The sequence below is a fragment of the Pholcus phalangioides genome, unplaced genomic scaffold, assembly GCF_987345545.1.
Source record: "Pholcus phalangioides strain wild (caught in Gottingen) unplaced genomic scaffold, Ppha-v1.0 ptg000015l_1, whole genome shotgun sequence".
In the NCBI taxonomy this organism is placed as follows: domain Eukaryota; kingdom Metazoa; phylum Arthropoda; class Arachnida; order Araneae; family Pholcidae; genus Pholcus; species Pholcus phalangioides.
The window spans coordinates 76,955,526-77,243,883 of record NW_028301608.1 but is presented as its reverse complement, the minus strand read 5'-3'; the positions used below and the strand labels follow the sequence as shown (position 1 = coordinate 77,243,883).

The following is a 288,358-nucleotide window of genomic DNA, read 5'->3' as shown; positions in this document are numbered from 1 at the left end:
TTGAAAGCATCTCTTTTATTCGGACCGAAAATAATGTAAATGTTTAGTTTTTAATACAGTAGTTCTCGATGCATTACGGCCCGTTACAACGAGCGTTCGGATATTTTGTGCCTTTTGTTCGAACCTCTGGTGAAAATTTAGAATAAAGTCGTTGGTTATAACACGCCCTTTTTTTTTTGTCTCTTGACATGCGTGATGAAATGCATGGTTACCGTATTTCGGCATGGTATTCTTCACATACAAGGCAGGTCGTTCGTTACCTTAAAAGATTTGAGTTCTTCGCAAACTTGCAGAGTATATTATAATAAAATAAACTAGGTTTTCTAATGCAGTAGGTTTTCAACGTGTGGTACAAGTGCCCAAAGATTATTATCATCTTTAACCTCTGCAGTTTTTTGGTGGGTACGCCACGGAAGCTAAAGAAAGGTACTTGCTCTTTTGTATGGTTACTAAGTTGGTTACGCATGCGTACTTGGTTTCATCTTTAATTGCTTGTAGAAGTGAAAGTAGCGAATATAGCAACAGTCTGTGTGTGCTCGCGTGAGTGCTAATAAATAGTTTACCGGTAGTGATGCATTAATCTCTCACCAATTCGTAGCGATACAGTGGTGAAAATTTCATAACTTTCGCTTTATCATAGCATATTTACCGGTGTAGAAAGGTAATTTTAACAAACAATGTAAAGGGTAATTCAAAATGAATGGTACACAAATAGAACATGCCTTTACAGCTCTTTCGTCTGTTCTGGTGTTTGCATTTTGCATCTTTTTTTAGCTTGTGTTGCGCCGCGCGCTGTTTTGATCAGTAATGCGCACTGAAACTTAATCGAATTTAATGTAATCGAAATTTTGTTTTTGGAAGTAGGAAAATGCCAAAGAAAACTCGTTTACTGAGTATTGATGGGGCGAAATACTTGCTCTCGGAGAGAAAGCGATGCCTAATCATAAAAAATTTCGAGAACAATACTAAAAGATTAAAGATGTTGGTTACAGTTTCATAAATAGGCTCGAGAATGAGCTTGGACATGAAGGCTTCTTTCTCTTGCCATTCATAAACAAAACGACAAATATGCGTAGTTTTTACATGAAAAAAAAAATCCTCCGGCATAATGCATATAGGATACAACTTGCCTTGCACATGTCAGATTGTTCCTAATGTGATTTAAAACAATTCAAATGTCTAGTGTGCCATTCCAAAACATCATCCCATTTGCCACCAAAAAAAATACATGCTTTTTGGGCAATTCACATCGATTTTGTCTATGCTGTATAAACTATCAAGGGAAGGTGTGCAAAGCCAAAGTGCAAAATTCCTCTTACAAAACAGTACAGAGAAAAGCAATGTGAATTAGCCAAACAGCGTGTATCTTTCGGTGACAAGTGGCGCGACGTTTTCTCTGATGAGAAGAAATTCAATTCAGATAGACTCGATTGTTTTAAATATCACTGACCTATGCAATGACAGAGCCATATGTTAGAAATATTGGCCGATCAAGACAATTTCGATAGAATTTCTATTTTGTGAGGTACCGCTCCTAACTTTTAGACATTTTTTGTTCCCACCATGTTTCAAAGCTTAAAGGATGTTGGTTTGAGCCTGTTCAGTGGAGCACTCTGAGTAGTCCATTGAGAAGTTCTTTTCTTAATCTTGTAGAGCACTTTCGTAGCATTTTGACTCATGCTTACAACAGACATGGTACTTGGTACGAAAACAAACATGATCTTTTTGCAGTCATCAAACAAGCTTAGAATATGATTATACAATTTGTTATTTACGGCGCTCTCTCTATCAGTGACATCCCGAATGATAAAGATCATAAAAAGGGTGTCTTTCTTGATTATTTTGATGAAAACGAAATTTTTTGAGCATAGTTTTCAATTTTCCTTACGCTTTTTTCCAGGGTTCGACCTTTACTATAATAAGGAAAAGAAAAGGCGAAATGCTTCGAAATTTTTTTTGCTTTTTTTTTTGTTTCTACATAGGCCCTACTTGCACATAGATAACAAGCTTAACATAGATGAGTCAGCGAGTAGGGTGCCAGGACCGATTTCTTGGAAGGTGACACATAAATAAATGTATGTGTCCAGTACCTGTACCATCTTTATTGTATGGACAGCAAGGACAGTTAGTGAAGTTTTTATATGAATTTCAATTAAAATTCTAGCAGTATTGATTAACCCTTTAAGTGGTTTTTAAAATTTTCCTGATCCACATTATAACTGCCGCATTTGAAATTGCGAAACCTTCGCAAATTGTCAGCTATTTTCAAGAAGAATTTTTTTTTCTGATTGCAAGCTGATAACTGCTTTCGCCACCCTCCCAACAAGAAAATTTACGCCGCCCATCGCTTCTATTTCTCTCACTATGATACAAAAACACCCACTAGGACTTGTGTGACTTTCTAGGAAGAGAAATACTTTTTTTGTGAAAAAAAAATCTTTTTGTACTATTTATATATTGAGCGTATATTTCTCTTTCCCTCTTTTCTCCACCTTCTCTTATCTCACCTTGAACAAGAGCTGACTGCGCCCACTGGCAGTTGATTGGTTGGAGAAAGGGGGGATGGAAAACGTGTTTTACGATAAATACCTTCAACGCGTTTTTAGAAGAAGAAATATTTCGGGCTGGCGCTGAAATAAAGAAGATCCAAGTTCGACGAGATATCTCGAGACTGCTGCTGAAAAAGGGTTAAATGATTTTCTGAAACAACGACGAGATTCAAACGTAGAGAGAGAGAGAGAGAGATTCCCTAAACAGATAACATAATGAATTGCTTTCTGTGGGTGTGGACGTAGTTATTTATCTATTCCTGTATTTGATTACATGTTTGCGAAATAGGTACAGTGATTAGAGAAATTTTTATATCATCATCGAATATACGGTTACCAATATTATGTTTGTTATAAATGATTGGATATCTAAAAAAAAACTGATCGAAAATTGAATTAACTGATTAAACTTTTTTCGATTAAGCAATTGAAAATTGTAATTGTTTTCATGCCATATTTTGAATGTTTATGATTATGTGGGTTGATTTCGTCTCAGGTTTGTTTTTTTTTTTTTTTCCTGTCAGGAATGTTGCCAGGGCGAAGTGAAAAGAATGATTTATAAGGTTTCTCTGTCACTACTAATAATCAGCAGTATGCTAATCCGTTTTCTCAAAGGGCAAAACTACGCCGAAAGAACCGGTGGCTTGAGACGCACAAGCGCAGAACTTTTTCCTTTCGAAGATAATGAAGATTCCGACGCCCTAGAATATTATTATGATTGGAGTCAAATAGAAACAGAAATTATGAGGTGGAACGTCGAAGAATATCCGAATCCTCAGAGAGAATCGTCAGCATGCCACCGGAAAGAATCGACAAACATATGTGACCCAGACGATATCTTGTCCGAAAAACAAGGTGAATACATTGGATTTATTGTGCATCATAAATATTAAAAGTATGATACATATACAACCCAGCCCGCTTATAACGTAATAAGATATTACGAAGTATCGATTTATCGGTTATAATAAATTCTTCTATGTCCCCCCCCCCCCCCAGTGAACCTCTTTCTCTTTTCCTTCAAACCGAGCTCAGGTCTATCGCCATTAATCGGCAATTTACTACCTAGTGGTTTGTGCCGGAAGGGTAAATGTGTGTACCTAACAGTCTAAGTGAGTATCTAGTGTTGTATCTGATTTTTTCTCTCAGTGCTGCCATCTATATTTACAAATATAATGATTGAATTATATTTGTATCGTTTGTGGGCCAGTTGTTTTCTGTGGCGAGACTTTTTAAAGGGGATAATCAGCTCGCATTCGCGCCTCAAAATTTGGAACCACAGAAAACCAATTTCAGCCGACCAGGTGGGTGTTCGAACCCGGGACCTCACGATACGAGTCTGTCACTATGATCACTCGACTACCACAGCAAATGGGATTGTCTGATGCTTTCTGCAATTGTGAACCAGCAGTGAATCTGCAATTACTCCAAAATAGAGTTTAAAATAGAGGTCAAAGGGTGAAATTCGCGCCCTCTCTGGTCTGATGCCCCAGACCCGTCTGCTCCCTTCCCCCCTTCCCAGTTGCGGTTCTGTTTATAGATATCGTATACAACGAAATTTTCGCGAGAATAGAATTTTTTCATTGGATAAAGCTCCATAAAATTAGAAATTCTGTTTCAAAAACAAAGTCCGAATGTGCAAGTACTATACTGTACCAATATAAGAATGGCTATGGGTGTGTTCTATCATCACCATCAAAAGCCAACGTCGATCTCTAAAGCAATAAACAGCGCGCACTGGTTTTGTTCATTCCCGTTTGAATGAAGAGAGATGGGTTTAACCGCAGTCTCGTTCACGACACTATTCCTTGGTCTTTGTTAATCCCCCGTCCATTAAAATGCCTCAAAAAGTTTAACGGGCAACTTGACAGCCGATTCTTAAACTTTCGCTACCCGTAGTTCCCTTACCTCAGTCAACGTGTTAAGCCGCGGCTCCCAAAAAAATTCCAATTAAAAACTCTTAGAAATATTGAACAGGCTCATCATCAATATCGACAGATAGTCTCTGATAGGACATACCGTTCACAGTCGATTTAGAATGAAAATGCTTTCATGACTCTTGCCAAGTTATCGAATTTGTGATCATTTGATTTTTGTCGCATCATGATCAGTTTCTGCATACGAGGGCGAATCAGACCAGGACTAAACCAGGCCCCTAGGTTGTGATCTTTTGATGCCCCTTTCCCCCGTGCCATACATTTCACGGGCCCTTCTATAGTAAATTTATAGCTTGAAAAAGCAAAAAAATGATGAGAATTGTTTGTCCCAGGACTGGAGCTCTATCAGCCTCGCCTTTGTGGGGGCCCATGCTCTACGCTTTATTCCCGATTCTGAACTGCAGCGCTCGACTTTCTTTTCATATGTCTCGCCAAAAGGTTGGTGCGCTAACCCATGGGGAGGGGTGGATTTCGTGCGGTAGCATTGTGTTCTACGATCATCTACCTGCCGTATTCGCCGACAACCGCAGATGAAAGGATTGGAGATCGAAACAGATTTGTAAAATTCAGGATTTTAACCAATCCGTGTCGATCTCGATCTCTAATCCTTTAACCTGCTATTGTAGTTTAAACGCTGACGGTTAATACGGCTATAAGTGCAGTTACCGGAACTCGAACTCATACCTATCAAACTGGGCATTGGTGCAATAACCACACAGCTATATACTGTGATAGCAACATATTCCATTTAATGTTCGCTTATCGTTTTTACAAAAAATCTTGTAAGCCTACGTCAATTATACCTCAACTGAATCCAGTATTACTAGCGATCGATATTTGGCGTGGAGACACGTGTACGTCTGTCCTATCGACTGCATCCCGCACAGATCACAGTGGGTGGTACAAAAGCAGTGCTTGAACCAAATCCACGGCGTGTCGTCGCAGCAAAAGCCATAAAGTTTAGGTTAAATGAGAGTGTATATAAAAAAGACGATATTATGGACAAAGACTAATTTGCTTTATTATATCTTTGTTCGTACAGTCCAAAGTGGACGTAAAAAATGCCCGTTTATCTAAAGATGAACGTTACCAGTAAACACGCCATTCAAATCCTGAACGGTTATCTAAAGATCTGACATGAATTAACTATTTCATATCGAGGTGTTAGGTATCGGAATAAATTCTCCGAGTCGATGCACTAATTTTACAAAGAAGCTTTAAACGTTGATATTACCCAAAACCCTTTTTTTTCTAGAGAAGTTCATCTGACCATCGCAGCTGGTGACTATGTTGCAAGTTTCCGCAAACTTTTAGAAAAAAATAAAAAATAATATTGACTAAAAACTTGTTTTTTAAAAAATTGGTAGATTTTATTTGAAAAATTGATTAAAAAATGGTAAAATCCATTTAACATTGAATGAATTCAAGTGAGTTCGTGAAACGCGTTAAAAATCATCTATTCTGACAGAGAGTAGTTGCTATAGAAAAAAACGTAACATCCTCATTAGATCCAATATGCAAGAGTAACTATAATATACTAGCTATAATACCCGGCGCTGTCCGGGTTTTCTTCAATGAGGCTTTTTGTATCACAAGATATCTCCCTCTTTCTTGACGGACATGCAAACCGTGTCCAAGTTAACCAATATGGCGACTTCCTGCGCGACTCATGAAAGAAACAAATCTAGATGTAAAGAAACGTAAAAATAAATATATATTTTTTTCTTTTTTTAAAGGGCGCTAAGTATTTCGCCCCCCCCCCCTTGAAAACTTGCAAGTTATCCATCCGCCTGTTTCTACTTCAAAAAATGCTTAGTTAAAGCTGTGGAATTTCTTTGATGTACTTTTTACGGGCCAGTAATTAATTTTAAAACAGCCTAAACTACATGAATTTATGCAGTTCAATATTAAAAGACAATACAGAGACATTAATTTTGCTTGAAAAGATGTAAATAAAAAGTTGAAATCAGCAGTATGCTAAATATTATTGCATGAATGTCCAACTCTAAAGTAGGTCCGGCTAATTACTTCATATTTAATCTCCTTTGCTTCGTATATCTCTAAGCGAACTCAATCTTTCAAAAACCGATTATTCAATAAAATTTTTAAAATTATTGATGTGGCAGGAAACCCCCATTAAATTTCCGCATTTATACAGTAAAATCGGCAATTTTAACACAGATTTCTATGCGGATTATCCTTTGCAGTAATGCTGATGATGATTCTGACGACTATTGAAAAGTGGCAAACCATTATAAAAGGCATAAACTATTGAAAATATATACTGGTAGCATTAAAGAAGTGACAAGCCATTGTAAAGGCATATACACTAGGGTGGAACGAAATTTTTTTTTTTCGAAATTGCTGTTGTAATATAATTTAAAATATGCCTTTATGTGAAGAAATGCGATTCCTAATTTTTTTACCCAAAATTCAAACTTCTTGAGGTTCCTCATCGCCCCTAAAATTTTACGCACGTGTGGAAATCTGTAACATGGCACCGCGGAGGAGGCTTTCCTATTCTCCTGAACACGTGATTCGTTAAGTGAACTGGATGTTTTCCCCTGTTTTCAGTATTCATCTGCAATCTTACCCCTTAACTGAGAGGGTGTATAGCAGTCAAAATCACGACCAGAAGCTTTTATTGTGACATTTTAGGAAATCCTAAAGAGTTGGATTCTCGGGTCTTACCCACCTGTGGCGATGTTATGCTTTGTTATTCGCTAACTCAACGCAATATGAAGGCACAACAATCAAGAAAAGATCCAGTTATTGCAGATATTCTTGAAATTATCGTGCCAAAGATAGAAAATATTTGGAAAACTGCTTCGATTCCTTCAATGCCTTTCTCACTAACGGATATGCAAAATTTTCAAAGACTTTTATTAAAAATACAAGAATCTTCAGAAAAATATGAAAGCAAGGAAAGATTCTCAAACTTTCAAGTTGAACTTGGAATCTTTTCAGTGCGAAGCACGGAAATTGTTCGACATTGCAGCATGCATATGTGATTTTGAAGACAGTAAGTGTGACAAAATGAGAAAGGTCCCAAATTTAGAGCGAGATTTCTTGCAAGATAAAAGAAGTACACGCAAGATGGCGAGTGGTCGAATAATGTCCTGACAACGAAGAAATTGAAAAACAATGAACAAAGGAAAATGAAAACGATATCCCGTTTGAAGTCATCTCAAGAAGAAACGGCGGAAACTAGTTCACCAACCACTGAAAACTCATCTTTTTATCCAACGATTCTGAGGAAAGTGATCTAGATGAGCAAAAACAGTTTGCCGTTGAAGTTAGCATTTCCATCTACCAGTACCTGAAGCTGGTCCATTAATCTGTGCTGAAGCAAGTACTTCATTTGCTTTTGAATTTCTACCATCATCCTCACAGATGAGAACTAAATTACCAAATGTTGCTCTTGCTTGTGATAGAACTGGTGTGTCTGATCGATCAGCTGAAATTATTGGGAATGCTGTGCTGGAAGATGTTGGGTTATTGACGAAAGAGAAGCCAAATATGACAATAGACCGGATGAAAATAAGGCGTGAAAGAGCATCACAGAGAGTTCTTTTGCAAGATGGAATTCCTAGAACAAAATGTACGCGGAATATATTTTGATGGTCAAAAAGACAAAACCTTAGCTAATGTCAAAGAAGGTGATTCTTTCCATAGAAGAACCATATCTGAAGAACACATAATTCGGGAACAGGGAAAAATTTATCTTGGTCACACAACTCCAAGAAGCAGTAGAGCAAAGAGATATAAAGTTATTAATCCTAGACGTTTTGAAGCAAGATTTCGATACGAAACAATTGATGGCGATCGGATGCGACGGAACTGTTGCCAATACTGGTTATAAAAACGGTGTTATCAGATTAATAAAGAAAGAAATGGGCCATCCCTTGCAATGGCTTATTTGTCTTTTTCACTTCAATGAGTTACCTCAAAGGCATCTTGTGAAGCATCTAGGTGAATGTTCCATCAGTCCACGCGGGCTTCAAGGTGATATCGGAAAAAGTTTGGAAAATTGTGAAAGATTACCTATTGTGAAATTTAAACCAATTTCTAATAACCTTCCGATAATGGACAGTGACAACAGTGATTTAAGTGCAGATCAGATATATCTTGTGGAAATAGTACGGGCAAAAAACTGAGAATCAAGAGAATTCTAAAAATTAGAAATGAAGGATTATCAGAAGCAGAAAAATCCGTACATTCCATGTACAGCAACATCGATACTAAGGCAACATCGATTTGCAAAAAAAGTGAAAAAACACCCTTTTTCGTTCCACCCTAATATACACGTCTGAAACGCATTGCTAGGGAACCACGGTAACCGAAGTAAACGTTCGGAAAGTGATTGTTGAGACCCAGAAACCATTGTTTCCCGACAGTTTTTCACCCATTTAGGGCACCGGGCACCTGCCCAAGTCCCACAAATTTTTAAAGTAACCTATTGCCTCAGATACCACTCTGGGGATTCTTTTCAATGGTGGAATGGTGAACCTAGTCAGTTTTTGGGCTTGTAAAAAGCCATAATGTTTGTGTTGCCGTTTGTTGAACGGGCGTTTTCTTCGTATACTTATATATGAAAAATAAATATAGAAGCAAATTGAACACAGCTCCGGATTTGAGTTTGTATTGATTCTCTTTTGAGCCTAATTTTTCTAAACTTTGTAATTCAATACAGTCCCAAATCCCAAATATCACATTAATTTTTTTTCCAATGTTTGTGTTAATTTGTTTGCTTACTTCAAAAATAAAAACTATATAATGAAAAAATAGACCATTTAATTTAATTCAACATATACCTATTTTAGAAAAGTTTTCGGAATTTGCAATGGGTGAAACAGATTGGTGCGGGGGGGGGGAGATGCTTGGAGGATTCGGGGTCAGGGTTTACGAGGAAAGTAACTGAGTCAGCTGGGAGTACGGGAGCTGGAAAGGGTTGGGAACCCTGGCTTAGATGGTAGAGCACTCGTACGGCAAGCGAGAGACCGGGGTTCGAGTCCCCGTGGGGGCAGTGATGAATTTTCTTCTTTGTAATCTTCATCTCGGCGAGAGAAGCTCATAAAAAAAAGCCCACCTTTCTTGGGGTGGATTGGAGGTCGACACCGACCTTCTCTCCCATAATCCTTTGCGCCGCGAAAACTGCTATAAGCTCCTTCGTCAACCATCTTGAATCAATCACTTCCGTTCAACCTACGTAACCAGTGACGACTTCCGAAAAGAGGGGGATTACCGGCATAAACTTAACGTCATGTGAACGGTTTGTAGCGAAAATCCCCGTTACCGGGAACTTCCCGGGATGTTTAATTGTACATGTGAACGGGGCTTTTAATTCTGCCAGTATAATAGTTTATGCCTTTATAATGGTTTGCCACTTTTCAATAGTCGTCAGAATCATCATCAGCATTACTTCGAGGGTCAGGAAAAGGACGATCCCCATAGAAATCACTGTTAAAATTGCCGATTCTATTGTAGAAATGCGGAAATTTAGTAAGATATTCCACCACATCAATAATTAAAAACATTGTATAGGATTCTCGATTTTTGAAATATTGAGTTCGCGTAAAGATATACGAAGCCCAGGAAATTAGGTATGAAGTAATTAGCCGGACCTACTTTCGAGTTGGATATTCATGCAATAACATTGATTTCAACTTTTTATTTACATCTTCTCAAGCATGAAAATTAATGTCTCCGTATTGTCTTTTAATATTCAACTGCATAAATTCATGTAGTTTAGGCTGTTTTAAAATTAATTATGGGCCCGTAAAAAGTACATAGAAGAAATTACACAGCTTTAATTAAGCATTTTTTGAAGCAGAAACAGGCAGATGGATAACGTGGAGTTCAAAGGTGGATCGCAATACCTAGCATCCCTTAGAAAAGGAAAAAATACTCATTTCTACGTTTCTTTAAATCCAGATTTGTTTCCTTCATGAATCGCGCAGGAATTCGCCATATTGGTTAACTTGGACACGGTTTATATGTCCCTCAAGAAAGAGGGAGATAACACGTGATCCAAAAAGCCTCATTGAAGAAAACCCAGGCAGCGCCGGGTATAATATATAGCTAGTATTTGATATTCGTGAACATCTCCTGATGATACTGATTACTGGTGTCAATTGCGGAAACGTTGAGAATGCATCCACATTAGCGATGGTCAGAAAGCCCGAGAAAAGAAATCTCCTCTAAAAAACATTGGATCATTATAATAAAATTGTAAGTTGATCAGCGGAGTGAAACGTCCTGTAATGTGTGTGTATGTGTGTGAGTTCTTTTTTATTATTATAATTTTAGCAAAAGACTTGGATAGTTTAATTCGTCAGATTCATAATGAAACTTCATGCATATGTAAGGTTTGTGCGAATCGTGATGCGGGAATACAGATTGGCATCGCATTACTGAAGCATATTTATCAACCGTACAGGTAGGTGTGAGTTATGAATCCATCATTTGATTCATTAAATTTTCATTTCGATAGACTAAGACCAATAATACTTACTCAATTTTCTATCAAAAATGTATAGTACTGTATATAATACTGTCTTCTCTATATGATACTATAATGCAAATACAAGGCCACAACAGGCAAAATGCCCAGCGAGGTAATGTTACGAACTTTCGACGATAGATGGCGCGATTCGTTCGATGGCTCTCAAAATGTCGAAATCAGTCGATACCGGTTTCGTGCTAAGCGCAGCGACATGCGATTGGCGGAGAACTGGCGGGGTGTGTAGAGAGAAATCTAGAAAGTCCCGCCGACTAGGAAACTGTGAAATAGAATGTTGTGGAGTGTTCTTTTTCTCGAAGTTTCTATCCGGGTTATAAATACCGTGGCGCTCACAAGATGGCAGACTGAGAAAGGCGAGACGGGTTCAGAGAGGCACAAGGAGATTCAGTCAGTCGTGTTTAAACTGAGCGAGAAAGTTGTTAGCTCTCTGGTTAGCTTTAACGTGTAAATTGCTGTTCTGTAAATAAATCTGTGTTTGTCCGTCGAACCGCTTCTTGTTTTGCAATCTCGAAGTCCTGTGGAAAATTATCCGGAACAATACAAATCAGCTATAATACCCGGCGCTGAGCTGGTTTTTTTCAATGAGGATTTTTGGATCATGTGATATCTCCCTCTCTCTTTGAGGGACATACAAACCGTGATTGTCCAAGTTAGTCAATATGGCAACTTCCTCTGCGACTCATGAAAAAAACAAATCTAGATTAAAGAAATGCAGAAATGACTAGTTCCTCCCCCCCCCCCCCCTGAACTTCAAGTTATCCACCTGCCTGTTTCTGCTTCAAAAAATGCTTAGTTAAAGCTGTGGGATTTCTTCGATGCACTTTACGGGCCCGTAATTAATTTTAAAACATCATAACTATATACATTTATGCAGTTGAATATCAAAAGACAATACGGATTATCGATTGGTAAGGGACAATGCGAGGTTATGGTGTCGCAGGGAATTTTTCTCTAATAGGGTTGTTAATAAATGGAATAGCTTACCCCCGGAGGTAGTAAATTGTAACACAATTGACACGTTTCAAAAGAAATACGATAAACATGTTGGGGTAAATCGAGAAGCTATCCATTCTTAGAATAAGACAACCATGAGTATTCTTTATGGGCGTTGTATAATATTTTATCATGTGTATATATTGTTTATAATTTTTGTTAATTGCATTTTTAATTGGGTTGTGTATTTTTGAGATATATGACATCCATATTTGTTATGGGCATCTTTTTCTCAGCCACTTCGTTAGGCATTTTGCCTGTTGTGGTATCTTGTGTTTTGCCTGTATTTGTATTAATTTTCATGCTTCAGAAGATATAAATAAAAAGTTGAAATCAATGTTATTTTGTATGAATATCCAACTCAAAAGTAGGCCCGGCTAATTACTTCATATTTAATTTTCTGGGCTTTGTATATCTTTAAGCGAACTCAATATTTCAAAAATCGAGAATTCAATACAATTTTTAAAATTACTGATGTGGTGGAAACCCCCACCAAATTTCCGCATTTCTACAGTAGAATCGGCAATTGTAACACTGATTTCCATGGGTATCATCCTTTTCCTGACCCTCAAAGTGATGCTGATGATGATGTGTCTATTTAAAAAGCCTCATTACTGGGAGGATTGGAAAAGGGACAAACCATGATAAGGAATAAACTATTTTATACATAATACTGGCAGCATTAAAAAAGTGACAAACCATTGTAAAGGAATATGCACGTCCGAAACTCATTGCTAGGGAACCACGGTAACCAAAGTAAACATTCCGAAAATGATTGTTGAAGCCCAGAAACAATTATTGCCCGACAATTTTTTTGTTCATTTCGGCATTTGCCCAACTATGACGAACTTTTAAAGTAGACTGTCGTTCAAGTCAGGTCCCGTTTGGTATATATGCAAAATTTGGCGACGATCGATCCAAAGTTTTATATTTTGAAAATTTGTATAGAGAACACACACAGACACAGATAGAGAGAAAATAAATCTTATATAGATTCATTAACCCCTAGAAAAAATGTTCCAGTTTTTCTCTCCTTCTTTCAATGAAATGCATTTTATCTTTCCCCTGTACAGAAATTCTCGAAAAAAATGTAAGATACCATTATTTCAAGTAAACAGAGTAAAAGACAGTATACTTCAGTTAGATCATTATTATCATTTATATTTAAATGCCAGAATGGTTTTTGGGATATTATATGCATCCGCTGTATAACAAAAGACTATGCACATACTGGGGGTGTCTATGTGTAAATACAGTAAATTTTTATCACAGAAAACGCTTTTCTGGAAAGGAAAATATCATCAGCTTCCTAATTTCTTATCTAACAATAAGACAAGGACGAGCATAAAACACTTTAAATACTGATTCATATTTAAAGCCTGGTATTTTTATATGCCTTTTTAAGGCAAAATTCCATTTGCATGGTTTTTTTTTTCTCACCAGAAGTTCACTAGACTCTCAACTATCCGGCCTCCGTACTATATATATCTAGTTTAAAAACAATAGGCTGGTATATTCGTATTGGTGATTTTATTTTGAACGGCATTTATATATATAAGATGATGGGCGACATCATTTGAAACATTTTTTCTAATTGAAAGTTTTCTCTAAAACCAACAGGTCAGGAAATAGCCATTGGACAACGATAAGAGTCAAAATGATGTATAATGTATAGGAATTACAGTGTAACTTGATAAAATTTTCGGAAATTCATTTTCCCCCTTAAATTTCGAACTAGAATAGACTGAATAAGGTAAGGGAGTAAAAATGTCACACAAACCTAATTTTTAAACAAAAAAATAAGGAGCAAACATTGCCATGGTTGTGTATGTGCAAATGTATTATTAAAAAAAAAGTAAATGATAATCTTCGATTCATGTTTATTTCATCCACACACAAGAGGTTCGTAGAGAGTTACTTTGTAATCCCATATCAAAGCAAACATTAGGCATAACAATAGCAACAACATAACAATATACAACTTCCGACTGCTATAGCAGTCTTGCTTATAACGCAAGTATGAGCGCTTGTACGACCATCAGCAATTATTGTTGATGCTAACAACAAAACGCGAGGTTCGTTGTTTTTTACATGTCAAAATTTTGCTTGCTTTATCTCTTATTTATTTATTTGAAGTAATTCGTGATATTGAAAAAAAAGTAAAGTACAAAATTTTTCATCTATTTTGAAAGCGAACACCCTGCAAGAGTTATACGCTCATTTGCGAAGAATTTGCGATCAAAATGGAAACTTGGAGAATGTGATGATGATATTCTTATCGTTGTGGTAACTGAGGACAGACAAGTAAGCAGTTGTTTTTACATTGACGAACAATGGTACCGTTTTTGCTAATAGACAATCAATATCACGCATTTGTGTACGCGTAAGGCAAAATTTGATGCATTTGTAGAAGCAAAATCACTATGTATTGGAGATACAGGTGATTCCGAAGAGTGAATAAATAATTCAATCCAAAAATTTTTTAACCACTTCACGGACGTAATATTGCGTACAAACGCCAGTGGAATAAATTCAATTAAAAAATATTTTTTTTTCCTCTTTCCTCATCATCGCGAAACTTTGTTGCAACCCCATGAAACAAAGTTAGTTTCCTTTTACCTCCGTTTATCTCTAAACTCGAATATTAGTGTGATTTTTTTTTCACATGTCATGTATCCTTCCTTCTACTATATAACATAAGAGCGAGAGAACTAACTGGTAGGATGAGGGTGAAAACAGATCTATACATTTCGTACGTGCTCTCTTATCAACTTATCTATTATACTGTTTTCCTTTCATTTCCTTCCCCGTCCTTTTCTTCTACCTTTTCCCCCTTTCTCCTTGTTTTTCCAACGTTAGGTTGGAACAGGGTTAGCATATTTATCACCAATTCGTCAAATAGAATTTCGTGCCAATAGTTTGTTGGTGAAGGGGTTAAAATTCTTTGTTTTTAAAAGGGCCAGAACCGGGGGGGGGGGAACAAAGGGTGCAACTGCCCTTTCGGCAAATTTTAAGAAAGGACAGAAAATAATACCGAAATAAAATCATCAAATTTCGCAGTGTGAGGCGGCAAAATCTTTTTCGCAACCCCTCCCCCCCCAGACAAATATTCTAGTTACCACCCAGATTGTTACTATATACGAAGAAAAAACCTGCCTTTGTTGGTCTGTAATTGAAATTGCAGTCCCCAATCTACACAATCGGAACTTAAATCCGCTCCAATATGAGCTCACTAACTGACAAGGAAAGGGTCGGAAGGTGTCATCCTCAAAAAATTATGAAAAAATTAAAGTACACTGCTCAAAACAATTAGGGGAGCACATGGTTTTAACAAAATTACGCAAAGATGTATACCGATAAGTAACATAAAATGAATCATCCATAATTTAAAGCCTAGCAGGAAACGGAAGAAGAAAACTTCATATGCAAATCAAAGTTCATGACGTCAAAAACCAGAAAAAGAAGATAAGGGCAGAAATCGGGATGTTGCAGAAACGTCTGTTTTACTGCCGTAACTGTGAAATTCAATTGCGCAGTATTTTTTTTTTGAGAAAAGGTGACTTGAGGAAGTCTCAACAACGTGATTTTCCGGAATCCATGGCATGGCGTGTTATAGGCAGACTGGAATCCGGGCAAACACAACGTAGTGTCGTGGACACTGTTGGAGTCGCCAGAAGTGTTGTTGCAAGGCTGTGCAATCGATTCCAAGAAACAGGAAATGTTAGACGTCGACCAGGGCAAGGTCGGCCACGCGAGACTACAGCAACTGATGACAGGTATGTACGGTTAACAGCCCGTCGAAACAGAACAGAGAATGCTATGCAGCTGCAAAGACGGTTGCTCTTGGCAACAGCACGAAGAATGTCCAGCCAAACAGTACGTAATCGGCTTCACGAGGGAGGGCTCTATGCACGTAGGCCAATGGTCTGCATTCCGTTGACCCCACGCCACCGTGCGGCCCGAAGAAGATGGGCTGCTGAACATCGAGATTGGGAGCAACATGATTGGAGCCAAGTGCTGTTTACAGACGAGTCCCGATTCAGTCTGGAGTGTGACACCCTACGTGTTCTGGTATGGAGGGACAGGGGCACTCGAAATAACCCTGCATTCGTTCGTGAAAGGTCACAATACAGACGAGCTGGTTGGATGGTATGGGGTGGAATCAGCATAGGTGGACGTACGGACCTGCATATCATTCGGAATGGCACTTTGACGGCCCGGAGGTATACAGACAAGAAGATACTGCGACCTCATGTCATCACTTACGCTGGAGCCATTGGAGATTCCTTTGTTTTCCAGGATGATAATGCCCGACCGCATAGAGCTCGTCTGGTGGAGAACATGCTTGAAGCTGAAACAATACAGCGTATGGAATGGCCAGCGTGCTCTCCTGACCTGAATCTTGGACGACGCATTGCTGCGCGACCAAGGCCGCCTGTTACTGTCCGAGACTTACAGATTGCACTTCTTGAGGAGTGGAACAGTATTCCCCAAAGTCTGATCGATACCCTCATCGCATCCATGGCAAACAGGTGTGCAGCAGTCTTAGCTGTTCGAGGAGACCACACGCCCTATTAAAACTCATGCATCATGTCTAAACAGTACTTTTTTTTATCGTTTACATGTAACCAAATTGTTGCCCTAAATTATCTTTTCATGTTTTTTCCATATTTTCAAAGAGTTAAAGCTTAATTCCAAAATTTTTTACGTCTTTTTTCTGTATTGCGCATTGATACGCGTGTACTATCCATTGTATGCCAATACGTGGCTGTCTCGCACGGTTTTCTTCACTTTTTTGCTTGCTCCCCTAATTGTTTTGAGCAGTGTACATTCATCTCACCCAAAAACACATAAAAACAAAAAAACAAAAATAGCGGCGTTAAATTATTAAAGCCCCAAAAAATTATTAAAAATTACAACAGTTGGCTACTTATCGCCTCTCAAGTTTCTTGGCAATATCCATGAAGAACTCCAGCATTTTTCCCCCGTAGAAACTGTCTAGTAACAGTTGAACCTCGTTTATACAGCGTTCAGGACGCCGAGCCAAAACGTCCTATTAGGTGGGACATAGTATGTTCCACGAGAGCTTGCTTGGGGACGCTGAGTAAGATAATTAAAGTTAAAGATAATAAAAGTCTTTGTTAGGGTCCGCGGTCGCCTCGGGGAAGCAATAGCTTTCATGGCTTTCAATACAAAGGCCGCGGAACGAGCGTCTTCCTTTGAAATGACCGAACAAGTACGGATTACTTCACGCCGGCTGTGGTTTTCGCGGTTTATGTGTCCAACAGACTTTTATTATCTTTTACTTTAATTATCTTACCCTACGTCCCAAAGCAAGTTCTCGTAGGACACGTGCTTTAATGTGTCTTTTAAACTGAGACGTAAAAAAAATATGACTTCTTCCCCTCCCCCCCCCCCCCCCACATATATTATTATTCAATAACAATGTGGGAAAAATAATTAAATCGCGCAATTTCAAATCACTTAAAGAAATTAGTGGACCATTACCTTTGTGGTACGACATTGAGTAAAAAATTGCAACAAAATCTTCTCGACTTGGGAAAATTTCCCATCTTGGACTCATTTTTTTGGCAGTAGATGACTTGCAACCAGCAGCTTAGTCTTTGATTTTGTTTCCCTGCTTCATAATCGTTTTCAAAGTTGTCACGGATATTCAACTGTTTTGCAAGATCGCCTTTCGTCATAAATTTAAAATTCTTGTTGAATTCTTCCAAAATTCCCAGATTATTTTTTTTAAAGAAAGTCCTTTTTTTGTTTTGTCGACATTATGAACGGCGGATTTGACACAGACGGCAAGCAAAGCACAACGAAAGAAAATTCCACAGGAAACGATCGAAAGAACTTATTGTATGTGTACCGTATGTGTCTCTTATCGGCAGACCTGTACCCCCCAAACGCTTACTATATGAGGACTTTCTTACCGTTTGAGGATAACGCTGAAAACATTGAGCATTGAGAGAAGAAAAATTCTGAAAGGACATATCACCGTCAAAACAATTGAAACCCGTTTCTTTTGGACTCACCGCGTCTGCGTATTCTCAGAAACAAGCAATAAACAAGTCACTTAAGAGTCCGCTCTAAATGGCCATCAGCTTACTGGCTATTTTCGTATATGTCAGCAACAGCAATCATCTTAAAATTTATGGTTATTACGGTGACAATGTGCAAGAACTGTTGCAGCAACGCGTTTGGGGCCGTTCAAGTATTACGTCAGCAAATTTGCAGCCATTTTTGACCCCCCTCCCCCTTGTCAGCAAAATTTCGTTAGCACTGCCCATACCTCCAAACGCATATTGGTGGTATCAGAAACGTACGCAAGAGGGGGAGCATAGGGGACTCGTGCCCCCTCCCAGACGAAAAAAACATTATTTTTTTAATGCAAAAAATATTAAAAAAAAAATAAAATTTCGAAACAAAATACCTTTATATGTTATTATAACCAATTTCTGTTAATTTCAATGCTGTTTGAAGGGTAAGAACTCAAAATTTCTCTTTAAGAAATTCATTGCGACCCACCCTTAAGCGCAGACCAAATGTGGCCCTGAAGATTATCTGATGTGGCTGAAACCTAATTTTGTAAAAATGTACTAAGCGGCACATTTACAAATCGCTTAAATTACCCGTGGCACAATTCCAGAGCATTTGAGTGGCACACTTTCAGATCACTAAAGTAGACCTCAAAGATCACTTTCACATTCAAAGATCCCTTAAGTAACCCGTGTCACAGTTCCAGAACACTTAAATAATCTGTGGTACATTTAGAGATCCCTTGAGTGGCATGTGGCGCAGTTTTAGAGCACTTAAACGGTCCCCAGTGCGGTTCTACATCACTCAAGTTACCCGGGAAACATTCCCAGATTACTTAAGAGATCCGTGGCATAATTATGGATCACTTGAATGATGCGTGGCACAGCTCCAGAGCACTTGAAGGATCCATGAAACATATAGAGATCACTAAAGTGGCTCTGTAGGGGACTTACCAATGGGGAGAATGTTAGTTCAGGTGCACAAAACTATCGAAAGGTTTTTTTTCCGTTTTTGGCGCACCGAATAAGATGTCATTGAGAATATTTCATATCTTAATAAAGGGTAGTTGATGACGTAAGCATCGTCCAAACCTCCTCCCTCCCCATCGATGCTGACATAATACTTGAATGACCCCTTTTCACTGCATATAAAAATTGTGTGCGTTCGATGGACGTTTTTCCAAAAGATTCGGTATGCGCGTCGAAGTAAAAACGTAGAATAATTGAGGTTCTGTGGCGAATAAATGAATTACTTTAACATTAAAATGTATAGGAACATATTGCGACGGAAGCCAAACGTCGTATAACCGTATACCGAACGCCATATACAAACGAGGTTCTACTGTATATATATTTATCTTTTTTCTTTCTTTCTCTATCTGTGCTTGTGTGTGTACTTAATCATAGAACCCCTTTATACGCGTATATGAAGGCGTCTTACCTAATCTAAGACGACTTCATATAAGGAGTTCTAACCTAATCATATGTTGTTTGAATGACGTCACTCTAAGGTTTTAGGATTTCGGGATTTTTAATTTCATTCTTGGCCTGTATTGGTGTTCAAACTATTAATATCTACAATTTTTTTGAGTGGCCCATAATAATTCCGCCAGATATTTTTATATTTTTGGGCATATTTAAATGAGTAGAATTAGCGGTAATTTTTTCGAAGCTTTTTGAGGAGCACATCTTCCGACGCTTTCTTTGTGAGTTAGAAGAAAGTGTCCGGGATTCCCTTTAAAGATGCAGCGCTAATTGACTTTATATATTTTTTATTGATTTATTATTACTTTAATAATTATTAATTATATTAATTTATTTTTATATGGAACATGGATTTTCCGGAATGACAAAAAGAGCTAGGGCTTCACGTTGAATTCCCCCACTTTAACACGCAACAAAAGGATGAGAAAGAATTTCATGGATTTGTGCTAAGAAATACCACTACCGTAGTTATGTGTAACCCCTGGCGTAGGCAAATCCGAAACACTCTTGAGCCAGGATAGCTTTTTGGCAGTAAGAAACAAAATCCTTTCCGCTGGAAGGAGAAAAAAGTAAATCTATTTTTTTTGAGAGAGAGAATTTTCTGTAAACGCTATCGTCAGTGAAGTCCTGAGTCCTCCAAGTCAAACAAGGAAGCCCGAAACAATTGAAGGTTTTCATCTCATTTCGCCATATGCAATACAATATATTTTTTCATTTTGGTTTTTCATCAATATAGTAAAAGTAGTCCCAAAGCATGTACCGGTCTCTGGACTTGTTTAGATAGCTATGATCACATGACAGGCAAAGCCTCTTTTTGACTAGCCCTCATTTAGGAAGCTTTGCTACACTAATTACATTTTGAATTGGGTTGCTGTATTTCAGAAACATGACATCCATATTTGTTATGGGCATCTTTTTCTTCAGCAAACTCGTTGGGCATTTTGCCTGTTGTAACCTTGTATTTGTATAACTACTCGTGCCAAGAGAAATATCTAGTTTGTCAAGTCAAACTCCGTTTAAGGTCTATTCACACATCAATGCAATCGTCGTACCATCTTTCTTCAGACGCCGATGCATCCGACCCGTTACAGTGTGGGCTATTCACACACATCAATTCAGATGTCGGTCAGGTTACAGTCACTGTCACGTAAGGGACCATTCAAGTATTACGGAAGCAGATTTTTGGCCATTTTTGACCCCCCCCCCCTTGTCAGCAGCTTAGAATATTTCATATCTTCAAAAAGGATGGTTGATGACGTAGGCAATCTCCAAACATCCCTCGCCCTTGTCATCAAAAGTCAGCAAATCCGAACCCCCCCCCCCCCCCGATGATGACGTAATACTTGAATGACCCCTAATTTATCACCAAGCCAGTGAGTGGTATCATGAGCAAGTGAGCGCTAATTTGCTAACAAATTTGATAACTCATTAACCATGCTCACTAACTTGTTCAATGGCCACTTCTACGGTCACTTGCTCAGAAATTTGCTCATTCCTATGCTCCCTTGCACACTAACTTGCTCATTCGCTACTTCCGTGCTCACCTGCTAACTTATTTGCTCAATACCCCTCACTGATTTGCTCATTCACTCATTCATATGCTCACTCACTTACTACTACTTAACCGCACATGCACCTCGTGCACATTAATCTACGGAATTTCTAACGAATTGGTACATTCCAGAATGTGCGTGTTCGTGTTGTGAACCAAATATGAAGTTTGTTTCCGTGTAATGCTTATTTTGTCTATGTGCTGTTTTTTAACGATGATGTTTTTCATCAATTTTTCTAACGATGAGTGAAGAGTGTAATGATTGAATAATTCTACCATTGTGTAGACCTGTTGCTCCCTGTGGCGGGACTTTTTACGAGGAGATGGCTCGCATTTGTACTTCGAAGGTGGTAACCACAGAAAACCAGCTTCCGCCGACCACCACTGTGGGCGATGGTGGGGTTTGAACCCAGGTCCTCACGATGCGAATCCGTCACTATGATCACTCGACCACCACAGCGGCCACTTGCTTATTAACTTGCTCATTCCCTAATTCTGTGCTCACTTGCTCACTGATGTCACTTAATGACTCGATCGAATGAGCCAATCAGTGAGTAGGTGAGCACAGGAGAACTGAATTAGCAGGTAAGTGAGCATAGGAATAAGTGAGTGAGCAAATCGGTTAGCAAATTAGCACAGCAGTGGGTGAATGAGCGAGCAAATGAATGGTGATTGAGCAAATAAGTTAGCAAGTGAGCACAGGAATGAACAAATTAATGAGCACATGAGCCTAGGAGTGATGAAATAAAAAAATACATTTTTACTTGAAATTCAGGAAAGATTACCTATCTGAGCTCTAAGGCGGTTGTCCGATTCGTCAAAAAATTTCCTTCCAAAGAAGCCGAAACATGACGGCAATCAAACTGACGGGTCGGATTTTACACTGCATCTGATGAATGAAAACGCTAGCAGAGGAAACAAGAATATTTTTTCCACTGAGACGAGACAGGAGTCTCGTGGCTGCAACGAGCCGTGATGGAAGTATTTGAATAGACTGAAAGCTTTCAAAATTTTTGCTCGTATTGCGAGACATTGCTCGTTTATCACGTCAAAATTTGTTTAAAAAAAACTTGCTCGTCTTGAGCAACACTCATTGAGAAAATCCTGCGTACGCCTATATGCTTGTTTGTTTAAAACTGTATCCTTTATTGAATAACAAATAATGAAATAGGTTTGAACCATCAAATGTTTCGCCATTAATGATTTTTCGTTTGTGAAACAATTTATAGCATGTATTCATTTTTCTCCCCTTAGTCATTTACTGATGTGGGTGTTGTTTTAACGAAGTACATCTCACTTCACGAAGCATACGAAATATTCTTAAAGAACAAAGCCCACTTTACTGCAGGAAAGTATTTCGACGGACTGAGAGGAATGCTCAGTAAGTACCATCAAGCCTCACAAAGAATATCGAGGAATACAAGAATGCAGATGGAAATTTTAACATCAAAAACTGAGCTAGCAGGAATTATAACTGCTCCTTTGCTCGCAATTTTCATCATCATTCTCATCATTTTCTTCTGCAGGCGGTACAAGAAATCAGAGGTAACGTTTGATTTCATTACGTACAGTACATTTTGTAGAATAAATATACTATTTAGTAAAGAAAGTATAGCTATGCCACATTTTACTAGCGAACCGCTGACCCTAGAGACATACTTCCAATTAGAAAAAGTATCCAAAAAATGTGTACACATCAGATTTGTCATTCATATTGCAAGGGGTTGTTTAGTTATTAAAATACAAAAACTAACTTTTTATATCGACACCCTGTCCACAAAAACACAATGAGAAAATTGTTGCCCTGTCTTCCTGAGGCGAACAAAAAAAATTCCACGTTACTAAATGTAATTTTCACTGAGATATTTGAATTCAAAAATCTGAGAAAAGTTGGGAAAGAACAGCATTAACGAAGGCTGTCATCCGTTAGTTTATGCTGTTCTTTCCTAACATTTATCTCGTTTTTGAATTCAAATATCTCAGCGACATTTTGGACTTTAGCCAGGGATATCCAGCCATTTCGCGAACTGGCTGGAAAAAGCCAGAGATTCGGACATTGGCAGGTTCAATTTACAACGAAATTGGCCAATTCGCGAACTGGCCAATTTCGGGCTTTGGCAGCAACATATACCATCGCATAGTCGGACAATTCCATTTATTGATAATGAAATCTTTATAGAATGTTTTTTGCCACTCTTTTTGCACAAAAAAATTTAGATTTTTCTCCTTTCATCAAAATTTTATCTAAATTTAGTTTCTATAACGTGAGGTCGTTATAAACGAGCATCGACTGTATATACTTCTATTCCAAACTAACCCAAACTAGGAAATTCCTATGTTTTTTGCAAGAAAATACGGTGTTAAAGGGCAGGAACATAGTGCACGCTGGTTTCCGATTGTGCCGTTACGGTTTGATTAAAAACTCGAATTTCCAGTTTTTTAACCAATCCGTAACGGCACCAACTCGCAGAATCGGAAACTAGCGTTCACTATGTGTTCGCACTCAAAGACACTGCGCTGAGAATCAAGGGCGACACAGTTCGTGATGGCTTCAAAACGCCAAAACACTTAAGAGTACAATCAGGACAGCGTTCTATTAATGGCAACAAAATACCGGGTTTTACGGAGCTAAGCCAAATGGGACTACTGCTGCTGGGGGGGGGGGGGGGGGCTCCAGAACAAAGATCGCAAGTGCGGTTGATATAAGTGTTGTAGTGAATGACAGAGATGAAGACCAAATATTGTTTGGTAATATTCTATTCACAATGATCTATCCAATGATAGACAGTGTCTTGTCCAAAATGCCGACCTTGATTCAAGGCATTTTTACTGCGACAACTTTTCGGATGAGTAGACACTTCGGTCAGATAACTAGTATACAAGACATATCAAGGAAAAAATAAGCTTTGTCAGGATAATTATAGTAAATGTACATGCACCGACCATAGGCTATAGACTTGGAAGTCTGGGGGGGGGGGGGCACGATGATGTCAATTCATATATACATTAGATCAGTCGGCTCCACCTTTGACGCTGGGGGGGGGGGGCGTATCTCCGCCCATGGCACCAACGACTAAGTCTGTTGATCACGAGTCATTTGAAATATGAATTGGTACCTCCCAATCAACTGCAACAATTTACTTTCTTTAGAATTTTGGATAGTTAATGAGATTCATAATTTGTTTTTCACAACATAACTTCGCTTTTGTTTTCTCTTCCAGTCTGGAATCAATTGTTTGTGTTTGCAGAGTTCAAGAGAGAAGCAGTCAAGAAGCAACACATTCACTAAATCAAACTCAAGCAAGCAAGATAGTGTATTAGGATGCTGTTTTTGTTATAAAGCAACCCATACACTTTTACCTTCATCTGAACATACCACAGCGGATAACATTGAAAATGCAAGTCACTCAAAGTTTATAACTGAAAGCAAAAATGATTCAGCTACAAGTAAAGATTGAAAAATCTGAAAAATTTCATCTACATCAGAGTACAATGCTAATAAAACTATAATTTCTCTTTGTAAACCGATGAAATTGTCGCAGATTCATTTTTACATTTAAAAATATTCTCCAAGTATACAACAAAAATATTCAATCAAACGGTTCTCTACCTATCTGTCCTAGGCTATATACTGTGAAAATGCTTCTTTAAATTTATTTACTTTATTATGAAAATAGGCTTTGAGCTTTTACATTTAAACTACAAATCATACATACTTTCTACACATTTTGAGCAAACAAGGTTGACAAGAAAACGTACAGAAAAATTAAATATCCACTCCAGAACAAGATGGTGTAAAAAAAGTTCATTAATTTTTTTTTTTGCAAAATGGGGAAAACGATTACAACTTTTTTTCCCAAGTTCAAAATTAACTGAGATAAGCATGCATTATGATCCAAGTCTAGCATCTTTGCAAAGTGGCCAGTCACTTCACACATTGTCCTGACTTGGATACCCACCACATCACAAATTAACAAACCAATTGCTGGCCTTTTGTGAAGACACGATTCAGACACAGGTGAAAAATTATTAATATTAGTGGGGGGGGGGGGGGAAAGAGTTCTCAATTACTTTCTATATGTATACTGTATTATTGCTCGGGGAAAATAGAATAAATCAGTAAATTTGATAAATAAATAAAAAAGAGGCCTAAAGGATTCTGCCATATAAATTATAGGCTATACTAAAAAAAGATCCGAGTCAAACAGAGCTCTGCCAGAGAAATTATACACTGAAAAGAACTCAGCAAGTCAGAAAAGGTTGAGAACCGCTGGACTAGACTATAATCATAAACAGAAGAACCTCTCTTATCCGGAAAAATTTGAGCCAAAAGTAGGCCAGTTGAAATAAAATCTGCTGAAATCAAGATTGAAACCAGTGCAAAATTAATTATGTATGTATCGTGTTCATTAGACACTTCATAAAAAAAAATATTGTTACATGAAAAAAATTAGGCAAATAACTTACAATAAAAAAAATGAATGATTTGGTTGTAGAGCCATAGTACAAATCTACATGTAGCATCACTCACTACATACTTATTCCACCCAAGCTGGCCAAATGTGGCCATCAAAGTCACCTTTACCTCATAGGCCCCAAAGCAGAATGTTTTGCGATGTCATGCAACAAGCCCTCAGCTGACTGAAAATGTTCTGCGGTAAAAATTCGCATATACATAATAGCGTTTTTCTACACTATTCTTAAAACTCTCCAAGATTGTGCTGTGACAGCACTGGTTGTTCTGCGATGTACGTCACACATTTTGGCACATTCTGCTTTGGGGCTCATAGGTCCTGTGACTTCAAACCCAATTTTGTAAAAATGAACTCATTGTGCATACGAATACTGTTTGTTGTGCTGGTGATATAAAAAGTTATTGTGCACATTGAACACTTTTACTGTAGCTCTCACCATATAGATACCAGTGGTTAAAATTGCATCAAAATTCAACATAAACTCCTATTTAAGAAGAGGATTGATTTTTGGTTTTTGTTTCAAAACATTTTCATTATGCTATATAAAAATGTGTACAAAATTGAAAATCATGAAACAATTATTTCATTTATTGTCTGTGACTGATTAGATAATTTCATGCAGGGCTGCTACTAGGCTGGGGCAACCAGGGCAGCAATGCCCCTGGGTCCCTAGCCGAATGTGGGGGGGGGGGACAGGGATCCATAAAAGTTTACATTTGTTTTGCATAATAACCCTCTCAAGTGGAACCCCAAGAAAAAGTTTATCCCGGGGCCGCAAGAAGGCACACTACAGCCCATTAGCAAATTTCTTTAGTGGGCCATGTTTCCAAATCAACTAAATAGACCTAAACTTTCAAAAAGTTTGAAAACCCAACAACATTAATGCACAAACTCTAGCTCACAGGGTTTAATCCTTTAATTGCCAAGCATTCAAATATCCAGAGGAGAACAATTTTAATGGGTTATATATTAAGTGCGGTAGTGGTGGGTTGGTAAGATACAGACTTAGAGATGGGGAAAGTTCAGCGTACATGGGTTCAAACCCACCCACCTACAGATAATTACACTTTTCACGCTTTTACAAGGGGACCCCAGTATCGATTGGTGAGGGACAATGCAAGGTGTCGCAGGGAATTTTTCCCTAATAGGGTTGTTAATAAATGGAATAGCTTACCTCCGGAGGTAGTAAATTGTAACACAATTGACATGTTTAAAAAGAAATACGATAAACATGTTGGGGTAAATCGAGAAGCTATCCATACTTAGAATAAGACAACCATAAGTATTCTTTATGGGCATTGTATAATTTTTATCACGTGTATATATTGTTTATAATTTTTATTCATTTTAATTGGGTTGCTATATTTTTGAAATATATGACATCCATATTTTTAAGGGCATCTTTTTCTCAGCCACCTCGTTGGGCATTTTGCCTGTTGTGGCGTTGTATTTGTATAAGCAAATGAGAGCTACTCTAAATGCTATTACATGACAAAAAAATGTCAATATTTAAATAAAACATAGAATGTTGTACGTCAGGGAACACACTGTATTTATATGATTTACATAGTTGACATGATTTGAATAGTTCAAAAAAGTTATTTATTGTTTGCCTACTCAGAGCCAGACTATGAATCCTGCAAATAGCCGCTGAAAGTGCCAACTGACGGAACAATTGTGAAAGGGGCACCAAAATATTATCTGGCACTTGGGAAATGTCCAGAACCAACCCTGTGCCTACTTATTTTTCTATCATTGTTGAAGAATGCACAACGTCTCTTCCATGTACACTATCTCCCTCCAAAATAAAAGGGTCAAAAATCTTTCTTGCTTGATTTGCCAAGAAATAGGAGGCGTGCACCTTTGCGCCATTATGCAAGTAATTATAGAAACTTCATGAAGAGCTTTCAAGTAAAAATTGGATGTTTAGGAGTTGCTTATAAGCATCAATGCTGAAACAAGCTCAAAATATAAAATAGGCTACCTTTATTTGAAAAATATAAGAAATTTATGTTGCTCCAGGGCAACACTGCCAAATGAAGAGTTAAGAAGGGCATGATAAGTATGCTTACATTTTTTTTATTATGTCTAGATAACATAGTTTGACATAAAATAAAAGTATATTTGATTTAAAAAATTGAATATACGGTTTGGTACTGGAGCATATGCAGGATTGACTTTTGGAGGGAAACTTCCAGACTAATTTTGAGCCACTAACCTTCAAAACGAATTTTAAATTAACAGAAATTGAAATGGCATATAAAAGTATTTTCTTTTGATGGCCCCATTTTGTGTGTAATAAAAAATATTTAAAGTACTAAAAAGTTCAATATTCACATGTAATAAATTATACACTCGTTTCAATCTCCCTTAATAAACTAGATTTTCCTCTAAACTAGCTGACCCTTGGCCCCAATTAGGTTAAATAAGAGAGCTTATAGTCTGGTGCACAGGGCGACAACTTGAAGAAGGGGGGAAAGAAAGGTATGGTAACAGAGGAGGTGCAAATTTCACACTTTAATCTCTCCCTTTACATTACAAGGAGGAGCTAAAATGTGTGCTTCAAGTTGCAGCCCTGATTGCACATTTCTATTCCTTAGACCAGGGATTTCTAGTCTATCAGTCTTTGGTCAAAGGGGCTTCCAAGATGGGTCCTACAAATCCACTTACAGTCTGGTTATAAATGTACTCATTAAAAACTGGTTTCACTAGTTTTGAAAACTACAAACCCATGGGTAATAAAATCAATCATTTTGTTGATTTTAGGTTACAGCTAAAAAAAAAGTTAAGAACTCCTACCTTGAGGCTGGTTTACACAGAAATAATTTAGTAGTTGACTAAATTTCAAGTCAAGTGCTTTAAGATCTGTCTCAACATAAGTAACAAGTAATGAATGATCATTGGATAAATGCACTCATTGGTGAATGTGTATAGCACCTACTTGATAAAAACAATTGACTATTCCACTTGTCCACTTAACCAATAAATCACCTGATTACTAAACACTTGAATGCATTATTTACACGCTCTGAATTCACTTGAAATTCAGTTAACTATTTAATTATTTAACCCGAGTAAACAGACAGGCCTTTAGACAAATCAATTTAGCTCTTCTGCAGATGGAAACATTTTTATCTGCAGATAAGCATTTTTAAAAACCACATAAATGCTGAATTAAATTAGCGCACAAGAAAAACAAAAATAACAAATGTAAAATAATTTTTTCTGTAATTGTTTTCTAATATTCAGTAACAAGGAGAAATACAAAGGTTAAACATTGGAAAATATATATAAATAAGGAAAAACCTATAAAATGCAAATGGCTCATTTCATATGAAAATAAGGGGTTACTTTTACACCCCCTCCACACAATAAATACTAAATAGTGATTATAGGAATCTTGGCAAAACATTTCGAGATAACATGGTCAAAATTTATTTGTCAAAGTCTTATCTCTTCTCATGTTTACTTACTGTCAAGAAACATTGAAACAAAAGAACAAATTTAAATTTTTGCACATAACAAACATATAAATATTATTTACTCAATGAATAAGATTCCCAAATGGCATTCTTTTTATCATTACTTGCAGGGCTTGACAAAAAAAAAATCCAGCCAAACTTTTTAGGAGATAATCATATTTTTTTTCTAAGGGAAAAGTGGTCCAAAAAAATGTTCTTCTGTTGATTTTTCAAAGATTACAGGAACTTCAGTGGATCAGAAAGTTTTGTGTTCTCAGACGCTAATTTAATAATCACATTTGATCATTTCTGTCACACCAGTCATTTTCTGCACACAAGGGCTAATTAGACTGGGACCTACAATTTATTGCCGATTTCAAACAGCAGCATTTGGCATTTTGCCTCTTTTTTCCTCAGAGAGGTTGGTGCACTAACCCTTTAGAGTAGGACTTCCTGTGATAATCTTTTCTGTGGTCATGGTCGTCACAATTTTTTTTGTACAATCTATATCTGATTGCCACGTCTATATGTCAAAGAGCAATTTGGAAGAACTTCAAGAGCTGAAAATGGAAATTTTTATTGCAGAACATTCCCAAAGCAGAATGTGCTAAAATCTGTGACATACGTCGCAGAACAATTAGCGCTACTGCTGAACAATTTGGAAGAATTTTAAGAAAAAGTGCAAAAAAAAAAACCACTATTACATGTATGGGGGTTTTTACTGCAGAACATTTCCAGTCAGCTGAGGGCTCGGCGCAGAACAGTGCTAAATATTCTGCTTTAGGGCAGAACATTTTCAGTCAGGTGAGGGCTCGTAAAACATTCTGCTTTGGGACTAAAAACCATTCTTGGCTCCTAAAAAATTTGGCTTGCGTCCACCTAAATATTTTTTAAATTTGTCATAATGGAAAAAAAAAATTGAGTACGAACTAATTTATATTATTATCAAAAGAAAAATGTGAATTTTTTTCCCCATAAAAATTCTTGAATTGGAGGATTTCATTCAAAATAATTTACATACATAAATTAGAAGTTTTCTAGGAACTGTAATGATTTTCAACACTTTTAACATGGATTCTTCGCGTTATAAATCTGTATGCTATCTTACTTTCTTCTTGGTTAATTTTGCCAAGCGTTTGCGTTTCAATATCATTTCATACAGCATTTCAAGTCCTTCATTCAAACCTTCACCAATAATAGCACACGCAGGTTGCACGTGCCACAGTATATTTGGACCGAGTTCATTCAGTCCTAACATTGATTCAACTTCCTGCGGACTCTTAGCACCAGGAAGATCCTGTTTATTGGCAAAGACTAGTATCGGAACACCACTGTTCTCTGGGCACCTGACTGTCTTCATAAGCTCCATGCGGGCTTCATCCATTCTTTCAATATCCACACTATCTAGAACAAACACGATACCATCAGTAGCTCTCGTATAAGAACGCCAGAGAGGTCTTAGCTTGTCTTGACCACCAACATCCCATATCAAGAAATTTGTACCTTTCGCACGACCAACGGTACCTCTCACTTTTTCGCAGTTGAAGCCAATCGTTGGCACAGTTGTTAGATACTGATCGAACTTCAGCCTGTACAAGGCAGTTGTTTTCCCAGCCGAGTCTAGTCCAATCATGACCACATGTAACGTTTGATTCGATGGCAAACTATCCAAGATAGACCCTCCCTTTCCCATACTGGCACCCATAACTTTATACCATTATGCCCTTTTTTCTTTCCATTAATACAACCAAGTAACGCAAATATTTTCGAATGAACTCAACACTGTGCCGACATTTAGAAACATTACTCGAACCCGTTCTTTTTATCAAACTGTACATCCACCCAATTTAGTCCAAGAAGAAAGGCGCACACACAACACCAATAACGTTCTTTCAACTCATATCATAGGTAGGTTCACATCGAAGCATCTTTCAGTTCGAAACGCATCACACATTAATTTCCCACAACGAATCCACAATCGGCAACAGTTTACATTAAAAGAAGGTGGTCTCTTGGTGACAATGACAAAAGCTTCTATTCATGGCAGAAGATGAACTTTCCTGCTACGTCATCAAACAAACAACAGCAGAAACTGAAAATTCCATCCTAACTTTACGTTCCTTACCATTTCGAGTTTGCGATGCTATTTACGACTGTTCTGAGATGACGCTATTTATCTGACCATATCTCTTCAAGAGAAACAAGGACAAGATAAATTGGGGCAATCTAAATTACGGGAAAATGCTGGTTGTATGGTCAGCGTATGTTATCTCATATGGTCACATCGTGTTAATGTCCTGTCAAGTCACGTGACGTCGAAAGCCTAAAATTGAAGTTTAGTAAACACAACAGAGACAGTGATGGCTTCAACTGAATCTAGTGTGAATAATAGAGGATTCGCCGATTATTTTGTAATATGCGGGTTAGATTTACATTCTGGTCTCGAACCTGATCATTTGGCTGGTAAGATGCCGTCTCATCGTGTTTGAATTAGTTTCTTTTTTTCCCGCAGAATGGCTCTCGAATCATTAAAAGTATGAAGTTGGAAATGTACCATGGAATTCAGATGTATTTAGAGATAATAAATCTCGGTCTCTCTCTCTCTCAGCATTCAACGCACCAATCCGAATTAAATAAATTCCAAAATGTTTATCCTTATTCTCATTTTTTTTTCCCTCCATACGAATCAAACGGGACTCAAAACCTCATTGAAACATGTCTCTTGTTGCATTATTTTACGTTGTGCCAGGTCTTGAGGGGTCAAAAAATGATTTAAGTGCCAACCAAATTTCGTATAAGCCAAGCATATAAACGCAAGGTGTTCATAAACTGTTTCAACGAAATAAGAGAGATGATAACACCTACCCAGCAAGACAAACAGTATTCACAATGGACCCTATGCTCCACTCAGATTGTCAGAAAATTAACTTTGAAACATGTCCAACAAGCATGGGGTGTCACTTCTGATGAGCTCCTAATTTTTTTTTTCTGATTTTTGAAGTCCTGGTTATGTTATGGTACATGCCCGAAAGGAATATTTACACTGGTTTAGTTATTTAGTAGTTAACTAAATTTTTTAGGTGTCACGTACTCTAACATAAGCAACCAAGTAATAATAATAATCATATAATGTGAGGCCACACTCTCACTGGTGTATGCACATAGTGCTTAATTAATTAAAAACAAACCTGGTCCTATTCAACTCATCTACTTAACCACTAAATCAATCACTTTTCTGTTCCCAACTTCAAGGTGCGAATGCGAGCCGATCTCCCCTTTAAAAAGTTTCGCCACAGAGAGCAACAGACCTACAAACACTACAAATGTAACTGAATTATCGCACTTCACTTCTGAAATATAGATGGCAGCTCTGAAAAATCAGACACAACACTAGATACACACTCAGACTGTTAGGTACACACATTTCCAGCACAACTCACTAGGTAGTAAATTGCCTATAGATAGCCATAGACCTCAGTTGTGCTCAGTTTGAATAAAAAAAATCAATCACTTACCTACATAACCTATGTAAACAGGCCTTCATGTTGGCTCAGATTTTAAGGTATTTGATGACTTATGTAATTTAGTAGTTAACTAAATGTTGACTTCTCTTACAAACAGATCTTAATTCTAGGTACTTAGTTTGAAAGTCCCTGGCCAGATATTTTGGTTTTATCATATGCCTACTGAAATCTGGTAACTGTAAGCTTTGAACATAATTCATATTTTAGTTAGGTATAATATGAATATATATATAAATTAAATATGACAATAAATAAATTGGAATAAATTATGCTAACAATTTTTTAAGGCTAGTGCACAGGATCGTCTTAGGTATGAGGCCCTCCGAGTCACTGCCCACTACTAAACCACACATGCACCTCATTCATATTCCTCTGGAACTTTATTCGAATTGGTACATGTTGGAATGTGCATGTCTGTGTGGCGAACCTAACGTAAAGTTTGTTTCTGTGTAATGCTTGTTATGTGTAGTGTTGCCATCTGCCATTAATTATTCTAACTATGAGTAAAGTGTAATGATTGAATATTTTACTGTTATAGGCCTGTTGCTCTCTGTGGTGAGACTTTTTAATGGGGATATTGGCTTGCATTCATGCCTCAAACCAGGCACTACCTGGAGAGCCAAGTAACTCAAATATTCTAGGAGGGGGGGAGGGGGCCTCATGATGATGAGATCTGGAAATATCATTTTTATTATGTAAATGTGTAGGCATGTACTTCTATCTGGGTATAGGATCCCAGATCATTACCTTGCCGGAGGCCATGATGCTGTTAATACACCCTGCTGGTAAACTAGATTAAACACAATATAGGCAATTTTTAAGAATACATACACACACAGGCAGTGCGGTGCATTTTTCATTTTATTAAATTGTTTGCCAAGGTTTTGTAACAATCTATTCCATTTGTTTTTTCCAGTGCATCTAATTAAGACACAAAAATGTCACCAAATTGTTTGAATTTATTAATATTTATTATATTATTTGAACATTCAATTTCAACTCATTTCTTATTTTGTTGTATAGGTGAGAGTCTTCATTGCACTCCATTAGACAGGCCATTTAAATCCAAAGTGCTTGCTCACTACCCTCACAATGTAACATGGAATCCATTTGATGAAACTGCTGTTGGTATGGTATGTAGTTGTTTTTCATTAATTGCAATTTAAAAAATTTAATTGGTTTTAATTCTGCAACTATGTGATAATGCATGAATTAAAGGTGAAATGTGTATTGTCAACAGTAAGTTACTGTATTTTCCTGCGTATAATTTCAGATATTATACAGCAATACCCAACTCACCCGCATTCACATCATCTTGTCATAAAAAGGATTTTTTCCCAATCAGGTACATTTCAAAGAAAGCTTAAAGGCTTTTCATGTTGCACTCTAAGAAAGAAATGTTTCCCCATGAAGGTGGCATCAGAAAAAGACAAATAGATGAAAAAATGTTCAATTTGCCTCCTTCTCTTGAGGAGGGTTGGGCTATTAGAAAAGCTCTCAGCTTACGTCGCCAGTCTTGGAATGAATTGCCAACATAGGTCAGGTATAATTGTATAAACGTTAAAAAAAAGTAATATTCCTTACTTTAGATTATGTGCTGCTGGGTCTTACCTGAACATATTTTTTTTCGTAAGAGGTTAGAATAGAAGTAAATATTTTAATAATTAATGATGCTGATTTCAAGACAGTAAAATATTATAATGGGTGATATTACTTATGAAATTGATGATTATGTTGTAATTTGTGATCAATCTAGGGATCTGGTATTTGTGAATTTGATAATTCTAACCTTTTAATGGTTCTCTTACACTTCAAATTATGCTTGGCTGTTTTTTTATTAATGGGGATAAACATTTTTTTTTTTTTAATTTTTGACATTATTTTTTCAGCTTTGTATGCCAGCAGGACTTACTTTTAGCACTCAGAAACATAAACGTCAATCAAAGTTCCATTCTTTCATTATCACCCGTGAAAATGGTTCTCGGACGTATGGACAATGCTACACCTTTTATGAAGAAGTTACAGACAAAAAGATTTGTGAAGCAATGCATACACTCCAAGTAAGTGCAAAATCAATTTGATTAGTTTTCCCCCAAATAATTTTTCAACTATTCAATAAATGAGAGTTGATATGGTTGAGAAACAAAGTTAAAAATTAGTTTCTTCCAAACAAGAAGCAATCGAACATATATGCCTCCTTCGCTCAAGATGTCACCCCCCAATGTTAACAAAATTCCTCACTTTGTCCACAATGATGGAAATACAATTAGACATGTGATCAGAAATAGTGTTACCACTCATCCATATATTTAAGTTTTCCTGGGTGTCTGTGCCATAAAATTCAAATTAATTAAATTAATAAAATTAACTAAATGCCACTATTTTTGAAAATGTCATACACATAATTTGATTTCAATTTTGAGATAACTCTAATTGTAGATCTAACTATATTACATTATATGGCATAAAGCTAAACAAAAGCCCCCATCGATGTATTCCCATCTCCTGCTGAAGTCATGATTGTTTATTGCGTCTTATTTGTTCTCACACTCTCTACTCGACTTGCTCTTTACTATGATTCGTCTGCTGTTAAAGATTGCTTTCAGTACAGCATTTACACTATCTGTGATCATATCCACAGCTAACAATATATTTAGTTTTATAATCGAAAAATGTGGTAGAAGGGAGAGATCTCAATAAAGATCACAACCGTAGTTATATCATTATAGCACACATAATATATCATAGAAATAGATTTCACACACACACATGAGATCTTTTACATCTTTGCAGACTGCAAACACAAAAACAACGGTTGAAGATTCGTGTGAAAATATTCCACCATTAACCTCACTTCACCAAACTAACAGTAAAGCATCTGACCAAAGCTCATTCTTATCCGTTAATCTCTAGAGCAGAGATTTCCAATGTTTTAGTTTGTTCGAAACCTCTGATGGTTAGAAGAGCTCAGTGCTCTGTCGAACATCAGCTGAAAACGTGCTATAGAGCAGCCCCAGGACTGTCATTTCAACTTTTTCCGGGGAGGGGGAGCAAAGAACATGTACTCAATGTATGTGTGTGTGTATATATATATATATATATACATATACACCATTTCTAGTTATTTTCTAAAGCTGGGGGGGATGTCCCCGACCCTCTCAAATGACGGGCCTGAGAGCAGCGGTTCTCAACCTTGTTGATCCATGGCCACTCAAGGAAAATAAAAAACAGTAAATTCAAAAAATATATAAATACTTTTGAATAATAAAAATAAATCAGTGACTGTGATGAATAAATAAAAAATAGGCCCATGGGACTTTGGGTTATGAGGTTGCGTGATTTGGATAAAATGATGGATTCAGGATAATTGATTAATTTCTTAAAATAATTATTTATTTACAACACGAAACATAAGACGAAATAAAAAAAATCTACGGAGCGACATGTTAAGCTCTTGATGGTTTGATCGCTTCTCTTGCGATTTCCCGCGTGACAATCCAATGGCGTCGGCTTTACAAGTGCCACCATCTGTGAGATAAAATACAAATCGAATCTCACCACATGAGTTTCCCCCCAGTGGAGGAACATGGTGAGAGAACGATAAATGAGATACAAAATGAAAATGTGATACAAAAAATTATTCATAAGATGCAGAATAATAGATGTGCAAGACATAATACAATGATGCAGGAAATCATGTGCAATAAGTATACACTTAAAAAAAAATATGATGCAAAATGTACAATTAAATGCAGAAAATTCAATAAGCTGTACAAAATATATATCGGATGCATAATATAAATGAGATGCATGAAATACAAGATGCAAAAAAATATTATGATGCACAATTCGAAACAAAATTAATTTCGGTTATCAGCCTAGGACTGAATTTGACTTTTCTGCCAGACCTAGTGACATATGGTTGTACTGGCACAGTGTCATTTTTCTTTTCTTCGAGCTTGTTTTTGTCAAGTTCCACACAGACATCGTTAAAGATAAATGCGGGTTTCACTCTGTTAAGTGAAACACAGGTCTTTCTCCCATTTACATTTAAAGTGATATTTTTTTCATTACGAGAAATCACTTCATGGGGTCCAGTATATGGTTGTGTCAAAGGTGGTGTGATCTTGTCAATTCGAAGAAACACATGTGAGCAAGTTTGCAGTTGAGGATGCACATAAATTTTGGATTGACCATGAGGTGATGTTTTGCATGGTTTGATACTATTCATACGCTCTCTGAGCTGTTGTACGTATGTGTATGTTGATGAGAGCTGACCGGGTGTATCCGTGCAGAGATCTGCAGGTAATCTCAAAGATGTACCAAAAACCAACTCGGCACTAGAGGCTTTGATATCCGGCTTGATGGCTGCCCTGAGACCAAGTAAGATGGCTGGCAATGTGACGGTCCACTTTGGATTCTCATGTGCCTTCAATGAGCTTTTTAAGACACGGTGGAACCGTTCGACCATGCCATTGGCCTGTGGATGGTAAGCAGTGGTACGAATCCTGCTAGTGCCAAGCAGGTTGATCAGTTCTCTGAAGAGTGATGATTCGAACTGCCGTCCTTGATCGGTTGTTATGGTTGATGGACATCCATAACGGGAAATCCAACCATCGAACAAGGCACGACAAACTGTGTCTGCTGTGATGTCTGCTACAGGTATGACTTCCGGCCATCTGGTGTAGCGATCAATTACTGTTAAACAGTATGTCTTTCCTTCTGAAGGAGGCAGAGGTCCAACCAGATCGATATGAATATGAGAAAATCTTGCATCGGGTGTTGCAAAGGTGCCTAAAGGTGTTTTGGTATGCTTATGAACCTTTGAGCGTTGGCACTCATTGCAACACTTTACCCAATCTTTGATGTTCCTTCTCATGTTAGGCCAAACGTATCTTGCAGATATTAGCTGAGTAGATGATGTTACACCTGCATGAGCAAGATTGTGGAAATGATGAAAAATAGTCTTGCGGAAGCTCGCTGGAACAAATGGTCTTGGTGAGCCTGTAGACACATCACATACCAGTTCTGTTGCGGTAAATGGACTTGGCATTGACTTGAAAGTCAGTGAACTAGAGTTGTCTTGCTGTAACTGTTTTAATTCAGGATCCTCTCGTTGAGCAGTTGCAAAAAGGTCAAAATCCAGGAATGGTGATTTGGAAATCGAGTTGATTACTATTCTTGAAAGAGCGTCAGCTACCACATTATCTGCACCTTTAGTATGACGAACATCAGTGCTGAATTGCGAGATGAAGTCGAGGTGTCGCCATTGACGTGGGCTGCATTTATCAGGATTTTGCTTGAAGGCGAAGACAAGAGGTTTCTGATCGGTGAAAATTATGAACTCACGGCCGTCTAGCATGTGCCGGAATCTTTTGACAGCAGTGTACATTGCTAACAGTTCTCGGTCGTAAGTGGAGAACTTCTGTTGACTCTTTGTCAGTTTCATGGACAGGAATGCAATGGGTTCCCATCCTTTTCCATTTGATTGCATTAGCGAACCACCGACTGCTAAATCACTGGCGTCAACCCAAAGACTTAGCTTGGCACCAGGAATTGGATGGTGAAGTAATGTTGCACCCGCTAAAGCTTGCTTCGCATCGATGAATGCTTGCTCGGCTGGATCAGTCCACTGAAGGATATCAGCTGGCTTGGTTTGAGTAGCTCTTTTGGATTTCTTTTTGTTTTTTATTCCCTCCAAAAACTTGTGTAGAGGTGTTAAGATGTGTGCAGCTCTGGGCACAAAACGACGATAAAAGTTGAAGAGACCAAGAAAACGTCGTAATTGAGTGATGGTGTTTGGCTTAGGAAAGTTCAGGATGCAATCAACACGATCTGGTAAAGGCTCGATGCCAGATCCAGAAACTTTGTAACCCAAAAATTCAATTGATGAAACACCAAATACACATTTAGAGGGCTTGATGCTGAGGCCATATATTTGCAGACGTTCGAATAACAACCTTAGATGTTCGATGTGCTCCTCTGGTGATTTCGAGGCTACCAGTATGTCATCAACAAAGGCATATACAAATGGAAGTCCACGAGTGACCTCGTCAATAAACCTTTGGAATGTGGCTGCAGCGTTGCAAAGGCCAAATTGCATTCGAGTGCTCTCGAATAACCCAAACGGTGTGATAATAGCACTTTTATGGACATCTTCCGGATGTATAGGAATCTGATGATAGGCCCTAATGAGATCTATATGGGAAAAGATTTTACTACCATGCAATTCAGATGTAAAGTCCAGAACATTTGGAACACTGTACCGGTCTTTCACAGTCTGTGCATTTAAAGCTCGGTAATCACCAACTGGACGCCATTCATCACTGTCCTTTTTCGGGACCAAGTGCAGAGGTGATGCATAGCAGCTGTTAGATGGTCGTAAATGGCCGAGGTCAAGCATCTGCTGAAATTCTTGCTTCACGATTTTCAATCGATCAGGAGCTAGACGTCTTGGTTTGGCATGCACAGGTGGACCAACAGTCTCAATATGATGCACGACAGAGTGTTTCACAGGTTGTCCTGGTTGTGGTGGTTTGATGATGTCGGGAAACTTGCTGAGAAGGCTGTGGTAGATGGTGTCACCTTCGATGAGTTTGATTGAGTGAACTTCTGCAATGTGAAGATCACAGTCAGTATTGAGTTTTGTTGTCCTATCCAGCAAACATCGTCGTCGGAGATCCGGAACAAGATCAAAGTTGAACAGAAAGTCTGCCCCAATGATGGGTGTGGAAACATTAGCCAGTAGGAAAGTCCAAGTGAAATTACGACGGAGATTGAAATCTAATGTCACCCTCTTTTGACCATAAACACTAATGGATGAAGCATTAGCAGCAGAGAGCTTCATAGTGGCGTCGCAGCGTCGTTGTGATGGTGATGCTGGAAGGATAGAAACATCGGATCCAGTGTCAATCAGGAATCGAATTTTGGAATTTCTGTCCATGGTAAAAAGGCGACAAGATGCCTGTGGCAAGGAGCATGTCGCGATTACTCCTCGCCCGCCCCGTTTTTTTGAAACTTGCACGGCGACTCGCACTTTTTGGCGTTGTTGCCGAATTTGTTGTGATACCAGCAGTTTTCCGATCGTGGATGCGGACTGCGCGCACGTGAGGTACGTTGGCGAGAGTTGCTACGCGAACGCAGGACGTTTTTCAACTCGCGGCGTAACTGAGCCACTTCGTCCCGAAGTTGCGCGACGGAATCCGGCTGTTGCGGTTTCTCAACTGCGTCAACATGCTGAGGGTTCACTTCATGAATTTTGTCGGCGAGTTGAGCAGCTTTCTCGAGAACGAGTGGAGTGACAGCAGCGAGAATGGACTGAGTTGATGCCGGTAGGTGTTGGAGAAAAAGTTCCATCAGCAATTCGTCGGAGACAGAATGCGATTCCGCTCGTCGTCGCAATTCGCGGAGAATGTCGGATGGTTTCCGATCTCCCAATGACCCGCATGTTAAGAGCTTTCGAAGTTGAGTGGACGACGACTCGCTCGACCGTTTAATCAGTTCCGATTTCAGCCTTTCATACGGATCCGTGGCCGGCGGATTAACGAGAATGTCTCTGACAAGAGCCGCACTTTCCGGAGGCAGATTCGCGACAACATAGTTGTACTTCGTGACAGATTCGGTTATCGGTTTCGGAACAGCGAGAGCGAAAGTGCTTTCACACATGATAAACCACAGCGCTGGATCATGGTGGTTAAAAAGTGGTACCTGAACGGCACTTACTTCCATGCTGAAAATCCAGGAAAAGTGATGTCAAGTTTCGGAAAGCGAAAGTTCACTCACGGGAAACGCCAGTAGATTGCCTCGTGCTGCAGTGAAGAAACTGTAACTTGTTTGAAGTCCGCGGTCACCATACTTTGGGTTATGAGGTTGCGTGATTTGGATAAAATGATGGATTCAGGATAATTGATTAATTTCTTAAAATAATTATTTATTTACAACACGAAACATAAGACGAAATAAAAAAAATCTACGGAGCGACATGTTAAGCTCTTGATGGTTTGATCGCTTCTCTTGCGATTTCCCGCGTGACAATCCAATGGCGTCGGCTTTACAAGTGCCACCATCTGTGAGATAAAATACAAATCAAATCTCACCACAGGACTTTGCCATAGAAATTATATACCAGAAAGGCTCTACAAGTTAAAAAAGGTTAAGAACTGCTTCTCTAGAACTATAGTTCTTTACCTTTTAACAAGGTTGATCCCACCCTCAGTGAACTTTAATCCCTATAGCCTTAGTGGGCTTTGAATTGCATACTTGCATTGCTTTCACTGATACATGAAGTCAATTACACATATCATACAAAATTTGTCATCTTCGCTCCTCTCCCCTCAGGGGATGTGCAGCATTGGTTAAGAACCACTGCTCTAGAGTAACATGTTACACATACTGGTCAAGTGCAGGCACAGATCCAGAGAAGGGAGATGGGAGCAGCCGACTCTCCCAAGTGTTGAATACTATGGGAAAAATTTGTCTGTCTCGTAAAAGATAGGACAATCTTACTAACTTATAAAATTAGTTGCTGATCCCCCTACCCATCACCCTGGATCCATGCCCGATGGATTGAATGGCTCTTGGCTACTCGAAAGAGCTAGATTATCTATAGGACACTAAGTTACTGATTTGGTTGATTGCAACTTCTTCCTACTTACCACAATGAAACTGCGAAGTCAGATCCTATACATAACAGTAAATGTTTGTATTGCTATGAAAAATATTATTTAGAATATTTTTCCAAAGCCACTTGGGTATGAAGATTCCTGAATAAAGGTCTGTTCACACACAACAGTCACTGTGTGCCTTGATTCCTCAAGATCTGTGTCATCACAGTTTTAAAAAGAAATAAATTATTTTTCTTACAAACAAAAATCTGATTATTATTACAGAAGATTTTTCTATGTTAAAACAGTGTTTAATTTTGTTTTTGCCGATTTTCTTCATAACAGTGGTTTGATCCTTATAACCAGTGATTCTCATCAGTAATATCTGTTGCATTTTGAAGCTGGTGATTGTATTAATCCTAAGACAGTATGTAATACATTCTTTTGACCCCAAGAGTATAATGATGTTATTAAACATTCATTAGGGAGTAAGGATAGAAATTAACATGTGTGACAGATGCGCATATGAACAATACATCAACTCATAGGCGTATGAAGAATTTTCTCGAGGGGGGGTTAGAACCCCAAACCCCCCTCTTTGCATATGCCAATGCATCAATTACTACTATTGTGGTTAAGAAATATCAAGGATATCAATCATGTGATGCAAGTAAAACTGTACCATCAGGGCTGTCTAAAGATAAAGAGCGTCATGGGCCCCTGGGCCAATTGATTTTTCTGAGGCCCTACCTGGAAAATTCTTGGAAATTTCAATTAGTTAAATTTTTGTGAGGTCCCTCTTCTCTTGAACCCCCAGGCCATGCGTTAAGACGGCACTGTGTACCATGACCAGAAATAGCAGTAAGATCTAAATCCAAAAGCACAAATCCTTAAACAAAGTAATGCAAGTCGACTTCTAGATTTGGCACCTGACATTCATTACTTCCTTGAAGCTATGACAAGGATTCAAACCAAAAACTATCAGCAAGCATCTACAGATCTTAAGAGGAACTATATGCTATGAGACAAAATACTATGTTCATCAGCAACAAACAGTAATAATTGTAGAGTATTTAACCTTTTAACTGGCATAGCTGAAATCACCAAACCCCATGTAAATGCCACATTTTTTTATAAGGTAGGTTTTCTTCCAATTTTTAGCAGGTGCAAAGTAGGGGGGAGATAGAAAAATGTGTTCCCATTGAGAAATCGGCTTTGCAAAATATTTATTTGTGCTTATCATTGCTAAAATAGAAGGCTTTTAAGAATGCGAGATCTCACCAATGCTGATTAGAGGGTTAACTTTTTAACTGGTGATTCAAGGTCATAGAACCCCAGCTGCTCTAGACAATGCACATACATTTCTTTTTTCATTATTAGAAACTTTATGTAATTTGTGTTTAGTTTCTAAAATATTCTTCACAACCAGAAATACATCTAAATTTCTGGAAGGGTTTATGAATCATAAGTACTTGTGCAAAAAGAGATTCCAGGGATGCATTTGGTTGTTCTGTTCTGTAACGACAAACCTCAAGTACTGTTTACAGTTTTTGTTAGTTATAATGGATTTTTTTTTTTTTGCTGTGAATTCTGAGTAACTGTACATACTACATGACACACACACGCATAACACGTGTCTCTCCATATATATATCAGAGCAATCATAATGGTTAATAAGGTTTGACTGCATGTGCAAGGTTTGTTCAAAAAGTATCTGACCATAATTTTTCGTGCGTGAACCAATGAAGCTAGGGAGGCATGGTTTGGTGCACATATGTAGCCAATTCTAGTGTACGTGCTTGAATTCTATCTCCAGAAGCTGCCAGTCATCAGCAGATCAGCGAGGAATGAGGAAGTCTGAGTGAGTGCTTTCACATTTTTGTTTTTGACAAAATGGACGAAAAAACTTGAACACTACTGCATTAATCAATGGAGCTGCCAATTGCGATGCAATGTACTCCTTGGTGATGGTAGTGCCATGCTGTGCATAATCATGATGAACTGCAACACTGGAGTCAAAGAAGATTGTTAGCATGACTTTGACAGTGCGTCTCCTGAAGACCAAATCATCAGTCAAAATAGAATGAATGTATCCAATGCTAATGTTCACCTCGTCTGCAAGTTCTCTGATCATGATTCATTGATTCTGCATCACCAGAGTCTTTACGTAATCAATATCGATCTCATTTCTGAATGTTTAGGGCATACCAGAACACACTTCATTTCCTTCCTGCGTGCCCATTTCTCCATCTCTGAAGATCTTTTAAATTTTGCGGGTTGTTTCAAATTGGGAGTGACCAAGCTTCACACAAAATTTAATTCAGTAGTGTTGCATGTTCAAGTTGTTCCTGCCATTTTGTCAAAAACAAAAATGTGAGATCATTCACTTACGCTTCCTCATTCATCAGCTGTGTGCCGGTGACTGGCAGCTTCTGCAAACAGGAAAAAAATTCAAACATACACATTAGGACTGCCCACATACAAGCACCAAACCACATCTCCCTAAAAGAAATTATGGTTGTATACTTATGAACAAACCTCATTTAAAGATTTCTTGCGGAAAAAAATTTTATATATAACATATTTTTATTCTTTTCTAGGCAATGCATCTTACTGAGCTCAGTGGAGGCAGTTTCAATAAAATGCAAAGTGCACTTGGAGCTTGTGAACAGGGTAGCTGTCGTTCTCTTCCTCGATCATTCAAACTAAACAGCCTTAATGTGATGACAGGTGGAACAGGTGCTCTTTATGATCGTACCAAAGATGCACTTTTTGTCTCTAAGTGCATCTGCCTGATCACACAGCTCCCTGCTATTGTTTCATGTAGAAAATTTCTGGAAGGGCTTTATAAGCAAGCTCTGAAAGACATTAGTCCCTTGCCATTAGAATCTTATGTATATAATATATTGTATGAAGTGCCACTACCTCAACCAAATCATGGTTTAAAGTTTTTTGGATTTGAACACAGTCTTGTGTGTCAAAGACCAGGTATGCCATAATAATAACTTATTTGAAACATGATTTATTAAATTGCTTATTTCCAATGTGAATTATTGTTGAATGTTTAATACCATGCACGAAGCTTCATGTGATCAGCTGGTGTTTTTGATAATAACAGCCAATTGATGAGAAAATCCAGAAAAATAAAAAATACAAATACTTATAGGATAACCACGTATGTACTGTTTTGTGTAAGAAATGTGAGAGCTCCATTTTTTTTTCATATAAAAATATGAAATGCACATATTTTTTTCTGAGCTTTTTGGACTTCTAATTGATCTGAAGGGATTGATAGTGTTATGAGGGTTTCAAATATCGAAAAAAATTTGACATAATTCTGAAAATTATTCTACAGTCGATGCTCATTTATATGAACTCCCATAAAGACGTAAGAAACAGTTCCTAAAATTCAAAGTTTTTAAATGGAAAAGATATTTATAAAATGATAGTTTATTGTTTGGGACCAGAAGATTAGTTTGTGAAAACGTGTGGTTTTTAAAAGTTAGAAGGTCATAAAATTGAATGTTGTCTGTATTAATTCCTGAAAACACTAGATAGCTGTGGAAATGTCAATCACCCTGCTACATTCCACCGATGCATTTTCGGAATCTTAGTGGAGTTCCTTGAAATATTTATTGGTGCCTTAGAACATAAGCAAATATGGCTGTTCGAGCAAGAAGGGGAAGAGGCGAATGAACAAGGATGTGACGAATTGAAACAAATTACAGTAATACCTCAGCCAATGAATGCTTAACAAGTTTTCAACTAACAATGATTTTTTTCAAGGTTTTTCTGCCTCTGCTAACAAGCATACGGCTGCACATGTTAGCATAAAAAAGCAGCATTGTGAGCTAAGTTATCATGCCAATCGAAATTAATCCAACGAGTTACTATCATTTGAGCCAAATTAATTCATTTTCACTTCTCTGAATCCCTTTCCAGATATACCTACATCATTCATTCTCTTTCAGAAAGATTTTGAACCATTTCATGTGAAATGAATGATTTATTTAGCTAAGAGAAAATGCATTAAAAAAAAGAAAAAAAACAAAAGCCTTAAACTTGATTAGTTTCTGTGTACATTAAAAGACTCCTAATATGAAACTGAACAGTCTGGAAACTTGTTTCTTCCATAAGTGGGATGGGGAGAGAAATAAGCTGACCATATCACATAGCACACTGTTTCACATACTTTTTTTTTCACTACGGCTCATGATGCCGTGCCCAGGTGAGCCCATGTGTTAAGATGGCGCTGATTGTAGGACAGTTCTATTTTCAGTTTCATGTTCCTTATCCTTTCACTGCATAATGTACTGAGTGTAAAATAAAAAGATGTTCATTTTTTCATTTTTCCATAAATCTTCCTTCATTCGATTGTGAAGCTGTTTATCTCAGTCCCATAGGCGGAGATAGACTTGGAAGTCTTGGGGGGGGGACACGATGATGATGTCAATTATATATACATATATACATTAGATCAGTCTACTCCCCTTCTGACGCTGGAGGGGGCAATGCCCCCACTCTCCCCTGTATCTCCGCCCATGCTCAGCCCTCGTTCAGTTTTGCATTTTTCATAGTGTTTCTTGAAGTGTTTTATGAAGGTTACTTTGAAATTTAAGAGACGGCTCCTAGTAGGGATGGGATGAATAGGGATTCGGCTGAATAACCGAGTACAGAATATTCAGCTAATGTTTTGGCTGAATACCAGATATTTAGTGGCTGAAAATCAATTTTCTTAAAATTCATCATAATTATAAACAAAATTATTGGTAATTTTAAATGATCGATATTGAAGTTTAATTATGTAATTTATTTAATATTAAAAACTGGTAATTGTAAGATTTTATTGCCTTCATAATGCCAATCAAATTTAGCAATGATATATGGTATTTTAATATTACTTACAGAATCAATTTTTTCTTTTAACACTTGTTACAATTTTGCATCTAAGAAAATATCTACCATTATTTACTCTCAACTACTCTTTAATGTAGTAGTAGTCAGGGTCATCTTAAGATCATCATGGGCCCCCTTAGCCAAGTGATTTTTCTGATGCCTTACCTGGGAAATGTATATGCATACTCCTTGAAAATTTCAACTGTATCTCATTTTTGTAAGGCTGTTTTTTCTTCAGTCCCCCGAGCCGTGCCCAGGTGAGCCCATGTGTTAAGATGGCGCTGATTGTAGGACAGTTCTATTTTCAGTTTCATGTTCCTTATCCTAGAAATTCACCCGCATGTTATAACCTCTTTCACAGAAAGGGCTATACACCACACAATAAAATATAATTAGTAAATTTTTAATTTATGGGAAAAATTCCAATTAATATAATTTTTTAAAATTAGTTTGATATGTTTAAATTTACACAGATAGTTGGCCGAATATCTGTGCAATACTAAGCATTATTTGGCTGAACCAAATATTCTGCGAATAGACCGAATAGCAACCAAATATTGGTCCCATCTTTAGTTCCTAGACCGAATTAAACTATTTTCCATAGCAACCTATGGAAAACCATATCCATGTGTATGTATTACTTTAGGCTAGAAAAAATATTATGTAATATGTTATGTGTTATTTTGCATTTAATATTATTTTAATTGGTCAAGTTCTAATTGGTTATAATTTTATATTTTACAGGTCCAGATGAACTGCCCTTCTTTGAATACTCATTCTCTGATCTCTTCTTCATATTAGGAATAGATAACGTAATTCAACTTTACACTTGTGTCATGCTCGAAAACCAAGTTCTATTATTTTCTGAAGGTATGCATGCATGCATTATCAGTGTGAGTTATGTTAATTATAATTACCATAATTTCCAATTAATATTACTTGGAAAATGACAAGAGAAAAGATGTTTTGGTAGAAATGTCTCATTATGTACATATCTTGCTTAATTTTATGAAAAAAAAATAGACAGTTTAGTTGTTGAAGCTCCTACTCAAAGCTTCTGAATCTCATTTCCCACTTTTCCATACGTATAAACTTGTGTTCACATAACAAAATTGCTTTGTTTCATTAAAAAAAATCTGTTATTTAGAAAATTTATTATAGAGAAATAAATTGGAGCTTCAGAATATGGTAATCATAGTGTAACTCTCTTTATTACATAATAAGTTGATATGGAAAATTTGTTCTTAAAAAAGTGTGCTCTTCGTGTACTCTTCGTGTTCCCTGAAAGTGATCCTTCTACTTTTCCGCAGATTAGTTTGTTCTGAATTGAAGTGTGCTGCAAGGTTTTATACATACCTATAGAGCAGTGTTTCCCAACCGGTGTGCCCCAACACCCTAGGTTGCCACTATATTGGCTAAGGGGTGCCACAAGATATTATGGAGATAAATAAAAAAAATAAAGTCTACTTAAGGTCTTAAAATAAATAAAGTCAAATTAATTACTCTTATACATGACAGACTCATCAAATAAGTCACCATCTGGCAGCAGTGTCAGCAATGTGAGCTTTGGTCTGAATTGAGCGCACTGTCCATGTATGGCTCCGTTCAGCCAACACCAACTATAGCAGAAAGCCTCCATGCGAAGCTTGTGACATCATTGAAGAAGTCCATTTCACTTATAGGCATTAGATATACTGTAAAAAAAGGGTAAAGATATCGCCTGCATCAGTGTACTATATCCAATGGCTACAGGTGAAATGGACTTCTTCAGTGACGTCAAAGCTTCGAGCTGAGGCCTTCTGCTATAGATGGTGTTGGTTCAGTGCACACGAGCTCTAAGGAAAGGAGGATTCATTGTGGCTTTGTAGTTTAATGATCTAGGGTACTCATCTGGCAAGTGAGAGGACATGGGTTTGATTCCCTGCAAGGCCAGTTAAATTTTCTTTCTTGGATCTATCTTCGCATCAGCCAGCTGTCAAAACCTTCATAGTAATAGCAGAGAGTGACATCACCTTTGGATAAGCTGAAAGACCTCATTTGTTAGATTTTATCAAGATTGTAAGATGATATGTACTTTCCATCTCTTTCCACTGCAAATCTCGACTGGGTTCTCTTACTATTTGATTTCGTAGACAGTGCGTGGGAAATTTCACTGCTTGCAAAAAAGATGAATTTATAGATTTTTGTGCCGATTCCTCACTCAAAAGTAAGTTCACCAAGAGTGAGACATTGGTAGCTGCTTTTTGGCTTGAACTGAGAGAGGAGTATCCTAATCTAATGAAGAAAGTAATTAACACACTTTTGCCCTTTTCAATATCACATATATGCGAGCAAGATTTCTCTGCTATGGCGATAATAAAATACGAAGCAAGAAATAGACTACTGCTACTCAACCGTACACACAGCTCGTACACATTCCTCTACGGAATTACACATTCCTTTAATGAATTGGTACATGCTTTAATGTGCATGTTTATGTTGTGAATCTAACGTGAAGTTTGTTTGTGTGTAATGCTTGTTATATGTAGTGCTGTCATCTGTCAAGAAATAGACTGCAAGACCTTGAGGACAATTTACGTGTTTTGTTGCCAACTGTAAGGCCTGATTTCAACTATCTGTGCTCTAAGCATTGATCACAAGTTTCATATTAATGATTAACTGAACAAAACTTTATTGATTACTTTTACTCAGTGATTTTTGTTGAAGTAAACTGTATTCTACATTCAAGGAAGGGTGCCCCAAGATTTTAATGTTATTCTCAAGGGTGTTGGTGTTGTTGTAAGCAAACTTCAAAAGGTTGGGAAACGCTGCTAAAGAGGGACATAGACTTGGTTGAGGGGTATGCAGAGAAGAGCTACGTGTGATCTTGATGGTACGTGTGGCTTAAGCTATGAAGAGAAAGACTTGATTTTTTGAATATTCTTACATTGGAAGAGCCCAGGTGTGGGGGGGGGGGATATGATTGAAGTGTTAAAAATTTTTGGTCACTATTGCTACAGCATTTGCAGTGCAACATTTGACACTTGTTAAATATGAATTGTATCTCAACTACCACATGCCTGATCATGTAAGTTTTTTTAAAGTGATGTACTCGTACAGGTATGTACAGAGTAGGTCCCATTTAAGATGTCCTCACTTAAGATGTTTCCTATTTATTACAGTAAAGCATTGATTATCCTAAATAATTAGGGACTGGAAGTGTTCAGATAATTGATTTTATTTTTGATAATTGATCATTTACGGAAAAAAAATTTACCAGTGTCATAGGAGCAATATGAAACAAAAACAGTGATATTAAGCACAAAACTGTATACATTTTGTATCACATATCTTGAATCTTACAAATAACCGAGAACGGGCTAGCCTAGTTTGAAAAGTTCAAAATGGCTATCAAAGTAGGCCTGCAGTTTAAGAAAAGAAGACCAAAATTTTATTTTGCTTCAGAGCTGAGACTCGTTTTTTTTGCCGCTAAATCTGTCAAACGTTTTTAAAGACAGCAATTGTACAGCATCACATTCTTCTTGTTGTTCTAACCACTTTATAGCCGTCTGATGACAGTGAATTTGCCGACTAAAACTCTTTCGCTTCACCTATGTTTTAGTTGATCAGTGTTTGTATAATCAATGCTCTACAGTACATTCATATTGTATGCCAACATATTAAGCAGCATTTATTGCACATATATGCTCTTAATTGATTTGTTTAATGAATTTTAATATTCAATATCCCATTAAATACTACTAAATGAATTTTGTAATCCATTTTTTTTTTACTATAGTTTGGATCACAAAGAAAGTAGTTGTATATTTTGGAAGTAATATTACTTTAATACAATTCATTAATGTTATGGCAATTTTTTACTCATTGTTAACCAATACAAAGTTTGTATGCAATGCTTCCAAATGGGCTCGGTCAGGAAAGAGGTTATTCTGGTTTATTAAACACATCTATTCATGTTCCATGCTGATGACATCATTTTAACCCTGTGTGTCTGGCACCAGGGCTCAGAAAAACTTGTGATGCATGAGTGTGGAATCCTTTTTTGTGTAAATATAACTGCTATAAAATAAAAACAAAAACAGTCTTGAAGAATGCATGGATTTGGCTTCTCAACTGGTTAAGACAGTTGTGATCACTTGACGCTCCTAGAGCAATGCTAATGAGTAAAGTGTTTATAGGCTAGTCTTTTTCAGGAGGGTTTTGTTATACAGTAATCTCTCACTTAAATGTTGGTGCAATGGGACAAGAAAAAAAGATGTATAAGTGGAAATGAGGAAATATTCACTTAATATAGATATCAGCTTTATTCTCAAAACGTTGAAAAATAATATTTATTTCATCAAAATTATATGAAAATAAATTATTCCCTGTGATTACAACATTACATTGTTAGATTTGTAATTTTTCAAAGCAACTTAAACGTGGAGGCTATTTTTGTTGCCATCTATCCTGAAAAACCGCTTATATGATTAGAAGAAATTCGCACAAGTTTCTGAAATTGTATGTAATCATGTAGAGTTTATAGTGCTTCTATAAAGTTTTGCAAATGTTGTGGGAATTTTCTTCAACATATTCTCAAAATCAATCACTTCATCATTGTCATCGTGCATTTCTGCTGATATTTTGTAGTTTCATATTTTGGTTATCACCCAACCTTCTCTCTTTCATTTTGAATGAAATTGATCATCTTAGTTTTTTTACAGAGTGCAAAAGAATGTCCAAAAAAGCCCACTTTGGGAAAGAGACTTTCTGGATATTATTCCCCAGTATAATATTTAAAGCACTACTACCATGCATGAAAAACCCCTTTCCGATTGATAGCGTCTGCCATAAACAGTGATGTATATATTTATTCTAAAAGAAAAAGAAAATGCTCTCTTTGGCACACATAAAAAAATGTAATTAACCGTAAAAGCTTCTTCACTGATGATCTTTTCACATTCTTTGTAAAAGCTCTATAACTGAGAGATACGTTGCAAAATAAGTCGATAAATGGAAAAGTTACATAAATGAATAAGTAGCATTATTGTCTTATATCTTTTGCTGCACTGCATAAAATTGTTTCATAACTGAGAGTGTATATAAGTGAGAGACCATTGTATCTACTCATATTGTGCGTAATCTCTAGTTTATTGAGTCAAAACACTCATAAACCAAGTTATTCATGATATGAAATTTGACTGCTTCATGACTTAATGTTCTTGACTTTTGGTGAACTGTGATTCTCGTTCTATAATATTCATGTTTATTTTCATTTAAATCCTTTAGATTATGAAAAACTGATGCTGGTAGCAGAGTGCATAACTGTTCTACTTTTTCCTTTTACCTGGCAACATGTTTACGTTCCTATTCTACCTGCTTCATTACAACACTTTCTTGATGCTCCAGTACCATTCATTATGGGTTTAAAAAGAAAAATTGATAATTCTAACCTTTCAGTTCCTGGTGAGGTAAGTTTCACATGTATACAAAATGGCCATAATTAATATTATTCCATACATTACAAGTTAAAAAGGATAATGTAGCAAATTTTAGTTCAAGTGACTCATGAAACAGAGCGATGAACAGCATGCCTGTTTATGTTATTGTTCATGTTGTTTTGATCTTTTGTTCAGATTTTTACACATATATGCTGTTCTCATTGTTCATTACCAAATGAACTGTAGAGGATTTACAATAATAAATTAGAACCTTATAGTGTTGCAGGGTCATAAACGTAGTTTTCATATGCTTGTGTAGCAAGAAGACAAAATTCAAGGGCAGGGCAGCACTTGACAGAAAGAAATGCATTAATCAACCCTTCAACTACTCAAAAAATGTATTCTTTTTTTTTTCTTTCTCATTATTTTTTTAGTAATGATTCCTCAGTAAATGTAGGTTTTAAACTAATTTTTTTCTTATCTCTCAGTGAATTGTTGTTGTTTTTTTAAGAAGTCTCATTTTTTGTTGTAATAAAAATGTAATTTTTTTTAGCTATTGTGTCAATCACTCATAGTTGATTGAACAGTCGAAGGGTTAAGCAGCTGTTGGTCAAATGTATATAAGCTGCAGAAGATGTGCAGAGACACTAAATCAGCTGTCACACATACACACTGAACAGTATTGCCACATGGAATTAAGTACATTTTGAGAAATTCTGCCAAGTCTTGAACCATTGAAGTAGTTGCAGAGATGCATTCTACAAGATGATCGTCACTTTTGCAGGGTTGTCATACATCAGTCCTTAGGAATGATCTTGGAAGAATTACTTGATGCATGTTAAGTTTGCTCTTTTGTTTCATCTAGTATCGTTGTTGATAAAGTTGCACAGTAGCTTGTCCACTGCTCCATATGAGAGATGTGTATCAGACATCTCTGCATTCATGAACACTGACATCTTGCTGCTTTAGAAGGAGGTTTACAAATGTTGGTGTCTAGAAGGAATTCATTACTTGCCTAACAGTATTATCCAGTACATTTTTACAATATTTTGAGCCTTGAATTACTGTATGATTCTGTTTAGTTTTTAAGCACTCTACCCTTCCTAAAGTTTTTGCATTTATTTTTCTGAAATACCTTGTATAATATTTTTGTTTGCTATTTGTTTCCAGGCTAATGTGTGTTTAGTGGATATCGACAATCAAACAATTGAAATCCCTGAAGATATTCCAATATTTCCATGCAAAAATGAGCTTTTATCTGAAATTTTAGCAGTTCTTACAAATCATGGGATTAAATTCAATAAACCAGACAGAAATTTAAACAGATTGGGACAGTCTCGCAAACTTTCTTGGACTGCAGAGGAAATCGATTCTGGATCATCAAAGAAAATCTCCAGTTTGAAGAATCGGTACAGAGGTTTTGTGACTGATCATTCTCAAATATTATTAGAAAGTGCTGCCTTACAGAAGGTTACTGCCATAGCAGAACGAACAGGTGAATTTCATTATAAACAATAATAAATGTAATAAACTCAATTTTTTTATATTCTCAGGGCTAGTATGCCTACTGCTAATAAAGTCTATGAATGATTAAATTTGTTACTTATTGTGATGAAATTAATTTAAACAAATTCCCAGTTTTATTCATTCATTAATTTATCATCAAAGCACCATTATGAAAAGTTTTACAAGTTTGTCATCTGTTACTTGTGACCAACTCTTTCTGGATATAACTCTATGTGACTTTTGGCTGTGGAGATATCTGAAGTCTAATGTCTATCTTGGTGGTGTCCCAATCTTGACTACCTTATATGTATCACAGATTGTTATGAACATTCCTTGTGACATATTTCATTCGGCCGAGAATGCAAAACGTGATCCACAAAAACTGTGATCACATTGAAGGTGGTTGATGACCTCACTGGGAAGTGAAGTTAATGAATAAAGGGTGATGTTTTTCCTATTATTTTGTTTTCAATATTCATTCGACTGCTCTTTGAAACTCCTTTTTACATTACAACAGCGCCACATTTTTCCCTATCATTGACATTTAGAACTAGAACTTTTTGAATTCTTCTTTTCATGTCTTCATTAGTTCCCCCACCAAATTGAGTGCCATTCCAGTTAGATTGAGCTACAGATGGCCCTGAGTACTATCGGTTTAATTACAAACACCCTATATATAATTTTAATAATAGTATATTTCTACTATTCACCAAATTATCACCAAATCTAGTCAAAAATTGATTGCCGTTTTGTCTTTTGTGACATTATAACCAAGCTTTTCAGTATAACTACAAATATTTTATGTAATTTAATACATTAATCTAATTACATAAATTTTTATTGCTAAGATTTTTTTCAAGAAAAATCACATTCCAAAATAAAGATCACAATCTACTGATACATCTCAATCGATAGGCTACCAATTCTTGGCATATTTTATAATTCCGTACGTTATACAACAAAGTAAAATATGTAAATTAAAGTAGGTATATAGTGTATTTCTCTGCTCTTTCTCTGTTGAAAATGCAACACATCACTGTATATCTATATTATCTTTCATTCACCTTTTTCTTTTATTTGCATACTTTTTCATATGACTCCGATATGTGCATCTTTTTCAGAGGCAAATAATTGTAATTACATTCAATTATAATAAGTGATATTTTTTCCTTCAAATTATGACTGTTACATTGAAGTGTTTAAGTTTGGTGTGACTGTAGTAATATTTTTACAATTTTCCATAATATGATACATATTTTCTCATTAGATTTCAATCAAATATTTGATATCTTGCACATATAGGTTCAATTGTATTTATGAATCAATTGAATATTAATTATTTTTTCGACATCAAATTTTATTTCACCACATAAAATTATTGATATATTTCCTGTCACTGAATTATTCATTTTTTGTGCTGATTATCAAGGTGTTATTACTTCAGTTGTGAATTTAGAAAAGCCAAAGATACATAACTCTGATGAAAAAGCATTTGCTGGAACTCTAGAAAGAAGTAGAGAAGAAGTAAGAAAATATGTAGAGATGTTGAAATTGAACAATTCCATAAGAGAAATATTTTTCAACCGACTGATACACATGTTTCGTTCATATGAGAACTTTGTCATTTTTCCAAGCCAGGTAAATGATATTTGTTTTTATGGAAAAAATTAAATGTAGTTTTTTAAAACTCTTTGGCATAGGACTATCTGAAAAGTGTAAAAGATGCTTTTTTTAGAACAATGAACAACAGGAAAGACATCACTTTTTGGGTAATGGAATAAATAGTTCAACAATGCAGATGTACCCAAAATGTGGTGAAAACAACAGCCAGACACATTTTGTAACTGTGTGGAGTTCCTTCTGCACTAGGAACTATATATATATATATATATATATATTTTTTTTTTTAAATTTTAAGTATTGGTGATTACTATTTAGTAATAGGAATATTAAAAGACCTCTCTATTGTAAAATGATTTCATGCCATAACAGCCTATGTGGGTTTTTTTTTAAGTTGGCATTTGGCAACTTTATTATTGCTGGTTTTTTTCCTCTGACTTTGTGTGTTTGAATATCACTCTATTATTTTCAAAAATTAAATATAATTCCAGTTATTTATGCTTCATTAGACTAATTCAATTCATTTTATCAATTTTTACCAGAAATATTTCAGAAAAGCATCTAAAGTGTAAGTGATTGTACATAAGTACCAATTCCCAGTTATAAAGATTAGGTCAGTGTGTGACAGAAGTAGCTAATGAACAGGAAATGCAAATTATAGAAGAGCTCAGGGCAGTGACTTGAAGGGGGAGAGTTCATATGAACTAATAAGATGTAGATAGAGCCAGATGTTATTTTGTCCTTGTGCTTGATAGCCAGTATTACCTACATCAGGAATGTGTTGAAACATGGTGATGCTAATCCCTCTATATTAATTTATTTCTAAATAAGAATGGTTGGAACAACCCAGAACTTAGGAGTCCGAGCATCCTCCCCCATCAGATTTCATTCAGAAAATCAAAAACATAAAACTAAAGACGAGCACCCACATCTCTAAAGCCCTTCTGACGCCCCTGGAACAACACAATCTCTTAATTTAAACCTCAACTTCTGAACTTTACATAAACTTAAGAACTATAATACACTGATTGCATGTCTAAGTAACTTATAACCTGTTCATATTGAGTGGACATGTTTTGTTTTAAGGTATCAAAAAAATATATTTATTACATCATAGAAAAAAGTACCTCACCACTCTCATCTGGTACATCACAATCAGCTGTATAACTAGTTCATTATCATTACCACTTTCATCATAAGTTGCATCATCCTCTGTACCATCCATGTATTACTATCTGTGCTTACTATCTGTATACAAACCCTCTCCTATTTTTGGGACCCAATTTTTAGCAAAAGGGAGGTTCTTAAACAGATTAAAATATGGTAACCAAAATTATGTTTTAGTTTATGATGACAGCACAGCGATACTCAGAACACAAAATAAGGGTCATTCAATTATTACGCCAGCATCAAGGGGGGTTTTGGATTTGCTGACTTTTGATGACAGGGGGGGGGTGTTTGAAGGTTGCTTACGTCATCAACCACCCCTTTCGAAGACATGAAATATTCTAAGCTGCTGACAACATTTTGCTGGGGGGGTCAAAAATGGCTGAAAATCTGCTTACGTAACACTTGAATGGCCCCATACCAGAGCAATATACAGGAAGTTGCCAACCATAAAAACACAACTTTTCCAGTTAGAGTTCTTTTTTTCAATACTTTTGAAAATTAGTAATACATCAAAAAAAAAAAAAATTCTGATTTACATTCAACCATGAACTGTGTGGGTAGGGTCTTTATAAGCAACAAATGTTCCAAGTCATTTCAGAACATTCCTATAACGCTGATTTATCATTGACAGGTGAGGAAACCTATTAAAACAAGATTAAGTGGGCATGCTCAATGCAATGCAAATAAGAATTAAAAAATGTGAAAATTGATTATCTTTTCACATTGTCTGTATAAATTTGAATTTAGTGAAGTCCCCGCCTGTCTTGGATTCTTTTAATTTGCGAATAATGTTTCTCACAAGCTCTCGAGATGGCAAAGCACGAATCAATTTCCAGAGCGATACAGATTTATTTTACATAACTCGTATTCACAAGCAGTGATTTGATGAAACACGCTAAACAACGAACAGCTTTTTTCTCTCGCATACAAGAGATCTCATGTTGTGAAAACTCCTTATTTATCATTTATTAATAATTATACAGTTCTGCTGTGGTGAGGCTTAAATATGGGCAAAGACAGGTTTGAGAGAGTTCTGCCATATTCTCATGAGATCCTACTCTTTTCCTTGGTGTCATGACATCCCCAGCTTATTGGCGCTGTTACCAAATGTGCCAAGTTTGTCGTTAATTTGGCAAGATTTACACGAGTTGATGGCCATTTACAGGTGAAAAATGACGTAATAAATGATAAATAAGGATTATTTACATAATTTTCGTAACAATATATTCGTGTCTTTAAAAATATATTTATCAATAATTAATACCAACACCATTTAATTACATTGCTGAGGTTCATTAAGAGCAGGAATTTTAATAGATCAATCAAATAACTTGATTTCCCAAGTAATCAATCAGAACCTTGCTTTGAACTTAACATGCAGTCACTCAGCTTTATTCTGGCCATGTCATAGCTGCCAAGTCTCCCAAATTTTAGCTTCATCTAAGAATTTTACGAAAATCACAAAAAATCCCCTGCTTCATTTAAAAAGAATTCCCACTTCTGAAAAAAATTCCTAAGGAATTTCTTGTGAAGCAAAAAGGTCTTTTGCCTCTTTCTTTTTCCCCTTTCGAAATGACGTCACACATCGTAAATGGGAGAATAATGGGAAATTCCTTTTTTAAAGGAACTTTTACAAACCCTCTGATTGTAACAAGAAAGTTGTTTGTCTTATCGTGCAGGGAAATAGCTTAGCAGCCAATAGTCCTGGATAATAATTGAAGATTATAATGATGCACATGTGGTTAAAATTCCTCTTTTGTTGAAGTTAGGTACATGTGATAACAAAACATGAATACTGATAAGCAAACAAATATTTAATTTTAAAGATACTTATTCCGATGAATTTCCTTTCATCAAACATTCCAGAAAAAGGACGACTTTTTCTTTTTTGTACAAGTTGTGTTAAGGACATAAACATCGGTCATGATGTCATTCTTGCAGAATGTTTGTTTACATCGTTTCTGATTGAACACAATATTTTTTTTAGATCACCTGTGAAGTTTTGGCCTCCAATTTCACTTGTGCATAGGAATTTTTTTGACAACTTTTTCATGGATTTTTTTTATGTGATTTTTTTGAATACTTTGATGTGTGTAAAATGCATATTTTATTTGACTTCAATTTTTGAGAAGGGATTTTATTCTGTATGCTTTAACTTTTATATGTGGAAAATCTCTATTTTATTTGGAAAAATCCCTTTCATATTTATTAGGGAGTGGTTTTTAGTATAAAATATGAGTCCGCGCGAAAACCTTGCTAATTTTCATTTTCAAAAGTTGGCAGCTATGCCATGTCATCTGATTCTCATGGATGTAACTTTTTTCAATGTGAACCAAGCAATAATATTTAGTAACCAGACCAAGTGAGATTCCCTGACAGTAGTGTAGTAGTACGCATAAGTATATCCTCTGGAGATGACATCAGTATGTATCAAAATGTGTTAAAAAAGTTCAGTTTTCCCTTGTTATTTGCTCTCTCATTAGTTTCTTTTATATTTTTTTAGTATCAGGCAAAGGATTTTTACTCCTCCATATGCAAGTTTATGCCTTGCAAGTTCTTAAAAAAGCAGGTGGGACAGATATTTTCATTTGTTGAATCAGGTAAATTTATTAAATTGGGTCACTATCCTACTCACTATCACTAATTACTATCCTAGAGATCTGTTCAGCCAAAATTTGGGTCTGTTTTCTGTACACTTTACAAAATTTTGAATCTGTAAAACTGACCCTTCACAAAATTCTAGATCTGAAAAACAAACCCTTCACAAAATACAAATTAACGAAACCATAAATTTGGCATTTCATTTCTTTTGTGATAAATTAACTAGATTATTTCACTTCACACAAAATTACTTATTTCACAAAAACTTTTACAAAAACAGAACCTTACAAAGAAGGTCTGGACAGACCCTTGCTTATCATTTGCTGCCTCTAGTAATTTTCTTTGCTTTATTGTTTGCTCCTTCATTTTTTTTTTATTTTTTTATTTTTTTTTTTTTTGACATTGCAGGTTTAAACTCTTAATACAAAGATATCATTATTAAAATATTTATAATTAATAAATATTGAGGTTTGTTTGTTTGTTCCAGCGTGACATGGAGCAGTGGTTAACAACACGAGAGTCAATGCAAAATTTTGACAAGACTGCTTTTTTATCAGATCAGCCTGAGCCACATTTACCTTTTCTGTCCTGTTTTATAGAGACTCAGATGTTTGCAACTTTCATTGACAATAAGATAGTATCACAGTGGGAGAAAGTAGATCCTTTTCTGAAAGTGAGTTTCATTTTAGTTACACACTTCATTAAAAAAAACAATAAGATAATTGAAAGAAATGACGAACCTCTCCACTAATTATATGAAGTACAGATGATTGATACCCATCAAAGATAATTACACTTCTCAAAACAATTAGGGGAGCACATGGTTTTAACAAAATTATGCAAAGATGTATACCGATAAGTAACATAAAATGAATCATCCATAATTTAAAGCCTAGCAGGAAACGGAAGAAGAAAACTTCATATGCAAATCAAAGTTCATGACGTCAAAAACCAGAAAAAGGAGATAAGGGCAGAAATCAGGATGTTGCAGAAACGTCTGTTTTACTGCCGTAACTGTGAAATTCGATTGCGCAGTATATATTTTTTTGAGACAAGGTGACTTGAGGATGTCTCAACAACGTGATTTACCGGAATCCATGGCATGGCGTGTTATAGGCAGACTGGAATCCTGCTCTCCTGACCTGAATCCAATCGAGCATGTTTGGGACATGCTCAGACGACGCATTGCTGCGCGACCAAGGCCGCCTGTTACTGTCCAAGACTTACAGATTGCACTTCTTGAGGAGTGGAACAGTATTCCCCAAAGTCTGATCGATAACCTCATCGCATCCATGGCAAACAGGTGTGCAGCAGTCTTAGCTGTTCGAGGAGACCACACGCCCTATTAAAACTCATGCATCATGTCTAAACAGTATACTTTTTTTTATCGTTTACATGTAACCAAATTGTTGCCCTAAATCATCTTTTCATGTTTTTTCCATATTTTCAAAGAATTAAAGATTAATTCCAAATTTTTTTACGTCTTTTTTCTGTATTGCGCATTGATACACGTGTACTATCCATTGTATGCCAATACATGGCTGTCTCGCACGGTTTTCTTCACTTTTTTGCTTGCTCCCCTACTTGTTTTGAGCAGTGTAGAAAGAAAAGTCACATTTTCCTCTGTGGGGAATGTGACTTTTCTTTTCAATTGTCTTTGCTAAGTATCCAGTCATCTGTACTTCGAATAAGATAATTACTGAATTAAATCATTGAGTTTTACAATGTGATAGCAGATATTTTTAATGTTGTAGGGAAACAAAACAAATGAAATTTTATTTTTTATGAAATAAATTATTTCTTATCCTATATGTTCTTATGTGTTCTATTCATGTATTACGAAAACTGATAGTTTTGGCATGAACTGTTTCAGCCTACATCAAGGTTTTTTAACGAGTGTGTCATAAGAGGATCATAAGTGTGCCATAAAAATTTTAAAGAAATTAACTGAATTATTTTCCAAAGTCAATAACATAGTTCATCCTAGAAGAAACAAATGTTCTTGATGTGGTTAATAATATGTGTGAATAATATGCATTGGGAAAATTTAGTGCATTTTTTGATAACGTTCTTAGTTATAGAGGAGTCATAGAGGAAAATGGGAAAATATGTGACCTTTGTGTAATAGATATTGATAAAAAAACAAAAGTTCAAATGAGATTCAATTAATTGCTAAATTCATTTGAATTAAGTGGTGATGTTAAATTGAAGTCTTATTGTAGTATTATGTTTTGTGTATATATTATATATTTTTTTTTCATTCCAGATTTTTGATTCCAGAATACAAGTTCTCATTAGTGAATATGTACATTCAGCATCATCATCACGCTCCTGCACATATGAACAGTGTGAAACATATCATGATACAGGTCTCTATTTTTTATGACTTTTCACTCTTTAAAATGCAATAATATTACCTTGAAAACTTGTGTATAAACCAAGTTTTTTTTTTTAATTTGTTCCTATATTGGGGGAGGGCAGTTGTCTTTTTTATGGGTGTCAGTTTATTACACCCCCTCTCCCATCTGTTTGGTGGGTCAGCTTATACATGAGTTTATAGGGTGCAGAGGAAAGTCCCTTTATTCTAGTATCCAAGTAACATGTAGACCTCAGATACATCATTCGTATTGCAAAGGATTGTTGAAAGGGGGTAGTTATTAAAATTTAAAAAAATTAACTTTTTATTAGGTTACCGTGTCCCAAAATCACAGTTAAAAAGTTGTTGCTCCCTGTTTCTCCTGACCCCAACAAAACAAAAATATTCCATGTTCTTAAGTTCAATATTAACTGAGATATTTGAATATGAAAACCACTGAAAATGAAGGAAAGAACAGCATAAGAAGTGTAAAATAAGCTTGTCCATCAGGGTGCGCATATACATACTCACTTGCCTTGACCTCTGTTTGCAGTGGTTTCGCTTTGCCAATTTTCCGTGCACTTTCTCTCCCTATTTTTTCCTCTTCTCCCTCCCCACTCACAACCCAGTTCTGACCACAGCCTTCGCTATACAAAATCAAAGAAACACAATACTAGCCTTTCCAAGTTTGTTGTGTATGCATTGAAGTATTTTGTAAAAGTTGTACACATACAACGTTCAAAATCATTGGTGGTCCGCTGGTCCGAGACCACTAAATAAACAATCGGACCACTGAGAAAAAATTTTTACCGGTCGATGTGTGTGACCAGTAGCTGAAAATCGACACCTTCCTTACCATGTTACATTCATCGCAGAAGAATCTCCTATGGGAGAATGGCAGATCCTCAGTCGCTTTATGTTTTCTAAGCCATTTAAATGTCGAAGGATAATCGTTTATTTACTGTAAAACATATTTAGAAAACCGTGTCTGCCAAAATTGAAAATTTTATGAGCGAAACTAATTTCGATATGCTGTGCATTTTACGGTGTGTGTAAGTGGTGCATGAATTCCTCAGCATACATTCGATGAATCAGTATTTTTCCGGAATTTGCATGCCATTTTAATCGCTTATGATCTCATAAATTAAATTAAAATATTTTATAGAATTTTTGTCTAAAAAATAGCATTGTACTTGAACAGTGTTTCCCGAAGTGGGCGATATCGCCCCCCCCCCCCGGTGGGCAATGGAATGGTCCAAAGGGGCGATAGAACCAACTGATTTAACATGGGATCCTATGGGTTTATTTGAGTTGGGGGGGGGGCGATGAGAGAAAAAAAAATTTGAAGAAGGGGGCGATGGAACAAATAGTTTGGGAGACTGTGTACTAGAATATCACTGAATTGTGAATATCAGCTGATTCCAAATCCTTTGGGATCCATCTAATTAATTTTTTATTTTTCCTGTCTGAAAAATATGTGGATGGTTCCTTTCACCCCTTATTCCTGAGGGTGCATAGACAGCACATTCCAGAGTCTTTTTTTTTTTTGTCTATCTTGATAGCTCTGACACCTGGAAATGTCGTATTTTTTGTTGAATATGCTAAAAAATAATTAAAACACGTGTATTTATGAAGATATTTTGTTTTATTATTTTTTAATTAATGTTGCCATTAGAATCTTAGCAAACCATTTAGTATATATCTTAGATGAGAATATCTTTGCAGAATGTTTTTTCTGAAAATGTAATTTAAAAAAGAATGTCTCTTTAAACCTCCATACTTGTTTTTAAATAAAGCCACAACACAAAATCAACAGATGTGGTTTATAGAACCAGTCATGATGTCTGCAGTAGGGTTACCAGATTTGAAAACTAACAAAAGAGGATGCCCGTGCTGCACCCTTAATGACGTCACTTATTCCAATTTACACAGTAGATGACACCTCCATACCGACCAGCCACAGCAATAATTTTTCCAAATCTATAATAGAACTACTAAAAAAAGCAGAAACAGAAAAAATTCTGGTAATTTCAGCGGCTATTAGTGAATGTGTGTGGGGTAAAAAGCATAAAAACACTCATATCAATGAAGAAATATATGTTTCAAAGTGGAAAAAAAATTTACCAGGAAAAAAAGGAAAATAATTCCTTAAACCTGAAAAGGAGGACAAAAGGGTGAATTTTGCGAAACAGGAGGAAGCTCTGAAATGACATCAAAAAGTAGGATTGTTGGTAATCCTAGTCTGCGGACCAGTAGGTTCTTATATTCACTGGTCGTGGGACCAGTGACTTTAATTTTTTAATTCTAACGCTGACGTAGATGGGAAATCCCAGCAAACCACTCAAGGATAATGCATAGCATGTATGTAGACGCTCCTTTAGTTTATACATCTAACACATTTTTTGCTATATTACTCCATGAAATCTAGGGCTTATTGCTCTGTGTACACGATATATGAGGTTAGCAGCTTTTAAAACATAAAACAAAATGTCAAAAGTAGTAGGAAAAAATTTTGAATGTATTTCCACCCTGTTGATGTTGTATTTAAATAATTTGCGACAAGAAATTTTTCACTGACCCTTCATTGCTTTTATTTATTCCTATCTTTTTACTCACTCTTTTCCATAGTGGATGGCCACAGTTTTCCTTTGCACAAATTAAGCAAATTACAAAAAAGTATTTAATATTACATTAATCTGTACTTTTAAAAATTGACTATATTTAAGAGATATTTTATAAACATTAATTTTTTTACTTTTTAGAAATTTTAATTGAAAAACGTGCATACTCTGCTGATACAATTGCACCTTTGCCTAAATCAATCAAAGAACTTCCTGAATTTACTTCTCAAAAGAATCATTTACCTGGTCAGTTCCCATTTTTAGACGTAGCAAAATTAAATGATGGAGGAATAGAAAGCAGGTAAATAATCTTATGGTATAAGTATAACTCTGTATACCGAGGTAACGGGCACACCATGTCACAAAAGGGGAATTTCACAGGAGAACTATTTAAGGATTTTTTTAGTATTTCTTTCTATGGAGCTCTCTTATTTTATACAGTGAATATCTCTGTTATTTGCTGAAATAGGATTTAGTATTCTATACCTATGTTGTACAACAAAAGTATAGCAAATTAAGAGCATTATCCCAATATTGATGAAAATGGACATTAGTGCCCTTTATCTCCGGCATATAGAACTATACATAGTATGTCTGACTTTTTCTTGTTATTTGCATTTTTTTAAATCACTGATATCCATGTTTCAAGTTACTTGTTCAATATAACTTTATATATGATTTGTCATTAATGAATGGACAAATGTAGGAAATGGCTATTGTAAAGCTGGCATGATGTCAGTATGATGTACAGAGGGTGAACAAAATAATACGAACACCTGTATGTAAATGAGTTCTAATGTTTGTTCCCTTGCAGCATAGCTACTACTAAATCATACATGAATCTCATAAACATTCCTCCAAGGAATTTCTAATAAATTGGTACATGCCAGAACAAGTTTCTGAGCATATGTGTGGCTGTGTTTCTAGTTGGTGTGCCACCATAGCTACATCTCATCACCAATCATATACGTCTGCCACCTAATGACCATGAAGTGTCTTAGCACCAAACTATTTTTTTTTCTTGGGAAAAACAGTCCAAAATCACAATTTTTTTTCAATTTTATATAACTTAGTTTACTACGTTATACATGTTAGCTGACAAGCTGACATAAGTTTTGAAAACTTAGTGCTGTTTCAAATTCCACTTTAGCAATCACAATGCTTCAATTCTAATTTCATTTGAGAACATGTCACCATGGAGACCGGAATTTTTTGAGCTGTGATGCATCATTTTTGTCTTAGGAGATAGAGAGAGAGAGAGAGAGGCTGTAGTTACCCTAAACATGGCTTTTTGCGGTTTTCCAACTTCGAGCTGCGAATGCAAACCAGTCTTCCATTTGAAAAATTTGTTACCTCAGAGAACAGGCAGAACTTCAGCACAATACTTACATGATATAAAAGTTCTGACACCTGACATTTTCATTTCAAAATATGTAGGACAGATGGCAGCATCGCTAGAACACAAAGCGCACGTGATTGTGGCAACATAAATGTATTAGTGCCACACAAAGTGGAACACACTTTCCAGCATATACCTATTTGTTAGAAATTTCCCAGAGGAATGTTTACTAGGTGTATGCACTGTTAAGTAGTAGTAGCTATCCTAAACATGAGTCTCTGTTCACTGAATAGGCATTTTTGAAATTTTCGGTCAACATAATGATCAATGGCATCATTCAAAGCCAAACTTTTTTGGACAAAACTCAGATGAAAGTCATGTTTTCAAAGCAGTAGTGCAACAGACCAAAATACACTTCTCCGTTCAATAAACTATTCCTTACAACATTGATTTAACAGACACAAAATTTTCATTAGCAAGTATTCTTAGTTTTTTTTTAGTATAATACAGTGCAAAAGTGATTCAAATTTTGCTTAATGAAACAAATGAACATAAAAAGATTTGCATATTTGCTCTCTAAATATTAAATTTAAAAAGTAAAAATATCACATCAATTCAACGTTTTCTTCAAAAATCAAAAATTTCTTCCAAATTTGCTGATTTCACCTGATCAGGAACTGGAGAGCCCACGACCAAATCTTCTTCAGAAACTTATTTTCTCAGTTGACTGATGAGAAAATCTGACAAAGTGAACAATAATTAGAGCTTTCAAAACCCTTTGCATCACCACAATGACCGTCTTCTTCACGAGAGACCATAACAGCTACTATCGAACAACCATCCCAATCAGGGTGGAGTCCTACGTATAACCAATATTCTAATGATCATTTATGCTCATTTGTTTATTTTTTGTCTTCTTAACTAATGTGTTAGAACAGTTCGAAGGTCGATCAAAATTTCAGTGCCCCGCTGACTGTACAAAGTACTCAAGTTTTTTTTTGTTTCACATCTGCTGTTATAAATCATATATAATCAGCATGTAAAATATCAGAAAAAATCAGACTTTGCATGTCTCTCACCTGGCCATTAAACCACAGACATTTTGGTAAAGCAATTCCAGTCTAATCTTTTAATAATAAGGCAACCCCTCTGATTCACAAACAGCTAAACCTATGTTGAACAGTGTCACACACATGGTTTCACATTAGATATGTCTCACTAATAAAAATAAATGTTTGCCTGTTTCATTTACCTGTGAAAAAAATATTTACGATAAATATAAGGAGTGTGCAAACATCACAAAAGTAATACAAGATATACAGAAGACTGGATGTTGTGAAGATATTTATTATTTGAGATGTTAATTTTTTAAGGAAGGAAAAAACTCATCTCTGCCTCTACCGGGAGTCTAACCCGGGTCCCTCGATTGCCGGACGAGTGCTCTGACCACTAAGCTACAGAGGAGATAGAGATTTTCCTTCGCTAGAGCGTATATATGCCGAACGGAACCGTGCAATGGACGGTGAAACCGATCAGCTAATAGCTCATGGACGACGAGCCACCAGAGGGCTATATATATGACATGAATGTCGCTCTCCACTTGTTAATACAAGATATACAGAAGACTGGATGTTGTGAAGATATTTATTATTTGAGATGTTAATTTTTTAAGGAAGGAAAAAACTCATCTCTGCCTCTACCGGGAGTCTAACCCGGGTCCCTCGATTGCCGGACGAGTGCTCTGACCACTAAGCTACAGAGGAGATAGAGATTTTCCTTCGCTAGAGCGTATATATGCCGAACGGAACCGTGCAATGGACGGTGAAACCGATCAGCTAATAGCTCATGGACGACGAGCCACCAGGTCCCTCGATAAGAGGGACCCGGGTTCGATTCCCGGTAGAGGCAGAGATGAGTTTTTTCCTTCCTTAAAAAATTAACATCTCAAATAATAAATATCTTCACAACATCCAGTCTTCTGTATATCTTGTATTAACAAGTGGAGAGCGACATTCATGTCATATATATAGCCCTCTGGTGGCTCGTCGTCCATGAGCTATTAGCTGATCGGTTTCACCGTCCATTGCACGGTTCCGTTCGGCATATATACGCTCTAGCGAAGGAAAATCTCTATCTCCTCTGTAGCTTAGTGGTCAGAGCACTCGTCCGGCAATCGAGGGACCCGGGTTAGACTCCCGGTAGAGGCAGAGATGAGTTTTTTCCTTCCTTAAAAAATTAACATCTCAAATAATAAATATCTTCACAACATCCAGTCTTCTGTATATCTTGTATTAACAAGTGGAGAGCGACATTCATGTCATACAAAAGTAATATACCACAAAAGTAAATCAGGTCGCTACACCCTGTTTAGTGAAGAAACTTAATTTGTTGACTGCATAATTGCATAGTAAAAAAATCTTCAATTCCCTCAGCATGAAACAAAAAAAGATCTTTCAAATTATGTGTGGAATTGAAAAACATCATATTTGCAATATAATTTTATATAGTAGATTATGTTTTATGATGGGTTTTTTATTTGCATGGAATTCTTTATTACAATTATTTATAGTATACAGTTATCAACTAGTTAATATAAAAAATGAAAAGTCTAGTATTTGCTCATGTTAAAAATCACTTGCTAAATTTATGAAAAAATTGTATATTGAGCTCCTATATAACTTCTGTTTAAAGAGTGTTCCTGTATAATGAAATTTAAAGATTCATATTTTTGTTTAATGTATAATGAAAATCGTTTCTATTTAATTAATTTTCTGTGTAACATCTTTTGATCAAATGAAGGGACTTCATTATATGAAGACTATATGTTATGCAATATGTATATGTAGCCTATAGTATTTTTTATTTGTAGGATCAAACAGGATTTTAATGTACATCGAAGACAAACACATCATACACAGTATTTTCAATCAAATTATAATCGGTGTCATGTAAGTTGTTTTTTTTAATTTTTTTTCGTATCAACTCATTTATATCCGATATAATCTGTGAAACTGTTTCTCATCTCGAAAAGAGTAACAATCCACTGGCACAATATGTAAAAATCCTTTTTTTAACCCCTTTATGATCACTGACATAATATTGCATCCAAGTGTCAGTGGAATAAACTAAATTCAGCTGACTGTTTCTACAAACTCTCTTTTTTCCTCATCGCAAAGGTTTATTGTAACCCTATGAAACAAAGTTGCGTATGTGTGTTTCCCCCCTCTCCTCTGTTCTCCCACCACCATCATGATATCTTAACGAGATAATGATCAACTGATAACGATGGTGGTGGTTCTATTCAGCTTTCTCCCCCTCCACAAACACATCCAACGTATCTTTCTCAGAACTAATCATTCTATTATATACTGAACAAGTACATAATAGATACATATACATAGTATATACTAAACAACACAATTATATGCTGAAGTGAGAAAGATAACAAGCCAAAAAAACTACAAAACGAGTTTGTAGGTGAGGATGAAAAAAGCAATTCACTGTACTAATACTCTCTTATACAATCATCTCCCCACCCATTCCTCACCACCCTTATTACTTTTTTTTTCTTTCTTTCCCCTTCTTCTAATGTGGAACAAGGCTACCACATTTATTGCCTATATGTCTAACAGGGTTTAAACTACGGTCGCATTTTTCACAAAATGCGAAAGAGGTAATAGCCACTTTTGCAAAAATGCGTACAGAAGGTACAAAATAAGTAGACATCCAACTATCAATCATTAGCATTGTAGCATTTTGCTAAAGCTTGTACCCCCTATTTTCGATTTTTTGCTAAATGAATTTTTTATCTAGCTTAAATCCTGATGTCTAATACAGATTATTAACATTTATTGCCAACAGCTTGTATACAAACAGGTTAAATCAGTGTATCGTCATACAAGGCAGTAAGCAAATTCGGAGGGAGAATGCAAATGCATTAGACTTAGACTTATGGGTGGGGTGGTTTCATAGAACCTAGTACTGCAACGAGAGGTCTGTTGTACTATCCCCAAAAGAAAAAGAAAAAAAAAGTCTTTAATAGAGACCTATAGCTGAACAAAGTTTAGCAAAGATCTAATAGGAATGTCTTGAAGCTCCCATGGTTCAATCAAATGATGACCCAAGTGCTCAAACCTGTGTGCAGAGTACATTTCACATTCACAAAGAAAGTGAATAGCGGTCTCTTCCTTATATAAACAACCTCTAAAGATTGAGTCACTACTAACTCCCATGAAATTAAGAAAATGCAAATGTATTAAGTTTTTTATGTGTTTTATATATTTTTAGAAAATTCAGTGTATATATAACAGTGCTTATACAATATTTCTTTTGGGCTACTAGAATGTCAACCCTTTTCAAAATATTTTGCATCATTTTTCAAAAGTGATCAAATTTTAAACATTTTGTTTGAGGAAAAAGTGTTTTTGTATTTAAATCTTAAAAATATTCTAGCTTCCCGTTTGTTACATTGGGCACAAAAAAAAATTAAAATTTCTTATAATGGTGAAATTTAAGTTAAAACATTGAACTTATGAAACACGTTACATAATTTTATTCAAATTTGTATGAGTTAGGTCAACAATGAAATAAGAAACATCATGAATTGAAAAGTAACATTATGAGAAAGATTGAATATGAAAAAAAGAATATGTTGGTGTTTAAATATGCACTAAGTATGGTAGAGAAAAGTCTTCTCAAAATATTAATGAATGTGTGCCAGTGGAAGAACCGAGAGGAAGGTTAAATGGAAAATGAAGAGATAAGCTGAAGAAATTTCAACATGAATGAATCAATATCAGGATGAATGAATCAACATCAGAATAAATGACATCAGGTCTCAGAGACTGATGCGGGTTACTAGAGGAGTGGTGAAAATTTAAAAAAAAAATTGTAGGGGAAAGAGAAATCTCAGATATATATGGAAAAGTCTTGGAAAAAGAAGAGTATATTTACCCATAAGATAATACAAATTTTCCCTTAAGCATTAAATCTATCACTGTAATTAATCTGCATATAACCCACAGGATATCCATGGTCTGAAGATGTTTTTCAATGCTCTGTGGGTCATTGGTGTACACAAAGCGGGGATGGGGTTCTAACCCCAAACCCCCCCCCCCAAGCTGAGATTATAGTGTTATTTTGCAGGAAAACCCGTACCCCCCCCCCCCCCCGAGAAGAAAAAAAAATTGAAACCCCCTTGAAAAAATTCTGCATACGCCTATGCTGTGGGTACTCTAATGATGTGGGCAATAGAATGAAACTGGACAAAAAATTAAAAAATTTCAGTTCAGTAGTGTGTTAAATTTTCACTCGTCTTTTACAACCTTACCAAAGAAACAGGTTTGGAAGAAATAATATAGAGTATATCTTTATTTCATCAGGTATTCTAGTGTCCAGTATTTGCCAATACCCATCTAGATATGTGATTCATGTATCAAAATTCAATTTTACTCCTCCAGATTCATGGTTCGTACGAACCTTGAAAAGTCCTTGAAAAAAAAAAGTTCATTTTCAAGGCCTTGAAAATCCATAAGAGTCCTTGAAAAATTTGTGTATTCCGAAATAGTTTTCGCTACTTTTTTTTTAATCCGTAAGTGACGTCCTTAAAAAAGTGCAAAGCACAGGGAAAAAGCCTTAGCAGCCAATAACCCTGGATAATTGGATTTGAAGCACGTTTTTTCCATTATTCTTAAGCCGGGTTTTCGTAGGAGAAGGTTTTCTGTGCCGCGTGCAAAGTGAATCGCCCAGCGTGACACGCCGTACACTTACCAATAATAAGAAAGCAAGTTCGACTGTTTTCCCAGAGAGCGCAACAAGCCTCATGGCAGTGTTTTACGTCGGGCGTGATTGGCCGACTGCTTCTAGAGGAGTCAAATGCATTGTGCGCCACTCGTTTTACCGATCTTCTCTTCATTTTTGTTTTCTTTCACTTCCCTTCAAACCGGAGCATGCAGATGACAGAGTAGCTGATGCCAGGGCCGTGAGCTGATGCGCCACGGTAGGAATACACGAACGCGTAGTGTGATTACGTAACACGTTTCTGTCGACGCGAAATGATCCAGTTCAGTTCATGCGGCGCCAAAAACTTATGTTGGAATGTTTTTTTCCCTTTTTATTCTCTGTGCACGTGGAACCGCTCGGCCCGACGCAATATGTAAATCCCCGGCGGCGTGCTCCCACCCTCACGGGAGCTCGGCTTTATACTGTAGGCTGGTTTTTTTTTCCGCGTCTATGTCGGGATTGTTTTTTTTCTCCCTGAGATTGCCGGTTGTTATTTGTTGGCCGTTTTATTTATTCATTTATTTTTTTTATGATCGTAAATGATCTTGATTTTTTCCCTTGCAACTTTTATGGAATAAAAGCTAGAGTTCAAAATATGAACTTCCGATCGTTGTTTTTTTGGCACGGTCATTATTTCTGGGGGGCACGATGATGATGTCAATTCATATATGTATATACATTAGATCAGTCAACTTCACCTTTCACGCTGCCCCCCCCCCCCACCGTATCTCCGCCCATGCTGTCAACAAAATAATATTTATTTTTAGGAGTGATGCGAAGCGCTTTTACAAAGTTCTTTAAAGAAAGAAAACAAAAAATTAGTAGCAAGTGTGTGTACTTTTAATTACTTGTGGCTGAAAAATCCCTTCTATCAAGATTGGTTGCTGAGTTGTGAAAATTATTTCACAAAAGTAAAATGACATCATGTGTTAACATAATTTAATTTCAATATTTTATGAATGGTTGCTTTTTTTAGAAAATAGACATCAAGACAAAAAACAAAAGTCAGCGTTCGCAGAAGTATTATGATGTATCTCCTGCCTTGATATCACAAACGTATTGGAAATTTGTTGTGGCTCTATTAAAGGAATGCAAAATGCGGGTATTATTTTTATTGTAGATCCATTCACTTTATTACACTAAAACTTAGTTTTTTTCTACTTACTGTAAATGTCCTGCAAAATTTCTCAAAAACCAAATCTATATTTGCCAGCGCAAAGGGGACAGGTCCTTATTTTATTTACCTTCTTATATATGTTACTAGCAAAGTAGGAAATCTGGCATTCTATAGAACACAGTGTTTGTTAATCGCTGGGTCATGAGATCAATCGCACTGGGCCGCAAGAATATATTCACTACCCTTTCATTTTTAAAAGCATTTCCACGAACAATCAATTGGTTTATTTCACTATTGTAGGGTATATTATTCAAATTTTTCAGTCCAAAAATCATACAGGGAAAAAGGAAAAATCTGAGGATTATGTCACTCTCCACACGAAGGATTTTAACAGCTGGCTGATGCGAAGATATATTTAGTAAAGAGAGAAAATTCAACTGCCTTTGCGGGGAATCAAACCTTTGTCCTTTCACTTTCCTGGTGAACGCCCTAGACCACTATATTACAAAGGCAATGAATATCTTAATCTTTCCTTGGAGTTCGTGTGCACAGAACGGGATCGTACATGGATGGATGGTTGGACCTAACTCGGAACAAAGATCACAATTCTGCTGGATGGCAGAGAGTGACATCAGACTCGGGTAAGTCGCAATCTGGTGGCATTGTCAGCAATTGTGAGCTTTGGCCTGAGTCCGACTGTCCATGTACGATCCCATTCAGTGCACATGGGCTCCAAGGAAAGATTGAGGTATCCGTTGCCTCTGTAGTCTGGTGAATTCACCCATTCACCTGTAAAGTAAAAGGATGTAGGTTCGATTCCCCGCAAAGGCAGTTGAACTTTCTGTCTTTCTTAAATATATATTTGCATCAGCCAGCTGTTAAAAACCTTTGTATGGATAGCAGAGAGTGACATCATCCTCGGATAAGTCGCTATCTGGTGTCAGTGTCAGTAATTGTGGACTCTGGCCTGAGTTAGGTCAGACCATCCATGTACGGTCCCATTCAATGCACACGAGTTCCAAGGAAAGATTGAAATATTCTTTGCCTTTGTAGTATAATGGTCTAGGACATTCACACCTGAAAAGTGAAAAAACTTGGATTTGATCCCCTGCAAAGGCAGTTGAATTTTCTCTCTTTCCTAAATATATCTTCGCATCAGCCAGCTGTTAAAAACCTTCCTATAGTTCTAGAACAAAGGCTTCCTGCTGCAATCGTAAATAATAGGAATATTGAAGGTTCCTGTTTTGTGGCAAGGCCCCCAAGGAAAGAAAACGTGTCTCTTGTTACCCCTCTCGAAACTAGTACTTTTAATTGTATTTTTTTTTTCTTTTTGCAGTATTGAGTATCTACCATCAGGAATCTCGAACATTACAGAAGGGGAAAAATTATTTTTCTATTCGCCCTGTCTCTCTCCCTCATTCCCAAAAATCTCCTACGGCTTCAAAGTTTTCTGTTGACATCCAGATATCCCTGTTGCTTGCATGTTCACTATTTTCGATTATCGGCACTTCAGAAAATGTCCTGAAGACAATAATGTCATGAGAAAACTTGGTATCTGTAGAATTCCTTCAAGACTAAAAACATCTGTGTTATTCACCAGTAGCCCCAATTCGCACAACTTCAAAGGTGAATAATTGGTGAGTGATTGGGAATTTCCAGGTAATAGAAAACCACCTTCCACCATCATAGTCGCTATTTTTGACCAGTGGTAAAATCTCATCTCTAATAGTCCAATTATGACGATGAAGCACGTATTCACCTGTTCTCGGAAATCAGCTAACTATTTGGCATGGGTGGCAAATGTCAACAACTAATCAATGAAGATTATTGCATACAGAAAATATTGTGTTTTGAATTGGTCATTCGAGGTGCACATAACTGGTAGTGTTGATAACGAATAGTGTTTTCTTTGCACGAACGCAGTGAATTACGTTGCAAGAGTTTTCATTTTGATATTTTTCCAGTGTTGTATTTTTCATATATTCAAATGATAGGCTTACAAATCAAAATTTTTGTTTCGAATTTCAAGAAACATTTTCAAAGTTTAGAGTAGAAAAAATTTGTGCTTAAGATTCTTACATTTATAAAGTTACACAATTTTATAAAATCATATATCGTGAATATGCTGCAATGAGTGTTTCATCCAAAATTTAACAATTTTCTGCTGTTCAACTGAGTTTCATAGTGAGTTACAATATAGACAGATTTTTTTTATATCCTTACCTTATTTCTAACTAAGATTAAATACAAAATTTGACCGTAAAATATATTTTACACTAAATTATGTATTGACAAAGTGCTAAATAATAAGTGTTACATCAGTGTAAGTCAGCACAAATAAATTAAAATTTATAGCAAGATTTTTCCATTGCCCACACTGTGAATGAAAACTTTGTGTTTTCGCAAACTGTGCACAGTTATTCTATAAAATTGAATATGAAGACCTTTTGATTGATTTGCAATCAATACTGTATGTTAACATGAAAAAAAAAACACCTCAAGTATAAGGATAAATCTATAATACTATCCCCTATTTTTTGGGACCCATTCTTTGGCAAAAAGGGTTCCTTATGCACATTAAAAATACAGTATATTTTCCAATGAGACAGAGGCACTGAATAAAACATTTAAAAAGGGGCTGAAAGTTGCCAGTTTTCCCTTATATATGGAACTCAAGCCCTTGTACAGGAGAAGGAGTGATGCGTTGCATTGTATATTCATTAAATATTGGGGGCTCAAAAACCCTCAGCCATAAGGTTCTGGCACCTATGCAATGAGAATATTTGCTGCAGTTGCTGATGAAATGCTTCGTTTTTGTTTTGACTTCTGTGCGTTATTAATACAGTACCAAAAAGTCATATCAATTTAAGATAACAATTCAATTAAGCAATTAAATTCATTTTAATTAATGAATCAATTAAATGGGTTTAATCAATCAATTAAAGGGATTTTAATTAAATAATTATCACAGAATAAAAATAATTGGTTGTTTTTAATTATTATAGTCTTATCAACTAGTAAACTATTGACTAAACTACCCCCAGACTGGGCCGTAGACTCATAGAAATTTGATCCACCAGACGGGTTTTCAAAAAGGTTGAGAACCACTGCTATGGAATACCTGATTTTAGACAAAGTACAAAATACTGACTTCTAACATTAATTATATGTGTAATGGAGAATCTGTAAGGTTTATTATGTACATTACATGTTTTGTTTAGTTTAATTGCAAATACAGTCAAACCTCTCTATCTCAAAACTGACGGAACCAAAAAAAAAAAATTTCAAGATAGGGAGTTTTCGTGAAATAAAGTTTTTTTTTGGTTAACAAAGGAAAAAGATGCCGTAAATGGTAAAAATTTCAATTGATAAAAACTAAAAATACTGTTCTATATTTTTACAGTATATCAATGAAATTATTGGTTATGTTAAATTTTTATGCTTAATCACCCTATATGCAAGTATATACAAATCAGCGGTTCTAAACTGGAGCCCTAGAGGCTCAGTGGGAACTCCCTGGGGGGGGGGGGGAGCTCCAGGAAGATAAAAAAATAATTAAAAAAGAAAATTATAAATATATTTCAATAATAAAAATAAATCAGTAACTTTGATGACTAAATAAAAAATAGGCCTACTGGGCTCTTTACCATTTCAGCCTGACAATGTGTACTAGCAAGCAGGGCTGTAACTAGATGCTTTTTTCCAGAAACACACATTTTGGCAGCCCCCCTCCCCCCCCCCCCCCCCCCCCCCCCGTTGAAGTTGAGGTTAAATGAAATTTATGCCCCTTCTGGTCCAGCGCCTGGGCGATAGACCTGCCTGCCTCTCCCAGCCTAGTTGTCCTGATAGCAAGAGCTACAAGATTTTGGGTCCTATCTTAGTTTGCTCCAGCAAATGGTGCAACCTGAAAACCATGAGGCATTCCATAGAATGACAGATTTTGTACTTTTCTGAAAACCATATAGATTTGATTGAGCAATTTGTATAGTGTGAAATATTGCGCTTACCCCTTTCCGAACTATTAAAAAAGGAAAAAGATGGATAATATGTGTGCTAGCAGTATGTTAAATATAAGATATTTTTTGCGGGACGACCAAATATTACTTTTATGTATTTTCACTGATTTACAATTTTAGTTGTCAATTCGAGAAAAAAAATTATGATGATTTTTAAATTTCCTTTAATAATATCATCTGTTTTCAGACCAAACGCATGCTTGTGGAGAAAATGGGTCAGGAAGCAGTGGATCTTGGCCATAATGAGATAAGTATCAATGGCGTAGAAGAGAATACGCTGATTGCCAGTCTCTGTGATTTGTTGGAAAGGGTTTGGGCCCATGGTCTTCAGTCTAAACAAGTGCGTTTTTTTAAAATCATTCTATTTTAATTTCTAATTCACTATGCCAATTATCATTATTTTTTATTTAGTCATGAAAAAACTGGGATAATATTTTTGTGTAACTGTGCTGTCAAATTCTCACTATTAAAAACTTAATTTTACCCAAGATATATCTCCCCTAAACCTGAGGATTTGCTTCATGCAGTCCGTTAGAGAAGAAAAAAAGAGGTAACCTTACCAAAATTTATAAAAAATAAATGCACGCGCTTCAACTAATAGATGAGGGGAATCAATAATGAGCCAGTAAATTTTGTTAGATGTCACTAGATGCTCTCAGAAGAACAAAAATTATCAAGCTGTTAAAAAATATACTGAATGATATTTAAAACAAAATTTAAAAAAATATCATTGGAGTGATTTCAATCTCTTCAAACAATATTGTTATAGAAAAATTTATTATCTGAAAGGTATCCTTGTATCAATAGAAGTTTAACATTCGATTAAAAGCAATTCATACAAGATAAAAAAAATATTACGAGAGATTAATTATTGTGGTATCAAATATCATTGTAGTGAGATTTCACTGAATTATAATGCATAGTCACAGTGGGAAAATAGATTTTTAATGTAGTACTGTGTGAGAATGAGAAAATGTGTTTCCTTGCCTTATTGAATCAAGCACTTCCCTAAAAAACATTAGTAATTATTTGTTTTCAAATTTGAAGTTCAAAATGATTTTTTGTAGAAAAAATGTGTTACTTATATTTGTTTGAATATGTATTCAATAAAATGATCAGTTTCATGTAGTGTAAAACTGATTTTTAGTAACAGAAAATACAAGTATAAATATTCTGAAACTTACCATAAATATAAAATTTTCTATTTTTAGGGAAAATCAGCTCTCTGGTCTCATCTTGTTAGCTATTGTGAGATTGAAGAGTGCAAATGCTCTGGGAAGCCTATTGATCCAAACTTCCTAACTCCTGGTGGGTGTTTTTCCCCCATTAATTGTTTTATAGCTGCATAGATTCAAAGGGAAAAAAAAAACATTTTTTCGCTAAATTATTCTAAATGTATTTGATGCAGTAAAATCTTGATCCAACATAATTGAAATCCAACATAGTTGAGATAAATCAAAATTTCTAGCTAATCTAATATGAACCACTCTGTTGTAACAATCCAGTACCATCTATAATTGTAACCAGCTTTGTGTGCAGCTGAATCTCTGTGTTTTTTAACATTATTTCTGTTGAGTTGGAATGCTGTTGCTGCTCCAACCAAGTGATTTTCTGAAAGCATGGTTGTTACTTTACTTGTATTCGAGAAGTCTCTTCATCAGATTCTTCATTTTTATTGGTTGGGGAATTTCAGTTTTCTGTTCCATTAAAAGTAACAAGAAGAATGCATTGTTCCACCGCGAATGACAGATTTTTACTAGAATGCAAAAACTTGAGAATAAAAAATCAAATATATATATATACTGCATTTTAATGTGTATAAGGTCCCCCAACCACCTTCCCTGGTTTTTTGGAAAAACTTGAAAAGATTTGATGATTTGATTAAAATTGGAGGAAAGGTGAAAAGATACATATATATATATAATACTACCTATGTATAAGAAACCCCCTCTTATTTTTGGCACCCAATTTTTATCAAAAAGGGGTTCCCCTTGTATACATTAAAATATGGTGCTTTTGAAAGAACTTTCAAGCGAAGTACATGCATGAATATATAAGGGAAATTACAAGATGTTGATTCAGTCTTTGTAAAAATGCTCTCTTTCTCTTACTGTTTTGAACAATATACTGTATATGAAAAACCATACCTTGTTATAAAAGTGAAGTTTTTGGGAAAATATATATTGATTTCAGACATAGTATTGTCTAAGGGTGAAGTCTATATTTTTTTAGCCATAGAAATAGAACAAATGTCTTTATATTATATGGCACAAAACCACAAAACCCCCAGTTAACAATCATCATATTTTTGCAAAAGCTAACATAATATTTAACCATTATACAGTTGACGCTTGATTTTATGAACCTCTAGTTTACAAACTAACATGTTTTTATGAACTTTCATGTGGTCCTAAAAAAATATGTAATTTCTTTGAATGCCTTTCTTATTTATGAACTTTTGATTTTATGAACTAATTGTTAGTCTTTTTGAGTTCATAAAAGCAAGCGTTGACTGTAACATGTTTACACTATTTAATAAAAATTGCTTAGTTTAACCTCTGGAGGACTGATTCGATTTCATTTTCAATGCAGGATATTACCTGAAACATTTGGGGTCACAATGGAACATTCATACATGCTTCTAGAACACAATTTGAGAAGCACTGATTTAATTCATTATCAATATGTATAGTGTTAAGATGGTTTCCTTTGCCTAAGTTGAAAAAAAAATGATTGCCCGTGAAAATTGGCATTCGTCTGACTGCTTTATTTTTGTCATTCATTCATGCTAGCATTGGCCTGGTGTGTTCTTCGAAAACGGATTGATTGTAGGTGATTCTGAATTTCCTAATTTTGCACTTTTTTATGAGTTATATGATATTTGCACTTTTTTGTTCTAAGGATTTGTAAATTTACATGTTTGCCTTTGATCCTTTCCCGTCATATTTCAGTTCACAGTCTTGTGCATTATGATGGACAGTATGACTTAAGTTCATTACAGTGATTTTTAACTATAATCGTTGGATTGTATTTTTAAAGTAAACCGTGAATTTTTAGTGTGAATTACAAGCTGCTGTGACAGTCTACAGACAAGCTACAGTCGGTTTTTTCATGAGGTTGAAATAAAAGAATAAATATTTCTTCAAATAATTTTTTAAATTAGGGGATATCACATGGGGTATGTCTTAATGGTATCCCACCTATAGAGGTTTGACTGCAGATCTGATGAAGGTGTCGTGCTAAGCATGCTCTGAACTGCAGCCCAGCAACTGTATATATATATATGACAAGGTTGTAGCAATTTGAAAATTAGAAAGCTTCCATTATAATGTCAAAAAATTTCTCTAAAACAGTTTTTTCCCTTTCTTCGAAAATCATAATAATGATTGCACTTATCTCTCATGCTCCTCATAAACATTAGTCTGAGGTACTTCTAACAAATAATGGAGGCAGTAAAGTCATTTTTTGCCTCCTCTTTCTATTTTTAGGCTTCTCCATATGCCAATGGGATATACACTGATCAAAACAATTAGGGGAGCAAGCAAAAAAGTGAAGAAAACCGTGCGAGACAGTCACGTATTGGCATACAATGGATAGTACACACGTATCAATGCGCAATACAGAAAAAAGACATAAAAAAATTTGGAATTAAGCTTTATTTATTTGAAAATATGGAAAAAACATGAAAAGATGATTTAGGGCAACAATTTGGTTACATGTAAACGATAAAAAAAAGTACTGTTTAGACATGATGCATGAGTTTTAATAGGGCGTGTGGTCTCCTCGAACAGCTAAGACTGCTGCACACCTGTTTGCCATGGATGCGATGAGGTTATCGATCAGACTTTGGGGAATACTGTTCCACTCCTCAAGAAGTGCAATCTGCAAGTCTCGGACAGTAACAGGCGGCCTTGGTCGCGCAGCAATGCATCGTCCGAGCATGTCCCAAACATGCTCGATTGGATTCAGGTCAGCAGAGCACGCTGGCCATTCCATACGCTGTATTGTTTCAGCTTCAAGCATGTTCTCCACCAGACGAGCTCTATGCGGTCGGGCATTATCATCCTGGAAAACAAAGGAATCTCCAATGGCTCCAGCGTAAGTGATGACATGAGGTCGCAGTATCTCATCTGCATACCTTCGGGCTGTCAAAGTGCCATTCCGAATGATATGCAGGTCCGTACGTCCACCTATGCTGATTCCACCCCATACCATCCAACCAGCTCGTCTGTATTGTGGCCTTTCACGAACGAATGCGGGGTTATTTCGAGTGCCCCTGTCCCTCCATACCAGAACACGTAGGGTGTCACACTCCAGACTGAATCGGGACTCGTCTGTAAACAACACTTGGCTCCAGTCATGTTGCTCCCAATCTCGATGTTCAGCAGCCCATCTTCTTCGGGTCGCACGGTGGCGTGGGGTCAACGGAATGCAGACCATTGGCCTACGTGCATAGAGCCCTCCCTCATGAAGCCGATTACGTACTGTTTGGCTGGACATTCTTCGTGCTGTTGCCAAGAGCAACCGTCTTTGCAGCTGCATAGCATTCTCTGTTCTGTTTCGACGGGCTGTTAACCGTACATACCTATCATCAGTTGCTGTAGTCTCGCGTGGCCGACCTTGCCCTGGTCGACGTCTAACATTTCCTGTTTCTTGGAATCGATTGCACAGACTTGCAACAACACTTCTGGCGACTCCAACAGTGTCCACGACACTACGTTGTGTTTGCCCGGATTCCAGTCTGCCTATAACACGCCATGCCATGGATTCCGGAAAATCACGTTGTTGAGACTTCCTCAAGTCACCTTTTCTCAAAAAAAAAATACTGCGCAATTGAATTTCACAGTTACGGCAGTAAAACAGACGTTTCTGCAACATCCCGATTTCTGCCCTTATCTTCTTTTTCTGGTTTTTGACGTCATGAACTTTGATTTGCATATGAAGTTTTCTTCTTCCGTTTCCTGCTAGGCTTTAAATTATGGATGATTCATTTTATGTTACTTATCGGTATACATCTTTGCGTAATTTTGTTAAAACCATGTGCTCCCCTAATTGTTTTGAGCAGTGTATTACGGTTTTACTCAACTCTTGTCTCCAATGACTGTGACCATCATGTCACTGTCAGGGCTTATTTGACTGGAACTTATAGTATGAAGTGGTTTCCAAACAGCTGAACAAATTGTGCTAGAAAAACTTTCCAGTTAGTGGAAAAATGTTAATTAATGTATTTTAACGTACATAAGGAACCCCCTGATTTTACAGGCTGAAAATTTGCAAGAAAATTGAAAAGATATATCTATAATACTATCCGTGTGTGTGTGAGAAACCTTTTCTTTTTTGGGGAACCTTTTTTTGGCAAAAAGGGGGTTCCTTTATACATGTTAAAATATGGTAATCCCATATAGCCACAGAAGTGAGCAGTGTGATATAATGACTGAGAATTTTAATTGCTTGGTTGCCCGGCTGAATCTCTTTGATAATACAAAGTTTTATGAAAAATGCCTAATCGAATCACCAAAAATCAATTTCACAACAGGAGTTCTCTTCATTCACAGACAAAATCATCTAAATGAACAAAACACATAAAGTAGCAATTTTCATAACAAGAAAAAAAAAAGCAAGAAGAAAAAAAGAGCAAAAAAAAAAAAAATTGCCATTTGCTTATAGTGAGAAGTCTCTTATAACGACGATTTTCCTCATGATTTTAAGCTCTCGTTATAAATTACTTTTACTGTACTATAAGTAACTGGCAAGCTCTTGTGCTCATAAAAATGGTGTAAAAATACATTGAATGATATTTTTATTACTATCATTGGTACTAGAGTTGGCCCTATTCAAACCAAAATATCTATGATTTCAGCGTGTTATATTTGATTATATGAAGAACACTTTAATCACCATGTTACATCATTAATACATTAAATACTAATGAAGAATTAATCATTTTAAAAAAGCTTTAAAATAAATTCAACACACATAGAATGAAGTTTATGTCAAAAATTTTAATCCTTCCTTAAGAATTTGCAAAAAAAAAAAACAATTTTTTTAATTTGATATTTTAAATTTTGTTTTTGTGAAACTATCAACATTTTCTTTTTGAATCAAAAGTTTTTATAATTGGCTTATATAATTATAATGCAAGATAGTTTTTTTTTTACATTTTTCAAGCCTCTGTATTTTGCTGGGTTTTTTCTTCACCCGCTTTGTTTATTTTGAAAGTAGAGTTATCTTTGTTTGTTCTTCGGAACCTATAAATCTTTTCTTTCTGGCAACAGTCCTATTTGTTCTACCACTTTCAAAAAATCAACATCACTTTGATTTTATCTCATTACCAGTGATATTTTTATTTTCATGGCAGATATTGCTAGTCTTACATTTGAAGGAGAACCAGCCAATCAAAAAGACCTGAAAGAGAGAAAAATAAAGACAACTGATGCATCGCTTCTCAATGCAATGCCAATTTCTCTCATTTGTGATATAAAGTAAATTCATTCATCAAATTATTTTTCAATGCAACACCTAGAAGTTTTATTTTTAATTGAAATGCAACTAAAACTTTAATTTCACTCTACTTAGGAACATACAAGCTATGACAGAAATAAAAACCGATATTGGTTATGCTCGTGCTTGGGTTCGATTGGTATTAGAGAAAAAACTGTTAGCAACACATTTGAAGAAACTTCTTAACAATCATAAGTTATTACAGTAGGTATTGCAATTGATTAATTGAAATGAATTTTTTTTTAATAAATCAAGAATAAATTTACAGCACTAAATTATTCTGCATTTTTGAATTTCTAGGACTTTGTATAAAAGATATGCTTTTTTACGATGTGATGATGAGAAAGAGCAATTTCTTTGCCACCTTCTGTCTCTGAATGCTGTTGACTACTATTGCTTTACCAACACATTCACAAATACAGGTAAATTTACTTGTAGGTTCTATTTGCTATTAGTTCTACTCAGCTGTTAAAGAGTTAAATATTTATTTTAGAGATGAAAATATCCATTTTATTGCGAAAATTATGTATAATTATAAATAGAATATATTTTATACATACAGGGTGGGCGAAAAGTCAGCAGAAACTTTAAAAATTCATAAAAACCAGAAAAATAACCAAAATAAAAAACAGTTTGCAGGGTTAGGATCGCTAGGTCACAGGAATTTTTTCAAGAGAGGAAAAAACTCAAAAAACAGCCAATAGGTGGCACTGGTACAAACGACTTTGATGGAAATGAGATGGTTTTAAGAACTTGTGCTCCTAATCCACAATCAGTTCACTGTTGTAAAATGTGTATTTGAACCTGCTGCACTCTGCCGTTGCTGGATTTGTGATTCGCCTGCAATGTGTTATCCCCTGTGGTGGTGGTCATGAGAAACACATACTGCTGTAATAAACGATTTGGAGGCATTCTGTTCGTTATTTGCATATCTTTTCTCTGACTTATGTATATTAGTGCCACCTATCGGCTGTTTTTGAGTTATTTTTTCCTATCTTAAAAAAATTCCAGTGATCTAGCGATGCTAACCCTGCAAATAGTTTTTTATTTCTGTTATTTTTCTGATTTTTATGAATTTTTAAAGTTTCTACAGACTTTTTGCCCACGCTGCATTTTATATCTATAAGTTCATTTAAGTATTCACAAAAAAAAAAAAGATGTCACTCTTCACTATCGATATGAAGTATAGAAGAGTAAGTATTCTGTATTTCCAGTCTGACTGGATATGATGCAAAGATGGTTTTTGGAAAAACAATCTACATGCCTGTAGGAATCAAATTGCCATCCCCTCGCCTTCCAGGCGAGTGTGTTTGACCATTATGTAACAGAATCATGATATACAGCGAAACCTCAATGTAACGATATTCTGTGGACGAAGAAAAACGATAGTTGTAGAGGGATTATCATTATATCCAGAAGCGGCATAATCATCATGTGCTATAAAATTTATGCTGCTGTTGGCATCCTTCCTGAATTGCCATTTTTAGTACCACAAGAAAATGTGCTTCTATACATTTATTTTCCGCAAAAAGTTGTATTGATTGGTTTATTAATAAAATTCAGTTATATGCATTGCTCCCGTAAAGTTGTTTATCGCATTGCACTTTTGTGTCTTGCACAGAAAAGAATGATCGCAAGTGATATAGTGCTTTCAGAGATCCTATGGTGCAAATTACCGATGTTATTAGGTGTCTTCAGAAGAACAGGAAACAAGTGACGAAATTAAAATAAAATTCAAAATGAATTTGAGCAAAATAAATATAAGAAAAATATTGTTGTATAGTGGTTTTTCAAAAACCTCATGAAATATTGTTAGAGGGATTTATCATAGTAAAAGATATTATTGTTTTCAGAGAAGTTAACATTAAACTATAGGCAAATCCAAACGAAATTTGAAACAATATCGTTGTAAAGGGGATTTATCTTTATATCGTTGTAGCGAGGTTTCATTGTATTTTCTTTCCTTACATTTTGTATATTGAATGGGATTGCACAATGGGTGGCAGAATATGAAAGAACGGTCATTCAATCCCTCCTCAGAGGCCTGGGAATTTTATTTTAAAAAATCATCTCCATGTTTCTAAATCATATCCAGTCTTCTGTACTTTGTATGCATGATAGTTATTTTATACAAAATAAAAAAGTATATTTTAAATCTATATGTTATATTTCTTCATGATATTACATGATAGTATTATGCAGTTACATAATAATATGGGTGGAAACCAGAATTTTTCTGAGGATAGAAGTGAGAAGCTCATCTTTTTGGTAAATGAAAAAGTCTTTGAGTAGTTCATTGAGTTTTGTTACCGACCCCTGCTATAACAAGTAAAACACCACTCCATCGCAATTCACTGAGTTGGTGACAATTTTTTTATTAGTCAAAACTACGAAAGATATTCAGGATAAACAATTGTAACTGTCATATTCTGTCCTTTTAACCACTTGTCTCAGGCAACACCAGGTCGTCAGCTGAAGTTTTTTTTCTGTGGTTCCCAACTTCGAGGCACAAATGCAAGCTGATCTCCCCATTAAAAGGTCTAGCCACAGAGAGCAATATGCCTACAATGACCCAATTATACAATTATTACACTTCACTCATAGTTAGAAAAATTGATGGCAGCTGGCAGCACACTACACATAACAAGCATCACATAGAAACAAACTTCACCACTTCAAGTTCACTATATGTACTTGCACATTCCAAAATGTACCAATTCGTTAGAAGTTCCACAGAGGAATATGGACGTGATGCATGTGTGGTGTGGTAGCAGTAGTAGGCAACACCAGGTATTTCTGCTGGTAGCCTAATAATTTTGTAGGTTTTTCTCTCTACAATATTGCCATAAAAATTTGCGCACCAAGAAATAATTGTGGGATCGAAACGAAAGTCGGCCTGAAGGTACATGTCGGGCAGATATGCAAATGATTAGAAATGCAGCGTGATTGCGCATTGCGTAATGCCACTAGAGAGCGTTGAACTTCATTCTCCTTGGAGTATAAAACAGGTAAGCAGAGCTTGCTGGAGTGTATTTAATCGTTTGCAAAGGAAATGCGGAGGTAGACATGCCATTACGCCGCCGTCGAAGACCATATGAGCAGTTGTCAGAGTTCGATAGGGGAAGAATCATCGGGATGATGGAAGCTGGGTGGTCAGCTCGGTAAGTAGCTCGTCAACTAGGCCGTTCTGATTTTACTGTGAAGAAGTGTTGGGACCAGTGGACAGAAGAGACGTCATTTACACGGCGACCAGGTTCAGGACGCCCTCGACAGACCAGTCGTCGAGAAGACCGTCACATCATCCGAAACGCACGCGTAGAGCCAACTGCCTCATTGGCCGCTATCCAGACATCTGGTATCGCGGCGCCCATTACGTGTGCTGCCAATGACACCCACCCACCAACGCCTCTGTTTGGAGTGGTGTCGAGCACGACGGGATTGGACTGCAACGGAATGGAACCAGGTCGTCTTCAGCGACAAATCGAGATTCAACTTGAGCAGTGATGACAATCGTGTTCGTGTGTGGAGGCCCCGTGGTGAACGCTTCAATCCTGCCTTCGCTTTACAGCAACCCACAGCTGGTGTCATGGTATGGGGTGCCATTGCTTATGATACACGGTCACCCCTAATATTGATCCATGGCACAATGACAGCCCAGCGATACGTCCATAACATTCTTCAGCCACATGTGTTGCCACTCATGGCAGAGCTCCCAGGAGCCATTTTTCAACTAGACAATGCTAGGCCACACACAGCAAGGATGTCACAAGACTGCCTCCGCCACATTACCACCCTTCCCTGGCCTGCTCTATCCCCAGATTTGTCACCAATCGAGCATATCTGGGATCATTTGGGACGGCAAGTTGGACACCCTACGAGGTTGATCGAACTAGAGGCGCATTTACAGCAACTGTGGAACGAGATGTCTCAGGACATCATACGGAACTTGTATGCCTCAATGCCCTCACGTATCGCATCGTGCATTCGCGCTAGAGGGGGGTCCAACAGAGTACTAAAACTTCTGTTCATCTGTACTTTTACTGCAATAAATGATCCTTTTTCTTGGGTTTTCTAATCACTTACTTATATCAACGTAGTACTTACATGTGTAAAATTTCATTTCATTTTGACGACTTCTTCTGGGTGCACAAATTTTTATCGCAATGAGTGTATGATTGTGTTCTATTTTATACGCAGAGTTAAAATGTATAAATCATGCAATTGTATGTAAATAAGTTATTTAATAATATAATTTTTTGTTTTCTTACTTCCAGTTTCTTTCTAAGAATCTTTTTTTTTTTTAATTTCAAGTAATACCTTATCGGATTGTGGTTTTCCCAAGTCGAAAGCTAAATTCTTCTACGTCTGCAAATGCTTGGATTATAGTTGCTGGAACTTTAGGTGAAAGTAAACAGCTCCCATTAAACAAACAGACTTTGGAAATAGTGTTTGAGGTAATTCCTTTTTCAAGAACTTCAAGAGAAGTTAAAAAGCTGAGTTCATTAGATATGGTAAAACATATTGATCTGCATAATTTGGACATAGTGTGATTTTTTTGTGAAGCAATGGAATGCAGAAGCTGTAAAATAAATTCTAAAGGTATTACTTAACTTAAGCTGAGTGTGCATTGGTATGACGAACATACATGTATGGTCGTTCATTCAATGCCACTGTGCAATTTACGTTGGGATGACCTCACTAGATTGACATCTACTACTCCACAGCAGTGGTTAATGAAAATTGGTTTTCTATGGTTTTCAAACTTTTTGTCACAAATGACAGTTTAGCCTTTGCGTCCAAAATGTCTCAAAACAGCTGCAATCAAACCTGCAACAGAGAAATACAGCAGAGTTCGCTTATAGCATATTCTCTTGGGGATTCGAGAAGTGTATGTTATAAACGAGTTCTTGAAATTAGCTTATATAGCAGCTGTATACATGCATAAAGTGTATTATTGAGATTATCGTCGACAAAATAAGCTTATGCAGCATGTAAAAATTTAATAAGGAATGAATACCTTTTTTGGTTGATATATGTCCTGAGCAATTTTACAAAATTTATTAGAGTACATGATATTCCAGAAGTCCATAAATTTTTGCTCAACTTAATTGATTTCCACTGACATTATTTGGGTTTATGCTAATGGTTTCCATTCAAAGCTATTATCAAATATTTTTTCATATTCTTTCAAAGGTTAGAGATTTGATGCTTTCAAAACAGCGCAAATTTCTACTTTACCCCATTGCAACAGTTGTTCTTTTATCAAGGCCATCTACTAGGTGGTCCAAAAGTATCAGAAAAAACAAACATCCGATGATTTAAAAGCGTCAACGATGCAGTTTTCACGGAAATAGAGGAAAGATCGTTATTCGGGTGATATCTTGTAATTCATTAGTTTTGATAGTTTTGTAAATACAGTAACAAGAAATTTCCCTCCAAATACAGTCTGACTAACAAGTAGCACTTTTTAGCCATGCACCATGGGCACGAATCCAGTGTAATATTAGGGAGGGCAAATTAGTTGGAGCAAAAAGCATACGGTGAATATATGTCCCATATTTTACGGGCAAAGCCTTACTTTTCAATTGTATTTCTGGCTCTTAGAAGCTATATATTCTGGATCCAGAGAGGGCGGTCGCCCACCCATCCCAATTCATTACAGAGCCATCTATCAGTAGCATAATTAGCTGCTGTGGTGGTTGAGTGGTTATACAGATGGATGCGCACTGCAAGGACCCGGGTTCAATCCCCACTGTTGCCAGAGTTGTGGTTGGCTGAAGTTGGTTTTCTGTGGTTTCCAACTTCAAAGCTCAAATGCAAGCTGATCTCCCCATTAAAAATTCTCACCACAGCGATCAATAGGCCAAATATTTAATCATTACACTTCTTTCATAGGTAGAAAAACTGATGGCAGATGGCATCACTACACATAACAAGCATTACACAGAAAAAACAAACTTCATGGCAAGTTCACCTCATGTACACACACATTCCAAAATGTACCAATTTGTTAGAAGTTCCTCTGAGGAATATGAATCAGGTGGTTTAGTAGTAGTAGTATAGTAATTAAGTAATTATTTCAACCAAATTTTTCATTATTAAAGAAATTCCCATGACTTCCTGTAAAAGAATACATGATATAATGATATGAAAGATATCACCCGAATACAATGAATATAGCACAAACAAGTCACTTTTTTGGCTTAATTTTTTCCGGGTTTTTCTTTACAGTATGTTATATCAAAATCGTTTTCCAGATTAAAAGATTGTTTTTTGATATGTTATATCCACAGTGTATGTTTTAAGAGGGGTATGTAATTACAGGTAAAAATGCATGGAAGTGAATGGGTCAAAAATTGGGGATCACAAAATCGTATGTTATGTCCAGGGTATGTTATAAGTGCACTCGACAGCACATTATTCAGAATTACATTTATTTGCTGATTTCTCTCTAAGACAGATGGTAACTTCTCTGAAAACGTAAAATGCCTTACACCACACATGAAACAAGCTTCCTAACTCATGGTTTGTGTCATATGGTAGCTTTTCATGATGCAACCCAGTTAAAATTAATCAACACTTTTGCCACTTCTTTTACAGCCAGGGGCTCGAGTGCCAGCATTTGTCAAAAATAAAAATACAAAGACAGACCATAATATAAATCAGGACTGGACAAATTGCAAAAAAATCTAGGGGCCAGATTAATTTTTTAGGGGCCAATTCAAAAAGGTCCACAATAATGCTTCTTTTGAGTTTTTCAGGACATAGTGACCCCCCTTTCATGTTTGCAGATATGTTACTATAAATTCCAAATATTTTGTGCTGCTCTCAGTCTGCAATTTAGTAACTACACAAAGAAAATCTTAGGTACCAATACCAATTTTTTGTTACCATGGCAACCTGGTGCCAGGGATTTGTCCAGCCCTGGTATAAATCAGTAATGATACAGTGAAAATCCTACATAGCAATACCCTATGTAGCAAGGTTTTTTTCCGGTCCTGACACAATTTTGATAGTGCTATTATATTCTATCTTTACTGATATATATCCTGTATAACAATACTTTTTCCTGGTCCTTTGACCATTGTTATTTGGGAGTTTCATTGTAGTTAAAAAAATATACAGGTTGTTCTGTAAGTCCTAATGTGGCCTTTATCTCATCAACCGTTTGTCATAGATGTAGGTTTCAATGTAAAAAATGCTCAAAATGTGTTCAGAAATCACCCTGTACTAGTTTTGAGTGTGAAAACAGTCTGTCATAAAATAAATGAATTAAATTTTTAAACAGACACCTTATGTTGCCCTGTACCTTCTGAGGCCAACAAAATACTTTTCATGTTTCTAAGTGCATTATTTGCTGAGTTATTTGAATTCAAAAATCGTAGAAAAGTTTGGAAAGAATAGCATAAATGAGGGAAAGAAGCTTCCATTAGTTTATGCTGTTCTTTTCACTTTTTCTCAGATTTTTGAATTCAAATATCTGACCAAATATTTTTTGTTGACCTCAAGAGAGACAGGGCAACAACTTTCTGATCAGAAGTTAGAGAACGGGGTGACCGTATAAACATTTAGATTTTCATATTTTATATGCAATGGGGGTGTTCAACGTGTGGCCCATCGTCACTATCTTGGTGGCCCGCCAAAGCATTTCAATCAAATGATGCAATATCATTCAAAAATAGGGTAAAACGAAGACTTTGACAAAAAAAGTCACCCAGCTTCATATATACTTATAACAAGGACAGGCTGGTCAGTGTACAGTATTTAGCATCTTAATGAGGCCTTTAATGCAAAAGAAGCCACACCATACACTTCTTCACCATAAATAACTTCGAGTACATCCTATCCACTTTGAGTGGGAGAAATGAATGGAATTTCCATGGTATCATATTTCTTGGGTGCATGGTTGGGAAAGGAGCAGGTGGATGTATGTATGCATCTTGATTAGTTGGAAGAAAGGATTTGTACAATATTGGTACTGTTAGTTTACTTGTGGTTTTGATCTTTGAAGCCTTTGATCAGAAGCCTTTTAGTCTTTAAATGAGTGCATGATGGTGAACCGTGATAGCAAAAAAAAAGATAAGCTGAAGAAAAAGAGATTTTTTCAATAAAAGTGTCATCCCTCTATTTTTTTGTCAAACACAAGGCTAAAGCAGTTTGGCTCATTTGCGATGGGAGCATAGCCATGATGAACGAATGCAATATTAAGAGACATTACGATACACAAAGCATAGTGCGAAGTATTCTGAATTGGAGGGACATTTTTTAAGTGAAAAAGTCAATGAACTGAAATCGAAGCTGAACTGTCAACAGTCATTATTCTTTGGAAGAAATGAACAGTCTGAAAATTGTGTTCATGTTAGTTATATAATAGCAGGAAAAAATTGTGAAACATGGGACCCCCCTTTGTTGATAAATAATTTGTTAAAGAATGACTTCAGTCTGCAGTTGATGTGCTTTGCCCATCACAGGCTCAAGCTGTTTCGAACATTAGTTTGTCTGATGTGACAGTAGCAAGAAGCGTGGAGGATCTGTCTGCAGATGTATTTGAAACCTTCAAATCCAAATGTAAGGAATTTTTATTTTACTCAGTAGCTATAGATGAATCGACGGATGCAACAGATATCTCACAAGCAGCTATTTTCATTCATGGTATTGGAAAAACTTAAAAATTGTTGAGTTAGCTAGTGTCGTTGCACTTGAGGATACCACAAGAAGTTTCGCAGAAACATTGCCCAAATGTGAGTTGGACTTAAGCAACATGTCTGCCATAACTATAGATGGTGCTCCCTCTATGACCGGTCAGAAGACGGGTAATCACATTGATAAATTCAGATGCCAAAAAATATGGAACTACGAAGATGATGGCTTTCCACTGCATCATATCATACACCAGAAAAACTTGCGCGAAAGTTTTTCTCCAACTTTGAACATGTAATGTCTGTTGTAGTGAAAGCGGTTAACTTCATTCGATCCAAAGGACTTAACCATAGACAGTTTAAAAAATTCTTAGAGGTTTTGGAAGCTGAGCATGGCGATGTTATTTATTATACAGAAATATGCTGGTTGACCCGGGGAAAGATGCCACAGTGCCTGTTTTCTTTGAAGGAGGAAGGTGATGAATTCATGAAATCCAAAGGAAAACTTATTTGAGAGTTTCAAGATAAAAAGTGGGTGAGAAATTTTGCATTTCTTGTCGATATCACTGGTCATCTAAACTACCGCTTACTGGGAAAAGTTCCATAATCTTTATCAGAACGTTAAAGCATTCGAAACTAAATTAGTCCTTTGGGAACGTCAATTGCAAAACAAAAGCTGGATACATTTTCCTAAATTATTGGAGTTAGTAAATAAATTTACAACTTGGAAACTTGGACAATTGCGTACAGTGCATTTTAAATCGGAGAATGGAATTCAGAAGACAATTTTCCGACTTCCGCGAGAACGAAATTTCTATGAAAATGTTTTCCTCATCATTTTCGGTCAATATCAAAAGCGTTCCACCAGAGCTACAACTACAATTTGCAGATTTGCAATGGGACTACAGTTAAATGCAAGTTTTTTTGAAATTCCTTCATTAATTGATTTTTATTCTAAGTATGTGTCTGAAGAAAAGTACCCAGAAATATGCAAACATGCATTGTTTGTGTGTTCTATATTTGGCAGCACTTACATATATGAACAGTTGTTCAGTCAAATGAAGAATACAAAATCAAAAACTAGAACACGTCTGACTGATCGGCATTTGAGGCAATGATCAGCAATTTACAAAACACAAATTTTACCTAACACTGAAGCTTTAGTTAAGCGAAAGCAATGTCAAGTTTGGCATTAATTTAGAAATTTCATTCACTCACATTCGTAATGTAAGTAACCAAAGACCATGGTTGATAAAAAAACCAGGGTTTTTTGGTTTATACCATGTTTTTTTGGTTTAAATAGTATTAGCATTAAAAACCATTAATATTTCTGAAAAATCATTCAAACTTTTAATAATTAATTGAAATAAAATGTTTATTAATGTAATTAACACTATTCTCATATTAATTAATCAATAAATATTTCTTACATTTTAACAGAAATCAGCTTTTGCAATTTAATTATTTTTTGGTTAATTCAATGGATTACTTTGTGTGTGTTTGAAAATTCTTTTAATGTTAATCATATAATATAAAGATGTTTTCTCCAGTTACTTTCAGTATGCTTAATTAGGAAGCTATTTTGCAAAAAACTATAATAAAAATTAGGTGAATATAATGTATTTAATGAAGTATAAATAATGCAGATTAATTAGCGATGATTTATGATATACTAGGTGATTATAACTAAGGTTCTGATTTCAAAATACTAAAAAAAAGAACGATTGTCAGAATGACTTGAAAATTGACATGAATATTCCTGAAAAAATGCAACTTTATTTGGTAAAGGGGAAAAAATACTTAAACATGTAAATTTAATGACATCACCCAACACGTGGGAAATTTGCTCGCAGAATGGAAATGATAGCCATTCATGGCAAAATGATAACTTAATTATAGCATTGCACGATTTCATAACTCATGGAAACAAAAAAAAAACAAAGTAATTGAACAAATAACTATGACTTACTCAAGAAATGTTAAATATGTTGTCCATCGTGTTCTGGCCATGAGGTGAAAGCACAAAAATTCTTGTTCAACAACAGAATCAGAGTATGCCATGGCCATGATGTGGATTCGCTTGCAATTTTCACCTTTATTAAACCAAAGGCACCTCCATGTTAATATTCTTGAGGAACTTCTAACATATAGGGGATGTGCTGGAGATTGCAATTCACCAAAGTTTGCAATCTGAACACTGTTCATAACGTTTTGAGGTACCCCCTCAGCCAGAAGTTGCATCCTGTTATTATCAAAATTGGTCTTCAGCAGCTGCTTTGCTGGTATTGCAATGTGCATCTTGATAAAAGTTGTTCTACTAGTACACTAGTCTTTGTCCTTTAAGGACAGCTGGTGTCTTTATTGGATTATAGGACCATCTGTGCCCCTAGCATGATGGTGTCACTACTGTTGCTGCTTCTTTGTGAAGGGAAAAAGAAACCCTGTGAGATATAATGCACCACTACATTTAGATGTGTGATGCAATCCTAATTCATGAATTTGCTAAAGATATAGAGCATCAGAATGTAGCCAAAGGTTAGAAAATGTTGTAAGAATGAGAAATTTTAGCTTCTGTATATAACTTTGAATAACTAAGATATTTCATATGAAAAAAAATAATATATTCAGGCCACTTCTATGAGACTTTTTAAAAAAACACTTATACCACCATATACCATTTAAAGATATACCATCAGAATGTCCCCAAGAACATAAAATATGGTAAAAATGAAAAAGGTTGGCTAGTAATGAACCAATATATTTTTCAAGGAAAAAATTCATATTTAAGCCACTTTTATTTCATTTTTTGAAAAAACCACTTGGTTAAAACCAAGTTTTAAACTAACCAAGTTAAAACAAGGTTTAAACCAAACAACCCTGCCAAAGACTTTTTTATTTGGTACGTAATTAATTCAACATATACATGTATAAACAAAAATCATCCATTTGCATTCTGTTTCATACAATATAAGAAATACCCAAAATAATTGGCCTTACTCCAATTCAGTTTAATTTTTTAAAACGAAAATGCTACATAATGGAATCATAAAATATGTAGTATGCGTCACATTTTAATTTGTCGTATCTGAGCATAGGTAGGATCAGCCTTTGGAAGGGGGCTGGGACACACTGAGATTGATTGACGGCACAAGAAATCTCTGAGAAAAATTTAGATTTACCAACTTTCAAAAGCATTTTCAAGTAACAGAAATGTATTAATATAGCAAAAAAGGCATTTTTTGACACTATAATTTGAAACGTTTTTTTTTAAATCAGCCAAAATTAATATTTGTTAAAATTAATTGAATATTTTAATTTTTAAAAATATTTTGAAATATATTTAGTTTGTGATTGTTTTTGGGGGCACCCCTCCCCCCCTACGGCGTTAATGAGTGGCCCACGGAACGCATCAAAATTTTTATGTGGCCCTCGAGCATAAACCGTTGAAGACTCCTAATATACAACAAACGGTTGATGAGATAAAGGTTGCATTAGGACTTGTAGGACACCCTGTATAGTTATAACTATTTCCACATCATTTAACCAAAAATGAAAATTGCAGTACCTGCAATTTTAATGATTCATTTGAGATTCATTTTTTCTCGACTGCATGCCGCTGCATAAATTTTTGAGCTATCAAGTTGTAGTATTGAGTTGACGATATGAACTGAATGTATAGATATGATTCCATACTTTTTAATAGATGGCATTAGTAGCACTGCTTGCATGAAAATTAACGAGGCAACTCCTGAATGGTTTAACTGCAACCTTTAATAGCTAGTATGTTATCACAGAATACAACAGTATCTGTGTCAAATGTAAACAATAATTATTCCCCTCATTAAAAATGTCAAATTTCAATAAAATTTATGCAATTACTGTTTGTGCAATGAATGAATGAATGCCAGAACTTTACCACTGGACTTATCCCGTTGCCGTGATCTCTACCAGCCCAGCTTTGTTGCAGAGTCTGGAACACTTTATTTTGTGTCAAAAAAGAATATATTTTTCCCAGACAACTGGGTACTGTTGCGGTTAACAAATTTTGTGGTGATTACAGATGAGATTGGGTTGGGAGTTGGAGAAAAGTTTGGGGTTTCGTTAAGATGGATGAAAATGTACACATATTAGGATGGAGGTATATTTTAAAAGCAATTGAGGACCCCCCCCCCCCCCCTGCCATCTCATCTGTTATCTTGCACTTGCCATATTATATACACAGGATACAAAAAAACAAAATGAGAATCTTATTGTGAAATATAAAATATCCATCGGAGCGAGTCATCTTGCTTAACACCTTATTGGTGAGCAAATGGGTTTGATAACTTGCAGACTAGAAGTGAGCATCAGTTTTATTGAGTTGAGTCTACTTGCTCCGGTGGATTTGATGAAAATATACAAAATAGAAACATTGTGTGGGGGAATATATACAATTAGGGATCACCCGTGCCATCTCGTTTAGCACCTTATTCGGTGAGCAACATGAATACACGTGTGTTGTGGACATGAAATGCATGAAGAACTTAAATAGAGGAAAGAGAAATATACATATATATAACTAATGTTTGTGCAAGATAAACATTAATGTTTGTATGAATTTTTATTTCATTATTTTTTCAAAGAAAGATGCAACAAAAGCGTATCATTTGCTGCTGGAAAATTATGGTGGGAAAATTCTCCATCCAGTACAGTTTGTAAAGAGTGGTTTAGACAGTTTAAAAATGTTTATTTTGATATACTATGAAATTTGGTTGATTTTGATACATGCATGGACAACCACCAAAATATTATTTTAAGATAAAGAATTGGAAACATTACTGGATCATTACATTATCCTTAATGGAAACATTACATTATCCTTGTTAAACACATAATGTAATTGGTTACCAAAAATTAAATGTTACCCATCTGTTCATTTCTCAATGTCTATTTGCTACGGGAACAAGGACGCAGCGAGGGGGGGGGGGACTTGGGGGTTTGGTTCCCCCCCGAAATGTGAGAAAATGACCAAAAAAAAAAGAAAAAGATGGCCAAATCCATTGTTCTGTCACTTTGGTCCACCCCCCCCCCCCCAACAAAATTTCTGGCTACGCCCCTGTATGGGAATGATTCAAAAGCAAAGAAATTGGATCCCTTATGAATTGAAAGAGAAAGCCAATGAACTTTGAAAACAATGCGTGTTAATTTTTGTGTGAATTTTTGCTTGAAAGAGAAAAGGTAAAGGTTTTTGCATTGAATTGTTAGATTGGAGATGAAAAATAGATTATCTAGGACAGTCCTAAATGATCAAATGCATGAGTGCATCCAGGTGAGTTAGCTTCATGAATGATGAAACAGAATACTCATCAAAATAAGGTTATGTTGTTTATCTAGTGGAACCAAAAGAGCATAGTCTACTATGAGCTGTTGCAACCAAGTCAGACAGACAATCAATGCTGAATGTTACAAAGAACAGTTAATTTGAACAAAGTATTCAAGAAAAAATAAGAATATGCTGAAAGACATGACAAAGGTGTCATTATCACACATGTTGCAGACTAGTCAAGAATACTATAGAAATATTGCACAATGGGATGTGTTGTCCCACCCACCGTATTCTCAAGATGTTCCCCTTTCATATTACCATTTGATCCGTGCAGAGCAGCCTATCTGGAGAGTGATTTAGTTCTTACACAAGTTCATGGATAATAAATATCATGATTTCATTTTTGAAAATATCCAATATTTTGGATAGAATAGCCACTGTAACTATAAACGTTTTCAAGCATGATGTAAACTAATAGTTAGAATATATCCTTAACTTAAAAGGACAGACCTTAACTTAACCCAGACACGCACATATATGTTGGCAAAGTGAGAACTCTTTAAAGTATGTACTGTTTCATGACTATAGCAAGGAAATATGTTGACAGCCAGAGCAGCAGTAGTGGAGAGAGAAGGGCGTATCCTTCTGATACCCACCATAAAGTCACAACAGCAAAAATGCTTTGACAAATATATTTCTTTCCTTCCTCCAGATAACATCTAACTAACACGGAAAAAAATAAAAATTATGAGGTATTTTATGAAACAAGGGGCAAACGACAAATGACTTATTTTTGGTGGTATTACATTGTAAGAGAGGTGAAATGTTCTTCAACCAATCATTTTGAGTATCACACATGTGCTTTTATTTACGTTCAGACCCAAGTTAGAATGAACAGAGATTAGTGCTGACTATATAAATGTTTTCACAAAAGGTGTAAGCTAAAATTTAGATAATTTATAATTTGACATCAAGATTGGATACCAAAAATTAACTTGATGACTGGATCGTTACAAAACAACCTTACCTTTTTTTACAGAATTCATTTGTTGCCTGACAGATAGGCTTGTATGTTGTCATGAGAAAATATTGTGGGAAAAATGAACAAATGCCTTTTATTTACTCAATAATGAGCTTAGTCACACCCAATATTCAGTAATTGGAATTTTAGGAGTTGTATATGTGGGTTACAAATACTCTTTTGCAAAAAAAGACGAAGCACCCCTAAAAAATAATCCAATTATCTCGAAATTTTATATGCAAATTTTTCCTTTATGCCAAGTATGCAAATAATTAAATTTTCAAAGCTAATGAATGTTAACTTCAGTCATAACGCGCGTTTCTACTGTGCAACTAGCATTGTATAAAATAAAATAGGTAACAATTGCAAACGATTTACCCTTTCTCGTTGTTGGCATTGCAGTTCCCTGGAGACACAACCCATCATGCTGTTACGATGTTGTCAAAGACCATATAGCCAATTGGAAGATTTTGAACGTGGTCACATAGTCGGGTTGCATGAAGCTGGTTGGTCATACTGAGCAATAGGCCCCCACCTGCACTGTATGGTCACGGTTATGCAAAGGTGCTGGCAGCAATGGTAGCTGCGAAGAACTCGTCAGCAGAATGAAGGCTCTGGAAGGCCAAGGTACACAAATGTGAGGCAAGACTTGATGATTGTGTGACAGGCCCGAACTGCCCCAATGACATTATTGTCTGCTATCCAACGTGCTACAGACTCTTCCATACCACCCATGGTACTTTCCACCATCTCACGGCACTTGGCTGAGGCGGGGTTACGCTCACAGCGGTCTTTAAGACATCTGCCTTTAACCCCACAACATTGGCAGAGTCGTCTAGAGTGGTGTCGCAGCCGATCATCAGGGCTGCCAGCAGACTGGCATCACATAGTGTTCAGCGATGATTCCTGCTTCAGTCTTGGAGCAGATGATCATCGGACCCATGTGTAGAAGGGCCAGGGCCAGCGGTACCAATCAGCCTTTGTTTTAGAGAAGCATACAGCCATTACCCCTGGTGTGTGCTTACGATAGCAGGTCGCCTCTATTTGTCCTACGTACAACTTTAACAGCTCATCGATATGTTGATGGCATCCTGCGGCCAGTTGCATTACCCTTCATGGCATGTCATCCTGGGGCTATTTTCCAAAAATATAATGCCAGACCTCATACAGCTCACATATCTCTAGACTGCCTCTGTGCTCTTGATACTTTTCTTTGGCCATCAAGGTCACCAGACCTTCCGCCAATCGAACATGTATGGGACATGGTAGGCCTCCAGATTCGGGCACCCAAAAATGTCGCAGATCTGGAGCAACAATTTATGAATGCCTGGCAGAATGTATCGCAAGATGAAATCAGGAATCTTTATCATTCCTTACATTGATGTATACTAGCATGCATCGCCGCCAGGGGGGTTCACCAATTACTGATCTGAACATTCAGTGTGCAATTGCTAGCTATTTATGGGTCCTACAGCTTTGAATTTTTAATCATTTCATTATCTGTGTATAGGTTTTACACATACTTAATTTATTTTAGTTTAAACAGTAAATTTCTCCATGGTGCTTCGTTTTTCTTTTAGGCAAAAGTGTTTATATATATATCACACACACAGTGATTTAGAGCTTTTAGCATGAAGAAATTTATGAATGATAAATTTTTATATCTTTTAGCATAAAAATTTAGGCATTCTCTCCACTGTGAGGATAGGGCATGATAACTCTGGCATTTCACCAAAATGGATGGTTGAACATGTTATTGTGAGAAATGAAATCACTGGGCACACCTACAAGTAAGGCTTCTTTATGTTTTGTCAGTATGTCATTATAATAGGGGGAAAAATTTCGGTTATCCTTTTCTCTTCAACTTATTCACAGTCGGTACATTGTTTTTCAGATTTCCTTGTGGTAGGTGGTTGGGAAAAGGTGTTGATGATGGCAGCACTGAAAGATTGTTGGTAGGGGAACTGGTTCCAAGAGACTGTGATACAGATAGTGAGTAAAAATGTTGAACCAATTTCTAATTTATACAGTGAAACCTGTAAGAAACAGAATGGCAAGAGACTGGAATAATATTCCATTTTAGACAAATTTCCATTTTATAAAGACAAATCAAAACATTAATCGTTGAACAGACTACATTTTGATTCCGTTTAAGACAGGTTTCCATCTCATGCAGTGCCTGTCTTAGACAGGTTTCACTGTATATGAATATGTGGAACTTGTGATTGCTACATACTGAAATATCCTTATAATAATAATTTTGTGCATAAATACATTGATCTTTGGTCAAGATCAAATGTTTCAACCAAACTGCCTTTAAACTTTTTTCTGTGATATATCATACAACATTTTTTTAAATAAATTTTTTAAATAAATTAAGTTTTCAAGAAATCTTTGGCAAATGACAGCTCCTTTCACAAATCTGAACAAAATCGTGCACAAAATCAGCCGGTCTGTTTGAATAAAAGGAGGTAAAGCAGATACAACAGTGTAAAACAGACCCCTAAAAAATATTTTTGCAACTGCTGGACTTTGGTATTGGCGAATGTATGGAAGGCTGCTACGTGAAGTATCAGAAGATCAAAATCCTTATTTCAAAAGGAAGGATCATCAATTCCATTCCTTTGATATCAAGGTTAAGCCGGCTCGTGGTTTGATTGCCAACGTTGGGAATGCCACAACCTCGATAGCAATAATTGCTCTGAGTAATCTGATTTTGGTTCCAGCTCTGACATTGATAAAGAAACAGTCAACAACAGCAATTTCTCTGAAATTGAACTGAAATTGTTCTGATGACAGATGATGAACTTAATCTAACTTAACTGATACAATTAATACCAATTGGGTTTGCTTACCTTGGAACAATACAGTGGAGTCTCAATTAAGCAAGCCTCCATCAACTAAGGCCTCTATCGACAAGGGCGCATAGCCATAGCAAGTTTGACCATTTAATGTTCTTTTCATAGGGGCAGCATGCACAAAAAATCCTGGTTAATACCGAATATTTGAAAATACCTTTGCATAATTTTTACATTTTACATTGTGGCAGATATCCTCAAAACAGGTGATGGTATTCAACGGGAAAGATGGTCTCTGCATTTAGACTTGAAAGTTTTTAATTGAATAATTTTTTTTCAATTCTAATCAAATTTTTCAAATTTATCTTGGCCATTTTTCCAATCGTTGCAGACCATAGGTTGAAAGTCCTTGGTTTAAATCTTTGTTAATTCTAACATAGTGATTTATGTGTCTATGGTGATAATTTTAATCTGACCTGAATAGAAAGTTTTTGATGGTTCTGCAACAACTAGGCCATTCTATATAATTTTAATCCAAACAGCCCTGTTAACTGTCTTCTGTTTTTGTAAAATTAAAGCATGTTTTTTCAACTGCATTTTAACTATTCAGTTTTTTTTCCAGCATTAATTGAAACTTGCCGCACACCTCCCAGGTGTCAATCTCCCAATGCTCTTAGAAGGACTTCAGAACCAAGTATGTGTACATTTCTTTTGTGAAAGCTTATACAAAGCGTATTTTTAAGTAAATACCATTTTGAAATAAAAAGAAAACAAGTTGACCTTTTCTTAACAATTTTTTTTATTTGAAAGCCTGTACCATCTACTTTTCAACATAATTTCCACCAATATTAAGGCGCTTATTGTATTGTACAACCAGCTTTTGAATCCCATCCTCATAGAAGTTTGCCCCCCTGATTTGACAACCACTGCAACACAGCTTTTTTGATTTCATCATTGTCATCATGGTGTTGACTAACCCAGATGCTTCTTCAAATGCAGAAACATGTGGTAGTCACTGGGTGCTAGAATAGGACTGTATGGAGGATGATCAAGTTGTTCCCAGCGAAATGACACGATGAGATCTTTGGTTCGGCTAGCCACATGTGGGCAGGCATTGTCATGAAGCAAAACGATGCCCTTACTCAGCTACTCAGCATGCCACGCCTTTTTATTTTCGATTGCATGGCGCAGTTTGGTGAGGGTCTCACAGTACGTCATAAAATTTATTGTGTCTCCACGAGGCAAAATATCCACAAGCAACACCCCCCTGCCTGTCCCAAAACACAAAACATAGTACACATGATTTTCCAGACTGAAATTATTTGCTTGAACTTCACTTTCTTGGGTGATGTTAAATGCCGCCATTCCATGGATTGCTGTTTTGATTCCGGTGTAATGTAAGCCACCCATGTTTCGTTGCCTGTCACAATTTGGCTAAAAAAATCATCACCTTCTTTACTGTACTGCTCAAGGAAAGTCTATGCAATGGCTAAACTTGGTTTTGTGCATCTCGGTCAATATTTTCGGTACCCAGCATGAGCACAACTTTCAATAATTTAAGCGTGCTGTCACAGTTTCATAGAGAACACTTCTGGAAATTTGAGGAACTCATTATATAATGACGAAATTGCAAAGCGCCTGTTCTCCCTCAATTTTTCGCCAACTTTATGCATCAAATCTTCAATAATGACAGAAGGTCACCCACTTCGTTCCTTATCATGAACATTCGTGTGACCATCTTTAAAAGCTCTAATCCATTTCTGTACCATCCCATCGCTCATAATGTTTCCTCCATGCACTTCACTAATCTCACTATGAATTTCAGCCGCTTTCACGCCTTTAGCACTAAGAAAACGAATTTCAGCCGCTTTCACACCTTTAGCACTAAGAAAACAAATCACAGGGCATATTTCACAGTTGCCGCCATTCTTAATTTGCAGAGGAATTTTATAAATACTCACAAACAAATGGTCAAATGTTTGCATAATGGCATCTGTGGTTTGCCAACAGATGTAGGTACGCAGCGTGCAAGTGCGGAATGCTGACTGCAGTGCTGCAGTGGCAGGATTTCAAAAACAGTACTTACTTAAAAAACAGGGCTGCGTGTATAAGCATGTGGTTCATTTATGAAGATAATTTTATCCAATTGTCCAATAAGTGTCTAGTTATAACAACATTTGAAATTGTTGGTTTTTTTTGCATCTTGTATACTATTCAAATACCATATGTAAGAATTATGTACCGAACGTATGCAATTAGCGAAAAAAAAATCATACTCAAAGTCTTTGTTCTACAAAATTATATATTTGAAGCCAGGCGTATCAGTGTTATTTGAGTCTTCAAAATATCAAGGTTTTTATTGACATATTTTTGCATACATTCCTTCATTTCGTCTATTGAATGCCATAATTAAATGTTTGGAAGGCAGGTGAGATAAAGAAAGAAAATAAAGCAGAGTGGCCAGATCAACAAAAACGGAAATTGGGACTTCTCTTGCCAACAGAACAACTTCTTTACCTCAATTTTGCAATACTACCCGAGGCAAAAAACAGACAAAGTATACGGAATCTGCATACTTGTTTCTATTTGATTTGAATTATGATCTGGCATTTATTAGTAAGAAAAAACGTGAATATATATAAAATTATAGAATTGGGGGGGGGGGGAGTAGATAAAATATTGCTAGAGAACTGTGACAAATTTCATGCTACTTTCGAACCTTGTGGAAATTTCATGTGATCTGTCTGCTGAAAGCTTCCCTTTATAGAAATCTTTTTATCTTAAGAGATGCTAGCACAGGATGGTTGGCTAAGTCATCACGGAACTGAATCGCTACCATGCAAATTGCAACATGAAATTGTGTGAACCAGAGATTCTCTTAGCCACACAACATTATTTCAGCTAATACTGGCTGCCTTTTTTTGGCTACATCTAGCTCACATCCAACGAAGAATGAAAATCTCCTGCTACTTAATGTATGCTTCAATTTCCTTGAGAAAAACTTTGTGAATTGAATGTAAAAAAGAAAACAGTTTCTTTTAAGTTATGTGAATACTGAAAACAGCAAATGTCGTCATAAAGCCTCCATTCCTACAATATTTTTGTTTACATGTAGTCGCTCCTATTTCAGGATGTTTTGTAATCATATTCACTTATAATCTCTATAGTAGTTAAAATAACTGCTTCATCATTCTGGGTAGAAAATTAGTTCAACCACTTAATTAAGATACCTAGAATGTTTTTGGAATTCAAAAGTGCTTCAACAAGATGACTATTTTCAAGCTATTTTAGATGGTATTTGCATTTCAAAGTAGTTTTGCAGTCAAAATGACTGCTTAAGCCTTTCTAGTGTAGTTGTAGAGACAGGAGATAGTGGCAAATAATGTCATTATTTTGGGCAATAATATAAAGATGTTATCTTTTTTTTTTTAAAGTAAAAATTCAAAGTTTTTGGTTTTTTTTGGCCAACGTGATGTAAAGTTTTTTTCTTTCAATGTTTCGTTCAGATGAGTAGTGAACATTTTCAAGAAATAAAATCTTACGTAACCGAGGGAAAAAGACTACTACTTATACCTTGTCTCTGCTTGAATCATACTTCTTCATCAGGATTGGTCCGTTGAGCAAGATTTCCCACATTGGCCGAAGTTGTTCTTAAGGGCTCTGGACATCAATATGTGTGGGTATCAATTTCATCATTTTTAAGACAGCAAACCAAGCACTGTTGATCTCCATCCTCTCTTCCTTTCTGTTGAAGCAGTTCTTGTGCTTTTGAATCTCGATTGCTTCTCTAAAAAATTCATGGAAAATATCTTAGGTCGTTGTGTAACATTACAGTTTAGGCCCCCCGCAGAATCGAAATTTGCAATCAAATATTTCCGCTAATGTTTCTTTCTGTACGCTATTACCCACGGCTCAAGTGTGCGTCTTGGATACATCAGGTAATCAACACGTTATCCGTGCACTTCTCAACACTGGCTCTCAGTGTTCCTTTATTAGTGAGGCATGTGTCGAAGCATTGAGCATTCCCCGCAAAAATGCCCGCTTTACTGTGAAAGTAGTGGCCGCTGTGGATGCTGGCACCACTAGAGTGTTAGTGAACTTAAAATTGTATTCTACCTATGATGATAATCATTATATTGACATTAATTCGTATATTTTGGGAAAGTTAACAGCTCCATTGCCTACTGAGTTTGTCCGTTCGAATGAACTGAATTCTTATGCTGATTCACTTAAATTAGCTGATGTTTACTTTGATAAGTGTAAAAATATTGCCATTATTATTGGAGCTGAGCATTTTTTCTCATTGATACGCCCAGGGCAAATACGGGATTACGATAGTGCACTCATTGCCCATAATACATTGTTTGGTTGGGTTCTGTCAGGAAAGATTCCTTCAAAATATAATGGAGCTAATAATAACTGTCAGTCTAATGCTAATTTGATATGTCTTCATTCTGAATTGGATATCGATGAAACACTTCATGGTTCCGAAGAGATTCCTACAGTGTCCCATGAAAACTGTCTCTCCCCTGAAAAGAAATTTTGTGAGAGGCATTTTCAAGACAATTATCAACTGTGCACAGTAACTTACGGAACATCATCGCCCCCGTCCCCACTACTAGATTATTGCATAAGGTGGCCTTGAACTGTGAGGAGAGCTTATCAGCTGTTGCTGACACCATTAAGAACGACACATATGTGGAGGATATAGTATCCGGTTGGATGATTTGACAAGCACTATAAACATTTCTTCGCAGCCGCAGCTTATCGGTGTTTTTAAAGAACATGACTTTCATTTGATAAAGTGGCGTTCTAATTCATTGGAGCCAATTGAACATATTTCTTGGGATGTCTCTTATGAAAATGCATCCGTTAAAGGTTGTGGTGATGGTATCTTACGGGTGGGAGGACGTTTGCCATATTACTCTTTGAATCGTTCTCTTTCAGTTTGTGGAGTTGAATTTCCAGGGCTGTCAACATAAAACAACACAGAGGTCACGTATCGCTTTTGACAGGAATATATCGCTGTTTCTGTGTTTTGCCCGGAAGCTGTTCATATCGAAGTTTATCGATCTTACGCCCAGTACATTTTTTGCAGCCCTTCAACGATTTTGTTCACATGCAGATGCTACTAAACATATTTATATTGATAATGCCATAAAATTCATCTAAGTAGAAATGTTATGCTCAAGTAATCGCCATTTGAAGTGCTAGGTATATTTTTAAAAGAAAGTGTTAATTTTTCTGTTAATCAATTGCTAAGATATGTATCAAGAATAATATGACACCATGCATATATTCTTGATAGGGTGGGAGTATGTTTGTGTATGCAGCTGTAGTATTTCATATTATTATTTTTCTCTGTATCGCCACTAGATGGCACCGCTTACAAAATTATTATCTATATTATTTTCCCGCCTTTTGAGGCAGATGTCATTTTTGTATTGGCTTGATTCAGTCTTACCTTTGCTTCATCTCATTAATAAACGTTTTTTCGTTAATTGAAACCTTTGCGTTCTCCGTATGTAATGGCGCGTTCATCGTTCGTATACAGCATCTTTTAGTGGTACATTTGTGAAGAGCGATGTAACATCTAAAGGTTTTTTAAAACTATTTTTATATAACTTTTTTCATTGATATTATACCAGTATTGTTTGATGGGAAAAATGTGCTATTGCACTGAAATACTTTTGTGAAGGAAACTTGATGTAATTAATTGCATGTCTTCCAAAATGTATGACTAAAAAACTCAAAGTATTAAGAGCTCCTTGTGTAGGCATCTAAGAAAAAAACAAAGAAATTCTAATCCAGTCAGTCATCTTATTTATACTGGGATAAAAACCCTTCATGTTTTCTTACTATTCCAGAGCTGAAAATTCCTGAAATCCAGCAACTGCTTGGAGATGCTGTGAACAACATTGTAAAATACTATTATAAGCCTGAGAAAGAGGTAACTCTAGGATTATTAGGATTCTTTGTTTTTAGTATTATTATCCTTATATTTTTTTATTATATGTGCTGGTCCAGTATTCGTCAATTGGGGACCAGTGCTCGTTAGTGGGAAATCTGTCTTAGTTTTGTCTGTCTGTTTTTAAGTACTTAAACCTCTGGCTGTAATAATGACCATGAAGAAGTTAAACTTAAATTAAAAATAATAACATCATTGCTTCAAGAACCTTTTAAGACAGTGTTTCATAGCATTTTTGATGTCGCTGACCCCTGTAGTGAAAGTCAATGCTCTGTGAAATTGTAGTGAAGTTCAATTTTGAGCCAACACCCCCCCCCCCCCCGACAAAATGTAATTTCAATAATTTGCATATCATAAAAAATTGAAGTAATAAATTACAATCTCCCAGCACTAAATGTGTCATTCATGCAATGGTAGTAAATGAAAATGATCCCACAGGCCCCCACCCACTTCTAGGAGTCTGTTGACCTCTGGTTGAAAAACACTGACATAAGATAAATCTGATCCTTTTAATGGAGTATGAGTAGGGGCAAAACACACATCGGCTAAATGACTGTCTATGCTAAATTTCTTTAAAAATCAGTTTTTTGACTGAATAACATTCCATACAGCTTCCGTCACATATTCCTCAATTAAGTTCCTGCAGAAACCAGCATATGTTGTTGCTACGCCACTTTACACAGCTGCAATCACGACTTATATAATTAGAACAATGTCTATGTCGCCATTGAGTACATTGTTACCTTCACACATAGGCAGGGTTGGGTTTTTGACATGATAAGCATCAAAACTGTTATAAACCATCAAAAACCTAAATGAATGCTTTTGGCTACTGTTTTGAACACAATAGATATATAATGTGATGAAAAACTTACTTTTTTTGCACATTACAATGCTTTATTTTTAAACACTAATTTATTACATTAATTAAAACAAATCATTATATAATTTACAATTTTAAATTTTTTGATTTAGAAAAAGAGTCTAGAACAGATAATATATAATTTTATGGTTCATTTCATCCAAACCAGTGTTCAATTTACTGAGCGAAATAGAGCTATTTATTCAAAATACATGTTCATAAGTGGATAGGGGTTCAGTGTTAGGTTTTTGGCCTCAGAAACTAACTCTGCATTAAAACAGTCAAAAATTTATTGTCAGTGTTGTCAAATAGTTTTTCAACCTGATATGTTATAAAACAAAAAATTGCTTTGATGTGGATTAAAGTGTTTTATATTTCGAGTTATATAATTACAGAGTATAAAATATATAAATTAATCATATCAGAATATTATTTTGATACTTTAAATTTTCTGATCTGCCCAAAATTTTATTCCATGTTGAAAATTCTTGTGCAGCATCTGTTAATACACCAATCTAACTCATTTATTCTCACCTAAAAATGTTTTATCTTAAGTCGTATAAATTTGGGGAGTTTTAAAGAGTATTTTCAATCATTGCTAACAGGACTCGATGCCCAAAACATTGTTCTGCATGTTTAGATACAGCTTCAATTGGAAAACCATTACATTATTTGCGCTAGTAAATATACCATATCATGGTCAAACTTAGTCATTCATTCTTACTTTTGTACTAAGAATAAGTTACAGGAGTTTCTTAAGCATCATATGCAAGTCAGCACTGCCAAATTCATGGGCATTTTTAGTCCTAAAATTTAGAGTTTTGATTGCTAGGTATATTCTAATGGTATTCACATTAAGGGTATTATTTTTAGTAAATTGCCTAGATAATTAAGTATTATCTAGATAATTTAATAATAATAGAAATCAACAGTGCAGCTGTTTATATGTATATACATGTTCATATGCATGTAAGCAGTTGAAGAAATTTTGGAAGGTCAAGAATCATCTTGAATTGAAGAATATCAAATCATTCTTCAGCTTTTATGCTATGCTCTATTAAAATTTTGTATTTTTCACTAGAGAAAGTATATATTATATATTGTCCAAAATAGTTCTGCAGCGAGTGGAAAATTATTTTAGTTATATTAGTCACTTTAAACATTACAATCAATCAATGTGTATTTCCAATGGGAATTTTTATATTTAAGAGCAATATATTTTAGGTTTTTGACGTGACAGTTTAAACCATAGTTTAAGCCAGTGATTCCCAACATGGGCATTAACGCCTCCTGGGGGGTGATGGATTATTCCAGGGGGGGTGGTAGAAGCTACGTGTACAACATAGGATTTTATGGGTTAGATTGCGTTGGTGGGGTAATGAGAGAAAAAAATTTCTGAAGAAGGTCCCTTGATGATGGGACAAAAAAGGCTGGGAAACTATGGTTTAAACCATCAGAAACTGTCATGCGCCAAAAACCTGTCAACCCTTGCCATAGGAGTTTGACGAAATAACAGTCTACATTACTTGCAGGCAAAAGAAATTCCCTAATTCAGTGATCACTTTTATTGTGTCTCCTCTAAAGTTTAAAAGAAATGACATAGACCAAATGACATTCAGCCAAACCCTTCAACTGATATTATCTTTCAAATGCCTTGAATTCTATAAAAATATATCATAATAATTGATTATTTAAAATTTTCTAGCGTGGAAGTGTGACAGTTTTGTTGTGCGGAGAATTGGGATTAGTGTATTGTTTGGAGCAGGCATTTCTATTTGGATTCAAAGCTTCTCGTTTCTTTCGGCATCTTTTTCTATGGGATTTTTTTGGTGAGTACATTGAACAGTTATTTTGCAGGAAAAAAATTGTGAAACAAAAACTGTTTTAAGCAGTTTTTCCCTAATGCTATTTATTTTCCCAAAAGCTTACATTTGATAGCCACATTTCCTTTTAGCCCTAGGACCTGCATTACAATGAAACATTGCAGATAGAGGTGTTTAGCTGTGAGATCATAGAAAGAATGAAAGAAAAAAAGATTAATGCATTTTTTCATTAAATATATATGTTACAATAAATTTGATAAATCTGGTTATTATGCATAATCACTGACCATTTCGGTAAGTTTGATAAATTTTGCAAATTTATAACATTTACCAGTGATTATGTGTAATCAACAGCTTGGTAGATATGATAAATCATCAATGAATTTACTGGAGACTGTTCGAATTTAAGTCTAGGATCATGGATTCAACCGGTGATGGTGATTGTATTTGAAAATGTTGATAAATGTGAAGAAAGTTAACATTACAAAGACAAGACTGATGATAATTTATACGTTTTTATCTTCATAAAACTTAATTTCATAATTTAATTTTTATAGAAAAATATGTGTAGGGCACCCATCACGTACAAGAGATACTGGTAAGTGGTATTGTCGCATGATTTTTTCCACATTTATCATACTAACTTCATTCAGGAATTATGTTCCGGTAAAATAAAAAAATAAAAGTAGGAAAATTTATCAAAATTACAGAGACAATTGGTGATCATGCATAATAACTGGCAATTATGGATAATCATCCATTTACTGGTAAGTGGTATTGTCGCATGATTTTTTCCACATTTATCATACTAACTTCATTCAGGAATTATGTTCCGGTAAAATAAAAAAATAAAAGTAGGAAAATTTATCAAAATTACAGAGACAATTGGTGATCATGCATAATAACTGGCAATTATGGATAATCATCCATTTACTGTAACATATAATTTTCAGGTGCATTAAGCAAATAAAACAGAACTTTATTTTATTTACTCTATTTTTTTAAATGCAAATTCTTCCTATATAGTGAAAGTGAAGACACATTTTGAGAGCTTACTTTTCAAAGAAAAACCTACAGCAAGCTTGTTAGTCATCAGCGAGTCACATGATCACATGGAAGTGATGAGATCATTTTGCGCATTAGTGGAGAAAATAGACAATTCGAGTTGCTCAGTTGGAAAAGATGGAAAATTTCAGTTGCTTGTCTGTTTTGCTGCAAGGTTAGTAAATGTTAGCAAAATATAGCTTGTAATAATGCAAATGCAATGCAATCTTTAAAACAACTGCTGTTGGTTTTCTGTAGTTTTCCGATTTCACTTCATATTATTAATTGGTTCCACAAAATAGTTATGTAAGATCAAATCACATAAAGTGAGCTGAATTTATCTTGACTAAAATAAAGATTGGGGGGGGGGGGTCTCTTCTGAAGAATGAGAAAATAAAACTTAACACTCAGCTATACATTAATCTAATACACAATCTTACCGTCTCCTACAACGTTCTGTGAAACAAATCATTGTCGGAGACAGTCAAAAATACCCGACTATTATAGCCTCCTTATACTCTTTTAGGAAAAAATTATGTTCAATGTTCATATTATGATTTTATAAAAACTATTGCTGTAAATAGGAAAGTGTTTCTATTATAAAATTTGTGTGCATTATTAAAAAAATATATATATTTCTCAAATTTTTCATATTATTTCAGGTATTTTTCGAATTGGGACTAATTTTTTTGGGGAAATTGGATTCAGAATGTTTTTAAACAATTACTGGGGTTGCTTGGATGCGTCTTCATAAATTTCTCTAAAAAGAAAAATTGTCTTGATAAGGAAGAGTATACCGCTTTTGAATGGAATCAATTGTTCCTTATTGGGCATTTGATCAAAATGATTATTGGGCATAATTAACATTGCTTACTATGTTCCAACTTGAAGGCATTTGAGGGTTGCCTATCAGTTGTCCAATTGAGCTAAAATTTAGCACAAATTGTTTTTTTTTGTTGTTGACTGAAACAAGATAGTGGGTAGGGGTGGGAGCTAAACTTGTAACACTAGAAAGAGAAAGACTGACTTTCTGTGTGACCTTGTGTCTGTGAAATTATGCCACAAAAAATGACTCAGCTAATGCAAAATGAAATGCTACTAGAAACAAATAATACAAACCACATTGAGACACCATCAGTGAAAATCTAGTACAACACCAAAATGTCAACTGATTTCCGTAAATATCAGTGATCTCAATATTATCCCATTTATCGGTAGCGAAAAAACTGCAGCAGATGAAAGTGTAAGAAATATAGTGGGATCCTTCCACGTCAATATGTCATCAAGGATTCCAAAATATTTTTCAAGAAACTCATTACTTACAGATACTGAATTACATCACTGGAATTATGTGATTTTTTTTTTTTCGAATCTAAATAAACTAGCTTGGTTGAAACCGTTTGGAAAGAACACACATTCGTTGATCATATTCACAATCTAGAAGCGATGTAACAATGAAATTTTATTGAGAATGTAGGAAATACAGATCCCCGTCTCCCTCTCTCGAATTTCCTCCACACTGACGCTCATCAAGAAAGGTCATTTCCATGCACACACAACAGAATACTTTAAAATTAAATAATGATAAAATATATTAACTGGTCAATGGTTTTACCCACAACTTCTTTGTGGTATTCTATTCGGTCATAAAAATATTTTGCTGTGCTATAAAATATTAAAATGTTTAAAAATTTCCGGAAAAAGCAATGGGGTCACACAGACCTCTTCCTATCTTTCTAAGTATAGTCCCCGATCTGTCTTTCTAGTGTTAAAAAGTTGAAAAATAAGGGTCACCCTACTGTGTATATACAGGATGTTGATTTGAAGTGGCAACAAACTCAGAGGGGTGATATTAGGCTTCAAAAGAAACAAAAATTGTGGCTTAGAACATGGTATTGGAAACCATGTTTAGCAGTGAAAATCGCAAAAATAGACGGCAGACTGCCAGCGCACCCTGAGCATGCTGATCACATGTCCGAAAATCATTAGTCCATTGCTGTTAGCTGTGCAATGACCTTCATGATCACAACTTTGAACAACTCCTGTAATAATTTCTCTTATTCCTTTTTGTTCCACTCGATGTCATACCCTTCCTAAGTATTTTTGTGATTTTCACCGGGCCACTGTGGTGGTCAGGTGATCATAGTGATAAACTCGCATAATGAGGTTCAGGTTCAAACCCCCACCATTGCCACAGTGGTGGTTGGCTGAAGTTGGTTTTTCTGTGGTTCCTAACTTCGAGGCATGGATGCGAGCTGAACTCATCTTAAAGAGTCTTGCCACAGAGAGCAGCAAGTCTGAAAACGGTAAAAATATTCAATCATTACCATTACACTTCACTTTTGAAATATAAATGGCAGTACTGAAAAATCAGATACAACACTGGATACGCACTCAGACTGTTAAGTACACACACACACACACACACACACACAACTCACTCTGTAGTAAATTGCCCATGGTGATAGACCTGAGTTGTGTTCAGTGTGAAAAAAAATATTTTCACAGACTTGAACAAGGTTTGCGATGCCATATTCTGAGGCAATTTTTGTTCCTTTTTGATGCCTAATATAACCCCTCTGAGTTTCCCACCACTTCAAGGCAAATTCCTACATACATTATATGCCATACCCTGTACATCACTCATTGTATTTATTATTATTTATTTATATGTTACAGTCAATGTTCGAATTCTAGGCTTTGGCCAGTAATGCTCGTGAAATGGCAGGGGATCTCTGGCCAAAGAAAAAGCATGATTCGGGGTCATCACCTAGTTGGCATATTTTTCGTGATATAATTATTGTTATCTATAGCAACCCTAATTGTCAAAGGAATTGGAATATTGATATCTATTTAATAGGGTATCAAATATGTCTGAAATTTTGGACATTGGCTGGGTCAGTTGGTGAACTGGCCAATTCTGGGCTATAATTTTTATATAAACCTAGAAGAGAGAAAAACGCTTATTGTAACATATCCATCGACCCCCAGCGAAAGGGTCCTTGTCTAGTACAGCCACATGATTATAAACACATGGACTGATCCTGGAAGGCATGTAAAAAGATAAGTACACATGTATATACAGTGAAATCCCTCTTAACGGTCACCCCTCTTTTACGGCCAAATAATAATTTCCCTTTGTATAATAAAAGTATGCATTTTTAACCCCTGATTAACGGTTACCCCCCCCCCCTCTTTTATGGTCAATTTTTTTTGTCCCGCTGGTGTCTGCAAAAGAGAGGTTTCACTGTACTATAAACAGGATTATATAAGGACCATTCTGCGGGAGGGGGGGGGAGTCTATGGATATATTACATTATCTTTTATATGTTATAATATCACACATAGATTTTTTCACCAACTTAAATTGGACAAAGGAAGGTAAGAAAAAGAGATTCAAACACCATTTCTTTTCCACTGTTTTCACAAAATGTGACAAAATTCCACGTTCTGCAGCTGAAAACAAGTTCCATTTAGACGAGGTTGGACTGACATCTCAGTCCTCCACTTGCAATGTAATGAAATACAAGATGATGAATAAATGCATTCTTCGCCTCTCTATGAAAACTTTGCCAACAAGCCAGGAAATTCTGAATATTCCTACCAAATACAACATTTCTAGTCTCATTAGATTGATTTTCTTGGATTATAATTCTGATGGATTGTCTGCAGCCGTTTTTGTTGAAAGTTGTTTGATGTGTTCATCCACATTAGTCTTATCTACATCCCAAAAATGTTCAGATTTTCATAATTTTATTTTAATCCTGTCGTATCTTTTATTTTCAGGTTCATAGAAGGTAATGATAACGTGATCAGGTATTCCCAAGAGATCTTTACGATCGGTCTAGGGAATTTGTTAGTGTGTTAGTAGACATCCATGCCCAAACCGGGATTCGAACCCTGCATAGTCAGAAGCTAGCTCCCTAACCACTGCACTGCCAGGCTGAATGTTTCAAGATTTTAAAATCAACTTTGCAAAATCATGTTACTGTGAAATATATTCCTAGTTAATTATATAGTTTATATATTCCTAATTTATTCCAATTTAGTTCAAAACTCATCACACTTTATAATTGAAATATACTGATGTGTTCAATGATGATTCACTGAAGGATTAGCAGATAAAAAATAAAACAGATTTTTGAGAACCCTCATAAAAATGCTCATAGGTCGAGTCCTTCAAAAACCCAGATGATTAGTGTACCTCTACATTTACAATTTCTTCACATGAACAGACAATTGTTTTAAAAGTTATTTCCAGATCTTAACGTGTCAGTGAAATTTGAGTTCATTCAACATCATGTTGAGCCCATTAAAACATTATCACTAAATGCATGGTCTCCACGAGGATAAAATTGACAGGTCTCCAGCCAATTCTTATCATTTTTTGTCTTTTCACACTATAAATTCACTAGGGGGGGGGGGGCTCATCTCATGGAAAGTCTGGCCAGTGGGGTCCACCAATGATCTCAGCCTAGGAGCCCCTGCTGAGTTATGTAGGGGTAAAAATAATGTGACACTGAATCTATCTCTCTCTTATATTAAAAAACCAGCCGCAATTTCTAGTTGACTTTGTATGTAATTAAAAAACAAATGATATGTGAAGTCTGCTTTGAACTGATTATACTTTATTTCTTCTAGGGATCACTTGCTCCATCGGATGATACATCATATTGCTTCTACACCTGTTACTTCGACCATGTATGAAGAACAATCTTTTTTTAGGAATCCTCAACTAGTTTCATTCCTTGTTGAAATACTTGAAAGTTTGTCTGACTTTACCATAGTTTTAGAAAATTCACTCACAAAAGGAATGGAGAATTGAACATTCAGCAAGAACTTTATAACAAATTTTCAGTTTTTTATTCAACTGTGTCATATGGAATCATGTTATGAAAAAAAAATGTCACCATTCATATTGTAAATAAAATGAAAATCGTTCATTTAACTTCATTGTGGTTTCATCACTATTTCTAATAGAATCGTGTATTTTGGTCCAAGAAAAATTTCAGATTTTTGTTTCACAAAAAATCTAAAGAAAAAAAAACCCAATTTTTAGAAGTTTCAAAATAATTGTTGTTCTCTTCCCCCTTTTTTTGTAGGGATAGTGGTACCATCTATTGTAAAAACAAACAAATGTGTGACACACAAACTGTGTGTCCAAACAAATATTGAGACACAACACAAGTAATACGTAGAAACTTAACAGTATTATAATAACAGCAGAAACCACACACACACACAACGTTACAACGGAACCAATTATAACGAACATCGCTTACAAAGGACATTTAAAGTAATTGTAATAATACAAGGTGGTTATTTTTATCCTTAACGAGTTTTATATAAGCGATTAAACATCGATCGTTGTGTTATTTTGCATAAACGTGGATATACTGCATGACTTGTACCTCTTGCAATAAACATATATTTGTAATATACTTGTAAACATATATTGTGTGATATTGCAAAGGTCATGTGCACATACGTCTTCATTTCTAAGTTCCAAAATCTGGTAATTCTACCTGAAATAAAAAAATACATTGCATATTCACGTATAAACTGTGAAAAAATAGTTTTGGTTAGAAAATAATTATTGTTTGATTATTGCCTGAATTCTTTTGCATCCATGTTGTGAACATGTGTAAGTCTCGTTGAGCAGGGTGAGCTTACATGCATTCTCATTTTAAGTTTCAGAATATAGTAATCCTCAAAAGTAACCCTGAAGGCAGCTTCGCCAGACATCGCCAATGCCAGTAGTCAGCCGAGTCGTCAATTATCGCTCCGATCACTGAAAAATTAAGTATTACTGCAAGTGTCAGTGGTTTAAAATGTATTTCATTGCAAAAATGTTTCTCATAACAAATATGTGTGATATAAATAAATCACAAGCTAGAATTCCCTAAGTGGGGGTTGCCGCCAAGTTTTTAGCCCTTCACAACTGAAAATTAAAAAAAAAAAATCATTGCGCCAGGATCAGACCTTTGAACCACGTGGCAGCAGATGATGCCAACTGAAGGAGCAGATTTTTTAGGCTGCCAACTGAAGGGAAGCTATTTTTCATCCGCAAAATATCATTCGCTCATACTTGAAAAATGTGAGTAACAAGCCCTGTCCTAAGCATCTTCTCCATCATAGAAATTAAAGATGGCCACCAAAAAACAAATTGCAGAAAATTCAAACGTCACCAAAATAAACTCAATAACCCAGGGGTTCTCAAACTTTTGCCACTTGTGTCACCCCTTTCTCTAATCACGCTTATCTGCAGCGCCTCCAGAGCAGTTTAACAAAGAATCTCTTCAAAAAACCTTTTTCAGGGCCGCCGCATCACTGCACCCTGAAAAAGGTTTTGTGAGAGAATCATAAGTGTCGATCACAGAGGAAATTAAATAAATTATTTTCTAAATAAACCTAAAGTTAAAATTTTATAACTATAAAAAAGTTATAAAATTTAAACTCTAATGTGGGCTACGCGTGTCCTTATTGGCACATGGGGCTTGAGTTATGAAGAGAGACTTTATTCTTTGAATATGTTTACACTGGATGAATGCTGGTGTCGGGTGATATGATCGAAGTGTTCAAAATTTTCAATGGGATGGATAGGATGGACCATGAACTTTTAGTACACAGTCAATCGACTGCTTTTACAAGGCGACACCAGTATCGATTGGTAAGGGATAATGCAAGGTTATGGTGTCGTAGGGTTGTTAATAAATGGAATAGCTTAACCCCGGAGGTAGTAAATTGTAACACAATTGAAACGTTTAAAAAGAAATAGGATAAACATATTAGAGTAAATCGAAAAGCTATCCGTGCTTAGAATAAGACAAAGGTATTTTTATGGACATTGTATTATATTTCATTATGTATATATATTGTTTGTAATTACATTTTTAATTGGGTTTCTGTATTTTTGAAATCTGTAACATCCATATTTGTTATGGGCATCTTTTTTTCAGCCGCCTCGTTGGGCAATTTGCCTGTTGTGGCCTTGTATTTGTATGTGTCCCAACAAATATTAAGACACAACACAAGTAATACGTAGAAACTTGACAGTATTATAATAACAGCAGAAACCACACGTTATAACGGAACCAATTATAACGAACATCACTTACAAAGGACACTTAAAGAAATTGTAATAATACAAGGTGGTTATTTTTATCTTTAACGAGTTTTATACAAGCGATTGAACATCGATCGTTGTGTTATTTTGCATAAACGTAGATATGCTGTATGGCTCGTACCTCTTGCCAACCAAAATAAAATTAATGCAGTTAATACCTCAATGTTCAATTCAACCCATGTTAAAAGCTTTTCTTATTTGATGTACAGGGTACAATTTGATGTACGAGAAGTTGTGAACACATTTTTTGAAAATATCAAATCAACCAATTGACATAATTAGTTGCAGTTCTTGCTAAAATACTTATCACGGCTGACAGTTTTTTCATTTTTTTGATAAATTAAAAAAAAGAAAGAGTTAAAATTTCAATCTCGGGTGGCACTGTAAAACGAAAAACTTGACATAACACACAAAATGCAACACAAATAATGCATAGTTAATGTTTATGACTGTGTGTTACATAAAACTATCAGATTTCAACGTGAGTACTCTTTCACTCGTTTAGATGTAGCCTGAGCTAGAAAGGGCACTCTCATATTGAAATGTGATAGCTTTACGTAACGAAAATTGTCATCAAAACATTAATTATGTATTATTTGTGTCACATTTTACGTTATGTCAAATTTTTCGGGGTTTTTTTTAAAAATTACTAAAGAAAAAAACTCTAAGCCATGACAAGTATTTTAGTGCGCACTGTACCTTTTACTTCAATTGATTGATTTGTTATTGTATCCAGAACTTCTCGTCCATCCTATGTAATAAACACTTTTTATATTAAAGAGTCACCAACGAATAAGGCAAATACACAAACTCCTAATGCATTTTGACACAGAATGGGTGTCGTCTTCAGAGGGGAAAAAACTGTATTTAATCACTTATCACATTGACCGAGGATACCATTTGGAAAGGATACCAAATCTTAACTCTCGGATGCTCAGCAGAAAAAATACATCTGTTCACTTCAAATGTGGTGGTCAGAATGAAGCTGGTTTCCAGCGTGTAAGACTAATGCATTGTCCTGATTGCATGCTTGCGAAATGGAGTTACCCGATTAGTCTATTAGAATTTTCTTAGAATTCCTGTAATGAATATAAGCCAAGGCTTTGCCATCGGTGGTGTTGATTTATTGTTATTACTGATATATTTTGAAGGCTCAAATGCATGTGCCTCTGTAGAATCACCCACTTGAGAAAATTAGAAGTGGTAAAAGCAAGTGTCTCCCTTCCTGAGCATACAAGAAAGAGCATAATTCCAACAAAAGCCATTTCATCACGTACCTATGGCTAACCCGAAGTTCACAAACTTATGTAATGTTATCTCTCCGTCCAGTACATACAATCTCGTCTCTAACATTAAAAAGGTCTCCCCACAGAGAGCAGGCAGTTTTACATGATACTGACATAACTTGAAAATTCAATATTTTCAAATCTTTACCTCAAAATATGTAACACAGATGGCAGCACTAGCAAAGTGCATAAAACAAGCAAATGTCGGGCAACATACATAGGTTAGGGCAATGTTTCCCGAAGTGGGCAATATCGCCCCCTGGTGGGCGATGGAAAGGGCTAAGGGGGCAATAGAAGCTACTGGTATAACATAGGATCCTATGGGTTCGCTTGAGTTGGGGGGTGATGAGGGAAAAATTTATCTGAAGAAGGGGGCGATGGAACAAAAAGTTTGGGAAACTATGGGTTAGGGCATGCATATGCACACACTCACACAACACGTTCGGATATGTACCGATTCGTCAGAAATTCTGCAGAGGAATATATATGAGGTATATAGGTTTAGTAGTAGTACATTGGTAAAGCTTCATACAATCTTGCTAAATTCCATGTTCTGATTCTCTCTCCACTCACTAAATCAAATAATAACAGAAATTCGTCAAGCTTTTCTCATATCATACGTACAGTTGAACCCAAATAGCTTAACATGGTATTTTTTGACGTATAGTCTCAATATTCACTAACATTCCCATAACTGGTAATATTCAATGTCTAGAAAGGCTACTTAAAACACGGAATTTCTCACAGCCTGAAGTAGGGGATATATGCAATGTCACATATGTCTCACAAACAGCTTCATTTTCTATGATAAGTTTTACACCCATACAGATGGCCTAGAAATGGGAAATCCCATCTCTCCAATTTTGTGTGATATGTATATATATGTGGATGAATTTGAACGGAAGCTATTGAATGTTGTGTCTTTTTCATTTTATAAAAGATATGTGGATGATATTTTTGTGCTTTTTGGGATGGTTCCCAAGATGACTTGGCACAATTGCTACTCATTTTGTCTCGTTTATATGTGGTTTTTCTTAATGTTTCAGTTCATGTTATATGTTTTTTGTATCTTTTATTTATTAATTATCATGTAAATTTTCAATCATACGTACAGGCATCACAGCCTCTGGATGATAAATATGTTTTAAAACACTAATCTAAATCTCTGTATGTTGGAAATGAATGAATTTGATTTGAAATTATGAATGCACAGGGTTCCCAGCAAAATCTGCTTCATCATTTCCCTGACCAAATTCAAAAATTTCCTTGGCCAAAAGCCAGTGCCATCTTAAGGCATGGGCCCACCCGGTCACAGCCCGGGGACCTCACAAAAATGAGATCTGGTTGAAATTTTCAAGAAATATCTAGGTAGGGCCTCAGAAAAACCACTTGGCCCGGGGGCCCCATGATGCTCTAAAGACGGCCCTGCCAAAAGCATGTACACTGTCATGCACATATATAATTCTAAACCATCTAATATCACTAAATTGTTGTCGGCCCCCCGTATTCGTGGGGGTTATGTTCTGGGGTGGGGAAAATACTGGAAATCTGCGAATAACTGAAACTATAGTTTTTTTGTTTATCTCTTCTATTGGGCATCATGAGAAGAGAAGGGTGATGCAAAAGTATAAGGGAATGTAAAAGAGGGCGCAGTGAGATTGATTATTGGTGATGTTTTCTGAAAGAACATTGTGATTTCTGTTTGATGTTTTTTCTTCATATCATCAAGTATGTTGATAAGACTTCCTCTACCAATCTTCCTACATGTGAAGAACATACCACAGAGGGATCTGTATCATGAAAATAATCTATTACTGATTTGAAGTTGCGAAGCACTCTTGCTATGTTACTCATAGTGAACTTGTCTTCTACTTCTTTATTTAGATCTTCTTTGTCTGGTACCACTTCAGTATCAGGAAAAGTCAACTACATTAATCGCTCCTCGGTGAATATCTTTGAATTGCTATTAATTAGCTGTTCGATTTCTCTTCTATATCCATATCATTGAACCCTTCTCCACAAACCTGTTTCGCTAAAGTGACAATGTCTTTTATAATCTCTTCAGTTTTATCCAGTATCAAAAAGAACTTTGAATGATTTGTCTTCACTCTCAAGGTACTTCCTGACTTTTGGAACAAAACATTTAAACCATAGTTTCCCAAACTTTTCATTCCATCGCTCCTTCTCCAGAATTTTTTTTCTCTCATCGCCTCCCAACTCAAGTAAACCCATAGGATCCAATGTTAAATCCGTAGCTTCTATTGCCCTCCTGGACCATTCCATCGCCCACCACGGGGCAATTGGGAAACACTGATTTAAACCAATCCAGGAAAGGTGTTTTTGTAGCCCAAGTTTTTCTATTGTTCATCCAAAATACTGTGCAGGAGCTTTGACTTATCCTTTCCCTTCAATGCTTGCGGATTTTTAGATTTGAAAACGACGGTGGGCTTTACCATGTACTCATACTTATTGCCACAAACAACATAGTAAGTCTACCTTAACTTGCCTTAAAACTAGGGGCTCACTTTTCTTCCAAAATAGTGGTTTCCTCAGCATTAAACACCTGCTGAGGTGAATATCCCTTCTCTTCAGCAATATATTAATTTTCTGCAGGGTCTTTTAAAATTTTCTAATGGCTTCCGGGTGGGCAGCGGGTTCGCCAGTGATTTTTACATTGTGTAATCCAAATCGTTTCTTAAACCTATGAAATCAACTTTCACTTGCACAAAATTCTGATGAAATAGACCTTTCACTAGCCCTTCCCTTTACAGAAAAGTAAATTAATCTTTCCGCCTTTTCCAATTGTAATATTACAATCAATCGGACTACCTTCACTGTAGCAGTCTTGTACCCACAAAATACCCCTGCATTTTCAGTATGAAAAACACATGGATTCCGTAGGCGATGCAAAGTTTTCGCTGCCACAGATGCAGCTACAGCCACAGCTGATCGAATTTCAGATTCCTTTTTCTTGATATATCTCACCATAGATTCCTTGATTTCGTAATAGCGAGCCACAGCAGCAATTGACTTACTTTCGGTAAGCTTAGCCAATATATCCAATTTTTCTTGTAAAGTTTTCACTTTTTTTGTCTTTTCAGAGCATTAGATAAAGGCGCCGCCCTGAACACGCACAATTCAAATTTTGCGAACAAAACACATGAATGACGATTGCTGAATGTTGCCAAAAAAATCCAATGAAGGAGAAAAAAACAGTGAATATGGGGGGGGGGGGACTGTATATCATTTTTCGGTAATATACCATTGAAAAGCACATTACAAACAGAATGCTAATATTTTGCCACCACCACCCCTTCAGCTGAAAATTATTTTTTTTTTTAAATGTGATCCTCACCCATTCCCAAGGGATCAGCATGATCCGTCCAGGGAATTTGTTAGTGTTAGTAAACATCCATGCCCGAACCGGGATTCGAACCCAGACCTGCACAGTGAGAAGCTAGTTTCCTAACCACTCGACTGCCAGGCGGCAGAATACCTTAGCTTGAGTGCATCCTGAAGCGGGAAGATTCGAAAAGGAAAATACGTAAACTGGTTCGCTTTCTAGAACAGCACCCTGAGGATATCGGAACTACAGTCCCGGAGCCAGAACCAGATAGAGAGCCACCTATGCCAGTTAGGAGATCCACTAGACTACGACGTCAACTACACCCAGACAGCGATCTCGTACATCTGTTTAGAGAAGAGGAAGAAGAAGAGGAGCCTGAGTAGTCGAGAATAGTTTGATCCACGCTGGCTTATCGAAAAGCTGGATACAGGCAGCAATTACTGACGAATGTCTTTGGACCAAATCAAACTACACTGTGCAGCGATTAGATCTACCCAGCAGCAGATTGACAGCTTTCATTGATGTGATAGTTACTGATCCAATGAAAATCCCTGAAGAGAAGCAGATCAATTTTATCAAGAACTATTCCAGATTATGACGATGATTTTGTGATTTATAACCTGTGATTTACAATTATGATTTATTTACATGAATCACCATTTTTCGATTACAAATTTTATACTTGTTTACTGGCGAGGTGCGTAACGGCACCTGCCTATGTATGTAATATATCTTTCTCAAGATCAATAAATGGTTAGGTTTCCCCGGAGGCACCCGAGTCCCCAGGGACAATGTGCTTATATCACTGAGTGTGACAGAGCCTGGGTGTCTCTCGGTTCCTATCACTATCACTCCTTACAAAATCAAATTGTGTATATGATCTTGCACATAAAACCAGTTTCCTTGGAAATCTCACACAGAGATAATTGAATTCAAATCATTCTTCAACATATAAAGGTTATGTACCCACAGGCAGGAAAAAAAAAGCGAGAGGATAAAATGTGTTTTTCAGAAGAGATAGAAAAGAAGTTAAGAGCTGGTATTTTGGCTTTATTTTCAACAATGGAAAGCAGAGTCTCTCCTCTTTAGAGCCCTTCATCCATTTACTCAGAGGGAAGATTGTTTCTTAGCCAACATTGTTTTCCAGTATGTAAAATCCCACCCTTCCACTGATAAAACATTTCTCTCAGTAGGGGATCTGGAGGAAAATGCTGATGAGGATTTTTTCTCTCCCTGGGGATCTGAAAAATAATCTTCCATGGAAAAACAAAGTACTTTTGAATGTAGATTTATCCTCTTTGATTTTTTTCTCCTTCAGATTTTCCCTGACCGTTTTCCGATTCCCTGACTTTCCAGGTCACTGGGAACCCTGGAATGATATAGACGCTCATGTTCAATTCACAGCCGAACTCGAAATGTGATAATATAATAGATAATAATGAATCTATCTTTCTAACTAAACAGAAATTGCATTTTCAAACCTGTCTATTGTAAGCCTCTCTTGTTCTCACCACCACCTCATTTTAGATCTTGTCATCCCATGCAACAGAAACTCTCAGCGTTTCGCACTGTGTAGCAAGAGCATTTAACATCTGCTCAGATCGGACCACATTAGACCATGAACTTGAAACCATCAGAGCAATTGCTAAAGACAGGGGTTCAACACTAAGATCTTTGACAAAATGAGTGGAAAATTCCTGAAACTAGCAAGAGGAACCATTTTAAAAAACATCACAGAGGCCACTCAAAGAAAGTATAGTTGTATGTTACGGTCCAATAGTCTCACTCAAAATCAAATTGATTCTCAAAAGTTTAACTTAACAACCGTAGTGCCTACTAAAAACTTTGGTTTCCATGCCCTCTAAAGATGCTGTACCACAGAATAAACAATGGGGCAATTATTACATTCCATATGGTGATTGCCCTCTTGGTTATATAGGACAGACACAAGGAGACCCATAAACGCAAGATTAAATGAGCACGCTCGCTGTGTTAAGAATCAGGAGTGTGAAAAATCAACCATCGGTGCTCCTGTCAGCAAGAGGGCCATAGATTCAAATTTCAAGAAGCGAGGGTTCGGGAAGCCATCGCACACACAAAATGCCATGGCTTATTAGATTTATTTAAAGCTGGAATTCCAAGAAAATTTTAATAGACCAATCAGGTAGCTCCATTTTGTAAGCATCCAATCAGGATGTTGCATTAATGTTCCACGCAGCAGGATTACAGCTTCATTCTGACCACAACGTTTGGAGTGAACAGATGTAATTTTTTCCACTGAGCAACCGAGAGTTAAGATTTAGTATTCATTCCAAGTGGTATCCTCAGTCACTTTGATAAGTAGTTAAATATTGTTTTCCCCATTCTGTGTCGAAATGCATCAGGAGTTTGTGTATTTTTTTTTTTTTTGATTGTGTAGTTTTGATATATGCCTTATTCGTTGGTGACTTCTTAATATTCTTGGGCAAAGTTGATTTATTCTCTTCCAACACTTTTCATAGCTAACAACTGTACTTTCATTAAAAAAACTTGCTTATTTTATATTACTTGATATTAATGTATTGTGTATTCAGTGGTCCTGGATAAACCTCGCTTTTTCTACAACACGCTCCGACATTTAAAAGTCTGGTGTCCTGATTTTTTTTTTTAAATGTACGAAAGAAAGCAAGCAAGAGTGGATCAAAAAACAGCTATAAAAGAATAGCTGTAAGAATAGAGGGATATCGCTCAGTAGGAAGGACATGATAGGAAAAATTGAACTGAATAAATAAAAGTTGTGTGTGTGGAAAATCCTTTTCTTTTCCGTCCAGTTTTTTTACAATCTCTTGAAGGAAATATATATTCTGGTATTTAGAAATTTCCCAGACTTTCTTGTCTGATCCCTGACCACGATTTTCCTCCCTAATAATCGGGATTGTCAGAACCCTGTTTGTTTTTATTTGATAAGTGGCAACAGGGGTCCCAGATCAACGATGTTTCCACATGATAAAATATAAGTAAAAAAATTTTCTCCCATAATTTTTTTTTCCCGCTGGTTTGCAAATTATTTCTCCCATTCTCATTCTAGCCCGTGAAATTATTCACTTGATCTCATCAGTCGTAAGTAAAGAAAGGTTGAAGAACACTGATGAAATCTAACACAATTAGTGCTCAGTTATCAAACAACCAGAGCTTTTTTCAAAAATAACCGTGATGTAGGGGACTTAATTATTATAAAGGAACACTACTTAATTATTCACAGCCATCTTGTTTCATCATCGAATTTTTTTCTGTTTCTGTGAATGCGGGACATCCTCCAAGCACAGGCCCATCTTAATGCATGAGTCCACTCGTGCACCTCAGGTGCATAGAAGAGTGCCCCATGATTATGAGATGTAACCCAATGAGCACGAGTTTTTTTTCCTACCCTAGGGGCCGTTCAAGTATTACGTAAGCAAATTTTTTAACCCCCCCCCTGTCATCAAAAGTCAGCAAATCGGAAACCCCCTCCCCATCGATGATGACGTAATACTTGAACAGCCCCCTATTCTTTTTATACACTCATGTGTCTATTGATCCCCCCCCCACATATAATGCATCTTTCTATTATACTGCGCTATATAAGGGAACACGCACAAGGGAGATCAGAAAGAGTAGGTAAGGACAAAAGAGCTACTCCCTTGTGTCTACTGTACTATTTTCTCCCTTGCATTTCTTTCCTCCCTCCTTTCAGCATGTGCGATGAAGACACCCAGGGCCGCAACTGGGGGGGGGGGGGTGACAGGCAGGTGTGGTACCCCAACGTAGAGGGTGCAATAAATTCACCCTCTAACTCCACTATCTACATTGTATGGGGTGCCAAAACGAGTGCTTGCCCTGGCTGACAAAGCATCTAGTTGAGCCCTGAGGGCACTTTTTTTTAGAATTATCAGATACTGCATAATGACCTGCTGATAAAAGAAGTGTTTGGGCGGGAATTGTATTCTGATATAACATTACTGTTGTTTCAATCTAAAGTATTTGTATGTTATATATTTCAATTTGATAGGATAAACATAATTTTAACCATATTCAAGGTCATCGTGATTTGATTTGTTGATTGGTTTCTATATCTAATCAAAGCAGATACTGTATATATATTGAGACTTACTCCCTCTTAAGATTGACACAACCAGTCAGGGCTATAACTAGTATGTTTGTCATTTTGCCCCTCGGGGCAAACATGATTTCACCACTTCAAAAGCAGATAATTTTATGTGTTTTTTGTTCCTAAAATTTGCCAACCCAGGAAAAGGTTATTTAACCAATATTTTAAGTTTCCTATTAATAGGCTTGCAGCATCCCAAGTAACTTACCCTGTGAGAACATTGCTGTGGGCATTAGGGATAAAAATTCTAAAAGGGATTGTGGTCACATTTCAAACAATTTAAATGTTTATATGAAACTTGTTGCATCTGCTGATTTCTCAGAAAAGTGAAACAAATTCTCATGCAAGTGTTCACTTTCAAATGTCCATAACTGACTCAATGCATATCTTTGTACCTGTCAATCTAAAGTTTATGGTTTTTACATTGACAATATGCATGAAAAAATAGTTCAGTGACACATTTTCACAATCTGCGAAACTGCAGATTTGATATTTGGAAATGTCCAAAGAATCTAAGTTCAAGTCAAAGCGAAAATGTTAAATAATTGAAATTGTGCATCGCATAAATGAAACATTTTAATGGTATAGGGATGGACCACGACTAAAGGCAAGCACCTCATAAATGTGAAATTCATGTAACTGAGAGCCTTATAAGTGGGGGGGGGGGGGGGGGTCACATTGAGGATTGGGTCCCTTTGCGCACAAGAGGAATTTGGAAGCATTTACGCACAACCAGACTCCTCTTGGCCACTTTTTTCCCTACCCTCCCTAAAATTATAAGACACTGTTTTCACATCAAATTGTTGAATTTCAACTACTTTAGCGCAGAAATGTCTTTTTTTTTCGTGGAATATTTCATCTCAAAAATTTTTTTTTACGTGTATACATATTATAAATGTAGTACAGACTATTATGGATTATGTGAAATATTGTGTTGTGTTTAAGCCAACTGACATGTTACTTCATTTGCCCGCAAGAGGTGCCACATCATGAATTAAAAAGTTACTTGGAGGTAGCTTATCATCCAACATAAGACATCAGATTTTTCACGATAATGGAAATCTCAAAGTTTAAATTTATATTTTTTTTACTGTATTGAATTATGTGTTTATTTTTTATTATTTTCATAAATTAAAGAATGATTAAATTCATATTTTACTTCAGACAATATTTGAATAACTATCTTTCAATGGGAAAACGTGGGGGAGGAGGAAGGTTAATCATGGTGTCACAAAGGAATAAAAAATGGTTGTCCACGAAACATTTAGCCCAATTCAGTTGCTACCATAGTTTTACATTTAAAATAGTCCCTATATTGGTTTTTATTTGCCTTCACTGTCAGCGCAATACTGCAAATTACTTCCTCCAGCCCGCAGGTGCAAAAAGGGTGAGGAACACTGAGCTGGACTTATAAAATAACTGCTAATTTCTTTCACATCTTCAATTTTTTTTTTAAATATTTTCGTGACTTCCTGAGAAATATCAAAGTTTTAAGAGTGATACTAGCTCAAATGTAAACTGTTGTCTACTCATCTCGTGTGTGTTTTTTCCCACACTTCTCTACCTCATATTCTGTCCATCCTCATGACTGCCTTCTTGATTTCATTTTCACTTTTGATAAGTCTAAATGATTTGAGAGGATGGGCTCAATCTATGAAATTATGCTCTTGAGAGTTGTAACAGGGTATGTTTAACTTTTTAAATATTCACACTTGACTTAGAGATGCAGATTTTCATCAACTCCCTATTTTTCTCATCCCAACTGATAAAATTTTTTTGTCAGTAAGTAATCCTGACTCCACAAGTTATTGCTGTTAACACATTCTGACAACTCCATCACCAAAATATGCATATTGCTAGAACTGAAATTGTTCTAAATAGAGACAGACACTGAATGAACGCCAGGGTCTCTGCCACCGGACTTATCCCGTTGCCGAGAGGTATAAAATAGAGACAGACAAGAAAATTTCTAATGCTGGAATAATAAGATTATATTCATACCTTCAACAATGAAAATGTAGATACCAAAGCACACAGCTAGATGTGATGAGGCATGTTTTTAATGGAGAGTATTTTGAGATAAAACTTGTGATTTCATATAAATAAGGATATCTTTCTTTCAAAAGTTGAGGTAAGAAACATTTTACAAAGGTTTTTAATAGCTGACTGATGCAAAGTTTGAGTTTAGGAAAAAACTAGATTTAATTCCCTTTCCTAAACTCTTCACATCAGCCAACTGTTAAAAACCTTTGTATGGATAGTAGAGAATGGCATCATCCTTGGATAAGTTGCCATTTGGTGGCAGTGTCAGCAATTGTGAGCTTTGGCCTGAGTTAGGTTTTATCGTCCGTGTACAGTCCCATTCAGTGCACACGAGCTTCAAGGAAAGATTGAGATAATTGTTGCCTTTGTAGTCTAGTGCAAAGTGAGAGGACATGGGCTAGATTCCCCACAAGGGAAATTGAATTTTCTTTCTTTCCCAAACTCATCTTTGCATCAGCCAACTGTTAAAAACCTTTGTATGGATAGAGGAGAGTGACATAATCCTTGAACAAAAATATTTATCTGCCATTCATTCATACACAATTAACAAGTTTTCATTAGATGCTGCATAGAAACTAGGTAACTAAAAAAAATGTCTCAAATGGGTAAACTTCATAACAAAGAACTGGTTAGGTGCAAAAGAAATTAAAAAAAAAAATTGGGAATTAAAAAATTGTCTTAAATGGGAAAGAGGGATCCACTGTGATATGCATTTAATGACTTTAAAAATGATCTACTTAGCAAGTTTGCTAACATGGAAGACTGGTAAGAACAAAAGTCAGAGAATGATCCAGAACATGAAAATAAGTGACCAATAAATGAAATGTATGCAAATATTTTATGCAGGTATATACACGACATTGCAGTTGTGTACAGACATAACATTTAATTACAGTGTGCAATACAAAGCAACAAACACCAAAGTCTACAATCAATGTGTGATTTGCACATATATTTCAAATAAAGCTGTCCATTATGTGAACTATTTCAAGAAAAAAAAAAGGGGAGGGGGAAGAGAGAAATCAGTGGAAATAAGGATATCTGGTCCCATTTACAAAATTCAAGGGCTGATAAAATACTCTTTGTGGTAACTATTCAGAAAAGTGGTGAGGAGAGACATCTGATACATACATGGAAAAAACCGCAGATTCGATTTCAGAATTTATTGAATCCGCAACTGATTTCAGAATTTATAATAAGGAAGAAAACACACACAAATGCTTCACACGAAGAAAAAAAACTTAAACTATCAGATGACTCAAAATTAAAATTAATTTTTACATCTCTCAACGGTTTAACTAAAGAAGAGAAACAGGTTGGAAGGTCAGTGAATCTGCAATATATATTTACATAAACATGAAAGGCACAATGCATATAATAATTACACTGAAAATCAAAGAGACAGTTGAATGGGACCAGCCCCGATGTAGCTTATTTTCGTTGCAGATACATGCATTATTATATGTATGAAGATTATGTATATAAGGCACGAGTTGAACAAACACGAATTCAGAAGCCAGCTATATGGCTTTTGGCACTTAAAATTTCAAAGGAACACATTACACCACGTATGTAAAAGATTATACATTGGAAAAGCAAATTCCAAAACAAAAACAAAAAAATGCATAAGTGTGTGTGTGTGTGTGTGCAAAAAAAAAAACCCAATAACAATACACCCAAACAAAACAAATTTAATGAAAACTGTACGCACGGGTCCCAATCAATGGTTGGGGGACCTCAACATTGTAAAAGTTTTCTGAATCATATCATATATAATATAGGTTATACTATCAAATAATCCTCTAGTGAACATACACTTATCTTAAGGATAAGGAATAAAAATGAGAATTTTTTTTAAGCAAACATCTAAAAGAGAAACTATGAACGTCAATAGGGAAACTGAATAGCATGTACGTATAAAAAAAGTACATATACATACAAAAACTATGCAATTCCACACAATTTCAAGTATTTTAAAAACTGGCCATCACATGAAAGTACATTGTGCCACAATTTTCGTTATAAGAAACCAGAATCAAAAATAAATAGGATGTTTGGGAAGATACTTAAAGACTAAACTGTATTCTAACAGGGGAAAAACATTTTCCCTGTGATTTTTCTTCTGTAATCATGTAATACACACAGTAAAGAGATATGCGGTCAGACACACAATTCAAACGAAAAAAAAACCCAATAGAATATGATTATGGTTCCTATTTGAACAAACTAAATAAAAAAAATCATCGTAGAATAATGTGCCTGTGGATGCTAAGCTGAAGAATGTTCTTCTTCCATGATTCCACATTGTAAGGAATACCACACCCAGGACCTAGTCATCTATGCATTAACATCCAAGTCAAATTTTAATTCCAGCACTAAAAATTGAAAAAGAATTGCTATTTCAGGAAGCGTGGGAACCATGCCAAAAGTAATCTATTTTTGTTGTACGAGAAGTTGGATATCCATTAAAAACTTCTATTTGTTTAATGTGATATGTACAGCATATTTAATAACTTCAAATAACCGAATCTTGAAATTATACGAAATTGTTAAATACAACAAGCTAATCATCACAATCTTAAATATTTATCACTAAATCAAATTCTACTATTTAGCATTGGTTTCCCATATTTCACTCAATATTTTGCCTACCTATAGCTGAAAATGGGAAAATAATGTTACAAAGTTCAATAGTCCAAAGTGTTTGCATTAAATAAGAAATATTTTAAATTCCGAGTGGAATCGCAAAGGCAATAAAGATTACATACACAAACCAGAGGAAGAGAGAAAGTGTATCTTACATTTTGAGGGGGAAGGGGGGGGGAAGAATAAATATTATTTTTTCACGAAAAAGCATAACATATTGCAAGCAAAACTTCAGACTAGGAAAAGAGGAATTCAGTTACACATTTATACATAATACGTTATAATTTTTTTGACTGTCAACTATTCAACACCTTGAAAAAAAATGTTATTGAAAGATACTTAAAAAATTGCACATAAGAAATTAAATTTTCAAATTTCACGGGCAAAAACAAAGCGATAAGAAATATAAGGTGGGGAGAACCTTGAAACTCCTAGCTAACAACTGATTGAACAATTCTATATTCAAAATTATATACACATTTTTGAATAACAACTTCTGCAATAGAGAATGTTCATGTCAAGCTTCTTAAGCACTTTGTGCAGAAGTCAACAGCCATTATACATGTCAGGTCTCTTCTGCTGAGTTTCTTGGTTTTCAACCTTACTCGATGAAGTATCCGAATTTCCTGCAGTATCTGTATTGAATCTCATTTTGTTTACCCCGTGAGATTTCCCATACTGATTGTGCACTCTTGAGGACCTATTGTAACTTGAAAATGGCTTCTTATCATACGGACTTCTGCTGTAATGTCCATGGCTTTCTCTAGCATTATTTGGAAAAGGTGAATTTGAATGGGCACCTTCACCACAGTTGTGACTTTGGTTCTCACCAGATTTATCAACAGAAGACTGAGAATAATCTGTTCTATCGTGGTGATGTTGCTTTCTGTAGTCATTATGACGATCGTTTCCACCATACTGCCAATTGTCATAGTGTCGACCACGTGGATATCCACCCCCGCCATGATTTTTATAAAATCCTCCTCTCCCTCTCCCTCTGTTATGGTTAGGATATCTACCACCATTATGTATGTAACGGGTGCTGCAAAATACTCTAACTCCTTGTGGTACACTCTGACTGCCACTTCGCCCAATCATTTCCTGAAAGGAAAAATAAAATATACATTTTTATTTAACTAAACTAATAATTAACTTTATAATTAATAACAATTAAATTAACATAATTAAAATAATCAGTAATTATGATTTTGAAAGACCTTATGTCCTACGTGACAAAAAAAAGTTGAGAAAACTATTTTTTCTATTTTTAAAATATTTATTTCTGTTCAATCATGGAAGAAAAATAAAATCAAGATAAAATTTCCTTTTTCTAAAGATCTCTTGGGAATATGTGATCACGTTATCACAAAAAATTGAATTTTTTTGTAAAAAATTTTAAAAATACCGTGGCAAATATTAACTTGTTAATTTCCAAAAAATAATTTCATACAAAAATTTGTGTAAAAATCTATTGTAAAACACTTTTAAAAAAGCACTGTGCAAATGAAATGTCAGTCAAAAATGAGTTCACTAACATTCATCTTTTCAATCCAATCAATCTTGAGTAGAAAAGTAGATTTAAATGTTATTAACCCATTAACGATAGTTGGTAAGAAAATTTGTGTTATTAAACATTTCGATATTTTAATTTTTTTTTCTTTGCTAATAAATGGTGGGAGTGTTTCCACTCAATATTTTTTCCTTTCAAAAAATCAAAGTCATCTTTAATGGGTTAATCATGAAAATAGCGATGAAAAATAAATTTTCTCAGAAATTGCTCATTTTAATAGTTATGAAAAATATTTGAACTTGTCCGGTAAGTTGCTAACAGAGGAGAGGAACAAATATTAATGATGTAGTACATGCTTTTGTAATAGAAATATAATTTACAGAAGGCAATACATGCTTCGTACAGTTGTGAAGCTTATTTAAAATGTTACTGATCGTAAGTTAATTTTTTCCCCTTCAGAATTTTAGACCAGGAAGAAAAAAATGGGATGACAGCAGTCAAATTGCTACACAATAGTCTTGGAATTGAAACCTTGATGTTTTAACAGTGTTATACGTGGGGAAACAAATAAGGATCTGTCTCCCCTCATTTATAATGAATTGTTCCCTCTGTGTGGTCAATTATTTTATTACTTTGTCTGCAGCAAGACCAGAGGTTTTCTTTCTCTACCCTCAGGTTCTTTTTTCCTTTCAAGAGCATTGATTATTTTACCAGAGGAATCAGCATTGTGCTGATTGCATCATATTTTTTTTATTTCTGCATAAAATAAGCAATACAACCTATGCTCCCCACTTCAATATACAGCATTAGGTAATGTAACTACAACAATGGCATTCTTAGAATGGATGTTGTGATTTTCTTCTTCCAGAGCTGTTTTTCAGACTATCTTTTTCATATTATTCTGGAGCAAGCTGGGCTGTGGTTAAAATACCATCTGCTCTGCTTGCAGTCGACTTGGGCTTTTGTATTCTGGGAACACACACACATGTGAGCTCGTCAATGAAAAGGTATACATGTTTCAGAGTGAGAAAAATTTTCCCCAGAAAAAAAAGAAAGAAAAATACTGGAAACCTGAAAAGGAAGACTAAAGCAAAAATTTTCTAAAATGTAGGAGGATACATGAAATGATATAAAAAAAGGAGGACCATGGTAACCCTATGTAAGTTTAGTGCAGGTTTGTGTTCAGGTACTATCATCTAACTTCCAAAGATGAAACTGGCAATGAATGTTCTTTAGAGTACAATTTATAAACATTGTTATATAAACTTTTTTTCCGCTCCAGATATACACAAGTGTACCTCACTTTTAATGATTCTTTTTTCAACTTAATGTGACCTAAGGTACACATATGTGAAGCTAACTCAAATGGTCCTAGTATAGATATCCACCCAAATTAATTTTTTTTTATTTCAAAATGTCTTTTAAAAGACATTTTGACATACAACACACACAAATCAATAATAATAACAGTTTTTTTAAAAATAATATTGGTTCAGGCGTGGAGATGTTAAGATCTGTTAATCTCTGACAGGATTGTTCCACTCATTCAAGTTGGAAAATTTTACATGAAAAAAGTAGAACAATTGTGATTATCTCTACACATGGATCTCCCCCAATCACTTGTGACTGAATATTCACTGGAAGCATGCAATCAAATCTTCTCTTAACATGCTCAAAATCACAAAGCACAATTCGTTAAGTATTTCTCTAGAAATTTGAAAGATCAAAAATTGAAAATGTCCAGTGACTGTCAGCTATATATAATGCATATAAATAAATAATATTGATCATTATTATGAAAAAAAAAAAAATCTTACTTTCCCAAATTTATTTTCTTCAACGTTATTATTGCTACTGTTAGTTGATCCTAGAGATGATTGGATGTTGTTTTCATCTGCAAAAAATTAAGAAAATTAAATATGATCAAATGCTATAACTTTTTTCTAGTATGTTATTATAAATAAGGCTTAATGCCTTATTACAATAACATAATATGAAAATTATGTTATTAAAGTTTTTTATAACAGTGCTTTTCGAATATAATGATTATAACAGCCAGGGATGTAAGCAGGATTGACCTTTAGTGGGTGGCGAGTACAAAGAATTTCTCCTTAACAACCAGTTCTGTTAACTTGAATGTTTTTTGAAGGTTCGACCTTCAAAAAACATTCAAGTTAACAGAAGTTGATTAAAGCCCCCAAAGCAGAATATTTCGAAATCTGCAATGTATGGAGCAAAACAATCAATGCTACTGCAGAACAATCTGGAAGAATTTTAAGGAAAAGTGTAGAAAACACTATTATAATTATTTTTACCGTGAAACATTTCCCATTCAGCCAAAGGCTCATTGCAGAACAATACAAAACATTCTGCTTTGGGGATTAAAACTTGCATGTAAAAAGTATTTTTTTTATGTATATATATATTCAGACGGGCCAACTTTCGGAATCCAAAAATTCGGAGATTCTCTGATAACGGATGTCACTATGGGTGTTTTCCCTAATAACGACTGCAGTCATTGGCATCACGACAATGTGAAAGCTCGCGTTAAATCTAATTTTCTGCCAAAATCCAAAGTCTCCCACCTAAATCCGGAGAGTTGCCAGGTCTGCATATTTATTTTTGAGTTTTTCATAATCTTTGTAAAATATTCCCTGTAACTTTATATATATTTTTCTCATGCTTCTTTCAGCTTTTAATCTGAAGCTCTGTATATATTTTTTTCAAATATTGTCTTTTTTGTCCAACATGTTTATGAGAAGGCAGGCATCGGGGAACAAGAAATGACATTTTTAATGCAATTATATGTACATATAGCCACCCTTCAGAAACGCCTACACTTTTCGAACCATGCATGGGGTTCCCCCTGATGATGACACACTGCATAGGTTCTATTTCATTCTCATAAAATTCATTTTTGTTTTCTTTTTTCTTAAAATTTTTTTGCATATATATATATTTTTGAAAGAACAAGTGAGCAGGACTAGCACTTTTGTCATTCAAAAAGATTCTTATTTTGCTACCTCTCTTCATTTCTCTTGTTTTTTATCTTATTGCATATATTTTAAAACCAGAAAATCAAATTTTTGGCTGGCTTGTGGTCAGGGTTAGCATGAGCCACCTATGCCCCACCCCTTCCCTGAACACACCTCTGATGTGCGGCTTGTGAAAAAACCCGGGTTTTTTTGGGCAAAATAGGGAAAATTTAATTTCCTTTTTCCACAACATGAATGGGTGCAGGCAAAGCCGCTTGAAAGGTAACTCTTAAAGGACTCTTAATGCAGCTTTGGGTGCAGGTGATCAGACAGGATGCTTACGTACCTGTCACCTGTCAGAGTCGTATCTAGACGTATCAGGGGTCCCATATCACAACACCAACTGCACAAGCCCCATACCATCACAGAGCCTCCACCAGCTTGAATAGTCCCCTGTTGACATGTAGGGTCTATGGATTCATGACATTGTCTCCATCCCGTACACGTCCATCAGCTCGATCAATTGGGACCGAGACTCGTCAGACCAGGCAACGTGTTTCCAGTCCTCAACAGTTCAGTGTCGGTGTTGTCGGGCCCAAACGAGGAGTAAATCTTTGTGTCGAGCAGTCATCAAGGGTACACGAGTGGGCCTTCGGCTCTGAAAGCCCATATCGATGATGTTTCGTTGAATGGTTCGCACGCTGACACTTGTTGATGGCCTAGCATTGAAATCTGCAGCAATTTGCTGAAGGGTTGCACGTCTGTCACGTTTAATGATTCTCGTCAGTCGTCGTTGGTCCCGTTCTTGCATGATCTTTTTCCGGCCGCAGCGATGTCGTAGATTTAATTTTTTACCGGATTCCCGATATTCACGGTACACTCGTGAAATGGTCGTACGTGAAAATCCAAATTTCATCTCTACCTCGGAGATGCTATGTCCCATTTCTCGTGCGCCGACCATAACACCACGTTCAAAGTCCAGGGCTCCCACTCAAAAAATGAGAAAAAGTAGGAAAACGCAGGACTAAAAAGTAGGATGGGGGAGGGTAACCCCCTTAGACAACATAATCATAGCATAATGGAAAAAAATTCCTAAAAAAAAAAAAAAAATTTTTTGCAAAAAAAAAAAAAAAAAATTAATTTTGAATTAAATTTTTTTTCCCCCCTAACACTATTTCAGTCAAGCCAAAACAAAATGACAAATGACTTGGTTGCAAAACCAATTTTTAGCCAAAATAGTGCACTAGCAACCACAGATAATTCTTTGCTGTCTCTCCTCATATATATTACATTCTTTTTTGGAGTCTTCCAAAGTGAAGAGCTTGTCAACTCTCTTCGACAAGGCACGGCAAATTTCGAAGACATAAATTTTTTAAGAATGAGGCACCTTCAAGACCACTTTCGAAAGCACAATGCAAAATGTGTAAATTAAAAGATCCAATGTAAATAAGGCAAGGTGAACCAGATGGTTTTACTGCGTTGTTCATCATTTTTAAATTTTACTGTTTTGTTCACATTTTACTGTTCAATGCCTGTGTAATCATTTTTGACAAATGAAGCACTTCCATTTCTAGCTCTTTGCTGAGCATTGTAAATATTGTTTATGCCTCTTCATGCCTTAAAAAATACAGAAGACAACTGAATGCTATTGGGTAGCATCAGAATCACCAAACCTAGAATACGCCTATGTATCCAACTGCTTTGAAATGCAAACTGTTGTTTCACCTATTTGCACCATAATTTTGAACGATGAAAGTTACTGTCCATGACCATGAAGTAATAAATACAAAATCATTTTTCCATCCAGACAGAAGTTTTTAATGACTACTATACTTGTTGAACCCTCAAACGAAGCAAATGAAAAATTAATCAATCAAATGGTCCACATACAGCCCCCCCCCCTCCAAATTACCTTAAAAATTATACAATTTCTGCTTTGACAGAATCATTAATTGCATCCTCCAACATTTGCAATATTTGGCAATATATATAGTTTCCTGCTCAATTAAAATAAATTACACAAATCTTGTCGATAGGATTTGGTAAAAAAGTAGGAAAAGTAGAACAAAACCGAGAAAGTAGGAAAAGTAGGACGAGTGGAAGCCCTGTCAAACTCACTTAAATCTCGATAACCTGCTATTGTAGCAGCAGTAACCGATCTAACAACTATGCCTGATACTTTTTGTGTTATATAGGCGTTGCCGACCGCAGCGCCGTACTCTGATTGGTTCTATATCTCTTTATTTGCATACGCATGCCTGTACCAGTTTATTTGGCTCTTCAGTTTATTTACCAAAATTGATATGTTCAAAATCTGACAATTAAGAGAAATCAGGCATAACTGGTCTTGATAATAGTGTAGATCTGATGTAGCCATTTCCAGCTTCATGTCTACATACTTTAGTTCAGGCATCTAGCTAGGATAATGTAATTAAGCTTAGTATGAAATGTTCAATAGTTTTTAATTCAGAGGTGGATTATCTTGCTTTTAAAATTCGTCTATACCCAATCTCTCTTGAATGTGTTATCTGTCATCAATAATCATAGCCAATAGTAAATTTTCAGGGTGTGCAAAGAATGTATTGTGTTCAATTACTGGATTAACAACTTGAAGTAAGTCGTCAAATAAATACAGCAATGTTTGAACAGCTAAAAAAACATGATTAGCGCGTCACTAAAATACTTTTTTATTTTTGATGTGGAACCGTGATAGAGGACTAGGATCTCGAATTGGCAAATCCTCTGGACAATGTGTCGACTTTATTGCTTTGGATATGTCTAATAAATACAGTACTGTTGGTCTCTGCTCAGCATCTTTCTGGCTACTTCTTGAATCTTTCTTTCAAACCGAGCACAACTCAGGTCTATCACTATCTATGGGCGATTTACTGCCTAGTGAGTTGTGCCGGAAGTGTAACTATGTGTGTGTACCTAACAGTCTGAGTGCATATGCAGTGTTGTGTTTGATTTTTCAGTGCTGCCCACTATATTTCAGAAGTGAAGTGAGTGATGTGTTATGAATGAATTACATTTGCACTGTTTGTAGGTCTGTGGCGAGACTTTTTTAAAGGGGAGATCGGCTCGCATTCACATCTTGAAGTTGAGAACCACAGAAAACCAACTACAGTCGACCACCGCTGTGGCGATGGTGGGGTTCGAACTCGGAACCTCGCAACGTGAATCCGTCACTATGACCACTCGGCCACCACAGTGGCAAACTTCTAGAATCAAATAATCTCATGATTCATACTCCACCACAGTGAGCTTTTCAAACCCAATAAGCTGTTATCCAATGGGCCCAGAGAAAGATTTTGGCCTTGAGGGTGCACCCTAAAAAATATGACGGAAAGGGAGTTTGTTGAAATGGAGTAGACACACGATCCACTGTAGTGGTCTTTCCACGTGCAATTCACATGTGCTCCAGCCCCACTCAGGCAGTTGAGAGATGTGACTGACTTGTAACAGAATCCTCAACAAAAGTATGTTGAGATGAAGCTAGAGATAGCCACCCCAATTGTACACTGTTATCAAAATTTGGCATCCCTAATTTCTCCCAAAAGTCAGACTTTAAATGTGAGCACTTGGAAAAGAAACAACAGACGAAACGGTAAACCACTAAATCCTAGTCAATTTTGGTAACTATAATGTAAATTACACACACTCTCCTACTTTGGATGGTTGATTGGACAGGGTGTGGGTGAAACTCGATGTGCAGTCACCTCATCGTTGTAAGTTCTGGGTCATTTTGTTCTGGCAAAGCATGCGAAGAGCTGCACAATGAAACTTGCAAAAATTTGGTCAATTCCAGTTTTTCGAACACATTGCGCAACCGATAAACATTGAAATAATGATGTTTTAATTTATTTTACTTTATTGAACCATAAAATAAGCGCAACAAACTTTTATGAGTCCATCGCTCAATTTTACGTAATATGAAAAAAATTAAGAAAAATGTTCAATTTCATCAATTTTCATAAACAAGTACCATGCGCAACCGGAAAATGTCAACAGATTTTTAATTTTTTTACGTTACTTTTCATTTTATTAAAGCAGACAACTTTTTCGCACTATAGCGATTTGAAATTTTTTTCCCAACCCACCCTAATATACATCCTTTATGTGTACATCTTATATTATATCTAAATATACATTTTTGGTGCATGTTAAACTATGTATTTGATCAATAAAATTGGCCATACTATAAGGGAATAATTGTATCGGAACCTTTAATTGTATACAGAACTGTAGCAAGAAGATTGTTTGTGGTAAAATAAATGAGAATTTGGATAATGAAAATTCTGAGAAATCAGGACGGTGCCTGAATTTCTTTTCTCCAAATTTTTCAAACCCTGCAGAAAATGTATTCAAAAGTGTCCTGATCAGTCAAAAATTAAACCTTTAGCTATGTAAGCAGAACCATTAAGTTTCTTTTTTTTAAATTAAACCCAAACTTTCAGAAGCTAAAGTAACATGCTTCTCTTTTTCTTGAATTCCTCACTGTTGAAATATATTGTTATACACTGTTAAATATATCCCTGCTTCATTAAATTATATTCTGAAATATTTTTAAAAGAGCGGTAACAATTATAAAATAACCTGGTTAAGAGGAGAAGATAGCAGTCATTCTGAGGATTCATTACTCTGGAGGTGTTTTTAATTTGTCAAAATTTGCCATTTTTGGGAACTTAAAACTACAGAATAACATGAATTATCATTAAATACAAATGTCAATAACAATTAATATCACTTTATACAAGACAATATGTCATGTATAGCAACAGACCTACAGAATGAATGGCTTCATCTAGCTGATGATTTTAACAGGCCAATTTTCGGGGTCAGGCTTATATTATGAGCATCTTGAAAAATCAAGCTAAGACTTATTTTTGGAGAAAAACTTCACTTTTTGCTCTTTTTCACTTGAAGGTGTTTCGTTACCAATGTTCAATTCAAGAATCCCACAAAGTTATTTTCTTTTCATTATAAGCTAATGTTATTTTTGTCTTTTGATATTTCAGTTATGAAAGTCTGATGTACAAGTATAAAACTTATAAAAAATTAATGCAAACATGTAAATATTTTTTGAATGAAAATTCAGTTTGCATACATTGGTTTATTCATTCACAGAGAATTCAATTTATTTATACAAGGACGTTGTGTGTGGGAAAAATTATTGTGTATTATAAATAAGCAATAATTTTTGTGGATAAGCTTATCACATATTACATATCAGGTATATTTGTTAAACTAAGGTCCATGGTTACATTTTGTTTGCAGTTTCTTGTAACATATTTTAATATGTGAATCTCGTACCTAAATGCTCACATAAAAAAGGGTAAAAGAATTATAAAAAAACATGTGTGTGATATTCCAAAAAATTATTTATCATCACATTTTTTGTTCCTAAAAAAAATCATTAAAAATATTTCAAAATATACATATTCTAAACACCGCATTATGCAGCAATTTTTGGAATATATAAACTAACCTGAAACTAAGCTTTTAACCTGAAAACAACACATTTTCTTCGAAAACAAACAATATTCCCAAACAAATAACCAAACTCAGGTTTTTTAGGCTAAAAACCCAGCCCGGGGTGAAAATGGGTATCTGCCCAGGGAGCAAATTTGACAACCCTGGATGTAGGCTACATAAGATAAAGCCCAACTTTAAATATTATTACCACAGAATATGGCGATACTTAGTCACCAATGGCCAGATAAGGCAGAACATAGTTTAGAAGTGCACAAATTTTTATAAGACTTTCTATTACTACTAAAGTACTACTCTAAACTTACAGGAATTTAAAGTTCAGTTGTGCACTATGTATTCTTACATCTTTCACTTTTTTTTTTTAATAAAAGAAAGCTCACACTTATGCAGGGTTCCCAGGAAAATCTGCTTGATCATTTCCCTGACCAAATTAAAAAATTTCCCAGACCAAAAGTGTACACTGTCACACGCATAATAATTCTAAACCATCCAACATCACTCAAATTTATCACCCCCCCCCTATTCGTGGGGGGGGGGGGGTTACATTGTGGGGGTGGGGAAAATATGGGAAATCTGCGAATAACCGAAAACATAGGTTTTATTTGTTTATCTCGTTTCTTGAACATCGTGAGAAGAGCAGGGTGATGCAAAAGTATAAGGGAATGTAAAAGAGGGTGCAGTGATTGATTGTTGATGTTTTCTGAAAGAACATTGTGATTCCTGTTTGTCGTTTCTTCTTCATATCATCGAGTATGTTGGAGTATGTTGACAAGACTTCCTCTACTAATTTTTCGACATGTGAAGAACGTACCAAAGAGGGATTTATATCATGAAAATAATCTATTGCTGATTTCAACTTGCAAAGCTCTCCTGCTACGTTACTCATGGGTGAACTTGTCTTCTACTTCTTTATTTTGATCTTCTTCGTCTAGTACCACTTGTTTCATGATCAATCAGCTGCATTAATTCCTCTTTGGTCAATGCCTCTGAATTGCTATTAATTAGCTTTTTGACTTCTCTTCTATATCCATATCATTGCACCCTTCTCCACCTACCTGTTTCGCTAACATAACAATGTCTTTTATAATCTCTTTGGTTGGCTCTGTAAAAATGGTTGTGTCCTGGAGTGCACATTGTGGCCAAAGGTCAATCCAACCAGAGTTGACTGTTTCTCTCTTAAGAGCTGCAATGGTTCTAGTGATGACAGTAATGGTATTAGCAATAATGTAATTCTTCCATATGTTTCCTTGTTCTCAGATCCTCATTCCTGAGAGGTTTTGTCATCTTCAAATCCCCTGCAAAGAACTCCGCAAGAGATCCAAGTGATAAGACAAATCTGGTGACAGAAGTTCGATGAGACCCAGCGGTGCCGTCGCGACAATATATATTTCAACCCTTTTTTATAATACATAATTTTCATCTTCAGCATACAACTCAAATAAAATGTGATTATTCCATGGTGTGTGTGTGATTATCTTTTGTCATAGTGTACAACACCTCTGGATCACATTTCAGCCTCCAAAACTTTCCCTGATCTGCTGTTTATATCCAAAAGTGCTATATCCTCTAATTGTTTGGAGAAGTGTAAAAAGTGAATTCAAAGAAATGCTGCAAAGTATCAAAATATATAACATAAAATAACAGTAAAAATTTAAAATAGAATAAAATAAAAGTAATCTAATAGAAGAATTCCGACAAGCACAGACTCTTTATACTATTATACAATAGCATTATTATATTTATACTTTGTCAGAGCAAAAAACACAACTGAAGAATTTATACAAATTTTACCTTTATTTCCCACCAACCATGTTGTGTTTTCCCCTTTGTCAGAGGGAAGGCTATCACCAGAAGGTTCTGGACTCTTGGATGTGCTTGGCGTGCGCTGGCGTTGACTGTAAGAGTTTTTCACAGGACAAACTACAAATAGTATGAAGGAATGATTTAAATACCTTAAACATGAGAAAACTTGTGAAAGTCATTGCATTAAAAAAAAAAAAAATGACAGTAAACTCTCTATAATCTGGCATTTTCAGACTGGCTTCCTCCCTTTCCCCCCCCCCCTTCTCTAAACATAGCAGAGATAACATGTCAATGCATGTCTATGTGCAGAAGTTTATTCTACTTAAATGACCCTTTTTAAATTAATTTCCAATAGCCTGGTGCAACCTTAGTATAATGTGTATTGGATGGGCGAGTCTACCGTTCCCATAATATAGGGGGAAAAGCTGAAAAATATTAACTTCTACAAAAATTAACTGATATGAAATTTAAGTATGTTGTTAAGAAAATAATAAGCCATAAAATATTATAAAATAATTTTGAGCCATACTCAAAATTTTATAAAATACAATCAAGCCCCTGTAACTTCCCCTTTCGCCATATACTTCATAAAAAGGTAGGTATGAACTGCATATTTTCCCTTTTACTATGAGAGTTTATCGACTACTTCACCGCACACCAACTCCAGTCATATATCGCCATATGGCAATTTCCAACCAGTGGAGCTGGGTGGGAAATGAAGGCTCGATCCATCGGTGGTCGCCCCAGGCTTGGTAGGTAAAAACTTGCTTCTGACGTTGATTTGTGTTGGTTTGCACAAAATTCAGTTAATACAAAATATTTTTGGTGTTTCTTCAATTTTGCATAAACATCATTTCTAAATTTTTACTTACAGCTTACTAAATTTTTGACATTGATGGCATAAAAAAAAAATGTCAGTAAAACAGATTAAAACAAGATGACTAAAGGAAAGAGGGTTCTTACTGAAACCTTTAAAATATAACATTGTTTGGCTGTAAAAAAGGGAGTTGACCATTAACCCTTTGACTGGCTAGTGTATATTTTCGCATCAAGAAAAACCTTTCTGCAGTCAAATCCAGCTTTAATGAATATTATTAGAGTGAAAAATCTCGTCAGTACAAACACTTTTCTAATCCCCCAGATAAGTTTACATAGCAACAATGCAAAATCTGGAATTCCTTTACATAGGAATATATATACTGGAATTTCTGGAATATATACTGGAATTTCCTGTACATAGAGATGTGAGGTGAGAATATTCTAGGAGAATGAGAATATTCTCCTGGATGTAAAAATTGGAGAATAATCGAGAATATTCATTTTTCTTTTAAATATTTTAAAATTTTTTACTAATTTTGTTCATATTGTGAAATATAAATCAGTTTTTATTGCCTGAAACATTTACAACAAAACAATTTTTGGCATAATCACGCCCAATGACAACTTTTAGTTTGAGAATATTCTCCAGGTCATGATGAGAGGTTTTAAAAGTTTGGTTATAAAGATTTTAAAAACCATTAAATTAAAACATTAAAAAATTATTTTAAAATTAGATAAATTTTCAGAAATAAGTTCACAACAAAAGAAATTAAATCAAAGGTGATTGATAAAGGAAGCAATTATTATACAATCACCTTCATTCTAAGAAAATACAGAACTGTTGTTTTTTCAATGCACGATACATTTAAATTCTGTATCACTCCCTTTTTTTCAAAAAGTTGAAAAGTTGTGTAATTCAGCCCTGTTGGTTTAATTTTCTTGCTTTCAAACTTTCATATATTGTGGCCTACAAACTTCAATATACCCATCTTCTTGACGGGAAGAGACACAGGAGGACAGAATTTGAGATATTCTCTGGAAGGACTATTTTATTAATAACTTCAGAATAATTCTAATTTTCTATAAGAATATTCCCCAGTGATTTATGAAAGAGATTCATTAGAGAGAGATTAATATAGATTCAAGATAATCCATATAATATTCTCAAGGATATTATATGTAACTATATTATAAATAAGAGGAGAATATTCTCATCAAGAACTTATAATATTCTGAAGTTATTTATAACAGTAGTCCAAGCAGAGAATATTTGCGAATATTCTCCTCGATGAGAAAATTTTCACGAATTTTACATCTCTAGTGCAACACACAACTCAAGTTATCCGTAATTATGCCACAGATCACTAAAGTAATTTGGAATGTTTCGCGGGTAACTTGAGTGATGTAGAACTGCACTGGGGGCCACTCAAGTGCTCTAAAATTGTGCCCCATGTCCCTCAAGGGATCTTTAAATATGCCACAGATCGTTTAAGTGTTCTGGAACTCTGTCGCGGGTTACTTAAGTGGTCTTTGAATGTGCCACGGGCCTACTTCAGTGATCTGAAAATATGCCATGGGCCACTTAAATGCTCTGGTGCTGTTTGTGCCACAGGTCATTTACAAAATTGGGTTTGAGGGGGGCAAGCCATATCAGATAACCTTCAGGGTCACATTTGGTCCGCGGGTCAAGGGTTTACCATATATGGCTACAAGTGTGGGTCATGAATTTCTTAGAGAAATTTTGAGTTCTTGCCCTTCAAATAGCATCGAAATTAACAGAAATCGATTATAATAATACAAATACAACGCCACAACAGGCAAAATGCCCAACGAGGTGGCTGATAAAAAGATGCCCATAAAAATATGGATGTCATATATTTAAAAAAAAAAACAGCAACCCAATTAAAAATGCAATTAACACAAATTATAAACAATATATACACATGATAAAATATCATACAATGCCCATAAAGAATACTTATGGATGTCTTATTCTAAGAATGGATAGCTTCTCGATTTACCCCAACATGTTTATCGTATTTCTTTTTAAACGTGTCAATTGTGTTACAATTTACTACCTCCGGGGGTAAGCTATTCCATTTATTAACAACCCTATTAGAGAAAAATTCCCTGCGACACCATAACCTTGCATTGTCCCTCACCAATCGATACTGGTGTCCCCTTGTAAAAGCAGTCGATTTACGGTGTACTAAAAGTTCATGGTCCATCCTATCCATCCCATTGAAAAATACTTCGATCATATCTCCTCGACACCTGCGTTCATCCAATGTAAACATATTCAAAAAATGAAGTCTCTCTTCATAACTCAAGCCCTGTGTGCCAATAACGGCACGCGTAGCTCTTCTCTGCACCCCTTCAACCAATTCTATGTCCCTCTGTAGGTATGGTCTCCAAAACCTTACAGCATACTCCAGTCCAGGACGAACTAATCCTCGAAAAAGCAGAAGAATGACTTTAGGAGAACGCGAAGAGACCTTTTTGAAAATGAGACCAAGCATTCTATTCGCTTTTTTGACTACCGCTGAACAATGTTCAGAAAACCTAAGTCGCTCGTCAATGAGAACTCCCAAATCGGTGACCCCAGTTGCATCCGGGATAGTGACACCACTCAACTCGTAAGAGAACCGTGGGTTGTTCGAATCAAAATGAGCGACCATGCACTTATCAATGCTAAACGCCATGCTCCATTCATTTGCCCATGCTGCAATTCTGTTTAAGTTGGTCTGGAGCAACTCCCTATCGCTTTCATTCCAGATTACCCCCATTAGCTTCACATCATCTGCAGATTTGCTAGTAATCCCATTGATACCCTGATCGAGTTTATCGATGAAAAGTGAAAAAAGTATGGGCCAAGGACACTTCCTTGAGGAACTCCACTTGTGACGTCTGTCCAACCAGAGAATTCCCCGTTCACCATAACTCGTTGCGACCTGTCTCTTAACCACGATTCTATCCAATTCAGCAAGTTTCCCCCAATTCCAATCTCGTGTAAACGCTTCAAGAGTTTGCCATGTTGGAAAATGCCATCAAATGCCTTCTGGAAATCAAGGTAAACAACGTTCACATTTTTGCTCTAACCCAAAGCCTTAGTCACGTGATCATAGAAGCAAAGGAGGTTTGTTACACATGACTTCCCCTTCCTGAACCCATGCTGATTATCCGACAATACATTATTCTCGTCTATCCACTTCACAAACTGCCTTTTGATAATAATTTCCAAAATTTTCGAGAGGGAGCTCGTCAAACTCACTGGACAATAATTTGACACCACTTCTCTACTACCCTTCTTAAATATCGGAGCAACGTTAGCAAGTTTCCAATCTCTCGGGACGATACCCTCAGCAACACTACTTCTGTATATCTGTGCGACTGGCCCCAACAATTCATTAGCACATTCCCTGAGGACCCTGGGATAGATATCATCTGGTCCTGGTGCTTTGCTTGCACATACATTTCTTAGAAGATTTAGGAACTCCACATCTTCTACTTGAATATCGTTGAGGGTTTTATTACCCCATGCAACACCCGCATATCGAATATCATTATCTCCATTAAAAACTGACGCTAAAAAGTCATTGAAAGCACTACACCTGCCTACATTGCTCTCTACCCTAGAGCCTCCTATCGAGCCTCCTAATATATAAAGGTATTTTGTTTCGAAATTTCAATTTCATAAAAAAAAAAATGTTTTTTATATTTAAAAAAAAATCCTTACATCTAGAAATATTTGTTGGCAGGGAATTTGAAACCTCTATCTTTTTCATATTTAATTCACATTAATTTAATATTCAGTGTTTTCGTATATCATAATAGGTAATAATTGTGATTAAAAAAAAAATTTGTCATGATGTTTTCTTCCAATTCTAAAAACATACACGTTGGTTGCGAGTTTTAAATGCTTGAGTAAAGTGAAGTGTGTGAGTGGAAAGACCCAGGTTGTGACGTCACGAAGATATATTTCAGGCTTGTAGTATCTAGGAAGCTTTGTTTGTACCCATGGCTTTCTATGACGTGTAATTACAATGTTTCTGGGAATACTAGAAAGAGTTACAATAAGGTCGCAGCAATGTGCTTCTCCACGTAGACTTGCAAAATCATTGTTCCTCCTCGGCAGTATCTAGTTTTTTGTGATACATTGCGATATTTTACACATTATCAATATTTACAATGTTATCAGAATTTTTTTTTTTCTGAGGGAAATTTTTATTTTTTTTAATAGATCTTTTTTTCCGATCAGATGGCAATCGTGAGGATTTTCCAGGTCGTCTGTAATTTTCAGGTTTTATAACAAAAATGGGCTATTTTCCCGACTTTTTTAGTAAACACCCCCCCCCACCCCGACTTTTCCAGGTCTTTCCTGAACTATACAAACCCTGTGATAATCAAATGAAGAATTGTTTTATTCACCAAAATAATACTGCCCTTGGGTGAGGGAGAAAATAAAACAGTTTTGAAATTGTTTGGTTTCTGAGAGAAAAATTTGTAAATATAAATTTCTTTTTTTTTTACACGCAACATAAACTCCTTAAAAAAAAAAAACCCCCATTAACAGTATAATTTTGGCCCCTCCCCCCATTATTTTTAACAGAAAAAGAGATTCCACAGCCTTCCCCGGTAAATTTCCCATGAACCTTGTAAGCACCAACATAGCGCCAAAATCACCATTTTGCGGTGGTCAATTCAAGATGGCTGACAAAGGGCACATAAAAAATTACAAAAAAATATATAATTTATAATATGAATCAACCTAATATGCGAAAATCGATAGACATATATCAGGAAATATGAGACATATGTATGAAAGTATGACATAATTAAAATAATGCAATCTGTTGGAATTGCCGACATGCACGAGAATAATATGGAAGAAATGCTCATATCTATCTCAACAGATCTTGTGGCCTATTTCTGGTAAAACATCAACAATACTATCAGAATTTTAATTGAAGAAATTCCCAATGAATTTAGAATTGTTATATTTGCAAGAGATATTCGGAATTCCCTAGCTTTGCTTCAAATTTTATATTAAGCGATGAAGAATGCTGATTGTTTGCTGAATTTTGCCTGCTTTCATTAAAATATTATTAGCCTATCATACCAGGCTCTTAAGGAAAGAAAACATCCACACTCACAAGAATCAATATCAAGTAGTAAAGACAGAAGTAAAAAGTATTAAATTTATTCATATAGCCTAAATTGATGAGATTTATTGAAAAGTGAAAACTTATTTCATTAAAAAAAATTATTTTGCTGCTGGAAATTGGGTTCATTTTTTTTCTTATCCTTCTGTAGAAAACTCCATATTCCTATCTTACCATGTTAAATTTAATTCATGTTACACAATTTTCTCGTACACTGTTATATTGTGGAAGCAATTAATAGCGTAAAGGGTAGGATGCCTGTATTCAGGAGAAAAGTATAAAAAAAGAAAAACTCACCTTCGCCCAAGTGACTGATAACCTATAAAAAATTGAACAAAAATGATCACATCACACATATAAAAGAAAAAGTTATGTGGCAGTGATATAAATCATTTGCCCAATTAATTCAATATAGCATAGGTTTTTTATATATATTTTTCATTATCAATAATCAAAATATTGCACAACAGAATATTGAGTAATTTCTATCTTTAGACATTAAATACAGTGTAATTTATATGGGCTCATAATTAATTTAAAAACATCCTAAACTATATGGATTGATGCAATTGGATGATATAAGACAATACGGAAACATTAATTCTCATTTTCCCACTTAAGATAATAAAAATTTGAAATCAATGTTATTGCATGAATATCCACCTCAAAAGTGGGTCCGGCTCATTATATTATATTTAAATTTCTAGGCTTCGTATCTCTAAGCGAGCTCAATATTTTGAAAACCAAATATTTAATTCAATTTTTAAAATACAAATACAAATACAACACCACAACAGGCAAATTGCCCAACGAGGTGGCTGACTTAAGAACATCATGGATCCCCGAGCCCCTACCTACTACTGCTACACCACACATGCACCCCTTCCCCCGCGGAACCCCCCAACGAATCGGTACATGTGGGAATGTGCGTGTACGTGTAGTGCAACCTGACGTAAAGTTTGTTTCTGTGTAATGCTTGTTATGTGTAGTGCTGTCATCTGCCCCCAGTTTTACTAACAATGAGTGAAGAGTTATGGTTGAATGATTTACCGTTGTAGGACTGTTGCTCTCTGTGGCGAGACTTTTTAACGGGGAGATCGGCTCGCATTTGCGCCTTGAAGTTGGGAACCACAGAAAACCAACTTCAGCCGACCACCACTGTGGGGTTCGAACCCGGATTCTCGCATCACGAGTCCGGCACTATAACCACTCGACCACCACAGCGGCATGATTGATGTGGCGGAAAACCCCACTAAATTTCCGCATTTCTATGCTAAAATCGGCAATTTTAACATTGCACTCTATGGGGATCATCCAGTGTATGTCCTTTGGGAGTGATGCTGATGATGATTATGACGTCTATTCGAAAAGCCTCATTGTGAGTGAATTTACAAGGACATTCGAGAGAAATTAGTTTTTGAATTCTTTTTTGTGGATTTCAGTCAAAAAATGGGATAGAAATATGACATTTTAATCTCAAAAGCCATTCTTCCAAATTTCTACAAATTCTACAAATTTTCAAAATAATGCATTAAAAACAGCTTGCTATAAATAAAATACAGCAACCTAATACTGTATATGAGAGCATATATCATGAAAAAATATTCAGCATTATAGACTGCATCGTAAAAAAATTATGTATGTCTTTATCTGAGTGTGGATAGCTTTTAGATTTATCCCAATATGTTTATCTTACTTCTTTTGAAATTTGTAAATTGTGTTCGAATTCACCACCCGCAGAGGTAATCTATTCCATTTATTCACAACCCTATTAAAGGAAAACTCCCTACCACACCACAACCTGGAATTGTCCCTTACTAAATGATACTGGTGTCCCCTTGTTGAAGCAGTTGATCACAACGGTGTATTAATAAATTTCGTTCATGTTCCCTGTATATACACAAGTATGAGAGAGAAAAAGAACACACAGGGGAGGGTGAAGGATATGACTGATCATAAAAGAGAAATCTACTGCCACTGATCTTTTCCCCCTTCTATTTCGACAAACTAGATTTTTCCCGATACTTAAAATATAGGTTGTCCGAATTTGTTGCCAAAACCTCTTTGTCCAACAAAATAAACTTTGCTGAATCCTTAGATGAGCAAAATTTCCTAACTGTTAGCTCATTCATGCAATTTCGATCATTTGTGAAGCACCAGTCATTTTCACTCAAAGAGGACAACTAAACCAGTATCTACAGTTGATTTTGAACAGGTTTTCTCCTGAGAGGTTGGTACATTGGCAGCTTGGTATGGAAATTCCCTTGTTGGTAGGCTTGTGTAATATAGTCATGGCACTTTCCTCTTTATTTAACAAGCAGAAACAGCACTTCCTATCAGAAACTATTCTGAAAAAAAATGAAGCTAGTCTTGAACCCATAAGCCTTCGAACGTACTTTGATGCATCAGGTGATGCTGTATGTTTGAAGGTGCTGGTCATCAAAATGATATTTCCAAATCATAAGTTAGAAACTGAGAATTGATGAATATATTCACAAGTAACTTTATTTTTTTAATTCTGTGGGCAATATTCCTGATGACTTCTTACAGACAATAGCAATTTTGCTAATCAGGCTTCAAAATTTATTGTTGGCAATTGAAAGTTCGTAAATAGGGAAGACACTCACAGCAATGGGACCAAAAAACTATTTTGCAAAAACATGTTGGTTCTTAAATTGGAAGCTCCTAAAAAGGTGGAGTCTATGTTTCTTAATTTGTTCCATTAGCTGCTTATCCTATTTTTGCTTCTTATATTCAATTGAATTTTATTTTTATATTTCATATTTTGTCATCTATCATTCCCTTATTTCTCTCTTTATCAAATACTATCATTTAATTTTCTTTTTCATTTTGTTAATTTTTCTTAAAAACTCACACATTTTTTATCTTTATTGCTCTTCTGATATCCGAACACTGGAAATTTTCATTTTCTCATTGTGTTGAATAAACTGTTATTGACATCGAAGTAATCCTCAATTTTCATTATAGACATCAAATTCATCAATAATCATTAAAAAAGTCATTTCCTTTAAAAGCTTGCTTCCCAAGTAAATTTTATAATGGCACTTAATGGAAAGTTGATTTTGATCACTTTTGTTAAACCCACAGTCAATTTCTCCACACATTGAAGGGGCTGATTAGAATAGCACCAACAGTTTTATTGCCAAATTCAAACAGCACAGCATTCAACTTTTTTTTCTCAAAAAAGAGTTGGTACGCTAACCTTTCAGTGAGATACTTTCAGCAGTAGCACTGTATTCTGTGTTCATTTTATTGCTGTTTTTGTTGTACCTCCACATCTGGAAAGATGCTGACAAGAACGAATAAGGTATCAAAGTTATGACATCAAACATCTTTCATACAGTGAGTATCTTATTGACCTGGGCTACAGCACTCTCTTGAGAGTTTTCACTGACAAACTTTTCAAACTATTTTTTTGAAATACTCCATGGTACAAATGTTATCTATACTATTATTCTAAAGAAAGTTTTCAATTTTTTTATACTCTAAAAGAAATTGTTGCAAAATGGGAGAGAAATTTCGATAGAATCAACACAATGTTTGGCGATCTGACACTCGTTATTCTGCAACATGAACGATTTAACGCTTGTTATTCGGCGGACATGCTCTTTTTACTACTCCTGGAATAAATTTTTTTTTTCACAAAACATCCGGATTTGATGCAATGACAATCGACTATAGTAATTTCTGCTGCTTCCAGTGGCAACTTTTTTTTAAAAAACAAAAACTGACTCATATTTGCACTTTAAAGCTGAAAGACCATTGCAAACCATCTTCAGTAGCATGATCACGGATATTATCAGGGTTTCGCGATGGAAAGCCAGATAGTTTAAATAAGGCGATAATTTAAGTACAGTGGAATAAACACGCTTTTGTCGGAAAGAATCGTTTCGCGGCAAGAAGGAAATGTTTGTGGAATGATGCAGGAAATGACGCAAAAAAAAAAAAATGTTGCGGCGTCCTTTCTGAAATTCCGGGAATACTGAAGCAAAATTCGATATGTGGGGCAGAAAAATACGAAAATGCAATATTGGAGCAGGATGGCGCAAGATGTTAATTTTGGCACAGTGCGGTGCAATTGGCACAAGATGTTAATTTTGGCACAGTGAGGTGCAATTGGCGCAGAGTTCCCACCCCTGCATCTTCTTGACAGGAAGAGAGATGGGGACAAAGAATATTCTGAGAATATTCTCCCAAAGGACTACCGTTATAAATAACTAGAGAATATTCTTACCAAAAATAATAAGAATTACTCTCAAGTTATTTATAGAGATTATTTATTATTAGAGCCCAGAAGTTCAGGACAAATGCCAGAAATACCTTTTTTGCCTATTTTCAAACTTTTGGTAAAAATGCCTTTTTTTGACATGTTCATGCCATAAATGCCTATTTTAACATAGTTTTAAGTTTATTAGTGAATTTCAGAATCTGTATAATTTGAATATTTTGTTCATTGAAAACTTCAAAAGCATTGATCCTTTTAAAATTTTCCAACTCTCAGTATTAATTACCATCAGAAAGACCCCCCCCCCCCATAGCCACATTTAGATGCAAATAAGTGATCTGAGAGATTGGTGGTGCCATGCATTGACCAGATAGTGTTAGACGTGCATGATTTTGTTTCAGATGAATATAGCCCAAGTTAGAAAAGCAGAAAATTAGAAATTTTTGTTTTCCAACAGGCTTCTCATATGTCTTGCTCAGGTATTGGACAGTGTTGTATGTGTATAGCGGACCGATGATTTTCTCAAGGTCTTGAATTGATGTCATGGCTCACACAAGGCAGGGTAGGAGCAGACAGGGATCTGGTACACATGTTTTTTTTTATTATTTTTTGCACCATAAATGCACTGCAAAAAACCATGGCTTACATGTTAAACATACATATCTAGCATTCAATTGAATTGACAAGAGTTGCCCTCAGAGGTGTGAGAGATGTGGATACGCAGGGCCCGCTTATGTGGTAATATAAAAGTGTCACTTCCCCCCCCCCCCACAAAAATAGAACAAGATAGCCATGTTTCAACTATAGAAATGATAATGATTATTCCAAATAATACAACAAATAAACAAGAATTACTCATAACTTGAGTGAGCCCAACAGATCATTTTCTCTACCGACTCATTTTCTTTCACTTTCTTCAATTGATTTTTCAGCTAGTTTTTGGACCCTTAATACTTTTGTTTTTAGTTATTTTTTCTTCCTTCAAAAATTATGCCTTTTCAGTGCCCATTTCAAGTATTTTTAGTGCCCATTTCGAACGTTTTTAGTGCCTAAACTTCTGGACTCTATTTATTATAATACATGTTATTACACATATTCTTGAGAATTGTGTAACTCTTTGGAAAAACTTCTATAACTGGTGAATATCCTCTGGAAAGTGATAGGATAACTTGAGAATATTTCTTATTATAATATTCCCCAGTAATATATAAAAGCAGTCCTACCAGAGAATATTCTCAAGGATATTATATATAACTATATTATATAAATAGCAGGAGAATGTTCTCATCAAGAACATATAAGAATAGTCTCAACTTATTTCTAATAGAAATTCCTCCAGAGAAGATTACTCTCGAGAATTTTACATCTCTAATACAAATTAAACAAAAACTTGCCTCTTTTATATCATCCATGGACCAACGAAACCAAATAGTTTTGCCCAATTCATCATCATACTTCCTTTCGGTAACAAATTGCTATGGAAAATTGATAATTGTAAAATGCTGTACCATAAAATAAATTTTTTAAAATTAGCTATATGCTATGGTAAATTTAATAATTATGCATAATCACTAACCATTTTGGTTTGTTCATGTGGTAAGTATATAACCCCTTATTCAGGGTTCATACAAAATTTTCAAAATGAAAAGTAAGGAGTTTTTAAGGACTTTTTAAGGAGTTTCAAGCAGTTTTTAAGGAGTCATGGCAAACTTCATAACTTACAAGTTTTACAGCAAAAAAAAGGAGGCGGGGCACATATGCAAATTTATTTTGAATTTGCAAACAAACTTCCCCTCTTCTCAAAAATATAGATCTAGAAGTGGTTCAAAAATTACAAGTTTTGATTTGTTACCCGACATCATAAGAATTCATAAAATAATCAATCCACGTACATGCTTTCTGTCATCACCAAAGTGTTCTAAAACTTTCAAGTGTTAGTCAAAAATATAACTCATAATAGCATCACATAAATTATAAAAATTCTAAAAGTGATATTCATTCCCCCTCCAATTATTCAAAATAAAAACCACAGCCAAAAAAGATTTTTCTTACAAAATTATTTATATTTGCAGCAACTCTTCAGGGCTCATATAAAATTTTCAAAATGAAAAGTAAGGAGTTTTTAAGGTGTCATGGGGCCACGCCCCCTCCGAAAAAAAAATTGCACCACTAGACAATAAAAGAAGCCCACATGTGAATTGATTTTCATTTAATTTCTTTTTCAATGTTTCCAAGACTTCAACTTTCAGAATAAAGGGTATGATGGGTAGCAATTTCAGCTGAAAAGAAAGAGATATGCCGTGACTGTACGCACGAGTAACAAGCGACAAGAGAACACAAATTTTAACAGTAACAGAGCATGATGAACAAGATTAGGTATTGAGAAGTGTAGTAAGAAAGAACAGAGAGAGTTACGGTAGTATATAGTATTAAAATGATTTAATGAAATCGGAAGTGATGTATTGAGTTCGCAATAAATTTTGTTTTTATCTTGCTTGAGCTGTGGCCACTTCTGCCAGAGAGAGATACAAATACAACGCCACAACAGGCAAAATGTCCAACGAGGTGGCTAAGAAAAAGATGCCCATAAAAATATGGATGTCATATTTCAAAAATACAGCAACCCAATTAAAAATGCAATGATCTGCGGCATAATCACGGATCACTTATATGATGCGCGGGACAGCTCCAGAGCATTTGGATCCGCTAAGTATTTGAAGATCACTAGAGTGGCTCTGTAGGGGACTCAATAGGGAGAATGTTAGTTCAGGTGCCCACAAACTAGTGAAAAGTTTTACTCGTTTTTCGCGCACCGAGTAAGGCGCCATTAAGAATATTTCATATTTTTTATAAAGGGTGGTTGATGACGTAAGAATCATCCAACCCCCCCCCCCTCCACGTCATCAAGTCAGCAAATCGAAAATCCCCCATCCATGCTGACGTAATACTTGAATGACCCCTAACATAAAGATACCCGAAAGTTATTTTCAGAAGGTTAAGGTTAAAAAAAGTGGGTTCCAGCTATAGCGGCTGATCGGCTCGTCCTCCCCCCTCCCCTCCTGTAAAACCAGACGTGGCTCGGGCTGTCACTTTTAAAAGCCGGGTTTTACTAGCAGGTTTTCTATGCCACGCGCAACGTGAATCACCCAGCGCTACACGCCGTCTATTCATCAATATGAAAAGCAGTACGACTGTTTTCCTATAGAGCGCAATACGGCTCACGACAGCGCTTTACATCGGGCGTGATTGGCAGACTGCTTCTAGTGAGTTAAGCGTCGTGTGCCGCGCGTTTCAGCGATCTTCCCTTCATTTTCGTGTTGTGTCTCTTCCCTTTAAACCGGATAGAGTAGATGACGCCAGGGTCATATAGCCATCCTGAGCCGATGCGCCACGCTTGGAAAACGCAAATGCGTAACGCCATTATGTAACTCATTTCTGCCGACACGAAATGATCCAGTTAGGTTCACGCGGCGCAAAAAGCCTACTCCTAGGAAAACCTGGCTTCAGGGATGAACGCTCGTTACGAGATCCCAGGAGATATAAACCCATTCTCTCTCATGGAATCTTGTGTGTGGATAGAGCCTATACCTCCCTTTTTTTTTTTGCCTTTTTATTTACTGCAACCAATCTGCGAAACAGATTCGCTTTCCCCACTGGACTTCAGTTTTTAGCATTTTAAGGCGCGGCGGCGAAAAGATACGCTTGTCGTCATCCCTTACTCGAAATTTTTTTTCCTTTCTTTTGCAGTAGCGAGTTGTAATGTGAATAAAACACGTCAAAAAAACTACGGAAAGCAGTGACATTTTGCGGTTTCTCGGAATTTTCGTAATGAGATATTGGCTGTAAGCAAATAGGAAGGAGGGATAAAATAGGAATAATACGAGAGAATTGCGGTAAAAAAAAAAGACGATTGAGGCAAAAGTAGGAAAATAGTAGGATAAATAGGAAAGCTGCGAGGTCTGCACTCAGTATACTGCGTAATATAGGAGGTTCGAGACATCGTTTCGCCACATAAGTAAAAACTTTCTCACCACTGGGCATGGGGGAATTTTCGGCTACTGGTTCAGCGGAGTGATGTCGTTCTACGGACCATCGATTTCCAACGCTGACCAGTTTGCGACATAGGCAGGAAAACACGTCAAAACTAGCGATTCGGTAAAAAATCGCATTTTTAGAAGCAAAAGCGTATAATCGTATTAATTTATTAAATACGACAAAAAAGTTTTATCAGGCGTTGTTGTTGCAACCGTAACGGTTGGCAGGTATGCACAACCATTGGATGTTCCAATCCCATTCCCTGCTTTCACATTTCCTATTATAAAGGGAGAGCGCGTTTTTTTTTTAAATCTTTTCTTCCTCTTTATATTGGGGGGAAGCTTCCTCTTATTTTTTTAGGCAATGCTATTCATCACCGTGGGGAACGCCTATTCTAAAAAAGATCATCCCTTCAGAGAGAAAAAAAAAAAAGACTTTTTCAGGCGTGGCTGCAAAAAGTAAGGAGTTATAAGGGCCCTTCCAGAGGGAAATGAAAAGTAAGGAGTTTTTAAGGAGTTTGTAAGGATGTGCGAACCCTGTTATTAAGCTCAATAATATTTAAACTGTAAACATCAAAATAAAAAAAACACAATTTTCATGGTGAAAGTACTAAAAGTGAAATACCAACTTTGATATCTGCTCGTAACTCATTCCACTCAGATTCATTCATAGCATTTGCTCTGTCTACTTTTCTTTTCAATTCAGATGCAAGCTCCTGTCTGCTTCGTAACAAGTCCGCTGAAATGAAATTTTTACTTACTAGATCAATCTGAAATAGTCTAGGAGGCAGAGAGACAGCATATATAAGGATGTCCATCGATTGTCATATGATCAAAACTGAGGTTCTCTCTTTCTCCAATCTTACAGGGCCATCTTAAAAAGTTCCAAGACCCCAAGCTTTTTGTTATTTTAAGAGATAAAATTAAAAAAAAATTGTATGCATATGAGTATTGATAAAGATCATTAACAATTTAAGGGCCCTATCCTATGACTTCATGGGCCTCACATGTTTAGAAGCCCTTTCATCATGTCAGTGGCATCCATAGCATAAGCCCATGAAAGACTATTTTGCCCTCTTGTCTATTAATGCAATTGGGAATTTTGAATAAAGCTTCAGCTTTTGTATTATTCCAAAAAGCCATGAATATTCAATAGAGGATAGAGTCACACAAGTATTTATCAGGCATCCAATTGTGCATTGCTCTATTACAAGCAGATTGTATTGAATTCTCCCAATATAATTCTCCCAAAAAAAAAAAAAAAAAAAGAGGCAGAGCTGAATGTAAATGTTAAATGGAATGTGATTATATTTTATAATCTTTGTGATTATATTTTGTGAAAAATAACATGGTTGTGAATAGGGAAATATTTAGGATTTATCATACTGGTGGTTGTAATGAAATGGTCACTACATATAACACATTTTTACAATGCACAAGGCCCCATCTTGGAATGCACATTAGGGTGGAACAAATTTTTTTCCCCCCCGAAACTGCCATTGTAATAGAATTTAAAATATGCCTTTATGTGAGGAAATGCCATTCCTAATTTTTCCCCCCAAAATTCAAACTTCTTGAGGTTCCTCATCACCCTTGAAGTTTCACGCACGTGTAGAATTTTGTAACATGATACCGCGGAGGAGGCTTTCCTATTCCCCTGATCACGTGATTCATTCAGTTACCTCTATGTTTTTCCCTTGTTTTCAGTACTCATTTGCAATCTTACCTCTTAACTGAGAGGGTGTATAGCAGTCAAAATGATGACCGGAAGCTTTTTTTCGTTGTGACATTTTAGGAAATCCTAAATAGTAGGATTCTCGCCCACCTATGGCAATGTCATGCTTTTTTATTTGCTGATTCAACGCAATATGAAGGCACAACAATCAAGAAAACATTCAGCTATTGCAGACATTCTTGAAATTATCGTGCCAAAGATATTAAATATTTGGAAAATTGCTTCAATACCTAGGGTTTCTCACCAATGGATATGCAGAATTTTCTGACTTTTACTGTAAATACAAGAATCTTCAGAAAAATATGAAAGCAAGGAAAGATTCTCACTCTTTCAAGTTGAACTTGAAATCTTTCCAGTGCGAAGCCTGGAAATTGTTCGACATTGCAGCATGCAAATGCGATTTTGAAGACTTTAAGTGTAACAAGCTGAGAAAGATCCCAAATCTAGAGCGAGATTTTTTGCAATATCAAAGAAGTACATGCAAGATGGCAATTGGTCAAGTAAATGTCCTAATAATGAAAAAATCAAAAAACAATGAAAAAAGGAAAATGATATCCTATTTGAAGTCATCTCAAGAAGAAACGGCGGAAACTAGTTCATCAACCACTGAAAACTCATCTATATCTAACGATTCTGAATGTGAAAATTATGAAACTAATTCATAGTCAAACACATTGACTGGGTGCAGGGAATCCCGTAATATAAGTTTAATTGTATAGAGAGATAGACAGATACAACCGTACAGCATGGCCGCGTAAACAAGACTGATAGTTGCCACTCATATCAAAAGTAAATTGTACAAGATAAACAAAACAGAAGAGTTGCCATTCTGTAAACCAGCAGAATATAAAACTTCAACACTCCCACCAATTCTATGGTTTACAGGTAATATATATAAAACAAACATTGTCAAAAATATATATATATATATATAATCATGAAATTTTCACATTGAGCATGTTTCGCAATTTTTCAAACCTCTCTTTTGGAAGGCGTTTGGTGAAAATATCGGCTATTTGATCAACTGATTTAACATATTTCACACAGATGGATTTATCCTCATATTTTTCTCTTATGAAATGGTACCTAACATCTATGTGTTTGGTTCGCTTATGGAATACCGGGTTTTTGATGAGTTTTATGGCACTTTGGTTATCAATGCACAAGGGTACTCCATCGGCATTAATAATTTCACCAAAATTCTTGAGAAGTTGAGTTAACCACACAGTTTCTTTCACAGCTGTCGAAGCAGAGATGTATTCCGCTTCTGTAGTTGATGCAGACACAACTGACTGTTTTTGGGTAGCCCATGTGACAGCTCCATCGCTAATCTTGAACACATATCCTGATGTCGATTTTCGAGTGTCCACATCATTCGCAAAGTCAGCGTCAGAATAACCAACCAAGGTTGATTCATCACAACTCTGTTGTGTATACTCGATTCCGTACGATGATGTACCTTTCAGGTATCTAAAGATTCTTTTGACGGCATTCCAATGACACAGTCCAGGATTTTCTTGGTACCTGCTCACGATATGAACGGCAAACATTATGTCGGGACGAGTAGTGATAGCTAGAAACGTTAATGTTCCGACTGCTTCACGGTAAGGTACTGAACCTTTTTCAAGTGGTGTTGAGTCTGCAGATATTATAGCATTGGGATCCGCAGGAACACTCACAGGATTTGCATTCTCAAGAGAGAATCGTTTCAGCATTCTATGAATATAACTTTTCGAATGGATGAAGATGGAATTTTTATTCTCAATGAACTCTATACCAACGAAAAGTCCCTTTTCACACACCACAGCTTCAAAAGTGTTCTTCAGATTATTGACGATTTCTTTGAGGATGTCTTCATTTTCACAAAATAGTAAACCGTCATCTACGTAAAGGGCTAGTAACACAGTCTTTAATTTGAATGTCCCAAAATAAACTGAAGAATCTGCAAATGATTGTACGAAACCATGACTTTTTAGAAAGTCTGAGAATTTCTTGTTCCAACATCTTGAAGCTTGTTTCAGACCGTATAAAGATTTCTTTAGTTTGCACACCTTGTTGTCATCGCTTGTTAATCCCGGAGGTGACTCAAGGTATATTTCTTCCTCTATTTCACCATGGAGAAAAGCGGTCTTTATGTCAAATTGCATTATCTTGAGATTGCGTTGGACAGCAATAGCAAACAGAACCCTTATCGTGTCGTATCTTGAAGTTGGTGAATAGATTTCTGAGTAATCAATTCCTTCAATCTGCGAAAAGCCTTTTGCACACAGCCTTGCTTTAAACTTCTTAATTTTTCCATCTGGGAAATATTTAATTTTGAATACCCATTTTGAACCTACAGTCCTTTCGCCATCTGGTAGATTGACAAAGTCAAAAACTTCATTCTTCTCAAGAGCATCGATTTCTTCTTTAATCGCTTTCTTCCATTCCTGTGACTGAGGAGAACACATCGCCTCTTCATATGAAACAGGTGTTTGGATTTCCGTCACATTCGCTTCGAAGTAAGAAGGAGACTTTATTGTAGATCGATCTCGAAGATTGTACCTATGGGTTTCTCTTCCGGGATCAGGATTCTTAGATTCGCGATCAGACATATCATCTTGCATATCTTCATCACAGTTCGGGCTTATATCATTGTTTTCATCCGGAATGACATGTACCTTGGATGTTGAGGGAACCATCTTCACATCATGGACTTCATCGAACTTGACATTTCTCGACACTTTCACAGTTCTTTTATTCGGATCGAATAATCGATAGTTGTTCGAGTCTCTATCATATCCCACGAAAATCATCTTCTTACTTTCGGGTTCCAGTTTTTTTCTTTGAGAGTCCGGAACGTGCATGAACGCTTCGCTTCCAAAAATCTTGAGATGATTCAGGCAATTTTTCTTTCCAGTCCAAAGTTCATATGGGGTAGAATTTGGAGCTTGACTTGTTGGTGTTCTGTTCAGAATATATACTGCAGTATTCACTGCTTCTGCCCACAAGTATTTAGGTAGCTGTTTTGCGTACAGCATTGATCTGGCACTTTCAACAATTGTTCTCATGTCTCTTTCTGCACGACCGTTTTGTTCAGGTGTGTATGGTGCCGTTGTTTCCATCAAGATCCCTTTACGACCAAGGAAATTGTTGAACTCGTTATTGATAAATTCAGTTCCATTGTCAGTTCTGACTGCTTTGACAACATGTTGAAATTTGTTTTCACAGAGATGAACAAATTTTCTGAACTGTTCAAACGCATCACTTTTGTGTTTTATGAAAGCAACTGAACGATAGCCTGTGAAATCATCCTTAAAAAGAATGAAATAATTTGATCCTCCCACCGATTGAACAGACATCGGTCCACAAAGATCACAATGAATTAGTTCACCTGGGATAGTCGATTTATGTTCCCTTCTTGTGAAAGATAGCTTATGTTGCTTTCCATACTGACAAGCCTCACAAAAGAATTTTTCGGCATCAGAAAAATTAATATTTTCTTTCAAAATATTTCGTTCACATAGCTCTTTAAGAGCCTTCATATTTATGTGACCAGTTCTTTCATGCCATAATTGCAAGTCGTTGTTACTTGTAATATTTACCTCATCACTAAATATGACTTTGAAAAGCATTTTATACAAATTACTTTCAGTACGAATACCTTCAGCAATTAATCTATTGTCATTATAAATTTTCACATAGTGATTTTTTTAAATTATCTTCATGTTCCTGGTAGCCAGTACACCTTCCGACAGTAAATTTCTTTTTAGACCAGGGACATATAATACTTCATGGATCTCCCCATTATTCCATGTACCATTCACGAATTTCTTAATCAAAACCTTACCTTTACCAAGAACGGGTAATTCAGTGTTGTTGCCGAGCTTAATTTGACCATCTGCCTCTTGATAATCACTAAGACACTTTTTAATACACGTCATGTGAGCAGATGCGCCACTGTCAAGAATCCATTCATTTTCATCTGATTGAAGAGCACTGGAGACACTTTCAGCACTGAGCAAATCATGATTCACATCGGTAAAATTGGACGCACCATCATTTTCAGACGAACGACGATTGAAGTCGTGCTTTCGTTGTTTACATTCGGAGGCATAGTGCCCTTTCCTTCGGCAAGAATAACAGATCACTTTCGACTTGTCGAGACGCTTTTTGGATTTTTCATGACTCTGAAAATTTTTGTTTTTCGACGAATAGTACTTCTTCGGCTTAGAAACTGAGACACACGCAGTTTCACTCTGTTCGTTGCGCGAAATCGAAAGCTCTTCATCGATGAGACGTGCCGTTAAATTGGAGACCGTTTGCTTACTTGAATCCATAGACAACCAGGCTTGACGAAAGTTCATGTATTTTGTCGGCAAAGTACTCAGAATCTTTGTTGTGATTGTAACATCACTCACCTCTTCACCGGCGTCCGTGATTTGACGAGCGAGGTTTTCAACTTTGGCTATATACTCCACAGCTGACTCGCTGCTTTCCATTTTCAGCTGATGAAATCTGTCCAGCAATAACATTTTGTTGAAGGCGGACTTTTGCTGATAAATCGAGTCTAGTTTGTCAATCATTTCTTTCGAGGAACGACAGTTCTGCACCAAGGATATCTGGGTCATCTCGATCGCCGAGGTGATAACAAACATCGCTGTTGCGTCAGCTTTCTCCCATCGTGTGAGGGCAGGACCTACATTCGGTTTAGCATTCTCGCCTACAACCACGTCGTAGACTCCTTTAGCTTTCAACGCACAGTTCACCAAGAACTTCCATTGGGAATAATTCGAACCGTCGAATTTGTTGATTGATGAAATCTCAACTGCAGCCATCGTGGTGGTCGAAACGTAAACTAACGGATTCGGAAACTAGAACTTGTTCACAAAGAACATAAATCCCTCAAAACTTACAATTAACTTGTCAACAGGGGCTGGGCCCATAACCTGTGAAAATTATGAAACTAATTCATAGTCAAACACATTGACTGGGCGCAGGGAATCCCGTAATATAAGTTTAATTGTATAGAGAGATAGACAGATACAACCGTACAGCATGGCCGCGTAAACAAGACTGATAGTTGCCACTCATATCAAAAGTAAATTGTACAAGATAAACAAAACAGAAGAGTTGCCATTCTGTAAACCAGCAGAATATAAAACTTCAACACTGAAGAAAGTGATCTGCGATGCGAGGATCCGGGTTCGAACCACACAGTGGTGGTCGGCTGAAGAGCCGATCTCCCCGTTAAAAAGTCTCGCCACAGAGAGCAACAGTCCTACAACCATAAATCATTCAATCATAACACTTCACTCATAGTTAGAAAAAAAAAAAAAACAGGTGGCACATGACAGCACTACACATAACAAACATTACACAGAAACAAACTTTACGTCAGGTTGCACTACACGTACACGCACATTCCCGCATGTACCGATTCGTTGGGGGGTTCCGTGGGGGGGGGGTGCATTTGGTGTGTAGCAGTAGTAGGTAGGGGCCTCCAAAAAATGGCTCGAGGATCCATGATGTTCTTAAGTCAGCCACCTCGTTGGGCAATTTGCCTGTTGTGGTGTTGTATTTATTTGTAGTTGTAGTTGTAGTATGAGCCAAAACACAGTTTACCGTTGAAGTTAGCATTTTTATCTACTAGTACTGAAGCTGGTCCATCAATCGGTGCCGAAGCAAGTACTTCATTTGCTTTTGAACAACTCCAAGAAGCAGTAGAGCAAGGGATATAAAGTCATCAATCCTAGACTTTTTGAAGCAAGATTTTGATACGAAGGAATTGATGGCGATCGGATGCGACGGGACTGTTACCAATACTGGTTATAAAAATGGTGTTATCAAATTAATAGAGAAAAAAATAGGCCATCCTTTGCAATGGCTTATTTGTCTTTTTCCCTTTACGAGTTACCTCTAAGGCATCTTGTGCAGGAACTAGATCAGTGATTCCCAACATGGGCGTTAACGCCCCCTGGGGGGGGATGGAATGTTCCTGGGGGGGGGGGGCGGTAGAAGCAACGGGTATAACATGAGATCCTATGGGTTAAGATTGTGTTGGGGCGATGGGAGAAAAAAACTTCTACGTCCACCCAGAAAATTTATTGCTCTCATTACTCCCAGATGAGAATCTCATTTACAAAAACTGGGAATCAAGAGAATTTTGAAAATTAGAAATGAAGGATTATCAGAAGCAGAAATCTGTACATTCCATGTTCCGAAAATAAATTTCTCTGCCAAACACTGTTCGGAACTATGTGCATGGGATCAAGTGTGAGTGACTGAACCACCTATTATGAAAAATCAGGGAATGGATCCACAAAAATTATATGAACCTGCTTTTCCATCAAATTCATTACCGAATTTTCACACACGAGTAGTTGAACGGTGTGAATGACTCGTAATTGAAGCATCTCTTGCTGTATCAGCAACGGATAGTCGTGAAGGCTTCATTCAAGCCAGAATAAAATCAAGGAGTACTCTTCCATCGTTTGAAAAAAAAGCGGACTAATTTGCAAAAAAGTGAAATGTGATAACAGAGGAAGCAATAGAGGCATTCTCCTTGTTGACACCTATATCGTCAAACTATGTTCATTTTGTAAATTTGGAACATGGTATAGTTTTGTCCCCCCCCCCCAAAAAAAAAAGATTTATTTATTTATTTTCATCTCCCTATATCAATCACTATATTCGGAGTGCTTGAAAAATTCTCCTTTCAACTGCCATGACAGCTGCAAATAAGCAAATATGCTTGTCAGTTATAACACATATGGAAATCTTAACTTTTGTGAGCATTTCTCTGGGTTTATATATATATATATATATATATATTCAGTTTTGCCTCTGTACTGAATAACTTTCAAATTAAGTGTGTTTCTTTTTTTTTTACAGAATGCTTTTTAACAATCAACTTCGTTTATGTTTAAAAAGATTTTTATAATGTGTACTTAGAAAAGTCTTTTTGCTTGACCTTTAGGGTCTGTGAGGAACCTCAAGATATTAAAATATTTTCCTAGATTTTGGTACAACTTCTTAAAACATTGAAAGGCATCTTTTGAATACTAAGGCAACATCAATTTCTAAAAAAGTGAAAAAACACCCTTTTTCGTTCCACCCTAATGCACATGCTACAAAGCAGCATAAAAGTGCACTACTTTCAAACAAACAAAACCAATAAGATTATTGGCTGCACTCCAGTAAATATAAGAATCTTGCAAAGGTTTTTAACAACTGGCTGATGCGAAGATATATTTTGGAATAAGAAAATTCAACTGCTCCTGCGGGGAATCGAACCCACGTCCTTTCACTTTCCAGGCGAACCCCCTAGACCAGTGTTGAGAAACACTGGTCTAGGGGCCGTGACTGATCTGCCGTTTCTTTTTCCCTTCATTCATTTTCCGTTAATCATGTGTTTGACCGGGCCTTCTACTTACAAAAATAAATGAAACCAGGCCGTGGGCTTCCAAAGGTTGAGAACCCCTGCCCTAGACCAATAGACTACATAGGCAACGAATATCTCAATCTTTCATGGACGGTTGGGCCTAACTCAGGCCAAAGCTCACAATTGCTGACAATGCCACCAGATGGCAACTTATCCAAGGATTATGTCACTCTCCGCTATCCATACAAAAGTTTTAACAGCTGGCTGATGCAAAAATATATTTAGGAAAGAAAAATATTCAACTGCCCCTATGGGGAATCGAACTTATGTCCTTTCACTTCAGTGAAAGCCAGCCTTTAACATCAGTTAGCTGTTAAAACCTTTGTATGGACAGCAGAGAGTGACATCACCCTCAGATAAGATTCTTGGTTGCGTTTGCTCGAAAGTAACACTTTTGTGCTGCTTATATATAGCAAATGTATTCCAGGCCTAAATTTGTGTGTGTGTGTGTGTGCGCGCGCGCATTTACTTTTTCTTCCCTTCCCACACATTTTATTTTAAAATTACTCGACCTTACCTGCTTCTACCTTCACTTTATTCAGCTCTTCCTCCATCTCAGCTTGTCTTTTGTCTAACCTATGATGAAATGATTTTGAATTAATGTGGATAAGTAAAAAATATAATACTCAAGAGCATGTAGATAGTTCATATCTATATATAATAAGGAGAAGGGGGGGGGGCACAGTTATTCAAATACGATTTTCGGAGTCAAAGTTGAGCATGGGACCATGCCAGGAAAATCCAAAAATTGATTTAATAATAATAGGCTACCTTCACTCTAATTTTGCACACTTTTCTGGACTTCCAGCAACTCTTTCAACGAGAGACCAGATAGATTATTGGTTCCACATGCTTGTAGCACTTTAAAAAATAATAAACTGTCTTGGGGTAAAGTTGCGAAGGGTAAATAAAAATTATATTTTTTGACTGAAAATTTTCGTTCAAATGTAAAAAATATCTCGGTAGTGCTTACAAAGAGTACTAAAAAGCACACATGGTTAGCCTGCAAATTTTCTTCAGACCACTGTACTTTACAGTGTAGTCAAAGTACTTTCGAACAGAGACCTCCATTTTTGCAAGGTCACGAGATAGCACAATTACAGAAGATGGGAGGAAGTGGTGCTGAAACGTACAGAGGAATAAAACACATTCTTCACAGAGAGAATCATTTCGCGGCAGGAACCAAAAGTTCTGCTGTCCTTTTCGAAATTCCGGACATACTGAAGTAAAATTCGCTATTTTGCTTATATTTGACGCAGAAAAATAAAAAAATACACTATTGGAGCAGGATGACACAAGATGTTAATTTTGGCACAGTGTGGCGCAATTGGCTCAGAGTTCACACCACAGCATGCACAATCATTTCTCATTGAGTGACATGTATAGTGAGCATTGAATGCTCGCATTACCTCCTGATCAAGGGGACTGAATGATAAATGTTGTATTAGGACACATATAACAGACTTCCACACCATCAGCTTTGAACTCATTGATATCTGGGTGTCTAAGAGTTTCATCCAGTATCAAAAAGAACTTTGAATGACATGTCTTCACTCTCAAGGTACTTTGACTTTTTGTTTAAACCAATCCAGGAAAGGTGTTTTTGTAGCCCAAGCTTTTACATTTTGTTCATCCAAAATACTGTGCGGGAGCTTTGATTCATTTTTTCCCTTCAATGCTTGCGGATTTATAGATTTGAAAATGACAGTGGACTTTACTATGTACCCATACGCATTTGCACAAAACAACATAGTAAGTCTACCTTAACTTGCCTAAAACCAGGGGCTTGCTTTTCTTCGTGAGTGCTAAATGTTCTGTGGCATTTTCTTTCAAAATAGTACAATTTCGTCAGCATTAAACGCCTGCTGAGGTGTGAATATGCCTTCTCTTCAATAATTTTCTGCAGTTTTTGGAAATTTTCTAGCTGCCCCCTGGTGGGCAGCAGCTTGATGGCCAGTGATTTTTACATTGCGTAATCCAAATTGTTTCTTAAACCTATGAAATCAACCTTTACTTGCATAAAATTCTGATGAAATAGATGTTTCACCAGCCCTTCCCTTTATAGAAGAGTAAAATCTTTTCACCTCTATTTTCCCATTATAATATTACACTCAATTGGACTACCTTCTTTGTAGCAGTCTTGTACCCAAAAAAAAAAACCCTGCATTTTCTGTACAATAAACACATGGATTCCGTAGGCGATACAAAGTTTTCGCTGTCACAGGTGCAGCTACAGCTGATCGAATTTCAGATTCCTTTTTCTTGATATATCTCACCGTAGATTAGTTGATTTCGTAATGGTGAACCACCGCAGCAATTGACTTACTTTTGCCACCTTTTTGGTCATTTTAGACATTATCAATAGTGCTACACAAAGGAGTCATCCTAAGCACGCACAACTCGAATTTTGTAAACAAAACACATGAATGACGATTGCTGAGCAGTGCCAAAAAAAAAATCCAATGAAGGAGAAGAAAGTGAATGGGGGGGGGGGCTGTATATCATTTCTCGGTAATATACCATTGAAAAGCACATTACAGACAGAATGTCAATATTTTGCCGCCGCCACCTTTTCCAAAATCAAATTGTATATATGATCTTGACCACAATACGAGTTTCCTTGGAAATCTCACACAGAGATAATTGGATTCAAATCATTGCTTGAACATATAATATAAAGGTTAAAGCTTCTCTACCCACAGGCAGGGAAAAAAAACAAGAGGATAAAATGTGTTTTCAGAAGAGATAGAAAAGAAGTTAACAGCTGGTATTGGCTTTATTTTCAACAATGGAAAGCAGAGTCTCTCCTCTTTAGAGCCCTTCATCCATTTACTCAGAGGGAAGATTGTTTCTTAGCCAACATTGTTTTCCAGTATGTAAAATCTCACCCTTCAACTGATAAGACATTTCTCTCAGTAGGGGATCTGGAGGAAAATGCTGATGAGGATTTTTTTCTCTCTCTGGGGATCTGAAAAATAATCTTCATTGGAAAAAAGTGAAGGTAAACCACTTCAATGTAGATTTATGATCTTTATTTTTTCCTCCTTCAGATATTCCCTGACTTTTCACAAATATTTCACACTTTCCCTGACCGATTTCTGATTCTCTGACTTTCCAGGTCACTGGGAACCTTGTATAACAATATGTTTTTTATATTTTGCTCAAAATCACTTTCAATATATTTTTTAATTGCTCAGTTTATTTTTTAGAGTGTCTTATAGCATCAATGCATTTTGTACTTTCTACCCTTTGAAAGTGTTAATGAAGTTGTTGTAAAGCTACTTTCTGTGTAGTACACAAAAGTGTTGTGCAGTAAACTACTTTATAAGGCATATAAATACATTTTCAATCTCATTTTGATCCTACGAAAATTTGTTAATACAGAAGACACTACATTCTCACAATAGTAAATTGTTCCTGTGGTGATAAACTGGAGTTACAGATAGTCAGTTAAGTTCCACCTTTGCTCAGTTGTTTACAGTACCATGGGCAAAGATGAGAAAAGGGGAAAAACATGAGGAAACCTTTGGTTCATAAATGTCGCAATTCAGCAGGATAAGGGAAACAATATGCATTTGTTCCATATTGTTGGAAGAACAGTTTAGTAGGGAACACATTTCTCTAGAAAATTTTTTTAATCAAGCACTGTTCTTTTACTTCTTGGGGCAAAATACTTCAATTTTCCTTTGTTGATATTTTTTTTTCAATGCCTGCCTTATGCTTCCATAATATTGTAGTTTTTAACCATTTAAGCAGCATTGATGAGATATCCTTATTTCCTAAAAGACTCATTTTTTTTGGCATTGGTAAGCCCAGGTATTTTGTGAAGTTTATCTGAATAGGGTACTTTTCTCTATATCCCCTTACTCTGCACCTGCTGAAAGTAGAAAAAAAAAATTAATTAAAAAAGATATGACAATTTATAAGGGATTCAGTGATTTCTGGTATGTTGCTTAAAGGGTTGAGCTTTTCTACCAATAGATCTTAGGGCTTCACAGAATAATCTAGGGAAGAACCAAATCAAGGCTTTGAACAGACACACATGCACACCCACATCCTTTTGACCTTAAGAACCAACTACATACAGGTTCCATCTCCCAAGAGATATGCAATGGAAGTACTCATATACATCTCTATTTCCAACTTGCAGCAACGCACACATTGGGCACCACTGCCAAAGCTCACAAAGCCTACAAATCTCACTTGACTGCAATCAATGGGAAGGTTTTAAGTTTCTAATTAACTCAATCACATTCCTCTCCTATGATAATCTGCCTTCCTTTACTAATTGCAAAAACATGTTTTAGACGAAGAGATATAACCTGAGAATGCTGGTAACAGGATTAGAAAGTTTCTTTTGAGGAGGGGAAAAGAAGACAGAAGGAACTAATTTACCTAAAATTAAAGCAATTTATATTCATGCAATTATAATTTACTGCTGTGACTAGAAGTGTATCTATAGATAGCTATCTACCTACTATTCAGTAACCATTTTGAAAAAAGTTTCACTAATAGTATATATATCAAGTCCATTCTTTTGTTCAAAATAAAAAAAAGCTTTTCAGCCGTTCCTGTAGCTATACACGGTACTCGATCCCCATGTCTCTCACATAGAAAATGTTTTTTTTTGTGAGTGCGATAAAAAAGGTATACAAGTTATGTATTGCATAACTTGCATATTATAACCATGAGCTGTCATTATTAAATCTACAAATCAGCAAGCATAGAAGGGAAAGAATAAGTCACAGCTCTCAGTATTTTTTTACGAACAATAGAAAAGCTTAGATCAGTGTTTCCCAACCGGTGTGCCCCGATATTGGCTAAGGGGTGCCGCGAGATACTATGGAGATAGATAAAAAACATATGACAGTCCACTTAAGGTCTTAAAAGAATTTTAAGTCAAATTAATTACTCTCATGCATCACAGACTCATCGGATAAGACAGCCATCTGGTGGCACTTTCAAATACGATGGCAAATTTCATTGCTTGCGAACAAGATGAATTTATTGATCTTTGCGCTGATTCTACACTAAAAGGTAGGTTCATCAAAAGAGAGGTGTCGATTGCTGCTTTTTTTTGGATGGACTGACAGAAGAGTATCTTAATCTAACGAAGAAAGCAACTAACACACTTTTGTCCTTTTCAACATCATATCTATGCGAGCTTTCTCTGCTATGGCGACAATAAAATGAAAAGCAATAGACTACTACTACTCAACCATAAAATGCAGCTTGTACACATTCCCCTATGGAATCCCAATCGAATTGCTACATGCCAGAATGTGCGCGTATATGGTGTGAATCTAATGTGAAGTTTGTTTTTGCATAATGCTTGTTATGTGCAGTGCTACCCTCTGTCAATAAATAGATTGCAAGACCTTCAGGACAATTTATGTGTTTCTGTTACGTCTGGATCAGTTTATATCATATATATATATGATAAATAAATAAATAAACATATATATATATATATATGATAAATAAATAAATAAATAAATATATATATATATATATATATATATATATATATATATATATATATGCAAAAACTTTTCATTCTGGAAGTCAGAAGGCACTTTGACAGTAAAGACATACTAGTCAAAGTTCTTTGGATGCTGCATAATGCTCTGAACATCATACCATTGAAGTCCTCTACATGCCTCCTAACTTGACATCAGGTGCTTGATCAAGGGTTATGTGAACACATTTATGGAGTATCTAGAATAGTACAGTATTTATACAGTATCTAGAATGGGTAGAAAATAGAAATTGGACAATCATATTGCAACAGCTTTACATCATGCGTGCTTCTAGAGATGGAAGGCCATAGAATGCTTGTGCCATCAGCAAGTTTGTGAGCCAACCAGGAAGATTCAATAACAAAATAAGAAACAAAATGGGATGCTGTGGTTCAAAATGTGGCAAACTCGCTAGGTAGTCTTAATGACATTACAGATGAATGAAGTAACCCATGTGGAGGTCTTCTATCTCTAGGAGGTGCTGGTTCAGCACACGCAACAGCAACCGCACAGAGCTGAACTCCCATAGATCACCATAGTTGGCACAACCAGAGGCAACAACAGTTGCTAACGTAAAGCAGAACCCATACCGGCTGTGCGGTCCACTTTTGTTTGCCATGCCAAACCAAACAAAAACCAATTTGGAAGCTTGGCTGACGACAGCACAAAAGATTTTAATGGCGTGAAAGAGAACTGTAATGAAAAGGGGGTGGGGGAAGTCTACATACACACTGAATCTAGCACTCTTGTGAGAAAGAAATTTGGATAAGCCACTGAATTGGGTTTCGAAACACAACAAATGAAGAAAAAAAAAAAAGAAAATGCTTTCAGACTGATGCCAGACAAGAAAGATTATCACTGTATGCCAAAGTCGATGGAAGGTACAACCAGTCATCAGACGAACACTGTTTTTCACATAAGAATAAGTTTCATAATAGAGAAGAAAAAACTGCTTGTCTGTGAAGTGCTGCACAATTTTTGCCATCCACAATAGTTTGGCAACTCTAGTGTATTCTTCATTCCTCAAAGTATACTGAAAATGATATACATATAGTTAACACTCGGAATTTTTCAGCTGAAATTGAGAGAAAATCTAATTTTCTAACATTGTCACGTTAGCGAAACAGGTAGATGGAGAAGGATAATGTGCACATAGAAGAAATCACAGAATTAATCACACTTCAGAAATTAATCGAGGAAGAACAACAAATCGAGTTAACTGCTCCTTAAAACGAAGTGATACCTCATGAATATGGTCAAGACTAAGAGGTAGAAGACAAATTCACCATCAGCAACATAGCATAAGGGCTTTGTAAGTTTAAATCTCGAACAGACTATTTTCATTTTATAGACTCATCTAAGGCATGCTTCACACACGTAGCAAAATTCATAGAGGAAGCCATGTCTATAACTTATGAAATGAAGAAATAGCTAACAGACACTCTTCTTTAGGAAAACGTTGCAAATCACTGTGGACATATCTCTCTCTTTTTCTTCTGCCACACAAACTAACTACTTTTTACTAAATAAAGTAAATACCTAAAATTTCTATAACGCTGATTATATGGGGGGGGGGGGAATAGAAAGAAACCTACTTACATTTTGCGTATTTCAGTGAACATGTTCTTCATATTTTTACTGGCATCTTCCAATTTATTTCCAACCTGTAATTCTATCCTTTGAAGTGATACTGTCTGTCTTGTAAGGTCTTTAGTACACTTCATCAAACCTGCATAAATATGCAATTTGTTAATTATTTCCCTAAAACTGGCTTGGATTTGTCTGTTCACAGTAGAATTGCTATTATCCAGGGTAAAAGAGGGGAAGAAGAACAAGGATAACTGAAAACCATGGTCAAACCATCAGGAATAAAAAATAAGTTATAATTGAGGCTGGGAAACGATTACAAATTTTAACTGGTTAAACAAATTGTTTCATTATTACTTAATTATAACAAACTTGCATTATATTAGGTAACTTTCTATTAATTGATGCTACAAAAATATATTTTATTCACTTCACTCACCTATTCACTATATGTAAACACATATTGACTTATCGATTAAGACTACACGCTTGAAGTAATGCTGAACATTTTTGTCACATCATATAATTTCTTCACTACGATCTTGTTTTTTTAGAAAACTAATTATTTTAGGTTGGTAACTGATTTCGAAACTACTTCCGATTTTAAAAGTAAATGTTACTTTTTGAAAAGATGTGAAAGAAAGAATGAAACTGCTCCCAAATAGACTGGTATCAAGTATAAATGAGAGGCTGATGTTTCTGTCAATTTTGAAAATAAGGTGTGGTTAGATTTTTTTTTTTTTTTTTTAACATAAATATGTCACCGTAATGAGAAATGCATTATCATGTCATAAAAAGTAGTTAAGCTTGCAGATGAAAATTATGTGCCATTCCTCGTAAAAATTCATCTGATGTTCTATTCTAATTTGGAACTATTTTAAAAATTATTTTTCAGTGTCCATAGCTCTTTTACAATGCTCAGTATTTCCTTGACAAGATTGACAGTAATTAAATTAGAGCAGTTGCATCTTCGTATACGTTAACTACTTTTTATGACATGTGACATAATACATTTCTCACAACAACAACATATTTGTGTCAAAAAAAAATTCTAACCCCCCCTTATTTTCAAAATCATTTCAAAGCATTTTGAAAGTATGCCAGTCCCAAGTCTGGAAAAAAGTGGGAAGGGAATTTTTATTTACAGAACACAATCACTGAGCCGAGAGAATTGTCTCACCCTGAACTGTTGTAGATCCTGAAATGAAATATCTGAGGTCCACTTGTTATACTCGGATACTTTCCTAATTGGAAGCACAGGGTGTCCATAATTAAAAGACCCTATTTTAAATTAGCCTATAAACAAAACCAGTCATCAAAAAATTGTGAACTTTGCTTTGGTGAAGGACTTCATGAAGTGATAGGAATTTGTTTCGGGGGGGGGGGGGGGAATTAGTTGCACATGTTGCCACCAGAGGGCATTTTATTAAGCAATGACACATTTAGGCAAACATTTACAATTTTAACAATTGTTTTATGTACTTGTATTCTATACTGCAGCAAAACATGTTCTATGATGGCCATCATTTTCAGATACCATGAATCGCAAGATGGCATGTTCCACAACTGACCAAAGTGTGTGTGGGGGAAATGCTCAGCATGTGGCGCGAAATGTTGTCTTTAAGGTCAGGTAAAGTTCTTGGATTGTCACAACTTATCAGATATTTCAAATGCCCCAAAAACCAAAAATAAATCGTGTGGATTAAGGTCCGGGATCTGGGGAGGCCAAAGATTAGGGAAGTGTCGAATGATGACATTCTTATGTAAAATGTTTTTTAAGAACATTCTTAACACACACTGCAATGTGTGGAGGAGCTCTGTTTTGCATAAAGATTGTGTCTGCACGGCAGTGATGTGCTTGCAGAGCAGGAACAATTTCTTTCTGTAACAGCAATGCATATTAGGGCGTATCACGGAAAACTTTTTTTTGAAATTCAAAATTTCAAGTTGATAAAAAGTTGTCACTATGGGCACATACTGTTCATAAAACATAAGTGTTTCCTTCCGTGGATGTTATCAGTGATTGATAATCTTGGATATATGAACTCTTAAAAGCTTGATATTTAGCTTTACATAGCTTTAAATTTTACATTTTCTTTCTGAAGACATATTTAATCGGAGGAAACAATTTAAAAAACTTCAAAATACAAAGCTGCTGACAAAAAAAAACTTGTGTTTACCGCACGGCTGTTAATGGAATACAATAACGATTATACAGGAATTTCGGCAACCAAGGTCATGCCAGATAAATGATTGCTGATAAACGCTATGTAAACAAAGTCATGTCTTTGCCAGTTGCTTTAATGTGGTTACCAAGACTTTTTTTATGGCTGCTCGATGGAAATGACCACGGCTATCTCCTATGGGTGTTTTCCTTATACGACGGCAGTCATTGAATTACAATTCATTTTAAAATGTTTCACAATCAATTTTGCTCCTTTATACATTTTTATTGCACAGTGACACTATTTATGGCAGGGATTTTAGAATGATGTGCCATGAGATTGTTGAAGGGTGTAACAAAATGTCCAAGTTAAAAATATATAGAAGTTAAAAACAATAAGGCTTTGAGATGTCCAAAAAAGTATGTCATTGGTGTTGAAGATGCCACTAAAATGCCTTGAGATCAGTCAGTGGTACTGTGAAGTAAAAAGTTTGGGGATTCTTCCTCCTAATAGATGCATTTTATACAGGACAATTGAAAATGTAGTTCAGCTCATTTCATAGCATAATATCGACCAGGAACGCAACTAGATGCTTGGTCACCCTGGGGCAAGTGCGCGTTTTGGCGCCCCCTTGAAATGTTGGTGGTGTTTCAGAATAAAATTTGCACCTCTATGGTCCAGCGCCCAGGGCACGAGACCCGCCTACTCCCTCTAGTTACAGCCCTGATAGCGACATACCATAAAACACTCTCGAAATTGCTCTCAGAGGCACAATTGCTCTTTCTTTACACCTAACACAAACTCCAGCACTACTTCTAGGGATGAATTCTGTGCTCAGATGACAAAGTGTTATAAGACACTTTTTCAAAATTTCGCGATGGCAAATTTGTAAACAATATTTTGCCAAAATGGGATACCATTGGCCTTTTGAATTATAACAATTTATCTCCGTTGTTTTCTCATGAGTTAAAAGAGAATGATGAAATATTTCCACCTTCTGAAATTTTGACAACAGACTCCAGAATGCGAACTCAATTTTTTGAGAAAAGTGACTTATGACATTTTGCCATCTGAGAACAGAATTAGTCTTATACGTCACAATACAGCCATGCACCTCTAGAATGTTCAATCTTCATGACATTCACAAACTATTTGAAAACTGATTTGTCTTAGGATAAAAATATTCAGTTACCTCCTCTGTTTTTTGCTGTAGTTGACTGATTAAATTGGATATCTTCTGAGACAGAAGATGACTTTGAATGTTGAGAACTTGAATGCCTAAAAGAGATAGTCAAAATTTTATTCCTAAAATTGCACAGATTTGAGAAAAAAACCTTTATTTCGCAAAAATAAATACACAATAACTAGTTTTTCACCTGATGTTCCTATACTGCAAAAATAAAACAAAATAAAATTTGAGACTTATCTGGATATTATACTGAGGTGACCTTGGAAAGAGAAGTCTATTGGCCTCCGCTAGAAATCGAACACAGGTAATCTTGCATAAACCAGGTAAGATACCATCTACCATACACACCATGTGGTACAAGACATTGAAATAGATCCCTTAATTTGTGCCTCCCTTAATTTCAGCAAATGGCTCACAGGTAGCAGCAGTAGTGAGAGGATTTTTTTTTGTCCAATATATGAAGGAAAGACTTATTTAAAAAAAAATTATCCTCAAGCTGGGAAAAGTTTTGAAGTTTTGCTACAAACAATAATTTTCTTAAAATTATTAGATACCATAGCTGCCAACTTTTGAAAATGAAAATTAGGGAGATTTTCGTGCAGACCCGTATTTTACACTAAAACCACTCCCTAATAAATACAAAGGAATTTTTCACAATAAAATATGGATTTTCCACACATAAAAGTTCAAACATAGAGAATAAAATCCCTACTCAAAAATTGAAGTCAAATGAAATAGGGATTTTACACACATGGAAATTGAATCACTATGCAAAAAACAAGTGAAATTGGAGGCCAAAACTTCAATGGTAATCTAAAAAATATATATTGTATTCAATCAGAAATGAGGTGAACAAACATTCTGCATGAATTACCCCAAAATTATCGGATGATGAAGGAAAAAAAGACCAATTTTTGAAGAACACGTGACTTTTTGTGACACTTGCTTGATGTTTTTTGATTTCACATGGGTGATGATGTCAGTATTCCCACCATGACTGATGTTTATGTCCTTAACACAACTTGTACAAAAAGAAAAGGTCAACCTTTTTCTGGAATGTTTGATGAAAGGAAATTAATTGCAATAAGTATCTTTAAAATTGATTAAATATATTTTTTTTCTCATCAGTATTCATGTTTTGTTATCACACATGCGTAACTTCAACAAAAGAGGAAGTTTTGACCACATGCACATCACTATAATCTTCAATTATGAACCAGGACTATTGGCTGCTAAGCTATTTCCCTGCACGATAAGACTACTTTTCTTGTTACCATCAGAGGGTTTGTAAAACTGCCTTAAAAAGGGAATTTCCCACTATTCCCCCATTTACGACATGCAACGTCATTTCGAAATGGGAGGGGGGTGGGCAAGACTTTTTGCCCCACAAGAAATTCCTTAGGGATTGTTTTCAGAAGCAGGGATTCTTTTTAAATGAAGCAGGGAATGTTTAGGGATTTTCGTACAAATTCGGGAGATTTAAGAACTTTTCAGGAGGTTGAGAGATCAAGCTAAAATTCAGGGGACTTGGCGGCTATGAGATACCATTTGAAACAAATTAAATACCATATGATAGAACTGAAGAACTAAAAAAATTGAAGTCTCCAAGATATATTTTCTACACTTTTTTTGGGAATGACCCCAATTAGAGATGTGAGGTGAGAATATTCTCGGAGAACGAGAACTCTCCTGAATGTAAAAATTGGAGAATAATCGAGAATATTCATTTTTCTTTTAAATAATTTAAAATTTTTTACTAATTTTGTTCATATTGTGAAATATAAATCAGTTTTTATTGCCTGAAACATTTACAACAACAATTTTTGGTATAATCACCCCCAATGGCAACTTTTAGTTTGAGAATATTCTCCAGGTCATGATGAGAGGTTTTAAAAGTTTGGTTATAAAGATTTTAGAAACCATTAAATTAAAACATTAAAAAATTATTTTAAAATTAGATAAATTTTCAGAAATAAGTTCACAACAAAAGAAATTAAATCAAAGTTGATTGATAAAGGAAGCAATTATTATACAATCACCTTCATTCTAAGAAAATACAGAACTGTTGTTTTTTCAATGCACAATACACTTAAATTCTGTATCACTCCCCTTCTTTTTTAAAAGTTGTGTAATTCAGCTCTGTTGGTTTAATTTTCTTGCTTTCAAACTTTAATATTGTGGTCTACAAACTTCAATATACCCATCTTCTTGACTGGAAGAGAGACAGGGACAGAATATTCTTGAGAATATTCTCTCAAAGGACTACTATAATACATGTTATTACATATATTCTTGATAATACTCTCTGGAAAGATTTCGGTAACTGAATATTCATAGAGGAGAATATTCTCTGGAAGGACTATTATTAATAACTTCGAGAATAATTCTTATCTTCTATAAGAATATTCTGAAGTTATTTATAATAGTAGTCCTAGCAGAGAATATTCTCCTCGATGAGAATATTCTCAATAATATTCTCCGAAAGATTATTCTCCAGAATTTTACATCTCTAACCCCAATATTGTGATCTTAAAGGCATTTCTCTTTCTCTCTCCTATCCAGATACATTCTACTAGTGGAAAAAAACACCCTTGTTTATTTGCTGACCGAGTTATCTGCGTATATAATATAAAATTTGGCAGGCTGGGTTGGCAGACTACAGCTAAGCATTTGAGGGATGCTAAAAATATAAAAAACATGTTACAACACTGGTTTCTTGGATTCAACAATAACATTAGGAAGGATTTAACATTGGTTAGCATGTCTTTTGGTTTTTTCTAAACAAGGCAGAGACATTAATTCCTTTACAAATACTAGATGCCTCTTAAAATCAAGTCAAGAGAAAAACATTAACAAGGCATGAAAACATTCAAAATGCAATTTAATGGACTTACCTTTGTCTATAATGATGCTTTTGAGATAAATTTCGTAGATGATCTTCATTTTTTCCAGTCGTCTGAGAACAATCTGTGTTTTTTGCATTAGAAGATTCCCCTTCTTCATAAGTCTCGTAGTATGTGGATCCTTGTTCATTATCTGCAGAGATTTCTGTTGGTTCCACACAACTATATTCCTTATCAACTTCTAACCTTTGTTCAGGAGTATTATCAGATGGGGCTATTAGAAGTGTTTTTTTATTTAAACCATCTCCAACTATAGGAACACTTGCAGTTTCAATGTAGTCATTATTGAAGTTATCATAGCTATCTTTTTCAAATTTTTCACAGTGACCTACGATAAAAAGTTATATGTATATCAAAATTATTCGTATAAAAAAATGACAGCTTTTTCATATTATCTGTTAACAAGAGAAAAAATTCCAGCTACATTAACACATTTATGTACCAATGACACCATTAACAGGGTTTCTACCAAATACCAAAAGCAAAATTCAGTGACTTTTTGTGGACTTTTCTGTGACCTTTTCTCGCTTGATAAAATGAACCATGCAAGACTGTTTTCTTATATCAGTGGTTTCCAAACTGTGAGTAGCGACACCTTGAGGGAGGGGTTAATAAAATGCAGGGTCTTAATGAAAGGGGTAATGCGAGTGAATTAACAAGATAAAAACATTTGATGAGAAATCGATTATTTTAATCTTTCAAAACTTTCTGCAAAGCATGATGATGTCAATGAATATACACACATACAGACATGCCAACATTGGCATGAAGCCTCTCAGTAGTACTGAATGTTGAGCTTCACCATGATGGGGAGGAGGAACAACTCCTCCAACCACAACAAGGTGGGTAAAAAAACCTCAATTTTTAAAAACTTTTAAATTTAAAGATTTAAGAACAACACCCCACAGGAACCCTTAAGGGTTCAAGCCCCATAAGCTGCCCCCACAAAAGCATACATGGCTACAGGTTGTTTCTCACACGGGGTGGGGAGAGGGACAAAAAAAAATTTCCATCTTCTGCCTATACCAATATTTTTTTTTAATCAGGGTGGGGGATCGTCTCTATTGCCCTCTTTCTCTGTATTCCCTCCCATGCCTTCAACCAACTTTGTGAGGTTGCCTACACCCTCAGCAGATCATCAATATCCAATGCAACCCATCCCAGCATGCGCCCTTGGATATACACAGATGTCTGGCACCCATAAACACCCCCCAGCATGTTCTTGCCATATCAGAGTTCCTTCGGCACCTACGACGAAGCTTTCAAAAAAAAAGCTCCACGGGTGTGGCAGCCCAAGTTGAAAGCACACTTCCGATCAGATATCGAAAGGAATGCAAAACTACCAAACACACTATTGATCAATATTAAGCCATATGCACAACAGCCACGTTGCGTTGCAAAGCAATAGTGGGTTCGAAACAGCAAAAGAGCGAGCAACGTTGAATGGAGCAAGATGTAAGTCATCTAGCAGTTTGTTCGATTGGTTCAACGATCCTCCTGACTGCAAAAATAAGAAGTTTGCTGTGATGACGTGCATCGCCAGGCAGGGATTTGAATCAGAAGAAAACGCTGTCTACACAAATGAGCCCATTTCTTTACTGATTGCATAACCAGGCGCAGACAAAACATATCAGGTAAGACAAATATAGCAGGTAAAGCTGAGTTTACCTAAGATTTTTTTTTTTTTTTTTTTTTTTTTTTGCACCACATGAACTGAATTGCACCCCTTTGTGTTGGCAGAAAAGTGTTACATAATCATGAATCGTGTTTTCCTAGTCAGGGCAGCTATACACACGTGCAGATCTATTGGGGGGGGGGGGGGGGGGGGGTTGAGATCTCATCCCCCCAAGAGAAATGAGAGTATGATAATATTACATTCATATATCTGTTGAAAATTATTTGTATGAATGTTTTTGATTAAATAACAAATTCAAGAAAACTTGACCAAAAAATTAAAAAAACAGGGTATTTTTTACAAAAAAAGTCTGAACAAAGAAAAACTGACTGTCTCTGAAAATGCGGGATGTATGGTCACCCTATTCACAGTGTGAAAAATCACCCCTCCCAACAACATATGGCCCTGGCATCAGCTATTCTGTTGTCTACATGCTCTAGTTTGAAGGGATCCTCAAGAACCAGTCAGCCAAATCATGCATGATGTAAAGCGCTGTGATGAGCCGTAGTGCACTCTGTAGAAAAACAGTCATACTGCTCTTCTTATTGGTGAGTGGACGGCGTGTCACGCAAAGCGAGTCACGTTGTGCACATCACAGAAAACCTGCTCCTAGGAAAACCTGGCTTTAAATAAAAAAATTAAAGGAAACAGTTCTTATATACGTGAGCCGATGAAACCATTACGTAAGGTTACAAACATAGTCTGGCCGATTTTCCAATTCTGACAGTCAATGCACAATTTACCGCGCAGGGAAACACAGTAGGGGGGCCTGACAGGGTTCCGGCCTGGGAACAAGATAATTCTCAATTTTTTCCCCCACACAATTCACTACAGGGGCCCATCAAATATCTCAGCTTAGGAGCTTTACTGCAGGATGTGGTTCACAACCTTTGGAATCTCGCAGCATGGTTGATTTCTTTTCCTTGATTGAAAGTCCCGACCATACACACGATTAATGGGAAATAAATGGGTAAAAATGAAACAATAAACCACTCAGGTACGGTTTGGCCAATGCCCCACCATGCCCCCTGTATCTCTGCCCATGCCCACAATGCTCCTAGGAGCCACGAAGCAGCACACTTTAAGAAACTTTGATATTCCTTTAAATTCGACCTAAATGTTACATCGCAACACAATTAATGGTGAATGAGTCCGTTTTCAGGATTTCAGTGTCCGTTTTCAGGATTTCAGTGACCTTTTTCTCATTCCGTGACTTTTCTGGGACTGACTCTTCCGTGATGGTAGACTAATTACCTAAATTGTACCAATCACAAATAAATACACACAGTATGCTCAATATTTAATTCTGAAGCACACAATTTGTGAATACAGTATTTTATCACATGAAATATTTGCTGTAAAGAAGTAAAGAATAAGGAATTAAGAGTTCATAAATTAACAAAATTGTTACGAAAATGAACAATTACACAAATGAACAAAAATATTTTACAAATAAGTAAATGATTTAAAAAACAAGTCTCATGAAGAGGGGGGGGGGGCAAAATTTCACCAGTATTTTTTTGACAGCGAAACTTCAGGAATTTGACATTTTTGGCATGACAAACTGGAATATGTGCATAGAATCCAATTTAATTGTGAAAAAACTAGAGGGGAAAAAAATTAAATATCAGACAGCAGGACTCAGCAAGAAGCTCAACACAATGTGGACAGTATGCTGCAAAACTAATTGATCCCAAGTTCTCAATTATTTTTGGTATACAATAGAATGTATGCGGATATGATGCTTTCAACAATCTTATCCTTCGTTATTTGATCAAATTATTAAAAACGATTTCTATGTATCCCAATTTATCACAGTGAGGTTAAAATGTGAATACCATGATTGACTTTTTGGCTACTAAGTAGAAATTGGACGAATATTTGGCTGCTATTTGGTATTCAGCCCTTTTACCGAATATTTGGTTTTGGCCGAATATCTGTGTAAATCTTAGCACAACAAACTAATTGTAAAAAATTATATTAATTGGAATTTTTTGCATAGATTAACAATTTACTGATTATATTTTATTGTATAGGTGAATTTCTAGGCTAAGTAAAACAAAACTAAAAATAGAATCCTACTGTAATATAAGGTGGAAGTGAGCATGATTTACACACATTCACTAACTGAAGGAGGTAACTAGACAAGAAACGCATTCAGCTACTGAAAGGGGCAAAGAACATCTAGAGTGGAAAAATAAATTGTAAATTTTAAGATGCATTAATGAGAATAGTAAATGACATTTTCTTAATTAGATGTAAAATGGTAACAGGTGTTGGGGGAAAAATTGATTCTGTAAGTACAGTGATACCTCGGTTCATGAATTTTCCAGCTAGCAAAGATTTTTGTGCTTTGGCTAATGAATAGATTCGATGTTAGTACGTGCATTCATATCATCATTTTCAATATGAATGTACACACTAATAATAAAACTAACATAAAATAGCCATGTCGCAAACTGAATTTTCGCACCAATCATCATCAGAATTACTGTCCCTGGGCTCGATTAACTCATGTCCACCTGGGAATCTTTTCTCAGATGTATCTACACTTCCCTTTCTGAAATTATTTGAAACATTTTATATAAAATGAAAGATTCAGCCAAAATATAAAAAACGAATTTAAAAAAGGAGGAGCCCTTGTTTTCATAGCACGTCTTCTTTTAGTGCAAGACTCTTAGCATCAAGTTGAACAGTCTGGGAGATTACCTTTTTCATCTGCATGCATCAAGCACAGAAATGAGCTGAGCAAATCACAAATGGCTGGGGACACTTATGAACTCGATTGGGTTGTGTCAGCTCAAGCTTTATTGTAGACTAAAGCTGGTGTTGGTTGTGTACATACTGGAAAATAAATACAAATACAATGCCACAACAGGCAAATTGCCCAATGAGGTGGCTGACTCAAGAATTAAGAACATCATGGATCCCCGAGCCATTTTTTTTTTTGGAGGCTCTACCCTACTACTGCTACACCACACATGCACCCCGCCCGCACACCCTCCCCCCCACGGAACCCCCAACGAATCGGTACATGCGGGAATGTGCGTGTACGTGTAGTGAAACCTGACGTGTTTTTTTTTTATTTCTCTGTAATGCTTGTTATGTGTAGTGCTGCTATCTGCCACCAGTTTTTCTAACTATGAGTGAAGTGTTATGATTGAATGATTTATCGTTGTAGGACTGTTGCTCTCTGCGGCGAGACTTTTTAACGGGGAGATCTGCCCGCATTTGCGCCTTGAAGTTGGGAACCACAGAAAACCAACTTCAGCCGACCACCACTGTGGGGTTCGAATGTGGATCCTCGCATCGCGAGTCCGTCACTACAACCACTCGACCACCACAGCGGCAAAAAGGTCACCACACGATAAAAAGGTCTTCAGGATCTCTGAACTTCCCGTATATTGTCATATATACAAATTTGAAGCTGTTAAACCAGTTTGTCTTTTTTATAGAATTCCTTGGTGTTTTAAAAATCTTGTCTTTAAATTTTAGGCAGAAGCTGGAACGAATCAAACGATTTTCCATAACCTATGGGAAATCACATTTCAACTAATGAATGTGTTTCCAGAACGAATCATCTTTGTTAGCTGAGGTATCACTGTAATATTAACATACAATATATCATTAAATTTTACTGTCAGTATCGTGGCAATAAGAATCTTTGTTACCAGTTTTTTAATATTTATTTAAATAATAAATTGCATAATTTAATTAAAATTCAATCATTTGAAATTACCAATAATTTTTTTTCAATTAAAAATGCAATTTTATCAATAATTGTGATGAATTTTAAGAAAATTGATATTTGGTATTCTGCCAAAATATTACCTAAATATTCGGTATTATTCAGGTTTGTCTTCTTTTTTGAAATTTCCTAAGCTTGGCTGGAGCCAGAAACTCTTGGATGAACTATAATCTCAAGCAATGTTGCTTAAAGAGCATCAGTGGGGTGGGGGGAAGAGAGAAAGGTAGACCTGCAAATCTTAGTGAAACAAATTAATTGCTAAACTCTGTTCGCTCCAACTTGGGTCCTGATGTAAATAAACCGCTGTACCAATTTTTGATATTACTCCACATCCTTTATCTCTATTGGTTATAATTTTACCCGCCCCTTCATTACGTGTTCCGAACACGTGCATTTTTTCCTCAAATGCGAGATTGTAAATCGTGATTCTAATTTATGAAGAATTTTCCTGGAAATTTTTTTCACTGTTCTCCAAATTTTTTTGAAATAAAAACTGTCCATAACACTAATTATAATAGAAAGAGGTATATATGTATTTTCCAAAAAAAATTCGATAACATATTCTGTCGTTATCATGGCACACTCAAGAGTTGGGATAACAGGGCTCCAGCCCGGACACAGCCTGGGGGGGGGGGGGTGTCTTGCGGCAGGATGTGGGGCCATGGTCGTTATAAAAGTTTGTGCGAGTTTATTATTTTACGGCAGATAGTGAGAAAAAAAAAATCCTCATTTTTTCTTATTACTTTTTTTTCTTCAGAATTTTACAATTTTATTTCCGAGCTAATTTACGCCGTGTGATTTTCCTGGGCCAGATATGCTACCAGTTATAACGTGAAACAAATTATGAGCAACTTACCATTGTGTTGCTGCTTTTTATTTTTCTTGCGGGTCTGTATAATTAAATATTTCATAATAATCCACGGGCTGTAGAAGTTCCAATTTGATGAAAGAGTCATCCACATTTACTTCAACCTGTTGTTGATATCCTGTTTTTTGTCAACAATTTCAGTTTTTTATCCGTGCATAGGTTGTGAGCCATGACCCCAACATCCAGCAGCAGGAGCCCCTGGTCTGGAATCTTTAATGGGTCCCCCAGGCCAGGCTTTCTCACCGGATCTATAGTGTCTGTCATAATGAGGCTAACTGAATCAAAAATGAGCATTACTCTTTCGAACCAGAGTTTCAAAACGTTACCTTCATGTCTACGTGATAATCCTGAGTTCGGCTCGCCGCCTTCGACGGAACCAATATTACTTCCTCTTGAAATGCGTACATTCACCACGAACGATAAGTGACCCCCCCCCCCGTTCAGTATACGTCAAAGCGCGTGGGTGAGAAAAAAAATCTTGTTGACAGAAACTTTGTTTATAGGAGTCCAGAGCAGCTGCAAAGAAATGCATTTTCAAATGGTTCAGCCAAACAAGATAGACACGCATATTTCATTTATGTCATCAAACAATAAAGAAGAAAACTCTTTTTCTTGCAAGACCTCTTGAAGAAGCGTATACAAGTGTATACCAAATCTGTTTGCAAACGGGAATAATAACAATAAAATAAAACTTCCGTTTAAAAAGGGGACGGTGATGTTTGAGTGAGAAAGGCGTATCCTGTCAACACCCACCCTGAAGACATAGCAGCAAAAACACTTTGACCGATCTTTAAAAAATATTTTTTCCCGTCTTCCAGATAACTTTGAAATAATATGGAATAAATATTTAAAAAAAAAATAAAAATTATGAGGTGTTTTATGGTATGAGGGGCAAACGACAAAGGACTATATTTTTGGCGGTGTTGCGCAGTAAGAAAAGGTGAAATGTTCTTCAACCAATCATTTTGGGCATCGCACACGTGCTTTTATTCACATCAGAACCCAAGTTAGAACGAACGGAGTATAGTAGCACAGCATTTAATCTAAAATGCTTGCAATCTGCTGCTTTATCCCCCTCGCTCCAGAGCTACACAGATATGCACCTTCATTTTTCCCCATTTTTAATGATTCTTCTGAGTTAAAACTTGAAGTATGCTTAACTCTTTTTTGACTGCTCCTCAAATTCATTACCAAATTACACAATTTTTTATATATAACTTGTTACTTAAATATTTGAGAAGTTTCAAAAAATTGGCTATTATATTACTTTAGCAAGTTTTTCTTTGTAATTAATGTGAATTTAAAATTAATAAACTTTCTAATTATTATAAATTAAATTAATTTCATTTTTGAAAAACCATAAGAAATCAAATTTCTTTGTAAATAAATTTTAAAAAAATACTATGTCACTCACTGAACCTTTTAATTTCCATAAATGTTAATTCCATACCAAAAATTTGAATAAAAATTAATTGAAATTTTTTTTAAACAAAGCGTTGTGCAAATGCAACGGCAGTCAAAATTGGGTTAAGGGTACTAAACTCGACCGATCCGAATAAAGATATCGACCCAAATTAATTTTTAATTTTTTTCTTCTATTTTTAAAGGCCATTTTAACATACAATAAACATGAATCAATCAAAAAAACATATTTCTTTTCCCAATGGTTAGTTTGACTCTGGTTTGAAGAGATTAAGTCACAAACAGTACATAACATTAGATGACCCCTCTTCTGATTCACAAGGTCCACCATCAGTGAAAATAAAATCCTTAAAATTTGATGATAGAAACCATATGAACGTCAGATGATCTCTCAGATGTGATGCATCTAGATTTAAATCGATGGAAGGAACAGAATACAATGAGAATATAGTATTACCCATTCTGAAATTCTAAAATTTGGATAATTTATAAATGTGTCAATTGTGGTGAGTGAAAGCTAGTCCATTTATTCACAACCCAGTCAGAGAAAATTCGCTGTGACATCACAACCTGGAGTTGTCTCTTACCAATCAAAATTGGTGTTGCCTTGTAAGAGCACTCAATTGACAATGTATTAATAGCTCATGGTCCATCCTATATATCCTGTTGAAAATTTCAAGCACTTCAATCATGTTTTCCAAACACTTGCATTCTTCCATATTAAACATGTTTAAAAAAAAATTAAGTACTGCTTCGTAGGTCAAGCTCCAAGTACCAACAAGAGCAAGGATTGCTCTTCTCTGCACCCCCCTCATCCAAGTCTATATCTGAAGGTATAGCCTCCAAAACAAATTCATGCATGTGTTAGATTCTACTTCTTCAAACCATAATTGAGGAAAAAAGGATAATTTTACAATAATAATAGTTGAAATCAATTGTTCACTGTTGATGTAATTGATCTGTTGAACATGGTTTGAACATTGCACTTTCATTGGAGTCATAAAATAAAATGGTACATGATTTTTTTTTGCAATAAGTTGACTTTTATAATCACACCTAGATAGGGATGAGTTTTTGTCATAATTATATCAGGAGAATCTTGTTTTTAATGTAAAACTATTTTCATATGAAAGATTCAACTAGGAACTAATTTTCAAATTTTATAAAAATCAGGATGTTCAAATTAAATTAAATCGAAAGTCACAAAAGAATGACAAAGTTCTTACCATCACAATCCCCAATTTTAGAATTAGTTTCTTTGTCAGGATCAAAGTCAATGTTACTACTGTGGATGCTTGAACTGTCATCACCATCATTCCCACCAGTAGCGACATTATTACTCATTTGTAAACCATCTTTTCTATTCTTCTTTTTGTTTTTCTTTTTGTTTTTATTTGTCTGTCAAATGAAATTAATTATATCTTAAAGCACTATAATCAAATTGTGACAAACTCTTTGCAACACAAAACACATAATTTTTCCATATTTCACATTAATCAGTGTTGTAAAAGGAAAATTTAGTTATTAAAAAAATTATCCTACAAAATAATCTGTAAATAGTGCTGCATGGATTGCATAGACAAAGTTTTAAAAAAAAATTATAAAGCTATTCTGAGTATCATGCTCTAATTTTAAATGCCTAAAGGAAAAAAAAATCATTGGTTTAATACTTAGTGAATACATCAACAGTCTTTAGGTGTATCACATTTTTTTTGTAAAAAAATTACCAAAAAACTAAAAAATATACTGAGAAACTTTCTCACTTTTGCTTGGCTGCTTTCCATTTGGTTTTTCCAACTAGTGAAAGCAGAACTTCCGCCATCTAATTAAAAAAATAAATAAAAATAAGATAAAAATTTTAATGACAGAATTGAAACCTGCTTATATTTAACTCATACTTGTACAGAGAGTGTACATTATTGTAATAAAGTTTTGCATATGCATATGAAATTTCAAAATCATGTAGTTCAAAACAAATCACTGTGGGCATTATAATGAACTTACATTGCAAGTACCCAGGTTTGATCCCTACTAAACATATTTCTTGCAGGTGGTACAAGATACCTATTTCTGTTACAGTAACAAATTATTGATTTATTATTATAGCTTCCTCAAAAAGTTATATAATTACTAGACAACTAAGTAATATGACAAAAAAGGTTTTGTCCAATAAAACTATGGCTCATATGATCACGATGCAATCATACCAATATCAAAATTCTGTGCTCAATCCAACAGGTCTATGCAGGTAAAAAAAATAATTAAATGGAATATTGCCTGTGACCTTCGTAAATTAGAACAGTATAACTGATAATTACAGGGGGAATTATCAGTCTTCCCTTACACATAGGGAAGAATTGATAAGAATTAACCCTTTAACCGGTTGAACCCGTACATTGTACGGGCATCAATATTTTCTCCTTGCATTTTTTGGTTTGCCCGTATTTTTAATTCTTGTAAAGATTGTTTAGTATCAATATTTTTCAACAGATGGCACAACTTGTCCATGAAACTGAAATGTTTTTCATCCAGGTTTTTTCCCAAAATATATATTTACATGTGCAGGTGCAAGGCCATTCAATAAAAAGTGTTTTTCTTTACGGAAGCAAGGATTTTTGTTCTAGTGTATGCAGCGCTTGTAAGTTGTTATATAAACTGTTGTAATATTTTTGGATATTTTTTTTTTGGATGAAGAAAGATACGTTCTTGTTAGATGATTCTAATACTGAACTATTACTTGTTACATGATTCAGAACTTTTTTCCAATGATCTTGATTATTCATCTGATGACACGTGTAGTGAGCTCAGCTATGAAGAATTGAAATCCGCCAGAACTTTTACCAAGGTAAGTGTGAAAAATTCACCTCTTCCTTGTCCTCGTTTCAAATTTACAGGTATTACACCTGTGCACGTGCCACTTCATGACAATTCTAATGTTCTTCACATTTTACGACACATTCATAGATTCTGCTCTCATAAATACATCATGGAAGAGACAAATAAATATGCTAAACCATAGTTTCTCAACCTTTTTTGTCTCATCGCCCCCTTCTTCAGAAACTTTTTCTCCCAGCGTCCGCCAACACAATCTAACCCATAGGATCCTATGTTATACCCGTAGCTCCTACCACCCCACTGGAACATTCCAGCACCCCCAAGGGGGCATTAACGCCAATGTTGGGAATCACTGTGCTAAACAGTGCATTGAATATGGTGTCAAAAGAAAATTGTCAAAGAGTAAATTTTGGGAAGAAACAACTCTGGAAGAGCTGCATGTGTTTTTCGCTCCTAAGAAACCTGGAATTGAACGAGCAAAAGGCATTCAACTTACACACCTTTTTTCGCTCAAATACTGTCTCATTGTCTATTCCTTCTTTTGCAATGACATTTGCATTTTTCTGGTAATGCAGCATTTGGCCCACAAAATCATGAATGCCCTAAACTAGTAATTTTGGCCAGTTCTGAAACATCTCAATAAGAAATTTAGCAAAACGGTGACACCAGGGGAAGATGTAACAATAGACGAGAGCCTTATGCTATTCAAAGGGCGACTGGGATGGAAGCAATTTATTCCCCTCAAAAGAGCAAGATTTTGAGTAAAATGTTTTATGCTGCGCGAATCAATTTCTGGTTAATGTGTGGTCAATAATAATTTACACAGGTAAAGACGATTTTGAAACCTGAGTATTCTCACCTCTACATTTTATCCTAAGTTGTCTTGATAATGCTGGAGCCCTTGGAAAAAAGGACACTGTCTTAGGATAGACAATTATTATTCTTCGCCGGAATTAGCAGACAAATTGGTTTCATGTGGAACAGACACATACAGCACACTAAACCTCAAGGCAGGGTTTAAACTACGGTCGCATTTTTCGCAAAATGCGAAAGAAAATCTTAGAATGCGAAAGAGATAATAGTCACTTTCGCAAAAATGCGTACAGAAGGTACGAAACGAGTAGACATCCAACTATTAATCATTAGCATTGTAGCATTTTGCTAAAGCTTGTACCCCCCATTTTCGCTTTTTTGCTAAAGGAATTTTTTATCTAGCTTAAACCCTGCCTCAAGAGAAAAGAAACCCCAAGGGAAATGCAGGAAAAAAATTAAAAAGGGGGAAATTATAGCTTTTCAGAGAGGGAAAGTTACTGTGATGAAGTGGATGGGTAAAAGAAATGTTTCATTACTTTCCACAGTTCATAATACCATAATACTGAAATGGAACAAATTCAAGTCAGCTCTAAAATTAAAGAGAAACCAAAAATCGTTATGGACTATAATAATAAAATGGTAGACGTAGACCACATTGATCAAAATTTGAAAAATTTTGAAATTATAAAAAAAAAGGGGGGGGGGAATATTACAGGAAGATTTTTTTCCACCTTTTCGGCATTGCTATATGGAATTCGTATGTCATCTACTGTAAGAAAAGAGGGAAAACACACAACTAAAGTTTAGACTTGAAATCATTGACAACATTATTGAAAAATATCATTCAGGAATCAATTTCAGGCGTAAACGACCAGGTTCTTAGCCTAATCCTCTGAGACTGACAGAGAGGCATGTTATAGAAATCATTGCTCCCACAGATAAAAAACTGAGGCCTGCAAGACAATGTGCAGTTTGCTGTTTGAAAAGAAATGAAGATGGAAAGAGAATCCGAAAAGAAACACGATATTTCTGCCCTGATTGTGATGTAGGACTTTGCCTTCCACCATGCTTCAAATTGTACCTTCTGAACAGTTTGGAAAAGTGTAAACTTCAAAATTTATAGTAAGTCAGAGAGAAATTTTGTAACATATGTAAAATATTCCTCATACTATAAAGAATGTACTTTCAAAAAGCAAACATTTAGGGGTTTTTGAATTTCAAAATCATAAAATAAAAAATGATGTGAAAGTATTAAAAGTGAAAATAAAGAAATTCTCACATTTTCTTATTTTATTAAGAATAAAGTTTAATTATATGCAGGAAAAAATATGACATTTGGTGAACATTTCTGGTTAAAAAATTGGCCGGTTAAAGGGTTAATGATATTTGGAGGAAATTAGCCATACTCACTTAAGTACAAGAATAAACTCTAAAAAATGTCTCTTGGAAAGATGGTCAATTTTGTTGTGAGGAGTAACAGAGGAGAATTCAATGTGGTTGTACAATGTCTAGGCACAAATATGTTTTTGACAAATTCATTTCCACAGCATCACTATTTTTTTTCTGCTTTGGCCCTTACGAGCCAACTTTATAGGATGCTAAAGAAACACTAAAAATGTTAAATGAGAAAGATTTGAAGTGCAGCTAAACTGCTTGGTTCTAAGAACCACTTTACCAGTTTAGAAAAAATAGAGCTGTCAGATGGCACATAAACATTATCAAAGTCCATTCTTGTTCTTTGAACACTACAGATGTACCCTTTTCATAGCTGCCAACTTTTGAAAATGAAAATTCGGGAGATTTTCGCGCAAACCCGTATTTTATGCTAAAACCACTCCCTAATAAATACAATAGGGATTTTTCCAAATAAAATAGGGATTTTCCAAACATAAAAGTTAAAGCATAGGGAATAAAATCCCTACTCAAAAACCAAAGTCAAATTAAAATAGGGATTTTACACACGTGGAAGTTAAACCCTTGGGAATAAAATTCCTACGCAAAAAACAAGTGAAATCGGAGGCCAAAACTTCAATGATGTAAAAATAAATATTGTGTTCAATCAGAAACGCTGTGAACAAACATTCTGCGCGAATGACCCCAAAATCATCGGAAGATGAAGGAAAACACAGTCAATTTTTGAAGAACACTGACTTTTTGTGACACTTGCTTGATGTTTTTTTTTCACTTCACGTCTGATGATGGCAGTCTTTCCATGACCGATGTTTATGTCCGTAACACAACTTGTACAAAAAGGAAAAGTCGGCCCTCTTCTGGAACGTTTGATGGAAGGAAATTCATCGGAATAAGTATCTTTAAAATTGATTAAATATGTTTTTGCTTATCAGTATTCATGCTTTGTTATATCGCACGGATGTAACTTCAACAAAAGAAATTTTGACCATATGCGCGTCACTATAATCTTCAATTATTATCCAGGACTATTGGCTGCCAAGCCATTTCCCTGCACAATAAGACAAACAACTTTTTTGTTACCATCAGAGGGTTTGTAAAACTTCTTTAAAAAGGGAATTTCCCCATTTACGACGTGTAACGTCATTTCGAAAGGGAAAAAAAAGAGGCTTCATGCCCCACAAGAAATTCCTTAGGGATTGTTTTCATAAGCTGGGATTTTTTTTAATGAAGTAGGGAATTTTTAGGGACAATTAGGGATTTTTGTGATTTTTGTAAAAATTTGGGAGATTTAAGAACTTTTCGGGAGATCGAGTGATGAAGCTAAAATTCGGGAGATTCCCGAAAAATTCGGGAGACTTGGCAGCTATGCCTTTTTCATCATATTCAAATCGGATAATCCTATGCATAATATATCATAATAGTTTTTGTGTCATCATCTAATATAAGAAGCTGTTAAAAACTCTTCAGTGTGTTACATCCAGGGTTGGTAAAAAAAGGTTTTTTTTTGGTTTAAACAGTTTTTCTTTTTTGTTTTAAATAGTATTAACATTAAAAACAATAAAATGTCAGAAAAATCATTCAAACTTCTAACAATTAATTAAAATGTTTATTAATGTAATTAACACTATTTCCATATTAATCAATAAATATTTCTTACATTTTAACAAAAACCAACTTTTGCAATTTAATTATTTTTTGCTCAACTCAATGGATTACTTTGTGTGTTTGAAAATTCTTTTAATGTTAATCATTTAATATAAAGATGTTTTCTCCAGTTACTTTCAGTACGCTAAATTAGGAAGCTATTTTGCAAAAACTATAATAAAAATTAGGTGAACATAATGTATTTAATGAAGCATAAATAATGCAGATTAATTAACAATGATTTACAATATACAGGGTGATTATAACTAAGGTTCTGATTTCAAAACACTGTAAAAAAAGAACGATTGTCAGAATGACTTGAAAATTGAAATGAATATTCCAGAAGAAATGGAATTTTATTAAAGGGGGAAAAAATACTTAAAAATATAAAATTAATGACATCATCCAACACGTGGGAAATTTGCTAGCAGAATGGAAACAACAGCCAGTCATGGCAAAATGATAACTTAATTATAGCATTACATGATTTTATAATTCATGGAAACATCACAAAAAAGTGAAGTAATTGAACAAATAACTATAACTTACTCAAGAAATGTTAAATATGTTGTCCACCGTGTTCTGGCTATGAGGTGAAAGCACAAAAATTCTTGTTCAACAACAGATCAGAGTATGCCATGGTCATGATGTGGATGTGCTTGCAATTCACCTTTATTAAACCAAATGCGCCCCCCGTTAATATTCCTGAGGAACTTCTAACATACAGAGAAGACGATTGCTTGCAATTCACCAAAGTTTGCAATCTGACCACTGTTCATAACATTTTGAAGTACCCCCACAGCCAGAAGTTGCAAGGGTTAAGGTCAAGTGAACTGACGGCCAGCCAGATGTTGTGCCATCCTGTTATTGTCGAAATTGGTCTTCAGCAGCTGCTTTGCTGGTATTGCAATGTACATCTTGATAGAAGTTGTTCTATCCACACACTGATGCTGTGGAAGTGCCGAAATGATGTGGTTGTACAAAATAGATTATACTGCTGGCCAAGTACAGCATCATATATTTGCACTACTTGCACCTGTTTTACTTTTGCGAAAGAAATTTCCATTGCGTCAGGAGTATCCATGGAAATTTTCAAGTCATTCAGACCAGTACTTATTGTATAGTTTTGGAATCGAAACTTAAATTATAATCACCCTGTATATAGCTGATTATTTTCCATGAATCTGTTACTACTATACAGTAGAACCTTGATTAACTGGCCTTAACCATGAAAATATAAAAAAAACTGTTGAATATTAAGGCTGGGTGATATACAGTGCGAGATGTGCTACTTCTTATGGGGAAAGAAAATTAAAATGTCTGTGAGGTAATGTAATTACTAGTACACTAATCTTTGTCCTTTAAGGACAGCTGGTGTCTTTATTGGATTATAGGACCACCTGCCCCTAGCACGATGGTATCATTACTGTTGTTGCTGCTGCTTTGTGAAGGGAAAAAGAAACCCTGTGAGATAACACACCACTACATTTAGATGTGTGATGCAATCCTTATTCATAAATTTGCTAAAGATATAGAGCATCAGAATGTAGAAAATATGGTAAGAATGAGAAATTTTGGCTTCTGTATATAACTTTAAATAACCAAGATACTTCACATGCAAAAAAAAATATGTATATTCAGGCCACTTTTATGAGACTTTTTGAAAAAAACCACTTATACCATTTAAAGATATACCATTAAAATGTACCCCAAGAATATAAAATGTGGTAAAAATGAAAAATTTTGGCTAATAATGAACCAATATGATATTTTTCAAGGAAAAAATAATATTTAGGCCACTTTTATTTGATTTTTTGAAAAAAAAACCACTTGGTTAAAACCAAGGTTTAAACCAAACAGCCCTGGTTACATCATACATTGATTCGACTTGAAACCATGGGCTTGATAAATCCCAAGTGCAAGGACATCATGGCAATTAAAGAAGAAAATTAGATGGTGCATAATTTTTTTTATGTTTAATTACTAACGTGGAGTCTGACATCAAAAATTTTTTTGGAGAAATTATGCCAGACATGAAAATAACAACTTATAATAATATAAAACCCTACTAATTCACTTTTCTTGCTGAAAAAGTGTGTAAGGTTCTTCAGAAAAAAATTATACCTAGTTTTTTTCCTTTACAAATTTATCAAGCCCCGCTCTAAACAAATAATTCTGTGTATTAATGGCAATTATCAGGGAAAACATTCATAAGTTTTATGTTTGATGGTAACAATAAAAAGTGAGAAAACAAACTTGAGTGTGTTTTTTTCTTTCCAAATGAGCTAGTATGAACAGAGTAGGAAAAAAAAAATAATTTTTTAAAAAATATCAAAAAATCCGATTTTTGTTTAAAATCAATTTTTTTTTTATAAAAATGAACCAACTGCTTATTAATTAAAACAAATTTATCTGTACAATTCAAGGCTTTATATAAAAAATTATTTGTCTGTTTTTTAATCAGGGAGAACCCTAGTGCCACATTGTAGTGCACTGAAAATACTTAGTGCAGTTTAGCTAAGAAGTGCCAAGTTCAACTCCCAATATTTTTCTGCAATTTTTCTATGCACAAAATCTAGAGCAGCTTCCTTTCTGCACTGTATCTAGGAATTAAGTTCAAATCTATATTTACACCAAAAAAAGATCTCCTATACTTACTTCTTTTAACTACAAACTTTATCCCACTACACTTCAATATCATTATGAATTTATGTAAAGAAAAAACAAATTTAGATGATTTAAATCAACTTTTTTTAAATGAAGTGATTTAAATCGTGATTTTAATCAAGCTGATTTAAATAGGCATACCCTGAGTATGAATGAAAATGAATGAATTTAAGCAATGAAAAATGAAACAAACTCACCACTAGTCAATGAATCTACAGCTTTGTCTAAATCAAAATCATTTTGACCCAATATTATAGCCACTGTGTCTTTCTGTAATACTGGAAATTGGTCACACACAATATTAACCTATAATGAATTAAACAACTAAGTTAAACAGTTATAGGCATAATGGCTCTGGGTTACCAGTGAGAAATAAAACCAGATTTGCAGTTTAAAATAGCAAACTATTAATTTTTAAGTCTATGGTTAGCACGCTATCAGTTCATTTTCATGCACTAGGGGGGGGGGGGGGGGGGGTCCATTCAAATATTACATCAGCATCGACGGGGGGGGGGGGGGTTTCGATTTACTGCCTTTTGATGATGATGGTGGATGATGCTTACACCATCGACCATCCTTTATAAAAATATTAAATATTTTAAATAGCATCTTACTCAGTGTGCCAAAAATGAGAAAAACCTTTCGCTAATTCCTGGGCACCTGAACAAACATTCTCCTTAATGATAAATCCCTTACAGAGCCACTTTAGTGATATCTAAATGTTTCACGTATCCAAGTGATCTGGAAATGTGTCCAGGCCACTTAAGTGCTCTGGAACTGTACCATGCATCACTCAAGTAATCTGTAACTATGCTGCGGATCACTAAAGTAATCAATAGTTTAGAATGTGACGCATGTAACTTGAGTGATGCAGAACCGCACTGGGGGTCCTCTTAAGTGTTCTAAAACTGTGCCATGTGTCACTCAATGGATCTCTAAATGTGCCATGCATTGCTTAAGTGTTCTGGAACCATGTCACAGACTACTTAAGTGATCTGAAAATGTGCTACAGGCCTACTTGAATGATCTGAAAATGTGCCACTTATTTCATTTTTACAAAATTAGATTTCAGGTGGTGGGCTACATCAGATAAACCAGAGGGCCACATTTGGTCTGTAGGTCAAGGATTTACCATATATGGCTTAGATGGCGGGTCTCAATGAATTTCTTATAAATAAATTGAGTTCTTAGCCTTGAAATTAACACAAATTCATTATAACATATAAAGGTATTTTCTTCCGAAATTTTAATTTTCAAAAATATTTTTTGCACCAAAAAAGTGATTTTTTTGATCATCTGCCCCATGCCCCCTGCATGTACATCTCTGATCTGATTCCAATATGCGTTAGGATAGAGGGGCAGAGCTGACGAAACTTTGCTGACCGGGGGGGGGGGGGTAAAAATAACAGTTCCTAGCAAATTCTGCTTGATCATTTAACTGACTTCCCTGACTAAAAGCACATACACTGTCATGAGCATATACAATTCTGAAGCATCCAATATCACTCTAAATTATAGTCCCCCTCCATATTCGTTGGAGGTTACATTCTGGGGATGGGGAAAATACAGGAAATCTGCGAATAACTGAAACCAGTTGTTTTTTTGTTTTGTTTATCTTGTTTTTTAAACATCATGAAAAGAACAGGCTGACGTTAAAGTATAAGGGTATGTCAAAGAAAGTGCAGCAATTGATTGTTGGTGGTTTTTTCTAAAAGAACATTGTGTTTTGAAATTCTGTTTGCCGTTTCTTCTTCATATCATCCAGTATGTTGGCAAGACCTACTCTACCACTTGTTCTACATATGAAGAACGTACCATAGAGGGATCTATATCATGAAAATAATCTAATGCTGATTTGAACTTGCGAAGCTCTCCCCCTATGTTACTCATGGCAAACTTGTCTTTTATTTCTTTATTTTGATCTTCGTCTAGTACCGCTTGTTTCACGAGCAATCAGCTGCATCAATTACTCCTCAGTCAATGCCACTGAATTGCTATTAATTAGCTGTTCGACTTCTCTTCTATATCCATATCATTGAACCCTTCTCCACACACCTGTTTCTCTAACGTGACAATGTCTTTTATAATCTCTTCAGTTGGCTCTGTAGAAATGGTTGTGTCCTTGAGCGCAAATTGTGGCCAAAGGTAAATCCAACCCAAGTTGGCTGTTTCTCTCTTAAGAGCTGCCATGGTCCTAGTGATGACAGTAATGACAGCAATAGTGTAATTCTTCCATACCTTCAAGATATTTTCTGCATTTGCATAGTCTTCTATAACATGCACAATCATCTTCATTTAGTGACATGTATAGTGAGCCTTGAATGCTTGCATTACCCCCTGATCAGGGGGAGCTGAATGACAGATGTATCAGGAGACATATAACAGACTTCCACACCATCAGCTTTGAACTCATTGACATCTGGGTATCCTTAACCAGCTTTCCTTAAACTAGAGGCTCACTTTTCTTGTTAAGTGATAAATGTTCTCTGTGGCACTCTCTTTCAAAATAGTGCAGTTTCGTCAGCATTAAACATCTGATGAGGTGAATATCCTTACCCTTTAATAATTTTCTGCAGAGCCTTTGGTAATTTTCTAGCTGCCTCCTGGTCGGCAGCAGCTTATTTGCCATTGCATAATCCAAATCGTTTCTTAAACCTATGAAATCAACTTTTACTTGCATAAAATTCTGATGAAATAGATGTTTCACTAGCCCTTCCCTTTACAAAACAGTAAATTAATATTTTTGCCTTTTCCAATTATAATATTATAATCAATTGGACTACCTTCATTGTAGCAGTCTTGTACCCACAAAATACCCCTGCATTTTTGGTATGAGAAACACATGGATTTCATAAACGATGCAAAGTTTTCGCTGCCACAGGTGCAGCTACAGCCACAGCTGATCGAATTTCAGATTCTTTTTTCTCATAGTAGATACATCTCACTGTAGAGTGGTTGATTCCTTAATGGCGAGTCACAGCAGCAATTGACTTACTTTCGATAGCTAATACATCAAATTTTTTACTTTTTTTGGTCATTTCATATCAAATTTTTTACTTTTTTTGGTCATTTTGGTGCATTATTAGTAGCACTAGACAAAGGAGCCATCCTAAACACACACAACTCAAATTTTGCAAACAAAACATGTGAATGACGATTGCTAAAAAAAATCCAATGAAGTGAAAAAACTGCAAATATGGGAAGGGATTGTATATCATTTCGCGGTAATATACACTCATTGCCATAAAAATTTGCGCACCCAGAAGAAGTCGTCAAAATGAAACGAAATTTTACACATGTAAGTAATACGTTGATATAAGTAAGTGATTAGAAAATCCAAGAAAAAGGATCATTTATTGCAGAAAAAAGTACAGATGAACAGAAGTTTTAGTACTCTGTTGGACCCCCCTCTAGCGCGAATGCACGATGCGATACGAGCGGGCATTGAGGCATACAAGTTCCGTATGATGTCCTGAGACATCTCGTTCCACAGTTGCTGTAAATGCGCCTCTAGTTCGACCAACCTCGTAGGGTGTCCAACTTGCCGTCCCAAATGATCCTAGATATGCTCGATTGGTGACAAATCTGGGGATAGAGCAGGCCTGGGAAGGGCGGTAATGTGGCGGAGGCAGTCTTGTGACATCATTGCTGTGTGTGGCCTAGCATTGTTTTGTTGAAAAATGGCTCCTGGGAGCCCTGCCATGAGTGGCAACACATGTGGCTGAAGAATGTTATGGACGTATCGCTGGGCTGTCATTGTGCCATGGATCAATATTAGTGGTGACCGTGTATCGTAGTAAGCAATCGCACCCCATACCATGACACCAGCTGTGGGAGCGGTGTGTTGCTGTAAAGCGAAGGCAGGATTGAAGCGTTCACCACGGAGCCTCCACACACGAACACGATTGTCATCACTGCTCAAGTTGAATCTCGATTCGTCGCTGAAGACGACCTGGTTCCATTCCGTTGCAGTCCAATCCCGTCGTGCTCGACACCACTCCAAACGGAGGCGTTGGTGGGTGGGTGTCATTGGCAGCACACGTAATGGGCGCCGCGATACCAGATGTCCTTCAGCCAGGCGCCTTGCGATGGTTCGGGAAGACACAGAGGCCCGTAGTGAAGCTGCCTGTGTCTGGATAGCAGCCAATGAGGCAGTTGGCTCCACGCGTGCGTTTCGGATGATATGACTGGTCTGTCGAGGGCGCCTTGAACCTGGTCGCCGTGTAAATGACGTCTCTTCTGTCCACTGGTCCCAACACCTCCTTACAGTAAAATCAGAACGGCCTAGTTGACGAGCTACTCGCCGAGCTGACCACCCAGCTTCCATCATCCCGATGATTCTTCCTCTATCGAACTCTGACAACTGCTCATATGGTCTTCGACGGCGGCGTAACCGCATGTCTATCTCAGCATTTCCTTTGCAAACGATTAAATACACTCCAGCAAGCTCTGCTTACCTGTTTTATACTCCAAGGAGAACGAAGTTCAACGCCCTCTAGTGGCATTATGCAATTCGCAATCACGCTGCATTTCTAATCATTTGCATATCTGCCCGACATGTACCTTCAGGCCAACTTTCGTTTCGATCCCACAATTATTTCTTGGTGCACAAATTTTTATGGCAATGAGTGTATCATTGAAAAGCACATTACAGACAGAATGCTAATATTTTGCCACCACCACCCCTTACAAAATCAAATTTTGTATATGATCTTGCAGACAATACGTTTCCTTGGAAATCTCACACAGAGATAATTGAATTCAAATCATTCTTCAACATATAGAGGTTATGTACCCACAGGCAGGGAAAAAAAGCAAGAGGATAAAATGTGTTTTTCAGAAGAGATAGAAAAGAAGTTAAGAGCTGGTATTGGCTTTCTTTTCAACAATGGAAAGGAGTGTCTCTCTCCACTTTAGATCCCTTCAGTTATTTACTCAGAGGGCAGATATTGGTCAACATTGTTTTCCAGTATGTAAAATCCCACCCTTCCACTGATAAAACATTTCTCTCAGTAGGGGATCTGGAGGAAAATGCTGATGAGGATTTTTTTTCTCTCCCTTGGGATCTGAAAAATAATCTTCATTGGAAAAAAGTGAATGTAAACCACTTGATTGTAGATTTATCCTGATTTCCCCCCCCCCCCTCAGACTTTCCCTGACTTTTCCAAATATTTAGAATTTTCCCGACTTTTCACAAATATTTCACATTTTCCGACTTTCCAGGTCGCTGGGAACACTGTAAAACTTGAACAACACCTAAACACGTAAAAATCATCGTTGAGTTTCCAATTCAAAGCATTATTTAGAGCTGTAAAGCTTAACATTAGTGGCCCAATGGTGGTGATGAGCTCCACTATACTGTCTAGACAAGGTCTGTTGTAATAGGATCATGAAGAACCCATTAGTAACAGTGGTTGTTGGCGCAAAAGTAGCTTTTCCAAAATTTTCCAACTTTGAGGAGTGAATTTCAGCTTATCTTCTACTTTAAAAAGTCTTCACAGAAAACAGGCGGACTGACACAACACAAAATTTGTAAAACATGAAAATTCAGGTATCAGCTACTTTTAATATGGAAGATGAGTGACAGCACTTTTTGAATACGAAACATGCATAACCCCAACATCAAAAATAGGATAACGTAATACAAGCACATGTTTTGGCACACACCAATTCATTAGAAATTTGTAAGGACGAAGGTCTTCAATGCATGGCGTGCCTTGATAACGTGCATGTGTAGTATAGTTTAGCTGCTCGTGGGCCTAGCTAATACCTCAAATGTGGCCTGTGGTGTATCAGCAGTTGAACACCCCTACCTAAGAGAAACATTTATGAGGTCTGCATGTATATGCTTTGTCATCCTTCCCTGGTTCTAGGAGGGCCTACAACTCCTGAGTCTAGTCTCTCCTGACAACCAGGAGAGATGCAAAATTTTTATTAAACGTTAGTGCAAAGCTGTTTCTACAGTTCTGGGTTTTTTGGTGGAAAAAATAAGATCCCCATCCATAGGTGTACACAGAATTTTCTCAAAAGGAGGAGAGGGGTTTTAAATTGTTTTTCTTCTGAAGGTTTTTCCCTTTGCAAAATATTATAACCTTGGCCTGGGGATGGGGGTTAGAACCCTAAAACTCCACATTTGCATATGCCAATGACCCACTCTATACTATTGTTTTACTTATGCATCGCAAAATGGAACCCAAATTTATGAATATCCTAACAAATTTAACTTTCTCAAAACACTTGTATAGATTATTTCTCACAGATTTCTGTTCTTGTATATTAAAATAACTTACTTTTTGTTTTTGCTCTGGAGTCAAATTATGATACTCATGACCAAGGTTTCCTGAAAAATATTGATATTTGTTAAAATAGACGATATACAAATTTCATTAACTGAATTACCAGTTTAAAAAAAAACTACAAGCAAAAAATGTTGAATGTTTTCTGACAAAGTTTGAGAAGCACAGACCACCATGGCAATTAAAAAACTGATATTGGTACCCTATGTTTTTGAATGAGTGCGACTAGTCTCAAGACAGGAAAGAGCGGAACAATCGCGGTATAAACTGAATAGTGTAGAAAAATTTGTTTTCTCTTTGGAAAGAAAAACAAGCAAATGTACTTGATAATTTTTCATGAGGTAAATTTTTTTTATGTGTTTTGATTCTATTTTGAAACAACCCCGAATTAAATATACTGAGAATTAGCATTTTATTTAATACAATCGTTAGAATGTATATATGTTATAAAAAACGATCGGAAAAAAATTTAGAGTGAAACCCTGCTAACTCGACATGTTTGTCTATACTTTTGGGGTGTTGAGTTACAGAGAGTCTACCGTAGTTCCATATCTCCTGTACACATTTTTCAGAAAATGCAACCATAGCTTGATATCATATACTGAGTGAAACAAGACTTCAGCACAGTTATTAAATTTACTAACTGTCAAGTAAATTCTCATAACGTCTACACAGAAGGCATTTTTGCTGCTTTCCCAATAAATTTTTGAGATTGTTTTATAGCAGCACTGACAGAGGTTTCAGTATATGGGTCATTCCCAAAAAAAATAATTATGTTGCAATGGTGTCCACTCTGTTACGGGAAACATTTTTGCAGTTGACAGGCAAAAAATTTTAAGAACACTTCAAACACTAAGATGTTAAATTATAAATTACCAACCCATTGTCTGTCAGAAATAAAAAAGTTTGGATTTTGAGCAGCTAAATATGTGTAAAAAATAACTCTCCTATATACCATTTCGAAAAAATCAAAAACCATCAAAACAACAAAAAGTTAATTTTTTTTTTAAAACTGGGGTTTTTTTTTCAGCATATCTGTAAGAAATAAGCTGATCTCATTATTTTAAGAGATCAAAACAGCAGAAATAATTTTTTAGAACGATATTTTGTTTTCATTCAAGAGTGGACAAAATCCAGAATTTTCAGTCATAAAACACAAAAAATAAAATATTATTACAAAATAAAAGTGAAAAATATTTATGAAGTATTGACTTGAGGCCAATGACTTGAAGTACTTCAAGTCATTGGCTATAATTTGAGATTTTTGAAAATTCAATTTTGAATTTTTCATTTCAAAAATGTGGAATAGGAGAGAAAGAATGGCCCATATCTCCATATACTGAGTATCCGTGAATCTCTTGCGAACTTGAAGAAACAAAAAGCCCCATACTTTTTATTCTCTGTAATAGTTTAAAGGTTTGAATTGCATTTCCTTATACTGAGTGAAACAAGACTTCAGCACAGTTATTAAATTTACTAACTGTCAAGTAAATTTACTAACAAGTCAACACTGCAAACAGCTAATTGTAATCAGAACAGTTAAAAACAAACATAATCAAACTGATCATAGCATTTTAACTTAGTTTTTAAAAAGAATAATTTTTTTTCATCCATATAATGTTTGCATTCACTGTGGATATGTATATGGTGCCGGATGTATATTCGTGTATGGCGAAAGAAGTGACTCACTTCTGTGTGTCCATTCCGTGAGTGCATATGCATTCGTGGCAAGTGGGTGTTTGTAACAATAGTTGGGAACCCTGTGGAATTTGAAAAATCTACCACTATTGTTTAATTTTGTGAATATGTATATATATGTAATATTATATGAATGCATTTGCATTCATGTATTTTTATAGTAGAATTTTTTATGTATTTTCCATCTTACCTTTTATAAGACTGCACAGTTACAATCAGTTATAATCACGTAATCTATAGATTGAGGAATGTGTGATCTTGATCACATTGCCATATTGATAATTTATTGTTATTTTAGTTTTGGGAAATTTCTACAAAATTCAATATCATTGTTTGAAAATGTAATGTGATACCAGCAAAGGTCGTTTCGAAACATCGTGGAGTTTGCTCCTTTGTGGTGATTTCGATTGGGAGGGCGTTGAGGGTTTCCACGTTGTTCCTGAGATCGACGTAGTGTGTCAACTTGCAATGCCAATGTCTTTATTTTTTCTATCAGCTGCTGCATGTGAAGTTGCTGTGGGTGGTCGGGAATAGGTGAAATATTCTGCACTTCTGCCTTCCCGCTGATGCTCTTGTCTGCTATCTCTGATAACTTTTCTAAAGTTTCTGAACTTGTGGAGAGGATTGCTTGAACTTGATATGGTAAGCGTTGTATCCATAGACTTTGAAGTATTTCATCACTGAGACAGCCATTGGATAGATCCTCCATTTCTTGGAGTAACGCTGAAGGGCGACGATCGCCCAGTTCTACTTCATACACACGTTGTAAGCATCGCTCATCTGGTTTAGCAAATTCAGCTTCGGGGCATTGTTTTAGTGCATCGTACATGTTTGCTGCCAGTGGATTCATGAGGTCACTCACATGTGCCAAAACACTCGTATCCATGGCTGCAATGGCTGTGTGGTATTTAGTGGCATCAGAGGTAATTCCACGTGCCAGGAACTGAGAATCCAATTGTTTGAACCATAGATGGGATTGTTTGGCCCAAAACGGTGGGGCTTTGACAGCGACCAGAAACATTGCAGGTGGTTGCTCTAGTGGATTGGACATCGTTGGTTGCTCCGACGAATTGGACATCGTTAGATGCCAGGTCACCAACTGTTGCTTCACGAAACAAAATAGGTAACAAGAAATTTATTTATACGAAGGTGGTACAACCTTGTCAAGCGTGGGAAGCAAGACCAATGAATTCTTTTCTTCCTTCCCCGGAAGCGTGCGCTTTCTCTTAACGATTGCAGCGCCACAATAGAATAATATTGCTAGAATCCAGTGCATTATTTTTATCAAAAATTTCCAAAAATCCCGAAAACTCTCGACCCTGAATAACTAAACAATAAAAAGTAATTCTATAGAGATAGATGGCTTTTTTTTCTCAGCCATCTATTTCTCTCTAAACCGTCCCACCTGGGGGCCAATTCCTGTAGTTAAGAGAGGCTACTAATGTCTCTACTTCAGCGCCTCACGCCACAGTGTGTGAAATAAGGCAGGCAAGGACATGTCTTCAGTGGTGTAGATGGTAGCATGCTTGCCTGGTATGCAAGAGGGCCTAGGGTTGAGAGTTCCGGCGGAGACAAGATGACTTTTCTTTCCAAGCTCACCTCAGCATAATATCCAGAAAATAACTGTTTTCAGTAATATTTCAGACGTGAAATTTCGCCGATACTCAAATATCGAGAAAATAATGGTTTATTATTGTAAATCTATCAAAAATACAGGAATTATGAACTCAATTATTCACACAAGTTCATTTAGAAAATTTGGCTTGAATTTAAAAAAAATAAAATGCGAAAAACCAGAGAATATTCTCGAAAAGATTATTTTCTCGAGAATCTTACATCTTTAAACGGACCATCAATGATTCTAATGCCAGCCATATGCAGGAAATGTCAATATTAATGGTTCAGTAAAAAATCATATTTTCAGAAGCAAAAGCATATAATCGTATTAACTTGCTAAAATTATACTAAATACAATAAAATTGTAACAGTTGGCAAGTATGCAATAGTGGACGATTGGGTCCCTTGATCAAATAGACTTTTGCCAACGTAGAGACTGACTTGCAAGTTAGTTGGCACTCGAGCATTCCCTTGACAATCCAGTTTGCTGCACCAGGACTCGAAAGATTCTGGTCAGGCTATAAGCTTGAGCTTCGAAAATCTGTTTTTCTTCCATCTGTAGAGACTGCTCTTTCTGTCTGTTCCTGAATCTAGCAGAAAGTTGATTCGGACATAGCCAACTAAGACATCTTCTTCCTAAGTCTCTTTGCTCAATGACGTGGATGATACCAAGTAGCCAAGAAATGACCCCAATGTCTTCATTCCTACTTGACACACTGACAAAATATTTGCAGCTACCCTCGACTTGCAGACTCTAGCAGTGTGATTTTTCTTACCACACCTACTGCATGTGGCATTCTTGACCAGGTAGGAATTCTTGTCATGAAACTGCTCGTCCACACCAAAACAAGAAACAGCAGCTTCATTTGTACTGTGGGAATTGCCCCACTATTATGGTTATGTAACTCCTCCTGCTGCTTCTTGACTGATTCACCTTGTCTTGTCGTGGTCGCAGCTTTCTCCAGCATTACACCTTGCTTCAGCTGAAGCTTTTCGGACGATCTTTTGGTTGCTGACACCTACAACGATGCAGTCGCGGATCATCTCTTCACGGAGAGCTTGATACTCGCATGACTCCGCTAGCACAGGGTGAGCAGAGATGAACTCCTCTACTGGTTCGCCAGAGTGTTGGAAACACTTGTTGAACTTGGCCCCCTAGTACATAGGCGTACACAGAATTTTCTGGGGGGGGGGGGGGGTTCTGATTTTCCCCCCCTTCTACTGGGGTTACTTTTTTCCCCTGCAAAATAACACTATAATCTTGACTGGGGGGGGGGGTGAGAACCCCCTTGCGTGTATATATATATATATATGGCAATTGGCAATGCCCTCGTATATAACATTCTTCTTGGGCATGAAATGTCTGTCGAATGCCCCTAACCAAATCATAATTCTCCTGGTCCACTGTTGGTAGGTGAAATGAAAATGTCTTCTGCTTGATCACCCTGATCTGCTTGAGAAGCATGTTGACCTGGTCTTTGCCCTTCTTCGTTAGCCCTGACGCGTCGTGAAATCTTTCGAAGTGTTTCTTTTATTTTGACCACTCGGATGGCGTTACAAGTCAAAGACATGTTTCTAACCCTAACCATACTTATGGTAAAGCAGCGATTTAGGCGTAGTTATTCTAATGTAAGTAATCAAGCGTTGTTTACTCAACAACGTTCAAAAAGTTGATCCATGGGTCTTTCTGGATCCCGCAGCTGCCACTACGCTTCGCTTGGCCTCCTAGACATAATCACAATTTAAGTATGCATTAGGCCGGTATTACACTATAAAAGTTTGATAAAATCCCTTGTATAAAACTCAAAAAATTCAACCAATAAAGTTCATGGGTTACATTCGAGGGAATGAAACTGATAATCTTATTGGTGGCATTTTACAAGTTTTATAAAATTACTTTTATCAAACTTTTATAGTGTAATCCCGGCCTTAGAGCCAACAAGAATAATTTATAATCACATTTAGTTACATAAATACCTAAACCAGAACGTTCGACATGCTCTCGTCCCCCAAAGCAGAATGTGCCAAAATCTGTGACGTACGTCGCAGAACAATTAGTGCTACTGCAGAACAATTTGGAAGAATTTTAAGGAAAGGTGCAAAAAAGCACTATTACATGTATGGGGATTTTTACTGCAGAACATTTCCAGTCAGCTGAGGGCTCATCGCAGAACAGTACTAAACATTCTGCACTGGGGCTCTTGTCCAACAGTCAACAACCTATCTCCTTTGGCTCCATGGCCTTTTCACCCGATCCGATAATACATCACTTCATTTCACTTCCGGCACACATCACACTTTTAAATAATATGTTTGGTAAAATAAATTGCCATTATTTGAAACGAATTTCGTTTATCAGACCAGTCATGTCATCGGACCAGTAGGTTCTCATTTTTTTCCAGTGACTTTAATTTCCCAATTCCAATGCTGTTGCCTTTCTATTGGTCACATTTTAATATACCTTTTTGTAAGATGGTCAGCCCTTGGAGTTGGATTATGCTGTATTTGTTACTTCAAGTGTAAATACTTGGAGATTTGAAAATCACATTTGTCTTCTGTGCATTATCGCTCTTACGCTCTGCTGATTGGCTCTTGGTGAGCCAGTTGCCTATTCATCCAGCAATATGTAGTTGAAATAACATTTACCCAAACTTCACTTATGCTAGTACGCACATCGGCAGCTGGTTCCAGGTCATCCTGACTTCTTGTACTCATCAGCCACAATTCTGGTCATCCATTGTCCTGCTTGTTACTTATCTGCATTCCTGCTCCAGTTGTCAGGCCCACTGGTTCGCCTCTCATCATGGCCATCTGTCATGCTGAACTTCACTGACTGGATCGTGACTTTCCCCTTTCTCATCAATGACGATGATATCAAGGCCTAAGTGATCCGATTATCATCGTTCTCCTACAATCGTTTCGTCAATACATGTTATCTCTGGACTTACAACCAGACTGTTGCAGTTGGTATGAGATTATGAGAAATGTTTTTAATGTTTGTATATTAATCCATTATTAATTTTTTAATTCTTAATCCAAATAACTGTTAAAAATTGTTAATAAATTAGTTTTGTTAAATTCAAAATCTCTATGGAATTTGTTCCTCTCTTTTTGTTGTGTACCTTAGCAAAAATTCTCGGGATTGGAACCTGGGCCATATTCTGGTTTGTTGCATGCCCAAGAATTTGTAAATTACTTGCAGAATTCCAGGGAACAACTGCTGTTAGGGTATGCACATAATGAACACTGGTTTCAATTCTGTGCCATTATGAATTGGTTTGAAAAAAACTCGAAATTCAGGTTTTTAACCAATTTGCAATAGTGCCGGCTCATAGAATCAGAAATTAACGACCACTAGGTTCGAGATCTGGCAGCCAATCAGGGAAACTAAACTAAGTTTTTACCAAGCATGGGACTGGTAATCTGAAGGTTAATGGTTTGCTGTTCTGCTTTTTTTTTTCTTCTCTTAATTTCATCTTTAATTTTTTGGTTAATTACCAATTTACTTTTCTTTTTCACTTGTATTCAAAGCTGATATTAAGCGTCCGGTCTGTCCCGGAGGGATCTTGCATACTATTGCATTCCTTGAGATTAATGATCTGTCCAGAAAATTTCTTTGTGTTAGTAGACATCCATGCCCGAACCGGGATTCGAACCCAGACCTGCACAGTCAGAGGCTAGCTCTCTAACCAATGGACTGCCATGTGGCAAGTAACTTAACTTTTTTCTTTTTTAAATTTCACCCGATAAAAACGTGTATGTGTATATATCCTGCTTTTTACTAATAATGACCAAAACTTTGCCAACCCTGACACGTGCCAATAATTCTTTGAGAAAGATTTTGGATGTTTTTTTTGTGTGGCTTGAATTCAATTTTATTCAAGTCGACACTAAATCTCTACTCATATATAATTAACTAGTATGTGCTGATCATACTTTAAAAAAAAAATTGATGTATCCATTTATTATAGATTTCCTGTTTTAACCACCAGTTGACGAAATGGCCAATAAAATGTTACGCACAAAGATCAAATGACACTTTTATATATATAGGCAGATTTTAGATTTAGACAGTTGCCTGCTTGTGATTCTCTAATTGTATGTCAGTATAACAAAAGAAAAATCTAATGGTTTCCACTTTGAGGTTTTGGACAATCAAGAGTTCCTAGTTCCTTTTCAGTGTAAAATTCAAGATTATTTGTACCTAACAGAGGGAGGGTTGACAGATTTTAGCCATCTAGATATGGTCAAATATGGTCGTGAAACTGATTAGTAATTGTTTTAAATGTTTTCTCTATTTTATTTTATTAAAATAATAAATAATATCAAGTATGTGTGTAATAATCAAGTGAACTTAAATAGCCTGGTATTTGAGAACCTGTTGCCAGAGCTGCAGCGAGAAACAAAAATTTGCTCTGTCAGTGTATTTTGGCACCTCCCACTTTTAATTTTGAACGGAAAAACAGTAAACTTGGTGCCCTTCCTAATCCAGTGCCCGGAGCCCTAGGCTCCCCTCTACTAGTTGTTGTCTTGCCTGCTGTGAAAAGAAGGTGGCATGTTACTATGTCAGCTCTGTGAGAAATTAGTTAAAATCTAATGGTTTGGATTTTAAACATTAGATTTTAAACCCAGATAACCCTGGGTCATTATCAGTTAAAAACTTAATAATGAAATAGCGACATCATAGGTGATCATCATCTCATCAATGGTGCATCAGTCCTAAGACTGGTTCATCCCTATGTTGAACAGTCGCCACTAATGTCTTAGGATTTGTTCTTTAATTGGTATATTCAATCTGCGTCATTTAGTAGTGTTGAGACCCAGGTGACTATGGGCCTTCCATCATGTCTCCCAGCAATCTGCTATGTCGGAAAACACGAATGAACAAGACAAACGCACATGGATGTGGAAGGTAAGGAGAAACCATCACATCATACATCCCAAGAAAATCCACGATGAGCATAAGTAACTAACATACATTTACATATTCATACTTCATTTCTTCAGTCATTAACTTGCGTTATTAAGGCATGTAATTAATTTTTTACAAAAGGGAAAAATTTTGTTTCAAGTTCTTTGAGCAGGCCAGTTTAAACCGCACCCGGTTAAAAAACGGTTACCACCCTGCTTTAAAAGATTCGGCAAGGAGCATGACATCACTGTGCTCCTTGCACCGTACACCGAATAAAAATCAGGCTTCGCATATATGTCTTCTGTCTTAGTTTATTATAGGTCGCATTACTTTCATAATTCAAATCATAGACAACCTCACTTTACAATTTTATGGAGTGTACCTCAAAATATAAACAAAAAAAGCACATTTATAATAGTATATTGATTACTAAAAAAAGAATTCAGTGAAGAAGGGACTATATCTCGTAAGTAAAGGAAAAATTTAAGCAGAGAAAAAGGAAAAATTAAGAATTTCTACTCCATATTATCCTCCAACGAATTACTTCACTCTCTACAGATTGCGTTCAAAATACTTCGTCAGACTCGGCACTCCTATGGAGGAGGAGGGGGGGGGGCACCGAAATCGGAAAGAAATAAATCGACGTGGCGCGTTATAAGCGGGCACGAAATGGAAACAAAAAGGCGTTTTATCACGCCGATGCATCTGTAATTACACGTCCGTTATCATTACGAGGACCATTAGGCTTAATGTGGTTGCCACTCACGGAATGCCCGAACGCAGATGTCTGGAAATGAAATGAATGCATGGAATAATAAAAAAACAACTCACGAACTTCACCTTTGCTGCTAGAACCGCTCTTTTTGGCCATCTCGCCGCTCTGAGAACATATATCGGGGAAATCACGAACTCAAATGATGCTCATGTGATAATATATTTTCACACAAAACCACTGCAAGTTTATTTTCTGTCGGTAACAATCGGCGACAAAATAAATAAATAAACGAACGAATCCTTAGAGATTAACAAAAATCGCGGTTTTATCTTTCTTTCTCTCGACACCTTTTCGGCAAAATACTCAGCAAAAAAATTTCCGTACGGGGAACAAAAGTTGAGAAGGCGACGATAAAGAAAAATCACCGACGATGGATATTTTTTTATTTTCCAGAACTATGGTTATGAACGGAGCCGAGTGATTGGACTCAACGTCGCAGATTGAGTAATGATTTGATTAGTGATTGTATTTGAGGTGACCATACGTCCCGTATTTACTGGAACAGCGTTGGTTTTTTTGTTTCTCTGGCTGTCCCGACTTTTTTTGCAAAAATGTTTTTCACGTATTTTCAACGAAGCCAACTAGACATTTTTATTCTTTCAATCAACGATAAAAATTATTAATGTAATCACGACTACAAATAAGAATATTTATACGAAGGTTTTTAACACCTGGCTGATGTGAATATATATATTTAGGAAAGAGAGAAAATTCAACTGCTCATGGGGGGTAAGCGAACCCTCGTACTTTCACTTTCCGGATGAACGCCTTAGACCAGTGTTTCTCAACTTCAGAGGCCCTGACCTCATTCATACCGGGCCGCGAGTGATTAGCGTTACATTTTCCCCTTATTCATTTTTCGTTGATCATGTATTTGACCGGGCCTTCGACTCACAAAAATGAAAGAAACCGGGCCGCGGGTTCGCAAAGGTTGAGAACCACTGTCTTAGACCAGTGGTCGGCAAATTCATCAGTCAACAGTACAACGATTGAAATTTCTTTTGAGAGCCAAATTTTTCAAACATAAACTATAGGTAGGTATATTGTTATTAACTTAGTTAAGGTACTTCTAAGCTGGCCTTTGCTAAAAACGTCCTAGATCTGATATAGGTACGTTCGCTGAGGTCGACCCCTACCAACTTTCCCATCCACACTCGTTTTGTACACTTGTTTCCCCTATCTCCTTCCGTTCATCCTCTCTATATGTATATCAAAATCATCTCAACATACCTTTCTCTCAGACACTACATCTTCTTTCACTCCACAACGCTCCCTAAAATTAACTTACGGATATCTGGTTCCCTTCTCTGGGAAATGTGCGGAAGGCGGGTTCACTCTAAGCTCGTCCGACGAGATGTTAGCCGGAGGACGTCATCGATGAAAACCCAAAGCGGGCCAGAGGGGAAGGGGGAGAGAGAACAAAATGGCCAAAATGTGTGTCTAAACATGATTTTGCAAAAATTTGGAATTTTTGTGCTCGTGGTATTTTGTGGAAGAGCCACACTCAAGGGGCCAAAAAAGCCGCATGTGGCTCGCGAGCCGCGGTTTGCCGACCCCTGCCTTAGACTACTAGACTCAGAGGTAACGAATATCTCAATCTTTCCTTGGAGCTCGTGTGCACTGAACGGGACCGTACGTGGATAGTCGGACCTAACTTAAGACAAAGCTCACAATTGCTGATAATGCCACCAGATGGCGACTTTTCCGAGGATGATCTCTCTCTCCTCTATCCATAGAAATGTCTCCAAACAGCTATCGAAACAGCTGGCTGATGCGAAGATATATTTAGGAAAGAGAAAAAATTCAACTTTCACAGCGGAGAATGGAACCCACGCCCTAAACCACTAGAAGACAGAGGCAACAAACATCTCAATCTTTCCTTGGAGCTCGTGTACACTGAACGGGACTGTTTGTTTGTTTAGAGCCGAGCACGCCCAGGCTCTGTCGCTTTTGCGATATAAGATCATTGATCGTGAGATCGTGGGCCGTGCCGGAGAAAACTCAAATAGGCAATCTGGCCGGGAAAGCACACCCGGTTCGGACCAACACCCCGTTAACCCCCAAGCAGCACAACCACACTCCCACACCCAAACCCCCAATCCCCGAGCACATCGCCGCTCTACAGACTTCTCCCTCAGACTACGCCCTCTCCGTCCCGAAATCCGCGACAAGGCCTCGCCGGCGCGGTCCACAGCGTCCCACCACCCCGCCCCGCGAAGGAAGGCCCCCCGACCAGTCCTACCATCCGCACCCCCAAGAACCTCTATTGTGGATATGAGAGAACAATATGTTACAAGATGGAAACATCGCTCTTCATCAAGGAAAACATGGAACGCCTCGTGACAAGGGCCTCAATCGGCACGTTATTCTTGACTACGTATGAAGTTATTTGATTTGTCAACATACAATCTTGTTCTCCTTGTTATTTCCTGCACCTCCGAACTCTGTCTGGTCTCCCGTCCTTCTTTTCACTTGAGGAGTTACATGCGGGTGCGACAGTCACGACAGTCAAAGTTGCAATTTGCCAAAAGTCATGTGCAGAGAATTGCATGTGTGCCACATCAAAAAATACTACAGATATATTAAAAAATACCATGTGCAGACAGTACAAACAATCCAAAATCGTGCATGTATGACATATAAATTCAAAAGTTGGTGTCACAGCAACAAATGGGGGGGGGCGCAATTTACATGGGGCGCTGGTGGGCCAATCTGCCTCTTTTCCAATGTGGTGGGTTGGGCTTTCTGGTCTTCTTTTCCCCTGAGTGTTACATACGGGTGCGACCGTCAAAGTAACCATTTGCCATGAGTAGTGTGCAGAGAAATGTACATGTGCCACATCAAACGAAATACAATAGATATAATTAAAGAACATGTGCAGACAGAACAAACAATACCAAATCGTGCGCCGCTTATGCATGTATGACATAAAAATTCAAAGTTGGTGCCACAGCACGAAATGGGGCACCGGTGGGCCAATCTGCCTTTTTTCCAATGTGGCCGGCTAGGCCTACTGGCCTTCTTTTCCCTGGGAAGTTACATGCTGGTGCGACAAACGTTTTCTGGGTGATCACAGCCATCGCTGTGAGACAGCGCCGCTGGTCCTTTGCAGCCATTGCCGTATGGTATTCCGTGAAATGCTGTGAACTTTGACTTATACGGGTTCTCCGCATCTTCTTCGTTGGTGAGATCTTGTTCTGCATATTCGACTCGTCTGTTGGCCAGTCTGGCAATCGCCTGAGTTGGCCCCTGTTTGCTGGTGTCGTCTCCTCATCTGGGCAGTTTGGATTTTTCTGGGTGAATTTTCAGGAATCTGACGATTTCCACCACCTTCCTTGTAGAGTCAGGTCTGTCAAATATTGCTTTGATCCAGGCGGTTTCGTATTTTAAATCCGGAACCTCGAAGTGAAAAATCATTGTGTGTTCACAGGTTGTGGCGTAGTGCCATTTAGAGCCCGTCGACCCACAACTGCACTCGTCATTCGGGATCAGTTTGAACCTCCTCAAATTTGCCGAAAATGGCCCGTGTCCTGTGACAAACATTGTCACCTCCTTCCTCCAATGGCTACTTTTCAGACCCAAAGTTTTCAGCACTTCGTGGGTGGAGCGACCGTTGGCCTCCGGGTTGTCCCATCTAGATTGCCACTTCCTGAGAAGGAGGTCCGTGTTCCATTCAGTTCCGTTTATGACGGCATCTTTTGCGATTTGGTCGGCTATCTCGTTGCCCCAGGTGCCTTGACCTATGAAAGCTGAATCTCTGGATGTCTAATCAGTACGTTCCTGGCCTGCCTGACCATTTCGTGTTTGTTCTGATGTAGGGCTCCTGAGGGCCAGTACGCTGGAAAAGCTGTCCGTCCTAATATGTGCAGGGACTCCTCCCCTTGCTGCATCCTTGACTACCTCTAGTATGGTCAGGAGCTCCGCCTGGAAAACTGTGTTCCTGCACTTCAGCTTATCTTTCCTGGTAGCGATGATCTCCTTGCCTGTCGTGATGACGTAGGCGGTCCCCGAAGCCTCCTCTAATCTAGACCCGTCCGTGCAGTAAATTCTGTTTTGAGTTATGTGAGCGAGTTTTTCCGCGGAGGAAAAACGGAAGGAGGAAAACTGAGGAAAGCGGAGGAAAATCTGCCTGACCGGCAGATCTTTGCTCGGGTGTGTTGTCCAACTCTTCATTTTGGTGCTGAAGTCCCCTGGAGACAGCGTCTCTTCGTCTATTTCTATGGACTTGCGCAGACGCAAGAGCCTTGTCGCTTTGGCTTCGTATTCGAAGCGGAACCTAAGTGGGGGGATGCCTAGGATCACTTGGAGGACATTCGTGGGCGTCGTATTATAGGCATCTGAGATGTGCAAGAGATGCGGCCTCTGAATTGAGTCTAACCTGTTACCCAGCTGTACTTTGAGCCTCGCGAACCAGATGGCCGCAATTCTTATTCTCTTCAGGTACAGAGTTCTCCTAAGGTGTTGAGGAATGCCCCATTGTGGGCCGGTAATTCTTCGCATCCGTTGAAGAACCTTAAGTGTTTTCTTCTTCTGCGATATGATGCGGTGTTTCCACGATAAGTTCTCATCGATTTGTAGCCCAGATAACTAAGGAGCTTGGTTTTTTTGATAGGGACTCCGTTCATTCGAATGGTAGGGGCCTCTTGTTCGAAAACCAAATGAAGGTAGTAATTTGGTTCGAAAGGATGAGATGGCGTTTCTGGATCCATCCATCCAAGATGTCAAGGGCCTTTTCCTCCAGCTTACCTGTTCCTTCCACTGTGGCTGCTGAAGCCACAACCACCACGTCGTCGGCGTAATCTTGCAGTTTAATCCCCGTTGGCCATTCCACTTTGAGCAAATCGTCGAGGACCACGTGCCAAAAGAAGGACCCCGAGCCGGATCTCTGTGGGGCCCCCCTTCGTGACTCTGTGCTCCGGCACTCCCACGATCTCACGATAAATGAGCTTATATGGCAAAAGCGACAGAGCCTGGGCGTGCTCGGTTCTATACTATATTATACTATACTCTGTGCTCTGCCGTCCCTTCATCTGTTTTCATTGTGGCCAGTCTTTCTGTGAGGATGTCCGCCATTGTTGTTTTTAAGTCGTCCGGCAGGGGCAGATAATTCAGCCCCTCCCAGACATCACCGTGTCGTAAGTTATCGAAGGACGACTGGACGTCCACCGAGACCACCGCCACATCCATTGTCTGTGTCCTCTGTTTCCGAATTTCCTACAGCAGGTCGTCTATGGACGAGGTGCATGCCTGGTTTAGTAGTAGTAGTAGGTCATATGTTGCCGCCTCTGTCGAACGCCCTTGCCTGAAGCCATATTGACCTTCGTGCCACCATCGTCTTTTATCCAGGTAGAAGTTGATCCTCTGCAGCAGTAGTCGTTCGAAAACTTTTCCAATCGAAGAGAGAAGCGAAACTGGTCGGTGGAATCCAGAACCACCGGTTCTCTTCCCTTCTTGAAGAAGAGTAGTAGTTTGGCCACCTTGAAGACTCCAGGAAAGCACCCCAGGTCCAGGCATCTCTGGAACAATGTTACAAGGAGTTTGGGAAAAGCGTTGTTGATCTTTTTCCACCATCATGTTATCAACTCTCTCCGGTCTTGGTGCCTTGCGATCGTTGAGGCTCTTCACAATCCGGGTGATCTCCGTCCTCGAAATTCTTTTGTCCCTAGATGTCTTTGAAGCACTTATTGACGACAGTAGTGTCACTTCCTCTTCTGCGTCTTCTCGTGGAATTCCTGGATAGATGGTGTTTTGTTGTCGCGTAGCCCCTTCCAGAATGCTTTCCCCTCTGTCTCTAATGATAACCTGCGCTTCATTGTCGTTTTGTAATGGAGTGCGTATGCCTCGATGGTGTTCTGGCATGTTTTCTTCCACTTTCCCAACTTGGTTTCCCTAATTTTCTTGCTGTAGAGTGCCCTGTTTCGAGAGAAGATTTTTGATTTTCCTTGCAGTTTGTTTGTCCTCCTCCGCGGCCTTTAACCATTTCCGTTTGACGGCGCGAAACAGCTTTCTCTCTCTCACCAGTTCCGGCGTCCACCAGCTTGGTGAATCTGGTTTTTTGTTGTCGCTGGGAGCCGGTATCAGGGTCCTGCTGCTGGTTGAGGCGATGGCCTCCATGATGTTCTTCGATGCTAGCTCCAGATCTTGTTTGTTCATACACATCTGTAGTTTGTCTGTAGCTCAGACACATTGGTCTTCAGTTGGCGAGCGAATCTCTCAAGTCTCTGCTCCGATGTGCGGAACTTAAGCTGTCTGTCCCCAGTGAACGTCTCCTTCAGCTTGATGTGAATGCACTTGTGTCCGGAATGCGAGTCCACGTCCGTTTGGTTGGCCAGATGTGAATTGTTGCAGGTGGTCAGATCTGGCCACCCTCTCGCTTCATGTCGTTCGAAGGTTGGCGTCTCGTTGTCTCCATTGAGCAAGATCAGGTCGTTGGCCATCAGGAAGTCCAAAACCCTGTTCCCTCTTTCATTGTTTTCCGGATAACCCCAAAGTTCATTCCGTCCATTCCAGTCCGCATCGATAATCATTCTCGTCGAGTTCTACCCGAGGATGTCGTTGGCCTCTTGGAGCGCTTCCCTGATTTCTCTAGGGGGCATTGAGTACGAGCTGGAAAGGATAAGGGCCCCGTCGCTGAGGTAGAGTTGGATTGTCACCGAGTTCTTTCTGATGGCAAGAATTGCGACATTGTTTGTCCTATTTGGTATAAAAATGGCTGCCTTACCGTTCTTAGACAACCACGTTGCCCATTTGATGGGAATACCTTGGGTTTCGAAACCCGTCTCCGTCCTCCTTATCTATGGCTCCTGGATCAAGAAAACATCGAATTCCCATTTGTCAAAGGTCGCCAACCTTAGTAAATGTAAAAATAAGAAGAAAAATCGCTTGCCTGTAATTTTTTCTTCATCTAAGTAATACCACTTGTTTGTTTCGAAATGCGAGGCATTTGCTGCGCAGATGGTTCTCAGTATTCCATACTGGGATGATTCCTCGAGATACCACTAAGATAATAATTAGTAGAAAGGCAAAGGCGAACATGCAATGCCGTAACTATAGGCACAACCATGCTGATAACGTCCAATCACAATAAAGAATTGGCCATTGGCAAAATCGGACAACCAAAAGAATCTTCTCACAAGCTCCTATAGCTGGTGGTTGGCAAAATCCACTGATAGTTTAGTAGTATTCCGAACAATTTCCACAAGACAATTTACACGTATTTATAAGCTAATCAGAGAGCGAGCAACTTTCTCGCAAAGTTCAATCACAACTGACTTTTCAGTCTCTTTCTAATTCTCATTCTCCTGCTGTCGTCCTAGTATCGCTTTTATAGGCTCAGAGAAATTTCTCGAGAGTTCCCGTAGTTCCTTTGAAATGGCGCCACTGTCTGGAGGGGGGGAAATCTTCTAAAATGTTCTCCGCCAATCGCACTTCCTTGCGATAAACAGAAACCAGTATCAACTGCCGTTGCCAACAGAAGAGTGCGATAATTTTTTAAAGAACCTCTAAAAAAATTGCACCATCTATCATCCATAGGCCGTAACAATAGTTTTTATAGCGTAAGAAAAAAAATAACTTGAAAGGAAAAGATGAAAATATCAATGGTTTCAAAATCTTTTCTTCGTCGGAGTTACCTCCCCATACCTACAAATCTCTTACTCCACACAAATATATCCGCTGCTACCTCCGCTTTCTGACCCAAGGGGATGCCGGTCAAACTGAAAATCCCAGCTCTTTGGAATACCTTCACTGATTTTAATAGCCACCAGCGCTTTGATGTTATTAAAAGGTTTGAAACTGGAAGCTATTTCTTCTCCCAAGAAATGTAAGTTTCAGGGAAAAAAAAACCAAAACATTTTAAACAAATACTTCCTCTTTCAGAGGAAAAGGGTTTCTTTTACGGAAATTGTGGTCCTCTAAATTTTGCGACCTCACCTTTCGCAACTGACTGTCTGGTCAGTTTCAACAAAATGGAAAGTGAAAAACAACGAGACTTCTATCTGTTTGAGAAAGGGGTCCTTCCTTCAGTCACATGGAATCCTTGTGATGGTCACAGATGCATACCTTTAAAGAATAATACTCAGTACATCGAAATAAACTCGATGTAAAAACACTCGAAATAAATTTCGAATGGTAATATAGTTTTGGATCAAAAAGCGCAAAAAAAACGCTTTTTGACCCAAAATTATTTTACCATTCTTAATAATGCCAGATAACTAAATCCTCAAAACAGTACTTATTCTTGCGAGCCATCATCACTTGCCTAGTAAAGATGATGTATAACGAGGTCATTTTTATTAAGAAATTTATCTCAAATTGTTTCTGGTACTCCAAAGACCGGACAAGTGAGAAGCCGAATTTTCCTTTGCTTTCATTTCACCGTTCTGGAAAAATGAGGTGAGGGAACAAAAATGCACACTTTCCCTCTTTTTGATGAAGTACAGGGCGGCTCTCAGGCCATGCAACCAATTGCGGCCGTGCGGGGCGCGGCTATATCAGAAGTGAATGGGTGAAAAAAGTTTCATTGGCAAAAAAAATCAAAGAAAATGATTTCTGTCCGCTGTGAAGGGGTGCCAAATCCGAGATGAGAAACTTTCCCAAAAATTTTTTTTTCGTCTTCTCAACTCTTTGTTAGGAATTTGTGGAATAAGTTGTGAGGCAGGAGCATGGTCCCCACAAGGGGAGGACTGATAGGGCTCCAGCCCGGGGACTTTATCCTCTCTTTCTTATCATTTTTCTTTTTCATACAAAAATTAACTGAAATTTTTAAAAATTTTGGAGTCTTAATTAAAGTCTACGCTGCTGCCCCGCACAATATGCCGCCCGGGTGCACCGCACCCCTTGCACCCTCGCTTAAGCCGCCCCTGCATGTGGTGGACAAAACCAGAACATCAAAATGTTCTTACACTAGCTGTTGAAACTATTCAGTAGTACAGTTTTAGAGCAGCTCAGTCAGTTGACCTCAAATTCCGGGTGATTGGAAGGGAATAATTAAGAATGTAAAGAGGAACAAAATACGCCCAAAATTTTGATTTACAGAAGTTAAAAATTCTGATTTTGTCTCTACCACATCTTTGGAAGTAGCTGTCACTAACAGTGGTTCAGTTGGTTGAATATCAGATGGCTGCGAATTGCAAGAGGTCGTCCCTTCATGTTAGAGTTCAAAGAAACCCTCAATGAAAGAATCTACCTTTTCGAAAAATAAATTTGGAAAAGCAGCTGCTTTTTTTTTTTTTCAATCTTTTTAACTTTCTTCAGCCAGACGAAAGTTGCTTTCTTAGTCTCAAGTCAAAATGCAATGTAGGCGGACCATAGAAAGATCACTTTGGCCAAAAAGAAAGATATGATGGAACTTCTCCCATACATTGCACCTAATACATCATATATATTTCAGAATCTTCCAGTGGAGGCAAATACTGGGCTCCAAGCTACTTTCTTTAGAATTTATGAAGATGATAATATTTTGTACAATGATTTATTTACGATGATTGATCATTTTAATTGATTTGTAGTTTAAATATACCTAATGAAAATATTTCAAAATCAAGAATTTTTCATAATATAAAATAAATCATAATAAAATGCTCTTCACTTTTACATTGTAGCATCATATTTTTTCACGTAGAAGCTTAAATTCACAAACATAGTGGACCAAGTACTCATTATTAAAGAAAGACTATAAATTTACAACAAAAATACTGATTTATTATTTGTAAAAGCAGAGAACTTAAAAAATGATAGTTTTAACTAAACTTTGACATATTTAATTTCTTTACATTTAATATTAATACATAAAACCGGAAATACAGGACGTATGATCACCCTATTTATACTCTTGTAGAAATAATGCTTTATGAAAATTGCAATGGATTTAAATGAATTCCACGAAATAAAACATTCACTAAGACAAATGTGAGAAATTAATATTCTTATTAAAATTGTAATTATCATAATATAATTTATGAGTGGGAAAATAATTTCATCCTTTGACTGCAATAAAGAATAAAAATTCAAGTAAGCTTCCTGTAAAAAAACCGGCACACTTTCGCTAAAAAGTCGGGACAGCCAAAAAAAAAACAGAAAAAAAGCGGGACTGTCCCGGGAAATAAGGAATTGTTATGGCAAGCGTTTTTCCTTTTCATAGAATTCATCTGAACCCACAGTGTACTGCGATAGCACCTTATTTCCCCCCATCTGACAAATTTTTCGGTCATAATTGAGAATTTCAATTTTCCTTCAGCATCATTTTTCGTGACTATCTGCAATTTCTCGTATTTAAATTGTAATTTCCCGTATTTTGTTCGGGAAATATGGTCAAAGCACGCAAGTAAAAGTCATGTAAACGTCATCATCATCAAGAGAGGAGTTGTGAATCTTGCATCACGAATTTACGATATTTCAAAAAAGTGCGAAGCTTCGTATATATTCTAGAAACCTTGTGGTTGAGCCTCATCCATGAAAATATGAAAGATGAGGCGCTCCACGAAGTTTTCTCTTCCGGAAAAAGATACGTTTCTTACAACATTCTCATGCAGGTATTCTCCAAGGGAACAAAAAAATAATAATTTAATTCGTTGGTACATCGAGGGGTAAACAGTAACATCATACATATGCGCAAGCCGGTGTCCAGAATAAGAAATGACTAGGCTGTTAGGCCAGTCTAGTCCAGCGGTTCTCAACCGGTGCTCCAGATGCACTCTCCAGGAAAATAAACTAAATTAAAGAAATAAATATTTTTAAATCAAAAATAAATCGGTATCTTTGACGAATAAAAAATATGCCCACGGGGCTGCGCCATAGAAATTTTTTATTAAAAAGGGCTCCGTGAGCCAAAAAAGGTTGAGAATTGCTGGTCTAATCTAATCATATTTAACGTTTCATCTGCATCTGCGGTACCATCTGCAGAGGTGAAAGTACTACCGAGTGCCGACCTTCTTATAACCTTTTTGGTTGCACTAGTTTCTTGTGAATGACCATGAGGGATCGCGGAAAAAAAATCGCAAGAAACCATAGCAAGTAGAACTGGAAAAAGTTTATGAGGTGGGCACCACGTACACACTCCATAGTATTCTTCGGCTTGCCAGGCCCTTTGTAAGCTGTTCAGCCTTCAGGGCAGGACTCAACAAGAAATTCCACTCGATAGTATTTCACCTTTAAGTATGGCCAGCAGGACTTTGGGTGAAACATTAGATATGATTAGAAGACTCTAGTCAGCGAGGCTTTGTTATTAACAATAATTGTACTCCGTGTTGTTTGGAAGATGTGACACAAAATTCGGAAGATCAATTGCATGTCGAGTCAAAATTTTTACTCCTTTACCAAAATTCGTAAGCCAAGTCGTTAACCAAAGTTCCACTAACATATTTTACTTTATTCACTTATGAACCAAAAATCTGATTACTTTCACATTGGGTCCAAAAATGCCAATTTTTCCAGGGGCTGTTGAAGGTCCTACCAACGTGATACGTTGAGCAATAAAATTTTGGGTGTTGTCAATTACAATCATTGTTTTCTATTTTTTTTTGCTTTGCTTGTTCATTTTACCTCATTAAAGACAGCCGCTTATTACACGAAAATAACTAAATAAACCAATTAACTAATTTTTCGATAATATATTCTAATAAAACAAGTAGCATTATTAATATCCTCACCAATAATTGTATTTTTAGCTTTATTTTACTTTCCATGAAGTTTCGAAATGTCTGTATCCTTGTTAATCCGCTCTTCGGATAATTGAGGTTCTACTGTGATTTTTACACAAATTTCTGCGATATTTATTTAGGTTCATATCTGGTTCTTGGTGTACCACCCGTAGGGGTACAATTTGAAGGTGAGAGCTAGAAATTCATCCATGATGTGATTACTTAAAGAGGTACAAAATGCCGTAATGAGAGGGTTACTGGGGGAGTTGAGGGATACTAGGACCTCTGGTCTTTCTTCCTCCAGAAATGTCAGAAAACAACCAGTATACGTATATGGAATATCACGGTTGAGTCTATTGTGTCTATTGTTCTATCGCTTTGGTAACCCCCCCCCCCCCCCCCCCATGAAACACGAATTATTCCCTTCTATAAGAAATATCTGGCTAGGTCCCTGGAAATGCAAGCATTTGACTGCATTGGGGGAATTTCCATGAATCCGAAAACTAGTAATATAAATGTTTGCATACTTAGTTTTCATGTGAGGGTATCAAATGGCTGACTAAATCAAATGCTTATTTTCTTAGTTTCCACATTCAGGGATGGGCTTAAGTATTTCGTGGCCTGTTATATAAACAGTTTTGCGGTGCTTCTAAACCAAGTTTCCTAATTTCCCAGTAACCGTAAACACTCGAACTAGAGCATGGTAGGTTCACATGGGCGTCCTGGAATGAACATCAAACTACTATTTTGTGGTCATAAAAAACCATTTGACAATAAATTTGTACGATAGTGTCTACTGCCCAGTGCAAAAATACAAGTGTGATTCCCCCCCCTCCCCCCACGCTTAAAAGTTGGAAGGCTGTCAGGGCCAGAGAACTAATTATCTACCCAGTGCCGCAAATAGATACAGTGAAACCTCGTTAGTGCATCACCCTGTTAACACGTCACTCCGCTTAACGGGTCACTTTTTGGAAGTCCCAATTGTCCTCGGGCAGGAATTGGCACAGTTATGGCTTACTCCGTTTAACGAGTCACTCCGCTTACTAAATCATATTTTTGCTCTCCCAAGAGTGACTCATTAACGAGGTTTGACTGTACTCTTACAGCTACATACATTATGCCTACCTCGTCTAATTTTGAATAATTTTAAAAGAATTTAGTAATCCCTCTTCAGAGCACTAGATCTACATGCATCCTTCCCTTGGCTTGGAGGGAGGGGTTCTGTGAGAATTCTATGCAAGAGGGTTAGCTATTTGAACTTTAGAAGTTTTGGATAGAATTTTAAGCTATTTGCTGTGTTGAAAACAGGATTTAATTTCATGCTTGTATTCCATTGTTTAAGTCAAAATGTAACCAAAATATTTTTAACTCATTTTGCTACCCTTAAAATTCAGCAGCCAGGTGCGACTATACCCTTTGCACCTGCTAAGGTTCGGACCTGGCTACATTAAGTAAAGTGTTTTAGTTTTTTTTTTCTGAAATTTCAACTGAAATTAAGTTATTTATTTAGACCTATATAGGTTCTTATAGTTATTTTTTTATTTAGGTTTTCATGAGAGTTGTATCGTTTATATGCAATGCTGTGATTCTTCGTTCCATTCCTGAATATGTTTTTGGTGTCATTAATGTCAGGTAAATCCTTGCGTTATTTTTATTTTCCTGGGAGTTATTGTGTAGGTATTGCATATGCTTCATGTAAAAATTGTGCATAACTTCAAAATGAATAAACACACTATAGTCTGTTTCAGGTTAACTTTGCAGTGAAGAGAAAGGTAGAGAGTGTATTCCTTCGCCACAAAATATAGTTCTCATATATCGGAGGTTTAAGATGAACCTCTATACAGAATATTTCAATTTTTTATATGATTTTGAAAAAAAATACTGAAAAAACATAGTTTTGAACAGATGTTTACTTGTTTAAAATTTTTATATTATAAAAAATATTGGTTACCATTATCAAGAACCCATAGCAACGGCAACGACACTCTGGCGCGATATCCTAGAAATTTTCCCCGCTAATATCACTGTCGTGTTTTTTCCGTTACACAATTGTATACTGTATATATATATATATATATATATTTTTTTTTTTCGTTATTTGGTTGAATTTTCCACAACGATACAGTTTTTCATTGTTTTACATGCAGTTATAGGCTTACATAAAAACGAATATTCAATCAGTTTTATTTTCTCCAAAAAATAGGCTTCAGTGAGTTCAGATATTCACTCATAGATTACAAGAAGTATTTCTCTTCTACGAGAACACCGATATTATGAGAGGCCCTCTATGGGTGCAGAAGTTTTGGTTTTATGTCCTTTTTTTTAATTATTTATTTTTTGCCATGTTTATGGGATAGTTTTAGTTTCCGATCACGGAGAGTGTTGACAGAGTCGCGACTTACAAAACGGACGCCATCTTCCACCCACCTGTTTCTCCAGATGCCCCTCTTGCCTTTAGTGTCTCTTCAGATAAAACAAATGAGAGAGGGGGAGGGGTCCACAGTGGTTTGGGCTTTCATTTTTTATGTGACAGTTGTGTCTTTATTTTCACCAGAGATAGCCACGCTTAATTGAATACTCGCTGTAAACAAAACTCGATAAGAATCATCTGTAATAACCATGAGCAGCACATCAACCGTAACAAAAGACTAAAACTGTCATGAAAATAAGTGGCATAGACGTATACCGTTCGGGGAAGGGGGGAGGTCGAGCGGCGGAAATTTCAGCAAGAAAAGTGAGTAAAAAAATTCTAAACTTTTCCGTACCATTATTATTACTATTATTCCATACCATTCCCGCATTTACATGTGAAAATAGAGTTAATCTGCTTCTTCTCAATTTTATTTAACGTTAATTTTTTCCATTTAAATTTAAGAAAAAATTAAAAATCCCCAAGTTTTTGAAAGCCATGGTTAATATACAATATTTTAAAATTATACGTTGCTTTCATAATATTGTTTGGATTTTTTTTTGTAAATAAATTTCAGCTGAGGGAAGGGAAATATTGCAGAAAAATACGACTGTTTTTTAAAATTTTTAGTGTTACTTACGGCACATCAATGAAGAGTAAGTGACACGCTGATAGAAGATAATTATTTTTTCTAAATTTTAAAACACTTTCTAATCAAAAAACAAAACAAATGATTTCAAAAACCTCACTTTAATTTCTGACAGTATCAGCAATGGTTTTCTTTTAATTCTATAATTATTAATAATTTAACTGTGTAATTACGTTACACGTAAAAAAGATTTTTCTCAGTGAGATTGGCATGAATCGGCCCTATCTTACCGAGGCCGCACATCGATACATTGGTTAAGAGGCTTTCGTTCCCATAGCAACGAGTGATGCGGTTCCCTCGTAGCTTCCCTTTCACTGCAAAGTTAACCTGAAACGGACTATAGAAACATTATTAATGATTCAAAGAGAGCAAAACTGAAATAGTTCTGCAACAGAAAACAGTAAAGCTGAAGACCACATTATGGGCAGAAAGGAAGTGAAGGCAGGTAGAGAAGTGTGTGAAGCAGGGTGTGAAAAAATCGTGATTTAAAAAAAAATTTGATTAAAATTGGGGGTTTTTATTAAAATCAACTAACTGCTTATTAACTAAAACATCTTATTAATCATTAAGAATGCATATTTTCATAACACCTAACTGCTTCTTCCCCTCATAATCACTCAAATTTTAGCATTAATGAATAAACTATAAACAAAAAAATATGAGCACCAAAAATCTGATTTTTTTTAATCAAGAGAGCCCAAGTGCCACATTGTAATGCATTGAAAATACTTAGTGCAGTTTAGCTAAGTGCTAAGTTCAACTCCCTATATTTTTCTGCAATTTTTTCCATGCACAAAATCTAGAAGTAGAGCAGCTGTCTGTATTGTATCTAGGGATTAAGTTCAAGTCTATATTGTTGGAAAGATTGTTGGAGAAAAGGTGGTTCATGCTTGAGTTGTTTTCCCATGTGGAGAAAAATACATAACAAAAATTGTACCCTATTTTTTTGGTGGATCTAGGAGTGTTCATATCTTTGTTTCCACAATCTTTTGCATGGGGAATGATTGGGGGAAAATGTTGGACATTGTAGTGCTGTATAAATGGGTTTTCATCTATAATCCTGCTGACTGTTATTTTCCAATTTTAATATTCCATGTAAACAGGGCAAATTTCGTAGAATGTTGAAAGTTTTGCCATTGATTTGTCTTAACAACTATGCTATTATTTTCATGAAACTCAGCAAAGCAATAATTTATTCATCAAAGCATGTAATGAAAAAAGAGAGGCTGAAGGGCCATTCAATCACATGATCAGCAATGAGAGGTACTCATTGCTGTATAAATCATACTTTAGCTATATAGAAAACCTGGCTTATATATTAAAAATATTCCTACTATATCATTCTTATTAAATCATACTAGATTGAGAACAATTTTATTTTCAAATAGCTAGATGACAGTAAGAAAGTGAGGATTTATTAATATATTGTTTGGATTTTTTTTGCTTAAGGAAAAAAATGTACCTCCATAAATATACAGTTGAATCCTGTTATGACGCCACAAATTTTCAGTGAACAAATTTTCCATACAGGGATTATAATGGTAAAAAACCGTTTTAGTGCCAACTATTGTTGGATGTATACAAAGTTTAGCTTATATTCCATTTTCCAAGAATTTACACAACATTTCTTCTCCCATTTTTTTCCCTCAAAAGGAGTTGAGCATTTATCCTTTTTTCAGCCCACTGTTATAATCGATCACCATGCATGCAACAGTTTAGAGCGAAGGACTTAAATAATAAAAAATATGTGGGTTGGGGAGGTCTTAGAAAGCACATTGAAAATGCCTGAACATGTGTAGGGACCTTAACGCAAAACAATGAACGCATTCAAAGAAACAGATTTATTGTTAAGAGAAAATGTGCAGTAAGTGTTCTGCATCAGAACGTTCAAGGTTGCCAAGAAAGGTTTTTCAACAATGCATGTTTTTACTCACTGGTCACAACGTTTTAAGTAGTATCATCTCCCTTGATGTGCTCCTTTGAATCATGTTGAAAGGAGTTGTTTTTTCAATATCTGAAAAACTGAAAATTTGTGATAATCAAACCAACACTGACTAAAACAGCAATGCCACCATTATTTATCTTTGTCTATTTTGTTTTTGTACTTTGTACGGCAAATTTATACATAATTACAGGGCTCCCACTCGTCTTACTTTTCCTACTTTTGGTAAAATGTTCTACTTTTTACCAAATCTTCAACAAAATTTGAGTAATTGATTTTAATTGGGGGGATCACTGCTATATTGCCAAATATTACAAATATTGTACATTGCAATTAATGATTCTGCCAAAGCAGAAATTGTATAATTTTTAAGGTTATTTAGGAGGGTTAATTCTCAAAATTAGAGACCATTTGGTTTATTAATTTTTCATTTGCTTAGTTTGAGGGTTCAACAATTAGAGTAGTCAGTAAAAACTTCTGTCCAGATGGAAAAAATAATTTTTTTATTTACTACTTCATGGTCTTGGACAGTAATTAACATTCATCACACAAAATTATGGCCCACATTTTTGTGTATAGTTGAAAGAACAGTTTTCATTACAAAATTCCCCCTACAAAAAACAAGGATGTAAAATGCAATAAAACCATCTGGTTCACCCTGACTTATTTACATTGGACCTGTGTATATAATATGGCAAGTGTAAGATAACAGATGAGATGGCATGGGGTCCCTTCCAATTGCTTTTAAAATATACTTCCATCCTAAGATGCGTACATTCTCTGTCTTAAAGAAACGCTGAAACTTTTCTCCAACTCCCAACCCCATCTCGTCTGTAATCACCACAAAATTTGTTAATAGCGACAGTACCCAATTGTCCAGGGAGAATATGTTGTAAATTTTTTTTTTTGACACAAAATAAAGTGTTCCAGACTGTGCCACAAAGCTGGGGTGGAAGAGATCTTGGCAACAGGATAAGTCCAGTGGCAAAGTTCTGGCGTTCATTCATTCATTGTGCTTCTGAAAGCACATAGTCTCGAAAGAGCTTCATTCTTAAAAAACTTACATTCCTTCATTATTTGTTGCACATTGTCCAAGAGTTGTCAGACTGGACTGTGGAAAACTCCAAAAAAGAATGTAATATATATTGTGAGGAGAGACAGAAAAGAATTATCTGTATTTTGGCCAAAAATTGTTTTTGTAATCAAGTCTTTTCTGTCATTTTGCTTGAGTCAATCTTATAGGATACTGAAATAGTGCTATGAAAAAAAAATTAATTAAAAGAAATTTCTAGGGACTTTTTATATGATGATGATGTCTGTGGGGAGTGCACCTTCCCCATCTTACTTTTTAGTCCTGTTTTTTCTTTCTTTTTCTAATTTTTTGAGTGGGAGCCCTGATAATTAAAATAATTTCAAAAGTAAATGTATGATTTTCTGTCAGGTATTTATATCAAGAAAATATTTAAGTAACTGTATAGTATTTACAATTTTACAAATTTTCACAACTTAAAATTCAATGCATAAGAAATAGAGTATTTTATTTGTAGAGAAACACCAATAAGTCACTGTGATACAGTAGTTCATAATTGAGCTTCTCTGAACCGCTATTCCAACCATGGCATGAGATAATGCAAAACTTGTTATAGTGCCAAAATTCTCTGGGATGGATTCACAAAATTCTTTGTGACTTAAAATGGGGTTGGACTGTAATTCATGAATCCCCCTCACTGCATATGTCCTTGTGTATGGGTTTATGCAGTGGGGGATCCATATGGGATCCCTGGCAGTCCTTCGTCCCTACTTTAATGTTTTCTTGCTGACACTTCTGAACAAGTTCTTTTCTGTCTACTGAAGACAGAGCTCGTTCGTGTTATAAAAAAATGCAGCCTTGAAATTCTACATTCGTTAGCAGAAATCCATTGTAGAAGCAAATGAAATTTCGCAGGAGGTATATAACAGCAAAAATTTTTCAGAGTGAAGTAAACACTTTAAACATTAATCATCTAAAACACTACCCAATCATCTAATAGTGATCGTCACATTGTTGGGAAAATCAAATATTCAGTAAAACAAATAATATGACTTCTTGAAAAATTGTGTACTGCAATTCATTGAGAAATGATGATTCCTCTCAAAAAATATGTTTTAAACTAATTTTTATTTAACAAAAAAAAGGGGACTAAAAAAACAAATACAGAATTCCTTGTGCAGTTAAAGAGTTTACAGCATTATTTTATTTTACAGCAAATAATTTATGACATTTCTTAAAATAATCTGTAGAAAGTAAGGAATTGGCAATATTCACATTTGTATGTAAAAATATTTGATATACGCAATCTTTATTTATGGACTGTCTTTTATAGACTACTAAAAGCGCCACAATCATTCGTCCATAAAATTTGTTTCTATTTTGATCATATCATTGTGAAATGCACAAGATTTTGAAAGCATTAGAATATTCTTATTATAATGTTGTCTACAGTAAACTTTGACTGGAAAAATTTTGATATTTTGTTTGTTTGTTTTGGTTTTAGGCTATTGCTGTTGTACACTACAATTCATTGCTTTTGTAGAGAACCGTTTAGGCGTTGTTGTATGGGAAAACTAAGCCATCAGAACAACATTTGGAAAATTGTTAATGTGATATGGATTCCGTAAGTTGTAAATTATCATTGTACACTTCACTAAATTTTCTCATTTCATTCTGAGGCCATTTATTTTTTGTTTTTCTGACCCTGTAGTTTTGAATTTTCAAACTTTCATACCGTAGGACCTCTATTATTCCAGCTTGAATTAATCTCTTCACAACCACATGCGTAATATTAGGTCCAAACTCCAGCGGAATAAATTCAAACAAGTTCTCTGTTTTCTTTTTTCTCTCTTCATCATCTCGAAGCTTTATAGCAACCCTGTTATCTGTGAAAAAAATTTCCCTCCCCACACATTTAATATATCTTTCTATTATATATATATATACACATGTAAGAGCAAAAGAGAACATGTAGGGTGAGGGTGAAAAGAGGACTCTGAAGAAACTCTCTTATCTATTATACTTTTTCCTTTGATATTCTCCCCGCCTCATTTTCTAACATGTTTTGGTTAGGACAAGATTACCATGTTTATCGCCAATTCGTAAAATAGAGATAATCCAAATCTTTTGCCAAACACTTGTCCATGAAGTGGTTGACAGGATTTCAAAATATCCGATTTTCCAAAGCACATACATTAATTCCTAAAATGTTATAAAATTGTACTTGAGGTAATTTTACACTTGTTTCTATTTGCATTGTACAACAATTAAAAATTATTCTTTGAGCAAATGTTAAGAAAGCTAGCACCATTTACTTCTTTATTTGTTTTATTCAACTTTGAAATCTGTTATTGGCTTAGATATTCTAAGAGCTTATCTTTTTCATCTGCATTATATTAGGGGATACTTACAAACCCTGCTATTACTTTACTGCACACAGACTCTGGTCATATTGTCACACGACAGTTTCCAACCAATGGAGTTGGGGGAACTAATGCGCCATCTATCTGTGGTCTTGAAGTTGTTTTTATGAAGTTGTCTTCTCCTGTGTTCTTCCCTGTGTCAAACCCATGAATCCTGACAGTAACCTTCATTGTGGAAGATGAGCATCTTACCACTGCACCACTCGGGTGCTACGAACCCTACTGAAATTTGTACGTAATGTAGGAAAAAAAAAAGTGATGTTTGGTTTCTAAATCTTTCTATATATTCTCCTTCATGCAATTGCAAAGGCTTCTGTCAGTTTTTATACTTTTTTATAAAGCATCTTAGAAAACTTATTTTTAAATTTTGGGCAGTGCCTAGAATGAATTAAATACTTTTTCATGGAAACCTAAGAGAAATCGCATCTGGGCTAACAAATGTGATTTAGGAAAGAATTATCTTCATTGTCTGAGAGATATCTTTGTATAGCCTAAAGCAGAATGTTTTGCAATGTTCTGCAACACCTCTCAGATGACTGGAAATGTTCTGCAGTAGAAATTCCCATAATAGTGTTTTTTACATTTTCTTTGAATTCTTCTTTCTTCTCTAAGAAAATCAGTACAGCAGCATGGTATGCAGTGACGTACATTGTGACTAGCTTTTTGCATTTTCTGCTAAGAGGACTGTATGTGTGTTTTGTTTGGGAATGAATGAGCAGCTAAAACAAACTTTGTTTTTCAAAAACAAATTTTCATTTCTTCAGTAATTTTTTTGTATGCATATTCCCATATAACTTGTAATTTTTGTAATATGTATACAGACTGACATATATTTTCTTTTGCAGCATTCCCTTGTGTATCATCATTGGCTTTATTTTTCGTATAGTTTGGTTACACATGTTGTCAATCCCTGATCCAAATAGGGTGGAGAACTATGAAACTGCTGTAAATATCATTGTTATTTCATTGCTAATAGAAGTACTCGCAGAGCCACTTTTTATTTTGGGATTGAATTTTCACTTCATCAAATTGAAGGTAAGGAATGTACAAAGTTAATTACTAGTGACTCCTTTTCTCTTTTTCCGACAATTTTGTCAGACAATCACAATTTGAATTAAGGAAAAACTGTTCATGCTGGGTCCTTGTTGAATATGTTATTATTATGTGTTATATATGTATTTCTGTTATACAACATGTATTACATGTATATTGCTTCTTGTTCTCGAGTGATTCCCTGATCTCTCATGCTATGTGGACTGATTCACAAGTAGCAAGATAGCAACGAGTCTGTGGCTCGAGAGGATCAATCTGGTGTTGATAAATCAGTGTGATTTGTGGTATGCCTCCCAAATCATGTATGGCAGAAATCTGTGATGCTGCAGTTATAAAAAGTTGCCATGCTGGTAAAGAAAAACAAATTTAACCTGTTTATGTCCAGGCTTTCGGTGACAAATGGTTGAAGTACCAGCTATATATATATTTTTTTATTCACACACATCAAAACTGTAGCAAGGAAGAAAAAAAAATTGAAAATTCTGAGGTAGTGTCTGTCAAAAAGCATAAATTCCTGTTCATAGGTATAACGATTCATATCTAGCGGGATTCAAGTAAATTTGTTGAATGTTTATAAACACACATATATTAAGACTAATTTTATACTTTCTGAAAATTTGATTTGTTGCAGGTTATAACTGAAGGGATATACAACATTACAAGGAGCTTAACTATGGCAGTCTTAGTGTATAAGTACAATCATGCTGGAATTGATGCATTCTGCTACAGCCAGGTAAAATTTGGTGCTGATGTTTTCCAAGAAGTTGTTTCATCAATCTTTGATTAAAATTTATTTTAAATACAAACTCAATTTTAAATCCAAATGCTGTAATGTAAAATAAGCAATTTAGAGCTTTGGTGATATTGGTATAATGGGGGTTTCCACAGATTTAATGCTTTTTTTGCTTTCTTTAGCAACTGCCGAAAAAAAAGCTATTGCATGATATCGGATATAGAGATAGTTTATCTCCACCTGAAGAGCATAAAAATAATCATTTGACTTTTGTCCAGAAGATCATGAAATGGATTATCTGGATGGTACTCAGTGATTATTTTCTGTTGGGAATAAGCTTATCTTTGAGGGGCCAAATTTGTTTTTGAAGCCATCTGTAATTTTAGCCTCCATCAGCAAGTTTTAACAAATCACCAAATGAGTGGAGGCTAAGTAGTGGTCTGTAAAGATTTTTCAATAAGATAATGCATGTATTTTGAAAAATTCAATAAAGTAGTAGCAATTTGCACCAATAATGCCAAAAAACCACAAATGGTGTAAAACAAACTGAAAAATAGTTTTTTAATTAATTAATACATTTGATAAATATGCCTATTTATATAGTCAGCTAAAAATTGATAAAAGAAATTTTTACTGCATCAATGCTAAACTATGTTTGCTATAAACAGTTGACTTTAAAAAATTACGGATTGGTAACTTGATTAGTCAGCTGAAACTTTTCATTGATTCCCACTTAGTGAAAATTGCCACTAGTTCTAATGTTAGAATTGGCATGATCACCTTTCATTACTGTGTATAATCTAGATGCACAAAACACTTTTAGCTTGGGCCAATTTATGAACTGACCATTGCCAGCACTTTACAAATCGCCCAGCTAAATACTGAAGTAGTTAATAATTATATATTTCAGACTCTCTGACCATGATATATTTCATAATTTCCTTATCACAAAAGTACAACAAAATTTGGTAAAAAAGGTTCTTTTCAAAATATTTTTCATGAAGAACATCAGATTCACAACACATTATTGCAACCAGCAAAAATTTATATGTTTGCCCCTGTCACTTCACTAGATGGTAGCATTTTGAATACACACATATCAGACATTCATGTTTACATTACAATATATATTTGTATGCCAGAGGTAAAAGGTACTATGTCTATTTTTGTCAATATTAAGATAATTCTATTAATTTGCAGTACTTTTATTACACTACACACAGGACATCAAGTTCTATTTCAATAAATAACAGATATTCACTGTACAAATAAAAGCAAGCTCCATAGAAAGACATTCTAAAAAAGTATTTGAACAGCTCTCCTGTGAAATTTTCCTCTTGTGACACGGTACCCTTTACCTTCTGCATACAGATATATATATTTTATATTTATTATTGTAACATTGATAAGGAAATGTATATGTAATTATGTTACAGGAACCACACACAGTCTGAAATAAATACAGGCAAAAAATTTTATTACTAGACATCTAGACATATCTTTTCCTTCTTCCTATTACATTGATGTAATCATAGCTTCCATTTTTAGCAAATATTTGCCCGTAGAAATGTAAAATGCATATTAAGTTGGTGTTTAACTGCATTGTTTTTCAAATTAATTAAAGTGCAAAATGTTCATTGTTTGTGGATTTTTTTAATGTTAACTTTTATGTATATTTGTATTTCAGATTCTTTCATCTTCCCTGTACACTCTCATTTATTATACATATTTCTGGAATTTTTTCACAAAAAATATGTTGGATGATGATTCTAACACTATGCCTTTTAAGTCTATGCTGGAAATTTTTCCCAGATTCAGAAAAGAGGTTTGTACAAATTTATCTACAGCTATATTATGACAAACTTTAATGAACTAGAACTGAATATTTCCTTGGTGTATCCGGAGCCATCTTAAGATCATCATGGGGGCCCAGAGGCCAAGTGATTTTTCTGAGGCCCTACCTGGCAAATTCTCGAAAAATTCAACTACTTGTTATTTTTCTGAGGCCCCTCTTCTCTTGAGGTCCACTGCAATCATAAAGGTCAGGTCCTGAGTAGACTCAAGGGTGCCAGTCTTCGTGCAAAGAAGGAAAAATGCAGTTTTGGGGTAAGAGAAGTCAAATTTCTGGGATTCAGAGTTAATTCCGAAGGTATACACCCATTCAAGTCCAAAGTCGAGGCAATTTATGCGGCCCTATTCCAAAAGATAAGCGGCAGTTGCAAGCTTTCTTGGGTCTGATCAATTTCTATCACAGCTTTTTGAAAGATAAGGCCACGATACCTGAGCCTTTGTATTGAATTTTGGACGAGAATACTCCATGGCTATGGGCTAAAGCGCATACGAGAGCCTCCGAAGCTTTGAAGAGGTTAATCTCTTCTGGCAGTGTATTAGTTCCGTTCGACGAATCTCTGCCCATTGTGCTGACTTTTGATGCATCCCCTTATGGGGCAGGTGCTGCATTAAGCCATAAACTTTCTGATGGTAGAGAGACACCTATTGCATTCTTTTCCAGAACCTTGACATCAGCTGAAAGAAATTATGCCCAAATCGATAAAGAAGCATTGGCTATCGTGTCCGCTGTGAAGAAATTCCATAATTTTCTATATGGTCATACATTTACACTCGTCACGTATCATCAGCCCCTCTTGGGATTATTTAATAGAGTTAAAGCTACTTCAGACATAATTTCACCTCGCATGATATGATGATCATTAATGCTTTATGCATATGATTTTGTTTTAATCCATCGTTCCAGCAAAAGCATATGCCATGCTGATGCATTGAGTAGGTTGCCTAAATGGTTGCCTAACCCATACCAGAGTGCAACGTTTCTCCACCGTTAGAAGTTTTGTTCTTTCATCTCCACAAGAGGATCTTTCATCTCCACCACTAACAGACGTACAAATTGCAAAATTTACCTTAAAAGATCCGGTTCTTTCTCGCTTCCTAAATTTTGTACTTAGAGGATGGCTGCAGCAGAAGCCGGGTACTGAATTTCAGATATATTATATTAAACGTAACGAATTATCAGTGCACAAAAACTGCTTATTATGGGTTAATCAAGTTGTTATTTCTGGACCTGGACGTTCATAGGTTTTATGTGAGCTGCACGTGGCGCACATTGGTATCAAACGCATGAAAGCACTAGTTTGAAGCTACGTATGGTCGCCAGAAATGGACTCCGATATTCACAATCATGTATCCACTTGCTTGGAGTGCCAGCAGACCAGGCATAATCCACCTCGAGCGCCAGTCCATTCTTGGAAAGTGACAACAGTGTCATGGTCAAGATTACATGTCGACTTCGTGGGTCCCTTTCAAAGAAAGAAGTTCATGATAATTGTGAACTCCTCCTTGAAGTGATGTGAAATAGGAATCTAGTAGTAGATGTCTCATGTCATTTACTACCACGTTGTGTGTTATTGATGTGCTGCGTGAAGAGTTTGCCACTCATGGTATCCCAGATTCTATATTGTCAGATAACAGACCACCGTTTTCATCTCTCAAATATCAAATATTTCTCGAATCCAACTCCATCTGCGTTGTACTAGTTGCACCTCACAGAGCTGCGGGAAATGGGCAAGCTGAACGTTTCGTTCAGCTTGCAATGGAAATCTACCAAAGATGCATTAAAACGCATCGTATCTGGTTCACGGCAAAAGCGACTCTCCTAGTTCCTATTACATCAACATATTACACCATGCAGTTCTACAGGATTGAGTCCGGCAGAACTGTTGGGAAGGAGATTGCGCATCTGTTTAGGCCGGTTGCATCCCAATTTTGTGAGAAATCAACGAGAAAATCAAGAGCTCAAATTTGAGTCTGATAATCGAAAAGTACGTTGATTTTCTGTGGAAGATGCAGTATATGTGAAAAATTACACGCAAGGACCGTGTTGGGTCTCAGCTACCGTCATCAAACCGACAGGTCCGATTTTGTATCAGGTGATGAAACCATCTGGAGCCAAACCATCATATTGTGGACATCACATAGATCAGATGAGAAATCGTGTGGTGAAGTCACCAGGTGAAGATCAAATAGTTCCTGAACCTGCAAAAGAACCTAGAGTTTCAGACGAACAGCAGACTTCTGTGGTTCCTGTCTCTGAACCGTTGCAAACAGATGAGTCCTCCCAGGTTCCTATTCAGTCATCTCCAGTTCAACCATCCATTGCTTCCTCTCGAACAAAGAGAATGGTGTCCAAGCCAAAGAGGTACGGCATCGACGACTTCACATAATATCTCAGCAAGGGGAAAGGAATGTGGTGATCTGATCCGAACTGAACTTGTGACGGTGACGTCTAAGTGACATAGCTGCTACGTTATTAGACACTAGCTCCAGTATATCATATAAATTGTGAGCTCCCTCTTATCTGGTTACTATTCACTGTTCACTCACTAACATGTAGTTGTTCCGATGTTAATTAAAGTTATACTTTCACGTTCTTCTGCCTGTGCATTCTCGGCAATATCACAACAATAATTTAAAAAATATATTTACAGGGTTGGCCAGTTTTTGCCGCAGTGGAAAAAACCACTGTAAAAATCGTCCCAGCAGAAATAGTTTTGCTAGTGGCAAAAATCCATAGAATTAAAAAATTGGATTTATCTGTTTTCAGTTCAATAAATAAATAATTATAAAGTCTTTTACTTATAATTCTTGAATTGCAAGATCATCGTAAGCTGTAGGTGAAATTAAACTTACCTGTTTATAAATTTTTTTTCATATTAGTTCTATTCGATTACTATTATTAAACTGATAAACGTTTGAAAAAAATTCCAGATTGTGTCTTCCCTGAATTACACGGGTGTATAACTGTGCACTGCGAAGATGATACTGCACATAGTGAAAGATCACTATTACTGTACAAGACAGCATCTTGCTATATTGTCACACTGTGCAGTATAAACATTATACAGAACACCTACTATATATAGTATCCAACCCCAGTTCAATGGCTTTTAATTCTTCAGAGAGCAGTTATGTACCAGACTAGGCAACACAAAAATGTTAAACCACACACACAAAGCTAAGCTTAATCCAGCTCTTCATTCAGGGAGGATTAACAGGGCTGTCTTAAGAGCATCATGACCCATGGCCAAAAGATTTTTCTGAGGTCCTACCAGGCAGATTCTTGAAAATCTGAACAAGATCTCATTTTTGTGAGGCCTCTTTTGCTCTTGAAGCCCCCGGGTCGTGCCCAAGTGGGCCCCATGCCTTAAGACGGCACTGAGGATTAAGAGGGTTCAGGGGAGAAAAATGACCAGAGTTGTTTTGATTTCATTCCAGAGACAAATTATTTAGGTCACAAAACCTTGAATCTTTTCAACCCCTTCATCTACTGGCTTTTGGGAAAAAAATCTGAAAATCCCTATTTGCAGTATCTGCTATAATTAAAGTTTCATTGTTTGTGCATGTTAGAAAAAAGAAGAGTAGGGTAAGAAAAAGAACAAAAGAAATATGGAAGAGAAAAAAAACAGTGCAGTAGATTAGAGATGGGACGAATATTCAGTTCTTTTGCTGAATATTTGGTTCAGCCCAATAATGCTGAGGTATTTGGCTGAATATCTGTGTAAATCGGAGCATAAAAAACTAATTTTAAAAAACTAAATTAATTGGAATTTTTCACACAAATTAAAAATTTACTGATATTTTATTGTAGGGTGTATATCCCTTTCTATGAAAGGTTATGTCAGGGTAAATTTCAAGGATAAGAGAAACATTAAACTGAAAATATAATCCTACTACAATAAAGTGGATGTGAGTATGCATTTACACAAGTTCAACCAAAGGATCAAAATTAAGGATGCACCCAAACAAGATATGTATTTAGCTACCGAAAGGGACAAAGAACATCTAAAGGGGAAAAATAAGAGAATAAGTAGTAAATCTTATGATGCATTGCTAGTTAAGAGTAAATGATGTGGTTGACATTTTCTTAACTATATGTATAATTGGTAAAAAGTGTTGAAAAAAATTTGATTCCGTAAGTAATATTAAAATACAATATGATAGCTAAATTTGATTTTCAGTACCATTGCAACGGAAGTCTTTCAATTGCCATTTTTTAAATATTTATTCAAATAATAAATTGTATAATTAAAGTTCAATTTCAATCATTTAAAATTACCAATAATTTTATTTTTAATTAAAACATTGGTTTTATTCATAATTGTGATGAATTAAAAAAAATTGATATTCGGCCAAACGTTAGCAGAATATTCAGTTATTTGGCCAAATCACTATTCGTCCCATCCCTACAGTAGATGAGAGAGTGCTCTTTCACGCTCACCCTCCCCATATATTCTTTTTTCCTCTCTTATAGTTCTCAGTTCCAAAGTTACACCGGTTTACGATACATGTATAATATTCTATGTGCTATGTGTGGGGGACATCATGAAATACCGGAGTACAAATGGAAATAGGGAGGGAAACAAACTTCTATTTATAAAGTTAACAATGAAGCTTTGTGATAATGAAAAAAAGAGATAAAACAATCAGGGAGAGCTAGAATGAATTTTTTTTTCATTTGCCTTTAAATGAGATATCTTGTCCATGATCAGTATAAGGGGTTAAAGTGAATTTTTATCAGACCTTCAGAGGGGTAGTTGGCTTAGTGAGAAAGCATCTTGAGTGAACATTTCTTAAATGAGATCTGCTAATCACACATAATCGGAATTGGTTAAAAGAAGTGGACACAAGGCTACCCAAGACAATACAGCAATACCTAAATTTTCCAATGTTAAATTACATTTTGGAAAATTCTTACAAATATGCATCTCTACTGCAATTTATATAATAGGCCATTATGTGATTAATGAATTGTGAATCATAGAAATTCATTTCAGTTTATAGATTTGGAAACCATTATTTTAGCTTGGAGTTTTTTCAAGCAGACCCTGTTAAAGCAGCTTCTAACAGAAGGTGAGTTGCAGTATTCATATTCGCAATTTATGTATACTATTGGGAGATAATCAAATAAAGGGAATTTTTGCATATGGAAGTCTCATACTCTGTTTATTTATATAACTGAAAAATAATGTATGAATTCAACTTTCTTAGCATAATATCTAAAATTTTATTTGCAAGCAAATTAAGGCTTGGCTAACACATCAAGTGCTGCATTGTCAGAGATAGCAGATTTCTAATTAGTGTAAATGAAGATATCTGTATTCATATAATGTCAGATAAAGACAAGCACAGCAACCTGACTAGAGAAATCAAGAGAATCTTAAACATTCGTTTGGCTTCTGAAGTCATCAGACCTCAATCACATCGAAACTTTGTTCAGTGAGTTAGAATGCTCACTTTAAGCTGTCGACTTACTATTTTATTCTGTGAAGATTAGATTTATTCTTCTTCGCCCAGATAGTTATGAAATGCTTGGATCAAAATCCTATCTTTGTTTCTGCAACTACCTAAGTGTATAGCTTGTTATTGTTATTTGAGGGTGGGGGGACGAAACACACAATGAGCGCTACTTACTGTGTGTAATAAATGGAGTGTATATGTATGGGGAAAAGTAATAAAGTGGGTAATTATGTATAATTGCAGGTTATTATGCATTATCAAGGACCTTTTCAGTAAGCTTGATAAATTTTGTTCTTATACCAAGATTTTATCAAATTTACCGGTGATTGTGTATAATGTTCAGGTCCTATTAGTACATAGGTACATCATCAGACTTACCTGAATTTACCAGACATTTTGCGTAAACGTCAGTCTAGGTCTATCAATGCAATTGGTATTGTTGTTATGTTTGCAAATGTTGATAAGCATAAAGAAAGCCAGCAATATAAAACATAATAATTATTATCATTAAAACAAGATATAAAGACATAAAAATTCTAATTTTTACATTTTTATCTTTTTTACATTAATTTTTTTTCCGATTTAATTCAAATTTATGGTAAAATTCTTCCAAGTGCATGTATCATGTATAGGCGAAACTGATAAGTGGTTAGGTTATAAATTTTTGCATGTTTATCAAATTGCCAAATCTCATTTGGAAAGTATGCACAATTGTTGGTTGTATGCACAAATAGATGGTTTAAAAAATTCGAAGAAAAATATCTATAATATTTTAATTAAATTCCTTCATCTTGAAATGTTATTTTTTCAATATTAGTAACGCAAGATTTTCTGTAAGATATTTCCTGTATCCCCTCCCCCCACCATGGCCTCCTACATGCTACAGCAGGACTCCTAGACCAGACTTTTTATGGGCCCCTACAAAGAGAATTTGTTGTAAGGTGGAAAACTGGGCTCCTGGGCTGGAGCCGTCAGCCCCGAATTCGAGGAACCATGATTCTCTTCACTCCCCAAGTAAATTCAAGTAATGAAATAAAATGCATGCTATTGCGATTCAGTTCTGAGCATCTGTCAGACCAGACATGGCCCGGGCTCAGTCTCTTCAGGGATATCAGTCCTTTGACTGTGTGAGCCATGCTGGGAAGTTCTGAGCATCTAGCAAGGACGTTTTAACAAATATTTTTCTTGCGGAATAAAAGCGAAAAGACTAACTACTATGCTTACACACTGCTTATTCCAAGAAATAGGAAGTTTAGTTTTTATTTTACACTAAACATAGTATTTACATTTGGGGGGGGGGGTAGGTAGGAAAAATCCAGGTCTGGGATTCAGTGAAAGAAGCAAGCCTGGAGCGGCTTGATACCAAGGTGTGGGGTTCCAGCATCAAGGGCGGGTCCTGACAACTGTCAATAGTGTGAGACGTAGTTTTGGATCTCTTCTGCCGTAAAAGTTGTAAAATGACCCTAATAACCCGCCGTTGTATTTTTTAGCTAGATAAAATGCTTGAAAAAAATTGTTTCTCTCCTACGAATCATTTACAGTTTGAATTTTACTGATACATATATATAGGTGCTTTAACCTAGTGGCTGAGACCATTTTAGCTCCTTCCCCCAAATAAATTTTGTGGGGGGGGGGGGGAGGCTGTAAGTCCAGACATGATTCACGCTCTGTCCCAAGAGGAATGTAAGCGTTTTACCCCGAGGTGTTGGACCACGCTGAGGGGGGGGGGGAGTGAAGGCTGAGCGTCAACAATTAATGAATATAAAATGCAACGCAAAATTTGCCCCTTCTTCAGTGTATGGGCTCGGGACCGGACGATTGACAACTTCCACTCCCCTCAATATTTTCTTCATGTTGGTGTCTCTGACTGACAAAATATTTTTTCCAAGTTTTTTTGCTAGAATTCTTCTGTTTTTATTTAGCACCAAAGCCGCCCCTAACCAGCATGAAACTTTTTGCTATCTATTAATATAAAGTTTTTTACGTAAGAATTTTAAATAGCAGTGGTTTTCCAAGTATTCTTCGAGGTTCCTAGGGGTGTCACTGTGAGTTTGCGACATTGATGCGTGTGTTTCGTGCTCTAAAATTTTTTTTTGTTTCTCTGAACTGTTCTAGAAGGCCGCAGAGAAACGATGGCTAGGAAAAGGAAGGTTGACAAACATTCGAGAACCACTTGATGCTGTATAAATGGAATTATTGCTTACCTAGTTGCTTCAAAAAGATGGTTCAAACACGCATGTCTTATCTTTAACAGTTTAAAGGAAACAAACGGCATAAATGGCCAAGCCACTCTGTCAAGATCACATAAGCAAATTACCCCATATATCCGCCGGTATCAGTCATAAACAAGAAGACAAATTTTTCTAAAAAAAACAGCATTCTCTTCCGGCATTCACTTGGTCCTCTGAAAACATGTGCCTGGATCTACCCGTCAATGCAGAATTTCATTTATTGTAATAAAACACGTTTTTACCCCTGAGGCAAAGGAGGGACGCCTGCTGAGACACAATCTAGAAGAAAAAAAAAGGATGTGTACTCTTCTTTCTATCTCTACAAAAATACCCTTCGTAGGTGCTTGACCATGCAATTAACTACTGGACACGTGTATAGATGAAACGAACCGACAGAATGAGACATGTATAGGGTGAGAAAAATGGTTTTTGTTAATTTTTTTACGAAAGCAATCAGTAAATGGTTTCCGTCCGAAACTGTGGGTGGTCAAGCAGCCATAGCACCCCCGATGCCACTGCTAAAACATATGGTGTCTGGATACCCTCCATCCCTTAGGCAAAAACCGTGAATCTTCGACACAAGCAAAAATTGTGAGAAAGAAGGGCGGACCTCCTTATCGGCTTAATTTATCGGTGCCTTTAAAGGCTATATCAGTTGTTTTGAAACCAGAGGCTCCAGCAAGATTCAAGACTCATTACGAGGGAGAAATAGACAATTCTTTTTTTCTTTTCAATTTTTTTTCCACATTCGGTATTTGCGAAAAAATGAAAATGAAATTTTTATTTCTGAATCAAAATTCTGTGGGTGCTCTGCCCCGTTCTACAAGAGAGTGTGGGTGCTCGAGCACCCACAGCACCCCCGGCTCCGATGCCACTGGCTGGACATGAATTAATCAGGCTCAAGTCGAAGGTATCACTGTACCGTAATTGAATGGTAGATTTTTATGATAAGGTTTGCGTCATGAGTTTCTTAGTGGGTTTATTTAAGATGTAAATTAACAAAAATTAATGCAAGAAAATTGACAGCTTTGGATGCATGTTTATACACAAAATTTTTTTAGACACTGAAATATTGAAAACTTTCTACCTCTTAAATTAAACATTTTTTTTTAAGGAGAGAAATATCTGATGACATTTTTCAACATTTTGGATTTTTCTGAGCAAGGTGAGTAAATTATGGCTTATTAGTTGCAAAAACATTTTACTTGTAGCGTTACCTAGACCTACCAGTACAGTAAAGCATTGATTATCAGAAACGATTTGGGACTGGGGGTGTTTGGATAACTGATTTTTCAGATAACTGATCATTCACGGAAAAAGTTGTACCAGTGTTATAGGAGCAATACGAAACAAAGAAACAGTGGTATTAAACACAAAACTGTATATATGTTGAGAGATAGACAGCTTTGTCTCAGTCCAAGATGTCTAGGAAACTGATATTTTTTGGATAGTATGGTAAGAAAGGTAAACATGGAAAGAAAGGTCATCTTGTTTCCACCGGGACTCGAACTCAGGCCTTCTTTCATATTGGGCAAGCATGCTACCATCTACACTGCTGAATGAATGAATGCCATAACTTCGCCCACCTGGAGTCATGCCATTGCCGAGAATCTACACTACCGGAGACATGACCCTGCTTTCCTTATTTCACGCACTGTGGCATGAGACACTGAAGTATAGACATTAGTAGCCTCTCTTAACTTCAGGAAATGGTGCCCAGATGGGACGGCTTATCTCTCTCTCTGTACAGACCTTATCTAGATAGACACATCTCTCTCTATACCGTTCCACCTGGGGGACAATTCCTGAAGTTAAGAGAGGCTACTAATGTCTCTACTTCAGCACCTTATGCCACAGTGCATGAAATAAGGAAAGCAGGGTCGTGTCTCTAGCGGTGTGGATGGTAGCATGCTTATATACCTGGCATGCAAGAGAACCTGGATTCAAATCCTGGTGGAGACAAGATTACTTTTTTTTGAGTTCTTCTCAGCATAATATTCAGAAAACATCTGTTTCCTTGTATATATTTTATATCACCATGTGTACAAATAACACAGAGAACTGACTAGCCTAGTTTGACAGGTTCAAAATGGCCATTAAAGTAGGCCTAAAGATTATGAGGAGAAGTCCAAAATTTTCTTTTGCTTCTTTAAAAGCCCTAGTGGAACTTCTCCGTGGTGTGCAAATTTGAATTTGCCGACTTGAACGCTTTCGGTTAACTGATGTTTCGATTGAAGGTATTCAGATAATTGATGCTCTGTTGTACTTAGACTCGCGAGTGATCAAAGTTACAAGCAAAACATATTAGATGAAATCACATAAACTTGAAAGCAGATATTTGGTCTCGTGTAAAAAGCAATAAATAACTATTTGCTACAGGGAAATCTGGGCAATTCGCACAAGATGGTGTAAATAGCTTTTTCACTGTATTGTGTGCTGTATTTACCTTGAAAAGGAAAAAACAAGTCTGCATAGAATAAGGCCCTATTATTCTATAGCCTATTTGTTGATTTTTACCAGGGTTGGGAAGGTTTTTCTATGGTGGGGGAACCAGTCAGAAGATACTAATTTCATAATAAATTACTATGGTATTAAATTGTCTCTTTGAATAGATGCAAAACAGTTTTTATTGATAAGAAATTTGAGAATGCAAAGAGAAGGTAGATTTCCTACAAGATTTTGAGTTGAGGTTCTTTCATAAAGTAACCTTTTTGGAAAGAATCTCAATTTCATTTTGACTTATACAACTTATAATATGTATGAAAAAAAAGTTATTTTTCAATTAGCCTCTTACACCAAGAAGTACTTTATTTTGACTATTCATTCATTTCATACTTTGTTACAAGAAAATTTTTTTTTGCTTTCCAGGTATATATGAGGTTGTAAACAATCTTGGTTCATTAGTAGCACGTCTGATATTTTTGCCTATTGAGGAGAGCTCCTATAATATTTTTTCCACTTTGCTACAACGTACATCTGCACATGCTCAGAAAATAGTAAGTTCTTTCTCTTCTGGAACTGAACATATTTGTCACGGCTCAGATTATATATACTTAATGGCGTTCAATACTAATGGTGTTCAAAATTAAAAGCATAAACAAAATTTTTGAATGCCACAAAAGTATACCTGACAGAATTTGATAAAATATCGTGGTCGTGGGTAATGCTAATGACAGCAAGAATGTTTAAAACTGATAAGGCATCTGAAATGAGGCTAATATGATATGTAGTCACCAGACCTTTTGTTATACAGCTCCTCAACTCTTTTTTTTCTGTGGTTCTCAACTTCAAGGCGCAAATGTAAGCTGATCTCCTGATCTTCCTGTTAAAAAGTCTCACCACAGAGAGCAACAGGCTTGCAATGGTGCAAGTATTTAGTCCATACTTGCCATCCATACTATTTAATTTCTGCAGTTTCTACAGATTTCTACCATAAAATATGGAGATATAGTAAATTGTGGAAAACTACAGGAATCTTGTTTGTTTCAGAAACTTCTTTTGTTCAAGCCTTGGAGTTTTGTCTTTCTTGGAGTTCCATTATCCTAACACATAAAAAATGATGTCATGCAAAGCCAGCGTTTTCAAAGAATAAATATCAAATCAAACAATTGACATAAAAAGCTGTGGTTTGCACTAAAATAACTATTTATCATGGCCTAGAGTTATTTTTAATAAATAAAAGAAAGTTCAAATTTCACTAACAGATGGCATTGTAAAATGAAAAACTCGACAACTATGTATGTATATGAAATTGATTTTCTGTGTCAATTCAAATCCACATTTTCATATCAATCTTTGCCAAGTTTTGTATGTGTTCCAAACAGGTCCCAAGTTACTCTGAAGAGCCAAAAACACTGGTACACCTGCCTAATATCGTGTAGGGCCCCGCGAGCCCGCAGAAGTGCTGCAACACGACGTGGCATGGACTCGACTAATGTCTGAAGTAGCACTGGAGGTAATTGACACCATGAATCCTGCAGGGCTGTCCATAAATTCGTAGGAGTAAGAGGGGGTGGAGATCTCTTCTGAACAGCACGTTGCAAGGCATCCCAGATATGTTGTTCAATAATGTTCATGTCTGGGGATTTAGTGTCTAAAGTCAGAAGAGTGTTCCTGGAGCCACTTTGTAGCAATTCTGGACGTGTGGGGTGTCGCATTGTCCTGCTGAAATGGTCCAAGTCCGTCGGAATGCACAATGGACATGAATGGGTGCAGGTGATCAGACAGGATGCTTACGTACCTGTCACCTGTCAGAGTCGTATCTAGACGTATCAGGGGTCCCATATCACGCCAACTGCACACGCCCCATACCATCACAGACCCTCCACCAGCTTGAACAGTCCCCTGTTGACATGTAGGGTCCATGGATTCATGAGGTTGTCTCCATACTCGTACACGTCCATCAGCTCGATCAATTGGAACCGAGACTCGTCGGACCAGGCAACGTGTTTCCAGTCCTCAACAGCCCAATGTCGGTGTTGTCGGGCCCAGGCGAGGCGCAAAGCTTTGTGTCGTGCAGTCATCAAGGGTACACGAGTGGGCCTTCGGCTCTGAAAGCCCATATCGATGATGTTTCGTTGAATGGTTCGCACGCTGACACTTGTTGATGGCCCAGCATTGAAATCTGCAGCAATTTGCGGAAGGGTTGCACATCTGTCACGTTTAATGATTCTCGTCAATCGTCGTTGGTCCCGTTCTTGCATGATCTTTTTTCGGCCGCAGCGATGTTGTAGATTTAATTTTTTTACCGGATTCCCGATATTCACGGTACACTCGTGAAATGGTCGTATGTGAAAATCCAAATTTCATTGCTACCTCGGAGATGCTATGTCCCATCTCTCGTGCGCCGACTATAACACCACGTTCAAACTCACTTAAATCTCGATAACCTGCCATTGTAGCAGCAGTAACCGATCTAACAACTATGCCAGACACTTGTTGTGTTATATAGGCGTTGCCGACCGCAGCGCCATACTCTGATTGGTTCCATATCTCTTTATTTGCATACGCATGCCTGTACCAGTTTTTTTGGTTCTTCAGTTTAGATAGGCTACTTTAAAAGTTTGTCAGAGTTGGGTGGATGCTCGATAGGGTCAGAAAACTGTTTAGCAACAATGAATGACTTTTGGAATGTCTATTTTTGTTACCTTGGTTCCCAAACTATGCTTTGTCACTTTTTTAATCCTCCCAGTATCCAAAGAAAACCCAGGCAGTGCCAGGTATTACTTCTAGCTCAATATAGAATGTCAGATTAACAATTGTTTTCTAAAGTTGAAGAAAATTTACTTTTGAATTGAAAAAAAAAATCAAATGATCAGAAAAATATTTTCTAGAAATTTTGTTTTGGCCTCCTGGTGATGAGCATTGTTATAACGGAGAGGCTTTGTTCCAATGTTGGCATGTATGATTCAGTCATTACACTTCACTCATAGTTCAAAAAATAGATGGCTGATGGCTGCATTATAAGAATCATCACACCGAAACAAACTTCACATCATGTTCACAACAAGTATATGCACATTCCAACATGTACCAATTCATTAGCTCTTCAGAGGAATATGAACAACATGCATATGTGGTTTAGTAGTGATAGTAGTAACTCCTTAACTCAGCATGATGTTTTGGGCTGTCATCAGCATCACAAGAGGATCCTTTTTGATGCAAATAACAGGTCATCATTATTTATTGGTGTCCCAGAAAGAAGAATTCCGATTTTGTATGTTACTCTGATAACCACGTGAAAGATCATGAATCGTTGATATTGTTCTTGAAAATGTGCAACATGCTTGTGCAGAAATTCCTCAAGTGTTTCTAAACATGAGGAACAAGAGTATTGTATTTTTCTATGTTGAAAATTTTATAGTATTCCTTTCATTCCTTCACGGTGCCCCAGGGCCGTCATTTCAACTTTTTCCAGGGGGGGTGGGCAAACATTTTCCAGGGGAGGGGCAAAGCACATGTACTCAATGTATGTATATATATATATATTTATACACCATTTTTAGTGTATTCTCAAAAGCCGGGGGGGGGGGGGGCAGCGCCCCCTCCCCCTAAATGACAGGCCTGCACGGTGCTACAATTTTTCTCTCCTCAAAAAATATCAAAACTTAGGATAATTGCATGTAGTCCACAGATATCTTTCTCCACAAAATTAAATAAGAACTAGGAGTCATAGAAAAGGGTTAATCTATCAAAAGTCTTGGAATATTAATTTCAGGAATGATATGATGTTTTATAGCATAAACAATGATTTCAAGAATCTTACCAGATAGCCTACAGTATTGATTCATATCCTTGTTTAGTTTAATTTGAATTCTTGATTTTTTATTTTAGAAAAATCTTGACCTTAGTACCAAAGTTCTGCAAAATACATTGAAATTGATGGTTCTATTAGGAGTGACCTGCTTCGCTTTTGGGGTGCCCTATTCAAAAACATTATTATTCCTATATGGAGGACATGCTCTGAGTGGAAGCAAAGGTAAAAAATAAAAAAATTATGTTACAAATATCACACTGCTTGACTGCTGATCAGGGTTGGTAAAAAACTGTTTTTTTTTTTTTTGTAAAACTGATATTTTTGGTTTAAATAGCATCTACACTAAAAACAATAGAATTTCTGAAAATCCTCCAGACTTATAATTAAAATAAAATGTTTATTAATGAAATTAATACTATTCCCATATTAATTAATCTACAAATATTTTTTACATTCTAACAGAAACCAAATTTTGCATTTTAATTTTTTTGGTTAACTCAAGGAATTATTTTATATTTGAAAATTCTTAATGCTTAATCAACCATATAATAAAGATATTTCTCCTGTTACTTTCAATATGCTTAATTAGAAAGAAATTTTGAAAAATTGTGATGGGAACTAGGTAAATAAAATGTTTAATGAAGCAAAATTAATGCAGATTAACCTTTTAATGGCTGGTTTTATTAATTATTTTATTAAAATCGATTTTATTAATTAAAATAAATATTTTTCTTACATAAAAGCATTTGATTTTTTTTCCTGAACGTGTGAGATTCCAAACTAAATTTTCAAAACAAAAATTTTACTCATTTCAGAACTTATGTCATAAATTTAATTTTTTGAAATCTATTTTTAAGGAAGAATAATTTTTTTTTGTTTTTAATTTTAATGATGTTTCTATGGACAAGTCCAGAAAACATATAGGAAAAATTTTTTTGGTTGATATTTCTAAACTAAAGGATTAGAAGGAAAAATGAGGGGAAAAAATTTAGAAAATCAATTTAAATCTTAATTCGGCTGGTAAAAGATTAATTAACAATGATTTACTATATACAGGTGATTATAATTAAGTTTCCATTTCAGAACACTGTAAATTAAGAACCACTGGTTAGAATGACTTGGAAATTTGCATGAACATTCCTGATGTAATACAAGTAGTTTTGTATGGCAAAAGGGAAAAAATACTTAAAAATGTGAAATAGACAATTCTGTACTCATCAACACAGGGGCTTGCAGAATGGAAACGATAGCCAGTCAGGGCAAAATGTTAGCATCTGGGCTTAATTAGCATCACACAATTTCATAATTGATGGAATCATAAAAAAAAAATGAAGTCACTTAACAAACAACTATAATTTACACAAAAAGTATTGAATATGTTGACACTGTATGGAAGCACAAAAATGTTTGTTCAACAACAGATTAGAGTATAGAAGAGTTGATCAACTTTGCCCAAGAATATTAAGAAGATACCAACGAATAAGGCAAATACACGAAAATAAAAAGTCCTATTGCATTTCAACAGCAATGGGTGCCATCTTCAGAGGAAAATATAACCACTAGTCACGCTGACTGAGTTTCCCATTGCTGTTTAAATGCAATAGGACTTTTTATTTTCGTGTATTTGCCTTATTCGTTGGTGTCTTCTTAAGATCAGAGTATGCCATGGTAATGATGCGGATGTGCTTCCAATTCACCAAAGTTTGCAATCCGACCACTGAGCATAACATTTTGAGGTGCCCCTCCCCCCAAAGTCAAAAGTTGCAAGGGTTAAGTTCAGGTGAACTAACGACTGGCCATGGGTCGTGTCATCCTGTTATTGTCTAATGGTTCTTCAACTGCTTTGCTGGTGTTGCAATGTGCATCTTGATGAAAGTTGTGCTATTCACACACTGATGCTATTGAAATGCGAAAAGGATATGGTTGCACAAAATCGATTATACCACTGGCTAAGTGCAGCATCATCTACTTGTACATTTATAAGTTTTTTCTTTTGTCAAAGAAAATTCCATTGCTTCTGGAGTATACATGCAAATCTTCAAGTCATTCTGGCCAGTGGTTCTTATTATAGTGTTTTGGAATCAGAACTGTAATTATAATCACCCTGCATATAGCTCATTATTTTTCATAAATCACTACTGTACAGTAGAACCTTGATTAACTGGAGGTAATGGTGAAAGTACTAAAAAAAATCGATTGAATTTAAGTGTAGTTGTGATACACAGTATGAGATGTACTGCTTCTCATAGAAAGAAAATATCTGTGAGGTAATGTAACTACTAGTACCCTGGTCTTTGTCCTTTAGGGATGACCACCTGCCCCTAGCATGAAATGAAATCACTGTTGCTGTTACTTTGGGGGGGGGGGCTGTGAAATAATACACCACTGCATTTAGATGTGCGATGCAATCCTCATTCATGAATTTTCTAAAGATAGAGCATCAGAATGTAGGCCAAGGTTAGAAAATACTTATTGTCATTCTCTTGAATCTTACCAATCTCTTATGTTAAAATTATTCAGTTATCAAAGTTTGTGAAGACCACAGATCTCGAATAGATAGTGACATCTCCAGTAAAATTGTAAATGTTGGTTTTAAAAGAAATTTCAAGGACATGATTGTGATTCTGAAATTGATAGCCAAAACTACTGATTTTGTACAAGAGAATAGCTGCTCCCTAGCTGAATGGGTATTCCTAACTAGCGTGGAAAAAGCTGCAATTGAAGATAAATGAAGCATCAAACAATAAAAAAGGTCTCTTCAGCATATAAAAATAGATATGAACAATCATATTAATAGATGCACCCTTTGCTGCATTTATTCTAAGCTAATCAGTGTTAATTTCTAATATGGAAATTGATGTTACAAAAGAAGAGAGAAATAAGGGTCTTAAATTTATCAAACAAAGCTGTGGTTCTAGGTTCCTGGCAATTACATTAAAATTTTTGGGGAAGCTGGAACCATTTCATGCCAAAAATGTTTTTTTTTTATCCTAAGGTTGTTGATACAATGTCTGATTTTGAGTAGTCGAATAGTTTTATGTTTTGGGTAAAAATGTAATTACGGAGAATGGTGTAATTTCTGAACCAGCTAACCACTGCCAAAGCATCGACTGCCTGTGCTGAAAGGATTTTTTGAACATTTGGTGTAGTTCATTCCAGATAGTGAAACAGATTAGGAGGGGGCAAAGCATCAAAACTAGTGTCGTCTCTAATGAAACAAATGAATAATTATTGAGGGTAAAATTATTCATTTAGATATACGCAAGATATATATTTAAGAAATGCAAGTTGTTTTTTTTCAATTTTTCTTAATAAAATGCTCTTATATATCTCGCAAGTATATGATTCTTTATCTTTAGTTTGCAAATATTTTTTAAATAGTCTTTATTTTTATAAATTAAAATTTCTTTAACTGTATATTCTAAGAAAATATAGATTAATGTTTAGTGTGTTAGCTAAATATATATTTTGTTGAAAAAATTAAAAAAATTGTGATTTAAATAAAAAAATTACAAAAAATTGTGATTTAAATAAAAAAATTGTGATTTGAATCAAAAAAAATCAACAACTTTGGTTGCAAAGCATTTAACTTTATGATATGCCAGGATAAACTGTTGAGCCTAGAAAAATATCCTTAGTGTTATGAGAACTTATGTTTTTCCTAAACCTTTTCAAACCTGTTTGACTGTCCCTTTTATATGCATGCATATGTGTATACTCACTAGAATAAAATTAAAAACATAATCTGTATTCGTCTGCCACACTTGCTTCATAGGCATATCACACCAGAGGTTCAGTATTCAATTCAAAATGACCATTATCATTACTTAATTTCAATTAAGCATCTTAATATTGGCTGTAGAAACATGAACAGGTCTTTGAATAAGCTAAGTAGAATGGTATTTAGAGAGATATAGATGACTTTTTTCTCAGCCAGAGATATCAAGGAAACAGTTATTTTTCGGATATTATGCTGAGGTGAGCTCGGGAAGAAAAGTCATCACGTCTCCGCCGGGACTCGAACCCAGGCCCTCTTGCATACCGGGCAAGCATGCTACCATCTACACCACTGGAGACACATGAATCTGCCTTCCTAATTTTACGCACTGTGTCGTGAGGCGCTGAAGTAGAGGCATTAGTAGCCTCTCTTAACTTCAGGAAATAGCCCCCGGGTGGGACGGTTTTAGAGAGATATAGATGACTTTTTTCTCAGCCAGAGATATCAAGGAAACAGTTATTTTTCGGATATTATGCTGAGGTGAGCTCGGTAGGCAGATTCATGTGTCTCCAGTGGTGTAGATGGTAGCATGCTTGCCCGGGATGCAAGAGGGCCTGGGTTCGAGTCCCGGCGGAGACGTGATGACTTTTCTTTCCGAGCTCACCTCAGCATAATATCCGAAAAATAACTGTTTCCTTGATATCTCTGGCTGAGAAAAAAGTCATCTATATCTCTCTAAAACCGTCCCACCCGGGGGCCATTTCCTGAAGTTAAGAGAGGCTACTAATGCCTCTACTTCAGCGCCTCACGACACAGTGCGTGAAATTAGGAAGGCAGATTCATGTGTCTCCAGTGGTGTAGATGGTAGCATGCTTGCCCGGTATGCAAGAGGGCCTGGGTTCGAGTCCCGGCGGAGACGTGATGACTTTTCTTTCCAAGCTCACCTCAGCATAATATCCGAAAAATAACTGTTTCCTTGAGAATGGTATTTGTCCACACATAGTGGCTCTCTGTGGAAACTCTGGGGCTTTTTTATATTCACATGCAGCTGGAAGAGTTTTTACAAATACTTTTTTTTTTCCTGATCATTTTTCTAGGTGTGGACTATCAACCAAAAATTATAGCACACATTTTTCCATTACAGCTATATACATTTTAGAACTTTTAGTTGAAGAATGATAAAAATAGATATAGTGTGAGTGGGATTGGGGGGGGGGGGGATGACAACTGATGATCACTTATCACACAGAGATAGGTTTCATTTTTTAGTAGAGAGAGAAACAGGCAAAAGAAATCCTTCAAGGTCACTTGTATGATGTGTTTTTTTGTAAACCCTTAATAATTGCCATATCAGAAATCACTAAGACCCTCCCCCCCCCACCCTTGTGAAATGCATTAGTTTTTTTAATAAAGTAGACTTTCTTCTGATTTTCCGCAGGTGCAAAATAGGAGGGATAGGAAAATTTTGAAAAATTAGCTTTACAAAATATTTTTGCTAGTCATCATTAAAATAAAAGGTTTTAAGAAGGTAGATGAGAGCATCAAGAAGACAGGCAGTTTTGTTAGTAAAGCTTCTAATCCCCCCCCCCCACACTTTCAATACTTATATCTAAATCTAGAGTTGTCTATGTCATCCCACAATGAGATATATTTAAATTTTGATTGCACACTAATATCTGATAATAGAATTTTATATTAAAAAATTATTTTTGTACATTAATATTTCCAAATAATTGTTTTAAAAAATGTTTTATGGATTTTTGTCAGTTTACAAAGGAATTTCTAAAAACACAATGTATCAACATGGTTTAGGCAGGTGACAGGTATGAAATAAATGCCAAATACACAAGATAAAAACATAAAATTTCTGTATTTTACCCTAATAATGTTCTTTTTTTTTAGCTCTTCAGTTGTTAAAATGGCATTGTTTCTACATAATTTTCATAGCCATAAATGGAATTACAGAATCATTTGTATTTGCTGTGATGACTTCAACTGAAATAGATAGGTAATTTTTATTTTGTACAAAAATGGCTACAATATGAAATAGATTTATATTTTGAATTTGCAACAACTATCTTAAAAACTTATGTTCAGAAAATAATTATTATTCATTATTTCTTAAAAGTTAAGCATGGGATACTAATTTGCAAATGATGGAAATATTCATGAATTTCATTGTGCAAAACTTAAATGAAAAGCATTATGAAAAGCATTAGCATTATGCTAGTGATAGCACATCACTGCTATAAAGTGACATGTCCAATTATAATTCATTATGTAAAAATTACACAAATCAGGTGTTATATAAAAACATCTGGTATGCTCATAGATTAAAGTATTAAAAAAAAGGAGTTTGCATTTTAGATTATAGTTCATTTTTGGTAGATTGACTTTGCTATTCATAATCAACGGGAAGACTATGTCTAGCAGACTTTTTGCTATTATGATGGTGGTTATCTACATACTTTTTGATTTTGGACTATGAAAAACTTAGTTCATAAGTTTTTCGCAATATGAGCAAAATTTTTTAACAAATTTTACTTTATGAATTAGGGATATCTCACACTATAAGTAATATGTATACCAAAGCTTCCTTGGGTATCTCTGAGCTATGACAGAAAATAAATGTGAATGGAGACGTAAATAAGTGATCATGTTCATATTAAATGTTCATTCAAAATTTTGTGTGTTTAATGTAAATGTGAGTGGCACATCTAAGTACTTGAGTACACCCAGTACACATGTTCAATACTTGTCAAAACAAAAAAAAAAATGCTCATATGATGATATAAGACTACATTATACAATTATAAGAATTATATTATAAAATGTATTATAATAGGTCAATAGAGAGAGAGAGAGAGAGAGAGAGAGAGATGCTTCCCCCCATCTTGTCCTCAGTTGACAATCAAAAGATAAAAAAAGAATGAAATCATTTCTCGTTAAGTGTATAAATATTGAAGTTCGTGCAATGTGGAATACTGATCATTGAAGGACTGGACACACCCCGCTTCCCATCTCAAGTAGATATCGAAGCAATGTGGAATACTGCAATATAGTATTTGCAGCATCAATATACATATAATATATGTATGTTTTCAGACTATGTAGTTGTTACAAGAGTATCGAAGAAGGATATACAGTAAATAATATTCATGTATGGACTTTACCCATTTCACTATGTAATATTATTGTATAAAGTAAATATTAATTACAAAATTTTTATTCATGTTTTAAGATATCTTCATATCTCCATAAAAAAATTTCCCATATACCAATTTCCAAAATTATGGTTCATTTTTATCACACCGTATTTATTCACATGTACGTGTATGATATAATATAAATACAGTGAAACCTGTATAAAACCGAAGCTTACAGGAATTCCTCTCTTAAAACTGTATAAAACCAAAGGTCAGGAGACCAAAATTATGTATGCAGTGATTTATTTCTATCGCTTACAAAACTTGTTTTGAAAACATCACCCTAACTTCTATAAACCAATGAGTGTTAAACAAAGACATGCTATATTATTATTTTCAATTTTTTCATGTTTGCGGTTTTAAATAACTATACATTTGAAATTCCACATTTAATGTTCTAATAGTTGAACTTTAATGTAAAACGTTCTCCTGAATAGCAATAGAATGAATACTTACTTTTGTCAAAAATGGAATTTTTTAATACAGTGAAACCTTGATAAAATTATATTCTGCAGACCAAGAAAAAATATCACTGTAGAAGGATTATCATTTTATCGAGAGGCAAATTTATCCTTACATGTGATCAAATTTATGCTGCTGTTGTCATCTTTTCTACATTGAAACTGTTAATACCACCAGAAAATGCGCTTTTATGTATTTATTCGCCCCAAAAAATTGTAATTTATTAATTATAAAAATTTATTAAGATTTATTGCCTCTGTAAAGAAGTTTACCGCGTTGCACTTTCGTGTCTTACACAGAAAGTAGCTATAACTTCCTTTAGCTTTCGGTGATTTTTTATTGCAAGATGCTGATGTTATCAGATGCCTTCAGAAGAGAGAAAATGAGTGACAAGATGAAGTTAAAATTAAATTCAAAAACGATTTTTTAAGCAAAATATAAAAACATATCGTGTTTTACAGTGGTTTCAGAAATCTGAAAATATCGATATAGAGGGATTTATTGTAGTAAAGAATATTGTTGTAGCGAGGTTTCACTGTATTTAAAATAAAAATTGAGAAATAGCATGACTTTTTAAAAAAAAGTGATGAGATCAACAACCATTAATATTTGTAAAAATTCTACATATCCGTACCACTTAAATTTTGTTTTTTTATGCCTCTACAAACTCTATTTTTCTGTTCAAATCCAATACGCTTTTCTTGTTGCTGGTGGCCATCTCTACACTGAATGAAAATCTCTGCTGTAGACAAAACATGGTATCGCTAAATTGTAAATAATGATTCAGTCTCCGTGTGTATTCTCTCCCGAAATTATCAAACTTTTTCTAAGAGATAGAAGTGTTTTCTAACGAAAGTCACCATTTCCATCATAAATGAAATGCTAAACAAGCTTTTACTAAATTTTTTTAAAATTAATTATTAATTAATTAAAGTAAATTCGCTTCCTCTCAAGCCTGACCCTTAGAATCAATTCAGATATATAATAAGCATTCATAGTTTTTCCAAGAAGTGAAAGAGTTCTCTTAACAAAAGGGAGGTGATCATAATGACATAACTTTCCTCCCATCTAAAGGACAAAAACCTGCACTTGGCCAAAAATTCTTTCAGTTCTGGCAGGTTTTGTATCTACAAATAGGCTAAATATGCCTTCGGTTTCCACGTTAGACAGTTTCCATCTTAAAGAGGTTTCCTATGATTGAAAAAGCATTAATTATTCACAAGACTATACATATTTGTTCCATTTAAGACAGGTTTTCATCTCGTACAGTGTCCATTTTAGACAGGTTTCACTGTATTTAGAATTTTTCCTAGGTAATTTTATAATTAAAAAAATTAACATATTGTATGCAAGAACCTTTCAAATAATGTGTATGTATAGCAAATCCTTCTTAAGATGTATTCTTTAAAATCCCAATTCCCTCCCCCCCCCCCCAAAAAAAATAAATTCCTGTTTAAAAGTTTTTCCTTTGTGGTAGGTTTTATTTTATGATCCCAATGGTCATATCTCAAGCAGGATTCACTCTATAAAAACCTTTGCAAAAATTTATTTGTTACAAAAAAAGTGCGCGGCTGATGTTTTACTTTATTACTGGAAATAATCTTTATAAAGTAGGAAATCATTTGATGATCATGTAAACACTCATAAAGTTCCTCATATAATATTGAAATTTCAAATATAATTTTGCACATGCAAATAGTACATCTTATTTTCAATGAGATTTTTTTATGTTCAGAAATGTGGTATTCAAAGTTTTTCACATAGGTTTTTGGTGAAACGTTTTTGAGTTGACAGTTTTATAGTTCATTACTATCATAAACCTGCCAACACTGTTCTTGAAAGGTAGAAAGTTATTTACATTTATTAAATTTTGTATGTCATGACTGTCCTTGGTTCAACCTGATGGATGCTAATGGTTAGATATTGTGTGATTAGATCTATGGATTTTTAAGCCATGAAACACAAAAGAGACTTGTATTAGGCCGTAACTAGGATTTTTTTTTTTCCGGGGAAGTAGATATAATTTTGTTGCACCCTCTCAAGTAGTTTATTTTTTAAAGAGTTATCTCTACTTTTTTTATGTGCAGGCTAGCGTAAAGTTATTATTTTTTGTTATACGTTGGTGGTGTTAAATTTTTTTTTTTTCGAGCCTTCATAAAGAATAAATCCTACATTTTTTGGCTTGTATGAAATAAAATATGGCTATGGTTATTGAAGGTGCACTTAGAATTTAATAATAATATCTTAATGATAATATCTGTATGAGATCTCTGATAATATCTTTCTTTTTTTTTAGACGAAATGTATTCACTGTTCTACTCTCACTGGTCTTTCTATTTTCATCATATTTTTTGATTAATCTATTTGGTGCAGTTGGTTTCATAATTGCAAACTGTGTTAACATGGGTCTTCGCTCTTATTTTAGGTGAGAATTTTGAAAAGTATTCAGTAAAGTGAGATAAAATTTGTAGTGCCCCCCCCCCCCGCATGATGGCGCTGTGGTGTTTCGCCAAGATATAATTATCATTTCATTTCTCCTGGTAGCAACACCACAAAAATCGTGAATCAAAGCCATTTGGTTCTAGGTATTTTTATATATTACGTTATGCCACTCACTGATGCACATGTCTCTGTTGTCCCAGTGCACATGAAGTATTTTTCTCTTTCAGTATTTGTTTCTATGATTTAAATATATTATGTGGTGTAAATAAATAATTGTATATAAAAAAAACAGTTTAAAGATTTAACCAAACATTCAAACTCAGTTGTTTCAACAACGACCAAGAGATTGTGTTTTTGTAACTCAGGTATATCATTGATGCTGAAGTTGTGGTTTTAAAAATGCTGATATGATTGAATGAGATACATATGATGTTTCTCATTTACATTATGTTTGGCTTCAGCCGCAGTTCACCCTTACTCACTCATTTGAATGTTAAAATAATAGATTTATGTGAAGCGCAACTTGAATTTGTTGGTGCAGGATTTCATGGCCGGCATCTAATTTGTCGAAAAATCTAAATTTTTTCGTTGTCTGTTTGAGTTAGTTCTCAACGTTTCCCCAATGCTAGTGGTTGGCATCTTCAGGAGAATTGGTAAAACTAGATCAAACAGAAAAGTCAGTGGTGGCGCAGCATGCCCTTACCGACAACCACAGTGTACAATTCAGCAAAACACAGGTAATAGCTAATGTTGACCATTTCGTCCCATGTATCTACAGAGAGCACTACAGAAATATACAAGCACAAAACCAGCTGTAATAGAAGGGAAGAAACTTTGAAATTTAGTAGATCCTGGACCCCAGCTCTCAGAAGAACGAGAACCTTCAAGTTCCAGCGATAGAATGGCCACAACAGCCAATCAGAACTCTTCATCTCTTGGCCAATCAGGTTTTTTCGGTCTAAGAACCGTTTTCAATTTGGTGCCAGCCGTAGGATCAACTGACTTACCCCAAAACAGTAGTGTATGCCAAGCCACTCGTGTGCACAAATACAACCTGAGACGGATGATGGTCTTTGAACTCGAACAGACAATTTTCATCAAATGATGGCCACGAAAACCTTATCAATTTATTTAAAAAATATAATATATTATTCAGAATATAAAATGAATTAAAACCATTGGGAATTAATGTAATAATTTCTTTGAGGTCCATAAAAGTTTCAGTTGTACTATTTTTTCATTTATACAATGGTTTCCCATAGTCTCTTTGTATAAATATTCTTCCACTGTATATGCGATAGATGTTTTTTATACAACACACACACAAAGATGTTTTTGTATTTTTTACTGTATTAAAATCAATTGGAAGAATAAATTTATCGTAGAAACAAAAGAAAATATTTTCATATATGAGCAGATGCTTTTTTTTTTAAATGAAATTATAATTTTTTGAGACTAATCAGTCATATATTTTTACCTATACAGCTTCGATTTCATTGAGAAATATTTCAATTGTGGAGGTTTTACATGGTTTTTCAAGGAGGCGCTTCCATGTTCTTCTTCTGTGTGGGCATCTTATGTGTTGTGTTTCATGATAACATCATTATCAGATGTAAGTTTTAATTTTCTTTCTTTTCATTTATTGTATTTGTGTTATGCTTTAACATTCCTATGAGCAGTGATTGGCAGGCTGCAGAACTTCTGCATCATTTACAATTTATGAAATATTTAATTGATTTTGAAATATTGCTGTGACCCACACTTATTACAATATGCAAAATTTTGTTGAGTTGCCAGCAACTTCTTGTCCTGTCAGCACAGCTTCAATTGAATGGGCACTAATGGGTAATTTCTGTAACATATAACGTAGTTTGCATTGAAGTATGTTTATTGTGTAACATATCTAGTATGGAGAGAAAAAGGTATTTGAATGCCATTTGATTACAAATTTTTGTTTTTTGACCCTTTAAACCAGTTTTTGATGCTTGTAATGTCAAAAACCCAATGATGGGAAAAAAAAATTATATTTACCCAAAACAATCAGGTGTAGAATGCATGCTGGATTTCATACTTTACTTGTCATTATCAGATTCAGGCTGTTCGAATGGGGGGGGGGGGGCTTACACAATTTTCCAGTCTCCTTCAATGTAAAAGTCAATTTTATAACAGTGTTTTGTTTCCCTTAAATTTGTCCTTCCCCCAACATAGGTGCTTGGGACAACTTGAATGTCACCAACCCTCAGTTGTGGCCCCTAGTATAGTGAACCTAGTAAGTGTGAACAGGGTGTTGGGGGCACAACCTTCTGAATTTGCAGATATTCCCAGTACCATACATAATTTTTGGCATTAATGTAGCTATATTAGCTGCTCTGAACTTGTCAATCTAACGAGCTCATGGGCATGGTAGTCCAGGTTGATAAGTTTTTCACCTACTGTTCCAAAATATGTTCAAAGGTGTTGCAAGTTCGATACCTGATTCGTTCTTGTCAGAATCTCTCTTGACACTGATGTCCAACAGAGGCTGTAATAACATGACCAGAGAACGTATTGCTACTGCAAGAAGTCCTCCCTCTGAGAGGTCCTCCCCCCTACCGTAAGATATATAGGGATAAAATGTTGAACACTGCTGTTTGGATTTTTTCAATGAACTGTAGGTCCTGGTTTTTAATTAACCCTTGTGTACTGAAAATGATTGTGGTGTGACAAAAGTGATCAGCTATCAGTTTTACATTCACCTTATAATTAATTTTTTTCCCTTATCTTCCAGGGTTTCTTTTGTTGTACAGATGGAATGATTTACATTTTATTTCACATTTCTATTGGAATTGGATGTTTCTTGTTTGTAGGTACTCTTGTTTATAATATGGAGAAGAAATTTGTAAAATTCATTGTACTGAGTTGGTTTCAAGATTCCAAAGAAAAAGAAAAATGACCAAAATTGATATATTGAAGTTGGTGAAAAATATATATTTATGTACTTTTTCCTGTGTGTTGTCCTTATTTATACAGTAAAACCTGTCTTCAACAAAATCGCAAGAGACCAAGATTTTTTTCCATTGAACATAGGTTTTCCCTTAATAGAGGTTCAATTGACATAATGTAGAAAATTATGTAACGATTTCGAAAAAATTGAAATAAAATAAATTAATTGAAAATAAAGTAAATAATTTTTAAAAATAAAAAAAATTATTAATTATAGTAAGTAATAATTAATTATTGAATATTTATCACTTGATATGATACATTATTTATTAAAAATTCATACTGCATTTACTTCAACATTACACTCTATCTACAGTACATTACATACACTAACTATTAGCATTGCCAAATAGTGAGCAAAAAATTGAAAGCAGTACTGTAAATGAATTTTTATTTTTCCCAGTGGTCAATAACTATATGCAGTTCACACCCTTTGCTGCCTGACTTTCAATAAACAGTTTTGTTTCAGAAATCATACAAAAAATGCCAGAGTCATTATGGTATAAAAAGCAAAATTTCTGCAGTTCTTTGAAGGTTTTGGCAGTATCTGTATAAAACTTCACCCTACACTGTTTTTTCTTCTGAACAGCAACATTCGTCTCTTCTTTTTTTTTTACTTTCTCTACAATTTTCTAAAAGAGTCTATATTACTTGTCGTGTCAGGTTGAGTTCGTACATTGTCATTTATGTTGCAGCTTGCATGCAGTTTTATAAGTCTTGCATATATCATTTGGAAATTCTACCTTTGCACTGATTTCTTCTGCTTGCTTTCCCAAAGATTTCGCAATAATTTCAGGAAGCAACTGCCTTACTACATATGACTTATTAAATTCACAGCATCAAGTATGGAAACATTTTTGCTAATGTAGGAGCAGATGATGCAGAGCTCATTGGCAAGCAAAGTGCACATAAAAAAATTTGTAGACCATTTCAACATTTTGTGTTATTCCCTTGGCCTATTGATTTAGGAAACATTCATAGTGTTTGTATGAAATTTTTTGTTAAGAGCATGCAATTTTCCTTTCCATTTCTACGTTAGACAGGTTCCGTTCAATCAATGTTTTTTAATGTGTATTTTAGCATTGAAATCATGGGACCAAGATTTTTTTGCATTGAAGGCAGGTTTCAGCTTAATATAGGCTCCGTTAAACACAGGTTTATTGTTTTTACCAAAGAAGCCATTTACTAAGTTTTGTATATAAATGACCATAAAAATTATTTTAATTTTCAATTGATTAAAAATATGTTTGATGTAGACAAACATGCATGTCTGGTGTGCATGTCCAAATATGTGAGACTAGTCGTCACACAAACCAACATCAGTGAGGTTAATTGTCAGATATCTATTCTTCTGGAGATGACACCCTTTGTTTGCTGAAAAGTATACTAGGCTATTAAAATTTGATTTGTCATTTTTGTTGGTTATAGCAGATAATAAATTAGACATCAATTTGGCAATGGATCATATCACGAGGCACTGCTGTACTTTATTTGAATAACCATACACTACCGCAGTCCTATCATCACAGAAGCAATTTTCTGCTTCCAAAGTTGCTAGTTTGCTGTGTCAGAGTTTCTTATTCAGGTCCCTAACCATGAATTTACGTAAGCTAAATTGTGTCTGTGTTCAGGTGCTGCCATGAGAAATTGGCGGTGAATGAACATATAAGTATATATGTTGTATTTCTATGTATAAAGAAATATTCCCTGATGTGCACCCCCATGTTTTTGGATTCTTAGAATGTGCTTGAGAACGGTAGTGTAAATACAGGTCATGCTGTCTGACGGCCACGCTGTTCTGTGCGTGGGAGTGCATAGAAGAAACTCATATACTCGCGCCAGTTGAGGTTTTTCTTTTGCAAAGGGTGGCAGCCGCTCTTATCTGCTCTCACCAATTTAAATAAATTCTCATATTTCTTAATGTTACACAATTACTGCTGAGTCTACTTGTCATTATCTTAATTTAAATACTATGCATTAAATACCACATACATATATATATATACAGTCAAACCTTGTAAGTGCATCACCTGTGTAAGATGTCACTCCATTTACCGGGGAGCTTTTTGGAAATCCCAGTTGCCTTCTGTGGGGTTCTAATGATACTAAAATTCTCATTCCTCCTTCATTCCATTCCTCTTAAGGAGTCACTTTTCTGAAAAAGCTCACTTTGGAAAATTACCATTCAAATCTGAAACTCTCTCTTCATACAGTATACACGGTATGTTCAATGTTCACTCTTACCACATCAAAGATCTACCTAAAAATTCAAGCAGAAGCCACTGAAGCCTCCATTTCTTCCTCCCCCACCTTTCACTGTAGGCTTGTTGACAGATAGATTCAAACATTGGGTTACTTCATTTGGGAATGGTTCAGCAGGAATTTTTGTTTTCTTGGAGAGTTGCGGTTCTTGGTCACTTTTGCTAAAAAAGTGTCCATGGCAGAAATTTTCTGTTTTTTTTAAAGAAGAGAGAACAGTTTAGTTTAAGCCGCTCAATACTTTGTCGGCTTTTTGACATTTTAAACAAATCTTAGCTGGACGATAGTCAAGCATTTGCAGCCCTGTGTTCACCCTACTGTCAAAATGTTCTCCAAATTATAAAAAAAAAAAAATGCTCACCTTTAACGGCAAATCCGCGTTATAGTGGAGGGATATAAAAAATCTCTACTAATTAAGAAAATTTGAATCTAGACTGGAAAGCACAATGGACAGACTTCCAATTTCTATCTTCTTTGGAGAAAAGGATTACACTTGAACTAACAATTCCACACAAACAAAACTCGCCTGTGTTCTTTTGTGAAAAATAAGCATTTTTTTCCGAACTCGTGTAATATTTTGATTTATGATGTTCCAAAAGAATTGAACTACAATACAAGACGACAATACTTTGGTTTCCATAAAAATGATGAAAAATTTGCGAATTTTTAAAAATCGGAAAAGATAAAGATTCGTTTACTAAACGAATACCTGGCATGAGCGGTCTATCTTATTGCCAGAGACTTAAATTTCTGGGTTTACACTCACTGGAATGGCGTAGAATCGCTGCAGATCTGAAGATGTGCTACAAACTAGTCCACCAAATTGTTTATCTACCATCGAGAGAGCCTTTCTTTGAGATCATAGACAGGCAAGTTAACCTTCGTAGGCATCGCTTCCAAATAAGAATACCAATGGCTAGAAGGGATTGTTTTTTCCAAGGATATAGATGCCGTGTGGCAAGAATATGGAACAGTCTTCCATCAGAACTTGTATGTGCCTCCTACGCAAGATTTGCTTCCACTATTGGGGATTTCGACCTGGCTCCGTATGCGAAGTGCTTCCCGTACTGACTATTATTTTTTTTTCTTCCAGTATAAGTGCATTTCATGCCTTCTGGGGTTATTGTAAATAAATAAAATAAATATTTTGTTGTTCAAATGCTTAATTATCTGGCAAATAAACATTAAATGATTGAGAAAAACTTGAGTAATCAATTTTCATGACAACTCGTTTGAATAACCAAAATTTGGTTTTCTTACATGAATGCATCAATAGGGAGACAGGAATCAGCACGGGCATGGCTCACTCTACTTATGAGGTGTTATTTTTGGTCTCCAAAGAGAGAGTTATTAACAAAGTTTGATTGTGTGTATTCTAATGTGTGCAATTTAAATGTTGTGAAGTTTGTTACTCGCTGTAACAAGATTTTTTTTTGAAATGGAGACCAGCTTGCATATACAGCTCGAGTGGCGTGGTGGTAAGATGCTCGTCTACCACCGTGAAGGATGCTGTGTTGCTGACACGGTCCTGGGTTCGATCCTACCCCACCATCGTCACAGTGGTGGTCGGTTGAAGTTGGTTTTCTGTAGTTCCCAACTTCAAGGAGCGAATGCGAGCCGATCTCCCCTTTAAAAAGTCTCGCAACAGACCTACAAACAATACAAATGTAATTCAATCGTAACACATCACTCACTTCATTTCTGAAATATAGATGGCGGCACTGAAAAATCAAACACAATGCTACATACTCACTCAGACTGTAAGATACACACAGTTACACTTCCGGTACAACTCACTAGGTAGTAAATCTTCCATAGATGGTGATAGACCTGAGTTGTGCTTGGTTTGAAAGAAAGAAAGCAAGCACTAGACATAAAACAAGGATTAAAGCTAGGAAAAAGTAGAAAAGTAGGGGGCAAATGTGAAAGGAAAACAGTATATTACTACTATACTTTCTCTCTTAATTGCGATACTTACAGATTGTAAGTATTAAAGATACATATAAGAGATAGTAGGTATGAAGTATATTTCACTTTTCACCCTCACCTACCTGTTTCTTTCACCTCTTATTTTTTTTTCAATTCAAATTTATTTTAAAATTTGTGTGAATACATGTTATATGATATTATTGGCAACCAAGGAAACAGATGTCCCATACTGGTTGTTACAATGAATAGGTTTAAAAAATATAGTACAGTGATATTATTTTCAGATATATGATGGGAAAAAAATATAAAAAATATAGTAGTTACAGATAAAAATAGTATAATTAACAAAAAATGAATATGTTAAAAATTGCAATATAAACAATAAAGAATATTCTCATGCAACGGCAGAGGTGCTATAAAAATTACATATGAATAATATCAACATGAGTTCTTAATATAGACTTAATATTTACACAAAAGAAAAAAAAATATGAATATCATGTTAACGATATACATAATAAATATGGAGCCAACATATGAATTTGTACAGGATTATGGGAAGGTGATTTAAAGATATGATTTAATTAAGCATAATGTTAGAGGATGTAATCAGAAATGGGACTCAATGTTAATGAGTTCGAGTAGGTAAAGTTTGAGGCGTTTTTTAAAGGAAGTACATGTATTATGTACTTATGTAATGTACTTATGTACATGTATATAGTGTAACCACAGGCGCCGGAACCTAGGGACTGAGGCCATTTGAGCCCTCCAATAAACTTTGTAAAGGGGCTGAGTCCCCCTAATAATTTTTGAAAAAACAATGCAATGTACCCTCCTCCTGCGTACGCGCTTGAGTCCCGTATATACGGGACGACCATCAATTTTTAGTCCCTCCAATGTTTTCCGATGCCTCTGAGTAGAACCTATTTTACCTTATAATAGAAACTTTTTACCTCCTCATCACGGAGATGAAAATAACTATTTTTTTTTCATAGGGTTGCAACAAAGTTTCGTGGTGCTGAGGAGAGAGGAAAGAAAACAGATAGACTTGTTTGAATTTATTCCACTAGTGTTTTGACGCAATATTACGTCCTTGATCGTAAAGTAGTTAAAGAACGAGACTCCGGAATGCGAGCAATTCAATTTTTGGGGAAAAGTGAGATATAACATTTTGCCATCTGAGCACAGATTTAATAACTTTTGTCGCACTACGGTCATTTTCTGTACACGAGGCTAATTGGACCGGTACCTACAATTTATTGCCGATTCCGAACGGCAGCTTGTTTTTATATTCACCCAGAGGTTTGTGCGCTAACCCCTCGATGTGGGATTCCCTACGGTAGCAATTTGTTTCTGTGACCATGTTGTCGCTGTTTTTGTTGTACTCCTGCGTCAATAAAGCTTCTGACAAGGACGAACCGGGTATCGACACCTCTAAACATCCTTTGGTACTTTAGGCGAGTATCTTATCGATCTGGGTTTCTGCAATTTGCGCATTATGATTGGATAAACTGATGGTTTGATATATTAACTTATTGATAAGGCAATTTCTTAGTCGGGAATCGATCAAACTCTACTTCGACTAATTGCTGATCATCTACTTTCCTCTTCGCTATTTCAACAAAACGGAAAAGCTTGTCAGTAAATGAAAAAAAAAAGAAAAGAAAAAGAGTGTAAAAAAACGAAATTAATGTGAGAAGTCTTACGTAGACAGAGAGAGAAACTGTCAACACGTACGGGAATCTGAAAATTAGATCGAGTCCTCTAATCCAGTACGGTGGGTCACAAACCCCCGGGATGGGAGGTCACGACAATGAACTAGAGGGTGGGGGTCGCGAGAGATTCTCTGAAATAAAAACTTTCAAATAAGAAATTAATTTGTATTTTAAAATAAGTCACAACTAAAGAATGCCTTTATTCAGCTGAGTAATTATCATGTATCATACAGTGTAATTTTATCAGATTCTACTTGTACAATGATCAATATATCGGCTCCGTCATGTCAGAATCATGAATGTGCAATGTCTTTGGAAAAAAAGAACGTGGGAAATGACGGTTGAATGTTCATTCCACCCATGTTACTCTATGGCAGGGCCGGAACTAGAGTGGGGAGCAACTGCCCGGGTGGCAACATTTACTGGGAGGTAGTTTTAGGTGGAAACAAAGAACTGCATTATAGAATTACCGAATTTTAAAGTTGTGGGGTCGTTCTATGAAAGTTATTTTCCTAAAATGTTTTGTAACGTGTGTTTCAATAGGGATACACATTCGCGTTTCACGAAAACCTTAGCAAAACGAGGTATCCAAACAGCTGATAAAAAAAAAAGAGGAAAATTTGTGCATTCGTGCTTCTGGCATTTGGCGGACGATATCATGTTAGTACTTTTACAGGGTGACTTGGAGAAAATCACCCGATTTCTCAAAATTGTATATTTCTCAAAAATTAAAAACACAGAATATATACATAGAATGATAAATTATACGTGAATATACGGGCCAAAATGTGTCGGCGTTTTACGAACAGTTTTTGTTAATGGTCGATTTCGAGTGTAGAATCATTTTGAAACAACAAATGAAATTATATTTGGCTCAAAGCTAAACGTGGAGGATATGAAAAGATCACGTGGATGGCTCCAGAACTTCAAGAAAAGACACGGCCTGATTTTTCAGATAGTATGCGGAGAAAGTGCAGCTGCGGATACAACTGTGAATGAAAAAAGGGGAGCTAAAATCATTGATTACTGAATACACCGCAAAAAAAAAAAAAGTGATTTTTTTTGGAAATCGAAAAAAATAAAAGTGAGTGATCAACTCATTGTTTTTATCGTCTCTCCTATTTACAAACTTTCGATTTTATGAACTAATTATGAAGTCCGTACGGGTTCCTAAAAATGAACGTCAACTGTCGATCATAAATTTCGGCGGAACCCTTATAAATCCTAGAACCCAAAAAACTTTGACAGAAAAGAACTTTCTTGTTATTGATACTCGTAAGGCTGTTCTTTATAGGGAATTCTGAGAATAAAATGTGAATTAGAAGGTGGAGCACCAGCATGTAATTTTAACCGAGGTCCCATGATGATGTCGGACATCGCACCTATTAATGAAATATTTAAAATTTTTTATGTTGGACAGCCTTATAATGGACAGTGCAATGGATGTGCCAATTTGTTAGAAGTTCCGCTGAGGAATGTGGACAAGGTGCACTTGTGGTTTAGTAGTAATAGTAGTAGCTTTATAACAATCGAGGGTTCTGTGGAACAACTTCATACCATTAAAGGTTCCGTGAGAACTTTAATGTTGTAAAACTCTATGCTAGATGACATGAAAATTCTCCAGCAGGTGTTAGGTGAACCCGTTCGGAATTGACTGCTACTCAGCCGTACATGCACCTCGTACACATTCCTCTATGAAAATTCGGAATCGACTTGAAGCAGTGTTAATTAGCCCTCGTGTGCATAAAATAGCGAGACGAAAATCACCAAACAGCCTATCCCAATCGCCAAGCTGCGATGTTTTTATTTTTAATAATTTGTTTCGTCTCAACGAAATGTGATTTGCTCTATGACCTGTTTCTCATCAATATCCAAAGAGATTTTACAACAGGAAGAGCCAACTTATGTGCGATGAACGTTTCGATATCGCTCGCGACCACTCAATGAATGAATGAATCGGGAAGTGCTTCTAATTCTGTTTTCGTTTTCTCTCCTAAGGGCACACAGGAAGGAACTCTCTCGCCTCTATTATCTTTTTTTTCCTTTCTCACTTCCCCTTTTTTTCTTTTCATTCAATGGCGGAAATTATCTAAAGTTTCATTTCTTACTTTCTTCATTTAAGGTGATGCAACCAAACAGGAAAAAAAGAATGAGGAAACGATAACTGACATGTGAACCAATTATAAAACCAAAAGAAACAGATATTTGCATACGGTGCACCGAAGTACAAGTTTTGATTTTCTAATAAGCAATTTCTGAGGGTCACCCCCCCCCCCCAAAAAAAAAATCTCGTTTGTGGTGAGGCAATTCGAAATTGACCTCGGCTAAGACCTTAGCTGTGTTTGGTGGTTAATTTCAGTGTTTTTTCCACCCGTGATCTGCTTCCAACCATGTTTTCTTCCTATGGGCAGTGTCTTAACTCCTTCGCTTGCAAGTGAATTGGCAAGAAATTTGGATGCTCTAAATTTGACGAATCAGCAATAAATATAATAACCTTGTGTCCTAACCTAACCGCACGTTAGAGAAAGGAGGGGGAACAAATAAAACAATAAGATAGTATAAAAATAAAAGGTGATAAGAATGTGTACAAAGTTATATTTCTTTTCACCCTCACCTTACCTATTCTCTTTCACTCTTATAACAGATACATCACACGTGAGGAAAAAATCACTATCAGGGTATACAAAAGGAAAAAAAAAGTTGTAAGGGTAAAAGTTTAAAAGGTTGCAACAAAGCTTCGGGATGATCAGTAGAGAGGAAAGAAAACAGTGTAAACTTATTTGAATTCATTCCACTGGCATTTGGACGCCTTTGATCGTAAAGTGGTTAAATAGCGCCCTTGTATCCAGCCCATAAAGTGAAATAAAAAAATCCATACACCAATATAGAACGGGCTACAACAATAATTTTTCCCAACTCTGAAACAGAACCGCTGAAAAAAAAAGCGTAAACAGAAAAAATTCTGGGAATTTTGACGGCTATTAATAAATGCGTGTGGGGAAAAAACACAAAAACACCCAATGAAGAAATATGTTTCAAAGTGGAGACAAAAAATTTCCCCAGAAAAAAATAAAAATAATTCCGGAAACCTTAAAAGAAGGACAAAAGGGCGAATTTTTTCCGAAACGTAGGAGGACGCTTGAAATGACATCAAAAAGGAGGATGGTTGGTAACCCTACTTTAGGGCTATGTAGACACACACAACACGTTCCTGCATGTTATGAATTCGTTAGAAATTCTGCAGAGGAATGTGTATGATGTGCATGTACGGTTGAGTAGTAGTGTCCACCGACAGTCAGGCTTACTAACACCGTAGACCAGGCATCTTCAACCTGTTGCTCGCGACTCCACGATGCTCCCTGAAGTACCCAGAAAGCTCGATGCTCGTCTCCGATTTCGTGCTAGCTAGCACTTGATCAACGTTCCAATTAAACACTTTATACAAATTGTATTCTAGGATTGAAACCAGTCAGATTTCATGCATTCGTATGTCAAACTTGCTGTACGGATGCTCTTCTTTTGATGATAGGTATAGGCAGTGCTGACGACTGGAAAAAGGTTGAAGAACTCTGCCGTAGACTAAAGGAATAATGCAAATGCCACCACCTCCAAAGAAAAAAAATTTCCTTTACCTTTTTTGATATTGGTAGATACACATTTTTAATGTAAAAGATATATATATGTACACATATACATATATAGTGTTAGCATATTCGAAAACTGAGAAAGGAGGACGCCTGCGCGCACCCTTTGTGCCGTCACGTATTCCAATTTCTACAATAGACGGCGCCACTATTCCGATCAATGAAACCTTCCACAACCATAATTTTTCCCAACTCTAAAACAGGAACTGCTAAAAAGAACAGAAACAGAAAAAATTACGGGAATTTCAACGCCTATTGCTGAATGCGTGTAGGGAAAAACACAAAAATACGCATACCAATGAAGAAACACGTGCTTCAAAGTGGAAAGAAAAAAATTTCACCAGAAAAAAAACAGAAAATTAATTCCGAAAACATGAAAAGGAGGACAAAAGGGCGAATTCTCTAAAACGTAGGAGAACACTTGAAATGACATCAAAAAGGAGGACGGTTGTTAACCCTATATATATAGGCCTACATATGAAGTTATGTCACTAAAGAGATATGCAAATGATGGGATGGAACGGGGGTGCTTGGCTGGTTTTTCATGTAGGATATAGTTTTCCAAACTTTTTGTTCCATCGCCCCCTTCTTCAGGAAATTTTTCCCTTCACCCAACTCAAGAGAACTCATAGGATCCTATGTTACACCCGAAGCTTCTATCGCCCCCCAGGACAATGCCATCGCCCACGAGGGTGCGATATTGCCCTCTTTGGGAAACACTGATGTAGGAGATCAAGGGCTTATGCTTTGATCAAGGGTATTTGTTGTCACGTAGTTTGTAACGGTGAACATCTGATACAGAAAAACTTTGCATCAGGCATAAAGTACGTATTTTTCTTATTTTTCGATAATGCCCCATGCGCACGATATATGATAGTTTCGTTCTACACAATGTTTGTTCACTTGTTAATCACTTAATGTAAACGTCTCATCATGGCCCCCACATCCTGAAGCAGGGCCCCTAGGTTGGGATCTTTTATGGGCCCCCCGACCAGACTTTCACGGGGCCCCTTTTATGATGAATTTATAGCGTGAAAAAACAAAAAATGATTAAAATCCTCCCGGGCCCCAGGGCTACAGCCTTGTCAGCCCACCCCTTGTGGGGGCCATGCGTCTCATACAGAAAGGGCCCCTCTCCTTCCAATTGAATCATTTCGATGTTCCTCTTCCGCACGAAATTGAAATGCTTAAATGGCGTTTATTTTTATATATTTACATAAGAATTTCAATTAATATTTTTCTGGATCGCATTTCATACAGTAGCTAATATCATGAATTATGATCTCTGTCTTGAAAACAGATATTGAATCATTTTGTGTCACTTTCTTTCTTTCAAACCGAGCACAACTCAGGTTTATCGCTATGGGCTACTACCTAGTGAGTTGTGCCGGAAGTGTAAGTGCGTGCACCTCACAGTCTGAGTGCTTATCTAATGTCGAGTCTGATTTTTCAGTGCTGCCATCTATATTTCAGAAGTGAAGTGTAATGATTCAATCATTTTGTGTCACTGGGATGTGGCCAACTTTAAAGGTCATTCGTAACCAAGTAGTGAATGCCCATTAGTTGATTGCCATTGAATTGAAATTGTCCTTGGATCGAACGGTGAAATTAGGTAACAGCAACATTTTTGGATAAGTTCAAATATGCGAAGAAAAAAAACCCAATCGCGCGCAATTGAAAAGTCGCACGAGCCGGGTGTCCGGGTTCGCATTACCCACCACATCATGACCTTGACCATGGAAACCATCTTTTGTAATCAGCCCTCATTTCAATCCACGCTACCTGCCTTCTCTCTGCTTTCGGAGGAATCGGGGACAGATCAACATGTTAGAATGCAAACGCGGTCACGAACGCCGAGAGTTTTTTTTCTTTGTCAAAAAAATTCAATGGCTAAAAAATTGTTTTTTGCGAATCAGCCACGTTAATAGTATTTGGGTCGTTGCGTACTCTAGTCCACACCCATGGGGTCAGTCATCATAGTAGAGGTCATCTTTGACCTCCATCAAACACACACACACTGAGAGAGAGAGGCTAATATAATTTATTTTATAGAGTTTCAACCGGTTGTGGTGGCAGAGAAGATGATCATGACTTGAGCCTTCGGGGGTGGCAGAACCGAAACCACAAAAACTATTCGGTATCGGAGTCAATGGCCTGTTCTTAATTATCTCTTTTGGACTTTCAACCAGACAGAGTCGTAGCCAGAACAGAAATTCTTTTTGGGAGGGGGGGGGGGCAAATTGAGGGTACAGTATACTAAACCAGTGTTTCTCAACCTGGAGCCATATGTTACCCTTGTGGTTCTTGGACTCTGGGGGACATGGGGAAAATCAGATGAAAGGGGAGTCATGAAGTTGTGGAAGTTGTGGGTGGGGGGGGGGGGCACGTAGAGCTGTGAAGAAATAAAGTTTTCAAGTGAAATATGGTGGGGAAAGAACGGTACACTACTTTCAGAATCCAGCAGAGCTGTCCATATAATCAGTCATCTTAACCCTCGAGTTTATGTGGGCGGGATACGGAGCCTCATATTGATGGGGGGGGGGGGGGAGCTGCACGATGAGATCTGGCACTATGATTTTCAAATGTAAGTATGTAGGTTTTGAGCTGCTACTTCTCCAGCTACCGGGGGACCCATGGTATTGTGACGGCAATCCTCCACAAAGAAGAAAGCTCAAGCTCATTGAACTCTCAAAGTATGGATTGCCTATACAAGGCTAGAATTCAGTGAGCTTTCTGTGGTTTAGTAGTAGTAGCCTAGTATAGGCACGGACCACGGGTTGATGTGTCGGGAAGGTTGGTTTATTATTTAGGTTCATTCTGTGGATCGTCCAGTATTTTACACAGACCTATTTTTCCTATGAAATTCGGCTCTTGAGATGGGTGGTCACCACTTTCTTTGGATCTGTGTCTACCCCAGGGTTGCAGAGATCGAATCTTATTCGTAGAATTTTTGTTCATTGTAAATTTAGTTTTTATTATATTTAGTGGAAAGGAACTCGCTCTTGGATGGGGGGGGGGGGCTGGATAAGACAGGAGGCCACGAGAAGGAAATATGGTCCAAAGGGGGGGCCCATGGGCTAAAAAAGAGTGAGAAAAACTGGAGTAAAACATTTTTTTTTCGCCTACATCACCTTCATCTCCTCATACTTCGGACCGCCCCTCTCGCTACATAAAACTCACAGCTTGCTCTCAACTCGAATAGTGCTCGAATGTTGATTCCGCCGGTTGATTCAATTTACTCTCTATAGTCTCGTGTATATTTAAATATACATGACAACTACATGGTCAGAAAAAAGATAAACCATCATACCAATTTCTTCTCTCAATTTTTTTAGCATTATAGAAAATACATCTTTTATAATGTCATTTCAATACAAAATACGGCTGTATAAGTACGTGCAATAATTTTTATTTTTTTATCTGGGAAGAGTTGATTCCTTGTGGGTGTCATTTTCCGAGACTTGCTAGAATTTTATGCTTTCAAAGATTTATAAAATCGTTACAAATTAAGGGGAATTGCAAATGAAATTCAAGGTAACAACTATTCAACTTTGCTTAGCAAGATTTTATCTGTTTACAGATAACATCAAAATCAGGGCAAACTGTATATTTTACCCTTAACTAACTATTTAGCTAATTTAATATCAACTCTAATTAAATTGCTATGCTGGTGCATTGTTTCAGTTAAAAAAATGCTATTATTTTGTGTTAAAATTGATGCTAATAGCATAGTAAATATGCGTTAGGAGGTGGGGGGGGGGAGGGGCAGTGATGACGAAATTTTCCTGACAAGGGGGGAAGGGGGTCAAAAATGGCTAAAACTTTGCTTACGTAATACTCGAACGGTCCCTAGACATAAATTTTTTTTATTAGTGAGAGTGTGCGAGAAAAAGAATTTAAATTCTCACTGTGTGTGTGTGTGTGTGTGCTCTATGAAAAGGGTAAAAAACACTGACTTTGACGTTTATGAAGAATTATTTGACGTTTGAGATCTCTCGGATCTTTCCTTAAACAATGTATGAATGAGGCTTATCTCCCTCTTGTCGCAAGAAATTTTCACACCCGAGAAGACGTTACGTTAAGAATGGGATATTATTTTCGAGTTCATAAAAAATTCACGAGCAACATTGTTTCTATTTACCTTCTGTTTGTCGACAGAAACAACAAGGTAACAATCAGAGCTGCTCGTTTTTTCTATGATTTAAACATTCACGTCGGATAGGCTGACCAATCATGATTCAAACCGTGATACATCCGTGTCTTTTCCTCGCTCAGTTCCATTTCGTTTTTAATTTGGGAAAGAAAAGGATTGTCTCTTGTAACCTGAGAAATGCCAATTACGCATTTATTACAGAGACCGATATTCTGGGTTTTGTCTACTCGCGCGCGTGTCGTTATTTGTCCCCAGAATGGTTTTTGTCTATTATACGACCCAGTTTCTGTTTTTTTTGTTGTCCGTTTCTCTTCGATCTGATTTACCCAAACGAACGCGAAATAATAGAATTAGTTTCAAGTAAGTGAAGGAGGAGGAGGAGAGATGGACGAGGGGGGGGGGGAAATACGAAGCTAACAATAATAAAGAGAGAGATCAAAAACACACTAGTGATGAGAGAGGGAACAGAAACAATCGACCCGTTGTTTTTCTATCGATCGAACAACAGGTCCGACGGCTGTTCGGACATATTTTAGAAAGAAAACCTCGTTCGTTTGATGTCACGTTGAGATTTAGGTCGTCGTCCGATGCGCGCTCTTCCAATGCAATGGCCAACGGCCATTTCTCTTAATTGGGCAAAAGTTATTTGTTGAATATTATGTTTCAGAAATCTACTTAAGTCGAGCTCTTTTGGGGTGACAGAAAGATTCCTGCTTCATTTCACTCGACACCATTCATAAATTGTAGGAATGACAATAACCACCCCAAACTACACTCTTTGCGATAGTTAGCAACTCGGCAGTTACTTTTAGCAATTTTTTCTTTCCCATTTCACACATATTAACGTATAAGTTACCTACATACAATGCCCTGTCCTTTTTTTTAAATCTATTTTCTAAGGGTAAATACAACCCCTTTTCGAAATTAGTAGATTTGTCTCTTTGTCTTGAAGACAAAGTTAGCATAGCATAATTCGGATTTACAGTACTGCAACTGCGAATGAGATTCAAGTACATTCTGCTAAAAACATTTCCAACGTACGCCAATGCCATATACAGGTCTAGGTACATAAAAAAATGGAAAGATTAATGTTTCATGTAGGCCCCTTTGTCCTAAACTTCTAATTAGTGAAATTTAAATGAGAAGTCATTTATATATACAAAAAAGCATTCATATTTTTAAATGCAATATTTACGCAGATACGTACAGTATTTGATTTTCATTTCAGTTTTTTGTTTTCAGCATTTGTCGCCAATGATTTAGGGTGTGGCGCCAGGCCCGTCATTTAGGAGGGGCAGGGGGGGACCGTTGCCGCCCCGCCCTGGCTTTTGAAAATACACTACAAATGGTGTATATATATATATATACACACAAATATATATATATGCGTACCTTTAGTACATGATCTTTGCTCCCCCCCCCCCCCCGGAAAAAGTTGATATGACGGCCCTGTGTGGCGCATGAATTGCGAAACGTAAATTAAATTCAAAGTTTTGAAAAATTCTGTAAATTGTCCAAAAAATGTAATTGCTATTTTTGTGAATAAAAGGGGATAAAATGTTTATTTATTTTATCCTTTTATTCTAATTTGTGTGCAGTCCCTAACAATGGCAACTTTTATAAGCCCACGAAACCTTGCCAACACAGTGATAAGTCGCCAAAAGAAAGTGATTTTTATATATTCAATATCTCGATAAATATTGCATTCGACTTCAAGTCAAGTCTTTAAGTGACTGCAAGTGACTTCTCAAAGCGAGATCTACATTTCAATAACTGGAAGTTTTAGCACTTCTTTAATTAATACGACCCCTTGAAAATTTAAGGCATTTTGAGTAACCGCAGGTCATTTGAAACCTTTTGGGATTATATATTAGTGATTAGTATGTTTCCAAAGTCAACGGTAACGCAGAGATATCCGGGGAGCAAACAATTTGGGACAGCCTGTATAGTCGAAGATTATTGGAATGCATATTATGCACATTGCATATACTGTATTTTAATCCCTTTTTAGTACCGGCCTATTTTACCTCGTTGTTTTCTGTTCGGAGCCCTTATGTAAGATTCTGAAGTTTTAGACTTCAAAAAACTGTATAAAGGGGTTGGTGCGCTAACCCCTCGATGGGGACTGCCTGCGGTAGCAATTTTTTCTGTGGTGGTGTCACCGTTTTTATTGTACCTCTGTGTCAGGAAAGTTTTCTGACAAGGACGAACCAAGTATCGAATTCGCGACACCTGTAAACAGCCTTTGGTACTTTAGGAGAGTATCTTATCGACCTGGGCTATCGCGCCCACTGGTACATATTGTTCTTTTTCGTAGCCTCCTTTGCGTAGAAGTCCGCCTTTTCATTTCCTATTCCCGCATGTGCACGAACCCGTATAAGTTTGATGTCTAGAAGCTCTAAATGAAACCACAAAAGGGTGGTTCTAGGCTGTGTAGCCTATGCGGACGAACGGAGCGCCGAATTAGAAGTTGGTCCGGGAATGATGTCAAGAGAAAAATAATCACAAAAATTGAAAATAAATAACTAAATATATATATATAAAGCTTTTATACAATATTTCAAACTGTATGAGCGTACTAGACTGAATGATTCGCAGAGAAAACCGTGAAACAGTTGCGTTGTATGGATTGACGAAGTCAAGACTTTTATATGGAAAAATCATGCTTGTCGTGAAACTGAAGCTCAAAAACTGGTTCAAAATCTTTTCGATGACTAAAGTAATTTGAAACTACTTGTTTGGTTCGACTATTTTTTCGTTTTTACGAGATCGATTTTCCATCTATCACACGAGACGAAAACTGAAATAATGGGAAAAAATTATTCCCATTTTAGAAGCAGAAGCAACCAGTGCGTGAACTTGACAAAACCACACAAACAAATTATCGTAATTTTCTTTCGAAAAATTTCGGTAATACTGTAACAATGTGAGTATTGACTCAATCATGTTTTGAGTCCGAAGAAATAGAGTAGTTAGAGAATTTTAGATTAAAATTCTCCTAGAGAATTTTACATCTCAATCTTACAATATTACGATGACGAATTCATCAACCATTTTTCATAACAACCCCCCAGCACGCCCTTTTTTATTTTTAAGTGCATTGCAAAAATTGCGCTTTTCTTTTTGAGAATCTCGTCTCAAAATGGGTCGGGTTCACGTTGCCGTTGATCGTTGGTTCGAAGTACCGAGCACGAAGCCCTTATATTCTCCTTCATTGCCCCCCCCCCCCCATAAAGAGGTGCTTCAATTTAAAGATGAAGTATTGATCACTTAAGAATGATCAATCATTATGAAAAAGAGTGTTCCACACACACACACACACACACACATTTTGGAAGAGATTCTCACCAGTAATTTGAAGTATTTTCAAGATATCCAAATATGGAAGCTTGTAATCGTATTCAATTCAACTACAAAATGTTCAAACGCTTTATTGATGATGCCCTTCCAGACGAAATTTTAGCCAAAAACTAAAAATTATTTTTAAAGATCTGGTTGAATAATAATAATAAAACAACACTATATACGAAAGTATTCGAGCACCATTAACTGGGGTGACTGCACACTTTTGAAGAAAAAGATGTTTTTTAGCCATGGTTGTTCATATTCGGAGTCACTTGCCGCTTCCATTTGTTGTATTGTTTCCACCTCGGCCTCGCTCCAGGCTATATATCTTGCTGTAGCCTCTTCCATTATTTTAATCATAAACTGCCTGTTGTGGCGTTGTTTTTCAGTAATACTGGTAGTTTTACTGTCTCGTTCTTCAAATTTATTTCATTTCTCATCCAGTATTCCCACCTATATATCAGATGGTGTACGTCACATTCGGTTGACCCACAGAAAACGCATATCGGGGATTTTCCGAAATATTTGTTTTGATGCTCTGCAAGTGATCCGTGTCCCGTAAGTATTTGGTTCGAGAAGTTCCCTTCCACTCTTTTAACATCTACCGTCAAGAATATACTATCAGTTTTTCTTTTTTTTGAAGACAATGTCCATTCCTACTGCCATTTCTGCAGAATCTTTCTCTAACACAGCTTCTTTATGTACCTTCTATCGAATGGATGTTGTAGTCTATATTCGCGTTTCTCAACCTTTTTTTGCCCGCGGCCCCCTTTGAAGCATATTTTTTTTCTCTCGTGGCTCCCCTGTCTTAACCCAGAGTCTTCAACCCTCATCTAGAAGCAAGATCCTTTATACGTATTGAATTTATTTTTTCAGTGAATTTATGTTGAACGAAAATTTTGCAAATAAGATTGGCCTCCAGACCACTGGCCTAGAATTTATTGAGCTCCCTGCTAATCCGAGTTCTGTTCAGGACCGTCTTAACATCTAGGCAGAGTGATGCTATGGTAGTCCCATACTTAGCCGGAAATAAACAGCCTACATATTTTCTACTTATTTTCAAAATTTTTTTTACTATACAAAATATCATAAGATGGGGTTACTTATGCACATGAGACCCACTGGGCATGACCCCTCACAAGAGTGGGACTGACAGAGCTGCAGCCCGGGGCCTGATATGGTTTTCATAATTTTTTGTTTTTCACACTATAAATTTAATATAGAGGAGGGGCCTGCGAAAAATGTAGGCGGTGAGGCTCGGGTGGGTCCGTGCCCTAGACCAGTGGTTCTCAACCTTTGGAAGCCCGCCCGCGGCCCGATAAATCTTTTTTGCGTAAGTGAAAGGCCCGGTTATATACACAACTAACGAAAAATTAATGGGAAAATTAAACTGCGAATCGCTCACGGCCCGGTGTGGCTAGTGTTAGGGCCCAGTACTGGGCCGCGGCCCGGCAGTTGAGAAACACTGCCCTAGACGGCCCTGGTTTTGTTGGATTCTGTAAGTGTATGGTCACTAATATAAAAGCATTATTTCTTCATACCTTAATTTTTCTTCTCAGCATCCCTCCAAACCACCTGCCATGGCCCCTTTCTAAATTTTCTTCCGTGTCCCCCTTGAAGTATCCCAGTACCACTAGGGGACCATATGGCCCCCGGTGAGAACCACTGGTCTACTGATATTGATCATTTTCGTCGCACCACGGTCATTTTCTGCACACGAGGGCTAATTAGACCGGGACCTACAATTCATTGCCGATTCCGAACGGCAGGCTTGTTTTTTATGCTCATCGAGAGGCTGGTGCGCTAACCCCTCGATGGGGACTGCCTGCGGTAGCAATTTTTTCTGTGGTGGTGTCGCCGTTTTTATTGTACCTCTGTGTCAGGAAAGTTTTCTGACAAGGACGAACCAAGTATCGAATTCGCGACACCTGTAAACAGCCTTTGGTACTTTAGGAGAGTATCTTATCGACCTGGGCTATCGCGCCCACTGGTACATATTGTTCTTTTTCGTAGCCTCCTTTGCGTAGAAGTCCGCCTTTTCATTTCCTATTCCCGCATGTGCACGAACCCGTATAAGTTTGATGTCTAGAAGCTCTAAATGAAACCACAAAAGGGTGGTTCTAGGCTGTGTAGCCTATGCGGACGAACGGAGCGCCGAATTAGAAGTTGGTCCGGGGGGGGGGGGGTTTACCAGGTTGAAAGAGAAAAATAATCACAAAAATTGAAAATAAATAACTAAATATATATATATAAAGCTTTTATACAATATTTCAAACTGTATGAGCGTACTAGACTGAATGATTCGCAGAGAAAACCGTGATTTTTGACGCCTTTCACCTGGCTCAGAGCAGTGAGTTATCGGGCTTATTTTACTGGTGCGACTTATACGCCAGAGGGACGTCGAGACTGTCTAGCACGGGTAATAATAATTAACGATAAGATAACGCACCTGAAACCATGTAGTTGATCTATCATAAAGATTTGCGCATTTTTAAGACCATGTCTGTAGAACTTGGCTTATTCTTACTGCGTGGGTCTCATCCGGACACAGCCCGGGGACCTCATGACAATTAGATCTGTTTACAATTTTCGACAGTAATGGGCGGAGCTTCAGAAAAAGGCTCAGTTTGCCAAAGGGGTCTCTGATGCTGTTAAAAAGGGGGGGGGGCAAGATCTTACTTTATAGATATTGCACGAAATCTCATTCCAAAAACTCATGTATTCGTGATCTCTAGTTTGCAATATTATTAGTTTTTCTGCATTTGTGCTTATCCTTTTGATAAAGGTCTTCAAATATACAATCAATCGAAAATTCTAACATTTTCTGCCGGATGCTTGATGCTGAAAAAAAAAATTGCACTTAAAAAAAAACATTTTGATGATTTTTTGTGGTGCCCCCTTCTCTCTTGATGCCCTAATCACATTCTTATTTTGCTTTAATGGTTAAACCCTGAGAGTATGGTTCTCGTAGTCCCAGAGTACGTAGTAGTCCCCTGAGAGACATGGTTCTTGTGCATTTGCTATGGACACCTCGTAGTAGGACATGGTTCTCGTGGTCTCTCTGCTATGGGCACCTCGTCATCGATGGGGTTATGAATCTCTTTGTCTTTGCTATGAGTACTCCGTGATAGGATACGCTTCTCGTGGTCCCTCTGCTATAAAAATTTCCTGATAGATAGAGCATGGTTTTCGCGTATGATCATCTCGTGATCTACAGAGTATGGTTCTCGTGTTCTCTCTGCTACGAACACCTCCGGGTCCCCACGAGAGCTTGATTTATAGGAAATTCAACTAAATACATTTTTTCATACACTGAAGAAAATTAAGTGCATTCATAATTTTTTAGCACAAGTTCTTAGAGTGATTAATACTTCAACATCATGAGTTGTACCCTTATCACTTAGTTATACATCAAAGTCACTACGATTGCTAATTTTGTCACTAGATGCCAGTCTGGTGTTTAGGTCTGTCCTCTGTTATCTAGTGAATGAATTTTTGAGCGAAGTAATCGCAAATAATCTGGTAACTCACGAGTGTTTCTTAATCGCTTGTTTTCAAACTGGATTTTGTCTTTTCCTCAACTGTTCAATTGAAGAAAAAGCAATCTATCTATTTTTTCTGAGATACTAAATAACATTAAAAAAACTGACAGTAGTTTTTCAAGACATTGTTTTATAAGTTTTTATGGCGTTATATATTCGTAATATAGTTACTCCCATTTCTTTAGTAGTGACGAAACTACCCATTTTCGGTCTGGTTGCTCAGCGGTTATTACCCGAATTATGTATTTTCATTTGGTGAGTGGTTTTTCATTGTTTTTTTTTTCTTTTTAAAGTTATACAAAATTGGTCGGTTCATAAAAGAAATCGGGATTTTTCGTATGTTGGTTGCATTCAACATGAATTGCTGCGCTGGCTACAAGTGTAACATGCTGGACATTAGGGTGGGTCACCGTTCCATGTAAATTTTTTTTTTTTAAATTTCTATCAGTCACAGCACGAAAAGGGGGCCAAATGATGCCTTTAGCTCGCATATAAATTTTTTGTAAGAATTGGTTATCATCTTCTGCCTTCGGATTGACTTTAAAGAATACATATTTTGAAAAAAAAAAAAACTTTTTTTTGATGAGTTGCTACAGTAAAGTTTTGGGGGAAAAAATTAATGTGTGTCTATAAAACAAATACAAATTGCATGAGTAACGTTTATTTATTACAAGAAAAAGTTTGCAAAAATGGCATTTATATTATTATCATCATATTTCAAATAGCGCGAAAATCCTTCTTACTATTGAATTTCGGCGAGACTCTTTTATGAAATTTCTCTCTCAGATTTTTTTGCACAATGTGGCTGAAGTTTCTATAACAATCTTGACCGCCTTTTCAACAGTTTCTGTTGGACATGGCAGGCGTAGTAAGGGCAGTTCTTCTGATTTTTGGAGGACAAACAGTTGGATGTCTTCGTAAAGTATGGATTTCAATATTTGGTGGACCAGATATATTCTACTTCTGCCAGTCAATGAGATCGATGTAAGATGATACATCAAATTTTACAATAGGAAGTTGAACCAGTCGGAGTCTATTTTTCTGAATGCTGCCGGCTGCTAGTTCAGAGTCGATCAGCATTGCGATCAGTAAATTTTCAGGGTGTGCGAAGTAAGTGTTTCTTTGAATTACGGGATATATTTAGCCTTTCAGTCCTGCGGGCAAATACCTAGTTGCAGCGATGAGCTTGAACAGCTGCTGGGTTCCATCTTTAAGCCGGATTTTCCTAGGAAAGGTTTTCTACGGTGCGCTCAGCGTGAAATCGCTGATTGGTTAAAAACCTGAAATTCACGTTTTTTAACCAATAAGCGTTTTCACGCTGCACACGGTGCATTGGCTTACCTGGCAGATATTTTTTCCCATACGAATGAAATAAATATTTCCATTCAAGGTTGTGAAGTGCCATCAATGATGCTGCTGAAATATTGCAAGCTTTTTTGGAAAAGTTACCCATATGGAAAAATAGAGTAGAGACCGACATTCTTGCTAACTTTACTATGTTGGAGGAAGTGTTATCTCGAGATGGAGTTGGGATGCAAAATCCTCTCTCAGCTGCTTTCAAAAAAGATGTTTGCAAGCACTTAGAAATACTAGAGAATTCTTTCGGAGAAATTATTTTTATCTTCACGGCTCTCAAGTAGAAACATGGATCCGTAATCCTTTCCTATCTGATATAAACTGCAACGAAGGTGCTGATTTGTCAAAAAATGAACTCGACCTCAGAGCCAAAAACCTTTCAAGATTGGAATGCGATTCAAAAAGCCTTGCAGTGTTCTGGTGCGCCATGAGGTAATTGCACCCCCCCCCCCACCATCTTGTAAAGCGAGCAGTGGAGCATTTGATTCCATTTGCAACCGCATATCTATGTGCATCAGGATTTTCAACGCTTGCATCAATCAAAACAAAATGTTACAATCGATTGGATGTCCAGCATGACATGCGTTTTGCGCTGTCAGATACCACGTCACAGTGAAATATTCCCATTCAAGATAAACAGTAATAGCCTTCGCACTGATATGTTTGTAATAAATCGTATTTAACTTGAAAACTTAATTAAATGTAGTGACATATACATTTGTCCTACGAGAACCTGAATATGGCGGGAACTTGTTGGATGTGAACAAATTTTAAGGTTTCGGCTGTTGCGATATTGTTTGTTTTACATGAAGTGGAATCTGCCCAACCCGGAAAGGAAAGCAATATTTGAAATGTTTAAGTAAAAAAACCGGTTTACATATAGCGGAAAGTGTTTAAAAAACATAAACAACGTGGATTTAATTTTATTTTTATCGCTCTCACACACACATTTTTTTTTCTACCGGAAACATTTGATGTCTTCACGAATTTTAATATAGGCTCATCGGGGCTCCGCGGCACACAGTTTGGAAACCCCTGGTTTAGGGGGGGGGAGATCGCGATGAATTTTTTAGAAAGAAATTTCGAGTTCTTCAAATAAAATAGCATTGAAAGAGAGAGAGAGAGAGAGAAATATATATATATAGAACTTTTTTTTCTTTCAAAATTTTTATTAAAAAAAAAAATTTTTTTTTGCATAAAAAAATAAATTTGATTGTCGGGGGGGGGGGGAAGGCGAGGCCCCTATGCCCCTTCCCCTCACGTACGTCTCTGATCCCACCAATATTTGTTGGGAGGTGGGGGGGGGCAGAGCGGGATGACGAAATTTTGCTCACGGAGAGAGGGGGGTCAAAAATGGCTAAATATTTGCTGACGTAATACTTGAACGGCCCCTATACTCACCGAGAGGTTGATGCGCTAACTCCTCAATGTGGGAGTCCCTTCGGTAGTGATATTTTTCCGTGTTCATGTTGTTGTTTCTGTTGTACCCTTGTGAGAAAAGTTTCTGACAAAGACGAACCGAGTATCGAACTCGCGACACTTCTTTTTTTTTTTTGATAGATTAACGTCCTCTATGCCTGCTTAGGACTCTAGGACAGCTTTAGTTCATAACGTCAGAGTGCAATCTTGTACAAAAACAGTTGCGAAGATGATCAGGAACAACAGAACTGTGTGGAACAAAGAAGTACAATGAAGAAACAGTCTCGACAAAAAAAAAAAAAATTGGTAGATGATGCAAAGAAAGAGGAAAAAAACCACAAAAAACTCAGCTCCTAGAGAAATGAAAGCAGCCAATGTCAAAAACGATTACATTTTCCATGAAAATTTCAAATTCCTTGATCAAAGTGCCTGGCTCGCGACACCTCTAAACATCCTTTGGCATTTTAGGCGCGTATCTTATCGACCTGGACTTTTTTTTTCTTTTCTTTCCTTCAAACCAAGCACAACTTATACCTACTCCGCGCAAAGCTCATTACGTCACTGAAGTCGTATATTTCTTCACCTATAGCCATTGGAGCCATTGGATATACTGCAAAAAAGGTAAAGATTTCACATTCGTCGGACTGCTATATCCGATGCCTACAGGTGAAATGGACGACTTGAGTGACGTAAAAGTTTAGCAGAGTCTTTCTGCTATAGGTGTTGTTAAACTCAAGTTATCGACTGGGCTACCGCACCCAGATAGGGTATGGTTCTCTCTCTAGTGGTCGTTCTGCTATGAACACGTCCTGAAGGAACACCTTCGGGAGAAATAGAGAATTGTTTATGATGCCCTTTTTTTACTATGTATATCTCGCCAGGACCGCAACTAAATGCTGGGTTAGCCAGCGCAAGCGCGCATTTTTTCGCTCTGTAATTTTGAAAGAAAGATTATATAAGTATAAAGGGTGATATTGTATAAAGGGTGAGTTGCGCTCCTTCTGGTCCGGCGCTCTGGGCACCAGAGAGTCGTCTGCTCCCCCTTTCTCCTTAGTTGCGGTCCTGCTTCAGACCAATTTTTCCCAACCTTTCTGATGTCGCGGATCATCCGTGGTGAAGGTAAATGCAGCACAGATCCCCCCATAACGAATGTAAATTCTGTCACCGGTTCCTCACAAAATCTAAAGTGTATTGTTTTATAAAATTTTCTAATCATATGACATTGAAGTAATAAATTACAATTACATTACAATTTTACTTCGCTAATTATATCGTGCGTTATGCAATACTATACTGCTTTAGTTAAGAAAATTACTTCGCACACAGGAGAAAGCAAATCCTTAAATGAACTTTGAGAGAAGATCTTGATTACATCTCCCCTCTGCTGACTATGCATGACTGGTCTGCCTATTTGCATTCTCTTACAAATCCCATTGTGTCAACGCATCTACACGTACCTACCTTGACTCGATCTCTCTTACACGGATACTCAACATGCAGTATTCTTATACGTTACTCTTTCTACTTCAATACTTGTGATCATGTTATCGACCATTGAAACCAACTCCTAGAAAAAAGCCCATTAAAACAAATTAATACGATTCAATTAAGTATCGAGTATTTCAAAAAGTCAACCATCTGTGATTTGTACTAAAAAAAATAAATAAAATAGTTGTTCAGTTCCCGACACACGAAATCTTCCTCTTGTTCAATTGCTTCAATTTGTTATTTCTTCAAATTAAACTTCTCAGATTTTTGACGTTTTCTTCTACGAAATGCTGCACAGATAGAAAAAGAAAATGATGAAAGTGGATTATATGCCAAGAATGATATGCCGCGCTGAATACTGTAGTAGGTTTCCTAACTTTTTGAGTAACTTTTTTGTAATCAAAACAACGCCTAAATCTGAAACCAATTATTTGTTTTTCACTTTGTCGTTAGCAACCGAAAATCAGTTACACTAGACAATATATTTTTAGTTTCCACTTCCGCCTTGATAAAATACTGGGGTAGAAAATGTTTGTGGTCTGGGGAGAATATTTCGTCTTAAATACCAATAAAATAAGATTAAGAAAAATAAGGAGAGTGAATCTATAAAATTATTTTTAAGAAGTAAACGAACAAATAAAGTCTAGATGAATTGAAAACGGAATCGAAACTCTTTATGAGATTTCATTCGAAATCATGCCTAAAATTGTAGTTAAAGCTATGTGTAAAATTTTAGTTCAAATTATGTGAGAAATTGAAGTTGAAAAATGGTGAGTGAAATCGTACGCGTATTATATATAAAAAGTTACAGAGAGATGGAGGGAAAGAGAGAGAGAGAGAACTAATAACGGTAACGTAGACGAATAACAAGTGAAACGAAGAGGGAAAGAGCGAGAGGTTTTTAAAATGAGCGGCGAGAAAAGAGTGTGGATGAACCGGTTGTTCAAATACTCTTTGTCACGGTAAAAGCCCCGGAAGGCCTGCCTGTAAAATCCAGGAGAAAAATATGAAGTCTGGAATCGATTAGAATTTTTAGCCGATTGATCAAAAATTATAATTCGGTTAATCAATTGACTTACTGAATTTTTTTTTTTAATCGGTTATTATTATAAATCAACCATTTTATAACAGTGATCTTCGACCTTCTTACACCAGCGCATGGCCCCAACATGGGTGGGTCCCGGGACAATTACCATAATTTTTTGTTTTTTGATAATATACATTAATTCACTATAGAAGGACCCGCGAGAAATCTGGCTTGGGGGGGGGGCGCCAAAGAATCTTGCCTAGGGGCCCTTCTAAAGGATGTGTGGACCATGCACCATCGGAACGGTGAAATTATTTGAAAAATTTCACGAACCGGTGAAAGTGGGGAAAATAATTTGTGGACCTGCTAACGGATAATGCAAATAAAAGCAAACATAGATAGAGGCATCGCTATCGAGTGAAATGTTTCGCAGACTGGCGGGAAATTCCTATTGACTGACACCGGTCCGCGAACCAGCGAATCCAGGATGTGGCTCATTGCAATACCTAAATCCACGCATGTATCTAATTGATATGCAACGTTTCATTGCCTAGTTGATAATATTCAGGATCGGTGCGTCTGCCCAAATGTATTAATCCACTTTTTGATATTGAAATAGAGAGTTTATATATACTGACAACTTTACTGGAAAAGTTGTTGGCATGCAGCTTTTAGGCCCTGCGGCAGCACTACACATAACAAATATTACACAGAAACAAACTTCACGAAAGGTTCACTACGCGGTCACACACACATTCCAACATGTACCAATTCGTTAGAAGTTCCACAGAGGAATATGGACGAGGTGTATGCCTGGTTTAGTAGTAGTAGCTTTTAGGCCCTTTAGTGGTTTACTACTTAGTGTTCTACTGGAGAGAATAACTTTAAGATCAGCGAATTGCAATAGAGGGATTGGTGACGC

General features: G+C 36.2%; 5 protein-coding genes and 1 non-coding gene across 9 annotated transcripts in view; 4 read left to right on the top strand and 2 right to left on the bottom strand.

Annotated features, from left to right (window-relative positions):
* Positions 1-24,869, top strand: part of LOC149076728 (uncharacterized) — a 26,369-nt gene extending 1,500 nt beyond the window's left edge. The window contains exons 3-7 of the mRNA XM_089244360.1: positions 3,074-3,404; positions 10,796-10,925; positions 14,195-14,306; positions 22,341-22,631; positions 24,308-24,869. Of these exons, the coding sequence (XP_089100486.1) occupies positions 3,101-3,404; positions 10,796-10,925; positions 14,195-14,306; positions 22,341-22,631; positions 24,308-24,544 (1,074 nt within the window). The 5' untranslated portion in view covers positions 3,074-3,100 and the 3' untranslated portion in view covers positions 24,545-24,869. The remainder of the gene's footprint in view (positions 1-3,073; positions 3,405-10,795; positions 10,926-14,194; positions 14,307-22,340; positions 22,632-24,307) is intronic.
* Positions 24,870-28,779: 3,910 nt separating this feature from the next.
* On the bottom strand, positions 28,780-31,122 carry LOC149076727 (ADP-ribosylation factor-like protein 4C). The gene has a single exon (XM_089244361.1). It carries the CDS (start codon positions 30,725-30,727, stop codon positions 30,122-30,124), a length of 606 nt encoding a protein of 201 aa, XP_089100487.1. The 5' UTR covers positions 30,728-31,122; the 3' UTR covers positions 28,780-30,121.
* A 210-nt stretch (positions 31,123-31,332) lies between these two features.
* pns (DENN domain containing pinstripe) lies at positions 31,333-114,501 on the top strand. Of its 2 annotated transcripts, XM_089244358.1 has the most exons (27): positions 31,333-31,485; positions 33,570-33,679; positions 34,436-34,606; positions 43,750-44,137; positions 46,790-46,915; positions 51,314-51,495; positions 52,636-52,960; positions 54,401-54,609; positions 58,850-59,035; positions 60,629-60,731; positions 63,481-63,640; positions 67,548-67,626; positions 71,436-71,561; positions 75,780-75,932; positions 76,804-76,900; positions 78,385-78,420; positions 81,951-82,074; positions 82,169-82,297; positions 82,394-82,515; positions 86,405-86,547; positions 98,730-98,848; positions 98,953-99,050; positions 100,479-100,550; positions 105,724-105,806; positions 108,392-108,515; positions 109,536-109,728; positions 114,195-114,501. In XM_089244358.1, the coding sequence occupies exons 1-27, from the start codon at positions 31,383-31,385 to the stop codon at positions 114,376-114,378; spliced, it is 3,945 nt and encodes a 1,314-aa protein (XP_089100484.1). In that variant the 5' UTR covers positions 31,333-31,382; the 3' UTR covers positions 114,379-114,501. The 2 variants fall into 2 exon arrangements, with proteins under 2 accessions (XP_089100484.1, XP_089100485.1); XM_089244359.1 differs by lacking the exon at positions 78,385-78,420.
* A 13,798-nt stretch (positions 114,502-128,299) lies between these two features.
* Positions 128,300-211,530, bottom strand: LOC149076725 (uncharacterized). Of its 3 annotated transcripts, none has more exons than XM_089244356.1 (15): positions 211,138-211,530; positions 202,065-202,114; positions 195,972-196,080; positions 188,166-188,224; positions 187,629-187,800; positions 178,681-179,017; positions 175,790-175,875; positions 172,445-172,574; positions 165,844-165,902; positions 156,798-156,907; positions 153,529-153,609; positions 148,186-148,207; positions 141,896-142,024; positions 133,454-133,530; positions 128,300-131,227 (listed from the first exon to the last, which is right to left on the bottom strand). In XM_089244356.1, exons 1-15 carry the CDS (start codon positions 211,166-211,168, stop codon positions 130,673-130,675), a joined length of 2,007 nt encoding a protein of 668 aa, XP_089100482.1. In that variant the 5' UTR covers positions 211,169-211,530; the 3' UTR covers positions 128,300-130,672. The 3 variants fall into 3 exon arrangements, with proteins under 3 accessions (XP_089100482.1, XP_089100481.1, XP_089100483.1); XM_089244355.1 differs by having other exon boundaries at positions 211,129-211,501; XM_089244357.1 differs by lacking the exon at positions 211,138-211,530 and adding an exon at positions 210,817-210,868.
* A 9,910-nt stretch (positions 211,531-221,440) lies between these two features.
* On the top strand, positions 221,441-261,559 carry LOC149076723 (man(5)GlcNAc(2)-PP-dolichol translocation protein RFT1). Its single transcript, XM_089244354.1, has 14 exons — positions 221,441-221,604; positions 224,258-224,343; positions 230,247-230,366; positions 232,011-232,200; positions 232,850-232,951; positions 234,639-234,776; positions 239,800-239,875; positions 243,608-243,658; positions 245,362-245,489; positions 248,827-248,971; positions 254,370-254,475; positions 258,432-258,560; positions 260,063-260,189; positions 261,345-261,559. Exons 1-14 carry the CDS (start codon positions 221,533-221,535, stop codon positions 261,507-261,509), a joined length of 1,635 nt encoding a protein of 544 aa, XP_089100480.1. The 5' UTR covers positions 221,441-221,532; the 3' UTR covers positions 261,510-261,559.
* Positions 253,033-253,106, top strand: TRNAP-GGG (transfer RNA proline (anticodon GGG)). The gene has a single exon. It is a non-coding gene; the product is annotated as a tRNA-Pro (tRNA).
* Positions 261,560-288,358: the final 26,799 nt, after the last annotated feature.

Excerpts from the sequence above, each read along its gene's own strand:
- LOC149076727 (XM_089244361.1), bottom strand. The coding sequence starts at position 30,727 with ATGGGTGCCAGTATGGGAAAGGGAGGGTCTATCTTGGATAGTTTGCCA.
- pns (XM_089244358.1), top strand. The coding sequence starts at position 31,383 with ATGGCTTCAACTGAATCTAGTGTGAATAATAGAGGATTCGCCGATTAT. Across the intron at positions 51,496-52,635 it reads ACCTTTCAGTTCCTGGTGAG|GCTAATGTGTGTTTAGTGGA; the intron begins GTAAGTTTCACA and ends ATTTGTTTCCAG. Across the intron at positions 67,627-71,435 it reads CAAATTATAATCGGTGTCAT|AAAATAGACATCAAGACAAA; the intron begins GTAAGTTGTTTT and ends TGCTTTTTTTAG.
- LOC149076725 (XM_089244355.1), bottom strand. The coding sequence starts at position 211,168 with ATGGCCAAAAAGAGCGGTTCTAGCAGCAAAGGTGAAGTTC. Across the intron at positions 156,908-165,843 it reads TAAAGTGAAGGTAGAAGCAG|CGGACTTGTTACGAAGCAGA; the intron begins GTAAGGTCGAGT and ends ATTTCATTTCAG. Across the intron at positions 133,531-141,895 it reads ATGGTTGGTGGGAAATAAAG|ATGAAAACAACATCCAATCA; the intron begins GTAAAATTTGTA and ends AATTTTTTGCAG.
- LOC149076723 (XM_089244354.1), top strand. The coding sequence starts at position 221,533 with ATGAAAGATGAGGCGCTCCACGAAGTTTTCTCTTCCGGAAAAAGATAC. Across the intron at positions 243,659-245,361 it reads TTTGGATTTTTCTGAGCAAG|GTATATATGAGGTTGTAAAC; the intron begins GTGAGTAAATTA and ends TTTGCTTTCCAG. Across the intron at positions 258,561-260,062 it reads GGTCTTCGCTCTTATTTTAG|CTTCGATTTCATTGAGAAAT; the intron begins GTGAGAATTTTG and ends TTACCTATACAG.